The sequence below is a fragment of the Heteronotia binoei genome, chromosome 2 (genome assembly GCF_032191835.1).
Source record: "Heteronotia binoei isolate CCM8104 ecotype False Entrance Well chromosome 2, APGP_CSIRO_Hbin_v1, whole genome shotgun sequence".
NCBI lineage: Eukaryota > Metazoa > Chordata > Lepidosauria > Squamata > Gekkonidae > Heteronotia > Heteronotia binoei.
The window spans coordinates 160,765,097-161,042,071 of NC_083224.1; the positions used below are offsets into that span (position 1 = coordinate 160,765,097).

Sequence of the window (276,975 nt, forward strand, 5' to 3'; positions counted from 1 at the left end):
CAAAAAAGCCCTGGCTACATGGATAATTTCAGAGGGTAGCCATGTTGGTCTGCAGTAGAATATGAAGGGAGCTTTGGCTCTCGAAAGCTTATACCCAATCTTGTTGGTCTCCAGTGTGCTCCTGGACTCAGATCTAACAGGATATATGGAGTGAATTTGACCCATCAATAATCCATTCAATCCAATGAAAGACAACTAGGGAAAAGAGAGCAAGAACCAGTCAGAAAGAAAGGGAATAAATAATCTGATTTATTGTTCATTGACAAGCAACGAGGCTATCAAGAGGTACTTGTAAGGAGAGTCAAAGGGAAGCAAATGCCCAAGATATCACCCCCAAACACAGATCATTGGCCATATAAAAACCAGCCCTTCTGTTAATAGAATGTATATGCACGCACATAGGTACCAGTGGAGATTATCCAAATATAGGAGTATATTAAGGTGTGCAAATGTAAACCTATATATGCTTTGTATTTCTTTTTTGTAGCAAGACTCCTGTAAGTCTAAATATTGTTATAAGGAAGAAATGCAAAGGATTTCATATATATGTTTACATTCACACATCTTTATCACTTATATTCTAATAGTCATCAAATCTTTGGATACTGACATTTGGTGACTGGAAGTTTTCTTCAGACAGGCCAACTGGACAGGTTTGGGAAAAGGAGGACCTTGAAAGAGATCAAGGAAGGACAGCTCTTCCTTGTTTGTATGTCTCTAGCATTCCTTTTGTTCAAGGAATGCCATCATGGAGATTAGAAGGCTAACTTGGGGCCCTCCAAAAAGGTTGCAGAAAACGACTTGCTGGTTCATGAAACTCTACAGCCATGATTCCTCCAGGTGGGGAGGGCAAAGGCATCACTAGGGCTGCCAACTCTGGGTTGGGAAATCCCTGGAGATTTAGGGGGTGAAGCCTGTCTTTCATCTGGACACCAGTTGCAATTCTAGATCTCCAGACCCACCTGGAGGTTGGCAATCATCTTGACTTTTGCACATACAAATAAAATTAGCTGGATGGCAAGATGAGCATACATATTACTCCCATTCTGCAAACACTCCATTGGCTGCCCATCTGTATGCTGATGTGATGACATCACCTGGAAGCTATATCACATTGAGGACATTGTGTGATGACACTCTGGGTTTTAGGAAAAACTGTATGGTAAAAAAAGCATAGAGTTTTGTCCTCAAACCAGAACGTCACCGTGCGACATTCCTGACATGATGACATGTCTGGGTGAAATCACTGCATTGGGGACATCATACAGACATTGCTGTTTGGGGCCAGGGCTTCCCCCACCAGCAAGTGGTAGGGAGAAGCCCCGAAAACCAGGGGAACCCCTGCTTTGACCTAGGGACTGGCAACTCTACCATCTGTACTGGGCTCAGTTTAAGGCTAACACATGCAAAGCCTTGGCTCCTTATTCGCAGGACTGCTTCTGCCTATGCTCCACAGTGACAACTTCGCTCGAGACAGCAGGGGCTTCTACAGGTGCCAACCTGCAAATGGGCAAAAATCAACAACAGCCTGTATATGTGCTTTCTCCCTTGCTGCTCCTACCTTTTGGAATGGCCTTCCCAAGGAGGTCAGGAAAGTTCCCACTCTCCCATCCTTCCACAAACTATGCAAAACTGAACATTCAAGGTAATAGGGTTGCACTGAATGGTTTTACAAACTTGCTTGGATAAATGATTAAGGACTGTGATCTATGCTGCTTTGTTTAGCTTATTGTAAGTAGGATCCTATTTACATCATTTCTGTTCCACTTAATGTTTCATGTGAATACTCATGCCATGCTTCAGTTGTTTCTGGTAGTTCCAGACTTCTAAAATCCTAATGCATTGTGCCATTTGGAGAGCTGCACTGGCTCACTATGTGTAATCCACCTTGAGTCCCTGTGAGAAAAGCAGACAATAAAATCTAAAGATGGAGCCACTCAGTGGCGGAAGACAGTTTGTCTTTAGCACAGGCTCTTTGAGACTCAGCTTAAAGAATGCAAATGTTCTGGTGTATACCTCCAGGGGCACCAGCTGTAACTGAAACAGTTTCATCCACCACCAGCCCTTTGTAACCAGAATGCTGTGAAGCAGCTCAGCTGGGAGACTGTAGATTTTTCCACAGATAGAGAGTCAGCCAACTTCAGAGCTTCCTCAAGCTATTCCAGCTCTATAGAGACAAGATTTTTGCTCCAAGATTGTCTCTGCACCATAACAGAGAAACGATCTAAGCAGAGACTTGTTTTAATCCCATTTTATTGACTTCACTTCTTTTGAGTCTTGAACAGAGCTAGTGTTCCAATTGCACCGCCCACAAACCAAAAAGTCACAGCAATAATCAGGGTGGTTGTTACTCAGAGACCTTCACTCTGCTTCTGTTGACCTGCAGAAGAAGGAGCAAGATTTACACTGGAACACCATTATAGCCCAAAAAGTTTGACCACCTTGCTTAGTTTTGATCAGCAGAAACCATGTCCATTCATCTAATTTTTATTCCATCTTTCCTTCAAGAAGCTCATGGTGGAATGTTTCCTGTCTCATTTTCTCACTACCAGCCTGTGAGTTAAATCAGGCTGGGGAAAACTACCCCCAATATCACCCTATTAGCAGAGCAGAGACTTGAACCTGATACTAGTCAGATTCTTTATTCATTACCTTATACTCACTCTACCTTATCTGCAGTAGGTTAAGGCAAGTCTGTAGCCCAAATTCACTTCTGGCTAATGGAACCCTGTTACCTGGTCAGCTAAACCCCCCTCCCCCCCAACACACTGGAGTTGCCAACCTGATATGTTGCATGTACACCAAAAGGTACAAATTTATATATATATATATACACACACACACACACACACACACACACATACACAATGCAGCTCTTTCAAGATTTTGTACTTCCTCTGACTGTCCACTTCTCAGGGGCAGATCAAAGTGAAGATAATTAAAGATCAATGTGAGCAACACTGGCAACAATAGGACTTGCCAGGAATACAGCTGAAGTTTGTTACAGATGAGGGCACTGTAGTGAAGACAGACCTAGGGAGAATTAATTTATTCATTCTTTACTGTATTAATCTGTGTATCCTACACAGCTTTCCTTTGCTGGAACCATGGATTACTACAGTCCAATCATTTGTTTAAAGTCTTGTCTAACAGTCCAAGATGGTAAAGCTATCTTGGGGGAGGGTATAATAACTCATTGTCAGAGTGGATCAGCGATTAGGGCCACCAGGAAGAATTCTGGTGGGCTCCATCCCCCCAGTGAGGCCATCCCACCCGAGCCCTTCCCACCTCTACATCTCATTTCATACCCATTTAAAACCATCCTGTTTACTCCACTCAAAGTAATGCAAAGCATTCTTGTTATGGAAAGTATACAGATATCCATAAGAGAGAAATCAAACGCAAACTTGAAAAAAATGGATATGCTTTTAACAAATTTATAATATTTAACTGATTTTTGAGATTTCCTTGCCTGGTAATGGCTATTATATGAAAGATGCACAACACCTGGTATAAACTTCTGATCGTCAGTAGCATACCAAATGCCTTGCTTTGTCTTTATTGTGAAATACCAACTAGAAAAAGACAGTGGAGTTAACATGGCAATGATGAGTCCCTATGCATCTGGGATTATCATATGCTGTGAAAATATTAAGCACTAAAGATTTCAGTGCTTTAAGGCAGACATGCATATTTGCAGAGAAACCTGAGTCCCAAAAATAAAGACGGGATTAAAAACACATATTTGTCCATAGACCCAGGTTCCTTACAAAGGTCAAGGGTCTTATTTTGGTGGGTCTGTGTTTATTCCATATTGCTCTTTCAAGACTTTCAGCTCTTCCCCTTTTTCTTAGTATTCATTTTCTGGAATGCCTAAAATAAAATAGAAATATACTGTGAATAAATCAGTGCTCTACATTCAGACCAATACTATCAATATTATTACAATGATCTTATTTTCTCTTATTTAACCAATTACCTTTGCAAACACATGAAAATGAAAGCACATTAACTTAACCATGGCTCAAGATAAATGCATGCATTTAATTCTTCAAAACTGGCCTTTTGGAAAAGGACCAATGTCATACTAAGAAGTTGGCTTCAAACAATAGTGTATGAAAAGCCTCTCATCTGGCCACTGCTCAAATTGTTGGGAGAAATATTTATTAAAATAATTATAAATAAATTAATATAGGATCCAGAGTTAAATGGGGAGAACCTGAACATGTCTATGACAGGAAGGTATATAAATTGTTATCAGCTTGTAAACAACCACACTTCTCAATTGTATGTGACAAATAATCACCTCCAGTAAAGTGTCTGTAAATAAAGGAGTGCATTCGGGTCTACCTGAACTGAAAATATAACCAGAAAACACTTTATTGGTATTTTGCTGGTATATTTGGGCATCCCAAATGTATTTGGGGTTTTTCAGGAAACCAAAGAAAATCCCAGATATATTTGGGAATTTCCAGCAAACCGAACAGCTGAGGGGCAGGAACAGATTGCTCCCACCACTCAGCTGCTTGGGGCTTTCTTCTGCAGTCCCTTTAAACAGGTAAAAACAAGTTTGTAAACTGCTAAATGATTTAGACTTCCCCCTTCTCAAGTCCACTACCACCCCTCCCTTCTCCGAGTCTTGATGCTTTCTTAACCCCTTACTTGCCTTGCCCCACTCCAGCTGGCTTTGCATAGGGCTGCTACTGTCTTCTTGTGAGGTGCCCCACCCTATGCTGGTGCATATTGCCTTTTACCCAGTAAGTGGAGCCTCCTCTGGCCTTCACTGCTGCCTTTGTGCCACAAAGGTTCAAGAGGTACAAAAAGCAGGATAGGGAAAACAGGATCAACTGCAGGCCTTTGCCAATCAAGTACCCCAAATGCTTTAACTCTACCCATTTGGGGTAAAGGTATGTCAAAGGACAGCCTAAGCAGCACAGTCTGGCATGGTACTCACAGAAAGGACAGTTGCTTCTGCCAGCTAACAACTGAAAAGGCTACAGTGTTCCTGCAAACTAGGTGCAGACAAAACAACAGCACAACAAACTTCTATTGTCACTCAATCATCTTCTTTGACCATTTCATCCCCCAAATTTACCATCCTTATTCCAGAAATTCTCCAAATTCTAGTTTTCTTAAAAAAACCAAACTTCCAGAGCAATTTTTAGCATTAGTTGTTTTCTAGTATTTTCCGATGTTATGGATCTAGTGACTTTTTTTAAAAAAAAGAACTCAAGCCCTCTCTATACAATCCTAATCTTTTCATTCTGAAGTTGTATTTATTTATTTTAGTATATTTTTATTCTGCCCATTCCCCATAGGGCTCAGGGCAGAGTACAACATATAAGTTTGTGCTGTGAAATGTCCCTCTTAAATCCTTAGACTTGCATGGCTTATCATATGTTAGTTTCTGCCATTCTGCACCTTCCCTGATGAAAAACTTGGTTTTAGCTTGTCCCTTTTGCTATTTTATCCAGAAAGCTGAACTAATGCTATGCAAGTCAACCAGAAAGTTGTTTAAGTACACTGCTTTAAAATGTGTACTGTTAACTTCAGGTTTGGAAAAACCAAACTTACACCTTACAACAAAACTTACAAACTTATAACCAAACTTACAATTGATTTGATGAATGGGTATTCAACAAAAACCCAGCCATTGTTGAATAGGTATGATATTCCAAAAATATAATATATTTATCCAGCTGTGATTTTATACGGCAACTTTCTGATATATAAAATTCTGTTGACTTCTGGAGGCAGAAAAATCTAGATTTGTCAAATGTACACGATTAGTAACAGGAGCATAAATTTCCAGAAGACAAGCATTCAGGTTTAAACTTTCTGCATCATCCATATGGTTAATTTCGAAGCTTCCAAGCCCCTCACAGTTATACAGTATCACTCTCCAAGGCCTTAATACAACTATTTAGAAAAGAGAGGATGATTTGGGCTTTGCCATAAGTTTTAAAACGGTATTCCCCCTCTCATTTAATTTAACGTGCAATAGCATGGGCAGCTAAGAGCATTTGTGTTCCCTGGTTTGAGTGATTTACATACAATCAGAGTCTGTTTACATACGATCAGGCTGTGAAATCTGAACTATATGCAAAGAAGAGGATAAAATTTAAAGAGCTACATGGTTGGTATGTGTTTGTGTCAAATAGGGTTGCCAGCCTCTGGGGAGGGGGTGGTCTGGAGATTTCTCACATTTACAGCTGGCAGAAATCAGCTCCCCTGTAGAAAATATCACAATAAACAGTTTCAGTGTATAAACAATGTAATAATAAAAATATTCACCGAAATAAACAATATTTTAAACGTTAAACACATTATCTTAATGTAATTTATGCCCTTTCACACAGTAAGTAATACAGTAAATATAGCTTTAAAATGTCCGTGACAAATAGCTTCCGTTGTCCTGTGGTGTACTGAAATATACTGTCTCTTTAGAACAGAATGGTAAGTGGAAAGTGTTGATCCTATGTGAGAATATTATGTACTGTGGGTATTTTGGCACTATGGGAAAAGGGGTTTGGAAAGGTATTGTTTCTTGGTGACTGTATGATTTTTTATTGCATTTATATAGCTCCGTGAAAGGAATTTTGAATGTGTGAGAGAATGAGCAGATGAAGGTTGCAAAACTGCCATGAAGGTCTAGATTTGGCAAGTTCTCTCGTCCTCTCCTGTGAATTATTTTCTCCTGTGAATTACTGTTCTTTTCTACTGGTTTGGAATCTTCAGTGACCACCAGCAGAATATTGGAACTTTTCTTTGAGTTGTAAGTATGGAATTTATTTATTTATTTATTTTATGATTTATATCCCGCCCTTCCCAGCAAGTGGCTCAGGGCGGCTCACAAGATAGAATCTCACATAAATAAGGTTTAAGCATATAAACAGTTAAAATAATTAAAACATTTAAAACATTAAGGACAGCAGAAATCTAGTAAAGCCACACTTAGTTTCTTGTGCCAGCTAGTTATAGGCCAGCCGGAAGAGGGTTGTCTTACAGGCCTAGAAACTTTTCAGTTTAGAGTATATTTTGGCACACCACAGGATGACGGAAGCTATTTGTCAGTTTTTTTAAAACTGTATTTGTTGTATTACTGTGTGAAAGGGCATAAATTACATAAAGATGACATTTATTGTTTAAAATATTTATTCCCCTGGAGAAAATGGCTGCTTTGAAGGGTGGACTCTATGGCCATGCTGAGGCCCTTACCCTCCCCAAACCCTACCCTCTCCCAGATCTACCTCCTAAGTCTCCAGGTATTTCCAACACAGCCCTGGCAACCCTAGTGTAAAACCTGCTGTCTTTCTGCCATTCTTACTCCTGCAGTCCATTTCTACAAGCACCTTTCTCTGAGCCAGGTTCTGAGAACACATGATTGTACCTAGGAGAGGATTCTAAAGGAGAGAAACAGAGAGACATATTGCCCATCAACATATTCAGTGGGTGACCCTGTGCCATTCTTGGTCTCATAGGCATGTTGTGAGGATAAAATGCAGAGAAGAGAATTATGTACATTGTTGTGCTAGAAATGGTGGTATAAAAACCCAACAACTATATTGCTTTAAAAAACACTCACACTGACAGTGCGATTTACATATAGTGGCATACTTTGGGTACCACGGATCCTTGTAACGAATTCATGTGCTTCATTCATACCCCACCTTTCTCCCCAACAGGGTAGGGTTGCCAATCCCCAGGTGGGGGCAGGGGATCCCCCGGTTTGGAGGCACTCCCCCTGCTTCAGGGTCATCAGAAAGCGGGAGGGGGGAATGTCTGCTGGGCACTCCATTATTCCCTATGGAGACTGATTCTCATATGGAAAATTGATCCAAAGGTATCTGGGGCTCTACAAGGCCTGTTTTTTGAGGTAGATGTACCACATTTTCAGCATAGCATCCTGTGCCTCTCCTCAAAACACCTTCCAAATTGCTAAAGGATTGGACCAGGGGGTCCAATTCTATGAGCCCCAAAACAATGTGCCCCTATCCATTATTTCCAGTGGAGGGAAGGCATTGAAAAGGTGTGCGGCCCCTTTAAATGTGGTGGCCAGAACTCCCTTTGGAGCTCAATGATGCTTGTCCCAACCTTGTTCCTGCCTCCACCCCCAATGTCTCCTGGCTCCACCCCCAAAGTCCCCAGATATTTCTTGAATTGGACCTGGCAACCCTACAACAGGGACTTACAGTAGCTATCCTCACAACAACCCTATGAGGTAGATTAGGTTGAGAGTATGTGACTGGCCCATGGTAATCTGGCAGGCCTCCACAGCAGAGTACAATCAGATTAAATTCTCAGTCATCAGATGTCAGCTAGACTGGCCTCTGGCCTCAAGCACAGCTGGGGCAGCAAAGTCTTCCTTCCCATGATGGTTATACACATGTACAGGTGGCAACTCCATTCTGTACCACCGGCTAGAGACACATCCCCATGCGATGACTCCCCAAGGCCAACCCTCCTCCACAAGATCAGTCTTGTCCTGTCCATCCCTTTGTATTAAGGCAGTCTTCGAGGGCCCTGAGACACTGCGGAAAGAGGGAGCAGGAACCAATACAAAAGGGTTGTCCCGGTCCACAGGAGAGGGAGGCAGCCAATGTTCTCTCTAAGTTGTGGAGTCTTGTGAGCAGAAATTTTACTTTGTGAGCTACTGCATAATAAATTTGCTCTGGGACCATTTTTCAAGAGCTAAGACAAAAATATGTGAGCCAGAGGCTAAAAACCTGTGAGCTAGCTCACACTAACTCATCTTAGAGGGAACACTGAAGGCAGCGCGTGCTTAAATTCATGCTTCTTTCCGCTTGCATAGCCATAGCAACGCGAAAACAACCTCCGTGAAGAGAAGACCGGAATAACCAATTTAAAAATGCGGGGGGGGGGGGGGGGCTAGTAATATTTGCACTGTGCATGCGCCCTTACGTCACCTCCGGAAAATGTTATCGCTTTCCGCTCGTTCCCAACCTCGTTGGGCTCATAGAGATAAATGCAAAGAGAGAGACGTTTCACACAGACCTCTTTTAAGGTTCCGAGCAGAGTTCCTCGAGTGAGTGGCAAGAGAACATGCCATGGTGGAAATACAGGAGAATATGAAACGCATTCCCCCGCCCCGCCCCCCTCAGCAGGGTTAGTTGCTCTGTTCTCTGGAACTCTTCTGAACTAATCTTGACCTCGATCCCCCAGATCCAAGTAACCCATTATTGCCTCGTCCTTGCTCTGTTCTCTGGAACTCTTCTGAACTAATCTTGACCTCGATCCCCCAGATCCAAGTAACCCATTATTGCCTCGTCCTTGCAGTAATGCTGGCAGGTTTTAAGGGGTAGACACAATCACGCACTCTCTGCCATGTCCGACCCTGGTCTATGGGGTCAGCCGCGTCTATTGTGGTTTCTGGTAGCTCTCTGGGATTTCGGATGGGGTCCCATACTACCAAAACCTTTCGCGTGTGGAGGCACCTGAGATTGAATCCGGGAGCTTCACGCATGCAGTGAAGGTGCTGTACCGTTCAGCCACGCCTGCTCCCCACCCAATAGCGGGGCTCAGTGGTAGAGCACTTGGAACTACATTTCTATGCCATGGCAGTGCCACGAAGTGGTGGATGCATGATTTTTGTGGTACTGCCTAAAACACGCTGTACAATATGACGGCAGTTTATTTTGTTTCAATGCAAAAACCGTATGAATTCATATGTGCCGTTTAAAGTTATCCAGATCCTACATTTACTCAGTCCAGTTTTGTGTGATGGACAGCAGTAACCCAATCTAAAATGTGAACCTCAATGGGTCTACAATGTCTGATTCCAGATGACGTAGATTTCTATCCTCCCCCCTCCCCATAATTGGGAAATACCGAATAATGCATGTACTGTAAAATGGGGCTTTCTAAACTGGTGCCTGGAATCAGTAACAATGGCTGAGGGGAGGACCAAGAAACTGAACTGGCAAAACTGGTGTTTTGCAGATAAACAGTAAACTCAGCAGGGAAGGAGGTGTCTGCCAGTCTTTGATGGGGCTGCGTGATGCTTGAAAGAACACCATTTGGAACTGCAGTGAAAACCCACAACAAATCTTAATCAGTTCGCCAGCTCTATGAGGCGTCGAATCCAACAGTATAATTCAGTCTACTGGGCCAGGAACCAGGTTTGCCCCAGAGTGGTGAACAAATCGGAGTACAGAGCTCGAGGGCAGATATTCTATGAACCTCCAAGTAAGCGAAGCTACTTCCGCCAGCCTATCGTTCAGGGAGAGCGGAACGCCGCCGGGCACGCTAGACACTCCCGCAGTTCCCCACCAGAGCGCCCATCTCATCTCAAGCAGCCACGGAGCCGGTGGAAAAGGCGAGGAAGGGGGGCGCCGCCACCGCAAGCAGTGACATCTCGGATCCGGCAGACACCGACGTGAGGGGGACACGCCTTCCCCTACGTTCGCGGATGCGGCAACATGCGCTGGTCTTGCTTCTGTTTCTTCCCCCGCCCCGCTTCCCTGCATTGCAATCGGAAATGAACAGCTGTGAGGTTTTTTTGTGCGCCCCTCCCGCTTTTCGCGTTTCTAGGACGCAAACTAGAAGAGCAACGCCATTCCCTTTCGCCCACTTCTACTCCGGCTGGTGTATTCTTCCTTTTCTTGGCTGGCCCCGATGCGTAAATAGGAGCCGGAAGTGCGGCTCGAATCCCCTTGACAACCGCTCTTGCTCTCCCCTCCGCCCCTTTCCCATACACGTGCGTTGGCCTCAAACGGTAAACATGTCACACTTCCTTCCAACTCGAGCGCTGACGTAGGAGGGCCTAGCGCCGGAACCCGGAAGTGATGGCGAAAAAAAGAAAAGGTGTGAGGGGGAGGGCAGGCGCTCTTGTTGATATTTATTTTTTTTTAAAAAGGCTCCGACTTTTACGGCCCATTGGAGCGGTGGCGGCTGAACAAAGGGGGTGTGTGCGCGCGCGCCTTTGAGGCGACCGTTTTTTGCCACTCTCGTGGCGTGTATGGGGGGGGGGGTGTCAGAAGATAAACTCCTCCCCCTACTCGCACTGTGCGAGTTCAGGGGGGTTTTCGAGGGGCGGGAGACCCTGGTGTTGCTTGCCTGCGAGGATAGTAAAAGCGGTGAGGGCTGCGATGTGCTCTTATTTCCCCTCCCCCTTAGGAGAGATCCTGTTGCTTGCTTCTTTTTCTGACTCCCTATTTTTAGATGCCAGACAGAGGGCAGGGTGTGTAGTGTGCATGTATGAACATACTTGCGATTGTGGAACTACATAGGCGATAGGAAGGTGGTTAGAATGCTGAAGTGATAAAAAGTGCGATTTACCACTTTAGGCTGGAGGAGAGAGAACCCATATTGAACACTCCAGTGGGTTTAAAAAAGATCCCTTCAAACAGACAATTATAAATCTTGGAGGAAAAAAGTAAGATACTTCGGTTGGAAGTGTAGCAGGTCTCCATAACTATCTGGCACTTACCTTTCAACCCTGCCTCTTTCTGCTTTGTGTGTAATTTAAGCCTTAAATATGGTGCAGTTGAGAATAACTTACCTGTGGGTGTAATTTGTGGTCGGCATGATGACAATTGAACTAGGTTAACTAATCTGCACATGCCATATGGCTGTGCCAGAGATACCTAGTTCTCATAAGAGCTGCACTAGTGTGCTAACATTGTTCACATACAGGCTACGTGCCCAGTTTGGATTATGTTCTGTTTTTGTGCATCTCCACACTGGTAAGTGCTTGCTTGCTGAGCCTCATATTTCAGTTGAAACATATTCTGATGCTTTAAAATAAAGTTTAGGGCAATGTATTTACAAATTCACCTTAGTAGACTTATTTATCTAATATATTTTTATTCCATCAAGGTCGCCCTGCAAGTTTTCTGACAGAGTGGGAACTGGAACCGTGATCTCCCTGACTCTAGTCTGACAGTAAGCACTGCTCTACAGTGGCTCTCTGCGTAGCTTTGAAGCTGGATTCTAAATAGGATATTGAATGTCAGGTTGCAAGCCTTGGCATACTTGGGAATGAGCTGTAAGTCATTTATGTCAATAGAGCAAAGATGCACAAACTTTTGGAGCTTGTGGGCATTGGAGTTCTAACACACGGGGTGGTGGGTGTAACTGCTGTAGGAGGCATCTTCAGTCATGTAGAGGAGATCTTTATGCTGTAGTGACAACTGCTGTCAAAGCAAGGTTTCAACAAAAATTGTGCAGCCAATCAGAAGCCTTGCTGGACAAAATTCCCAGTTAACTACATCACTTTTTAAAAACACTTGAGAGCACCAGGAAAGTTGTTGGTAGGTACCATGGCACCCACAGGCACCGCATTGGGTATCTGTACAGTAGTCCTTCGTTCCTAGTTGTGTGTTTTAGCGTTGCAGCCTCAATGCTGCAAGTATGCTTTTTGCATGCAAAAACTCTTACAGTAAACTATGTTTAAAGTTCCATAGAATAACCATAGTAGCCAATTGAAATAAACGCTTCTGTCTTAAAAAAAAGATCTGTGATTGTATAGACAGATTTTATAAATATAGCGGAAGTAGTAATATATAGGAAAGGATTCCAAATCTCAGACAAAGTGTATGGAAAACTTTATTTTGCATACACACAAAACTGCCGTATAACGGTTAACCATCAGTATTGCCTACTATGTCCGGCTCTCAAGGTCTCAGGTAGATGCCTTTCATATCACCTGGTGTTTTATCTTTTTTAAACGAGCTGCACAAGTGTGTTAGGAGATGAACCTAAGATTTTTTGCTTGTAAAGTGGATGCGCTGCCTCTGAGTAGGAGTTCCTCCTTTTGCTTGTTTGGTATTGAAACATTAAGTCTTGCATTGTTTATCTGTGTTTGTTTGTACTACAGGTCATAACTTCTAGCATCATGAATTGAAGCAACATTCCATTTGAAAGTCTTTTGATTACATATGAAGTTCCTGATTTTAAAGTGGCACAACTGCAATGAAGAAAAGAAGAAAGTTCACTTCAAATCTAGTTGACAAAATACGCTGTGATCACCAGAAGAAATCTTCAAATAAGATTCTTGTAGCAGACTCTGAACAAGAAACTGTTGTTGATTCTGCAGAGGTTGCTGCTGCAGGTGAGCTTGCATGTTCCAAAGAACTATCTCCGTCACAAGATCAAAGAGAGCTTTTAAGTTCCCTGCAATATAACAGAAATCTTCTCAAATACTTAAATGATGATCGGCAGAAACAGCCAACTTTTTGTGATCTTCTCATAATTGTTGATGGAAAAGAATTCAGTGCCCACAAAGTAGTTGTTGCTGTTGGAAGTAGTTATTTTCATGCTTACTTGAGCAAAAATCCAAGAACAGATGTAATTACCTTGGATCATGTAACTCATTCAGTATTCCATCATCTTCTTGAGTTTCTGTACACATCTGAGTTTTTTGTGTATAAAAAGGAAATCCCCTTAGTTTTAGAGGCAGCCAAGTTTTTAGATATTATTGATGCGGTTAAACTTCTGAATGGTGAAGATGTTTCTAATTCACAGTCTGAGAAGACTGAGAGCCCATCACGGGTACAAACATCCAGTGAATTGACTCATAAAGTTGCAAGCAATCACCAGTGTGCTTTGTGCAATCGGAACTTCTGTTACAAGAAATCCTTGGAAAATCACTTGTTCAGAGCCCACAAATCCTTTACCCGAGAAAAAGAAGATGGCCTAAAAATGGTTGAGAGGGCAGATATTTCTACAAGAAGGTCAATGCGAAACCGCAAGTGTCCAGCTAAGTTTGAGCAGAGTGACAATGAAAGTGAGGAAGCATCTGATAGCTATCTTGATAAAGATGCTCCTGGCAAGGAAAGCAGTGAGTCTGAAGACAGCGGGAGTGAGTATAATACTGATGATGGCAGGAAGGAACAAGACACGTCTGGAGATGATACTGGGTCTGAAGAGCAAAGTGAAAAAGAACAGGAAGAAGATGGTCAAGAACCAGATAGCCTGGCAGGAAAAATTCCTGAAAGCACTCTGTCAACATATATCCCAGTGATCGTGCAGAACAGTAACAAAAAATGTTTGCGGTGTCCTAAGTGCGATAAAACATTTGATCGAGCAGGTAAGAAAATATTTTTCTTTTTGCTGAGCATTTTGTGTGTATGTGTTTGCGTGCCTTGAAGTCATGGTGACTTCTGGTGGCCCCTGGTGGGGCTAGAACGTTTCAGAGAGGTGGCTAGATATTTCCTGCCTCTCCATCCCAGATCTGATATTCCTTGGAGGTCTCTCTTCCAAATACTTGCCAGGGTCAGACTTGCCTGGGCGATCCAGGTCAGGGCAAAAGGTAATATTTTTCCTTTCCCTTGCAATCTGATGTCCAGTTGGTAAACAGACTAGTGACTGTGCTTTGCCTGATAGTTCTCTCTTCGTCCTTGAGGAGGTAATTGTGCCTATAAAGAAATAGTTGCATGACACTCTGCAAAAGCAGGTCCCAAATGTTAACATGCGTGTGAATGTAACAACACAGAATACAAACATTAATGTTCATGGGCTAATGAAGCTGGAACCTTGCAGAGCCGTGTTTCTTCTAAGTTCTGTTATTAAGTCCTGCAGTAACTTAAACCAGGTTTTATTGCTTTTTAAGTTCTTGCATTTAAAATGTATACAAACATGACATAGGAAGAGAATGCACATTCTTCTGTCATTCAGAGAGAACAGATGTGTTATCTTTAGAGCTTTACACATTAATGTCAGCATGCAGGTGTTCTAAATATTGGTTTTCAGCTACTGGGTTAAAGAATTTCTAGTGGTACTACAGCTATTTTTTGGAGGGGGGGGGAGGAGGAGAGAGTGAGGAAAGTAAAAATTTACAAGGTTGAAGAGGAAAGAAAGAAAGGGATGGTCTCCTTCAAAGTCTGATTGAGCTACTCTGTGGCTTAAATACAGTCATCTGTGGGTACACGTGAGAGTGACATCAATCTCTCATGTTGGCTGGGAACAGCCAAATAGGTGCTGGACATGTGGGATTGCAGCCACTGGAAAATCTTGTGGAAGGAGCTGGCATATTAGCTCACTGTTTGTCTTGAAAATCGTCTCTGTGAGTCAAGAGACAAAATACAGTGTGATGTAGCGCCAAAGGAAAATTTGGTTAAATGCCCACTTTCAATGGAGTTTTGAGTCAGTGGAGGATGAGGTGATTTTATTTGATTCCATCTCGTCAGTGCAACACCTCATGTTGTAGTGTGTTTTGTTTGTGAGACTCTTCCAATACTCAAAAGAGGATTTTTTGAGAATAGCTGGGTGCTTGGGGAAGGTTGGGAAACATCCTTGGTTAATTTTTTCTGCTGGATCCAGTTTATGACTGCTTCATCTTACATAGGTAACCAGCTGTTGCAGTCACATTAATTCTGAGGGCTGTGTGTTCATCTTCCCTATGGAAAGAGAAAGTTCATGTCTCGGGCTCATCTGAGTGCAAGCTGTAGTAGCTCTGCATGCTTCCATGGCTGATCAGCATCCCAATCCCTAAGCACCTATCATTAAGGCAATAGTAATATGTAAGATTACAAGGGGATTGTAGGCTGAGGTTAAAAGTGAGTTTTTATTCTGGAGAGTTTTAAGGGCACTGGTTTCAGTTGCTGGCACGGGGTTAGCAATGTGTACTTTGGCATTAGATGAGAACGGTCAGGTTCAGGGATCTAGGAGCAGAGAAGCTGTCTGAGAATGATTGATGATTGGCTATTAGAAGGGGTATTAACATGGCTCTTGCTTGCACTTTGCCATCATTAGCAGCTTTTAGTCGCTGTAAGTCTTCTAGGTATGTGCTGCTGATATGAGGTCATGTGCTGCCGATATGAGGTCATGTGGCGTGGATGGTGGTAGTACCCAGTCATAGTTCAAACAGTGTTCAGTTAGCTCTGCTCGCTAGGGAAAGAAGCACAAATTGTGATCCTTCCAAGTAAAGGGGGATAATGCTTTGGATCCTGTGACTGTTAAAGTGGAATGTTTTCCCCCACTTTCTCTTTACAATAGTTTTCTGTGGAACCCCTCGCACCCCCCCCCCAAAAAAAGATACGCTTGGGGTCTCTGAGGACAAAAATAGTACTCAGCATGGAGGTGGGCTTCAGTGTTGATGTGGAATCAGACATCTCACATCCATCTTCTTTTTTAATAGTGATACTGCTTATTATGACAAGCTTACCAATGGAGGTAGTTTTGGCCAGTCCTCTTCTTTGTTCAACAAGTGGCCTATATGTACTTGGCTGTTGTAGTATTTTGTCCATGAGGTTCCTGTTATCCTCAGCAGTGTCTTTCTTAAAAATGTAAAGGACTTATATGAGGAAAGGCAAGGCTAAGAAAGATCCACTATACAAATGACTTCCACTTGCAAGCCATAGGATGCAGTGTTATGTCTGGATGTCCTGTAATTACTTCACATTTGTTGTATACTTTCTATAAAATGGTTATGTCTGGAAAAGGCCTCTGAATTGTAATAAAACCTGTAAATTATGCATGGCAAGACTGAATGGCAGAGTGCTTTTACCAGTGTGGTTTGCTGGCTGGTTGTTGAATAATTTAATGCAAGTGGTTTGTTTTGCAGGGAAATATGAGAGCCATACTCGTGTGCATACTGGTGAGAAGCCTTTTGAGTGTGACATCTGTCATCAGCGCTATTCGACCAAATCCAACTTAACAGTTCACAGAAAAAAACACAATAATGAAGTAGAATTTCATAAAAAAGAACACAAATGTGAATACTGTAATAAACTGCATGCTACCAAAAAGACTTTGGTTAAACATGTGAAAAGGCAAGTATGGGTGACTCTTGGTTGATTATTTGTGTACTTTGGTGTCTGTTTCATTATATTAAAAAAGTGTATCTTTCTGTGTTGATACAATTGTCCTATAGAAACAAGTTTTGTATAAATGACGTTCACTATTGAGCCTCTGTACACACTTCTGTGAAATACTATTACATTGGCTTTGAAGTACTTTCTTTGTTTAACCAGTTCATGTTCACTTGGCTGTGGCAAAGTGACATATATGTGTATGGAGCTAAATGGAACTAGAACAAAATGTATGCAGTGAGAGTTGTGTTTTTGGAGAAAGGGAATAATAGTTAATGAGTGGAAAGCATTTATTTCTGGCACCCAGACCTAGTACTTAAATTATTAACCCTTTGGGAACAGAGACAGATACTGATGTAATTGCGGTAAACTACCCTGAGTCCATGCAATAAATAGTGGCTTGTCTCCAACAAGCTCAACTCACGGAGCTGACTTTTAATCGAAGGACTTTCCCACTGCATTTCACTGAGCACTTGGGAGTTTTAATGATTTATTTAACACATTTCTACTCCTTTTGATGCAACTCATGGTACCCAGGGGCGTGGACATGAAAACTTATCAAACATTAAAAACAACATTGTGTACCAACTGAACCTTTTGGATAGCTTTCAAGGGCAGCCGCATGTTGAGTTATTTGGTTAAAATTTGAATTTTAAATTTTATTATTTTGGGGGGGGGGTAGTGAATCCTCAGAAACAGCACATGGTGCAAAATGAGGGTCAGCAGTGAAAGGGAAAGAAGTGGTGACAAATTCTGCATCCTCTTAATTCTTCTTCTAACTGCATGATTGTAGACAAGCCACTATAAATAAGGAATTATTTTCCCTCAAAATAAAAGGGAAGATAACTCAAATTGACCTTACAATGTATATAGTGCTAAGTGCAGTGTCCTTGAGTCATCTTACTTTGTAAATGGGATATAGGTGGGCACATGCATCCAAATTAATTTGTGAATGTTGCTTAATAATTGCAGGAACCATCCTGTAATACTCATTTCTGGGTACATGTAAAATTGAAACCTGTGCTGGCCTGTATGTTGAACAAATTTCATCTGCAGTCAGAATGGAAATTTTCAGGCAAGACAACCAGACTTGAGACCAAATACTTGCAGTTTAACATTAGAACAGCTGAAGTCATATATATTGTTCTTTCTCTTATGCTAGATATATAAAAAATATATGTAATCTGTGGCTTGCATGCAATATATGATTCAGCAAAGAGATAGTACCTGTGATTATCTCTTATTTTAGCATACTCTGAACTGTTCTGAAATTTGGATACTGGTGAACATTTCTGCTTTCAGAGTAGCTTAATATTCCTCTGTACACAGTAATATGATGGATGGATGCTATGCAGTTCATATATGGAATTTATAGATATATTTGCCATGCAGTACTTGATTGCATCTTGCTTAAAGATTGTTTTCATGTTTCCTATAAAATTACTCTTCCTTATTCAGGTAGTAACATAATAGCACTGCCAAGATTTTATTGCTGTTTTAGAATAGTACTGTCTCTTATTTTCCAGTTCTCTCAAGAGAGAACTAAAGTCTCTGGCACTTCAGAGTTGCTTGTTGTTATGAAATGTTTTTGTTTGTTGGTCCTTGTATATCATGGCTGTGATCTATCTGCTTGGATGATTTAAGAGGAGTGTTTGACTATGCAGTAGAAACTGTAGAATCCCAATATAGCAATACTATGTGGAAATATTTATCTCAGATTTCAAGAACAACTAGAAGGAGATTCCAAAATCTTCAAAGAAATTCCTGGGAACTTTTAAAAACTCTGCAATCAGAGCATGAGATTCCCATCATATATGCTTCAAAGCAAAATTCATTGATTTCATTGGGCTGAGCAGTATGATCCTGTCCATAGTTACTCTAAATTGATTTACAACCTTTTGATGGGGAGAATGGAAAGGAGAATTCCAGTTTTCTATAGAAAATTACTTATTATGAACTTGAGTACAGGATAGCTGAAACTGATGTTTGGGCAAAAGTGTTCTTTTAGCTGATTATATTTTGAGAAAAGGGGTATATTGCAGGAGGATAATACAGTTTGGTTGATTTGGTAAAACTGGAAGACAGGGTTGATGCTGTAACCTTATCAATGGCTTTTCTAACAAAGAGTATAATATTTTAGATGTGAATATGAATCAAGCGTCACATTTTGTTTTCTTTATTTGTAGCAAAGAGAGGAGAAAGGTTACTGTTAATAGTAACATAATTTAGCTCTGCCGTTCTTACGTTATATATTTATTTGCTATGCTATATGCCCTAAAGAATTACTACTTTCTCACAATTTTTTCCTAGGTTCCATCCTGAGAATGCACAAGAATTTTTCTCCATCAAGAAAAAGAAAAGCGAAGGCTGGAAATGTGATGTAAGCATACCATCCATTTCACCAGAAAGTTTTTGGCACTTCAAAGTTGCCTCTTACTGTCAAAAGTTTTTGTTTATAGTTTCTTAAATACTGTGACTGAGATTCTGTAAGCTGCTTTGGATGATGAAATTGCTGGTAGCATGATATGGGGACCTGCAATGGGAAGAGCTTTTAGGAACTAGAGTGTAGGCAAAAATGTTATTCCATTCTCAAATGGTGCATTTTCAGATTTATGAGTTTTCCTGTTAATACTGCATAAACTCATTCAGAAGCTAATAGTTAGGTGCAGGATTACAGTTCAAAGATTTAAAAATCAAACAAGTTTATGTAAAAGCTGCCATGTAGTGTGGTTTGTTCAGTAGCGTGAATGGATAAATCAATAAAAATGATAGGACAGGGGTGTCAAATATTTGGCCTGGGGGCCAAATCAAGCCTCTGAGGGTTCTTATCAGGCCTGCGAGCAAGTCTGCTTTCATCTACCTCTTTCTTGCCAACTTCTGTGTCACAGCTTGCTTTGCCAGTCTTGCTCATTTGCACAGGAGCTACAGAGCAAAGCCTCTATTTTCTCCATTGGCTGAGACTCCTCTCTTGGGGAGGGAAGGGGGAAGGAATAGCTTGCTTTTCCAGCTCTCTCAATTACACAGCACAGCTACTGAGCCAAGCCTCTTTTCCTTCTACTGGCTGAGGCTCTGCCCCTCCTCATCTCCTAGGACGGAGGGAAAGAGCCAGAGCTTCTTTTGCCTAGTTCTCTCGAGCACACAGGAAAGATACAAAATCTTTAATTTTACTTTTCTGTGTCCTTTATGACGTTTCTATCTCTGCTACCTGACATTACGTTTTATGACATACATGGCCTAACCCGACAAGGTCTCATTTATGTCACATCTGGCCCTCACAACAAATGAGTTTGACACCCCTGCAGGAGTAGTAATTGAGATACTAGGTGATCAGTCCTTTTTGTGGAAAATGTTGCAAAAGCCTGCAAAAATAGGAATCACTGGGAAGAGAGTAATCTGTAATTAATTAGTTGTTCTATAACGAGTGTAGGACAGTTTCAGAAGGATCATATTTTGGCAGATGTATTTATCACCTGTTAGTTCTCTTTAATAAGACATGTTCCAGTGGATATTTACAGTTAACTTCTGGCTGTTTTGTATAGATTTGCAGTAAATCATTCACTCGAAGGCCTCATTTGGAAGAACACATGATTCTTCACACTCAGAACAAGCCTTTCAAGTGTACCTATTGTGAAGAGCACTTTAAGTCTCGTTTTGCTAGGCTGAAACATCAAGAAAAGTTCCATCTTGGTATGAAGAAAAATTATTCTGATAGAAACGATTCAATATGCGTATTTTGTTCATTACATACACGCTGAAGTTGATGTGCTTGGAGACTTTCAGTAATACCAACTACTTTTTTTGTTATTACTCTGTGAGCACTGTGTGTTGGCGTTTGTTGGGCTCCCCCCTCAGTACTTGTTTCAATGCTTCATCAAAGTCAAAAGTTTGATGTACACAGTTGTGGTTTTTAATATTTTCTCTCCATCTCCCATGTTCCAGTTGGGGGAGAGGAGCTGGAAAATCTTCAGATTGAGCAGAAAACACTAGATTGTGGTTATGCACTTTGGTTTGTACATACTTGGACAGGTGCCTGAAGCAGATTCAAGTCAATTTAATGAACAATAAAAGCAAACTAGCACAAAAAGCAGTAAAAATAGCTATAACATCCAATATTTCCTTTAAAGCTTTGAAATTAAGGCAACTATAACCAGCTGTAAAATAGTGAAAACAACAGTAACAGTAGCTTTATCATGTGAATTGGGAGGGGTCTGCTTGTGGGGCAGTTCCCTTTTTGCACCATGAGCTGTGCACAGACCTTTGGAAAGTGGAACACTTCTTAAGAACACTTTGCTGGCAATATGTAAGTAGACCAGTTTAGGATTACTCCAAGTTTTACTGTCAGAGTCTGCAAGATTTGCATAATGCTATGTTTAAGCACTGATTGATTCAGGCATTTTAAATAAATGTGGAGGAAGATTGTCAGAATTTCTGTTCTGGTAGGAATACTGCTAGTTCTGTTTCTGTGCAAATGGACTATTTTTGGTAAGAACTGTGCACTTCATTGGTTCAAGTCAGATATTTTTTACTTACAAAAGATCTGAAAGGATTATGGTCATACTAGACCAGTGAGTAAAAGAACCCCATGGTGCAGAGTGGTAAGTTGCAGTACTGCAGTCGAAGCTCTGCTCATGACCTGAGTTCGATCCCAGCAGAAGATGGGTTCAGGTAGCTGGCTCAAGGTTGACTCAGTCTTCCATCCTTCTGAGGTCGGTAAAATGAGTACCCAGCTTGCTGGGGGTAAAGTGTAGATGACTGGGGAGGGCAATGCCAAACCACCCCATAAAAGTCTGCCAAGAAAGTGTTGTGATGTGACGTCTCCCCATGGGTCGGTAATGACTCGGTGCTTGCACAGGGGACTACCTTTACCCTTTAGACCAGTGAGATGAAATTGAGATTTTCCAGCTTGAAGTTTAAACCAGGAGTACTTGATTCGAGATGCACTGTGTCATCTTCACTCTACCTCTGCTGCCTTGTGTCTTGCATGTTGGGGTTGGAGTGTACTAAATGGTATGCTCCTCAGTAGTATTTAACTAGGTATAGTCAATACTGTATGGCAGTTTATTTCATAGAGCAGTGCAGGCCATGCTTGTCAAAGCACAGGAATATGCAAGATCTGTATTTTTTGGAAAATATTAGATTATTGCAAGGCTTTCCTCTTTCAAGTTTATACTGTTGCACCCCAGATATTGTGGTCAGCTAGGGAAAAATATGCTTGTTCACTTGCAGCAATGCAGTTTGTCTTCCTGCCTCTTCTCAGGACCTTTTCCATGTGATATTTGCGGTCGTCAGTTTAATGACACAGGAAATCTAAAACGCCATATTGAATGTACTCATGGTGGAAAGAGAAAATGGACCTGTTTTATTTGTGGAAAATCAGTAAGGGAACGGTAAGTGGTAAAATATATTTTAAGCAAGTTCATATGTAGCACCATATAAAACGTTTATTGTTATTTATTTATTTGGTTCCATTTGTATCCTGCCCTCCCCACTGAAGTGGTTCAGGGTGGAGAACAGGCCAGTAGGCAATTAAAATATTAAAAATCGATTAAATAATTACAAAAACAATACAAGATGCTATATTAATTATGGTGATATACTGTTTTTTTATATTAGTGAAATCTGTACCATAATTACAAGGTTATTGTATATGATATTTTAGTCAGGTTGATGTCTTATGAGTCTGGGAGGGGCAGCTGTAGTTCCTTGTCTGAATTAATTCAGGATATAAGTTAACTGGACTCACTTAAAATGGCTCTTGGCTCTGAATCACTACTCCCCTAGTGATTTCCTGTCAATAATTTGAAAATAGTAGTTTTTGTCATATAGGTCTCTGCTCAAAGACAATTCAAAGACTTCAGTTAGTACAGGATACCACAGCTAGGATATTATCAGGAGTTAGACAGAGCATGTATATCACTCCCACTCTGCAGTCACTCCATCCGCTGCCCATCAGTTACCAGGCTCAGTTTTGAAGGTATTAGCATATTAAGCTTTTAATGGCCTTGGTCCCTCATATCTGCAGGACCACCTCTCTCTCTGTGTTCTGCTGTGACCCCATAGGTGCCACCCTGCAAATAGGTAAAACCAGTAATGATACATACTTGTGCATTCTTGGTTGACCCCCCCCCCCCCCCCCCCCTTATGGAATGATCTCTCTAATGAGGTTAGAAAGGCTCCTGCTCTCCTGGCTTTCCATAAACTATGCAAAATGGAATTATTCAAGAAGGCTTTTTTGGAATGTACTGTAAATAGGCTTGTACTGTAATGAAATGGTTCAGAAAGTTGTATTGGTAAAGAGATAGGGACTGTATTGCTGCCTTTCACTGTACATGTGCTCCAACTATGTAGCTTCTTTATCATTTAACGTGTTGTGTTTAAATGCTTATCCTTTATTTCAGGTTTGTTTTAGATTTGTGCTTGTTTTCAGGTTTCTGTAGTGCAGATCCTTTTGCACAGTTGTGCTGTTCATTGGGTATCCCATCCTGTGGACTGTATCTGCCTTGAGTCTCAGCGAGAAAGGTGGACTATAAGAACATAAATAAAATCTATTAACATAACAATCAAACTTCACACTTCTTTACACAACACAAGAGTTCCTAAGATTTGTTTCTCAGTAGTGTAACTAAGAAATAAAAACCAGGATGAGGCAATACTAATGGTCACATTTCTTTACAGGTTTAGCTGTTGCTCTTTTGGTATCCTTGAGTGTCTCTGGCATAATTTCCTGTTGATCTTGATTGATAATAGTTCTGGGGAAAACTACTTCAAATTCAAAAATCAGTTTTATTTACAAGTGTCAATGGGTAGTACCTTTGCAGTCAGTTTAGGTGAAACACTGTATCTAGGCCATCCAACCTGTGTTCAAAGTATAAAGATGCAAATAGTCTAAATACCCAGCTATCTTACATGCCTTGTATTACTAACCTGTTGACCAAGGCCAACAGTATTTAATACCCAGCCATGAGGCAAATGAAAACATACATCTGATATTGAGAACCACAGCAAAATGCTTTACTAAATTCCTTGACATGCTTGTGTTCAGAATGGAAGGGGAAGTAATGGGTGCCAGGTAGGGGGATCAGTGGAACACCTCCAGCCCCTTGCCTTTGGTCTCCCACTGCTGCACAGTCATCTGGGGAACCGGGGGGGGGGGGGGACACAATAACCTTAAAATGGCATTATAAAATGTCGCCCTGAGTTTTTTTCAGATGTTAGTAGATATGGTCTGATCAGTGGGTTCCCTGAATATCAGAGCTGATAACATTATCATGGCATTTTGAGCATTTGAGAATTTGAGGGATTGCTACAGCATTGCAGCAAAGCCATGTGATGAATGAATTTAATGTTGTGACCATAGGACATAACATAACCAATGCCATGTGATGCTTGGCCTCACCCTCAAAAGCTTCTAGAGTTTGACAGCCATTGGCTGGAAACCCAAGTGCCAGATTAGACAATGGGGAAGGTGGGAAGATTACCTGAGTGGCAAGCCTTATTAACAAAGGTGAGGAAATAGCTGATGGCCCTGGCTTCACTTGTGATTAGGTTTTCAGGGAACTCTGCATTTTAAGGCAAATTCTTGGATAGTTTAAGGAGCAGGTTATTCTTCTGTAAATCTCAATAATTAATCTTGGTAACTGTTGAAGTCTCAGGAAGCTAAGGAATGAAGTCATGTTCGGATCCCCAGAGGAACCTGGCTACTTGGTCATGAATTTAGTATGCTGATTACCTGTAGCCTGATATTAATTTCTCAGCTTTAGTATCAAACATGGAGTGTCTTTTGCAATCTTAGACAGTGTATGGCCTGAGAAGTCAGGAAGGTGATCCAGAAACTTATAAAGAACATAAATGCTTATCAGTAATAACTCATCCTGGTTTTTATTTCTTACTGAGAAACAAATCTTAGGAACTGTTGTGTTGTGTAAAGAAGTGTGAAGTTTGATTGTGATGTTATAGATTTTATTTATGTTCTTTATCGTCCAGGGCTGTTTGGGGATTACAGTATTTTATGTGTTATATGTGGCCCCTGGGCCATAATTTGCCTGTAGGAGGTCTAAAGTCTAACAACGACGATTTTAGGGCTTCAGCCTTATAATTCTGCCGAACCAAAACTGTTTAAAAGGGCTTAGAAGGCATATAGGTTCATGTGAATAGCCAAGCATTAGTTAAAAAGTTCCTAATAGTTTATTTTCTCCCCAGAACAACTTTGAAAGAACACTTGAGAATCCACAGTGGAGAGAGGCCCCATCTTTGTAGCATTTGTGGGCAGAGTTTTCGTCATGGAAGTTCATACAGGTAACAAAGCATGTATTTTATTTTTTCCCTTTTAAATAAGAAATTTATTTAAAAATAGTGTTATACAAAACATTCAATACAGCATAGGAGGTATCACATAAAATGCAAGAACAAATGATAAAGACACATAAGTGGAACCTAAATATGTTAATTAAAATGTAAAGTCAAACCACACATCATAACAAAAGTTGGATGATCTTTCTATTTTTAACATTCACGAAAAGCATTCAATCAGTCTTCAACTTAAATGAGATTTAAAACATGAGGAAAAAGAGAATGGGAAAAGAAGTAGGATAAGAGAAAAAGTTAAAGGGGAAATTAAAATATATAGAATTGTTGATACCCACTCCTGTGCCTGGGAAAGATAGTATTTTATTATTTATGCTGTTCTCTTAGTGATACTGTGGTGTTAGGAAAATGTTCTGTGATGTGCATCTTTTGCGGTTAGCAAAAATCAGCAGCTAACCTTTCTGGCTTATACAACTCACTAGGATTGATGGTGCTTATAATAATTCTTAAGAGTGGGTTTTTTTTAACATAGTGTAAAAAGAATTTCGGTTGACATATAAAAAAACTACTTTTGGGTCTGAGATGTTGTTCCAGTTTTTTTATATGTCAACCGAAATTCTTTTTACACTATGTTAAAAAAAACCCACTCTTAAGCCAGAAAGGTTTATTGCATCTCATCCACTGGCATTTTACAGCATTGCTTAGTTACAGTTCTGATCATAAATACACCAATATCGATTACCAGTACAGAATTAAAAGTTGTATATTAATTAATACAGACTTCATCTACGAGTTCACCATGATGACAAAAGGTATGAATGTGAAGAATGTGGAAAGACATTTATTCGCCATGACCATCTAACAAAGCACAAAAAGATACACTCAGGTAAGGAATGATGTTTTAGTTTTCTCATTCAGACTACCTGAGAATGTGTATTTCTGTTTTTTTAGGCTGTCTTTTATCATATTATCATATTGTAGTCTCTCATTACTATGTGATAATTTCTTTAAAATGGTTTTATTCTGTGTAAGAAAACGCAAAGCAGGAAAACTCAAAACTCAAAAGTTAAAACAAGAACTCATTAGACCACATTTAAAACGTCAAAATGAAGAGCCTTCAAACCAGTTCAGTGACCCTGGGTACACTCATAAATAACTCACTTTGTACAGCTTCCTAAGAAACACTAAAGTAGGTGTCTTCCTATCAGACTTTGGGAGGTGGTTCCATTATATGGGGAAGCCACAGTAAAAGCCAAAAACTGGACAGTGCTAATCTGTAAGGGCAAGCAGATCCTGTTGGGATGAGTGAAGCGAATGCATGGATTCATATGGGGAGAAATACTCCTTGTGGTACGAGGTATGCAGACTGTGAAAGATTTGAAAGGTCGACTAGCACCTGGATGCGGACTCTAAAACAAATGGACAGCCAGCCTACGAATTTCAAAATATTTGGGAGGTACAGAAGAGGGCAACCAAGAGGATCAGGGGAGATTGAGCAGCTTTGTATGAGGAAAGGCTGAAGAGTCTTGAGACTTTTCAGTTTAGAAAAGAGATGACTAAGGAGAACATGATAGAGGTTTATAAAATTATGCATGAGGTAGAGAGAGTGGACAAAAAACTCCCTCCCCTCTGCTAAAGTACTAGAACTCAAAGGCATCCAATGAAGTTGATGGGCAGTAGATTCAGGATGGACAAAGAACTTGCTCAAAAAAGGGTAGCTCAATTCTGTCTCCCCTCCCCCCCCAGCAGCATTAGTAGGTAGCAACACCTCTGCGTTCAGTTTCATGTATTTCTCTTACTGTGCACAGAGACAGTAGATGTTGGGAGTCTTTATTTAAAGAAATGTGAAGCTGGGTGTCATAAGCATACTGATGTTAGCCTATTCAGACTTTTGGTTAATCTCATTCAATGCTCATCTTTTTATAATATGCACATTTAAGAGCCATTTGTTTCTACTATGTTAAGACAGGGAGCTCAGATTGTGAGAACGGCATGTGTGTATGTACAAACTCTCCCTCTTAAGTCGCAGGGAGTTATTGAATCCAACCTATTATGCTAAGGAGAAAATACAAAGGAGTGGGATTATTTAGATTAAGTTTCAGACACAAGGCTGCCAATTATAACAATACATGACGTTATTCCTTTGAAACAATTTGGCTGTTTTTGTGATCGAGCAGTGGGAAATTTAATGGCATGTGATACTATCAGCTGCATGTGGGAATTACATTTTTGTTCTTTAAAACTTTTCTAGTAATGTTGGACCAGTTTGCTTGTTTTTTATGCTCTTTATTTATTAAGAGTTTTCTACCCATAAACCAAAATCCTAGAAGAACTAATACTAACCAATGAGAGCAAGTAGTTATTGCACAAGAAAAACTAAGACTTAAAAAAAGAGTCTTTTGTTTGGTAGAACTTCTATTCTACAGGTGATTGCTTTGAACAGTAGAGACTATGTTTTGGTATATGTTTACCTGCAGAGATACAAAAGTGCTCATGGCTGGTTGTATTTTAGAGACAGTTGTTTTGATTTTCATCGTCAGCACTTGTTACATTTTATTAAAATAATTCTGATTCTAGTATTGGCTTTCTCAGGGGAAAAGGCACATCAGTGTGAAGAATGTGGAAAATGTTTTGGTCGAAGAGATCACCTCACTGTTCATTATAAAAGTGTTCATCTAGGTGAAAAGGTGTGGCAAAAGTAAGTTTAGCTCAGTTCTGAAACATGTTCATATTTTGGCCAAAGGTTGTTTTCAATTTGGATGTGAGTTCTTTGCTGTATTCATTATAATTTTATTCCAAGATGAATTTAAAGCAAAAAACTAGTGGCTTTTAAAGAATATGGAATAGCGTAGGGTTTTATGTGTGTGTAAATAGGATTTTTGCTGATTTTTTTCATCATTTTGACACTACTATTATTAGTGTCATTATTATTATTATTAAACTTATTATTATTATGATTATTACTAGCACAAATTCCTACTACCAAAATATATTACAAATTATGAAGTAAACATATGTATTTTTTATAGCAGTTTGGTCAGATCTTTAGTGGAATAAATTGTATTTTCACATGCAGAATAAAATATAGATTAGCAGCAGCTTTCCAGCTCATTATGTAGAAAAATATTAATGGAATTTTCATTAACACTAAGGAAATTGACCTAAAAAAATTCTTAGCTATGCTACTTCTTCAAATCTTAGTGCCCTTGTAGAAAATATTTTTTTTTCTTTTTTAAGATTTTTGATGATTATGAGGACATTGGAATTAGCTCAGTATCTCCAAAGGACTAAAAATATATTGCTGTTTGCAAATAATCCCTAATTTTTGTAGTGGGAAAAATCTGTCTAGATTTCTATTCTTCATGAAAAGATTAAAATGGTTAGAATAATAATTTAAGACATTTACCAGTGGACAGTATTTAAAAATGAAGCAAATTGAAAGATTGGGTTGTAATAGTGATCTAATTCATTCGAGCATTGGAAATATTCTCATATCCACAGGAGTGAGATTGGCAGTTTATCTTTTAATGCTGCTCTGTTTTGTTTTTTTCTTTTGCAGATACAAAGCAACATTTCATCAGTGTGAAGTCTGCAAGAAAGTCTTTAAGGGGAAATCAAGTTTGGAAATGCATTTTAGGACACATTCAGGTAAAAGCATCTGAAAACTTCTAAGTTTTGCATTTATTTTTATTATTATGTTAATTTTTAGTCTGCCCTATCCCACAAGTGGGCTCAGGGCGGATCATTTAGGATAGAGCACTGAGCACTTTGTACATATCTGGCCTTTCCAGTGACTATGTAGTTGTTCATGTAGGGAGTATCCTTCTACCTGTAGTCTCTACTAGTATAATACGGGAAACTGATTATTGTAAAATAGAGTTCATAGTATCAGATTTGAGCGATTGTGGCTAACAGTGGTTACAGTAAAATATTCCACTGTTTCTCTTTTCTCTATAGCAAAATTTGTGATTATTTTTTGTCTAGCTTACAAATCAGTTTCTCAGTCACTGACAGAATTATTAAAGAGACTCTTATTTCAAGAGAATGCCATATTTTAAATGGCTAATGCTTTTTTTTGTATATGCATGCTAGGTATTGTGGAGCATCACTTATTACAATATTTACATATATAACAAGCACACCAAGAACCTAATTGCAATCTGTGTAACAGATAATTTGCTGTATTAATGTTGACCTTTCATCACAGGTGAGAAACCCTATAAATGTCAAGTTTGCAACCAGTCCTTCAGGATTAAGAAGACATTAACTAAACACATGGTCATTCATTCAGACGCTCGCCCTTTTAATTGCCAATACTGCAATGCTACATTTAAACGAAAGGACAAGCTGAAATATCATACTGACCATGTGCATGGGGGAAAATCCACAGAGGATTCACCAAGCCCTCTGTCAGAAGAAAAAACAGACTCTCTGCCAACACAGTACACAGCTGATGACAAGACTTTCCAAAGTGAGGCTAAACCATTCATGGAACAGACCAAGGTTTATCAAGCAGAAACCAAAAGCATGCTGCAGAATGTTCCCTCAGACGTATGTCTACCAGTGACACTGGTACCAGTTCAAATACATGACAACACTCAAACGGATCTTGTACAGCATGCTGCCGCTCTCACACCCTCGCCTCCCAATATTCTTCCTCCACAGGCCCCTCCAACTGATTATCAGCGAGCAACGGATCTGGCTTTTCTAGAAAAATACACACTTACCCCACAGCCGGCAAACATAGTTCATCCAGTCAGACCTGAGCAAATGTTGGATCCCAGAGAACCATCGTACCTTGGGACGCTGCTGGGTCTTGATACAGCTTCAGCAGTGCAGAATATTTCAAGTAATGAGCATTCATGATCATGGGGCTGTTGCATTCCACTGGTCTTATTAACACTTAGCTGTCAGAAGGCTAAACATCATATTTTCCTTGGCCTCCTCAGGTTTCTGAGAATGCTGAGCATAAAGGAAAGCAAGCTTTTTATGTAATGGTGAGCATTCAGCATTTTATTGCATATTCAGAATATGTTCATCATGTTTCTTTCCATAGATATTTTAAAGACTTCACATCTCTTTAAAAAGGTACTGGTTTCCGGAAATCTGAATCAGTTTTCTAATAACTGTCCGGTCTCTATTCAATAGTAGCTGTTCAGTCTTAGCATTTAATATTCCTGATTCACTTTTCTCATACAAAATCATTCTACGAAATTTAAGGATGAAAACCACTTATGCTGAACTTTATATTGTAGTTTAGTTTCAGCCCAACAAATGGCAGTTTAATTTGTGAACGTTGTTTGTACCTTGGTGTCAGGATTTGAAAAAGTGGACACAGCCTACCTACTATTGTGTGTTCAGTGGGAGTGGTGTTGTTGGCTTCAGTGGGTACAGGATTGCATTTAAAATTAATAGTCTAGTTTCTTGCTTGCTTAAACCTAATTTCTTTCCATTGACAAAGGGGCCTTGAACCATGTGGAAATCTAGTCCTTGGGGTCATAACCGATGTCATCATTTAACTCTGCAGGAAACAGACTAGTTGAAATTTTAATTTCTTTGCTCCTATTACTATGGGTTGGCTGTAACTAAATAAAAGGGCTTTTTAATTTAAAAAAATACATAAAGGCAAGACAAAAATACGTTTCTATAAACAGTTTCCAAATAACTAAAAACAAAGTCTATATGCAGTTGCGTTCAAATATTGATAGAGTTCTTAGGTCCTCAATGCATTGATTTTCTGGAGGTGGGCTTTTTAAAAAAAATCCTATTTAGTTGCCCGCTTTTTTCTGTTTTTTTAAAAAGTAATAATACTATTGGTTAGCTGAGAAGAACTACTTGAGGAGTGGATCTTTTCTATCTTTCTTTTTTCTTTTTGTCGTTTCCATGCCATCAGAAATGCAGAGGGAAATCCTGGATAACTGGGGGGAAATCCTGGACAACTTGGATGAACCAAAGTGCCTACTGCTTCACGCAAGGGCTGTTTTGGATCCGACCCTCCCATCTAGACCATAAAGAAATCTGACAGACTGATATGTTAACACTCTAAGCCTGAGTTTGATAAAGAACAACTGGCTACTTTGAGAGTATGTAAATTAAATTTCTGAGGCAAGACTCTAGCCTCATTCACGTCTTAAACTTGCTTGCTGCTGCTCATAAATCCAACAGTGTCCATTGTTCAGGACTAATACATGGTTGTTTCACATGTACAACTTTAAATAGGATTCTTGCATCTTTAGCAAAAGGCCGGGCATGGTTACCTTCCAGAAATACTCTTTTAATTGTTTCCATATAGGTTTAAACCCTCTTTACAGGTTGCTCTGCCAGTGCTTTGCACTTCATCCACACCCTGTAGTATTTACTGATATGCCTAAACCCCAGAATTGGGGGGTTTTTGTAGCAGGAACTCTTTTGCATATTAAGCCACACACCTGAGGTAGCCAATCCTCCAAGATCTTACAGGGCCTACTGTAAACTCTTGGAGTATTGGCTACATCAGGGGTATGTGGCCTAATATGCAAAGGAGTTCCTACTACAAAAAAAGCCCTGCCCAGAATATTGTATGCCTCATTATGAACAATTGCTAATGTGAGGAGCAAAGGAAGATGTACACCTGATAGTCCAGATTTTGCCATAAGGGATGGGATTGGGCAGAAAGTAGGGAAGTAGCCTGTGTACACCTCAGACTTTTTGAAGCAGATGGCATGAAACTTGGAAGAGTGGGCTGTTGACTTCAGTCTTTCAAAACCTTTTGTTCCTTTTTATTAATTCCATAATTGGAACCTTAAATTGCCATCACCCTTGTGTGCATGAAGTAAGGGTTTTAAAATCTCAGATTTCAGAGAGATATCGAAAGAAAAACAGAAATAATGAACTTAGAATTAGTAGCTGAAAATCATTCTCTTCCCACCCACCCCAAATCCAGATTTTGGAAAAATCACGTAAATGGCCATTAATGGCTTTACAACTTGGAATAGCCACAATTTTCAAAGCAAATCATTATAAAAACCTGGTTACTAAACGCCAAGTATCTTTTTCAGTTAATTATGAGATTGATTTCCAAATATCTTGGGAAAATTCTCTTTTAAAGGTATGACATTCTGGGTGTACTCTGCATTTTAATTCATGTAATTTAATGATGATGATCCAAGTGGAAGCTCTTAACTTCATTATCTCTCATGGTTCATGTGTTAGATTTAAGAATTCTAATTGGGAGATGAGTATTGGACAGTCTTTTTGATGGCTGATTAAGTTTCAGTGTCTCCTTAAAGGGTTGCTGTGAGTTAAGCAAAGAAATGGTGCTCAGTGGGCTGAAAGATATTAAATCTTAACTGGTTTCTAAATATACCAAAGATGCCTTTTAGCTGTTGGACAGCGAGAACATATAGAATTTATTGAAATGCTTGAACAAGCACAAATGTCTAGATTTAAGGCAGCTTCAGGTTTGTGAAAGGAAGACTAGGAACAGATGCTCTCAGAATGGTAGTGCTGACCCAGAAGCATGACAAATTGGATAACAATTAGATATTATACCAAAACAATACTTCCTATCAATTAGAAAAGTCTATTTCTTGTTAGACAGTTCACCTCTGATTTTTGACACTGTTGAGAATAAATGATACTGTCTCCTCTTCCAAATTAAAGGTGTTCAGTAGAGAAAGGGCACATGAGCTGGAAGCTGCTTGTTTTTATTGCTTGTAATTAACAATTCATATGTATTTTATGGACACATTTAATGCTAAACCATAGCCAACTGTTGCACTTAACTCTGCAATATAACTATTCAGAGGGTTTCAAATGAGAAAATGTGAGTTGGCCTTTTAAATTAAGTATGTCTTTCTTAGAGATCATGAGTGAAGATAATTGTAATGTTGCTGCCCCTTTACCATTTTTATGATTGCATTTTCATATTGCATTAGTTGGGGTTGGGAATAGAGCATTTCTTAATACCTCAAGGATTGTGTCATCCATTTTTTTGATAGTCTGCATCTGAATCCCATTAGGTAGTGATACTTGTAGACTTTTTAATTTATTATACCCTGTCCTCTCTCCAGTGGGGACCCAAAGCAGTTTACATCCTCCTCTCTTCCATTTTATCCTCACTATATCCCTGGGTAAGGTTATGACTGGTCCAAGGTCACCTAGCAAGTTTCTGTGGCAAAATGGGGCTTTGAATGTGAGTCTCCCTGATTGTAGACTGGTAGTGCAAGCTCTATACTCCATTGGCTCTCAGTGACATGTTTGTCTGTAAAAGATTGCAAAAATCTGAAGATATGGCTACTGCCAAATCCTGATTGACACTTGCAGTGATGTGCTAGATGTGTGTCAAACGTGTGACTTGGGGGCCAAATGAGGCCCCCAGAGGGCTCCTATTAGGCCCCTGAGCCTGGCTGTATTCTGCTTCCTTTTCCCTCTCTTTTGTTTCCTTCTGCATAACAGCTTGCATAAGAGCAAAACCTCTATTTTCTCCATTGGCTCAGGCTCTTCCCTTGGGGAGGAAGGGGGGAGGGAGGGAGAGCTTGCTTTGCCAGGCTCTCTTGCACAGCAGAGCTACTGAGCCAAGCTTCTCCTCCTTCTATTGGCTGAGACTCCTCCCATTTCCAACGAGTGCTAATGTTTTAAGCATGTTTTAAGTTTCTTTTTAAAAAAGCTTTAATTGTGTTTGTCTGTGTCCTGTAGAAAATTTATATCTTTGCTACTTAACATTAAATAGGTACACATGGCCTGGCCCAACAAAGTCTCATTTATGTCAGATTTGGCCCTCATAACAAATGAGTTTGACACCCCTGTGCTAGATACTTGAAATGCAAACCTGTGGAGGCTGCTTCACAAAACTTTATTTGCCATGCTTTACCAAAACCACAGGGCAAACCAAATGATGGAAACTGAGTGGCCTGTGTGGGGACCTACCTTTGTGAGGAAGGTTAGCAAAATTCCACAAACTAATATATGCTGCAGCTAAATTCTTCAAAATTACATATGAACTAAACTTGTTACACTATGTAATCTGCCTTCTCAACAAGAAAGGTGGACCTAAACAACCAAATAATAATGTGGGATGGTGCTGATAACATTTGCTACAGATGGGAAGGCTAGTGTAACATCCAAGAACAAAGCAAATTTTGGCATTTCAGGTGGTCATGACTCTTCTAGTTTGTATTGATCACACCTTTCCCTTCTGTGAAAATGAAATTTATTAAATAACAAGATGAAGGGAGTAAAAGTCAATGAGTATAATCCCTCGCCAGAGTTTTGTTCACTATTGCTGTATTGAGTACTGACACAAGGGAGACAGAGCTGTATTAGATAACTAGCTGCTTTGTACAAAGCACTGAAATAGGATGAGTAGAAAATTAGTAATGGAATAAAAAACCTGGGATTTCTTATAGTTCCACTGCCTTCTATTGGGAACTTGAGTCAAACACATACCATAATAGGTACACATATTTAGTCACTCATAATGATCACTTTTATCATATTTTTGCTAGTTTAAGAGGGCTGTATTGCTCATGTAACTATAGAAAAATATTTGTTACTATATTCTTTTTATCCCATCCTTTAAACTCCCTTGCACACTATAATGCATATTGTCTTATTTCTCATTACACAATAAATAATTCGGAATCCCTGTCTGTTAATATCCCCCTTTTTCTTGATTGCATACTATTCTTGCTCCTTAAAGCTTAGTATACTGTTGGTATACTGTCCTCCTTTCAGTGTGCATTCCTTGCACATCACAGGTGCCTTGGTCCCCCCCCCCCCTTTCCTCTGTTGTGCTCCATTCTCTTTCTGCTGTCCCAGTTTGCTCAGCAGCGCAATCTGTTGTGCTCTTTAATTTTTACCCACCCTAAAGGTTTCTGCAAGAGCTCCGTGGCGCAGAGTGGTAAAGCTGCAGTATTGCAGTTGGAGCCCTCTGCTCACGACCTGAGTTCGATCCCAGCGGAAGCTGGTTCAGATAGCCGGCTTCAGGTTGACTCAGCCTTCCAAGGTCAGTAAAATTACTACCCAGCTTGCTGTGGGGGGGGGGGGAGTGGAGATGACTAGGGAAGGCAATGGCAAACCACTCCGTAAAAAGTCTGCCCAGAGTCGAAAACGACTGGTGTTTGCACCTTAACGGTTACCTTAAAGGTTTCTGCATCCCCTTTTCTCCTTCATTTTGTTTTTTTTTGGGGGGGGGCAGTCACTTTTCTTGAGTTTGGTGACAGCAGCCAGCAAGGCTTTTACTCTCCAGCAGTTCATGTGCTGAGGGAGTCTTTGGTGCAGGCAGGTCAGGCGGCATGGCTGGTTGCCTTCAGCCGGCTAGAAAAACAGATGTCAGCTCCTTAATGGGCCTTTGAATCCAAGGAGAGGAGCCCTGCAGGTTGAGTGATGTAGGAACTCTGACTCCATTCCTTGCCTTGCATGGGCAGCCTTAGAATTGTTTTCATAAAGACGTTAGTCTACAAACCGTGGGTATTTGGAATTCTCTTTGGGGTGTACAAATAGACAGGAGATCAATAATAGGGCCATGGAACAGATATTACCCAGCTTGCTCTATAATTTATAAATATTGTTACGCCTTGTTAAGAGACTTTCCCCCTAACTTTTCATTTGCATTTTGTAATGCTCATTTAAAAAAAATTAGACTTGCATACCAACAGTGTTCAGTACTTTTGCTCTGGCATGTAAATGGTGTCTTGGTGAGGTCTTCAGGTGTTGATATTTTAAGTATGTCTCAGTTGATATGATTCCACCAGTCCCTGTACATCCTAAAACTGTAAATCTGCTGTCAACATAGGCCTCTGAAGTTTTTACTGAGTGACTTTGGTGTGTATACAGAACATGTAAAGTTGTTTTGCCTTAATTTTTTTTTGCTGTGGAAGAGACTGAATAAGTTTGTCTGTACATTGAATTGGTCTAACAGTTGTTTGCATATCTGACTTCCAAACATTGAAATTTATATAACTGTTTCTTATATATATATTTTAAATATTTTGTAAGTTACATTTGAAAAAAAAAGCTGACATTTATTCCTTGAGTGTGTAAATGCTTTTTATAAAAGTACAGAACTTGCTGGGGCCTTGATGGGACACTGAGAATAGAAAAAGGATTGTAAATGCTGCCAACTCAGGGTCATCATATCCTAGTAGACTTGGGCCCAGGATCTCGTAAAGATTGCCCAAAAGGAAGTGGGTGAGGTTGGGAAGTAAGAAAGCCAGACCACTGTCAAGTTCAGGGTTGCTTTTCTGCTTTCCTATTATGAGTATAGTCCTGAGAAAATCTTGATACTATAGTTTATAAATACTTTGGGACCATTGACTAGTTCATATGTATTTTGCAGCTATAATAGCCTGGACTTCCGAATTGAACCCCAACATATTTTATTCTACAATTTTCTTCCACCATGCTCCTAGCCACTATAACAAGATTCCATTCTCTAGTATACTGTATTCCTATTTATAATAATATTTTCATAGCTTTAAGTAATTTAAAGAATTATGTTCTGCATGCAATAAACATATATAGATTATCTGTTCCTTTTTGCCAATAACACTGCTGTCTCTATTCTAAAACATGCAACCCCCTCACACATTGCTAACATTACTTCTGTAGGTTGCATTAATCTGGCTGGCATATAACACCAGGGATTTTTTTGAGGGGGAACTTGGCACAGAGCAGAGTAATACATGAATATTCACATAAATTCCATTAAATGACCCCATATATATAAAATGGAGTATTATATGCAAGTCTCTATTGTTCAGTTTTGTTTTTCATCTAGTTTTATCTTTTGTTGGAGCCATTAAATCTTATTTATTCTAGGTAGGGATCCTTAAGCCTTTGTTGGAAATTATTTATGGATTTTCCTTAAATTACATTAAAATACGAATAATGAAGGATTTATAAATTTAAGACTAGGAGATCTTTCATTTCACCTTGTTAGGACATCTTACAAATTAGATCATTTTATTTGTAATATGCCCTTTTTATAATGATGCTGAAGCCTATGACATCTCAAGTGAAATTCAAGTAGAGCAAGTTCATTTGAAAGTAAGTAAAACATCCTGACTCTCAGGCATGCTGTAGTAATGTGCAATCCCTACACACATGACTTCCAAAGGAAATCAAGAAATTGACAGGAGCAGGTGGGGAACAGATTTCTTTCTGGAGTTAGAATATTTCAAGGACTGTTTGGAATGTGTTAGTTAATGTTGCTATTTCACACATTTCATGTTTGTTTCTTAACATTACCTTCTAGGGCTGACCTGTGGCTCAAATGACATCTTGACAGGGTCTGCATAGGTCTCTGGTAGTTATAAAACAATTATTATAGCTGTGATCAGTTTTCAATTCAGCCTGGTCCTGGAACATAAGAAATAACAGGAGAATACTGCTGGAATATGATTTGTTTATCTGTTCTGTCTCTTCCAACTAGTAATACTTTTAAATTTGACTTCTGTTGATCCTTTACATCATCCAGCTAATCATCTAGCTAAAAAATCCATTTTGTTCTCCCTGTGCCTCACAAGGGACCTATGTGTTTCAAGGCTGCATTTGGGGTTATACTGAACCCAACATTACTGCAAAAAATGCTTACAACCAGTGTTTCCTCTAAGCTGAGTTAGTGTGAGCTAGCTCACAGATTTTTAGCTTCCAGCTCATACATTTTTGTCTTAGCTCAGGAAGGATGACCCCAGAGCACACTAATTTATGCAGTAGCTCACAATTTTAATGCCAGGAGCTCACAACTTTAATGCCAGAAGCTCACAAAGTAGAATTTTTGCTCACAAGACTCTGTAGCTTAGAGGGAACATTGCTTACAACATCCAACTTGGAACATGGTCTTCTGCCTTGCCTCAGTTGATTTAGCCACCTCGATTCATGCAAAAGAACAGTGGCCGCACAATATATGAAATCCAAAAATACAACAATACAAACTATTGTGCACAAACAAACACTCTTAACTGGTGTATATAAAGTTCTATTATAATGAAATGAACAGCCTACAACAGTGGGCATACATTCATACAGTATAAATAGAAAACAACAGTCTCAAAACAATATACCAAGGAGGACCCCACACAGTCACTGAGTTTTCCAAAATGAGTACACAGACTCAAAAATAATGTTCCACAGGAGTCCCTCCGTTGTTTGTTGACTTCTGAAGGACAAATTCTAGCCGCAAATTAAGATATCAAAATAGGCGTTTGAGAAAGAACTTGGCTGGAGTTTTCAGTTGACTTACGAGGAAGCTGCAGGAGCAGCGGAACGCAATCAAATCTGGGGTTTGCGTGAAGGCTAGAATTTGTCCTTCAGAAGTCAACAAACAACGGAGGGACTCCTGTGGAACATTATTTTTGAGTCTGTGTACTCATTTTGGAAAACTCAGTGACTGTGTGGGGTCCTCCTTGGTATATTGTTTTGAGACTGTTGTTTTCTATTTATACTGTATGAATGTATGCCCACTGTCGTAGGCTGTTCATTTCATTATAATAGAACTTTATATACACCAGTTAAGAGTGTTTGTTTGTGCACAATAGTTTGTATTGTTGTATTTTTGGACCTCGATTCATGCAGCAGTCAGATTGAGTTAAGACCACTGTAATGCCCTCCACATGAATCTGCCCTTGAAGTCAATCCAGAGACTACAATTTGTACAGAATGCTGCAGTTTGGTTTATTGTCAACAGCTTGATGGGACACACCCACTACTCCCATTCTGCAGTCACTACATTGGCTGTTCATCAGCTACTGGGCTTCATTCAAGGGATTATCAGACACAGAAGCCTTGCGTGGCCTTTTGCCAGTGCCAAAACAGTCCTGCTGATCTGTTCACGGCCTTCTGCAGGTGCTATCTTGCTAACAGGCAAGACAAACACTCACCCTTACAGGTGCATTATCTGTGGTGGCTGCCACCTCATAGAATGACCTGCCTGAAGCAGTAAGGATGACTCCTATACTGTCATCCCACAACCTTTGTAAAATGGAGTTGTTCAGGAGGGCTTTTCTATAAAGGTAAGAGGACCACATTATAGCAGAAGAGTTAAGAAAGGTGCTTTAAGGACTGGATATCAATTACAAAAGGTACTATTCTATTACCTGTTGTCATTGCCTTTTTTTTACTGATAGAACACTTGTCTTCATTACATCCACACTCTGTAATGTCTAAATATGATCTGCATGTTCAGATTTTGAAAATCCTAGTATTAGTACATACTCATTGGATGTCTGTTGATTGTATTGACTTACACTATGATTATTAGATACATCTTCTTATGGACTGTTACTGATTGAACACTGTTATCTGCTTTGACTCTCAGTGAGAAAGGTGGACTGAACTGAGCAGTCTGTGTACAACCTTGACCAGGAGGCTCTTGGGTTGGATTCAGCCTAGCTCAGAGCTAAGTGGTACCCCCTGCAAGGCTGCTAGTGCCACAGGCATTTAATTTGATTTCTTCTGGCTGGCAGTGGCCCCCTGCTTCAGGCCAACAGGCCACTGGGACCACCCCCACCCCCACGGTAAATTAGACCAATGTGCCCCTTGGAGGGTGTGTATTGTAGATCCAGCCCCAAACTTTGTGGACTCTGAAAGCTTCTGATGTTTTTAGGTAGTCCCAGAAAAAGCTGTGTCTCTAATGATGCTTCCAGAGGTTTCTCAAAATGCTGAGTAACAGCTCCCATATATTTTTCCTATGCAAACTGCTGCCTTGCAGTCAGAGCACAGACTAAGTCAAGGTGGCCAAATTCAAGTCACATAGAATAAATGTCAGATGTTGGACAGCTACAAGACATGAACAATGTTTGAAAAAGGAAGGTAGATGGGGGATGAGAGATGAAAGATGAAAGAAAGCAACTTTAAATGCATTCTCCAAGTCATCAGCTAGCTTGGCAAATTGATTTAAAGAGAAATGCCTTCTCCAAGCTGGCCAACGGGGTGGTGGGGACTTCAAGAGCCACACAATATGTGTGAAAGAGCCACGTGTGGCTCCCAAGCAGCAGTGTGGTCACCCCTGTTCTAAGTCATCCTGAGCATGCAATCCTATGCGGAAGTACACACCAGAGTTACGTTGTTGACCGTGTTGGTCAGAAGCAAAAGTCCAGTGACAACTTTAAGATTAACAAAGTTTTATTCAAGGTATGAGCTTTCGTGTGCACACACACGCCCACTTCTGAAGATATGTTCGTGCACGTTGTTGGGCTTAAAGGTTCCACTGGACTCTACCTTTATTCGACACCCTCGAGTATTTAATACCACTTACTCCCTTGGACCAGTACAAATTTTAATCCAATTATTTCTCTCCTCTCCCTTCTTCCGAAGTATACGTTTAAATAAAACCCGCGATTCTGATTGGAGGGTTGGGTGAACGTGCGCTCGCAGCAGAAGAAGGCGGAGCGAAACGACAGGAACGCTAGGCTTAAACGCGATTGGTTAGATTTTTGCTATCCGCGCCTCAGGATTGGAAAGGGCGAGGATTTGCTGTCATTTTGCAGGCGCTGCGTCCGGATTGGCTGCGGGGCTCTGTTTGAATGGTGTAGCGGCGGTTTTGCGACGTGAAGGCGTCTTGTTGTTTGTGGGGTTTGTGTTTGTCACTGAGTGACTGAGCGACTTGAGGGCAAGCCCGGCTAGGCTCCGTGGCTCCCCTTCACCGGGACTCCATGGCTGTGGAGAGGCTATATGCAGAAGCGGCCGTGCCTTGGGAGCTGAGTCCCTCCGGGCGGCGCCGGCGCTGGGCAGTCAGGGCAGGCGCGATGGAAGAGGACGCCGACGAGAGTGACACGGCGGTGCTGACGCTCAGCCATTTCTCCCGGCCTCCCTTCCTTAGCTTCGGCACCGTTCGCGTTGGGACCTCGAGCTGTCGTCGCCTGGCCCTAGAGAACCCCAACGACGAGCCCCTCCGTTTGGCCGTGGGCCGCCCCCCGCCCGCCTCGAAAGGCTTCGCTGTGGAGCAGCTCAGCTGTCTCCTTCAGGTGCTGGATCGATGGGGTAGCTTCTTGACGTTTAGACAAAACGTGCATGACAGAGCAGCGGGATGGGTTTTTGTTATCCCCACAAATGGGTGCATTGTTTCTTTTGCAGGTAGGAGTCCGGGTGCATGTACTCCCAGGCTCTGATGTCTTGTGCTTTCCTTTGCAGCCTAGAGAGCGACTGTTCATTTCGATAGCATGGACACCACTAGAAGAGGGAAGAGTCCGGGAACTCTTAACATTTGTTGTGAATGATGTTGTTAAATTTCAAGCAGTTTTGCTGGGCTGTGCTGAACAACCTGTGAAGAAAAAGGTGAGCCAATAAAATAGCATTGACAAAACACTTTTGTCTTTTGGTACACACTACCCCTGAAGTGGTTATTTTATTCACAGTGAGGCTTTGCTTGGGGTTGCAGAGTGTTCATCTGGTTATATCACCGGTGGCCAAACTGGGTCTCAGGAGCCACGTGTGGCACTTTTACACATATTGTGTGGCTCTTAAAGCCCCCACTCACTGTCCTATCAGCCAGCTTGGAGAAGGCATTTGTCTCTTTAAATCACTTCTCCCAGCCAAGCCAGTTGGCAGTTTGGAGAATGCATTTAAAGTTCCTTCCTTCTGTTGAAGCGCTCTCTCAGCTCCACCTACCTCACAGGCTATCTGTTGTGGGGAGGGGAATGGAAAGGAGATTGTAAGCCACTCTGAGACTCCTTCAGGTAATGAAGGGCTGGATATAAATCCAATCTCTCCTTCCTTCCAACATCTGATGTTCATGTCTTGCAGCTCTCCAACATCTGACCTTTATTCTATGTGGCTTTTAAGTTGAGCAAGTTTGGCCACCCCTGGGTTATATACAGTCCTATATTATGGAAAACTGTTTTCTGTAACCCATATGTAGGAAATGTGCAGGATCCAAGGGTGGTTTTTTTTGTTATAACATACAGATGTACTTCCCCTGCTCTTTTTTCAAAATATTTAGTGAGTGACTACATTAATACTGATTATTGCTTGTTTAGTGTTTATTGTCACAGATTCCACTCTGCTGTGTGTTTACGCAGTGGGGTTGTATCAGTATTGAGACTCTGTGAATTGCAAATGTATTGCAAAGTTACAAACTACAGGCTATTTGCATATGTTAAGAGACAGTAAGCGCCAAAGAAATATTTGGGGATATTAATATATGTACATTAATTGTTGCTTATGTGTTCGTCATTTTTAGAGAAGTCTTTGGGAGGCAATGAAAAAGAGACCTCCAGCACAGCAACCACAGAATAAGGAAAGACAGTTCAGCACTAAAAATGTTAACAAAACTTTTCAAGTATCCAAAAAAACAGATAGAATTAGAAGTCCTTTCCAATGCTGTGAAAACCTGGAAAAGAGCAGATGTAGCACTTCACCTAAAGGAGATTCTCTAATCATTTTAGAAAGGAAAGTGTCTCTGTCTCCCATTAGTCCCATCCTGCAAGAAAACCAGAATGTTATTTGCACCCCACTGTCAATGAGGAGATCAACTACATATTCAGTTCTTGAAAGATTTGACTGTGATGCTTTATCAAAAGATATAAAAGAGACCTTTACTGTTATACCAATGTGTGATTATCTTTCGGACACAAAATTGGAAAATGCACATATTGTTCAGCCTGCAAAAACACAGAATACAAATGTAAATTCCTTTGGCACCCCAGAGCAACTGAGAAGGTCGTATATTACTTCAGATCAAAGGAAAACTTTAAGCCCAGATTCCTTGCCTGCACTGGAAGGTTTTGTGCCAATTCTCTCACCGGATCAGTTTTTAAAAGAGAACCAAATAGCTACTGAGCCGGCTTCGCAAGTATGTAAACCTGCATTGCCTTCAAGCTTGGGGCCTTGTGCGCGAAGGTCTTTTTCCCCTAAACAGGAGGAAAAAATGCTACAAACTGCAACTTTTTCAGTGGAACCTCAGTTTCAAAACAGAGACTTTAATGCCAAAAGTGAGGAAGAACTAGCAGTATTTCACTGTGAAAACCATGAACAAAATCTCAGTTTTCCGGCTCACACAGTCAAACATCAGTGCCAGTTCCAGAAACAGGAACCTCCCAAACGGCCTCTGCTTTCCAGTACTGTTATCAAAAGTAAGCAAGGCCCCACTGAAGGAAAAGGAACACAGATGCCAAAATCTAGAAAATGTCTTTCTAATGCTATACAACAGTGTGTGGGCAATGTTCCTAAAGGCAGAAAAATAGAAAGGCTGCCAAATCTTCCTGTTATAGAAGCTTTGGCAGGTGGAGTTGATAGTCACAGAGCTGAAAAAACTTCTAATTGCTCAGAATCACCTTCATGTAATCGTAAAAGAAAAAGCAGAGAATTTTTGGAAGAGATTAATAGTGGAAGTGAAGAACATATGGATACTTTTAAGGCAAAAAAACTCTCAGTGTCCTGTGAATTAAATATGAAGCGAACAGATTTGAAAACTTCAGTTCCCAAATCTGCAAATGGAGAGAAACAAAGTCAGAAAAAGCGAGTTGGTAATTTAACATTTTTTCTTTTTTATTCATATGCTAATTTAAAGGAATACATTCTCTTGTTGCTAGAATTGACACCATGCATAGCATTTAATGCAGCACTGTAGTGCCCCTTTTTATTCCAAAATGTATGGCTCTTTATTAAATAACTACTTTATAGGATTGCAGTTTGATATCTCTCAGAGAGAAGCATTGCTGTCTGAGAACAACAGAAGAGTTTTCAAGTTAAACTAAAAATGTTAGCGTGTATTGTGTTATAATCAAACACAGTTCTGTCTGGATTCTACAGGATTCATTCTGTTGCCTGTGTTCTTTAGCAGAGAAATATCAAGGATTATAGGGTATATTAATGATACATTGATATCCACCTATGCATCTTTTTTTAGGTGCAGGTGAAGCAGTGTAGTTCTGAACTGGTCACTGGAATCAGTAAGAGACTAATAAATGATTATTGTTGTGGATTTGATAGATTGATTAGCTGAAGTAATTCCTGTCCTGGTTTGGTTGATCTTTTAAGAGATTAAGTTTGAAGCTTGGCCACTACTCTTGGACTCAACCTTGTTTCTGAATTTCAAGACAGCAGCTTCAGTCTGGACTCCTCTTTTCCAGTTTTGGCTGATTCTCCTGCTACTGCTGAAAAAGAATTTTCAATTACCATTGATATCTTGATAACTTTTTGATTACACTAGCAGCAGGGCTGTTACTGCATGGAGTCGGGCACCCCCTGAATGAAGCTCATGTACCTTATAAACTTCAGTGTTACTTCATTTCAAATTTCTCCATAGTGTTACACCTGTGCAGGACAGGGGCATGTCACTTGCAGTTCCATACTGGTTATAACCTGTGGAGTTCATGGGGTTTATATAATAGTGGAATAGAGAACCTTTCTGTGCTGATCAACAGTATGACTGTTGTCCTTTACTGTTTTTCTTCCTTTCTGGACAATAATTTATTGTTTTAATTTACAGGTTTCTTATCTCAGAAATCAAGGACTGCTAGAAAAACTTCTAAAAACTTAATTCCAGTTGCACAGTCTCAGCTGACCTTTGTGAAACCATTAAAAACAGGTAGAAATACATTCCCGTTCCTTTTTCTTCTTGAAGAAAAAGAAAAGCTTCTTTGTAATTAACATCTCTCTTAAAGATGTAAAATTTCTTGAAATCTTGAAATATCAAGTTTTGGGGGTGGGAGTAATTAGAAATTTTAAGAGGGGAAATTGCGAAATGTGTTTTCTTATTAGTTATACATTTGGTTTGCTCGCATAAAACATAACTACACATAAGGATATGGAGGAGAGTGATGTAAGCTGTATTGGGTTCCCATTGGAGAGAAAAGCAGACTAAATGGATTTTATAAAAATAGATGTACAGTTGTTTATTACAACTGCATGTACTTGTATGAACAAATAACAAATCTGTGGGCATGTAAGTTCGTTCAAGACTTTTGAGAAGCAGTTTTTCAGATATATTTACTATAACACACAAATCAGTACTATTGAGACCCACATCCATTGGTCTTGGATCTCTGGAGTGGAAATCTCCCCAGTGTAAAAAATAAAAAAATCATGTGCTCAGCAGCCCAATTAGTAATACCAAAGATGTAGAAAAATACTAAAACTATTTTCTTTCTGACTGGATATTAAAAATTATGATCTCTATGTATTAGATAAAATAACTGAATCCTTCATATAGAATGACAATGATAATTAGGAATCTAAGTTTATTTCAATGTGATTCCCTTTTTTGGAGTTTCAACAAAAGAAGATATTTAATGCGGATTTTAGGAAATGTTATTGTATACGACATGGACCAGTTATTGTAGAACTTTATTGGTACCCTTTTAGCTATTGACTCAAGGTACAACTATTCTCCGTGTATCATTTTTTTTCTTGTTTGCCATTTCAATATAAACTTAAAAAGTTAAACAACAAATCTACTTGTTAGAGCTGAAGCAGCAAGCTGCAAGTGAGACATCTAAACATGTCCTAATTTGTATCAGTTGGAATAAAAGGAAAAAAATAAGTTAAAAATTGGAACTGTCAAGATTGTAGTAATGAAATGGAGCTTTTGTTATGTGGAACTAATATTTTTTCTGTATGTCCAGAAACAATAAAAAGGTGCAGTACTCATTTATCAGTGGCAGTGGTTTAGAACCACAATCCAGCCTGTATCCAAATCTCTGTCTCTAAAAGATTTTGCTAGTAGAAGTTATCAGTAATTCTGGATGTTGAGTTATAATTAGAATCACATCTGGGATCCAAGCCTTCTGCAAACAAAATTTTTGCCAGCTTCTCCATCCTTTTACAGCTTCCATCATCTTTGAAAAGCTACAATTATAAAATGGGTAGGAGGCACTCCAGAAGAGTATGCATTATGTCCCGGGGTGTGTGTGTGTGTGTGTGGTTGCAGCAAAGACTGGCAGAAATTCGGAGGTCAAGGTATTTTGGACAAGAATGCATGTGTTTGTGGGTGAACTACGAATAGGTTAAGGCGAGTCTGTGATATGAAACTGAAGGAGGACAGTGGTGCCCTAGGGAAAAATGAAGAATATAGAAATAAAGAGACTCTGTCTGTTATACCACAAGTGTCGGAGGATTTTTGTCTTTTAAAAACTTCTGTCTTTTAAAAGTCATTGTGTGGATTGTGGCTAGCTTTGCTGCTGACTTTGTGGATTCAGTTACAGTTTGGAACTGGTTCTACTTCCCTGAAATAGTGCACATAGGATTTTTCATGCAAAATCATGGTCCCAAGTTGCAGACACACATGTATCTATGCACTTGGACATACACAGGGCCAGCTCTGATTGGAAGCAGAAATCACTTAAGTTGGGGCAAAGCTTATTTCTCAAAAATAAGCATGAATATTCGGTATGTACACATTGAATGTGTGTAGAGCTTCACACTGTGTGTTGATTGTGTTGCATCTAGTACTTTTAGCTGCAGTTTCCATTTAGTTAAATACTTTTATGCTGTTCATTTAGCAACAAGAGATCCTTTGTGGGGGCATGTCTTACCATTTCAGGTATATTTTTTTGTAATATCACAATTCTTTTACAAGGTCTCCCAAGGCATCCGATGCCTTTTGTGGCAAAGAACATGTTTTATGATGAACGCTGGAAAGAGAAACAGCAGCGAGGTTTTACTTGGTGGTTGAATTTTGTACTTACGCCTGATGACTTTACCGTGAAAACAGACACTTCACATGGTAAACAAAGTCCAGAGCTTTCCGTATATCAGAAAGCTTGCATTTATGTCCAAGGATTTATACTAAATTGCTACAATATAGTGTTTGCCATATATATAGAATATGATGCACTATTTCATTTAAACTAGCCTCCATGTGTGTAGATGTGTTTTAATCTGAAAGGTAATATACTTTAAAAACAGTTGCAGCAGCACCAGTGCTTTCATAGAAGCATAACATTTTCAAAATCTAATTTATAATTTTTATTCTTTGGCAAAATTACTGTAACTGTTCCATTGTCTTGTTTATTCTTCTCTGCTTCATATGACTACTCTGTAATCTTTTATGGCTGCTCCTTTTCAAGGCAGTTGCAGGGCTTCTATTCTGTACAACCTGTGATGAATCTGTTTATTTTGTAAGAAAATGGAGGGAGAGTTAAGAATTGTCTAGAATTAAAGCCTTTAACTGAGTATTTAATTGTCAAGAAGGCTAAATAATGATAGTAGAATACTAATTAAGGTCTTCATAATAGTGCAACTAGTTCTCACTTATATAAAATCCCTGTTTAGTTATGTAGTTAGATCCAGGTGAGCAGCCATGTTGGTCTGAAGCAGTAGAACAAAGCAGGAGTCAAGGAGCACCTTTAAGACCAACAAAGTTTTATTCAGAATGTGAGCTTTTGTGTGGTAGATGCACACTTCATCAGACAATAGGGTGGAATGGCAAGAATTCCTAAATATAGAGAAAGTGGGCAGTGAATCAGTATGCAAAATCATGGAAATGTTTTTAGCAGATTAAAAGAATCACAAGTTGGGGTCTGGTGTTAACTGGGCTGCAACAACAAGAAGGCTTGCCAATTCCACCCTGTTGTCTGATGATGTGTGCTTCTAGCACATGGAAGCTGACATTCTGAATAAAACTTCCTTGGTCCTAAAGGTGCACTTGATTCTAGTTATGTACTAGATTCCATATGACTGAAACTCCTGCAGTAACTTGCAATGAGCTTTTGTGAGTCTATATGACATAACATTTTATAGAGGTATAAAATGCCCTTTAAAATTTGAAATGATGAGGCAGCCATACTTACAGTTGGAAAGGGGGTAAAGAGTTTTCCTCACAGACTAGAATAATCCAGACATGCATCTTCATCATCTAGTTGAAAGTCTATGTGGTTTGGGTAGATTCAGCCATAAAAACTATCCGCAAAGCTGTTAGTTTCAGATAATTCAGTCCAGTGGGTCCAACTTCATTTTCTGTAGGAAGGAACAGAAAGATAAACATCCTCTTGATGCAGGAACTTAACATGTTATCCTTTTCCTTTCTTTAGTCAATGCGGCATCACTTATTTTGGGAACAGAATCTCATCATAAACCCAGTGTTTCAAAAGCACCAACAAAAGAGGAAGTTTCATTAAGAGCGTATTCTGCTCGGTGTAAATTGAACAGACTCCGTCGCTCAGCATGCCATTTGTTTACCTGCAGCACAATGGTTAAAGCAATAAAAAGGCTGGAGGTTGAAATTGAAGTCAAACGCTTGCTAGTCCGGAAGGACCGACATCTGTGGAAGGATATTGGTGAGAACATAATGTTCCAGATCTAGATTTTTATTTAGATATGCAACTGACATTAAACTTTTGTCTTGGGAAAGCCAGTTTGGTGTAGTGGTTAAGTGTGCAGACTCTTATCTGGGAGAACCGGGTTTGATTCCCCACTCCTCCACTTGCACCTGCTAGAATGGCCTTGGGTCAGCCATAGCTCTGGCAGAGGTTGTCCTTGAAAGGGCAGCTGCTGTGAGAGCCCTCTCCAGCCCCACCCACCTCACAGGGTGTCTGTTGTGGGGGAGGAAGGTAAAGGAGATTGTGAGCCGCTCTGAGACTCTTCGGAGTGGAGGGCGGGATATAAATCCAATATCTTCTTCTTCTTCTGTAGAAAAACTGGCAAGTATTTTTGTGCCCATTTTGGATAGCTTTAAAATAATTTGATACTATGATTACGAATGGCCCAGAATAGACTGATCTCATCAAATCTTGGAAGTTAAACTGGGTCAGCCCCGGTTAATATTTGTACAGGAGACCACTAAGGAAGTCCAGGCTTGGTATGCGGAGGCTAGCAATGGCAAACCACCTTTGAACATCTCTTGCTTTGAAAGCCCTGTACAGTCACTTTAGGTTAGCCGTGACTTGACAGAATTTCCTATCCTCATGATTGCCATCTTAAATGTTTTTTCATTTAACAATGAAAATTCAGGATTTATTACAGCTTTGTTTGCTTATTTTTGCTATTTTGTAGGACAACGGCAGAAAGTCCTCAACTGGCTTTTATGCTACAATCCACTGTGGCTGCGCATAGGCTTGGAGGTAAATCTATACTTTTCTAAAGTTTAAAGGGTATTCTGGGCAATATATATGAACTAACAGTCATGCAGAGACTGTCTGATATTGGTCCTGGAATGGATTGTTCTGGACCCAAATGTTCTGGAACCTAAACTTGGCTGATCTAATTTGGTGCATCACTATCCATTCTAATCTGAATTGAGTGGAGTGGAGTTTGGTGGTGAAGTACCTGCTGTTGCCAGATCCTGCGGGCCCAAAGAACAGAAGAAAAAAAATCATTCACTGATTGCATAGCTTCCTCTTCATTTCTTCCATGTTCTGTAGTCTCTGCCTTTTCCCTATTTTATCTTGACAGTTGTTAACCAAGTATTAAATAATGATAATATGCTTGTGTTGCATCAAGTTAATGTGCAGTTCTCTCTTCCTTTCTCATTCATTTTCTTTAGCAACTGATGAGCCATTGCCACCTTCTGTCTCCTAAGTACTAAGACAGAAGTACTTAGTGTGCAATCCACTTCTGCTGCATCACTGCCACTTCTGATGTGTGAGTAGAACTAGCAAGGATGCAGACAGTAGTAATGGCTTACATGAGAGTACTGGAAAGGAACTGTAGCCTCACCTCTCCATAGCACCCGTCTGTGCTGAACATGTGAGGTCCTTCATCTCCTTCCCCTCTGTTTGCCTACTATCATTGTAGTTGCCATCAATTTTCCCTCTAAGCTGCAGTCTTGTGAACAGAAATTCTACTTTGTGAGCTACTGGCATTAAGGTTATGAGCTACTGGCATTAAAGTTGTGAGCTACTGCATAAATTAGTGTGCTCTGGGATCATCCTTCCAAAGCTAACACAAAAACGTATGAATGTATGAGCTGGAAGCTAAAAATCTGTGAGCTAGCTCACACTAACGCAGCTTAGAGGGAACACTGGTTGTCACCTTTTCCTTTCTGAGCACAAGACAATGCCAAGTACATGCCAGTTTGTGCCCCTGCCCCTTTTCCAGGCAGCCTAGGCTGGAATGGATGTGCATGATGCATCAGGTCACATGCTGGATTACCAACTGGTACCAACTGTGGAACAGCTGGATTATATTGGTCAAAGACAGTTATTTGTATAAAAATGATTTGCCCCATTTTAACAGACTGTCTACGGTGAACTGATAGCCTTGGAGAATAATAGTGATGTAACGGGTTTGGCAGTGTTTATACTCACTCGCTTGTTGTGGAACCCAGATATTGCTGCTGAATACAGGCACCCAACTGTGCCTCACCTTTATCGAGAAGGTAACTATTTTTCTTTTCACCTTTTAAAATCTAGTTCCTAGTTGAAAATGCATCTTTTTATAAATTTTATAAATTATAATTTTATAAAATTAATGCTGTATTTGTAGGTCATGAAGAAGCACTGTCCAGATTTACACTGAAAAAACTACTTCTGCTGGTTTGCTTTCTTGATCATGCCAAATCATCGAGAATCATTGATCATGACCCTTGCCTCTTCTGCAAAAATGCAGAATTTAAGGTACTCAGATTAACACCTTTGATGTTTGAAGATGTGTTCATAATTCTAATTTCTTGTGCCTTCCTGAATTTTTATAACAATTCCAATATTTGCTTTCTTTATTTAAGCGATGTTTTGTCACATGGTATAGGTGAGAAAAGAAATTACCGTAAGTGCTGAAGTTCCAGAAAGCCAAAACAGTCCATATTTCCCAAACAATAGAGGAGCTAGCCTCTCATTGTCACATACATCTCCATTTATATAGGAGTTCAGTTTTCTTTTCCTAATTTCCAGGAATATGAGACATATATGTTGTCTTGCAATGGATGAGGACCTGCTTGTAAGAATTATTTTTTTTTTTGTATAAAGCTTTCCAAATACAAATGGGAAACCTGAATTTGTACTTAACTTTGTTGGGTTGTCCAGTAACTGAAATGGATTGATTATATTTGTAGCAAATTATGGGTTTATTTGTTTTTTAAAAACCCTCTGCAACACGTTTGCATAAACTCCATGTGATTATGGGTAGCTATGTAGAGCATCCTAGCCTTTGTTCTTGTCTAGTATAGGACTGTTGACAAAACTGTGGTCTGTACCAAGTACAGTAGGCTATTTTGCAACAGCTTCTTGCCAGCTAGTTGATTTCACTAATCTGTTGGGTGGTGAACTTTTACCAGTACAAGAGAGATCTCTAGTAATTAGATTTAATTATCTCTTGATTTAATTATCATTATCAGATTTCTTGCTTTTCTTTGTATGTATAACATCTAATTTCTTACTTTACTGTAGTCCAGCAAAGATATATTATTGGCATTTTCCCGAGATTTTTTAAGCGGAGAAGGTGACCTTTCTCGTCACCTTGGCTTCCTGGGCTTACCAGTGAATCATGTGCAGACGCCACTTGATGAGTTTGACTTTGCTGTAGTAAATCTAGCTACAGATTTGCAGTGTGGCATTCGTCTTGTGTAAGTTGTTGAATTTTGGTTTTCCTATTTTACAAAAGAGTTGTGCGTGAAGAAGGTTCCTTTTCACATTAAACAATTGTATTTTCAGAAGAACATTGGAGCTTCTCTCAAAAAACTGGAGTCTTTCAAAGAAGTTAAGAGTTCCAGCAATAAGCAGACTTCAGAAGATGCATAATGTTAATATTGCCCTTCAGGCATTAAAAGACCATGGAATTCAATTGAAAGATGAATATGGTAAGAGTTGAAAACTTGTACTCATATGAGTATTTATAAAACATAAATGTGTGGATGCTGCTAATCATTAACCAATTTATTTAATATTATAGGTTCAGGAATTGATGCCAAGGAAATTGTAGACCGGCATAGAGAGAAAACGCTGGCATTGCTGTGGAAAACAGTTTTTGCTTTTCAGGTACTGCCTAGTTAGAATATGGGTAGTTTATGGCTTATGAGTATGTGTAGTAGACTTTTCCTGCAGAATTTCAGCATGGTTCAGAAGATATCATATAAAGTGGTTTGTCCATGGAACCCAATACTAGTGTAATAAACTATTTATTGCCTAACAAGTTTGCTGTGAAATTTAAGGTGCAGTGTATGACTTACGGCAAATCACAGAAGTTTGTCTGAAAAGTAGACACTAAGCTTATTTTAGTAACCAAATACAGTTGAAACAGCCACAGAATGCCACGGTTGCTTGGAGATAAATTTATGCTTATGTGTACAATACACTTGTAGTGGTGCAAAAAAAGTTCTTATTCCTGCATTAGCTTGGGAGTCAAACCCTATTTTTCTGTTGCCTCCCTGTTCTAACCCAAATCAAATTGGTTAGGTCTGTTACCTAAAGCTTCCACAAAATTTCTATTTTTGTAGGAACACTCATTTTTCATCTTTCAACAGTCTCAATTTTTACCAGCATTGCTGCATGTAAAAACAGTTCTTATATCAGAGGATAGTTAGTCTCAAATAGGGATGAACATGAACCAGCTCATGAGTCAAAATTTGGCATGAACTTGGGCATGGGTCTGCAGGTGATCTGTTAGGTATAAATGGTTGTGAGGCATTTCACTGGTTGGTTTTGCTTCCCCTGGTCAGTTTCGCTTTGAAGCGGGAGGAACCAAAATCAACTGGTGAAATGGCTGTCAGTCATTTAAAGCTGACAGATGCACCTGACCAGCTGTTCGGTTTAAATGACTGCAAGCCATTTAACTTGTCAATTTAGTGAAACTGACAGGTTAATTTACTGTTCCTAGGCGATCTGTCCCCTTCTGCCAACCGTGGTGAGCTGCAGCTGGGAGAAAGGGGAGAACAGAACTCGCCGGACTGGTTCAGGTGGGGGCCTTTTGGCTTGATTCAGGGGCCGAACTGAACTGGACTTTTTAGGTTCATGGCCATCCCTAGTCTTAAAGCCCAGCAACAAAGGCCAAGATGTACTGTATCCTGTAATTTTTCTGTTGCAGACTTAATCAGAAACACCATGTATTGGCTACTTTGCAGGTATACCTGATTCTAACATCCCTAAATATAAGAAACAAACATTAAATAACTTCTGAAAATAATGTTATGTACCAGTTTTATATATGCAGTACTATAGTTTAATCTTTATCTTTACAAAATGCTTTGTTGTGATTAGGTGAACGTTTTGCTTGATCTGCATCAGTTAAAAGATGAAATAGATTTTTTAAAGAACTTGCATGTCAAACAAGTGAAGATGAGCGCACTCGATTCTTCTGTAACCCTCAAAGTGAGAAAAGACAGCAGTAGCTTTTATTCATCTGAAAGCTGCAGTGAAAATGTAAAGCTGTTGATGGACTGGGTGAATGCTGTCTGTGTGTTTTATGGCCTCCAGGTAAATATTTTGCTTTCTCTCAACTTTATTTTATGACACAGCTCTCAGTATATTCTCCTGTTTGGTTAGTTGACTGGCAGAGGCTGAGATGTAAAGGAACATATTTCTCCAGTTTATTTTAGTTACATTGTTGTAGTACATTGCTACAAATACTAAACATAAAATAAGCACTAACTATTGCCTTCATCACCTCATTTCGTTGGAAGTTTCACAGCTAAATTTAGATGACTGCACCTTGTCATTGTGGAAAGAGATTACCGTAATCTTAGAGGCACTGTTTACTTGGAGAAAATACTTGGGATTAACAGTTGTCAGTATTTAATAAGAATATAGGTTATAGAAGTGCAAAAGGTGTCAGTAGTATCTTCTGGCTAATACTTCAGCAGCCAACTTATTAATATACATGTATAGAATTGCAGACTTCAGAGAGAAATAGTTTCTATAGGTATGATTTTGTTGACACAACAAGAAGACTTCATATAATGGAGAACAGTAATGCTCTATGATGAGCAAAGGAAGCAAACTTCCATTGAAAGGACCTAGCCAAGTGATAGTACAGTAAAAACCTCATTTTCCAGCACTAATGGGAAATTGGAGTTGCTTTTAATCAAACACATCAGATGTTCTTACCAGACTGCCCCAAACCCCACCCTACTGGGAATGCCTTGGCAAGAGCCCTCAAGCCTGTTGGAACCCTGAGCCATGGATCCATGCTTCACAACAGGCAGACAAATGGGTCAGCTGCCTGAGAGCCCTCTAGCAAAGCTGGCTAACGAGTGGTAGGCTGGGAGGGATAGGAGCCCCATGGGGTGGCATTAGCAAGCAGCACCAACTATCAGAAGCCCAGCAGTGTGTGGAGGCATCAGGCAAGATGTGGCAACAAGGCTCATGTTTGCCCAAAGATGGGAGGCATTTGGTGACTGGGGTGGGGGGAGGTTTGCACTTGGAGCAATGCTGGTCAACTGAGTGTTCCAGTCAAGGAACAGATAACAAAGCTTTCTTTTTCCCATTATTTACCTTGTGAACACCTCTTTATGATTTATATGCAGAACTGTGTGTTAAGAGAATCTGATGTTCCTAAACTTGTTCTTGGACTTCACCAACTTTTGTGATAGCCATCTGGATGCAGGATATATACCAAATACAGTAAATAAAACCTAAGCTGGATTTTTGTCATTCTCCTAAAATGTATTCATTTACTGAAGTCTTTCTAAAGATCTTGTGGCAGTGTAGTGTTTCTGACAAGGTATCTGTAAAAAAACCAGGAGGGCAAAATATCCAGTCAACTTTCAAACTGTCTAATGTGCCATGAGGCAGTTTTCCTTCTAGGTATTTGGAAGGGGAATACACTGGATTTGCAGCTATATATAAACTTTGTTCTAATTTTGAACCAGGTGGAGAACTTCACAGTATCCTTCTCAGATGGAAGAGTACTCTGTTATTTGATTCATCATTACCATCCATATTATGTACCTTTGGAAGCCATTTGTCAGCGTACAACCCAAACAGTAGAATGCACCAAAAGTGGTACATTGGCACTGAGTTTTTCCTCTGAGTCTGATGATTCCCTGAATCTGCTGAATGGAACTTTTGGCCAAGGTAAGTTTGTTAAATGTTGCTTGTGAGAAATGTGATGCCTCTTATCTGATTTAACCAACACAATCATTTTGTTCCCCAACACAGCTGTAACTACTTCAGCACTCTATAAAGAGCTCCTTGACAATGAGAAAAAAAACTTCCAGCTGATTAATGCTGCTGTTTCTGACCTTGGTGGTGTTCCAGCTATGATGCACCATGTAGATATGTCTAACACAATACCTGATGAGAAGGTAATGAACATATGTTTGAAATTCATTATCACTTCTTTTCATTGTAAAAATACTAAATGCCTGTATATTTCTGCTCTCTTCTCTAGGTGGTTATCACCTACGTGTCATTTCTGTGTTCACGGCTTCTAGATCTTTGCAAAGAGATCCGAGCAGCTCGTCTTATTCAATCTGCATGGAGGAAACACAAGCTGAAGCAAAAACTTGCTCAGGTACTTTTTGGGTGCTTTTGCATTTTGCCTTAAATTAGCAGCAGAAATTGACTATCTAAGAAGAAGACAGAATAGTTCAGCTTACTGCAGAATTTTCTCTCTTACTAGAACATCAAGCAAACCTGGAGTGCAACCATTGTGATTCAGAAACACTGGAGAAGATATTTGGCTCTGAGGGAATTTCAAAAATTTAAAAAGGCAAAGCAAGAAGCTTTGTCTTCTATAGTAATTCAGGTAACGCATGTGAAACCACTTGGTACTATTAGCTCTTAATGTTCTGGGAAGACAATAACAAAGTACTAACTCTGGTGGGAAGGCACAAAAGGCTAATGCAGAAAAGGACCAGAGTCTTGTTTTTGCTATACAGTGGACCTACAGATACTCTCCAGATACATGATACAGTTAAGCTGTAGTGAGATGGGGCACTGCAAAATATCTAAAACTGAGACCAGCTGGCCAGCATGTGTAAACTGTTCTCTATTGTTTGGAAGAAGAACATAATAAATTGCAGTAAATATGTTTGATTATTTAAGTGTTATCTAGTGGTCACTGTGAAAATAGCTATAGTTACTTTGTGGCATAGGACTGCTTTTAAATGAAGAGGTGTTTCTGTATTGTCATTTTCCTAAGTCTCCTGGTGCGAAAGAAAATGTTCATATTATATAACTACTTGCACTTAAAATAGCTGAGCCCCCCAAATTCAGGACCACCTGATAGTTAAAGGGTGAACTTGCTGCTCGGAGAGTTTTTACAGCCCCTTTAAATGCCTTCCCCTCTTCATTGAAACTAATGGAGGCTGGGGGCACCTTTGGTGGCCTATAGAATTGGATCCCCTGTTCCAATCTTTTTGAAATGGGAGGGGGGGGAGGTTGAAGAGATGCATCTGCTGCTATGCTGCAAATTTGATGCCTCTACCTCAAAAAAAAGCCCCCCCCACCCCAGCCCCAGATATCCCGATAGATTCCCCATTATACTCTATGGAACCATTAACTATAATGATCCCCATAGGGTATAACAAAGCTGGAAAAAAATTGGGATTTCTGGGGTGAAGAAATCCCTCATCTGAATACCACATTAATACTGGAATTTGGGAATATTAGAAAATACTGATTTTGGGGGGGTTCAGTATACCAGATTCCCCCCAAATACCAATTTTTTGCACACTCCTAATAAAGACATTTTAACTCTTCATGTTTTTTTGTTTAACAAAAACAAAAGGCATGTCTACATTTTGTTGAAAGCTAGAATAAAATGCTGAGTTTAGAAATCTTGGTGCATTCTTAGATATGGGTTTGTTTTTTTAAAGAGAATACTTTGTTAAAATACAAATTTAACGCTTCACGTATACATTCAATGTACTGTAATTCTTGCTGGAGATGTACTTCTGCTTGGGCAAGTAGTTTACTTATTTTCTGGGTTGTTCCAGTAATTCACACTCTTTGTGTTCAGATTCTAGGTCTTATTCTAGATTTACTTGGATACAAATTATTTTTGGACTCTTTGTGTTACAGATATGGAATTAATAGTCAGTCTGCAAGACAATTGTTGCAAGCTGGAAATTTTGGGAAACTAGTTTTAATCTAGAATTTAGTTCATGCGTCCAATTAACATACTGATTTAGAAGCATTGGAGGTTTGAATATTGAATCCAATAAGTTTATTGAAAAGGACTCTGGTTTTGTAATGGCCTGAAATTATAAAGTTGGAGATGGGGCTTGACCCCATCTTTCTGGTATTAAAAAAAGAATTTTTAAAAATACTTAAATCCCAGAAATTGATTAGGAATTGTATATCAGGCAGTCTTAATAACAGTCTATTGTTTGAAGTTAGAAGTAAGTTTGAACTGAAGTAATTGATAACTATTATGTTCCTTCTCTCCCAGAAATACTGGAGAGGATATTGTGCCAGAAGAAAGTATCTGCAGCTGCAGTATAATACAGTCCTCATACAAGCAAGGATAAGGATGTGGCTTTCACTTGCTGCTTATAAAAAAGTTCTCTGGGCTGCTGTCACCATTCAAAGGCACTGGCGGGCTTTATTGAGGGCAAGAAAAGATTACCAAAATTACCGGAATCTGAAGGTGTCAGCATATGTGATTCAGTCTGCATTTAGAAGATGGAAAGGTCGCAAAATGAAACAGAAAATGAACGCTGAGCTGCTGTTGGAAGAGACAGAACTGGCCAAAAAAACAAGAGCTGCTGTTGTAATTCAGTCATCGTACAGGATGATCAGAGACCGAAGTAGTTATTTGCATGTTAGGCAAAGTGTTATCAAGATACAAGCGTGGTTCAGATGCATTCTAGCTAAATTTGTTTACAAACAAAAGAAAGCAAGTGTATTGACTATTCAGAAGTATTACAGAGTGTACAGACTGGGAAAAACCGAAAGGGAAATGTATCTGCGGAAACGTGCAGTAATAATAGTTCTTCAGTCTGCTTTTAGAGGTATGAAAGCTCGCTTGTTATTACGGCAGGTGAGAGCAGTTTGTATCATTCAGTCACTTTGGAGAATGAGACAAGAGAGGCAGAGGTTTCTACATGTGAAACATTCTGTTATTGTGGTGCAGTCACATGTGAGAAAGCAACAGCAGCTAAAAAGATACCGAGCAATTAAAGATGCTGCTTCTGTTGTTCAGGCCAGATACAGAGCTTACATAGCTTCTAAAAAAGCAGTTACTTCTTACCAGAAATTACGCCATGCTGCTGTCATTTTACAATCTGCGTTCAGAGCAAGACAAGCTAGGATGAAGGTCAACATGCTGAAATCTGCAATAAAAATTCAGTCCTGCTTTCGTGCTTATGTTGCCCGAAAAAGATATCTAAGCTTAAAATGTTCTGCTGTGAAAATTCAGGCATTTATAAAGATGACACAAGCACATAAGCATTACTGTGCATTAAGAGAAGCTGCTATATATGTCCAGCGAAGATACCGTTCCCAGAAGCATGCCTTTCAAATGAAAGAAGACTATGCAAAACTAAGACGAGCTTGTGTAAAAGTCCAAGCTGTTGTACGAGGGAATCACACTAGAAAATGGATGAAGAGAAGACAAGAGGCTGCAATTGTACTTGAGGCCCAATACAGAATGAAGAGAGAAAGGCAACACTATCTGAGCCTGCGTAGAGCTGCTGCTGTTATTCAGATGCACTATCGTGCCTACAGAGTGGGAACTGTTCAGAGGCAGATCTTCTTGCGACTCAAAAAGGCAACTGTCTGTTTGCAGGCAGCCTGCAGGGGTTATAGACTGCGTAAAACAATTCAGCTTGAAAATGAAGCTGCTCTCAAGATCCAAGCAGCTTTTAGGGCTCATGTTGCGAGAATGAAATACCAAGCCATGGTTCAAGCTTCCCTTGTGATTCAGAGATGGTATAGAGCTTCCAGAACAACATCCAAAATCCGAAAAAGTTTCTTAAGGACTAAAGCAGCTGTTATTACCTTGCAGGCAGCTTCCCGTGGCTGGCTAGTAAGGAAACAGATTCAGGAGCAACGTGTTGCTGTGACTGTTATCCAGTCTGCCTTTAGGAAGTACAAAACGCTGAAAAAGTTCACAATGACAAGAAATGCTGCTCTAACACTTCAGCGGCATTACAGAGCTTTAATTTCTGGTAGAGAACAACGGCAGGTGTATATTTTGCTCCGTTCCTGTGTCATACAACTCCAGGCAGCTTGGAGGGGGAGTGTGGTGAGAGAGCAAATAAAAAGACAACATCAGGCTGCAATAATCATACAGTCCTACTATAAGATGCAAATCAGTCGAGCAAAGTTCAAAAGTTTGAGACTGGCCGCTGCTTCCATTCAAAGGTGGTATCGTGCTGTTTCCCTAACCAACCGCCAAAGACAGGAGTACCTTGCAATAAAGGAAGCAACTGTTAAAATCCAGGCAGTTTACAGAGGTGTGAGAACCAGGCGAAATGTTCAGTGCATGCATCGGGCTGCTGTCTGTATCCAAGCAATGTTTAAGATGCATCAAGCTTATGCTAGATATCAGGCACTTAAGCTGGCAACAGCTATTATTCAGGTAAGATACAGAGCTCTTTGTAGAAGAAGACAGGAACAAATGAAGTATCTGGAGCTCAGAGAGGCTTCCCTTATCCTTCAGTCTGCCTACAGAGGCTTGAAGGTTAGACAAGAGCTAAAAACTTTGCATCAGTCTGCAATTTCTATTCAGTCATTTTATCGAATGTACAAGCAGCAGAAATCTTTTCGACAGTTAATTACAGCAACAAAATTGATTCAGCAGTGGTATCGTGGCTGCAAAGAGCGAAATGTTCAGATGGTCAAATACAGGCAGATAAAGATTGCTGCCCTCAAAATTCAGTCTGCATTCAGAGGCATGAAAGAAAGGCGCCATTTGAAAAAGAGGCATGCAGCTGCCACCACCATTCAAAGGAGATTTAGAGTTTTTCTTCAGCGGCAAAGTTTCATTTCTGTTAAGACAGCTGCTGTGACCATTCAGAGGAGGTATCGAGCAACAGGACTAGCAAAACAGCAGCGTGACAAGTATCTTCGCTTCTGTAAATCTGTTGTCATCGTGCAGTGTACCTTCAGAGGCATATTGGCCAGGAAACATGTGAAGCAAATGCATGCAGCTGCTACCATTATCCAAGCAGCTTTCAGAATGCATAGAGCACGTAGTCATTACAGAGCTGTGAAGCTTGCTTCTGTCTTAATACAACAGCACTACAGAGCATACAAAGATGCTAACAACATGAGAGATCTATACTTGAAGCAGCACCGCTCTGCTTCAATTCTTCAGGCAGCCTATAGAGGAATGAAAACACGACACATCTTAAAGAAACAGCATACTGCTGCAACAGTCATCCAGAGTCACTTTCGTATGCACAGACAACGTTGTTCCTACAAAAAAGTGCAGTGGGCAGCTAAAACCATACAGACCAGATTCAGAGCCAGTCAGCTGAGCAAGCTTGCAGTCCAGCAGCACTCCTCTGTTGAGAGAGCTACCACTAGCCTTCAGATGGTTTCTTGCACAATGAAGGAGACAAGCTGTCAGTCAAGACATCATGCTGCTCTTGTGCTTCAGAGGAGTTTTAAAATGTGGAGAGACCGTAGAAAATACCTTGCTTATCAAGCAGCCACTACTGTCCTTCAGAGACGATACAGAGCATTGATTTTGTCCAGAAAGCAAGCTCAAGAATATCTTTGCCTTCGTGCAGCAGCTGTTTGTATTCAGTCTTTCTACAGAGGTTTTAAAATACGGAGAAAAGTTTGGCGCATGCATTCTGCTGCAAGAGCAATTCAGGCGGAATTTCGAATGCATCGGGAGAGGCTCTCTTACCAGAGACTGCGCCGCGCTGCTATCACCATACAGAATTACTACCAAGCTTATGTAAAAGGGAAACATCAACGAAAGGCATATCTGGAGGTTCGGAGGGCTGCTGTGGTGATTCAGGCTTCTTACAGAGGTATGAAAGTTCGGCAAGAACTGAGAGCCATGCACATCTCTTCAAGTGTCATCCAGTCTCTTGATGTGGCAAGGAAAATTCAGCCTTATTTTCACCAGGCTATGGATAGCAAGAGTATTCAATACAAAACTGCAGTTGTTACATTACAGGCTCTGTACCGCGGAAAGAAAGCCAGAGTGCGGTACCAGAAATACAGGAAAGCTGCTGTTGTAATACAACAGTATTTTCGGTCTTTCTTGGCCATGCAGCATCAAAGAAGGGCTTACCTACGAACTCTTAGGAGCATCATTGTTATTCAAGCGACTGTAAGAGGATTCCTTGAACGTCAAAGGGTTTGGCGAATGAAAAATGCAGTCAAAATGCAGGTAATTTATCCATCGTATTCCAGTGTTAATTGGTGGCAAGTATGACAATATATGTCAGTACATACAAACCCACAGTTAAAATCAAAACTGAGCATATAGATGGTTATGAGGCTATTGTAACAAAGATACTAGGTGGTCTCCTCCCCACAATTCTAACTCTGAAAATTACTCTGTGGTTCTCCCAACCAAATTATTTTTCTCCCTCCCCCTCTTAATATCTGAAAGAAGGGATTTAAGTGTCAAATCAATTTCTGAACCAAACAAAGAGTACAGATGTTCTGTGTTAAAGTCAGTGGAATTTACAATTATTTTTATACAATTATTTTTATAAAGTCAGTGGAATTTACAATTATAATTATTTTTAGCTAGATCATAACAAAACTTCTGATTAAGAAGTTTGGATGAAAGCTGCTGTCAAAAGGCGTAGCTTGTATGAGCATGTGCACGTCAATATTGTTTTTAATAGTTACAGCAAGTGGAAACTAAAGTAGGTAATTTGTGGTCATTAGGTATCCCTGCAGATAGGTTACTAGTGGCCAAGTTACCAACTCTTTTTTTCCTCAGTACAAAATGTAGATCGCTTTTTAATGTCACATATTAGGTGCCAAGGGGGGACTGGATTGATGGAATTCAACTGTGTTTTCTACCTTGTATTCTTTGTTTTAGCAACAAGTCTGGAGGGTTTCTCCACTATGTGTAAAGCTGACCATTGCTGCTCTTTCTGCCATATCTTTTCTAAAGGGATAATTCTATCAGTCATATTTTAACTTGGACTAGTGAATATGACGGTTGGCTTTAAATAGGTTTTTAGTCTTTTCGGCAAATTTTATAGAATACATAATTCACAGCTGCACATTTGCAGAACCACTGAGTACTGTGCCTATGCAAATATATTGAATTAAGGTATTAAAGCTCCAGAAAGTTAAGAGAACAAGCAACTGGTTTTCCTGGCCCTATTTCAATTGACTTGTTTTCACACTACTGGTGACATTTGACTTGTTTTTACACAGCTGGTGACATTTGTACTAAAACAACTTCATTAAAATAAAATGATGCTTACACATTACTATTTCCTACATTATTTGATTATTTATTTTGAATACATCTATTTGGACGTGATCCAGACACAAAGGTACAGATGAAAGAATATTGTACTGCTCACTTTTTCCCTCAGATTTCCCCTTCAATAGATTTTTGACTTCAGATCCATATGTTTTGGTGGCGTTAATTCAGGAGCACTATTGGCCAAGTGGTTTTTAATTATTATGTTTTTAAATTATCACAGCTGCCTTTAGTGTTCAAGTATAGCTGGAGCTGATGAACGTTAAAACAAAGTAAAAACTTAGTAAATTTTTTGCAGACTTATGGTTATGAATTAGTCTTCTTACAGAAGATATATTAATCAAAAACAGTTTAAAAAGTGGCTGCTTGCATGGCCAGTATTTTTTGATTGGGAAAATTAAGGGCAACAATACCTGACCTAATTAAATGTTACTGATTATGTAACCTAGGAGGAAAGAACTTCCAGTTAAATGGAAATCTTCCTTTTGAGAAGAATAAAACTTGCAAATCCTTACATTGGGCAGACTGGCTAGATTACAGTCTTAGTAGGAACTGGATCACTGCCTACTGAAGGTCAGTAGTTGAAGCTCTGGTTTCTCCATCACCTTAACTGAGGGTCAAGACCCACACTATGAAAGATCCAGTATAATTTTGAATAAAAAGTAGGGCTTAAATTGGAATCAGAGTGCAGCAGGTCCCGTCCCCCCCGCCCCCGCCGATAGAAATCTCCCTAATCTGCTATTAGTCCTGGTAGGTGAAAAAAAGGTAGATGCAGTAAGAATTCCTGTTTCTTGCCTAACAAGGCTAGTGTTTGTTCAATGTGGTAGTGGTGGGATAAGGTCTGTTAAGGTAGTTTTAAAAAACCAGAGTGCTCATCTCATATAAGTTCTTATTCTCTGCTTTTCTCCCCAATGGGGACCTGAAGCAACATACAGCATCGTTCTCCTCTTCTCCATTTTACTCTCAAAACAACCACCCTGTAAGGTAGGTTCATCTAAAAGAAAGTGCCTCGTCCAAGGTCACCTACTGGGCTTTCATGACAGACTACGGATTTGAGCCCATGACTCCCACATCCCAGTCCAGCACTAACCATTCCAAAACATTGGCTATTAATTACTGCAGTGGTGACTTTTCTGAGTGTTGTGTAGTCTTTCCCAGAAAGCCTCTTCTCAGTTTTCCCATGTAAACTGCCAGAAGGACAGTGTAGTAGAAAACATTTTCTGTTGAAGTTTTCAAAGCTTTCATTTATGTGACTCTATAGGATGGGCATTCTAAAATCTTTTTGGTCTGAATATCTTTGCAGGTTGCTTATTTATTTTATTTCCTTCTCTAGATATTGGAACAGCATTCCCTACTTCGTTTTGCAGCTTGCACATATTATCATTTTTCTGCTATTAAAATTCAGAGAGCTTACAGAAGTCATCTTCTCTGGAAGCATGAACAGAAACAACTTGCTTCTGTTTTGTATATTCAGGTTAGTTCTCAAGAAACAAAGGCATGATTTTTGACATTTTTTTCTGTCGAATGTGTTTAGTTTTTTTCGTAAAAACGCTCACTCTTAAAGTTCATGTCTCTATAGATGATCTTGCTTAAACCTATACTGGAGCTCAGACATCCATGTAGATGGTTGATTAAACTCTTCTTAAAAGATTATGGTCACTCAAAAGATGCAGCTCAAAAAGCATCTGCTCTTTGTTCTCACTCCCTCCCTCAAAGTACTAATATATGTTTGTTTTAAACAGAGATGGTATCGTGCAAAGGTACAGAGGAGGAAGTTCCTGCAGTATCGTGAGAAAATTATTAAAATTCAGAAAGCGGTGAGGAAATGGATGAAGCAAAAAAATGAAAGTTTAGGCAAAATACAGACAGGTGTGAGCCAAAAGACCTTAAATAATGGAATTACTAAATTTCAGGTAAATAAACATACTTGGGAAGTGCTTTTCTTTGAACTATCTAAACATCTTAACTTTGAACTTAAAACATCTATTTTTTTACTTGCATGTACCATGTGCTTTTTTCCCTCTGGGTAAAGAAATGAAAGCTGTGGAGCATGAATGATGATGCTGTGGGTGCTTAGAGGATGGGGCTCGTCTTAGAGAATGGATTTTAAATTTGATTTAGCCTATGTAAGCTTCCTCCCAGAAAAGATCTTGTGAACTATATCTAACATAAATTTAGCATATTAGTAAAGTGAGTCACCAGCCAGTCTATCCGAACCTACCAGTTGCTCAGAGCTGATGGGAGAATTGTCCCCCTTCCCATAAGATCAAAACAACTAGTGAGGCTAGAGCAAGCCTCCAGCTCAGTTGCCCACGAGTGCTGCACAGCTCATGGGGCCGAGATGCCTTTTTGTCTCCAACTGCTGCCATTGCTTCCCCAAGGGTTTTCTTGCAAGAGAGGCCAAAGGGAAGGGTTCACAGTTCTCTTGAGAAGGATCTCTTGTCAACAAAAAGGTTTTCTATCCCTGCACTAAAGGGTCATCCTGTAACTTTGTGTGACTAACCTTCATTTCATACACCTGTGATCATGGGGTCACTTGGAGACGTTATTGGGTCATTATGGTGGGCACTATTTCCATGTGCACATCCCAAAAATTCACTCACTGTAATCTTTGGAATATCCTTTGTTTGTTTGCTCATTTGCTGTTCTTTGACCATAATAATTTGTTCATTGTGGGTTTCTTTTTAGGCTTTGTGGAGAGGGTATTCGTGGAGGAAAAAAACTGATACTGATCAGACTAGAGCTCTGCGTGATAGTTTGGTGATGGCCAATAAAGAAAGCAAAGAAGAAATGAAGCTGTGTAATAGAACTACGCTTGCCATTGATTACCTTCTGAAATATAGACATTTTTCATACATTCTGGCAGCTTTAAAAGACCTGGGTTAGTAATGCCTAACTTGTAACATCATTTCTCATAGTGATACATAAAAATCAGTCTTTTTTATTTGGTGTATGTTAATTGTACAGATTCCTCTCATTTTGTTCTGAGTTAAATCATTTGAGGAACTGATCAAGTGTGGCAGGTTGCTGGTGAGTGTTACCCCTGCATGAACTGAAATGTTAGTGGGAGATGCCAGTAATTTCTATCCTTGAGCACTCTGGGGTGGACCCAGTCACTCTGCTGAAACCTTTTTTCAGCTTAAGTGAACAGAAGAGTTGCTTAAGCTGGAGGGAGGTTCCCCAGGCTGGAGGAAAGTTTTGAATTTTCCTGAGCAGAGTAGCTGGATCAATCTATTGTCAGGAGTAGATGATACAAGTTTGGTTAGTAGTGGTTAAGAGTGTGGACTGTAATTAGGAGAACTAGGTTTGATTCTTCACTCCTTCACATGCAGCTGCTGGGTAACGCTAGGCAAGCCCCAGTTCTCTCAGAGCTGTTCTCTCAAGAGCAGATCTCGAAAGAGCTCCCTTAGCCCCACCTACCTCACAGGGCGTCTGTTGTGGGAAGAGGGAGGGAGGGGAGATCATAAGACTGAGTGAAGGGTGGGGTATAAATCCAATCTCTTCTTCCCTTGTACATTTAGCTTCCTCCTCACGAGGTTGCTTTAGAAGTTGGGCTTGGAAAAACAGCCATTCTTCCCACCCCCAGAATAATTTCTGAGCTTGCAATTTAGTTTGGAAAGCCTATAGTGTCTCTGAAGATACCAGGAGCTCTGTTTGATCTCCCAAACTCCCAAAATTGTGTGTATCTTGCCCCAATACAGATTAGCTGCTGTGGCAACAAGTACCGTAGCTGACAGAGGAGGAGAAGAGACCTCTCTCTTGGCCCACTTTCCAGGTGCTTCAAATGCTCTTCTTGGTGTGTCCTTCCATGAGCAGGGCACACTGAGTAATATAGTTTCCAGGATGCTTAACACCTAGGAGCTACAATAGCCTAAATAAAAATTTTAGGACACAGGGTAGGTAGATCCTTTACTCTTTGTATGTGTCAACCAGCTGTATATCTCGCCTCCAGAACAGTTGAGTTTGGCTGGGGAGACAGGAGAAGTTCTTCCGTTCAGTTATCCAGAAGAATTCATTATTATAACTGTGAAGGTAAATGTTAATGAGCTTCTGAAACTCCCAATTCCAAACATAGGAAGTGTTGAGTCAGCAGCTTTTCTTTTCCTATCTGTTATACAAGAACTTTTACGGTTAGGAATGTGTGGCTGTGTGCATGGGGGCAAAAGCTTTTTTTAGCTATTTCAGTGAAGTACATTGCCTGGGTTTATATTGGACTTGATCATGTTTTTATTACTTGCACAAATATCAGGAAGCAGTCTTGAGCAAATTACTAATTTGTTTTCCTAGGATACTTTCTCACTGGTTCTCTTATTTCAAATATATACTGGCATAGTGGCTTGTTTTCCTTCCCCAGAGGTTGTAACCAGATTATCTCCTGTTTGCTGTGAAAGTATGGCTCAAACTGAAGCAGTCTCCACTATTTTTACTTTGATTCGGAGCTGCAATCGTAGTGTCCCTTGTATGGATGTTATCAGATACTCAGTTCAAATCCTGCTTAATTTGTCAAAGGTAATTTTGTAGTTTGTTCTTTTGACTTGATTTGTTATTTGGAATTGAGCAGTCTGTAAGTCAGATTTATAAATAAGTCAATATAATTGGTTTATATTGGAAAAATTTCAACACAAGTTAGTGCTTCAGCACAATGATACACATTACATTTTCCATTATTTCATTATGGTTTTGAAACAATTAAAATTTATATGAATAAAGTAATAAAAAGGTAAAGGTAGTTCCCTGTGCAAGCACCAGTTGTTTTCGACTCTGGGGTGACGTTGCTTTCGCAGCGTTTTCACTGCAGACTTTTCTAATTATAAATTATAATTGTATAATTATATGGACATGTTGTTAGCCGCCCTGAGCCTGCTTTGGCGGGGAGGGCGGGATATAAATAAAATGTACTATTATTATTAAATAAATTTATTATTATGGGGTGGTTTGCCATTGCCTTCCCCAGTCATCTATACTTTCCTCCCAGCAAGCTGGGTACTCATTTTACCGACCTTGGAAGGATATAAGGCTGAGTCAACCTTGAGCCGGCTACCTGAACCAGCTTTCGCTGGGATCAAACTCAGGTCGTGAGCAGATGGCTCTGACTGCAGTACTGCAGCTTTACCACTCTGCGCCACGGGGCTTTTAATAAATAAAATAATAAAGTATAGCTGGTCAATGTTTCAGTCATTGGCCAGAACCCAACAAAGTGTTTCTGCTCATGAAAGGATTTCCTCCCATGGAATACAACTTTCTCACCTACAGCTTCTGACAGTAGCCTCAAATACTCCCAAGAATTCTTCATAGGAGGAAATCCTTTCATCTGAAAAAAATCTCCATTGGATCAAACCCTTTTGTTTTGGAAAGAGCAAGGAAGTTTTTCCTTTGGATATTGAAATCAGGTCTACTAGTCTAAACTCTAGTCATTCTTCACAAGCCCAACAGGTTAGCTGTTTATTTAAATATTGGCTTCATATATGAGGATAGGATTAAATTTTACAATTTAGTGTTTTCATCAAGATGGATAGCTGTGTTAGTCTGTCTGTAGCAGTAAAAAAGAGCAAGATCCCAGTAGCACCTTAAAAACTAACAAAATTTGTGGCAGGATATGAACTTTTGTAAGTCACTGCTCACTTAGTATAAGTGTTGAGAGTGAAATCTAAAAACATCTAGTGTTTCTTTTTATGAGTTGTAGGTTCTAGACCTTGGTCTATAACATGAAAATGAACAGAAGTGAACTTCTGTGTTTAGGAGTTAAGGTACTGTCTAACATCACAAGCAAACTGAACCAGAGGATCCTTTGCTCATGTGGCCCATTTTTGCTTTTTACACTATGTGGAAACATTTTCTTGTAGATAGCAGTAAGTAGGCATGTTTGTTCTTCCATTTTCATACTGTAAAAATGATTTGCATCTACATGTCCAGTGTAAGGCTTATAAATAATGACTCCAAATAGTAGGACTCCTTCAGCTGTAGTTGTCATGCCTTTAGAGTTCAAAGATAGAACTGCAAATGAGCAATGTGTTTCTCTTTTTCAAGTATGAAAGGACAACTGAAGTTGTTTATGCAGTAAAAAATTCAGTAGATACATTGCTGGACCTACTTCAGATGTACCGTGAGAGAGCTGGTGAAAAAATTTCAGAAAGAGGTGGAAGTATTTTTACTAAGACCTGCTGCCTGTTGGCTCTTATTTCCAAAGATTCAACCAGAGCATTTGTAAGTCTGATACATTTTTGCTTATTTCACAGAGCTGACTTGCTACTTAAATGGTTTTCAGAGTAATGAGGGAGACCTGGGGAACAATCTGCAACTGTTAGTAAGCTAATCTGGCTAGTAGTGCAGGGGTGGCCAACAGTAGCTCTCCAGATGTTTTTTGCCTACAACTCCCATCAGCCCCAGCCATTGGCCATGCTGGCTGGGGCTGATGGGAGTTGTAGACAAAAAACATCTGGAGAGCTACTGTTGGCCACCCTTGTAGTAGTGCATAGCCAATTAGTGCAAATATATTGTAAACAATATAAAGGGCTTCTATCATGCTGCAGAAGATGATATTCTTTATTTCTGCAAAGACTGCATTTAATGTACAGCTAGCTCAAGTATCAAAATTCTGGGTTGGATTTTTCCAGTGGTCTTTTTCTCTGGCAAAGAAATAAGTTAGTATCCCCATTCACTGGTAGGTTGCGCACACATTCAGTAGAGGAACTGGAATGATTTGTTTTAATAAATGTTGCCCTTAGAAGCTGACCACTAATTTTGTTGCTGGTCACTTATGTAGGAAAACTAATAGCTTTTTTGATGGGGTGAGAAATCTGGAGCTTGGTTTCTGGATATTCTGACATCCCTGAACTAACATTGTGTTGATTGTGTACATTGTACATATAATAAAAGATAGTGTAGTCTAGAGAGAGAAATTCAAAAAGTACTTCAAAAAAACTCTGCTTTTGAATTTCACTTAATAAAACATTCTTAGGGTCTTATATTTCTTTCTTTCTACAATAAAATGGTGGTTTGCTTTTTAGGAGATCCAAAGTAACCCTCGAGTGATTGCTCGCCTCCGAAGCCTGTTTAAACTTATCTCTCGCAAGCATCAAATGGATGCCCAAAGAACGCTTGTCAAGCAGAAGACAAGTGCATTTCGAAATGGTCACTGCTCTGTCCTAGTCACTCCTGTAAGAACAAAAATAATCTCTAGGTAAGACCATTAAACTGTTATGATTTAAAGTTGCTCTTTAAAAATTCAGCTTTATGTTTATAAAATTTTTGTTCCATCCTGCAGGCAGAGGCCAGACTGGGTCTTAAGAAAAGATAATATGCAAGAGATTGTTGATCCACTGCAAGCAATTCAAGTGGCAATGGATACCCTTGGAATTTCTTACTACTAATGGGTTGATGCTGTGTCTAATTTTTTTTAAAAGTCACTTCAGTGGTGTTCATGACAAGTTTAAACATCTCTGTCTGTGTACATAGAGTGTATAAATATTATACATCAACTTTTTGTATTAAGCTCAATTTTTTTAAAAAAAAAATTCTTACAAAAATTAACAAATATTGTATACAGTATACTTTTCTAGGTAGCTGCATGCAGTATTATGCAAAGCTCAAGATCAGTAATACATTGTTGGCTGAAGCAGTTTGTGTATTGTGGTTTATTTGGGCATATGAAGCCTGTAGTTTTTGAGCATAGCGAGCCTATTGGGGTATATCGAGCCCTTTTGAGAAAGGCTGTGGTTCAGTGGCAGAGCATCTGTTTGGCACGCAAAAGCTCCAGGTTCGGTCCCCAGCATCTCCATTGCAAAAGCACCAGGCAGTAGGTGACGTCAAAGACCCTGAAGAGCCTCTGCCAGAGTAAACAGCACTGACCTTGATGGGCCAAAGTTCTGATTCTCAGTATAAGGCAGCTTCATGTGTTCATGAGGTTAACAAGGCAGACAACATACCTGCATGGGCCATTCTCAAACTGGGCTGCCTGTTGCAGAAAAAGAATTGCCTTTCTTTGTTTTGGGGGAGTCTTCTTCAATTAGTAGAAGGCAAGGAGCATTTAGTGGTATTCTGCTGGTGGACACACTAGTGGAAGGCTATAGGAAAACTGTAGTAGACTGACTGATGTGAAGTTTTGAAGTGGATGGGGGATAATAAACTGAAACTCAGTCCCAACAAGATGGAAGTGCTACTGGTGAGTTAGAAGAGAAGAAAAGAGATTGGATTTATACCCTGCCCTTCACACAGAGTTTCAGAGCAGCTTACAATTTCCTTTCCCTTCCCCTCCCTACAACAAACATCCTGTGAGGTAGATAGGGCTGAGAGAGAGAGCTCTGAGAACTGCTTTTGAGCAGAACAGCTCTCAGATAGTTATGATTGACTCAAGGTCACTCCAGAAGGTGCATGTGGAGGAGTGGGGAATCAAACTTGGTTCTCCCAAATTAGTTTGTACGCTTAACCACTACACCAAATTGGCTCTCGAAGGGTGGAAGGTCTGACCAAGGATTTGTGTCACCTGTTCTGAATGGGGTTGCACTTACCTTGAAGGGGTACTCTTGGACCCAAACCTGTTGTTGGATAAGCACGTGCGGTTGTGCCAGGAGTGCCTTTCACCAATGTCAACTGCTTAGCCAACTTCAACCTGTCCTGAGCAGAAAAGATCTGGCCACTGTGATGTATGCACTGGTTACATCTAGGTTAGATAGAAGAACAGATTTATACCCTGCCTTTCAATCAGAATCTCAGAGCAGCTTACTGTCTCCTTCCCTTCCTCTCTCCTCAACAGACACCCTATGAGGTAATTGGGGCTGAGAGAGCTCTTTCAAGAACTGCTTTTGAGAGAACAGATTTGATAAAACTACTGACCCAAGGTCACCCAGCAGCTGCATGTTGAGGAGTGGGGAATCAAATCTGGTTCAAATTAAGAGTTCAGTGCTCTTAACTATTACACCAAACAGGCTCTAGCGTAGGTCTTGATGTTGCCAACTGAAAATAATACAATTAATTTTAAACTACCCGTTTTTAGAACAAATTGCTTTGTACTAACAATAAATATAATTATACAAGTCCTGAACTCTTTGGAAGTGTTCATAAGGTCATATTTCAGCTAACAAGCCAACAGTACTTAATTGTATAAATAAATAAAGTAATATTTCAGCTAACTTAAGCCAACAGTACTTAATTGTATACACAGGCACTTGTGAGTTTTTACATTACTTCTAAAATAACTAACTGTACTGCTGGTAGCTATTTTGTCAAATCTGCCATTTTCAGATTTCTTCTTGGTTGTCAAGCTTATAAAGCTGGAACCGAGCTCATCTGTCACCCTCTCCAGGTTCTGAATTTTAGTGCCTGGCATTTAAAGTTGACAACCCTAGTGACTAGCCATGCATCTCAGCTTGGTAGTTTTCCTCACATCAAGAGTTGTCATGGATCAAATGGCTACAAGTTGTATTATCCAGGAATTTTATCTACCAGACCAGGGGACTGATTAAATCAAGGCAATTCAAATCACTTAAGAGAAAAAACAAACAAACTTGGACTATCTGATGCTCTTCTAAGTCATAGATATCACTAGGTAGAGCAGTCGCTATCAGTCTGGCTCATAGATTTGTTGTGAAGAGAAGGAGACTACCGTGAGATAAATTTTTTTTAAAATTAAGAAACAGAAAATTTATGCTGGCTCTTTCCTCATTGCTCATATAATCGCTTGAACCTGGGAATGTATAATTCGTGTCTGATTATCTTATGCATGAAGAGAACATATGTCGGCACACATCCATTGGCAGGCCCTGTTCAGAGATTCCAGTGAATGGATAAAGGTAAGGGGTGTGGCCAACAAGCACAATCTTCCTCCACATGCATTTCTGTATGAACAAATGCAGGAACTTGTTAGAGCCCAATGTAAATACATATTAAAGGAATAAACTTGAACAAGCTTACAGAGCTTGACCTATAAATAATTAACAGTTCCAACAGAAACGGAGTAAAGTGGCAGCAATTGGAAGAAGTATTCAGGATGGCTTATAAGAGCTGGGTTTTTGCTTTTATACTAGTGGCATCAGGAGAACTCTCTGCAGAAGGTAAATTGCTTTTATTTTTCTTCTGTATGTAGGGTATATGAAGTACAATCTGAGGAGGAACAAACTTGTACTGTCTTTAAAGTATTTTTGTTCCCAGAAACACAACACTTCTTAAGCATTAACGTAGCAGTTTCACATTGTATTGCACTTTGAGTTTTTCAAACCACTTCATATGCATTATCTTGTAATCTTTACAACAGTAATATAGGGTAGCTGGTGTATATGAACGTTTATTCTAGGTGATCAGCAAACCACAAATGACAATTGGGCATATCTTCTCAGGTGGGCTAGTAAGTTTTGCGGATTTATCTTGGAAAGCTAGTATAAAATTTGCCTGCCTTTATCAGAAAGTCAAAAGGAGGTTGCCATTTTCAAGTTCGCTTTTATCTTTGTACATGTTCTTTTGCTGTAAAACTAGCCCGTGTCATTTGTGATCTTGTTTTTAGTGTTTGCAGTACAAGGTAGTGAAATGGATTGCAGCAGCAAAGTCCTACCGTTGTCAGATAGGAGAAACTAGATTATTTACCTTTAGCCAAAGATAATTTTAAAAATTGGTTGCCTGCTAAGATATAGTAAGATGCCTATGTTTATTTTACCTCTTGACAAATTGTCAAAAAGATTTAACTACTTTGTAAAAAAGTTACAAAATCTTTCTGACAATTTATAAGATTTTCCCATAACTGTGTCTTTATAAAGTGAGCTTATTTTTATTCTGGCATGGAAGTAGGTGAAAGGTGAGTATTATGCATATTCATAAGCTACTCTTCCATTTAATTATGATACTAAGGATGATTTACTTAGTTTGTTCAGGTAGACCCCTCTGAGACATCCTTGTGCACATTAAAAGCAATTTTGAGAATAGTTTTATTTGAACATTTGCAATAACCTTTTTGCAAGGTGCCATTCCTGAATCAGGTCATTAGACAAAAAATATAGACTGACTAGAACTTTCTGCTGCATAATCCATTGAATTCATCCAATTCTGATTAAGAATTCTGTACTCATTAGGTTAACTCATTTTCTATGGGAAGGATCTTGTCTGGTAGAAGGTTGGATCTAAAGTAGCCCTGCCTCAAGTGAAAAAAGCATGTGCTGGGGTCACAGTCTCTAAGAATTTCTTAAACTGCACACCATATGCTGCTTCCTGTTCTTCTCCTGAAGATCTTCCAACCCAGCTGGTGTAGTTTCTCAGGTGATGTTTGGTGCTACAGAATAGAGGAGGGTGGATCCTACCACTGCACTGAGCAAAGCTGTCTACATTTATACATCCACTTTTCCTCTTGGCTTCAAATTTGAAGTTCTCCTCCTTAATTGCCTCTTCCATTGGAGGAAGGCTGCAGGAAAGCTCAGAGGATGTTTGTGTCCATCCCATGGAGAGGTAGAAAAAACCCATTGCAGAAGCAGAGCTCTGGTTTTTTCATTCCAACCTCCAAGTATTTTGTGTGACAAGACAAGGAAGTATACATGCTTTTAACATAATTGAATTGGTGGCTAACTCTTTTTTTTCTATTGTTAATGAAATTTTATTTTAGTCAGGCCTAGCAAAATAGAAAACACGTGTGCTTACCTTCACACATATCCTTAGACACCTGGAAAGGAAAGGTCCCCTGTGCAAGCAACAGTCGTTTCCAACTATGGGGTAACGTTGCTTTCACAATGTTTTCATGGCAGACTTTTTATGGGGTGGTTTGCCATTGCCTTCCCCAGTCTTTTACACTTTCCCCGCAGCAAGCTGGGTGCTCATTTTACCAACCTAGGAAGGATAGAAGGCTGAGTCAACCTTGGGCCAGCTACCTGAATTCAGCTTCTGCCAGAATCGAACTCAGGTCGTGAGCAGAGAGTTCAGACAACGGTACTGAGCTACTGCTGCTTTACCACTCTGCGCCATGGGGCACCTGTGGACCCCTCTAATTTGGGTTTGGGACACTCAACTAAATCTGCAAACAATTTGGGGGAATAAACTCAGTCAGTGGGAAACCTCTTCCAGTTTCCACAGACAGTCTGCCTTGGAAAACTCACATGCTAGCCAATTAGAGAGGAGCAGAATGTGTGGCTTAGAGATTAACTGAAAGGCATGGAAGCAAGATCAAAGTGCCTCTAATAAGCAACACCCAGATCTTTTTCAAAACTAGGTTCAGAATTTACTGAGAATATAGGGGTACAGGAATTGAAAAAGTACTCAGGAATAAGCAGTGAAGATGCCGGGTTCATAAGGCCATGCATATGAAAAGTTACTTGAGAAGGGAAAGAGCCAGGTAGGGTGAGAATTCTGTACCAGGGAATGGCCGCAAGGAGGAGTGGTGAATAAAGAAAGAGAAAAGGAATGAATAGGAGTTTCTCCTCATTCTGTTACACTGCATAGTGGACATTGTCTGTTTCAAAGATCTGGAGACAATAGAACTTCCAAAGGTCCTGAGGAAATAGTAAGTAAGTAAATTTTTATTTATACCCCGCCCTCCCCGCCAAGGCAGGCTCAGGGCGGCTTACAGAACATGATATGGAATCATGGTATCACAATGACAGATAAAATCAATAACAATATAAGTATAAATATAAATTAATTTAAAAAGTTAAAACAATATAGTGGTGCTACAATCTCTATCCGGCAGTGTAATATTTATTCTGGTTACATCCTAAAGGCTTCTTGGAAGAGGGCAGTTTTGCAGGCCCTGCGGAACTGGTTGAGGTCCCACAGGGCCCGCACCTCCTCTGGCAGCTGATTCCACCATTGGGGGGCTTTTATAGAGAAGGCCAGCTCCCTGGTCGTTTTAAGTTTGGCCTCCTTAGGCCCAGGGATTTCCAGGAGATTTTGTGAACTAGAGCGCAGTGCTCTCTGGGGAACATATGGAGAGAGACGGTCCCTAAGGTAGGCAGGTCCTCGGCCATATAGGGCTTTATAGGTAATAACCAGCACCTTGTAACGAACCCGGTATACAATTGGCAGCCAGTGCAGTTCCCGCAGCCTAGGCCACATGTGTTCCCACCGGGGTAGTCCCATTAATAGCCTGGCTGCTGCGTTCTGCACTAGCTGCAGTTTCCGTGTTCGGTACAGGGGCAGCCCCATGTAGAGGGCATTACAGTAGTCCAATCTCAAGGTGACCGTTGCATGGATCACTGTTGCCAGGTCGCCTCGCTCCAAGAAGGGGACCAACCGCCTTGCCCATTTGAGATGAAAAAAGGTGGATTTGGCAGTGGCCGCTATCTGGGCCTCCATTGTCATTGTACCAGTGGCGTCCTGTCAAAAGCTGGGAGGGGAATCCCCCCTTCTGGGGCGCCGCAGCCTAGGCAAAGGACCTCTGTCTTCGCTGGATTCAATTTCAACCCACTCAGCTTGATCCAATCAGCAACGGCTTGCAATGCCTGGTCCGGATCTATAGGGGCATCAGCGGCTCGGCCTCCCAACAATAGGTAGAGCTGGGTGTCATCAGCATACTGGTGACAACCCAGCCCATGTCCCCGGGCAATCTGGGCAAGGGGGCGCATAAAGATGTTAAATAATATTGGAGAGATAACCGCCCCCTGAGGCACTCCACAATTAAGTGGGTGCCTCTGAGACCGCTCTCCCCCAATCGCCACCCTTTGTCCCCGACCTTCAAGGAAAGAGGAAAGCCACTGTAAGGCTGACCCCTGAATCCCTGCGTCGGCGAGGCGGCGGGTCAGCAGCTGGTGATCGACCACATTGAACGCTGCCGATAGGTCCAGTAACAGCAATACCGCCACACCGCCTCGATCCAGATGTTGCCGGAGATCATCCATGAGGGCGACCAACACCGTCTCTGTCCCGTGGCCCGGGCGGAAGCCGGACTGAAAAGGATCTAAGGTGGAAGCGTCATCCAGGAAACCCTGCAACGCCACAGCCCTCTCTATTACTTTGCCCAAAAAGGGCAAATTTGAGACCGGCCGGTAATACGCCAATTCGGCCGGATCTGATGTGATTTTTTTCAAGAGAGGGCGGACCACTGCCTCCTTCAGAGGAAATATAAGAAGGGGCATTTTTGTGTCGCAAGGAAATATCCCAGAGACCCAAAGAAAGGAAAGTGGAGTTGGCAGCCTCTGAGCCAGCAGAGGGGGTGAGAATGTAAAGTTTTGCCTGGCAGAGTAGCGATAGTTATAGGAGACAAACACCCACACACACACACAAAATCACAGAAACGATTGCAAAGTACTGGAACTTGTGGTGAGTCCAGGACAAGAATCTGTGGATTTCCTGCCCCTGACTGAGTAAAAAAAGCAACAAAGGGCCACTAGTTACATAACCTGATTAAGGAGACCTCATCCTCACCTTCTCCAAAGCAAGACATTGATAGCTCCTAAAATGGTTGCTAAGATGAATTTAGCCAAGATGGAGTTGAGGCAGACAACACACATCTAGGGAAAGAGATCTTGGAAACACACTGTCCTCGTTTGAATTAAAGTACATGTACAAAACTCAGTTGAAATTGTACCTTAGATTTGCATGTGTATTATACAGGAGCCTTAACATATTTCTTTCAGACAGGCTTTGTGAATTACCTGACATAGAAAATGGAGGAATAGCTCTGTATTATTATAGCTTTAAAAATTACTACTTTCCAATGAAGAAGGATGCAACTCTTTCATACTACTGTTTGGGTGGCTATACAACAGAAAATGGGAGTCAAGAGACAAAAATAACCTGCACAATGAGAGGCTGGGTGCCAGCCCCCAAATGTTACAGTAAGTCGGTTTCAGTGTAATGTTTTTTATAGTAAACTATTCTTTACATCTGTGATGTGTAGTCAAATGGACTGGTTAAATTATTTTGATCAATACAACAATATAACTTTTAATTTGGGCAGCAGATTACCATATTTTCAGGTAGCAAGTGCCACCTTGGAGACATCCCTCGTCTTACATGGAGAGAATATTTCTATTGATGTAGAACTTGTGATGCATGGTGTCACTCATCAGGAAACAATGTTTATTCTCTACAAATGTAATTGATGATTTTATTAGGTTAACACTGACATTTCTTTGAAGGACAGCCATGCAACTAATATAGAGCATACATTATGTGATAAAGTAAAAAGAGTTATGATTATTTCACATTAAATGTACAAAATAGCTTGGGTATGACCACGATCAAGTGTTCTGTTTCTACTTTATCTAGCTTATTCTGCTAATTTTAAAAATAATATATGTATAGTTTTTCTCAACTATACATTCTTCCAAAGTCAAGCAGACAAATAGATTTCTTTTTTAAAAAAAATACCTAAATCAATTTCTGAGTGTCTGTTGGGTAGATTAATTTAATTAGTGAGTGAGTATCCTTTCTGAAACTTGCACATGCAAACTTTTATGCAGCGTTATCTGAGAATTGTACATGGATGCACAAAGCTCCAGTGCAACCTCATTTCCCCTTTGCCATCAATAGAAAAGAGACCTCAATGTGCATATATATCCCTTGGCATGTTCAAATCTGTTCTCCCCAATGAATCAAGAGGGAAGGCCTTATAGAGCTTTGTGAGCAAGTCTGGAGCAAACAATCACTGGATTGGTGACAAAAAGAAGAATCCAAGTAAGTAACTATCAATATAGCCAAAAACTGGTGCACAATTAAAGCAAAATGCAATAGCAAGTTTAATTGGTATCTTTTTATTTAACCTTAAGTATAATATGCTATGTCTACATCGCAGTCATCCAGCATGTTAATTCATCCTCCCCGTCATCATACTGTGGCACCCAGTCATCATACTGTTAGGTTTATCAAGAAAGGCATATGTGTGAATGTGTGTGTGGAACTGCAGGATGATGGGGTGGCATAATGTTGCTATAATTATTTACTAAGCAAGCATTTGGAGGTTTGGGGTTTTTTTAAAAAAAAATGTTACTGTCTCTATTCAATGCACCTTATTCTTGTTTAGAGAAATGTACCGTACCACTCTTGGATCATGGAGTATTCTTTGATACAAAACCTACTTACATAATATGGAAGAGTCTACAGTACGGTTGCAATTCAGGGTACTTGACTCCCGGTGGCAGCAGGAATGGAACTGTACAGTGTATTCCAGATGGATGGTCACTTCAGCCAAGATGCATAGAAGCAACTGGTATTGCTTTAGGTAATTTTTTTTCTCTAAAGAGTTCTGAAGGTTTCAAGCTAACCCTGACTGTCTTGAAAAAGCTTAAATTTATATTAATGTTTGTTTATATATTCCCAGAGATTAAAGAACCATGAGCAAAAAACTCTACTTTCCTTTCTTCCCCTGCATCCCCTGATGCGACACAAAAAGCTGTTCTTGCAGCATTGCAGGGTTGGAGGAAAGGCGCAGGAATGGCATAAGAACATAAGAGAAGCCATGTTGGATCAGGCCAATGGCCCATCCAGTCCAATACTCTGGCTGATTTCACATTTGGCGTTTGCCTTCCTTTTGCTCCGTGGTTGTTCTATGCAGGTGTGATTTCCCAATTCCGCACTAGAGGATTTCTCCCGGATTCAATTCCCAATCTGTTCCGTGTGTTCTGATTCCGCATTACTACTGCTCCCGGAGTTTCCCCCACAATCGTAGTAATTTCCCCCTCCCTCATACGTTTCCCTTTTTTTTAAACACGCATGCATGTTCATGTTACAACGCGATCATCTTTGTTTGCGTTACAACGTAATGCCAGAAGCATAATACTGGCAAAGTCACATATTTTTCTTTCGCCCTGCCATTGGCAGGTTATCTAAGCCCTGGGAAATCCACCATTTTTATTCACACACGCTGAATGTTAAGCATAGTTTTCCATTAAAAGCTGTAACAAATTACAAATAGATGCATGAAGGTGTGTGTGTGTGTGGGGGGGAGATTTATGCTGAGGGATTAAGGGAGAAAGTTTCCCCAACCTATCAAAAATATAAACCTCTAAACATAATCAAATTCCCGTTGCCATTTGAGGCCATCCGGGGGGGGGGGGATTGATAAAGGTGGCAAACGCACATCTTTAAAGTCGTTTGTGTAACATTGCTATTTATTTAGTTGTGTTGTAATGATCTTATTTAAAAAAAAATTATAATAGGAGTGATTTAATCGGAGGGGGGAAGTAATTACAATGCAATGACACATTATCAAAATCACATGGAATACCATAAAGAATGGGGGTGGGTGGAAGCAAGGGATGTATCCAGTAAAAGAAAATTGCGTTACATCGTTATGTATTTTTCGCGTTGTAACGCGAAACGTGATTTGTTTAAAAAAATTACTTTATTTCAGGAAAATATTGGATAATTTTCAAAGGGAGGAAAATTAAGGAAGTATGACGAAATAACTGGGCGGAATCATGGACGTGGAGTTATGTGGGTGTGTTCTACTGATGCGATAAGTTTGATAGCACATTGGCGTGAGTTCTGCACATAAATTTTGAGCCCTGGAACTGCATCAAAAATAAACTTCTCGCATTTTGAGGATCTCCTAAATGTGGGGTGACACCACTTTGGAGGCGGGTCAAACTGCCGCCCCGGGTCAAGATATGCAGAAACCAACATCTGCCCCGGGGGAAACGCAGCACCGGAGCCGGAGCAAAGGCTAATGCGGAATCAGCCTCTGTGTCACACAGTGGCCCAAAAAAACCCCCAAGTGCCATCAGGAGGTTCACAAGTGGGGCTAGAAGCCGTTCCACTTTGCCCCCCTTCCAAGCACCAAGAATAGAGCATCACTGCCCCAGACAGAGAGTTCCAACAATAAGCTGTGGACTTCTGCTCCATATTTTTATCCAATCCCCTCTTTAAGCTGGCTATGCTTGTAGCTGCCACCACCTCCTGTGGCAGTGAATTCCACATGTTAATCACCCTTTGGGTGAAGAAGTACTTCCTTTTATCCATTCTAACCCGTCTGCTCAGCAAAAAGTGTCCCTGAACTAAAACCTGAAAACCTGGGTATTTCAAAATGCAAAATTTCAGGTTCAAAGTTCATATTTGTACTGAATTTTTCTGTTTCTAATATAAACAACGTTTTGGAGAGTGTCACTACAAAATATCAGTTAAATTTTTTTTGGTAAATCATCCAATATATTAAAGAAAAGTGAGGTGAGTCTAATATGCAGAGAGTTCCTTTGAGGAGAAAATTGAAATTTTAAATTAGCATATACTCAAAATGCAGTTGGAATTATATTTTTTGGTATATAAAAACACCTAACATATTTTGGTATGTATCATACTTGACACACAGCCCAGGCTACCAGGGCTAGTGCGTGGCAGTAGGTGAGGTAGGCAGCTATCTAGGGTGCCACCTCACTGCAGGGGCAAGGAGTGGCGGCCCCCTCCCTGTCCTGACTTGCACTGACCTGATACTCCGCGTTGTTCTTTCTTGGAGCCACTCACTGGAGAGGGTTGGGCAGGGGGTGGGCCAAGTGTTCTTTCTTCACTCCGATTGCCCAGAGTGAAGAAAAAACGATATGGCCTCTGTCTAGCTCCCTCCGAACCGAGTGTTCTTTCTTCACTCCGAGCGATCAGAGTGAAGAAAGAATGATGCAGCCCCTGCCCAGCTCCCTCCGAAGCTGAAGATGGCTGGGCAAGAAGCGAGTCAAGCATTTTTTTTCACGCTGATCACTCGGAGTGAAGAAAGAATGACATGACTCCTGCCCAGCTTCCTCTGATGCCAGAGAGGGCTGGGTATGTAGGGCTCGCCAAGCATTCTTTCTCAGCTCTGAGTGATTGGAGCCAAAAAAAGAACACTTGCAAAAAGTAAGCTGTCATGGTGATGGCACTTCTAGGTGATGTCATCGTGACGTGTGTGGGAGGGGCGGCGCAGGGTTCTGCCTGAGGTGGCAGAACCCCTAGCACCAAGGCTGCAAGCTAGCCTGCACTTGTCAGATCACAGAAGCTAAGCAGTTCAACCCTGGTTGGGAGACCACTAAGGAAATCCAGGCAATTGCAAACCACCTCTGTTTGACTCTTTTCTTGAAACCCCCTGAGGTCTCATTGTAAGTCAGCTGAAACTCGCTAGCACTTCCCATCACCATACTTGAAACATTGATTATCTGACAATTTGTTTTGTATGATGGCAGGGGTCTCAAGCCAGGACACCAGGTGGCAAGCCACCTTATTTGTGGTTAGTCAAAGGAAGGCGCTGCTGTCCTGCTTTCTGTGGGTTTTATGCTCTGCCCGTACTGCAAGCCAGAAAGTGGGACGGCAGCTATGCACTGTCCAGCTATTAGACTGCCCAGAGGATGCCACATGGCCCTATTATTAACACCTAAAAAATTTACCTGACTCTGTGTCTGACCATCTCAGTGACATGGCTAAACTGTTCTCAAGCTGTGCATTTCCTGTGTCTACTTGGTACCTGGTTGTTTTGTCTTTCCAAGCCAAAGACATTTAACCAATCCTTGTTTTGTAAGAGACCTGTTTAGCACCACAGTTGCTTCATGGTCGCTATTCTACAACCCAGAAAGTTTTCAAACTGAATGAAGTACTCCAATATGAATGTGATGATGGATACCAGTCAGCAGGAGGCAACACAGTGGAAGAAGTACGATGTGGGCCTGAAGGATGGTTCTTTACTCCAAAATGTACTGGTATGTTGATTTACAATTTCTTCGTGTTGAATTGTCTTGTTGTGTACCATTTGTGCTTGTGCAGAAGTGCTGAAATTTTCAAAATATGAAAATATAAATGTGCTTTCTTCCAATCATGCATTACATTTTTTTTAAGAAACTGGATGTTCAACACTGAATCCTGTAGAATATGGAGGTCTCCATCCCAGGAAGGGAAGCTACAGAGGAGGAGACGTGGTTCAGTTTTTCTGTGAAGAGGATTATTCTTTAAGAGGTTCAGAGTTAATTCAGTGCTATGACTTTGGCTGGTACCCAGAGCCTCCAGTATGTGAAGGTGAATCTTTTATATCCCCCATGTTGTTCTGCTTCCATACTATGGGGTTGTACAGGAAAGACAATCTGATTCAGAGAGTTATAGATGGGAATCAGCAACTCACTCAAACTGGTTTAACAATCATTCCCTCTCCCTAGGTATTCCTGAGCATTGTTCTGTGAAGAGGTACATAGAGCTAGAGTTCCCAGGGTTCCATGAGACGAATCCATAACAGCATTCTGATCACAAATACTTACTATAGAATATTAAATTATACTAGCATAATACCAGGTTTTGTCATGTCCTAATAAAAGCTGCTTGTAAACCCATTCAAAGCTGTAATGTAACACATCTGCATGTAAAAGTTGCTATAGCATTGTGGCTGAGAGACTGAACTATGAACCAGAAATTCCCCTGATCAAGTCTTGTCTCTGCCATGCACTTGCTGGCTGGCCTTAAACATATGATGACAATACCTTAGAGTTGTTGCAATAATTTCTTAGTATGTTTATAAAGCCCTGCCCCAACCTGGATAGCTTAGGCTAGCCCAATCCTGTGGAAGCAGGCAATGGCAAACCAGCTCTGAACGTCTCTTACCATGAGAACCCTATGGGGTCGCCATAAGTCAACTGTGACTTGATGGCACTTTACGCATATACACACATATGAAGCCATGTTCAGGAAAATAATATAAAAATGCTGAGTTTTATTTATTATGATATAGTTTTTTTAAGGTGTGGCAGTGTGACAGTTCTAATTCCCAGGTTTTCAGAATAAAATCTACAGCAGATGGAAGCTTTCTGCTTTATTTGCTCTGGACCCATTAGGTCGTGACATGAGGGGAAAAGTGTGAGATCATTAGTGAGCATGTAGAAGGCTGGGAGAGAGAGGGTGAAGGTGTGGGTTTCATTGGGTGAGGAGGCTTCCATGCCACAAGCATGCATGTAAATCAGTGGAGGACCAGATTGTGGGAGCAGTCACTAAGCCAGGTATGTATCTCCCCAACTCCCAGGCAGATTTTCCCAACAATCAACAAATGTGTAGAGCAGCCAATCACATAAGCTCTGTATAACTCCCTGACTCTCTGACACAAACTACAGTCCAAAGAGATTTATGGGATAAGACCACAAGTATGCAACCATCATGAAAAAATAACTAACACAAATCACTATATATAAATTTAAATTCCAATCATGCATATATTCAAATCAATCAATTGCACAGTCCAAATAAATCAATCATTTGCACAGTCCATAATAATTCAGTTAGATCAGTCAGTTGCACAGTCCATAATAAAGGATATCTTAAGTGTCTCTTAAAGTGCAAGTGTTTTCTCAACCCCTAAAAACAGCAGGAAAAAAGTGCTTGTGCTAATCCTGTATTTCTTGATTAAAGTGCTTGCAAAAGTCTTGTCAGTTTCATTTGTCAATTTCAATACATAGTCTGATGTTATAATTGTGGCATGGAGCAATTTTTCAGCCTCTGAAGCTGTTTCTCTATAATTCTTTCTCAAAGAGGCATGAAGTATGAAGTCCATATCATTCCAAAATAGACGGCATAGTCTCAGGTACAATTTACAGAGAATTTAAAAGAAATAATTATAGAGAAATGCTCTTTGGAGAGGTTGAGAAGCTACTTGCACTTTAAGAGGCATTTAAGATAGCCTTTATTATGGACTGTGCAATTGATTTGATCTATTTGGACTGTGTAATTGATAGATTTGAATATATGCATGACTGGAATATTTAAATTTAAATACAGTGATTTGTGTTAGCTATTTTTTCATGGTGGTTGCATACTTGGTGTTTTCTCTGACTCAAGCAGCATTTTAAAAACCTGCTTTTCTGTGCAATCCGTCACACCTGAGAAGAGAGAGGAGGCAAGGGAGAGCTGTTGTAGCTTGTGGGATATGACTCAACTTCTATGTGCTAAGTATCTCCATTACTGAGTGAACTTCTCACAAAATATTGCAATAACTTTTAACTGAGGCTCCCTCAGTTTTTATCTGATAGATCTCCTAATATTACTCTTGCTGTTGCTATTTTTTAATTCTTTTGGTACAAAAGATCAAATATTTATCAGAGAAGGGCACATGACTGATCAAAATACTTGATCAAAAGAGCTTTAATTAGATGAAAGAAAAGGAATGAAAGGTCCCCAAAACTGTTGTCCAGAAGTCAAGCTTATTTTGATGTAGAACTGGCATTTTTTAAAGGTTTATATAGTGAAGCTTATATAACACAAACAAATTTTGGGTGTCTTTTCTTTTCTTGTTCAGCAAGAAGAAACAAGTGTCCTCCTCCCCCTCAACCCCCTAATACCAAATTACTGTCCAATTTAAGAACGTACCAGCATGGGGACATGGTGCTTTTGGAATGTGAGCCTCATTTTCAAATCAGAGGACCTGCAGAAGTCCAGTGTGAGCATGGCAAATGGACTTCACCTCCCAAATGCATCAGTCAGTTGCCTGCTAGAACTGACCATCGAGAATTAGAAGGTATTTAAATTCTGGGAAATTGTCAGTTCAGTGGTTTTGGAATTGGAGGTAGATTTTATATTTCTACTGGCAAAATACCCCTTGGCTCTCAGTTCTGACCATAAATTCTCCTGTACATGAGAATTGTCTGTTCTCTATGGATAGGGAAGCAGGTAGAAACTGTTATTAGGGGTTTTTTTCTCCTATCTTCTGGGGCAATGTAGTATTAGCTGGACAATTTAGCATTAGATTTTAAAAGGCATAATGGGAAATCCTTCACCTCAGGACAGGTCTGTTTTAGTTTTATAGCTTCTACAGTTTCACTAAAAAGAGAGAGAGAGAAAGAGAGAGAGAGACTGAATTCATGTGAATAAGCTTCCTCAGTTTGACTTTGGAAAAACAGTGTCCAGAGACTTATGAAGTTGTATGTATCATGATCTCAGCCTCCCCTGACACTCCTCTCAATCCCTTCTGCCTACCATCTTGGCTCAGCACCTGACCTAAGTCACTAAAGAGATTAATTTTGCAGAGAAAATTTTATTTGGGAACCTTCCGCCCAAACTGGGATCAGAATCAGGGAAGTGGCCACCACCAGAGAAATGCCTGTTAATGGAACTGTCCCAGTATAATATTGGAAGAGATGGTCTACCTTGTCTAAATGCATATGTGCAGGAGGAGGTCGAACTCATCCTTCCCCAGTTTCTACTACCCTCTCTCTCCCTCCTCAACTAAAGACAGAGCTTTCCTTCCAGGACTGTCACTGGTTGACTTAGCATGGGCTGGAGTCATTTCTCCAAGAGTTGAGGATTTTAGTTTCTGAAAGAACTTCACTTCACTAAATGTCTAATTAAGCAGGAAGCACAGATAGGAAGTATTTTACAACAAAGAAAAATATAGCTGGACTGACTAGAGAAAACAAAGCTAGACTGACTAGAGAAACAAAGAAGGACTAGGTGGAATTAACTGACACTATGTTGAACACCCCTTTGTGTTTTGGAGATCAGGCAGTCTCTGCTTCACCTCTGAATAAGCTTCCTGAGACATTTCCAAGATTTCATAAGCTGCAGACATTAGGCTGACAAGAGCACTTGCCTGCCCCTTATCCTGTCTTGGATTGTATCTTGGAGTCTCTTCTTGTTTTGGACTATTGATGCCTGGGGGCTTACTCGCCAGTTCCCACTACAATTCTAGGGCAGTTTGGCTCTTCAGACAAGTAACGGCTCAAGATGCCCCTTTTCCACAGATGAATCACTCTAAAAATACCACTCTGCCCCTTCAATGCAGCTGGGGATCTGATTACCCATTCCAGTAAATAAATTCATATTATTTTAGTATCAAAGGGATCTCAATTCATAACAATACTGTTGCAAGCTCTTAATTTCCCTGCTAATACCACCTATCAACTTAATACTGAGAGCCAGCGTTGGTGTAGTGATTGTTATAACGCTGGACTAGAATCTTACTGGGTGACATTGGTGATAGTTTCAGAGGGTAGCCATGCTGGTCAGCAGTAGAGAGCTAGATATGAGTCCAGTAACCCTTAGAGCCCAAGAAGACTTGCAGTATATAAGCTCTCAAGAGTCAAAGCTCCCTTCATCAGATGTGACACCGGGACAGTCACTCTAAGCATGGCCTACTCATCTTTGGGTGGTTGTGAAGGTAAAATCAGGGAACAGAGAACCTGACTCCTTGGAGGAAGGTGTGATAGTGTAGAATGTAGATTCAGAATTGCTCTAGAACATGGACAGAGTGCCAAATGGAATTGCACTAATCCTGAACATAGAACTCATTTGCACTAACCTGCCTTAACAGTTATAACTAAACCATTATATTCAAAGTATTATATTTGCATAATTTGCCTTAAAGTATGTAGTGCCTTTTCTATGGATTTTCTAGGCCTGAAGTAGTCTGAGGAACAAAGAACAATGGCTTCTATTAGATTCTTTGCTGAGCAAATGAGCTTAGAGAGGAAGCCTCTTGTTTAGCAGAACTATATCACCATTTGTTCTGTAAACATATTTCAGTGGAAAGTCAGCTATCTTTTCTATCTCCGGGAGCCTATCTCTCGAAGGTCAAATCCCCCTTGCTACAGCAAAATCTCTGTTCCTGCACATTCTGGAACTGGGCCAGAGGTCTACACTGGAGTTGAACAGGGAAGGGGGAGAAACCGCAGATATGATGTATGGGAAAGTGAGACTCGGAGGTCCAGATTAGAGACCCCAGGTGATATCAATTCATCTTTCGCTTCTAAGTTGGGAGATGGGATGTTTATTTGATCAATTAATGTAATCAAAATGTCAGAAATGATTGGTGTAGCCAATCTGTAAGTTTGCCTTTGTTTACCGGAAGGTATAAAATGTTATGACTATGTTGAATAATTTCGAAGGAGAACGGAGGAAGGGGTGAAGGTTTTGTTTTCTTTCCAACATTAATGTGAAAACATTAAAGATCTGCGCATTCATCTCTTTTGCACCTCTGTTGTTGAGTCTCTTAATTAGAGGAAAAGGGGACTCTGCCATTGTGCAACACAGATTTCCTGGGAATCAGACAGCACTCTGAAACAATTGCTCCCCTTGCTTGCAATTTCCTGCCTAATGCACTGCAATAACGTTCTCCTAAAACCAGATAAAGGTTTTAGGAGTTAAAATCTGGACCTGGCTATAAATCCTGAATTGGTAACTGAAAGATAAGAAAGCAAACTGACAGGAACAAGGTGGTTGGCTTTTCAAAACTGAGCAAGAACAAAGTTTATTCAGAAAGAAACACACAAATAAGGTAAATATTAACAATCAAGCAGGAGATTGGGAATGTTAGGTACTTGTCCAAGGGGGTGGGTGGGTTCTCAAGCAGATTTATAACATATAAATTAAGGATTTTGCTGCAAGTTAGTTTCATCTCAGATCCAACAAATCTTGCTGGAGTACTGTAATGCCTTTTTACTCTCTGTTGCCCAAGCATGGGTACTTAAAGCAAAAATCTAGTATCTATACAGGTCAAACAACCCTTTTCACTATTGAACCTCTAACTCTCAATTTGCAAAACCTCACCCCAGTGGTTATGATCTCAGAACTGGCTGGTTCAAAGTCTTTTTCATTAGTTATTTTGTTGCTGGGATATATTTTTGTGCCACCTGTCACAGAAAAGTGCTATGTTATGTTCCTTTTCACATATGTATTGTTTGCTTCTTAGATGTGGACAGAGAAACAAGCAGTGCTGGTAGACCTGCTTTGGAAACTGATGAGAGTTGTGGAGCTCCACCTGCAGTGGAAAATAGTTTCATTCTTGGTTTGTTGTTGACAAACTATGAAACTGGCTACTCAGTGGAATATCGATGTCTCAGGTATCATTTGTTAAAGGGATCTGGTACAGTTCGCTGTGAGAAGGGGAACTGGACAGAGCCACCAATTTGTTTAGGTATGTCTTGTAGGTAAGTGAGAGTATTTTATACTATGAGGAATGGATCTGGTAGTGATTTTTGCTGTTTTGTGAAATCCTGGATTTGCTTAGTCACAACCAAAGCTCCAGAAATTCTTAATTAATCTTCATACTTATTTTTGTAGCTAGATTATCATCTGCTGTCCATGGTATCTGCTTGTACTGAGGTTGTCTAGTTACATGGTAAATACATGGAGTTGGAAAACAGGCCACTAATACTTGATTGGCCCAGGCTAGCCTGATCTCCTCAGAACTCAGAAGCTAAACAGGGTTGGCCCTGGTTAGTACTTGAATGGGAGACCACCAAGAAGTCCAGCATTACTACTCAGAGACAGGCAAAGGGCAAATCACCTCTGAATGTTTCGTACCTTAAAAACTCTTTCAGGTCACTGTAAGTTGGCTGTGATTTGTTGGCATTTTCCACCACCAATGCCAAATGGCTATAACAATATTGTGGGAACAGCAAGACACAATCCAAGTGTACTCTACAAGGAATTACTTATTTACAAAAAGTATTTGGAAGGTCCAGGACAGAACTTGTGTCTTACTATTGAGTGTAGCTTCTCTTGTGTCATTTGCATGAAATACTACTACTGCTGCTTGTGTTACTGTTCATTCAACCAACATCATCAACAGGAAATACAACTAAAATACTAATGGAATTTTGAGTGCCCATCACTACTATCAAGTATTTTGTGACCTGCAAAGCCATTATTTGTCAACATTGGCCAACATTCTTTCCAATCGAAGAAAAGATCAACTCTGACATCTAAAAACCAAGGACATTCAATAAGAATATGATCAATAGTATCAATTTTCTCTACTCCACGGGCACATAATATATCAGAGGAGTACCCTCCTGTCATAACTGCTGAAGGAAAGGCATTCAGATAGGCCAACATAAAAGCCCTTCTGTATCTCTGTACAGTCGAAGTCCAAAAATACTCTGGGATCCTCAGTGTGTGTGTGGGGGGGGGGGGGGGGTATTCCAATAGCAAGAGATGAACCAAACTTATGAGATCGTATAAGAGTACTGTTATGTTTAAGCTCTTTCAAACATCTTTTGATCATGCAATATAAGTCCCAATTTCCTAGTGTGTTTGACACATCAGCAGTAACATGTAGACATTTCAACTTATTTTCCAGTCAGATTTTACACGAAATGCAGGAACTGGCTATTCTTGAAAACAAGGCATATCTTGCAGTGCTAAAAAATGGCTATAAAATGCCATCAAGCAGAGTGCTAAAAATATTCAATTTTTATAACCTCTATTGTCTTACATAGTATTTTAATTTTCTGAGCGTACCAAATAATTTCTCAAAACACACTTCCTTTAATAGGGGTTGTGTGTGTATGGTTATAGTAAAAATTGTGGTTAAAAGGCATATTTGTTGTTGCCATCCAGAAGCTAATGTCTTCTCAAGTACTGCAACTGGATGTCTCATAGGAAGCAAATTATAGTTCAGGTGCCCCCCCCACCTCAATACATGAGGACCTTTTGGGTCTACTAGGTTTCTGCGGTGGAAAATGATTGGGTGCCAGACTGTCCAGACTTTGTGCTTAGCATCAGCCAGTTACCTAATGATCTTTGTCCCTTAGAACCATGCTTTGTGGATGAAGAAAACATAAACAATTTCCATATAAGGATGAAATGGAGGTCGGATGAAGAACTAGTTTTCTTACATGGTGATGTCGTTGAATTTGTGTGTGAGCCAGGATATGTTCTCCCACCTTATGGTGGACTGCAACAGTTGCTGGTGCAATGCAACCATGGCAAATTGAAATATCCAAAGTGCATTTCCAAAGGTGAAACATTATTTTGTTTTGTGGTAGCTTTCTATGGGCTAACAAAGCTATTTATTGTTATCTGGATTTTCCACTGAAAAGAACATTTCCAAAGTGGCTGACATATAGTATTTAAAACAACATGGGTTGGATCCAATGACTTTCAGTAAGTGGAAGCATTTGCAGTTTTCGTAGGCACCCTGCATAAAGCTCATTACAGTTATCTATTACCTGATTGGAGCATGGATCCATGTGACCAGGTCATGCTGTTTGAGGGACAGTGGAGCTAGAATATAGGCTGATGTTGACAAAAGGTGCTAAGTGTCACTGAGGATACCTGAACCTGCAACTATGCATCAGCATCCTCCAACCTACAAACCTGCTCTAAGGAGTGCAGCCAGTGGTTGACCTTTACTGAATGCAAAGTTCTGTTTGTGCCTTTGCATTTGAAACAATAGGTTCATTGTCATGACTTCTGTGCAGTCTCACATGGGACTGCAGAGCTTCAGGCCTATGTGTACCTGCACAGAAGACCACTCGATCTTTTGTCATGAATGCAGCCCCACACTATGACTGCAGATAGATATTTTTACTAGCTAAAACTCTCTAAGGAGGTCATCCCTCCCCCTCAGGTGCTGATGCAACTGGGCTTTTCCTGCCCAAATGATTGATCACATGCTCTGGGAGCAGGGTGTCCCCTTTCCTCAGTTTCTTTATCACCACCACATGGATAGGAGTGTCCCAGCTTAGCTTCTCATTTTGATTGGGTTTTTAAAAATGATCTCATGTTCTTTTTTTTGCAGAACTCAAAGTTCCCCCCTCTGGTTCCTTTCCCACCTGAAATAATTTCTTTTCTTTTTCTCTCAAAGAAATGTAATATAATTTGTTGTCAAAGAATTTAATATAATTTAATTTTTAAAAGGTGCTACCAGCCTCCTGTGTAGTCTAAGAATCAGATTAATTTATCCTGTGTCTTTTAATTTTTATGCAGTTTTCTTCTTTTACAGCTTCTAATAAGAACTGTGGGCCCCCACCAGTTGTAGAGAATGGAATTGCTATGGAATCAATGACAACAGACTCTGCCTATCACTTAACAGTAAAATACAGTTGCCATGAACACCATGTTTTGCAAGGCTTTATGACAGTGTCCTGTTTAAATGGCCAATGGACTACCCCACCAGTTTGCATAGGTACAATAAATGAAACGTGAATACTCTAGCTCGATCTCATCAGATCTAAATAGCTAAATGGGATTGGCTGTTATTAGTACTTGGATGGGAAACCACCAAGAAAGTAAAGGGTTGCTATGAAGAGGCAGGCAATAGTAAACCACTTCTGTTTCTTTTGCCTTGAAAAACCCATAAGGGTGCCTTCAGCTATGACTTTATGGCACTTTACACGCATGCACATGAAATGTCCATCTGTGTGTATTTGTAAGGGTGCCATGGAAGGAACTATGATTCAGTGGTAGAGGTTCTGTCTGGCATGCAGAAAGTTCCAAACTCAATTCCTGACTTCTCAAGTTAAAAGGACCAGGTCATAGGTGATCAGAAAGACCTCCTTCTGAATTCCTGGACAGCTGCTGCCAGTCTGAGTAGACATTACTGACTTTGATGGAACAGTGGTCTGATTCAGTATAAGAACAGCTCCATGTGTTCAGGTGTACCCTACATGAGGAGATGGTAGGCTTTTCTCTCAGTGGATTTTCTCATAAAGACCAGTGAACAAGAACAGAAAATGAATTAGGACAGAGAATAAATTAGTGCACTCAGTTTACATCATTGGGCAGGTGGCTAAAGCAGAACCCTGCTCCAGTGGCTTTGTGTCTTGGACCGTCTCCTGTAACAATGTTCCAAGTGACAACTTATTTACTGTATCCTGGAGAACTTAACAAGAGCCTCTGAGAGCTTACTTCTCTTGGTTAGATAACTCCACCCTTCATTTGCATGCCTTTGCTCTGGGTTCCTTTTCATTGTAACAGAAATCTAGGAGTTAGCTATGTACAGATGAAAATAGTATGTGGTTACCGCTACTATTGTCTTTTAATATAGAGGACACAACTTACTTGGATAGCTTGTTCAGAGAATAAGTGGTTTGTTCACTGTTTGAGTAGTACTTCAACTGAATCTTTTACAAAAACAAAAGATTAATACCATCCCATGTACTTTAATTCCAGTTTTTGTGGTTATCTGATTAATTTACAGATGCCTTCATTAAAAAAGTATGCTTATGGGGTTGACAAGCTGTAGGGTTTTGTTGTAGAAAATACTACAAGCATATAGTGTCAGCAAAAGTCTAATACTCGTGTAAATATCCCACTAAATTATATCATAAAATCAAAACAGCTTAATTTGATTTTTCTGAAGAGCCATGTACCTTGTCAAAGGATGAGATGACGGAAAAGAATTTGAATCTGGTATGGAGTTTTGACAATCGACCTTATTTCCTCCATGGAGAATTCATTCAGTTTATATGCAAACCAGGCTATTTTAGTCCATCAAATTCACCATCTGATTTTAGAGTAAGGTGTTGGAATGGACAGCTGTCATATCCAGTATGCATCGTAAGGAGCAGGTAAATTATGAAGTCACCTTTTAAGTACTTACAATTACACTATGTATACTTTTAAAGCCATCATTTCTGTGTGCTAGGGCATTCTACTGTGCACGGAGAGTGTATTACTTACTGCTCCTCCCTTTCCATATGTACTGTGGTGATAATGATGCAATGCAGACATTGAGCAGGATATGGCCCATCACAGATGCACAGGGGCAGGGAGGGGGCTAACATGTTGGCAGGCAAAAGGAGATTTTGATGTGGGGATCCTTTCAACATTAGAGGGCACAAGATATAGATGGCAGAGGGCACAAGATATAGATGGATAATACCTGAAGGTCTTGGATTTGAACAACATGGGAAAAGGATTACAATAAGGAGTGAACAAGAGATGCATAGCTTTTTTGAAGAGAACAAAGAATCAACATCATAATGGAGTACAAACTATTATCTTGGAATATAAAGATAAAAACCTCCCTGAAGTGCCAGCATTCACAGGGGCCTTTTATTTTCAGCTATGACCCCCCCCCCCAAAAAAAAATCCAAGTTCGTATTAAATGATATTGACACTGGACTAGATGGTTCAGCGGTTTGAATTACCTTTTGCAAGACTTCACTTTTTATGTAGCAAAGAATAAAGATGTAGTATTGCTTGGTATGCTTGGTAAATCCTATACATTAACTCAGATTTTGGATGTATAAACTATGGCTGTCTATGTTACAGTAAAATTCAGTGTATTTTTGCTTTTTTAGTTAAAAGATATATGAAGAAATTATGCGTAGGTGACTCATGGGAAAGATGGACTTATGCTGCATGACAGAATTTTACCTAAGATGAGTATTTTTTTTTTTTACCACAAGACCATTTTTAACACCAGTCAATTGAGACAGCCACTGACTTTAACCTAAAAGAAATGCCTCTTCAATATGTTGTACATTGAAATAAAGGATTTTAACACAGTTCCTTTCACTTTTTAAACAGTTGTTCATGACTGTCTATTACAAACAAGCGTGGAATCTAATCCAAGCACTCAGAAACTGGAATTTAATTTGAAAATCAGTCTAAGATAAGGTTGCCAACTTTGGGTTGGGAACTTCTTGGAGATTTGGGGGTGGTGACTGGGGGAAAAGTGGTTTGGGGAGAGGAGGAACCTCAACAAAATATAACACCATAGAATCTGCTCAATCAATCAATCAATCAGTCAGTCTGTTGAATACAGTCAGAGACCCATCAAGTAGCATAACATAGCATAGCATGACAAAATATGTAGCATCAGGGCTTTTTTTGAGCAGAAACACACAGTTCCGATTGGCATGGTATCAGGGGGTGAGGCCTAATATGCAAATGAGTTCCTGCTGAGCTTTTTCTACAAAGAAAGCTTTGTGCAGTATAACCAAATAACAAAATATACAATTCAAGGCAGACATAATTTAAAACCTAGGCAAACAAATTCCAATATTACAATTCTAAAATTTTAGACTTAAAATTGGTAAAATAATCAAATATTTTTTTCTAACAACTTTTTCCGGTGTCTTATAGCTTGAATAGTAAATGTTGTCACCTTTAAGGTAATTTCGTGGTCCCTGTCAGCGAAAAGCTTATCTAAATAAAATCTGGTATTCCTCCCCGGAAGTTGACTACAGATCAGAAATATATAGGCTAGCTTTGCCAGGCCTATGTATCCCTCACCCCTTCTGACAATGCGGAGCAGGCGAAAAAAGGCTTCCCTCCCTGCCAATCTGAGTGAGGCCCAAAAAATTCCTTCTCAGCCCCAGAAACCAGCGACTAGCTGATCACACATGGTCTAAAAAGAGGGTGAGGAGCTTATGCTGGGCCAAACTGATGCTGAAGGGTGGCCAACACCAGACCTGGCTGGCGAGCCAACATCTCATTGACCAGCACTCCCGCACTGAGCCCCAATTGGTTTTCTCAGCCTTGTGCTTCCTTCAAGGAGATGGGCGGGGGGGGGGGGGCTGGCAAATGCTGCCATCTGCTTCAGAAGAGGCAGTGGTCTTGGGCCTGAATCAGGATATTTCATTCCTCCGGGGAGAGGAGTTTCCCTAAGGCCACATTCTCCACGCTGTGAGGGGCAACTAGGGTTGCCAAGTCCAATTAAAGAAAAATCTGGGGACTTTGGGGGTGGAGCCAAGAACAAGGATGTGACAAGCATAATTGAACTCCAAAGGAGTTCTTGCCATCACATTTAAAGAGACAGCACACCTTTTAAAATGCCTTTCTTCCACAGGAAATAATTAAGGATAGGGGCACCATATTTTGGGGCTCATAGAATTGGACCCTCTGGTCCAATCGTTTCGAAACTTGGGGGGTATTTTTGGGAGAGGCACTAGATGCTATACTAAAAATTTGGTGCCTCTACCTCAAAAAATAGCCCCCCCCAGAGCCCCCAATATCCACGGATCAATTTCCTATTATTCCCTATGGGAATCGTTCTCCATAGGGAATAATAGAGTGCCTAGTAGACATTTCCCTCCCCCCCATGCTTTCTAAAGGGGGGGAGGGCCTCAAAACTAGGGAATCCCCTGCCCCCTCCCTCTCTCTCACACACACACACACTTACCAGATCTTCTACTTCCTGTGAAAACGAAAGCAAAAGAAAGGGAGGGGCCGTTCTCAAAAGCCCTTCCTGCTTCCTGCCCAGCCTTAAAGGGGCAGACATTTTGCAAACGGCTGAGGAGCTCTACAACATGAAGCCTAAAGGTATGTTCTCCCCCCCTCCACCCCCACCCCCGCTTCCAGAGTTTTGAAGAGCGGGAGATGAGGCTGCGAACCCAGAAGTCTCCCACCAGAGCGGGAGGTTTGGGAAGCCTAGGTGCAACCAGGCCATGTTATGGTGCAATGCTGGACCCCTCAGAAATAGAAGAAAAGACACCCAATAATTTCACTGTTTGGTTATTTTTCTTCATGGTAAATAAGAATTCATCAGTAATACAGAGGGGTGGAAGATTTGATCCCTTGAAAGGAAGACCTTCTACTCTACAACATGTCTCCAGTGGGAGGGCATACATGCAAAATGAGTATTTATTGAGCTAGTAAAGATGGTCTCATCTGGCTGCCTCTGTCTTCATTTTTTAAACTTCTAACACACTTATGGAAAAGGAAAAGATGTTTCTCCTGGCCTCTCTTCCCTTCTCTCATGAGCTCAGCCATTTTTATGCCACACTTTCTTGAAACAACTGCTGGTGCAGAAAGGCTGATGAGAGATCCTTGCATGCATGTATAATAAGAGAGAGATTCTATCCAGATTTTTATAGGAACCTGATATTTGAAAAGTGACCAAAATTTTGATGATGTATTTTTATCAACTTCCATCTGAATTCTAAAAAATATACGCAAATTTGGAAATATCTGATTACTTCAGTACAAGTTCCAGTTAGGTGTGTTAAGCATTTTAACCATGTTGACCTATCATATTTAGTCACAAGAAAGTATCACTCTGCTATGTGTACAGGTAAAGTTCTTTACATAAAGGTTCTGCCAGCATTATATTGAAAAGACCAGAAACTCAAAAAAACCCACTTGGCCCCACCCACTTTCTAAATACACTTGGCAGGCATCGTGACACCTATGCGTACCACATGGCAATTCCTGGCCTAGAAGCAGTATATCCTAGATCCGTTGTGCAGAGGATGCATTTTTGCAAGCGCAAAGAGTTATAACTACATTTCTGACAATCCCTGGCATATGAAATCCTGCCATTGTAACATGGAGGGATGGTTCTCAGAGAGACTTTGACTAAAATATGCTGCATATATATAGGCACAGGGACTTGTGAGAGAAGCTTTGTGGAAGCTCTTGGGTCTTTGTCATGTTCCTGAATTGGTTTTCAAAGAGACCAAGCTGTGCTCTGATTTAAAAAGACCCCTCAGTCTTTTAAACACTAATTCCGACGCCAATTCCAAGCTGAGATGAGGGGGCTTCATCCACTGCTAATTATAAACACACACAATAAAGGCTTGTGAGCCTAGGTCTTTTGAGGCAAAACACCACAGAGAGAGGACAGTGTAGTGCAGAACAGCAGAAAGCCATGCAAAACCTCTTCCCACCTGCTTCTGTTTTGCTGTGCTTTCAAGTTGCCATTTCAGCAGGTGTTACTTTTGCAGTAAAGGTGTAGACATTTAATGTGTTGTTAAAATCAAATGTGTATCTAGTTCTGTTATCAGTTGTCCAAAATTTGCATCAGAAACTATATTTTTTAATTTTACTTTCAAATAATTTATGTGGTGGTTAAAAATCTAACTTGTTTTCTCAAACAGATGCCTTACTTACATTTTTGCAGACACACAGGAGTTCAAATGAGTACTGCAGTGTGGTTAAAGGTCAAATTAGATGTTACCTGTGGTTGTCAGAATCACTGGGGATAGGAGGTACTGATTTGTGAATTCTCTCTCTTCATGGCCTACCCATTCAGAAATCCAAAGTTGGGCTGAAATTTAATTAGAATCGTACAATTGGAAGGGTCCTCCAGGGTCATCTAGCCCAACCCCCTGCACAATGCAGGAAATTCACAAATGCCTCCCCCTAAGTTCACAGGGTCCGCATTGCTGTCAGACTTTGAGTGAGAGGCTACATATAGAAGTATGTGGTGGGTGCAGGGTGGATTTGGTTTCTTCAGTGCTTGCTGTAAAAATCAGCCACCTTCCCTCCCATCATGGGAATTAAAACAACAGGTCTACTGTTGAGTAACTTTGAGTAAATAATTAGTTACTAACTTTGAGTAAATAGTAAAATATGAGAAGGTAAAAGTCTTTGAGGTCAGGCTCTGGAATCATTAGTTAAAAGTCAATACTGTACAGTGCAAGATAATTGTCAAGTACCTGAAATATTGACATGAGGTGGTTGGGTTATATTATTTTGTTTCTCCAATGGACATTCTGTGCTTCCCAAAAGGGTGAGTAATAAGCAAAAGTCAACATACATTTAGAAAATATAATGCTGCAGTCGGTCAGAACTTGCATGCTTTCAGGAAGTTTGTAAAATCAATATTAATCATCAGAGAGTTTTGCAATATGCTATAGCCAGTTGTATGTGCTTAAATGGCATAAATGTGAGTATTGTTAGAGTTCATCCAAGGAAACTGAGGTTCAAATCCCATTTGGATCATGAAGCTCAAAAGGGAGACCTTAAACCAGACATACTATGTAATATACCTTGCAGGATTATAGACAGGGCTTTTTTTTGGGGGGGGGGGGTGGCATGGAGGAATACAGTTCCAGAACCTCTTTGTTTAGAAACAAAATTCTCAAAAAATGTTTAAAAGTTCATAAGGGGCACCGGTGTGTTTCTCCTTCATTCCCTTCTCAAGAGTTCTGGCACATCTTTTTTCCAGGAGAAAAAAGCTCTGGTTATTGAGATAATGCATGGTAAAGAGAATCATATGTATTGCTGGATTCCACCAAAAATTTCCATGTATGTGTGTGTGGGGGGGAGGGGAGCAAAGAGGTGAAGTTGTTTCTCTAGCTTTTTCCACAAGCATGGGTCTGGTGGGTCTTTTTTCCCCTGGAGGGAATGCAGTGGAATGGAGTTCCAAAGCCTCTTAGTAAAAACAACATTCTCAAAAATTTTTTAAAAGTTCATATGGGGCACCCATGTGTTTCTCCTACATTTTCCTCTTGTGAGTTCCAGAACCTCTTTTTTTTCCGGAAAAAAAGCCTTGGAATTAATTAAACTGGTTTGGTGACCAAAAAACCAAAACAAAACAGAAACGACCTAAATATACTTCTGTTTGACACAATATGGCTTAGATTGATTGGTATTAAATGATGATTCTCACTGTTAGAATTCTGAGTATTTATATTGCATGTCTAGGCAATGTCTAAGGTCAGTCATTAAAGGGTTAAATATGTTTACCAGTTCATATTGTTTAGCTGACTCAGGAAGGGATATCTGGCTCACTGCAATTGGAATGTTAAGGAGAGGGTTGGAAATGACAGTTGAAAAAGAGCTGTTGGCAGCTTTGGATCAGAGGGGAGCTGACAGAGTACCAAGCTTGTTAGCAATAGAATAAGGATGTAGTTTATAGTGTTATTATTTTCATCCCAGTGTCCCTATTCCTTTAGAAATAAAATATATATTTTTCAATACTAAAGATCTCTCAATTTCTTTTACTTACTTTACTTTACTTTACTTTATTCGATTTATATCCCGCCCTACCCCACCGAGGTGGGCTCAGGGCGGCTTACAACAATAAAAGCTAACAAAGGTCGATTTAAATACAATTAAAATTATACAATAAAATACATAAAAGCCTAAAAATACATAAAACTCACATCGATATACACTATGCTACTATTACTTAAATCAGTCCTTCAAATTTCCAATATTCGGTAATCTGATGTTTAAGATTTAATAATCAGGCATTCTGCTCACAGTTAATTATATGCCAACCGGAAGAGGGTTGTTTTACAGGCCCTGCGGAACTGTTCAAGGTTCCGCAGGGCCCTCACCTCCTCCGGGAGCTGATTCCACCAACAGGGAGCTGCAATCGAGAAGGCCCTGTCCCTGGTCGCTTTCAGACGGGCCTCCTTTGGCCCAGGGATTATAAGGAGGTTCTGAGACCCCGACCTCAGCACTCTCTGGGGGACATGTGGGGAGAGACGGTCCCTAAGGTAGGCAGGTCCCAGACCATAAAGGGCTTTAAAGGTCATAACCAGCACCTTGTACCGAACTCGGTATGTTATCGGCAGCCAGTGCAGTCCTCGAAGCCCCGGCTGGATGTGCTCCCGTCTAGGGAGCCCTAACAACAGCCGGGCAGCGGCATTCTGCACTAGCTGCAACTTCCGGGTTCGGCACAAGGGCAGCCCCATGTAGAGGGCATTGCAGTAATCCAGCCTCGAGGTGACCGTTGCATGGATCACTGTTGCCAGGTCGTCGCCCTCCAGGAAAGGGGCCAACTGCCTTGCCCGCCTAAGATGAAAAAATGCGGACTTGGCAGTGGCTGCTATCTGGGCCTCCATAGTTAGGGTAGGCTCCAGTAGCACCCCCAGGCTCCTAACCCTGTGTGCCGCTGACAGAGGCACACCATCGAGGGCCGGTAAGGGAATCTCCCTCCCTGGACCACGGCGACCCAGGCAAAGGACCTCTGTCTTCGTCGGATTTAGCTTCAGCCCGCTCAGCCTGAGCCATCTAGACACGGCCTGCAATGCCAGGTCCAGGTTTTCTGGGACACAGGCAGGCCGGCCGTCCATAAGTAGATAGAGCTGGGTGTCATCAGCGTACTGGTGGCAACCCAGCCCATATCTCCGGGCAATCTGGGTAAGAGGGCGCATATAGATGTTAAACAACATCGGGGATAGAACTGCTCCCTGAGGGACCCCGCAATCCAGCGGGTATCTTTGGGACAATTCACCCCCAATCGCCACTCTTTGTCCCCGACCTTTGAGGAAAGAGGTAAGCCATTGTAAAGCCAACCCCTGAATCCCCACGTCGGCAAGACGGCAAGTCAGCAACCGATGGTCGACCGTGTCGAACGCTGCCGACAGGTCTAACAGCATCAGTACCGCCGAGCCGCCTCGGTCCAGATGCCGCTGGAGATCATCCACCAGGGCAACCAGCACTGTCTCCGTCCCATGACCTGGGCGGAAGCCCGACTGATGGGAGTCAAGGACGGAAGCATCCTCCAGGAAACTCTGTAGTTGCAACGCCACTGCCCTCTCAATGAGTTTTACGATCCAGCAGTCCATTAAACTGTCTGAGAAATTTTAAACAATTTCCCTCACAAAATTTCCCAACACTTACTACTGTTCTGGAGTAGAATATAACTATCTATTTTTCCCTACCTTCAATAACAAACGAAACAGAATAAAACAGGAGTCAAACGGCACTTCAAAAACTAACAATGTGTATTCCAGCATAACCTTTCATGAGTCAAAGCTCACTTCCTTCAGGTGCATGAAGTAGCAGCAGACAACATGAGGGAGATGTTATAAAGAAAGGCCAGTAAGACCCAACCAAAAGAGTAATCAAGGTACTCAAAATAGGTGAAGGCACCTCCCAACTACTGGTCAACAGGTGTAGTAGGATTAGCATAACATCTGATCAGTTGACATGCAGTTGAAAGCAGTTCGATTTAAGAAAAGTACAGAGGAATGCCTGAACTAATTCACATCTGGAAGGTGTGCTTGCAACAGTAGTTTATGTTCTTTTTAACACACAAGGTGCTTACCAAGAGCTGGTACATCCATTTGCTTATCAAGGCAAATTATACATCTGATCCAGAACTGATTCCTAAAACACAAAACGTTCAGGATAGAACTCATCAGCCTTCCTAATCTTTATACTTGTCTAGACTTGTAATATGTATCTACATTGAATTCTTGAACATCTAATAGGTTCATTATGAGGCATTTTAGACTGTTTTTACATTGACTACGTTTGCCTAATGCCACACTGACTAGTATTCTCCTTGTCTGAATGTGATTATGCTTTCTTGCATAGCAAATCACCTGTTTATTGCAAAGGGAAAGAAGAGTCTTAGATCTATGTCTGAGAGAAATGTGATTATGTAATACAGTATTTATTACCAGAGTCTGCTTGAAGCAGCAGGGGGTGGGTGAAATTAGACTGTCATTACTGAGATGTAAATCGATGTCATACCTATCTTTTCAAAATCCACTTCTATCCAATAAAAAACAAACAGGAAAAAGCACTCTGTTTCATTTCCAAAATCATAATAATTCCTTTCTCATCCCTTTTCCTGGTATGTAGTTATATAGTATTTATAATTAGACATTTGCTCTTGGTAAGAATATATTCTTTCATCTCCTATTTTTCTCTATAGAGATTCCAAGATCCTGTGGTCCACCACCTGTTATTGATAATTCAATACAAAGGCAATATATCCGGCAAGTATTCCCATCTGGTTCTGATGTGTTTTATCAGTGCTACAGGTTATATGAGATGGAAGGAACACCACGTGCAATGTGCTTAAATGGTCAATGGAGAGGAGTGCCTAGGTGTGTTGGTATGTATAAAATCGATAAACTTTCTTGTTTTACTCTGTTATTAGAATTACCTTCATTATGACCACCACCACCCCAATGTGACTGACAGTAGACCACCACCACCCCAATGTGACTGACAGTAAAGCATAAGGAAGCCAAGTGGAAGACAAGTGATGAATTTTGTTCTTCCCTATGATAATACTGACAATGGATCTGGGCCAGCCAGTGGTTGTGGGTTCAATTTGATCTCACTAGAGTTTATTTCTTACACTTGTATCCTGCTCATCCTTCAAAGGGCTTTGAAAAGTATACACAGACTTTTATTTCACTATTCTATGCTCACAACAATTCTGTCTATTAAGTTAGACTAAGAATGGATGGCTGACCCAAGGTCACCCAATGAGTTTAATGGCCCAAGGGAAGATCTGAACCTGAGTGTCCTACTCCAGCCTTTTAAATACTACACCCCACTGACCCTCTGCTGGAACCTAAAGGTACTCTAGTTCCTAGTGACTGCCAGCTATGAATCTACCCACATAGCCATCTTCTGGATTCTAGTTCTTGATAACACTGACTAGACTGTGGTGGGATTTCAGGAAACAAAGATCCCCAGGAAGGCATTATGTCTTGTTTAGTCTATGCAAAGAGAGACACTGAGAGACAGAGATCCCTGTCACTGGTGTCTCCTGTGGGGAACGTGGGTGAGATGTAACCCTATAACACAGTTGTATCACAAACATAGGAGTAAATTCACATTTGACAAAGCTAATGGGCACACTTGGGAACAGTGTTCCCTCTAAGCTGCGTCACTGTGAGCTAGCTCACAGTTCTTTAGCATCTGGCTCGCACATTTTGGTCTTAGCTCAGGAAAAATGCAAACTTATTTATGCAGTAGCTCACAACTTTAATGCTAGTAGCTCATGAAGTAGAATTTTTGCTCACAGGACTCCACAGCTTAGAGGGAGCATTGCTTTGCAGTACCATTGGATAGCTACAACTGAGTTAAGGCCCTGAAGAAGAGAGAGTAGTTTGGATTTTGACAGATTGGAGGCCTGAACTTTTTAAAAATTAAACAACAGTCTGGTTTCTTGTGTACAACTATCTTGGAGATCCACAGGCTTTGCCTTGGAACTCCCTTAACCCCCCGAGCTGACCTTTTCTCCCAGCTGGGGATCTCTGCAGCCCTGTGGGGTGATCCCTGACCCACACAGCTGTTACAAATTGATTTATAGATGGTGAATTATTTGTGACTAGGAATAAGGCCTGTTGTGAAAGAAAATACAATGGGCTCTATAAAGAGGCTTTGGGCTAGTGCCCTCCCCCACCCTTGCTGTCTTCCCACCCCCTCACCCAAGTGAAGGCATTCACTTCCCCCAACCCTAATGTCTTCCCACACACACAATGCAGCAATTTTCTGTAGGGGAACTGATCTGACTTCAGCTTCCCATCTCCTTCCCCCTCATCTGCAATCTCTACCTAGGAAAAGTACATTTTTTTTCCTGCAGTGTGGACCAAAACATCTTACATCATTCTTCTCTCCCCCTTTTGATCTGCACAACAACCCTGTTAGGTAGGTTAGGCTGAAAGTTTGTAACTGTTCTGAAATCACAGTGTGGACCAAAGCAGAAGGGAAGCAATCTCAGTCAGGTATAATGACACAGAGTCCACCCTGCAAAACCGTCATTTTCTCTGGGGGAGCTGATCTCTGCCATTTGGAGAGCAGTTGTAATTCTAAGTGATCTCCAGCCCTCACCTGGAGACTGGCAACCATGGTTCCTCAGGGGAAAGTGGCTGGTTTGCAAGGTGGAGTCTATGGTATTGTATCTGTCTGAGGTCCCACCCCTCCTCAAACCCACCCTCTCCAGGCGCCACTCTTCAAATCCCTAGGAATTTCCCAACCTGGAGTTGGCAGCCCTATCACCTTCCCAGCAGCAGTAGCAAGCCGACAGGCATAGGTTAGCTAGCTTCCAGGTGGTGCCTGAAGTTCTCCTGGTATCACAGCTGAACTAATAATTGCTTTGGAGGGTGAACTCTGTAATTATATTCAGGTGAGGCCTCTCTGCTCCTCAAACTCTGGCTTCCTTGGACTCCAACACAAAATTTCCAAGCATTTCCCACCAACTTGGAACTGGCAGCCCTACTCAGGACTGGGCTCAATGAGTTCTCCCTCAAAGGCCAAAAGAGGCCTGGAAAGGGTCTTTCCCCTGTCTTTTACTGAGAGAACCATGCTTGGTTGCCTTTTACTGACAGAAACAAGACAGGTTGTTTAGCAACAGCTACCGCCTAGAATCTTCCCCAGTGGCCAAATCCCTCATCTGCCCTGGTTCCAGCATTGGGAAGGGGAAAGTAGAAAATGGCATGTGAGAGCAACTGAGTAACAGTTCATGGGCCCATCACTAATGGATGAGAAAGTCAGATTAGCTGATTCCATTATGAAATTATTATCTATGATTTTCCAGAGACCTGTAAAGCAGAGGAAACAGAGATGGACCAAAACAATATATATCTAAAACATATTACTAAATCAACGTCTCATATAACATCTGACTACTGGATGTATTTTGATTGTAAACCGGGATATCGCAAGGATCCATTATCATCTCCTTTTACAAAGCAATGTGTACGAGGAGTGTGGGTGTATCCAAGATGCATATTATGAAGTAAGTATTGTTGTTATTAGCCACAAGTAGCTGATAGACCTCATAAATGCTGCTAAAATATGCACTGAAATTTACTTTTTTCAAAATTTGCTTTTTACAAATATTATTACATCTGCTTGGCTCTTTATAATACTTGACTGTTGCTTCCACTGGTTTCAATGGGAGATGTCTTTTGGTGTGAAATTTTTTTCCTAGAAAACATTGGGATAAAGTTGTCAAGGGTTGCAACTGTTACTCAAGCAATTCTCCTTCTCAAAATTCATTCACTTGGGACTCTCATTTTATAAGACATTAAATTATCACTTTCAAAGATGGTTCAGAGGGACAGGTAAATTTTCCTGAATCTTCAAGGCTGATGAGTGTGTGAATTTGTTTTTTAAATAAAAATTCAAGCATGCAGACAAGGGAAACTAAAAATGTAAGAGATGCAATCAGTAGTTTTCTCATATCAGGTCTACTTGAACCTGAATTTCTTTGTTCCTGACCAAGAAGCCTAGAAAGGGGAGGGGTTTCCAACTTTACAAGTGGAGAGACAGATGGTATCCCTCAAAGCTGCCAGTTGACAAGCCCTAATCTAGAAATTCTTGTTTAGGAAATATGAAGGGCTATCTCTGTATTGTGAGATGCTGGAGGGATGATGAATATCCTTTAGGCTGAGAACATTTCAATAGTCCAGTCCAAAAGTTAGCAAGGCATGTGTGACAGTGGCCAGGCCAACTCTCCCCAGGAGCAGCTACAACCTATGCCATGCATCTCTTTTAGGATAGCAAGACAACCAGGGGCATAGACTTTTCAACTTCGGGGGAGGGGCTGGGGCATTTAATCCAGTGACATCATAGGGAGGAGTCAGTGACATCACAGGGAGGGACCTCCATTATCATACCTATGAATTTATAGAGAAGCTCCCTCCCCATAAATTTAGGGAGAACCCTCCCAACAATGCCCATGGACCAGGCCAAATCCAGGAAAAGCTGGGAATTGGTCAATGGTTATAGTGGTATCTCAGAGGTCTCTTGCTGTGTCCTGTTTTTGAAATTCACTTTTAGAATAGTCACTTTAATATCTGCAAATATACATATCACATGCTCATAGAACTGAATCCCCTGGTCCAATGTTTTTGAAACTTGGACGGTGTTTTGAAAAGAGGCACTGGATGCTATGCTGAAAATTTGGTGCCTCTACCACAAAAACCAGCCCCTCCAGAGCTCCAGATACCCACAGATCAATTCACCATTATACCATATGGGAATCGATCTCCATAGGGAATAATGGAGTGTCCAGCAGACATTTCCCTTCCCCCTGCTGTTTTCTGATAACCCTGAAGCAGGGGGAGGGCCTCCAAACTGAGGGATCCCCTGCCCCCAACTGCCTAGGTGGTGAACAATTGTCAATACACAACTACTTGACCAAGTCTTTTATGAGTGTAGTCATTTTGAGAAGGAAAAAAAAAAGGCTAGCTGGGGCCATCAATTTTCAAAAGGATCTGGTTTAGCATCCATTTAAATGAATGCAATCAATCACAGGCTTGAAGATAAAATATCTATCTGCCAAAAGAACCCCCAAATACTATAGCAATATGTATGCAACGTAACAATACAGTGTTATTCCTCCCCGCAATCATTAACTAGTTGAATTAGCATTTCTAAGAAGCTGGGGTTGTAAAGTCATTACACCACTAACTACTTTGCAGCCCAGAGGGAAAATCACACATGGACTCTACCACCCCATTCCTGCCTTTGAAGATAATGATCTTTCCTCCTTGAAAATTTAAATGGGAAGCCCCCAAGTCCTGTGTTTGTTGCCCAGAGGGGGCTTAGCCCCCATCAGGAAAATCTGGACAGGGCTCAAGCCCCGGAGCCCCCGCGTAGTTTACGCCTATGAAGACAACCGGGAGTACTTCCAAACTGATTCCCTGGTCTTTAAGAGTGTAATCCTATTTGGAATGGGTTATATTCCTAGCCCCACATTGGTTTAACACCATCCCATAACACTTATACCTTGTCTGGCATGAATTTCAGTTCTTTCATTGCCTCTAAACACTATAGTATTTCCTGCAAAGCTACAATGGGGAGTGGAAATTGGTGGGAAATGAGTGGAAACAGTCATACTAAAGGCAGAATGTCTGCAGTAGGGATAGGCCTTGACTCCTTTGAAATACCGCGATCCTTTCTAGGATGTCTGAGTTATGAAGGACTTAATGGAGTAATGATTACCCTGATTTCCCCCCCTTCAATTGCAGAAAGGGGGGGGGGCACAAATTATCCATCTACCTGGAATTTTCTAGGTTTCTTCAGGGACACACTACTATGAAGAAAATTTATCAAGACAAGCTTTGGAATATGAACCTTGGAGCAAATTTTTGATGACATTAAGGATGTTTCCCTAGCGCCTTTTTCTCTTTTGTCAAAATGCAAAAAGACTAGAATTGGCTAATTTTCTTATCCAGAGCAATTTGGCCATTAAAAAAAATGATCACTCTAGAAATGACCCAGAAGGAGATTTTTCTTACCTTGGTATCAATGGGGCAAGTGACATTGATTATTTTATTGATTCAACAAACTTTCTTCCATTGGTGTGTTAATTTTTTTGGTAGTGACCATCTCCCTGTTGCTCTCTATGTAACATCACCAACTGCTCAGATTTCTGTTCTGAAAAATAATTCACTAGTTCAAGTTTAAGTTTTACTCCTTGAGTCTACTGGAACACAAAGATAATAGGTTTTATCTTGAATAAAATGAAGTGCCCTGAGGTAAGAGCTCTGAGGAAATTGCTCCTGTCTCAATCAAATGTCAACTCTGCTTTGGCCACAGTAAATGCTATCTTATCTCTCCTAAAACCACATTATTTGAAGCCTTCCTTTGAAGGACATCTTTGGGTAAAACCTTCTAATTTAAGGAAAATGTTTATAAAATGTTTTTCAGGTGGTATGTAACACTGGTTAAACTATCCAGAAAACTTAAGGGGGTATCCAATTCTTGTTGGAAATGCAAATGTAAGGGGGGACTTTCTATCATATATGGTGGTCCTGCAGGAAAGCTAAGAGAAATTGGTCTATGGTGCAGGAAATGATGCAAAAAAAATCTATAAAAATACAATTCCATTGAAGCCAGATTTTTTTAAATTGAATGTAATGCCAGATATAGCAGATAAGGATGTTAAAGATATATGTATACATTTAGTGTTGGTTGCAAGAATCCAAAATGCCAAGTCTTGGAAGAAAACAGAACTATTTGTGAAATTCCTCAAAATAGCAGAAATGGATATATTGTCTGATTTATTGAAAGAAGACAGCAGAAAAAACTTGAAAGAACTATGGTCACCTTTTAATATGTGGGTTGAAAATGATAAAAAAGACGCAGTGCAGTAGATATATAATTGACTTAAATTGGGTTCAGGGTTTATTAACAAATTTGGAGAACTGTTACTGGATAAAGCTGAAATTGGAGAAATATCTTTGGATTTAACAGAATTTTATGTTTTGATCTCCCCCCCAATCACCATACCTTGCCCCCCTCCCTCTCATTAACCTTTTATAATACCAATAAATTGCTAAATATAAAGAATGCAGACTGGTTAAACAGGAATTGCAATGACAGCACAGGGAATTTAAAGGAACAATGTTATTTTGCACAGCAGCCAAGAAGGTCTGAGCGCCTGCTCCAGCTGCAACACCACTGAGGATGTTCTCCGCAGCTGAGAACGAAACGTCTGGAAGGAAAACTTTCTCCAGTAGAACACGGCACTTGATCCCGAAAGATTCTACAAACCCTAATAATGTTATTTTGACTCAGAGAGTTTTTGGCTCTTAAAAAACACTATAACAAATAGACCAGGTTATGGAAAACCAAAGAATAGCTCAGCATTCTGGTCTGTTATAAATCAGGGCCTTAAAACAATGAGTTATATTCCTCTTTATTTCCTCACAGTTTGGGGAACGTGTTTTAAGAGTTTGTTTTTCACTAATAGGATTTATTTATTTGTCGTCAGATCATTGGTTATAAGTGATTACTAAACTAGCCAACTGTTACTCTCTTGGAATTCAAGGATTTAATAATTAATCTTTGCTTAGGGAAAGCCCCTGGTGTTGATCTTATTCCAAATGAGTTGTCTAAGATTAATCCATGTTGGTGGGCAGAAATTCTCATTCCCTTATTTACTCAAATAAACCAGATAGGGGTTTTCCCAAAGTCATGGAGGCACACAACAATTGTGCAGATATTCAAAAAGAGCTCCTGATTTGATCCTGATTGCTATTGGGCAATCAGTTTAATGTCATGTTTAGGCAAATAATATTCTTATTTGCTGAAGATTCTTGTGGACAATGTTCCCTCTAAGCTGTGGTGTCTTGTGAGCAAAAATTCTACTTTGAGAGTTACTGGCATTAAATTTGTGTGCTACTGTATAAATTAGTTTACTCTGGGGCCATTTCCCCTGAGCTAAGACAAAAATGTGTGAGCCAGAGGATAAAAAACTATGAGCTGACTTACACTAACTCAGTTTAGAGGGAACGCTGCTTGTGGAGTGGCTAGAGCAACAAAGTATTATAGGATGGGAACAGATTGGCTTCAGGTGAGGTAGTTCAACATTGGATCATTGTCTGCTCTTACCCTGCTTGACAAAAAAAAATAAATACAGTTTCAGATGGCATTCTTTATGTAAGGTTTATAGACCTAAAAGGCATTTTTGATTCTTCCCCTCACACTAGATTGTGGGAGAAGCTGCAAGGTACCTCAATTAATAAAAGGTTACTATGGTCAATATATTGTTTGCATTCTGACACTACTGCTCAGGTTTGTTGTGGACAGGAGGAGTGAGCTATAATGGAAAATTGATCTAGGGTATCTGGGACTTTGGAGGGGCTGTTTTTTTGAGGTAGATGCACCTAATTTGCAGCATAGCTACTGCTGCCTCTCCTCAAAAACCTTTCCAAGTTTCAAAAAGATTGGACCAGGAGGTCTAATTCTATGGGCCCCAGAAGGAGGTACCCCCATTGTTTCCAATGGAGGGGGGAAATTTTGTGATCTGAAAGCTAAAATCCTTGAGCAACTAGCAAAAAATTTTGTGCATCATTGCCTCCTAGTGCAGTTTAGAGGGAACACTGGTCACGAGAAGCTGCTTTTTGCATCTTCCCTACTCTGAATTTGCTCTTGCTCCCTTGATTAAAAAAGATTCCGTCTCTTATATTTTATTGGAATGCCTTTTATATTCTAATCTACCATGGCTGGTGAATTTCAATGATTTTAATCTAAACTGGGTCATCCCTTCCTACTCTCAGATTAAAATCCTAATATAACCTTGTATATTGCAAAAATATTCCTTTTGTCTTTTGGGAAATAAATAGTGATTATACTGCTCAAAACATTGAGATAGACCTTTTATTGGACAAACAAATGAAGGAAAAAGAGAATATAGATCTAATTTTTGCATTGCAGACTGTATCTCCACATATTCAACATTCTTTCACTGCTAAGTATAATAATAGTGTTATAATTGGATAGCAAATTTTCAGCAGCCTTTTAAAAAAATGTTATTTTCTGCAGCTGGAATCTGAATGATAAGCTTGCGTTGAACAGATGAAGTTTAGCAGTAAATGGAGATCAAATCACTTGATATTTGCTTACTAGAGATCTGAAGACAAGGAGAACTTGGATAGCTCCCTCTCATCAATGTGTGCAATTCAGTCTGTGTTCAGTTGTTTTTTGGCTTTGCTTCTGTCTTTTCTTCCTCTCCAGTTTTCCAGACTCCAAACTTTCTTGTGCATCCAAAGAACACTCTCCTTAAAGGCCCTGGGCTTTGATTTTCTCAGTCACCTTTCCATTTGCCCTTCCCTTTTAAATACTAAGCCTCCACCACCCACTTCTTTCTGTTTAACTCACTAGAATCTCTTTCTCTGTTTGCCCATCTTGATTTTCAATCAATATCCCACACACTTAATGCTTTTCTTGTCCAGAAAGATCCCTCCCTATCCCAGAAGCTTTCCTAATCCTCCTCCTTCATCAGGCCTACTCCTTCTTCCTCAAGCCCTTAAATCTGACATCTATCTCTTTGTCTGGGTTGGCAGTGCACTTCTGCCTCCTTTTTCTGGAAACGAAATGTCAAATTGTTGCTATAAACACATCTAAAAATAAAGATATTTTAAAATTAGAAAATTTATTCATATCATTCCATTTTGCCTCCCTTTAGAACAAATAACTGCTGCAACTCTGTTTTTAGTTTTCGGAAACAAACTTGAGAATTCTGAGCATGCCCATTCAAAGCAGTGGGGGACCAGGGAAGAAGTCAATAGTGTGTTTTGAAGACCTTATGATGAAAACGCAACACCTCCTGACCACCCCTGCCCCTAAGTACGTCCGACTCACCTCAACCAGGGCCAGGGCCTTTTCGGCCCTGGTCCCTGCCTGGTGAAATCAGCTGCCTGTGGAGATCTGGACCCTACCTGAACTCCTGCCATTTTATAGGGCCTGCAAGACGGAGCTGTTCCGCCGGGCCTATGGTTGAGGCAGCAGGCGTCCTACTATTCCATCATTTGGACTCCCTTGTGGTGACATTGTGTCCTACTGCAGTGCTCTTATTGCTATTACCATCATTTAATGTGGGCCTATAACTGGTTATTTGATATGCTGTGTCCTTTCCACCAGTGGTACATTTTATTTATTGTTTTTACCATTTAATTTTAATGTGGTGTTTTAACTTTGATCTGCAGGTTTTTACTGTTATTTTATATGTTGTGATCTGCCTTGAGTCCATTTACGGGAAAGGGTGGAATATAAGCCTACTAAATAAATAAATAAATAAATAAGTAGGGTATAAAATTAAACAATGGCTCATTAAATTAAATTTGAGGTAGAGGCACCAAATAGGGCATAAAATTAAACAATTAAAGAACATTCAGAGTATAGTAAAAGTATGTGTTTGGGCACTTACTCAAAAGTCACTCTTTTATTTTAATACCTTTCATATAACTATTTGGATTGCTAAAAACAATGGCCTTTGATAATGTCTGAGAATCTTTAGAAATTAATGGTACTTGGTACCATAGTTTGCTTTTCACAATTGTTTGAAGTGAATGAATGAATGTTGGAGGATCAACAAGGGCATGGGGAGAGTGACTTCACAGATACCTAATGACCATGCTAGGGGTGGTTACAGACTAATTTCCACCAAGGGAAGGGATAATAATAATAATAATAGATTTTATTTGTATCCCGCCCTCCCCGCCTAGGCGGCCCAGGGCGGCTGACAACATTTTATACATTTACAATAATGAGTAAAAACTTTAAATTTAACAATAAAAAGATTAAACATTATAAAAACCAGTTAGTATATTTAAAATACATAATTTAAGTTGATTTAAATTAATCTGGCAGAGATAGTGATATTCTGACGCTGGTTCTGCCAGTTTAAATAGTTTCATAATAATGTGAGTCCCTAAAGCAGGACCGTGCTGGCGGATCCTTTATTCACAACAATTCAGCAGTCGATGTCGATGGTTTTTAGTTCTGCCAATCACCTGTTCCTGCTGCAAACCCCTAGGAGTCTCTCATGCTGTTCTTGGCAGTCCCCTACCACCAAGGAGCAGCATTTCAAGGAGACCAGTAAGCTGCAGTGAGAGGGGAGGTACGGTCATTCTGTTCCACTGACAGAACTGCCTTGCTTGAGTAGAAAATGTGGTCTGTATCCAGCCCTGGGTGGAAGGACTTTCTTTATATAAGCAGTGGGTCATGTTTGCTTGCTATTCCACTCTCTGCTCTAAGGTGCTGCCTGTCGTGCCTGCAGCAGGAATAAATATTTTGCTTATATAACTTCTACTTAATTCAAACTCACTGAGAGATCTCAAAAGATATCTTTCTTCAGTTAAAGATCTTAGAGAATTCAAATCTTTGGACAATGTGATCCCACCTATTGGTACTTATATTAATGAAAATACCAATTAAACTTCAAGCATCTTTTCTGTTTTGATACACAAGACTGAAATGATTCTTTTTTGATACACAAGATTGAAATGATAAGGCATGTAAAATAATAATTCACATAAAACAATTCAGACCAAGCAAACCAGGGGCCTTACAGTTTCTTCTGAATGTGGAGGTTTCCCTCAGTCACTCTGCATGGCTAGTAGTCATTAATAGATTTATCCTCCATGATTCTATGTAATCTATGAAACCGAACTAATTGAACTGAAGCTGACTTGAAATTTTTGTTCACATCCTTAGACTGTAGTTAGGTAATGAATAAAGTTTTTTTGTTTTTGTTTTTTTGCAGAAATGATCTTCTTTACCCCGGTGTCTTAAGGAACACTTTAAGCTCCTGCTCAGTCGTTAAGTCTTTAAGATTCTACATAAAAGTTGTTTTGGAGATACCTCATGGAACTGTTTCTTAAGTTGATAATTTTTTATGGCCCACGAATTATGTTATAAATATCCATATGGCCCTTGGCAGAAAAAAGGTTCCCCACCTCTGCTTTAGCAAATCTTTGGTTTTGCCGAAGAGCTTTATGTGACCAGAAGTGATCTCACGGCGTTATACAATGTGATGGAACACTGGCCTACTCCCCAAAACTCTCAGTGGTTGCCAGCCCTTGCTTGGCAACTCTAGCTATTTCTAGTTTAGGTCAGAAATTTCCAGAAAGTTTATTTGTTTAGAAAAAAATGCATATGTTGCTTATCCTGGAAATGCCTTTCAAATAAAACATAATAAATATATAAAGTATTAAAACTTTAATTAAAACCCAACAGAGGCACAAAAAATTCATGAAAATGTGTCTAATAATCTGTTACTCTTGAGAAAAGCTCTTTTACAGTGCTGATAATATCATTTCAGGTGAACAACAAATCAAAACTTTCACTATTTTTTTAAAAGATAAATTTCACAGCATTGCCAGTTTTATATCAATCACCAAAACAGAAATATATGTCATAAAATATACTATTATTCCTTATACAGAAAGACAATCCAGACAAATACTCAGACAAATATAGGGGGAAAAGCTGAAGGTTAGTTATTTGTCTGACATGAAATTCAACTGTGATTGTTATGGATGGATTACAATCAGGAAGCAGTGTTTTTACAAGTTCCACTGAGACTGTATTTTGAAAATAGACACACTGGGTATCAGTGAAGTACATAAGCCCTGCAGAATTACACTTGTAGCATATCAACTGCTTCCACTTTCACTACCTGAAAATATCCAATTTCATAGCTCGCACAACAAAGTTTCAACAAAAGCAGAAGCAGGGGACTGCCAAACAAGTAAGATCCATAAGTCAAGTCTATGATAAACAAAGACATCAGAAGACGGAAGAGTAAATCTGCTAACTGAATGTTCCGACCCACTGTCATCATAATGATGTGACCAAAGAGTGCTCTGACTCCTTTTAGAATGTTTAGTTTTCTTAAATATTTTGTTGAAAGTTGTCAGTCTGTGCTCATTTCCATGGCATTGTGGACATTGCTCACTGGTAGGTCATTCCTAAGGCTCTTAGTTCTGAAGATGGCATTATTTTGCTGTCCTGTTTCAAATCAGTTAACGGTTCCACTGGATTTTCCTCAAGGAGATACTTTTCCCATGAAGAACACCTCCATTTTACAATAGATTCATTGTTGACATCATATCCTTATCTTTTTTCCTCCCTAACTCTAAGCACATTACATGAAGATCTGCTCTTGCACCATTCCTCCCACTGTCCTGCAGCATTTCTCCTGCCTGACCCAAGAAGGCAGTACCTGATTTTAGCTGACTCTTCACATATCTTTCTTTATTGCTGGAACAGCCCATGTTTCAAATGTAGAGTATCAAGTTTCAGTCCTTGGATAAAAGCAGTGCCACAATTCAGAGATACCTCTGCCTAGGATCTTTGAGGTGGTGTGCATCCAACAGTGAGAGGAGACAATATTAATCTATTAAGCCTGGTGGTCTGATTTGCTACAAGGCAATGTAAGTTTGATTTCTTTGGATTACTAATAGAACAAAGCTGGAGCCAAGGAGCACCTTTAAGACCAACAAAGTTTTATTCAGAATGTAAGCTTTCGTGTGCTTACATTCTGAATAAAACTTTGTCGGTCTTAAAGGTACTCCTTGACTCCTGCTTTGTTCTATTGCTTCAGATCAGATGGCAGCCTATCTGGATTTATTTTTGGATTACTAATGTAATTCCATTTCCTATATCACCCTCCCAGTTAGACCATAAAGCCAAGCAGGAGCTGCCTTTCATTTAACATATTTGTAAAGAACATAATTTTTAATTTTTTTTATCTAGAGGCCATGTCCCGAATCCTTTGTGTGAGCAGAAAGCAGTTCTGCTTGTGCAAGGCAGACCCCCTGATTTGTTTCCCACTCCAGGTCAGCTCCCTGCACCACATCACATAACATTCAGGCATGTGAGGGTGGCAAAGTGGAAGGGAAGAGGCAGGATATAAGCTCTGCAAGCAGAGTTCTGGGCCAGGTGAAGTAGGAACAACTATAATATGGGAGAAGCAGCCCTATCTCGTTAAATGTAAATCTGACACAATCTTATTAAGGGGCTAAATGAGCTGTGTGGGTCTTATTATAAGACTAAAAGGGACATCTAGATGAGTCATAGGCTGGGTACTGATGGGCAGCTTGGGCTGGCAGCCTCCCAGCTCAGAAAAAAAGCCAGCATGTCCAAGGTGCCCTAGGGTGGTCAGCATGCGCCCCACTGCTGGGAGAGGGACGGGCTGCACACACTCCAGAGGAGCAGTCAGACCACTCAAGCACATGGGAGGCACTTCCCTGACACTCCCCAGCCATTTAGATGGCCAGGGAAGGTGACAGGGAAGTGCTTCGGAGATTTGCTTTTTAAAGTGCCAGAGGATGACATAAGGGCGGGAGTGAGGCAGGACCCACATGTGAGTGTTTGAATGTGCAATTTAAATCCGGCTGTGGGGAGTTCCTGTGTCAGTACAAATAGGTCATCTGTATTTGGCCATACTGGATTTTCTTTGTATCTACTTTTTGATTTTGTTCAGTCAAATGAAGGTGCTTTTCTTTCAGCATCAGATTCCAGTGGACAGAAAAGCAGCATTTAGAGAAAATAACTATGGAGAATTATGCTATGGATGAATGGAGAGTTTAGCACCCTTGGCCAGCCCATTGCTCTAAAATTCAAATCCTTTGCTCTTTACTTTGTACATGATTGAAGCAGATCCACCTGCACAGAGATATGTCTTCTGCCATGACGTCTCATTTTACAGCTTCTTATGTCAGATACTCTAAGAAATGCTGAGGTTTAATGGTTAATTTGATTACATTTTTTTTTTACCAACAAAGACTTTATAGAAGGTTGATTTGGATATTCTCTATAGAACATCTGTAGATGTAAAATTATAGCACCAATGTTAACTTTTTCTATGTTTTTAACTATTTTTATGTTTATTATATGTTTTATACCCATGCATATTGTTACCGGCAATGCTTTTAAGTCTCTCATTTTTAATGGGAAATTAGCTAAGAGACTTGGTAGAGCGAATTTAGGAGCAAGGATCTTTACTTTCAATAATATGGAGTTTGGGTTTTCAGCCAAGAATAGTCCAAGCAATTGTATTTTATAATGTTTTACTCAAATAAATGTATTTACACATAAATAATATAAGCACACACAAAAGACCTAAGAAATAAAGAGGTAAGATATAGCAGAGTCAAAGGGAAGACACACAGGGCATACTACCTTTCCAGGTGTACAGATGTCCATTTGGGACCTTGAAGATGAAGGCATGCACGGCCATGTGCCATGACTGAGAGATGCCCCCCCCTTACTTAAGGTAATGGAGGGGGAACAATCTGGTTATATGGTGTCCAGGCAGGAAGAGAGAGAGCAAGCATGGCTTGCAGTCCTGTATATAATCTTTGGAGGGGGTGAGACCAACCCAGAAAAGGGGCTTGCTTGTGTGGTGGGCAGTGGTTAATCTATTCTGGTTATCTGATTGGGTGCCCACCTTAAGCCAAAGAGTAGAGCAGACTCTGGTCACCTGGATAGATCTTCAGGTAACAATAGTGGGGCTAATTTAGTAATGTCCTCCCAATAGGTTACAAAAGGTCAGGATATGTGTTAATGCTTTGGGCAGTTCAGCAAAGATACCCCTAGAAAGAGGCAGAAAACAAAGAATCTGCCCAGATGTCAGACATTACCATAACAGTAGACAAAGAGAAACTGAGTTGCAGGAAGAGCCACGGAGATGGCTGATTGATCAGTAGCTGAGGATTAGGGTGTGAACAATACTTACCAGCAGTTCCCATGTTATTATACATCCTGTTTGAGCAGAGGTGTTGGGGGGTGGGATAGGTGAGACTACACTGAGAGGCAGACTTCAGGCACCAACCAGAACAAGCTCTCAGCGGGATCCACTCCAACTTTTTAGATGGAGTTTCTTGGCCTGTTTTTGGTCAGACTCCATTTTGTTTAACAGAAATAGGAGGCCCACTCTCTCTCTAGGCACTGGGGTACTCCATTTTATCAGGCAGCACCTCTCAGTAACAATATGCATGACCATGTAAGCCGCCCAGAGCCTGCCTTGGCAGGGAGGGCAGGATATAAATGGAATAAAATAAATAAATAAATAAAATAGTAAATTTGTGGATTGGTGAAAATAAGAGGGAAAAGACAAAGCATTAGGCATGGCAGATGCCCCCCCCAATTCTCCAGGGATTAACACCTTGCTAGAAATCAAAATTCATATCTGTGAGTGGCTATTTGAGGGGGAGTGGCTATTTAAAGCCACTGTGGAAAGTATTGGTAGACCAGTGAACTAGAGGGTCACCTAGAATTGCCAGTTCCCAGGTTGGGGCCTGGGGTTCTCCAGAAATTGCAACTAATCTCCTGATGACAGAAATCACTTCCCAATAGAAAATGGCAGCATGGACATCCTGGCATCACATCTCTGTTGAGCTCACTCCCCTTCCCAGACCCCACTCTCTACCTCTAAATCTCCAGGAATTTCCCATCCCAGAGTAGGCAACTCTAAAGCTGATCCCAGAAAAGCTTCATGTGAGGTGGACAAGAGCTACCACCACCACAAACCAGCAGCCTCTGCCTTCTTGGAGGAAGCCAATGACCTCTGCTGATACGTGAGGTGGGTGTGAGCCATCTAGTGGCCCCCAATCTTTACGAGGCAATCTGTGTGAACCAGACAGGACCTTGAGTAGCAGGTCAACAGTAGGGCCCTTTCCCAGGGCTCTTTTGTCTCCCAGTCCACCCCCGCATATTTGTTATCTCAAGATGGCCCTAGCTCATGGACTCTATGGATAATATTGTTTTGCCTAAAAAGTTGCCACCATGCAAATTGAGACTTGCTCTTATCAGGTTACCAATTTAATGAGTGTGAATGCTTAGGTGTGGAAAAACTGAGTCCTCTGTATTTAATCCAAAACTCCATCCAATTCATCAGGAAGGGTTTTTTAAAAGTTTTTTTTTAATAAAGTCTGTTAAATTGGTGAGCCTAGGGTCTCTCCCCCTCTCCCCCATTTTAAAGATATCCCTGGATTGTGTGCCAGATTGAGGGCACTAGATATTGTACCACAGCAGCCTTTAATCCTATGCATAGGCATATGGTTGCCAGGTCCCCCCTGGCTACTAGCAAGGGATAGGGGAGAGGTTGCCAGACTGGGGTTGAGAAACTCCTGGGGATTTGAGCAGGGGGGACAGGGACCTCAATGGGGTATAGTGTCCACCCTCTGCAGTATCCATTTTCCCCAGGGGAACTGATCTCTGTAGTCTGGAGATGAGCTGTGATTCCAGGGAATCCCCAAGCCCCACCTGGAGGCTTGCATCTGTATGCAAAATTGTGGTCTTGCTAAAAATTCTATTTAGCTGCTTAAGCAATTTGTTTCTTTTAGAACATGATGAATTGAAGAGTTTTAGCTAATTCTTAATACCAGGATTATAATACAAAACTCACAGCAAGTTTGCAAACAGTATAATAAGATGCTGGTGTAATGCAGTCATAAAGGAGTGATCTAGGAGATCTCCAGTTCTGCCACAAATTCAACAGAAGGTCTTAGACAAACTGTGTCAATGTCATCCCCTTCCCATCAATACTGATGCCATCTTGGATTTTAGGACTGAAACTGCAAATGTATTATATGTATACAATGAATTTTAACGAGTTTACTGTAATTTATTTTAACATGTATTTTAACTGCTGTGAGCCACCTGAGCCCGATAGGGGAGGGTGCGATATAAATATAATAAATAAATAAATAATCAGCAGCAGGAGGAGGAGGATAATGCTGTTATAGGACTCTTTCAATGATCACAACAGGATAATGGATAAGGTTCCCCTCTCCGCATTGGGAAATTTTTGGAGATGTTGGGGTTGGATCCTGAGGAGGGTGGAGATTGGGGAGGGGAAGGCCTTCAGTAGGGTATAATGCCATAGAATCTAGCCTCCAAAGCAGCCATTTTCTCCAAGGGAACTAAACTCTGTCATCTAAAGATCTGTTGTAATTCTGGGAGAGCTCCAGAACCAATCTGGAGGCTGGCAACCCTAATTTCATGGATGTGGAATACTGAAAATGCTTGTTTTTAGCGCTGCTAAGTATTATTATTTGCTGGGAAAGTTCAGATATCTAATTGTGGTCATTCTTTCTTTTTTCAGATGCTGTACTAAACAAAAACTTAGCTGTGAAAAAGAATCACAGCCCCTAGTGCTGGAAGAAATAATTGATAAACAACAGCAGAAAGACCTTCGTAATGTCAATGCCTGGAAAAATTAATCCGAGAGTGAATAATGTAGTGCAGAGCAACTGATAAACTGCCTGAAACATGAACAATTGGCTGGTCTTTATTATTCAGTATCTTCTTTGGACTAACTGTACCTCTCAGAAAGGTAAGTTTTGCCCAGAAAAAATTGTGGTGGCATTTGCCCTAGGAATAATTTGTTTCATCAGAACTGTAGCCAATTATCTATGCTGAATACAGCTGATGCTGGTGTGGTAATCTTTCTTTTAACTCTTGACACCGATCCATTTTATGCTAACTCTTATTCTAAAAATAAAATGTATAAAGATTTCCTTTTGCTATAAAATTCTCTTAACAAGTTAATTTCAAGTTATTTAAAGTGTATTATATCTTCCTTTTTCCTTTCCCTGATCTTATTTTATTTTCAAATACTGTGTTATTATAATTATAATTACTATTACCTTCAGTTTGTATTTTGTTTTTAAAGGTTATTTTTGCTCTGTATTCTGTCTATTAAGCTTACGATGTTATTTCTGTTAATCTTGACGCTAAACTTCTTGCGCTATGGATTGTAAGCTACTTTTATGCCTTAATAAAATGTTTAAAGTTAAAATAAAATAAAATAAAATAGAATACTGGGATACTTACTGACTCTGGCTTGACATGCTGCACACCACTGCAAGGGGCCTCCAGTAGTTTTACTCATGCTTCTGTCTGATTCCTTTCCTCTTCCAGTCAGGTAAATCACTCAGCAGACCAGAGTGATCTGTTGCAGTGTGTATTATTATGGGTTTGCTGTTTGATTAAAATAAGTGCATTTGGTTTAGAGTCCACCAGGTGGCAGCTGGGTCATATGGCAAAAGTAGTATTTGCCTTTTGTTGTTCAGTCGCACAGTCGAGTCCGACTCTTTGCGACTTTTAAACCTTCCTCTGCCAATCCTATAAGCTTACATACATACTTAAGTGCTATCAAGTCACAACTAAGTTACGGAGATTCCAGCAAGGGGCTATTAAGGCAAATGAGAAGCTGTGGTGGTTTGCTATTGTCTTCCTGTGCAGAGTGTTCCTTGGTGGTCTCCCATCCAAGGACTAATCTGAGCTTCCATGATGTGATGAGACTGAACTATATCATGCCGCCTCCCCACCTCCTCATAAGGTTAGGTCTACATTTAAAAGGGGCTTCTGGTCATTACCTTTTGTGCAAACTGAGGTGTGCATATGTGTGGGGAGTGGAGCAAAACGTTGGTCCTGTAAGAGGTCCTCTCCCAGTCTTGCCCCCAAAAGGAGAGAAGGAAGGTGAAAGATCCAAACTGCCTATCCAGACAGCTGCCAACTGCACTATTAGGGAAAAACTGCAAAGAACATAAGAGAAGCCTTGTTGGATCAGGCCAATGGAAGTCATGTTGGATCAGGTCAATGGCCATCCAGTCCAACAATCTTGTCATGCAGTGGCCAAAAAAACCCAGGTGCCATCAGGAGTGGGGGAGAAAGGGGATTTCAAGGGTCATGCCTGCCAATGGAAGCTGGTTTTCCCATCTTGACTGCAAAACTATCACATTGTAAAGGAGGGGGGAGTAGGATGGGAGGAGGAGCAATGATTCTTGGACCCAATGCACTGGGTGGGGGCAGATGAATAATCTGTATAAAAAGGCAAAATGAGGCTTTAAAAAAAGTGTTTCTCAATCAACTTCTGAGCATCAATATCTGGTTTGGGCTGGGGAAGTCTGGCACTGGCTGGGTTGGCTTCTCAATTTGCTTGCTATCTGATAAGCCATTTGCAAAGGCAATCTGTGTGCCTGCTGCATTTCCAGCACTGAGGCTGGTTTATGAAAAACAAAACCTTCCTGCAAGCTGTGCAAGAGAAGCAGCCAGAGGCAGGAAGGGGGAAGTGACCTTTCTAAGCCTTGCCAGTGGCAGCAGTAATAGTGCACATTGAAGGAGTCAGCTGCTGCTTCCTTCCCTGGTCTGGGAGCTGCTTCCAGGATGCAATGCAGTAGGGCTAGAAGCTTCCTGCCGTAGTCCAGGCATGGCCAGGCTGGGCTGATTTAGGCACATCCTCCCTTGAGACAAACATGGCTTGACAGGACACCTTTTCCCCTGGGCCACGTGACTCCTCACCTGAGCCAGACATGGCTTGGCTAGGCTGCCTGCCTCTTCCCCTGACCAGACTCTTTCCCCCTTCAGCCCAGTGTGGATCATGTGGGCATCTTCCTTCCCCCTGGCCAGGTGCATTTTGACTAGTCTCCTTCTCTCCTGGGTTGGACACGGCATGGCATGGCTTGTTGTGTGCCTCCTTCTCTGAGCTGGGTGTAACTCAGCCAGGTAACTCCTCCAGCCTATACATTACTCTTCTCATCCTTGGGGTGGCCTTACCTAGACCAAATGGGGAAGGAAAACAAAGAAAAGACCAGTTGAGCCATTGCCGTGGGACAATCATGATGCCAAATAAGGAATTATTTCAGATGTCTGGGGCACAACGACAGACTTTCCCTGCCACAGGATGTAGTGATGGCCACTGACTTATGTGGATTTAAAAGAGATTAGATAGATTCATTGAATACAGGTCCATCAGTGGCTATTAGCCACTGTTTTCTATCTGACAAAGTTTGTTCTACACATGTAAGTAAATGTAGAAGAATCCTATGTAAGTAAATGTAGAAGAATTGGGGATTAAGAACATAAGAGAAGCCATGTTGGATCAGGCCAATGGCCCATCCAGTCCAACACTCTGTGTCACACAGTGGCCAAAAAAATTATATGCACACACACACACACACACACATACACACTGTGGCCAATAGCCACTGATGGACCTCTGCTCCATATTTTTATCTGACCCCCTCTTGAAGCTGCCTATGCTTGTAGCCACCACCACCTCCTGTAGCAGTGAATTCCACATGTTAATCACCCTTTGGGTGAAGAAGTACTTCCTTTTATCTGTTTTAGCCTATCTGCTCAGCAATTTCATCGAATGCCCATGAGTTCTTGTATTGTGAGAAAGGGAGAAAAGTACTTCTTTCTCTACTTTCTCCATCCCATACATTATCTTGTAAACCTCTATCATGTCACCCCGCAGTCGACGTTTCTCCAAGCTAAAGAGCCCCAAGAATTTTAACCTTGGATTGGATTGGATAAGCATATGGAGCAGAGGTCCATCAGTGGCTATTAGCCGCAGCTTATTGTTGGAACTCTCTGTCTGGGGCAGTGACGCTCTGTATTCTTGTGTTTGGAGGGGGGCACCGTGGAAGGGCTTCCAGCCCCACTGGTGGACTTCCTGATGGCACTTTTTTTGGCCACTGACACAAGAGAGTTGGATTGGATGAGTCATTGGCGTGATCCAACATGGCTTCTCTTATGTTCTTATGTTTAATCCTAGAACGGTAATTAATGATGGTTGTTGAAGAAGAATGGGGTGCAAAATATATCTACTTACTGAATTTAAAGGAAATATTTGACTTGTACTGACTCTGAGAAACATACAGCTTTACTTACTGACTGAGCTACTTTGAAACAAGTGGAAATGATCAGTGATTTGGATGATGCCAAATATAGTTTCAGAGTGCAAAGAACCTGACATTGATTTTGGAGAGATTATAAGTGAAATGAAAGTTGAGTATCAAGAACACAACAGAATACAATACAAGTGCAGCCCTGGCTACACAATGGAAGGCTCTGAATGGATAGAATGTGAAGATCAAAAGTGGAGTCCTCAACCTAAATGTCTGGGTAAGAGGACATATTATCTTTTTATTTTACAGATTTAAAATGTGGAACGTCCAAAATGACGTCTGTGATTGGTGTTCTTCTGAATGACTACTGTTTCCTAATTTGTATAAATATGAAGCCCATTTTTATAAAGCAACATAGGTTTGTAGCTTGATGAGTGTCTGCCATAGTGATGGAACAAGCCCTGAAAAATAGGGATTTTATGCACTAAGCTATAGACAGCCAAAGTCATTCTGTTATTGGACTACCTTTGCTCAGTTATGAACTTTAATTGGGAAGCCCAATGCCAGTTATTATTTTTTTAACCTTACCTTGAAAAACAGAGTAGATAATGTCTTTATTCATAAGGATGTTGTGTGAATGGCCAACACACTCATTGTCATGCACTTTCTGCTTTAAAATGTCATATAAACAACTGTTAAAAACATACAATAACCAAGTAAATGTAAACGTATGGACAGATTCTTTCTCATTTTCCCCTATATTAATTTAGAGGTCTGATATACCGTGTGTTTTTTTCCCCCCTTACCAGGCTTTGTAGAAGTATAACAGGAATCAAGGCTGATATATGGATTTTCAGTTTGGTGCCTGAATAAATTAGCTGGCATAGATTATCAGTGGAACACAGATATGTGGGCTATCCTTGTGAATCCAAATAAACCAGTCTGATGTGAGACCTAGAAAGCCTGCAAGATATTTAAAAAACTTCAAGGTCAATCCCTGCTTTCTTTCTTTTTTCTTTTAGCACCTTGCAGTATCACAAAAAAGCAGCTAGAGGCCAAAAATCTGCTTTTGTCCAGTGGACACACCCATTCACAGTTGGTTAAAAATAACCACACATTGGAATTCATATGCAAACGAGGATACATCTTGATAACTCCATCAGTCAGGCAGTGTATTAATGGAAAAATGGATTTGCCATTGTGCATACCAGCTGGTAAATGTTCTATTCATGCAGATTAATTTCATTTAATTGTTTATTTAATTTATTTTAATTATTTAATTGAGAAGGTTGTGAGCTTGTTTTCTGATTTATCTGACCTGGTTTATGAGTTTCCTTCAAATGTAGGCTGATTGTATTTTTGGCCCTAAACCAAGTGACTGTTTATGTTGCTAGACAATCACAAGATTATTTTATGAAGCAGCTTGGTATCTTTAGCCTGGAGATAGGGCCAGCACATAGGATTAGGCCAGGTAGATGGCTGTTTACAGCACCCCCTAGGCAGGGGTTTGGACTAGATGACCCTAGAGGTACCTTCCAACTCTGTGATTCTAAGGTGTCCCGCAAGATCTAAGTTCACATGTTATAATGTAAGAATAAGGACTTCCAAGGTTTTCCTTCATTTTCTTAGAAAGCATTACTATGCCACACAAAAAACTCATATCCCTCCTGGATTTTCATATCTGTCATATTATGTGAGGTAGGTCACATTTCATACCATTATTTCTATGTATTTTTCACACACAAAATTGATAAAAATTTCAAGCAATGATACTTTTATACAATAATTACATCGTGAATTGATGCAACGTGGTATAATGGTTAAAGGGTAGGAATTGATGGTGGTGGGGAACACAGTTCAAATATGTTGTCAGTTAGAACAAAATCATCAGGTGCTCTGGGACTGGCTAGTCACTCTCAGCCCGGCCTATTTCTGAGGGGTATTTGTGAAGATAAAATTGAGGAGGAAGAATATAGCCACCATCTTGAGCTTCCTGAAGGAAGGGGAGGATAAAATATAGGGTTGCCAATCCCCAGGTGGGGGCAGGGGATCCCCCGGTTTGGAGGCCCTCCCCCCACTTCAGGGTCATCAGAAAGCGGGGGGAGGGGAGGGAAATGTCTGCTGGGTACTCATGATTCCCTATGGAGACTTATTCCCATAGAAAATAATGGAGAATTTATCCACGGGTATCTGGGGCTCTAGGGGCCCTGTTTTTTGAGGTAGAGGCACCAAATTTTTAGCATAGTATCCAGTGGCTCTCCCCAAAATACTCCCTAAGTTTCATAAAGATTGGACTAGGGGGTCCAATTCTATGAGCCCCCAAAGAAGGTGCCCCTATCCTTCATTATTTCCTATGGAAGGAAGGCATTTAAAAGATGTGCAGTCCCTTGAAATGTGATGGCCAAAATTCCCTTTGGAGTTCAATGATGCTTGCCACACCCTTGCTCCTGGCTCCACCCCCAAAGTCTCCTGGCTCCACCCCCAAAGTCCCCAGATATTTCTTGAATTGGACTTGGCAACCCTAATAAAATATGATTTGATAGTTAAATTTTAATGCTCAAAGAAGTTACTGTTTCTCTGTCTGAAACAATACAAGGGCCATATTGCAATTACAGCCCCATTTTAGAAAGTAACACATAAAGGGTTTTTAGGGCTGCCTTATGCGTCCTTCTTGTCCTAGAGATTTATGACATAAGGTTACCAACCTCAGGATGGGGCCTGGAGATCTACCATTACAACTGATCTTCAAATTACAGAGATTAGTTCCATTAGATAAAACTGTGACCAATTTCGAACTAGGCTTGTTCCCTTTTGCTCCTGGCACCTCTCCATTTTCGCACAAGCTGCTGCAGAACTGCAAGTTGGTGCACCGCTTTCCCGCAGCAAGCAAGATCCTCTTACAAGCAGTTTCTGCTTGCTGCGGGAAAGTGGCGCACCAACTCGCAGCTCAGAGGCAGCTTGTGCAAAAATTGAGAGAAGTGCCGGGAGCAAAAGGGCTCTCCACCTGGAACAAGCAGTAATGTGAAATCTGTCCATCTGTTTGGGGGCTAGACTATGGCACTTGTTCCTGCTGAACTGCCTCCACTCCCCAAACTCTACCTCTGTAGGCCCTGTGTGATAATAATAACACATAGCAAGGTTTTTTTTAAAAAAAATGTTAAAATGCATTTGTTGTTTTGACTATTCCAGTGTGACAAAAACTCACAGAATACATACAGCTCCCTCTATCCAGGGTGTGATATCATCATGTCTAGCACATCCCTATTTCTATTTTACATTACTAGCTGGCATGGGCAGAGAAGCAAAATGAGTAGGTACACTAAAAATTGTAGGGATTGGGAGAAGAATTTTATATGAATTGATCCCTTTTAGCAATAGACCCCTTTTGTGCATAATATGCAGTTCTTTTCTCACTGCCCTTGAGCATCTCACACATTTAATCATATTAGTATTTGTTGTGATATCCACCATGAAATGTTTGTGTATAATACCAAAGCTACCATGAGATGGCCAAAGTCATAATTCTTATTGCTTATTAGAAAGTGGAAAAAACTGTAGACAGCCACCTACTGTTGAGAATGGGGACATTAGAAATTTATCTCAGAAAGAGTACACATCTGGCTCTCTGGTAGAATTCAAATGCCAACAATATTATACAATGGAAGGAGGTAAAAGAGCATTTTGTGACAACGGAGAGTGGACAAAAGTGCCAGCTTGCCTAGGTAAGCTCATTGTATTAACTAGGAGAATCATTTCAAGCAGAACCGTTTCCCAAGCTATAAAGGCAGCAGTGTTTGAAACAACACAGAATGACATGGTTAACTTAGTAAAATATTAAACTGTATTTAGTCTGCTTTTGGGGGAAGAGGGGTTGCATATTTTAATGTCCCCTCACAGTGAAGCTTCTTCCATGTAGGAAACCTTCCAGAAAACCTGGAAGTGGCATAGAGTAGCCGTAGGAATTTCAAGAAGTTTCCAGTTATTCCTAGAGCTACCCTCTGTCACTTCTGAGTTTTCCTCTGAAATGATATAATTGTGCAAGAAATACTGCTGGTCTTTTTTGTTTGTCTCCTTCTGCCACTTAGATTCCCTGCCCCAACCAGGGACTGGCAAGCTCAGTTGTGTATTGTGACTGTATAGGTGACTGAAATAAGATTGATGGGAACGTTTCAACTACCTCACTTTGAAGTTTCTTTGACAGTAATTAGAAGAATTCAAGCTTTAGAATGAGAATGGAGTGACATGTTAGCAACATTGGACTCAGGGCTGGCCCTAGACGGTCTGGCACCCCAGGCAAGGTTAACTTCTGGTGCCCCCCCCCCCGCACCCCCGGCACTGATAACATCACTGAGCCACATGGGGGAAACCCAATTTGGAACCCCCAGAAGGTCGGCGCCCTAGGCAATAGCCTAGTTTGCCTAGTGGCAGGGATGGCTCTGATTGCACTGCTGCTGAGAAGCATCCACACTACAACTTAGCCCTGCATGTGACATTCTGGGGCCTGGAGAACTCCCACACCAGTGCCCCCAGATGTCCCCAGTGTTCCCAGCCTGGAGAACTCCCACACCAGATGTCTGACTTGATCTAAGGCAGCTTCTTATGCATAGAAAAGTACTGCTGAGAGGCAGGGGAAAGGTTGCTTAACCTTCCATTGTGTTGTTTTTCAGCTGGGAATTGCTATGCTCCCTGGCTACTCTTTGTCTTTCATTGGAAGTAAGAAATAATGTCTTTCCCACCACTTATATATCTTTCCCACCACTTATATTTCACACATCACTCTCAGTAGAAGTTTTGGTTGAGAAAACTATGTGGGAGGAAATGGCTAAGGACTTCCTCCCCCAGTATCGCTGTTCCAATCAACCCTTCCAGCCTTTCATAAAAGAAGGAATCACTGGAAAATCTCATCATTGTAGTTTGGCCTAAGTATAGTCAAGAGGACTGCAACCACTGTGGATTGTTCAAACTTGAACTCATGTTCTCAAAAATCTCATAACTGGACAAGCCATATGGTCATAATGTAAATACTGATAGGCAAGCAATACATTTCACTGTTGCTAACCTCAACTCCTTTTCTGTCCGTTCTTGTAAGTGATATGCACTGCTCCCAAAGTAGACAACGGCAGCTTCCGTCCTGTACAGAGTCAATACAGATTTGAGAATATTATCCAAATATATTGTAACCCAGGATATGAACCTGAAAACCACAGTACAACTTCTGAATGCACCAAATATGGCTGGGTACCATCTCCAACATGTGTACGTAAGTAGCTTTCATGTTGTTGAATTATTTTTGGTGTCAAAGTCTTTTATAAATGCAGATAGTTTCCTGATACTTTTCCTTTTACAAGATTTCATCAGTACTTCATTTTGTATGTGTGTGGGGGGAAAACAAAATCATCTTGAGTAAAAGATGTCCCAATAGCTGAGGAGCCTGATGGAAGGGCAGGATAGAAATATAAAAAAATAGATGGACATTTATGTTGTATATGATGATGTAGCCAAAGAAAATCTGGTGTCAAGAACCAGAAAGTTATTAGTATTATCAGCTGGTACCAACAGGATGAGTGAACACTTCATAGGCCCCCCTGAAGATTCTTTATACATGGCACCTACTTTCCTAGCTAAAGATAGTTCTGAGGTCCATTTTGGTTTGAGGATGATAAACAGTGAAATCAGTTTTCCTGTTTAAAAACACCTGAGATTGTTTCCAGTATAATTTTTTAAAAAAACACACAATTGGAATAGAAAATTCAGTAAAATCCATGAATGAAAATTTCAGCAGCATAAAACACACAGAAGATACAAAAAAAGTACTCAACTCAAAGAATCTCAATGAAACCCCATAAAATTTTTAAAATATAAGTGAATGCAAACCCAGCAAGAGGTATAACAAAATTGGTTAAAATGGCAAAATAAAAATTTGGTTCAGCCTTTGTTATAACACTCCAAAAGTGGAAGAAATAGCACATGATAGTACATCATCAGCACTGATAGAAGTGTGGCTGCCTATGTATAAATGAAGTAAATAAATACCTCAGGCAGGAAAATATCAGTGGATCGATATACACTATACTGTTATATTTTCATATTACATTAGCCTTTCTATATGCTAATTCAGGATCAGTGGCACAAGTTAAATGCATACAGCCATTGATGGTGTCTTACCACTATGCAGTTAGGAAAAATTAAGTACAATGCATAATTTAGGCAAATTAACCTGTCTGTACTGCAAACAGGAGAGATAATAACTCACACACAGAATCATCTTTTCTGTAGAAAGTGAGGTTGGTCTTTCTATATTGTTATGTTCTGCACAGGGAGACACAATGCACAATTATGTTGTCATACATTTATATGGGTAGCCCAAGAATTATGTCCTATCAAGACTCTGCGCAATTCATAGGTACATAAATTAACAAGACCTGATCTATTTATTATTTTTTAACCTGTAACCCCAGATCGGGGAAATCATTGAATAAAAAATGTTAGGTAAAACATATAGTCAAACCATGATATTCTTTCTACTGGGCTGAATGAAAACTTAAGACTCCATGCATTTCAAAACCATTTTTGATGTAATCTAGTTGCACAGATACTACACCGACTGATGCAGTCATGATGGCATCTCCATTATTGCTAGTCACTTATGGAAAACAGCCTCCGAGCACTGCAGGCACCATGAAAGATGTTTCTCAACAGTGATTTTGATAGTCTCCATGTGAAGGTCTTAATGTCTGATTGATCCCTGAGGTTGCAATCTTAAAAATTCCTACTTGGAAATCAATAGGATAACTTTAGAAACAAAGGTGTTGGGGATCTGGAGAAGATAACATTGCAAAAAGCTCAGAAATTGAAAAAAAAAGGCTTTAACAAACCTAAGGAAAAAAACTGATAGGTGACACATATATATTTATGTTTTGATTTTTTGCCTTAACATCTTCTCTCTTGTCCCTGAAAAAGCAAAGCAGTGTATCTATCCCAATATAGAAAATGGAGTACTGTCTTGGGCCAATATATACTACAGAGAGGAATACTTTCCAAAAAAGGAGGGGCAAACCATTGATTTCCGGTGTTATCGTGGCTTTCTGCCAGAAAATAAAAAACACTGGTATAGAGCTACATGCACCAAGCTTGGCTGGGATCCAGAACCACAATGCTTTAGTAAGTGCTTGTTTCCTCACCCCTTTATAAGAAGCAAATGCTGGAGTAATGGCGCATTAATTAGCAGTATAACATTCCTCTGTTTGTTTCCTTAGTATGTTGCTTGGGAACAGAATTTGCAAGCATTCCATGTGATGTGCTGTCAAGACTGTACTTATGCCATGGCTCTATGGGAATACATGAAAGCAGAGAACATTGTTTGGGGCACAGCATTCACTCTCCACAGAACTTCAGCCTTTCTGTTTCTGTTTTTAAAGGAAGTGAAGAGATGCTTGAAAAATATATGGACAGCAGTAGGCTTTGCTCATGTATTTCCCAAGCATCCGTTCACTTTGTTTGGTTTTATAAATAATCTGAGCAGAATGAAGGGTGGGAACTAGGAACAGCTGAGCCAGATGAGTAAAACCCAGTGTGAGCACCTACTTCTCCCTTTTTTGCAGGTGTTTGGAGCCTGGACTTGGTCAGAGGCATTTGTCTTTGGCAAGAGCTGGAGGGAAAGAACCAAAGGGCTTTTGGCTCTTTATGGATAGCCTGTGGCTTATAGCCGTGCCCTTTGTAAACTGTGTGGATTGACCTTGTGGCTGTAGTGGACCGGGCTTGTTGATCATGCTGGGATCACCTTGTGCTTTATCACCTCCTTTAAGAGTGCACCAAGGGGCAGTTGTATTTATGATTTTCTTCATATTATATTTTGGGGTAAAACAACAACTTGGTTGTTTGCCTACTGCTGATTGTCAGGATCTCCCCAAAAGATTGTTAGTTCTATTGACACTGATCAGACATTGGGGGAGAGGGTGCCTGGATTCCATCCTCTTAACAATTAAAAGGTGATCAGATCAACAAAGTCAAAGCTGACAGAATTAGCTATCTGTCTAATAGTGCACCTCTAGGAGTTGGATGAAAGATGTTTGTTTTCAGTGTGAAGGCCCAGTTTTGCAAGGGACAATTTGTATATGGATTGTCTATGCTGGATTGTGGGATTGTATTTTGCTCTATCCATCTTAATTGAACTGTGTTTGTGTGTGTTCAATACTGGTAAGTCACTTGTGGTGATGCTATGAATTAATGAACTTTATTTTGTTTTTAGAACGCTGCATTCCTCCTAGATATTTGCCACATGGTCATGTGACTTATGCCTCTAAGAATGCATTCATAGAGGGTGATGATATGTCATTTGAATGTGATGCAGGATATCATCCTGAACAGCAGGAAGGAAGAGCCAAATGTACAAAAAATGGCTGGTCACCCATTCCAAGTTGTGTTCTCATAGGTAAGCTCCATGTATAACTTATGATCTCAGGGATGTATTTGAGAAGCTGGATGCAACGTCTTTGGTTCTGCTTTAAGGAAACCACCATCAACTCAGACCCCCAGGCCCCTCCTGCCTGATTCCCTACTGTCCTTACCAGACAGTGACTGGCAGGCTGTTAGCTTAGTCAGCCTCTGTCTTGTCTTTGTTGAACTGAGCACTGCAAGCAAGCAAGTTGCCCTTGACAAAGGCAGGGACTTTTTGCCACTTCAGATCAGACACATCTAGAGCATACTTCAGTTTATTGGGCAGATGAAGCACTCTCTGAGCCCCTGTTTGGTTAACAGTTTGATAAGAATTCATAAGAATCAGACCTATCATCTTTCTTCTTCCAAGGGAATAGGGAGGGGAGCTGATCAGAGACAAATTTGATGGTTACCAAATTCCCAATGAGGAGGCAGCCAGAGGAGAAAGCAAGGAGAGGATGATTTACTCAAGTGTGTAAAGTTGCCAGGCAACAGTCTAGCACTTCAGGAGGATTTAGGGGGGTAGGGACAGACCCACTGGTATCATGCTGGCAAACAACATCACTTTCAGCTAAAACCATAGACTTTTGGACAAATCCTAGACCAAGGGTGGCCAAATGTGTTCTTGGGAGCCACATGTGGCTCTTTCACACATATTGTGTGGCTCTCAAAGCCCCTGTTGCCCCATTGGCCAGCTTGGAGAAGGCATTTGTCTCTTTAAATTACTTATCCAAGCCAAGCCAGCCAGTGGCTTGGAGAATGCATTTTAAAGCTGCTTTCTTTCCACCTCTCCCTCTCTCATCTCATCTATTTTCCTGCCTGCCTTCCTAGAGTTGCCAGGTCTGTGTTGGAAAATACTTGGGAGACTTTGGGGGTAGAGCTGGGAGAGGGCAGGGTTTGGGGAGGGGAGGGGCTTCAGCATGGTACAATGTCACAGAGTCCACCCTTCAAAGTAGCCATTTTCTCCAGGGGAACTGATCTCTGCCAGCTGGAGTTCAGTTGTAAAAGCAGGAAATATCCTGGAGGCTGGGAACCCTACCTAGATGCCATAGAGTCTGTCCTCCAAAGCTGAAGGCTAACAACCTTATGCCTGCCTTCCTTTGTGACTTGTGGCTCTCAAACATTTAATGTTTACTCCATGTGGCTCTTATGTTAAGCAAGTTTGGCCACCGATGACCTAGACAATCCTCACAATATCACAATGCCATATTCCTGCCATTTTTCTCCTGGTGGCATTTGAGGTTCTGGCAAGAAATGGTCATTGCAGGGAGGTCTCTTATCATAATCGAAGATCTATTAAATGTGTCTCACTGTGAAATCTTGCTGGTGTAGAATGACGAAAAAAGCTCCCCTCTTAACATGAGGAGGAAAATATTGTCCTAAGCATTTCCTCTGATTCTGAAGTTGAAGAAGAAGGGGAATAGTGATGGTAGGTTCAGTAACTCACTTGTGAGAAAGCTGGAATTTTACCTCTCATGCCCTATATAAACTTTCTTATCCAAAGAAAGCCAAGCCTCTTTAAGTCTGCAATCCTATAGACTTGCCTGAGAGTGAATCCTGTTGAACATAGTAGGATTTATTGATGATTAAACATGCATGCAAGTGCTTCATTAGTGCATAGAGTGCTTCATAAAGACACTCTGCACATGTTCTCAATCATTTTGTTATTGGAACATCTGAAAAATATTGTTTCCTAAAAGCAAAGGTGATGGTGCCTGTGAAATCTTGTTTCTGGAACAAGATGTAAGTACCAAGTGGTAAGGGCAAGCTTTGTGTTAATTTACAACATGGAAAACGAGTTCTTGAGCTACAGTTTTGCTGAGTTCTGGATCAAATGGCTGGTAGCCATGCCCATCAAAAATGTCAGCGGGAATGTAGAACATCTGGCTGTGTCATTGTAAGTGTGTGGCAACTTATCTCTCCATCCAGCCTTGTGTTCATTCATGTAGACAGAAAAGCTGAATTTTATAGTATCCAATAGGATAACGGACAGATGGCTGAAAAAGTGATATAATAATGAATAATGAATGAATGGCCATCAGATACCAATAGCAACCATTGCTTCTTCTGAACCCTTTTGAAGGCTACACACAGCCATTTTAGACAATACTTGTCTGCAGTTCCCTTGGCAATGATGCATCTGTCTCCAGTCAGAAATGGAATAATTCATTCTTTTTATGCCTTTTACATATGAATTAAGGAGGTTTTCAGACAGTAGTGCTGGTAGCCTTTCCTTTTGAGCTCTCTCAGTCTTGTTTCCATAGTTTAATGGTTAGAAGGGGTTCATATAAAATCTGCAGGTATCTGCCCTTTGAAGAAGGATTGGAACCTATCCTTAGTCCAACATCCCTGTGCAATAGTGTGTGTGTGTGTGTACACACACACACACACACATATACACCAATGGGGGCGGGGGAGAGCACAATGGAAACATCCAAGGGGAAAGAAAAAGTGTAATTCAGTTCTCCCTTTTGTGCATCTTTTTTTAAACCTGGAGTTTATTGTCTCATTTGTGATTTTAGAAAAATCTAGAATTTGCAGTGCCTGTGAGAAACATTGCTGTTTGCCTGTCAAGGCTGATTGTCAGTACAGCAATATACTGGACTTTTGCCCACCACAAGTGAATGCATGATCAGAACTGAATTTGTTTTGTTTTTTAGAATTTCTGCAGAGATTGTCTTTGTTCTGTTTTCAGAAGCAAGCTTCATTTTATACCAGTGCTACATGTTTACAATATAGTTTAATTTATGCCATATTTGCTTTTTACCACTGCAGCTGCATCCTGGAAAGATGACTTCAATAGATAAACTTCCCCAGCACCTTGAAGATTAAACAATGCACATATGTGCAGGCCCTTATATGCATCTCTTTTTCTTTTCTTTTTAAATTTTTTTTCCTTTGCATTGTTTACATTACATGTATGTTATAGCTTTTTGCATTCAAAAGCATTTCTTCTAATTTTAAGCAGCATATGTTAAGCAACTTAAAATAAAGTTGTGAGAATTCACTGAAAAATTAAATAAAACTCTGTAAGGAATTTATGATGCCCATTTAAGTTTTAGAGCTCTGATACTGCAATATGCTCTGCATAGAATCTTTGGAGACACTGACTGGGTCCCCTTGGTTGGCACATATGACATCAGCATTTTGTCAACTGTACTACTTTCCAGCCAGCTTCTGGTACAAATTCAAAGTTACGGTTCTGGGCTAAGCAGTCTGGGACTGCCCTACCTGTGGATTCACCTCTGTCTGTTATGACCCCTCTTGCCTCCTTAGATCATTATCACAGGACCGTCTACTGGTGTCTGGCCTAATAATTGCCTATTTGTCAAACACCAGAGTAAGGGCAATTTTAGTGATTGCCCCTTCTCTCTAGAATTTGCTCCCTGCAGGATCTTTCAGCATTCCATAGGGCTTGTAAGGCTGCCTTGTTTCATGCAAGCTTTGGCTAACATTATAAACCAGGGAGCTGGCAAATTGTTTTAATCTCCAAGCAGTTTGTTATGAAGTTAACAATTGATTTTATTATCTTATTTATTGCTTTTATTTGGATTTATTGTATTTTTAGGAGAAGAGTTTTGAGCACACATTCACACCAGAATTATATGCTAGTTCCATGCATGCACTCCCCCCCTCCCCAATTAAGATTTGGATTCAGTTCATATGTAGATATGTCTTGAACATAATTTGCGTTCAATTGTTGTGATCACTCATGAGCTAAGCCGCAGATTTCTTTGCCTCCTCATCATATGAGTTTACTAGCTGTTGAACATCATTGCAGTTGTGGTGGTGAAGTTTAGGGATGGGCATGGACCGAACCACAAAACAAAATTCATCACAAATTTTGCCCTGTTTGTGGTTCACAAACTGAAGTTCATGACGGGTCTACCATCAAAAACTTCCACAAAGTATAAAAGCAGTTTCTGATGGTTCGTGGATAGAGCAGCAAGCAGTGGTTTAAAGGGTCTCTGAGTCCCCTAAACGCCAACTTTCTGTTCCCTGCAAAAATAGCCAAGCAGCTCAGCTTCGCGGGGAGGGGGCTTTCTGCAAGCCCCATTGAAAGGGACTGTGGTTTGTAAAGCCATGAACCACAAACTTCATGAATGAATCTCCCAGTTTGATTCTTTTTTTTTTTTGAGTTTTTAACTTTTTATTACATTTAACAACAACAATAACAATATATATATATATACACAAAACATAAACTTAGGGATGTAGACAGCGGGATGCATTATATACTTATATCATTAGAATACAAATCCTTTGTTCTAACCTAAACCAAATCATACATACTACAGTTAACCCCTTTTTACACTATATTCTTATTATCTTTCCCCCATAACCATTCATACAATAAGTTCCATTTCCCTTCTGTTTGTCTATTTGTTAATTTCTTCTCTTAATATCTCCATCAGAGTATCTACCTCAGCTCAGTCTAGAACCAACCAAAAATACTTTCTTTCTTCTACACTGTGATCCAAAAGAACATTTGGCATTTCAAGTCATCTTACTTTATTTATAAATTACACAGTATCAATTTAATTCCCTGCAACAACAACAACAAAAAACCCCAGCAAGTTTGGAATACACTTTAATACAATAAGTTCCGTTTTCCTTCTATCTAATTGTTAATTTCTTCTCTTAGTATCTCCATCAGAGTATCTACCTCAGCTAAGTCTAGAACTAACAAAAAAGAAAACTTTCTTTCTTCTACACTGTGGTCCAAAAAAGAAGAAAAAAAAACATTGGCATTTCAAATCATCTTACTTTGTTTGTGAATTGCATGGTATCAATTTGTTTCCCTGCAACAAAGCAACCAACAATTTTGGAATACACTTTCTTCAGTTTTATTGGTGTAATATGCCAACGATATAACTTTAATGATTTGTCTCTCATCGTCTGGCAGACCAATTCCTTCATTTTCCTCCTAATACACCTTATATAAACCTCTCTCAGCAGGCGGTGTTCCTTGAAAAAAATAAGGCAAGCTCTATAGCCATTTTCTATATCTTTCTCCAATTCCTTTTTCTTCATACCAAGAACTGGTGTCAAGATCTCTACTATCACCTCCTTTATATGGTGATACCTATCCTCTGGAATATTCTGCATTCCTGAAATATGCTCTACCTGCACCGTTTCTATTCTCACTAATCTGTCCCCTTCGTATTTTTGAACTTTTTCAATCTCCTCAGACTTTTCATTCACTACTTCCAACTTTCCTTCCACATATTTTGCAGATTGTGTCAAGCCATGAATCTCTTCCTTTACTTCCGTCAATTGCTTTTGCAGGCCATCTAATTTCTTATTTACTCCATCTAATTGTTCTGTCAGATTTGCCTGCACCTGACTCAATGCATTCATAAAATACAATTGCATAGAATTCTGCACTTCCTCTATAACTTCCTGTGAGGACATTATCTCCATCAGTTTTAAAGTTGCCAATAGTGGGACTAACCTATCTATTTTGTCTTACTTGTATGTCATACTCATTTTTCTATTATCCAAGGTCTTACTGACACCCCAATTCCAATTCATATACTACTACTTCGCCTTACTTCACTCAAAATTCATACATCACCTTCCTTTAACACTCTCACATACCAGTTGGTTTTTATATCCTTAAATTACTATTCTTTACCACCAAACACCCTTCACCTGAACATTCACATTAACTCATTACATATAGAAAATCATACAGAAAATCAGCAGTAATCAAATTAACAATAGTTAATTATTCAATCCATTAATTATTTGTTAACTGTCTCTTTTGAATCCTTAATGTTTCCCAACCGCTTATCCTTCTGTCTTCCTCTTCTTCTTCTCCTTTTTCTTCCTCTTCCTCTTCTTAATCTCAGTCTCTGCTCCTCTCTTCTGCTACCAGTTCAAAAAGCCAGTTCAGTAAATCCATTCCTGTTCTTCCACATCTCTGCCAACGGAATTCCAGCCTCTCCACCTCACCTCCGCCCTTGCGTTCCTGGAAACTCTATACTAACATCAAAAGTCTCCCATCTTCAGATTCAACTCATTTCAAAGGTCCAGTGACTTTATTTCCACCCTGTATATTATAACCACTGTTGAGCCTTTATTTAGCTCCCTGTCTCTTTAAGAAAATCGCCATGCACAAGCATATGGGAAAAGGGAGAGGAAAAGAGGTTCGTGAAGGCTCCCTTTAAATCGTCAGAAATCTCCTGCTTCTTTCCTCTTTTCCCCCCTTCTTCACCTCCTCTGCCTCAGTGCTCTTCACAAACTTTTACAATCATAGCCAGTCTACGACTCCCAACCTCTGCCGTTGCTGCCAAGGTAGTCCTCCACCACTCCTCCGCTTTCTACCTTTGTGCATTCGCCAAACCAGGTCTCTTTCCCCCCAGCGTCGGATTCCACTTGAAAGTAGGGGCAAAACAACGCACTTAGTAAGTTCTTTCCTTCGTTTATATCTCCAGTTTAGGGTCAGATATACTTCCCCCCCCCTTCTTCACCATTTATTCTGTCCTCCAAATGCCGCTTCGCCTACTCCCCTTCTCCGGTGGTCACAGCTAATTCGCCATTAAGGCGTCTGGTCTATCCGGGCTTGAAGTAATATGTTGAATGGGCTCTATGCTCAGAAAAACCGGCACAGAGCACCCAGCACTCCTCCGCACGAGTGCCCCTCCAACAGAGGCACCACCGAGTTCTTACCAACTGAAGAACCCCCCAAAAAAGACCAGCACAGACGCTGCAGAGCCGGAGCTCCTACAAACACGTCTGTTAGCACCGTGCCGTTACCAGTTTGATTCTAATTGTGGTTTGGTTTGTGGTTAGGCCACCACAAACTGCATTTGTCTGGTTTGTATATATTCCTAGTAAAATTAGTTTCTTTCTTCTTTGAGGGTACTTTTGTATCTGTGTAGTAGGTTAAATCAATTCTCTGCCATGTTTATGGATGGTTAGATCAGGTAATTACATGACACAAGCAGGATCTACAACTCTAGTAAGCTGCTGTGTTGTGTATTAAATGAACCTCAATAACATGGACTTGAACTTCAAAGGTAAAACTTTTTTTTAAAAGTATTCAAAATTAGTGTCTATTTTTTAATTTCCATGATAGATTGCCAACTTGCATGCTGCACTGAGAAAAATATCAGCTGAACTGATGAGTGTTCAAGCATCCATAGTCATATGTAATTTTAAAAAACCTGTCACACCAATGATGAACATGTTTCCTTTGTGTATCATCTTGACCACAAGTAATATTGACCAAAAGAAAAAAAGTACCAGGAATTCTGGGGAGTGTAATATGATTAGAGATGTAAAATTTCCAGAAATTTTGAAGCGCAGAAAAAAACCCCCGTTTTTTCCCCAGAAAAAAATGAAATTTTTGGGGAAAATTGAAAAAAATGCTACATTACCACTTCTTTTTTCTTTTCCAGATTGAAAGACATTCTGTTACTTTAGGAACATAAAATATGACTATGGACAATTTTACTTGGCATACAATTATCACAATTAGCATATTAAAAATATAGTGTATCCAAACAATTATTACAAACAGAATTTACTTTTAAAATAATATTTATTTGTACTTATAACAAATGGAGCAACAATCTCCTGAACTGTTTACTAGTTTATGTGGAACAGACAAAAAACCCTCCACAATTTTTTTTAAAAATCCAGAAGTAACAATCACATTTCCTCTCCACAGTATTAAGTAAAAATTAAAAATGCATTCTCATAAAAAGAATTGAGGGGAGGAAGTGTATAGAAGGGAGTGTAGGACTAAGTTTCAGTGAATGGACATGACCTAGGACTTGCTTGTCCTTAGTGCACAGAAATTAGAATAATCTGATACCACACATTTTTTAAGAAATGATTTGGAAAATATTTGAACATCTTGTCTTAAAATATTTTATTCATCATGTTAAAATAAAATGTTCCATAATCAATTTATTTTATTTTATTTTTTTCAATTTTTCAGAAAAAAACCAAAAAAGGCTTCAGGAAAAAAACATTTTCCCCCTGAATTTTTCCTACCATGTTTTCAGTATATCCCTCTGTCTTGCTCTGTAGCTAAGATGCAGGCAACTGGGATAGCCTCCTTCCTGATTCCAAATGCAAGAGCACTCTGATTACTGGGGAAATCCATCACAAATGGAAAGGGACAGATAGCAGGCAGAGATTCAACACCAAACTCAATACAAAAATGAGGTGTCTCAGACTCAACACCAAACTCAAGACAAGAATGAGATGCCTCCCATAGAGTTCATGAAAAAGAAAATGGAATTTCTTAAGCTTCACAACGCTATATGCACATATAATAATTTGGAAATAAAAGACAAAGGATGCTACAGAAAAAGCAGGAATGAGGGTTGGGGACCTAGCATATTAGAGCACTGTGCTACTAGGGCTGTCTGCTGAAGAGCTGAGTGTGAAGAAGCCACTGTTGCCTGATGGAGACAGTTTTTGCTTGCATTAAATTACTGCACCTACTGTACCACTTTTCCTTTGGGAAGAGTTCCTCCCTGTCTTGGACAAGCAAAAAGGTCTCTGTAAGAGTGTACTGTTTTGCAGAGGTGTAGTGGAGGGGGTTTGCAGAACCAGGGTTTTTTTTCCTTAGCAAGTGTGTTAATGCCAGCAACTTTCCCAACCAAATGGATTTAATCTGTTGAGACAGAACCCAGCAGGGGATGAGGTGGTGGGGAGGATTAAGGGGGTTTGGGCAGCTGGGGAAAATGCCTTTGTTTGTGTTGCTGCTTTATCTCTATCTTCTCAGCAGAATTTTCTATAGCACTGATAGGGGGCATGGTCAAGGTAAACCAGGAAGAAAACCTACAAGACTGCATGTGTGTAGGGTAGCTGTGGAAAAGATTTCCAAGGCTTTCTAGTAGGCTAGGAAGTGCTTTCACACCAGAACGATCACATGATCCTCTTCTCGTTTTGCCACCATCAACAGTGGATCTCCATTGCTGTTCTGTTTTTTCCTCACCTCTCCCCCCCATTCTTGAAGCTGAGGAGACTTCTTTCTCACAAAAGTTTTTTTTTTTGTTATCAATACCCATTCTAGTGAAGACTAAACTACATTTTAAGACATGTTTCTGGACTTCCACTGTGTCATTATGACTCAAAAGGGGCCTCTTCAGGACTTGGCCAACTGTTGCTTTAGAATGGTGCTGTTAACCTGCCTAGGGGTTCACACAACAGAGCTGCCTGCTCTTTCTGACACCAATTTCCCCTGAAAGCATGATTTGATACAACTGGACTCAAGAGCTCTTTTTCAAATGCTTTGGCTACATGCCAGCCTGAATAAAGGCACCTTCCCCCTTCCTGGCAAGGTGTGGTGTGACAGACTCTTAGATTCACTGGCTCTTCTCAAAGGCTTTGACTGTGTGTCTAAGGTCCTACCCTTCTGCAGGCAGGGGGATCAATGGGCCTTTCCATTGTGGGATGATGTCACCTCTGCTTCCTTTCCTTCAAATAAAGTGATGTCTCAGGGTTGTGCACACATTGTTTCTATGTGCATGTTTGTGTCCATGCTCTGTTGATGATTCTTTCCAGGACAACCCTTTTTAAAAATAGATCCAGGTGGCAACCGTGTTGGTCTGAAGCAGTAGAACAAAGCAAGAGTCAAGTTGCATCTTTAAGACCAACAAAGTTTTATTCAGAATGTAAGCTTTCATGTGCTAGAAGCACACTTCACCAGACAAAAGTATGGAATGGCAAGCAGTCTTACTGACTGATTTTTCCTTTGCCTTTCTTGGTCTTTAGTTAGTCCTTATTCTACTAAGATTCTTAGGGTGTTTTCTTGTTTCCACAGCTGCATTTTCTGATATTTTTACACACTTGTATGTTGCAACATAACGGGATTTGTATTTTTGGTGTCTATCTTACCCTTCAGGGGATGCCTAGATTTCTTTTTCTTTCCTTCTGAAAAAAAGCTAATATGCATCATTCTGGTGGTCTCAGTGCTGCACTCTTCTCAGAGTATTTCTTTTGACTTTGAGCCTCTGGAAGTGAGTGCCATCTCACATGCCTCTTTACTTATAGTGTGGAGACCCAGCTGTGGGCATGTGTTTCCAGAGGCTCCTTATATTTAGCAAAATTAGTTTGTCACACTGCTACTTTCGCCTAGAGCACTAGACATACTTTGGTGCAAACACTCCACATAGGCTATGATCGCACACTGTAAACAATGCATTTTCAGTCCACTTTCAATGCACTTTACAGCTGGATTTTACTGTGTGAACTGGCAGAATTCAGTTGGAAAGTGCATTTGAAGTGGATTGAAAGTGCATTATTTAGTGTGCGTGATAGCACCCAGTCATGGAATGCATTGTAGTATGTTTTCATTGAGACCAGCTCACTAATAGTCTGATTGGAGACCTGGGCTATTTGGCCTTGCCCCACAATGGGATATTCTAGGCCCTGTCATTTTTTTGTTCCTTTCCTGGTAGGGACCCCTGTTACTGAGAGAATGCCTTTCTAATCCCTTGGCAAGGTAATCTGTTTTTATGTTTTTCCCTCTGGCTGTTTTGCTGCACACATTTCTCTGCAAGTTGCATATTGTTCATTTATGGTGCATCCTCACTATCCTTTCTTTGGCTACATCACGCCTGCTTCACTGCTTTCATTATTATGCTGCTTATTCTCACACTTGCTGGTAACATCAGAGGCTTGATCAGCTCATTTCCTGCACTGAAGCAGTAACCTCCAATTTTTCGGAATGGCAAGCACCACGCCTTTGCTACCAGATCTTGCACCTCTAAGTGGAAAAGAGTCTCTATTGAGAATGTAGCAGGGTTTGGACCTTGCTTCATGTTCTGTTGATTAAGTTTTGGCCATGGGTTGAGACTCAGACTCTCTTAATTTTCCCCTTCCTTATTGGATTTCTAAAGATGTTACAAAACAGAGGCATAGCCCTTTATTTAGTTTTTTTGTACTTTCCTGGTGCTTCAGATAGAATAGGATTTTCCAGTATGCAGCACTTCCAACTGGGGAATGAGGACATTGTGGGTTCTAATCTATGCCCCCTCCATTCATGAAGTTTCACAAGCTGAGGATGTCTGATGCCCTGGCTAGGATCCCTTACCAACGAGTTATCTCTCAGTCTTCATGTTGCCCAATGCTATCCTCATACTTGTTTCTGATGCCAACCATCTGTGCACTCCTTACATTCCTTGAATGTGACTGTTCTTGGGTTTTGTTCTACTAGGGACCTAACATCATTTTATATTGGTCTTTCAGGCTAGCAGAAGGACTGGTAGCATCCCCATACAACCCATCCTTGTGGTCTAGTAGAGGCTATCACACTCTGTCTTGCATGCATGGCTGTTCAATACCACTTTACATATCATGGCTGATTTCAAAAGAATTATGTTTTTCTTTGCCATGTTTCTGCATGTACCTTGGTTTGGACATTTGCACAGAGCTCCTACTCCTTTATAAGACAGTTCTCGGTGAAGGTCAATATGGGATGCTAAACAACTGTTGGAAAGGTGGTCCTCCATGGTGTCTCCCTTTGAAAGCTTCATACCCATCTCTTTCACTCAACCAGTGTGGGACTGCACAGAAGCCATGATGATGAAAATAGGGTTGTACTTACCTGTAACTGTTCATCAAGAAGTCTTCTTTACAGGCACACCCCCTCCCTCCTGTCCCACTGTGAACTCTCTAGAATCTTAGTTTCTTGGGCTCTCTGATAGTGGCATGGAGAGGACAACTGTCCTTCTATCTGTTCATCTGATCATTTTGGTGGGAAAGTGCCAGATGGAGGAAGGGCACTCCTAGCCTACTATAAAGCTCGGAAAATCTTTTCAACAACTGGCCTTCACACACCCATTTGCAATTTGTGCCTGCACACACCCATTTGCAATTTTTGCCTGCACACAGGCCTGATGCCAGGGTTTCTGGCACCCTAAGCCCCTGGGGCTCCCCTGCCCCTGCAGGGTGAGGGTGGCATGGCAAGGGAAGCCCCAAGTGCCTCCGAGTGCACTGTGTGCCACCCCACCACTCTCACCTTCCCCAGGTCTGAGCTTCAGAAACACAGTGCTGGGGAAGGCAAAAGCGGCTGGGCCTGCCCCCATGGCTAGGTGATGTCCTAGGCAAGCACCTACCTGGCCTACTTGGACATGCTGGCCCTGCCTGTACCGAAGACCACTCAATGAAGAACAATTACAGGTAAGTGCAACCCTGTTTTATTTCTGTTTGGCACAACTGACAAGCCAAACAAAAAGTGAAACCTTGAAAGAATTGCTCTGTCCCTAAAACAGCAATCACCAAATTCTCATAGCAGATATTCCACAAGAGTATCTGCCTCTCAATCTCTGCTTGAGGAAAGAGGGTGTTAACAGGGTCCAAGCTAAGAGGAGAAATTCACTCAGGGTTTTCAGGGCTTTTGTAAGCAAGAGATGCTGAAGCAACAATGTAGTAGGTTTTGTTCATGCAAATATATACCGGTCCCAGTTTAAATTATCATTGTATGTACAGGGTGTCTGTATCTTGTGAAATTTGCAGAATAGCAGCATAATTTGTTCAGGACTAAGTGCAGAGAGTCCAGGTCTCAAAGCTGGAGCCTACTATTCTCTTACCCAGGACTTTTTTTGAGCAGAAACACAGTTCTGGCTGGCTTGGATTCAGGGGGTGTGGCCTCATATGTAAATGAGTTCCTGCTGGGCTTTTTCTACCAAAAAAGCCCTGCTCTTACCAAGAGTGATCTCAAAGATCACTTTATCAGCGCTTCTTTCTGTGCGGTTGGTGTGTATGTATGGATTTAAATATAAATCAACAATTACCAAAATTGTTATGGGCAAGCACCTTCTCTTGTTCCCCCCTGCTGACACCCTTGATTCCAGCCCCTATACAATACTGCATGTCTTTACAATTATGTGCACCATTCTACTGCTCTCAACTAGGAGAAAAACACTGACTATGGCTCTCCACTGTGTGGTAGCAAGTCTAGGTTTCACATAATCATTTGCCAGATGATGAGAATGCATAGAATTAACTATTTAAGTCTAGTGCTGAACCACAAGGTACCCAAAACACAATGGAATCATTGATACAATCCTTTGTTTTATTCTTCATAGATTTTCTATTTTCCATGTTCACTTACAATCCTTTAATCAAAAGAGGTTCATTTTGTTTCATCGCACTTTAGTTTTACGCATAGTGAGGGGAAACGACACTGTGTGTGTCACAGCAACATGCCATAGCTAAGGTGGTGGTGGTAATTTGGCCATAGTTCAAGTCAAATTAATTGAAAATGCTTTCATTTTTCTAAAGAAAGGATAAGGAAATAGATAATTTGTTTTCATTTTACACATTCTGCTGTCAGCATTGTAAAGTCCAATGACCTTTATGTAACAGTATTATTTGGATTGAGAAATCTGTGTTTGCCTTATTTCCTCCTCCTGAGAAGCTTTTCACCAATCAAAGAAGATATATCTCAAACGTTGCAGTGAACAACTGGCATTGAAGTTCTGGTTGGCACCAGAAGAGGAGAAAAAACTAGGCTGTGTTGCTCTTTAAAGCAGTTAGTAGCTGAAAACGAAGACTGCATTACAGAACATCTGGAAATTGCCTGAAATATTGGGATGATTTGGCTGAAATATATTGTTCCATTGCTTCTGTGGACATGTTGTAATTCCCAAAATGGTAAGTAAAAGGAAATATTAGGCAAAGGAAATGGATATTTGTTGCTGCATTTGTTATAGGTAGAGTTAATTGCTGAAAAAAGGAGACTTCAGCTTTGTGTTCCAATTTCATGTTTGTATTTCTTTTCCAATTCATGGTGGAACCTAAGAATGGTCAGGTTAGAGCCAAAGTACATGTTATGGTTGTCATGGGTCCAGCCTGTAAGCCACCAACAACATATTAGAGGAAACATTGCTGTCAGGGCTCAATCCTGGTTGGCCCAGCTTTGCAGCTGCTCCAGGTGATCTTGTTCCATCTCCTGTGCCTCTTAAAGTGCCAGGACAAGCCCCTGAGCTGTTTTGGTGTTTGAAAAGGCATGTTTTTTTTATTTTGCCTGGTACCACCACATTCCATGCCTGATTGGATCCTCATGGAAATTTTCAGTGTCTACATTTCCCTCTAAACTAGCGTCAGTGGCCATGAATTGGACACACGGCACACATCCAGTCTGTGCTGCACTAGTTACACTGGCTTCCAGTTGAGTACTGAGTCAGATTTAAGGTTTTGGTTGTAACCTTTAAGGCTTTGAGTGGCCTAGGCAGGTGTGTTTATGGGAACCCTTCTCTGCTATGTCCCTGAAAGAGCATTACGCTCTATTGATGGTAACTTACTAGTGATCCCTAGCCCTAGAGAAGTCTGGCTGTCCTTAATGAGGGCCATGACCTTTTCATTCCTGGCCCCAACCTGGTGGAATTCTCTGCCAGAGAACATCAGGTCCATGCAAGATCTTTTACAGTTTCACAAGGCCTGTAAGGCAGAGATGTTCTGCCAGACTTTTAATTAAGACAGCGATGGTTGCTGAGTTGGCACCCCCCTCCACCTAAATTGGCCACCCCATGCCATATCTGGTAATCTGGATAACAAGAATGCTAATAGGATGCTGTGGAAGTTGATGGTTTATTTTAGTTAATTGCTTTTATTGGTTTTATATTATTGTATTTATTTTTTTTTGTTGCAAATTGCCCAGAGCCTGTCCCTAGCCAGGATGGGGCAATTCATTAAAATCAAACAAAACAAACAAATAATGTGCGGTTTGTTCTTAGGAACAAAATCATTGTCTTTTTAAACACCTGGCAATGGAAATAAAGTTGATATATAAGAAAAATATGTTTGCATGAATGAGTAACCAAGAATACCGCTGAAATCCCTGAAAGAATATCACTAAACATTTTATAACATTTGAGAAGGTTTTTGAAGATGACAAAAATTCTGAAACAGAATTCAGTCAAAGGTGATTATTATGAGTTTGCTAAATATCATTCTAGTGTGTAACGAACCACCTGGGATTGATTTTGGAGAGATTGTAAGTGATGAAAAAGTTGAGTATCAAAATGGTGATAGAGTGCAATACAGGTGCTTCCCTGGATATGCCTTGGAGGGGCCTGAATGGAGAACATGCAAAGGACCAGAGTGGACCCCTGAACCAAAGTGTTTGGGTAAGATGCCATATTCATTTTCCTTTTCATAAGGTTAATGTTGGAAAGAGATTGTTTAGGATGGCTTCTGAGAGTTTCTCTGTAATATTTGTGAGATATGGAACATAATCACAATCTAGAGATCCTCTCATAGGGTTGCCAGTCTCCAGGTGGGTGCAGGAAAGAGGGAGAGAGTTACACAAGAAGGCACAGGAAAAATACTACAAATATCATAATCCCAAATAACAAAATAAAATATCAAAAATTGCAAAAATAGTTATTATGAATGCCACCAAAAATAAATAAATCCCATTGTCCCGAACAAGGAGTCGACTAAGAACTTGTTCCATATTTCACTTCTTCCCATCAGGACCTCTGCAAGGCTTTATAAATCAAGATTTGTACCAGAGTCGGTGAATGCTGGGTTACTGAATGAGAGTGATAAAATGGAAACTGCATATTGATTTATGAATCCTTGCAGAGGTTCCACTGGGAAGAAGTAAAATATGAAACAAGTTCTTAGTCAATTCTGTGTTCGGGACAGTATCTGTATATTCTTCAGAGGAGGTCTTAGAACTCTAAGAAGTGAAGACAAAATACGTTATTGGACAGTAGGATTCATTCCACCTTTGGTGGCATTTGTGTTTAAACCGGAATAGAGTCTTCATTTATGAACATATTGGCTTCTGGTATAGTTTGTAAGAGCCAGTTTGGTGTAGTGGTTAAGTGCGCAGACTCTTATCTGGGAGACCCAGGTTTGATTCCCCACTCCTCCACTTGCAGCTGCTGGAATGGCCTTGGGTCAGCCAAAGCTCTCACAGAGCTGTCCTTGAAAGGGCAGCTCTTGTGAGAGCTCTCTCAGCCCCACCTACCTCATAGGGTGTCTGTTGTGGGAGAGGAAGGTAGAGGAGACTGTAAGCTTCTCTGAGACCCTGAGATTTAGAGTGAAGTGTGGGGTACAACTCCAATATCATCATCATCATATGATTCATTTTGTACAAGAAGTGTATTGAGATTAATATTAATAACTATTTCTGCAATTTTGGATATTTGTAATCCCCAGATGTAGGCAGGTGATCCCCTGGTTTGGAGGTCCTCCCCCCCAGTTCAGGGTTAGCAGAAAGTGAGGGGGGAAGGGAAATGTCCACTGAGCAGTCCATTATACCCTATGGAGACTAGTCCCCATAATGGTATGATGGAGAATCAATCTGTGGGTATCTATGGCTCTGTAGGGGCTGTTTCTTTTAAACAGAGGCACCAAATTTTCAGCACTGCATCTGGTGCCTCTCCTAACTCCACTCCCCCCCCCCCAAGTTTCAAAAAGGTTGCACCAGGGGGACCAATTCTATGAGCCCCCAAAGAAAGTGCCCTATCCATTATTTCCAATGCAGGGAAGGCATTTAAAAGGAGCACGGTCCTTTTAAATGAAATGGCCGTGACTCCTGTCAGAGTTCAATCATGTTTGTCACAATCTTGCTACTGGCTCCACTCCCAAAGTCCCCAGATATATCCTAAGCTGGACCTGGCAACTCTGTCCTCTCAATGGGCAGACTATGTTTGTCTGTAGCAGTAGAAGAGAGCAGGAGTGCAGCAGCACCTTAAAGATTAACCAAAGTTGTGTCAAGGTACGAGCTTATGTGAGCCATTGCTGACTTCATCTCTCATGAAAGCTCATATCCTGCCACAAGTTTTGTTAAGCTTTGCTACTGTACTTTTGCTCCTTTCTACTCCTGAAGAGGAGTAGAACAGGGTGGCTGAAGTGTTGCTTGGGGGCCACATGTGGCTCTTTCACACATGTTGAGTGGCTCTTGAATCCCCTACCCCTACCACCTCATTGGTCAGCTTGGAGAAGGCATTTGTCTCTTTAAATCACTTCAAGCCAAGCCAGCTGGTGTTAAAGTTGCTGTCTTTCCACCTCTCTCTCCATCTTTCCCTCCCTCCCTCCCTCCCTCCCTTCCTTCCTTCCTTCCTTCCTTCCTTCCTTCCTTCCTTCCTTCCTTCCTTCCTTCCTTCCTTCCTTCCTTGTCTTTCAGCTCTCAAACATCTGACATTTATTCTATGTGGCTCTTACATTAAGCAAGTTTGGCCACCCCTGCTGTAGAACCTCTGTACTAAATATGGAACATTTAAACTGTTTTTGTACAAGTATTCAGAATTAATGGGGGAAAGTGCTCACCAGGTATTATAATCAATCTCTTCTTGAGCATTCTCAATGTTTACCTATATTGAAGTTATTACTCAATTGCAGTCCATTTGAGTAGAATTGGTATTTGTTTGCTTTGGCCAGAATAAAAACTGAAGCCAGAAGTTCCTTAAACATAGAACAAAGGATGGTGGAGGGGAGTCATTTTCATATACCAATGTTTATTGGTGTAGTTTTGGGCTCCAACTGTAAAGGGGCTCACACTCACAGAGGAAAGTATTTAGGGTGTACTTGTCTTCTTACCAAATACAGTAACTACTGATGCTAGGTTTATATGGTTCTAGTCTGTTGCTGTTTTTCAAAAGTCCCTTATAACAGAAGGGCTGGCACAGCCCCCCCCCCCCACCTGCCCCTCTTCACACCATTCAAGATTATTATTTGCAGAACAAACAGAGGCTACTTATTCCCAGCAGATGATTATTTACAGAACAAACAGAGGCTACTTATTCCCAGCAGTACACAACAGCCTAGTCCCTCTTCAGTCCCAGACCAGGAAGAAGGAACTCTGATTAGGGTTGCATCATGTGCTGATAATCCTGATGGACTGTTCATCTATGAGAGACTTGTCTATAATGGGATGGGGCTACGCCTATATCTCTTAATTAGATTAAAACATGCATTGAATACTTTAAAAAATGACTTGTGTTTCTCCCATTAAAAAACCCTTAATGCTTACGATTACATTTCATGTGAATGACAAAACTAACATGGTATGTTTGGTCACTTTTATTGGATAGACTGCTATGACCCTGTCATTAGTAGAGACCCACTGGCAACTTGTTTTCAGCTCTCAATGCAGGGTCTAATAATATAATTTAACATGATGTTTCTAAATAAGCATGATTCTTGTACAGCTGAAATAAGACTCGTGATGCCCTACTCTTTCTTCCTCCCCACCAGTCCACTGAATAACTAGGCTGCCCAAATTCTACCAGGTTCAAAGTTAGAAACCCTAATTTGCTCCCCCCCCTTTTTTTCAGCACCTTGTACTATCAGAAAGCAACAGCTGGAAGCCAAAAATCTATTTTTGTCTGGTGGCCAAAGATATTCAGTTGCTGTTCCAAATAATCAGACACTGGAATTTCTGTGCAGGGAAGGCTACGTCCTCTCAACTCCTTCTTTCAGGAAATGTATTGATGGGCACATGGATTTGCCATCCTGTATCTCTGGTAAATATGTTGACAGAGGTGATAAATTCCTGTTGATTATTTAAAAGCCTCTCATTTTCCAGTCTGAATGCCAGTATTCCCCAAGTTTCCCCTCTTCACATCCTCTTAGATTCTCCAGCTCTCTTGAAAATGATTCTTCACTCAACAGAACACTTTGGGTGATAACAGCTGGGTGTTTTAAGCCACCTTGGGGATGGGAGGCAGGCAGGTCACAAAAGTGCGCCCACATGCACACATCTGCCTGCCACCCCCATCTTGACCACAGCCCCTCTTGGACCAGCTCTCTTTCGGGTGGTTTGATGTGGCAGTGGTCTGTCTGTAATCACTCTTCATATCCCTCTATCAGTTTGACTTTCTCATGTGAGTGAAATTAGCTTTCACACCCCTCTGCTTTCTATTCACCAACCTTTAATGAAAAGACACTGCTTATAATAGCAAAATGTGGCAAAAGTTTCAGATTTTGCAGGGTTGGGATGATTGTAATAAGAGGCTATATTGATTTTATCCTTGGTTTGTAATGGCCTATGGCTAAATACAAATAAATATTATTCATTAGTAAGAGACTGAATAACATGGTTGTCCTGAGTCACTGCCAGATTTTCTTCAGGTGGCTGTTGTTTTTGTATTTGACATATTCCAGAACAGAAGCCTGATGCAGCCCCAGAACAGAACAAAACAATGACTTCCAGTAACCTGTACACCATTATTTTTGTCCTCTGGCTTCATACAGTATAGTCACAGATTATCATACCGTAAGCTTTAGTTTAAGTTGTAATCAATTGAGAAGGAAAATATTTTATTTAGGAAATTTTACAAAAGTGGGGGGGGGGCATTTACATTCCAGCTGCATTCATACATAAAATTGCACTTGAATTCATGAAGTTGCCTTAGGCTGAATCAGACCATTGGTCTATCAAGGTCAGTATAGTCTAATCAGACCAGAAGCAGCTGTCCAGATTCTAAGGCAGGGGTATTTTGTATCATGCCTGACTTGATGAGAATGCCACAGGGTGCCACGGGATGCCAGGGATCAAACCTAGGACTTCTGCATGCAAAGCAAATGCTCTACCACTAAGCCATGGTTTCATTTATATCTGATTTATGTGCACATTAGTGAATATTCCTCAATGAAATACATCCTGTTGAATACAATGGGAGTACAGAGGGTTTGTGTATTCAATTCTTTATTCCAGTTTACATCTACTTCTTAATATATTCCTTTACTTGATTTGGCTAGAGTATTATTTATTTAGCATATCTCCATGCTGTCTTTTCAGAGTCCTTTTTGAGGAAGCGTACAATTAAAGCAATATAACAATATAAATATAAAGCAATATAACAATATAAAACAAGCCAAACAGGAAATGTTATTAAAGATCTCCTTGATCTTTATTTATTATTTAGCATAGTTCAATGCTGTCTCTTCAGAGTCCTTTTTGAGGAAGCTTACAATTAAAGCAATATAACAATATAAAACAACAAGCCAAACAGGAAATGTTATTAAATACATGCCAGATCTGTAAAGTGTAGCAAATGGTGTAGCAAAAAGTAAAATTGGAGACTGGTTTAACAATGTCCAGTAACAAATGGATGCAACCAGTCCTAAGCAGTCAAATTTATTTGATCAAATTGTCTAGCTATGTATGCCCAGCTCTGACCCTTGGCTATTGCACTTAATTTTCTTTCACAATTATGTGGGCAGCATCAAAATGGAACTTTTTTTTGAGAAATACTGAAATGACATGGCTAAAATCATTTTTGTCACTTGTTAGAAAGAGGAAAAAACTGTAGTGGCTCACCGACTATTGAGAATGGGGACATCACAGCTTTATCTCAGAAACAATACACTTCTGGCTCTTCGGTAGAATTCAAATGCCAACAATATTTCACAATGGAAGGGCAAAGCAGATCTTTTTGTGACAATGGAAATTGGACAAAAGTGCCTGTCTGCTTAGGTAAGAAGAAAAATAATGGTTGTTTGATTTGTGACAGTTCTTTAAAATATTTCTGAAACTGCTTCTTTAATTTCTTTTGCTCATCTGGCTTGCTTGTGGGATAGATCCAGTAATGTTACAGCTACAGGTCCTTTTCTGTATTTGGGGAAGTGTCATATCAATGTTCTTCCTGGTATGGTATTGCGGCAAAGAGTGGATCAATCCTCAGTTCAAACCTTAGCTTGTTCTCTTTAGTCAGATAGCAGCTGCTAGGGATTCTGATTCAGATCAGGATCTTGTGGGTGTAGCGGATGAGCTTCAGCCTTCCCCTGCACAGTGTGGTGCTGATCTGAATCAAGCCCCTTGAGAAATTAATTCCCAGCAACTGCCATTTGACTGAAAAGAATGGCACTCAAGTTGGGGTTACCATCACAACTCATTAAAGATTTAATGTCTAGTTTGGCCCTAAGTCTTGCTGCCATTATTTTTTTCATATCTGTTAACAAATCTGAGCACCAAACTCCTCTATGCTTGTGTGAGGAGGGGAACTGCCTACTTTAGGTTTTGGCACTATTTCAAAGGAAGGCATTGTGATTAATCCATACAAGACTATCTTCATTAACAAGTCATTTTCTGTTTGTTTGATTTTTAATCTCAGAGCCCTGTGTTATGTCATTGGCTGAGATAGAAAAGCAAAACATAAGCGTGAAACTGAGGTCAAATGGAGATGAGATTCAAACTTTGTACCTTCCACGTGGCGATTCTATTGAATTTAGTTGTAAACCTGGACACGTCCTCGCAACAAATCATGCCCAGTCTGTTTTTGAATTCCAGTGCAGGGGACGGCCAATTGTGCTTCCTGAATGTAAAGGTAACAAGATCAGAGTGAAGTAAATGTTTGGCTACTGCACCTTTCCAGGTATAGTTTCTGTTCCAGCAGCCAGAGGAAATGTAAGCATTCAAATGGAACCTCTTATAATTTGGTGACCAATGCACTGATTATCTTCAGGTTACATTTCTATAATGCACTCCATATGGTGCTGCTTTTGAAAATGGTTTAGAAACTTCATCTGGTCCAAAATGACACAGCCAGGCGACTGTTAAGGGGTGGGATACAGGGATCATATCACAGCAGTGCTGAAAGGTCTGCATTGGCTGTCTATTTGTGGTCTATTTCAGAGCCAGTGTGGTGTAGTAGTTAAGAGTGGAAAACTCTAATCTAGAGAACTGGGTTTGATTCCCCACTCCACCACAAGAAGCCTGCTGGATGACTTTGGGTCAGCCATAGTTCTCTCAGAGGTCTCTGAGCCCCACCTACTTCACAAGACGTTTGACATGGGGAGAGGAAGGGAAGGCAATTGTAAGCTACTTTGAGGCTCCTTAAGGTAAAGAAAAGCAGAGTATAAAAACTTGACTGAACAGCCAAGCCTCTTAGGAGTATAGGAATCCGTCCTCTAAATTCAGTGGGGAAGCAAAGCCTCATGGGAATATGAAAGCCTGATTAATACCTGCTTGGCAGCAGAGCCTTCTGGGAGGGCAGCCCACCACCCCAGCCAACTGCCCACCATTTTCAGATGCTGACCAGGCAAGCCTCCCTTCACCCTATTGGTGTTCAGAGCCCAGGTCTAGCCACCATTGGAAATAACAGAGCCATTATTTCCTATGGGATGTAGACAGGACAAACCTACACCTAGGAAATGGCCCTATTTTTCCTAAAGGTAGACCTAGCTTTATAGAAAATATTTTCCCCATTTTCCCCAGTGGTTTCTGGTCCAACCAACTATTAGTAGGCATCAGCTGTTAGGCTGCACTTCTAGTCCCTTTAAAAATTAAAGGGGGGCAATAACAAAAAACTATTGGGTGGGCAGTGCTCTATACCAACTCTAGCTTCCAGACAATCTTCAAGGCCAGCACACATAGAGCTCAGAGGGTACCAGGACATAATACCAGCAATATGGCAGAGAGTTGACACAGATGACCATTATTCATGTTCTGTTTTGTGTGCAGTCCCAGACATCAGTCCCAGGACTGATGCTTTTTGCAGAAATGTTTATTACGCTAATACAAATTAGCAAGCAATAATGGCTTCATACTAGCTTTTCTTTTGATATGGTATGTCCTCTCATATTGATTCATTAGCAGAAGAACAGCATTCAGCTGCCAAATGTTTGTATTCTGAGACGACATGCCTTTCTAACAGCAAATGAATGTGGGGAGACACGTAGTGGACTGCTCAGTATGTTCTAGGGCTTCTGGTATTGTTCCATCAGTTTGTTCGGCTACACTTCACTGCCTTGCCTCTAGATATCCAGGCTAAGATTTAAAAAAATATGCTATTGAGGGAGAGCACTTGTTTCCCACTAAGACTAATGAAACCTTGGAGCAGATTAAAAAGAACAAGCAAACTGCTAGATCTGTTACTGCTGCCCTGTCACAATCTGCCAGACAAACATTTCACCCCAAGGGAGCATTTCCACCAGTAGCTGAGGTACCAGAAGCACATTCCTCCTATTTTGGGCATCACCACCATTATTCCTCTCAAACTCAGGGAAAGGGATGCCTTTCCAGGTCCAGACCAAAGCCTTCTCAAGTGCACTCTCCTAAGGATCAAAGACAGAAGGCAGTATTCTGACAATATGACAGCACCTACCCTCCACCTGTTTCTCCCTGGACAGACTGGCATATTTTCTGAACACCTGGCAGAATTTCATCACTGATTCCTGAGTTTTTGCTACCTTAAAAAAAAAGGGGGGGGGGGTGTTTGTTTTTTACAAATTAGAGTTTGTCCCAATTCCCCCATTGGGCTCTCCTCTTCCTTACAGAGAGGAATGTAACAATAACCATTTAAGCAACACCGTTGCAGAACTCATTTGAAAGGGTGCTGTCAGCTAGCTCCTAGTTCTGCTGTTTCTAAAGGGTTTTTAAAATTCCTGTTACTCCTTTCTTCCTAAGAAAGCTGGAGGTCATTGCCCCATTCTCTATTTATGCAACTTAAACAAGTTTTTATCTGTTATGAAGTTTCAATTGATTTCCCTTTCCCTTGTAGACGTTAAAATTAAATTGGTAGTTTAGAGTTTTGGATTTAAAAGTTGTGTATTTCCATGTTTCTATTCACCCTGATCACAGGAACTACCTTCATTTCCAGGTCAAAGGATTACACTCCCTTCCCCGTTTGGATGATTTGTTACTGACCGCACTCTCTGAGGACTTGCAGTCACACCACCTATCACTTATCCTTTGTGTGGTTGCTGACCTTCAGCTGGCAGTTAATTAGGGATAATGTAAACTGACCCCTTGCTTAATTCATTTCATTGGTGCAGACTTAGATACCTCTGTGGGAGGGACTTACTAACTCCCCCAGAAGTCTTAGTGCTATTAAGGCATTGATTGCCAAATTTAAGTCTAACTGGTTCTACTCTGGAACAAAGTAGGAGTCAAGTGCCCCTTTAAGACCAACCAAGTTTTATTCAGAACGTAAGCTTTCGTGTGCTCTCTAAGCACACTTCATCTTGTTTTATTGTTTTAACATGGCTTTTGCCATTTCCTGTAAGCCACCCTGAGCCTGCCTTGGCGGGGAAGGCGGGGTATAAATAAAATCTATTATTATTATTATTAGATGAGGAGATCAGGTATTGTGGGCTGAAATACATGCAGTTTGTTGATTTAGAGGGCAAACTGGCTGTGATCACATGGTAAAACAGTGTGGCTTGGCCATTTGATCTGGATAGTCATAAAAGGTAATAAAGTTTCCTGCCAGCTGGTGTTTCTGCAAATCTAGGTTCTACTCTGGTGTTCACATGCAGTGGCTTTTGCGGTTCATGGCCTCAATAACAGCAGTAGTCCCTCTAGCTAGGCAGCATTTATGACCCTTGAAAAACTTGTTTTTGAGGAATTTCAATTTGCTCTCCAATCCCAGTCCAGATATCATTAGATCTCTCTCATGGTGGACTGTAGATGCCAATTTACTAATGGGAGTACCTTTTGGAATGCAATTTCCTATCCAAATGGTTACAAAGGACGCCTTTCTCCTGGGTTGAGGAGCTCATTGTGCAAAGTGTTTTGTCTGAACTTGTGTCTAGTAGTGACATAAATTTTCTTGAACTAAGGGTAATCTTCTATGCTCTTGCTTCCTTTGTAGACTTATTCCACAACAAAAACATGTAGGTGAAGACAGACACCACCACCAGCACCTTTTATCTCAACAAGCAGAGTGGAATAATGTCATTATCTCTCTGCAGGAAGGCTACAACATCTGGAAATGGACAAGACAGAACATCTCCTTTCATACAATCCATATTGCCATATTGCCTCCACAACAGATACATTGGATAGATTCACCCTCACACAAGTGGTCCATTTCCAGAAAATGTAATCCTTCCCATTTTCCAGAAGTGGGGGTACCCTTCAGTTGACCTATTTGCCACTTCACAGCATGTCAAAGCACCACTTCTGTTCTTGAGCAGGACACAACAGGATATTCTCCAGATCCCTTTTTTATGCTTTCCCCATGCTTCCCCTGACTGTGGGAAGGTGCTGGATGGAGTTCAGGCTCAGGACATTCACTGAATTCTAATCACTTCTTTCTAACCTCAGCAGGTTTGGTTTACAGACTTGCTGCTTCTGTCCAATGGACATTGCTATGGCAATCTCAAGGGCTTTTTGTAGAAAAAGCCCAGCAGGAACTTATTTGCATATTAGGCCACACCCCTGACACCAAGTTAGCCAGAACTGCATTCCTATGTGTTCCTGCTCAAAAAAAGCCCTGGTGATCTCACCATCTTCTCTCACTCTCTTACAGAATCTTCCCTTTCTTTGTTCTTTTGTGCTTAGCAGCCCCTGCATCTATTTTCTTCTTATTTGTTGGTCTATGGCTGTCCCACACTATCACATATTTTGATACTGGACTAATCCAGGGATTTGGGAGAAAAGACAAAACCACCTACTTATATTTTACTTCTGTAATGGCACATGAGAGGCTCTTGAAAACTCAAAAATAAATAAAATATTTTATTTAACGTAAAGGGGGAAAGGTCAAGTGGAATCAGGGGTAGGATGTATGAGGTGAACTGATAATAAGAATTGTTATCACACTAAATCCAGATAATATATTGCCAACAAGTAAGAAACTTTGAGGAGAGAGGCTTTATTCAGTTTCTGCTTTAACTCATGAACATAGGTTTCTGAATTTCACTGACACTTTACACTTAAAAGGCAGGAATGTACAACCAGGTTCCCAAAATCCTTCTATATATACAGACGAGCGATTTATCCTCTTTTAAGAGTTATCTCCCTTACCAGGCAGTAGGGGTGTGCATTCAGCTAAATCTCAGCTGAAAAAAATACCCAGAAAATACCTTATCAGTATATTTCGGGTACTGATTCAGCCAAATTTAGATCGTGTTTGTCTATCCAAACAATTTTTTTTAGGCAGAGTCCTATTTTTGAAATCACCAGATACACAGACTTAAATGCATTTTAAAGGATAGCGGTTCTTTTAAATGCCTTCTCCAAGCTTTGCCACTTTGCAGCTTGGAGAACTCTAAAGGTGTTTAAAGTGTATAATGGAACTGGAAAAAAAATTGGTTTCCTGAATCCAAGTACCATACCGGTTTTCGGATTTGGAAATATTTATTTATTTCCGTAGATTTGTAGGCCGCCCTTTCCCATAGTGGGCTCAGGGCAGCTTCCAACACAATAAAACAATCAAACCAATTTAAAACTGTTAAAATAGTTAAAACAGTTTAGAATTAAGACAATTAAGCCATAGCTCACATTAAGTTGGGCAGCATAGATGGTATTAAAAGATCGATTAGGCTTACTTACTCCAACCCAGGTGTTCAAATCCCGGCTATATTGGTTTCAAGGAATCAGTACAGTGCAATCAGTGTGTGTGTGTGTGTGTGGGGGGGTAAATGATAGGACACCCTATAATATCAGGAAATACTGATATTATTTGTTATTAAATTAGACTTTTAGGCTGCCCTCCCCTGAAAAACAGGGCTCAGGGTAGTGTACAGCCCAATAAAATTCCAATACAATTTATAAATTACAGTTAAAATTCCAAAATTAAAATATACCTAAAGATTTAATGCAGTCCAACCCATCTGATGGTGAAAAGTTTGCAGGAGATGACACAGCCTTGTAGGGGAGGGAGGCTGGAGGAAATGGGAAAGAGAGAGTGCCAGACTATGTTATAGCTGCCGCTGTCCTCAACCAAATGCTGGTGGAATGTCTCTGCCTTACATGTTCTGTGGAAAGGTAGCAGATCCTGCAGGGCATGGATGTTATCTGGCAGAGAGTTCCACCACGTAGATCTCTCTCAGGCTGGGGTCCACCAGAAGGTTATCTCCTGAGTATAAAGTTCTTCTGGGAGAGACAGTCTGGAAGGCACATGGGTCCCAGACAGTTAAAAGCCTTAAGGGTCAGAAACGAAACTTTAAACCTCATCCAGTGCTTTTTGGATTCAATATACCAAAAAGGGGGGGGGGGGTTGCACACCTGTATTGGGCAGGGATTACTTCTCTCGACTAGAAGCTCTGTCCCTTTCTGGCTTGAATGGGAATTTTCTGCAGTTCTCTCACTCCTCTTTGCCTCCTTCCCAGTCCACAGTCAGAGCAAAACTATCTCTTCTTCAACCATCAGTTGGTATAGTTGTTAAGCACTGGTTACCAAGTTATGAGAGGTTCCATATAAATGCTTACATTTCTTCTGGTTGTTGGAAGAAGAAGAGATTGGATTTATGCTGTATGGTTCTATTTTCTAGGGATGTAGCACATAGTCTCTTAAACTAATAATTAATTTAAAAGTGAGCTGTGATTCATTGACGTGGCAAATTGATAATTTTTATTCTTAAATTTATTAAAAATACTTTTAAAAAATGCTGCCATTTTTAAAATACTGCTGTACCTTACAGAGACCACAAGGCACAGGATGCGGCTCTCACATTCTGAAGGGCTAAGACCTTAACAAATGCCAAGACCTTGCCAGTGCCATTGTTGACAAGACACTAAGTGGCAAACTTCTGAGGATGCACCCTAGAAGCCAAATGGTGGTCTAGAGCAGGGGTGCCCAACCCCCAGGGCTGTGGATTGGTACTGGTCTGTGGCCTGTTCCCAAGTGGGCCATGCAGCTGCCCGCTCACCCCACTGTGCAGCCTCCCCCTCCCCCATTTATACCACTTTAAGGCCGGGGAAGGTGCCATGAAGCACTTTCCAGGCCGACCTCTCCCGCGCCCTGCTGATCAGCTGATCCAATCAGCGGGGGGAAACCACGGCAGCAGTGGCAAGCAACCGCTGACACAGCTGAGCTGCTGTGGTTTTCCTGGCTGATTGGATCAGCTGAACAGCAGGGGGGGGGAGGTCAGTCTGGAAGGTGCTCCACCATCCCTGGCTTCAAAGTGGTAAAAACGGGGCAGTGAGGCTGTGCGGGGGTGGGCGGCAAGGCTGCGGGGGGTGGGGAAGAGGAGGGAGGAGGAAATGGGGGCAGAGGAGGAGGCGCTGCGGGGGGGGGTGGCTGCTGGCTCTGGGGCCGGTCCCTGGAACAAAATAGGTTGGGGCCCTCTGGCCTAGAGCAGTTGTTTGGAAGGGGTAAAGCCTCAAACCTCCTGGGGACATCTCCCAACCCCCTTCCCAGGTTTGGGTGATGGAGGAAGGTTTTGCAAGGCCTTTTGGCTATCAGAGACTGGAAAAGGGCTGAGGAGGAGCATATGGAGGATGCTCTGTTCTTGAATGGCAACCCTGAAAAAGAGAAGGAATCTCAGAAGCAACCCGGGCGGGGGGGGGGCGGTGTGTGGCAAGAAGGTCCCTAATGACCAAAAAAACCCTGCCGTTCTGTCGCTTAAAAAGGCCTGGCATATTGCTTGTTTGGGGAGAATTGTATTAAAGATTAAATTCCTTTTGAAATTATTTCTGAATGGTGTCAATCTTTTAATTTGGTTTAGTTATAATATATTTAAAAATTAGGCCTATGTTCCTTGGTTTTTAACTAATGTCCAAATGAAGATCTGTACTTCTGAGACCCATTTAAATATTTGAAAACTAGCAGCATATTCCTGTTCTTTCGTCATAACTTGCCTAAGGACACCCTGCATCTCTAACCTTTCCTGATAAATATTACCTTATACACTGTCATAATAAACACACTACTTTCTAAACCTCAGCCAATGTCTTAGGAGGACTAAAAATCCATTTATGTATCACATGTTACCTAGTGGTGGTGACACTATAGCCAATTTCCCATTCACCCTATACCGCTCTGACGTTCCTCTTTACAACGTGGCATCCTTCCGGTTTCCCACTATCTGCCCTGGGGCTTCAGCTTGCGTTGGCATTTTTGCACGGTAAACAGAAACTGCTAAAAAACAGTTTCTTGTTGCTGCACAAAAATGCTGATGCAAGCTGAAGCCCTGAGGCAGATAGTGGGAAATCAGGACACCACGCTGAAAAGAGGAACATCAGAGCGGCGTAGGGTGAGTGGGAAATCAGTCTCAGATGACTAATAAGAGCCAAGTGTGAAGGTTTTTTTTACCAGATTTCTCTTGGCTAAACATCTGTTCCTCCACAGAAATTGTATGCTTACATCCAGAAGTAAGTAATGGCATGGTCAGTCCTCATCGCCAACAGTACTCAGATGAAGACACAATCCAGATACAGTGTGATCCTGGCTATGAGCCTGAACACCAGCAAGAAACTTCCAAGTGCACTAAGGATGGCTGGCTACCACAACCAAAATGTGTCTGTAAGTAATTTTCACCCTTGCAGTGATCTCTCCAGAGTCAAAGGCCAAATAGTCAGTTCTAGGGCAGTAGGACCTAATACAATTCCGCAGGGCCTGCAAGGTGGAGATGTTCTGCAATGGGCTCTATCATACCTAGCAGTGGTACCCTTCCTGTTCTCTTTTATGTCCCTCCTTTCCCCCCCACCCCTGCCCACAAGATGGTGGTACAGTCCAGAACGAGAAGCTGAAAACTGAAGTAAACCATTTGGAGTCCTTTAGGTATTTTTAAGTATGTTTTAATTCTGTGGTTATTGTATTTTAATTATATATTTATGTTATATATTGTTGCACATTGCCCAGAGCCCTGCTTAGGCAGGGACTGGGCAATTGACACATCTAATCTAATAAATAAAATAATAAATAATATCCTTGAAGAGCAGGGCCCATATATAATAGTGATGAGAAAAGGCAATTGAAAATCAGAAAAAGGCCTATTAAAGGTATGGAATAAAACCAAACTTTCCAGATTTCTGATTCATATAACTCTGAACAACCCTGAACAAATATGCATAATTATTATTGTAAACAGTTGAATGCCATCCTGAATAAAACAGTTTTCAGCTGCCACCTAACGATGGGGAGTGAGGGGGGACAAGTGCACCCCCTGGTAAGATTGTGCTGTAGTTGTGCAACTACCACCCAAAAGGCCCTCTCTCACATACCCACCAGATGAGCTTCTTTGGTTGAAAGGTCAAAAGGACCTTTTCCCTGTTGGCATTTAGTGTGTCATCTCTTGAGACTCGAAGGAATAAAGTCTGCACACAGCTGCTGTTAGGCAAACTATATACTATATTTATTTACAGATATTTACACAGACTAACAAAGTGCTCTGCATATACAACCACAATCCATCCACCACATGGAGCACTGGGCTACGTTACATTTATACAGTTCAGCACAGTTCATTATCCAATCAGCTTAGTGCTGAGTCATTATACTCTTCCCCCTTACATCATTCTTGCTGATGCAATCTGGAGGACTGCCAGCTGTCAACTGTCAGCTAGATCATCTACTGTCCTGTAGATCATTGCAGCTCTAGCTGCGGTCTTATGACTGTATACTCTGACACCCCTCCTCATGTCTCAGACTACTAGCTTCAACATTTCTCTCAGCTTTAAGAATCTGTCTACTGCTACATTCTTTGTAAATACATATGCAACATTACCACAAGATTTACTATGTTTAAGAATGAGCATTCCGTTATTTACAGCTTCTCTAACATTTTGGTAATGGATATTTATGTGCTTACTCCTGCTTTTTATTCCTCTGCCAACTGCTAGATGCTAAGTAGGGATGTGCAAAAAAAAAAATAATAATTCGGAAGTACACGGATTCGGAAGTATACGGGGGGTGGGTGGGATATGGTATCCCGTATATTTCTGAATTTCGTAGTTGGAATAGCCACATATACGGTAGATGCGCGGCTATTTCCGAATATATGGCCCCATTATACCTTATGGGCTATTGAAATCAATGGCAAATAGGGTATATTTGAAGCCGCCTGGAGGGGAGGGGGTTTGAGGAAGAGCCCCCAAATTTGCAGGGGACCTGCAGGGGACTCTCCCATACAAATCCCCCAAGTCCAAAAAAGATTGGGCCAGGGGGTCCCATTCCACCATTATACCCTATGGGCCAAAAGGGCCATTGCCACCAATGATGGGGAAAGCCCAATTAGCCACTTCCTCCACTATAATTGCTGTGGGGAAAGTGGCTCTGGCCAGAGAGGGGTTTGAGGGAGAGGCCCCAAAACTGCAGGGCAGCTTCAGGGGACTTCCCAGCATGAAACCCCCCTGGCCCCAAAAGACTGCACCCATCAGTGGGCACCCCAAAAGGAACACTGCTCCCAATGGTGAGAAAAAACCAATTAGAGCCACTTCCTCACTGTAATTGTTGTGGGAAAAGTGGCTCTGGGGAGCAGGAGGTTTTGAGGAGAGCCCCCCAAACTGCTGTGTAGCTTCAGGGCACTGTCCCACACAAAACCCACAAGACCAAAAAAGAATTGGACCAGGGGGTCCAATTCCTGGGGTACCCAAAGCCAAACCTAACTTCACACCAGATAATTACTATAGGACCCAAATGCACTACATCCCTCTATCTACTCTATGAACCCTGCTGGCCTGGAACCAATATAAACCCAGTTGCCAACGTCACTGCCACACAAAACACAATCTGCTCAAGGTCTGCTCTGCAGACATGGCTGCAGCAAACCCAGATGCCAGATCTCCAGCCCTGCCCCAAACAACATGGGGACAGCTGACCAAGCACAACAAGCCTGCTGGTTCTGGGTCTCTCACCCAGGTGCTAGCTTCCCTGCCACAGAATACACAATCTACTGATTCCAGCTCTCCAGCCCTGCCCCAAACAACATGGGGAGAGCTGGCCAAGCACAACAAGCCTGCTGGTTCTGAGTCTCTCACCAGCTTCTGCCAGCTTCCCCCCCAAAAAAAACCAGAGCCAGGAAAAGGGACAACAGGAGAAGGCCAAGAAACTCAACTGTTAAAAAAGTGGCCTTTTAAACAATGAAAATTAGGCCAAACAGCTCCCCCCAAGACCCAGAACCAGAAGAGAAAAGGAACAGCAGCAGCACAACACAGCAGCAACAAATCAAACACAGAATCCTTTTAAAACAGGAAAAAACTTAACTTTTAACAATACAGGAACTTTACCAAACCCTCCCCCCCAAATAAAACCTTCACCCTAACCCCAAGAAATCCAAGCCACCCAACTCAGGAAAAGTAAAAGGACACTGCACTTTTAAAAGTCCTCTCACTAAAGTAAGATATGGGCAAATTGGCAAAACCCCCCCACCCCATGCCCTTTCCCCCAGCAGAACCCCCTAGCCCCCTAACCCCAAATAAGCTACCCACCACCCAAATCTGGATAAGTAAAGGGACTCTGAGTCTTAAAAAGTCCTTTTACCAACTAAAATAAAAACAAGAACCCCAAGACTGTCTTACCTTGTCTTCTCTACTCCAGGCAAGTCTGGTAAGGTTAAGAGAGAGCATCAGCAGCTGAGGCCAAGGGCCAGCACAGCACAATCTCTCTCTCACACCAACACACACCAACACAGCAGCAATGGAGGAGTCCAGCCAGGCAGACTCCTTAAAAAGGTTCTCTGGCCCTACAGAGAGCAGTTTCAAAAAATAGCACTGCTCTATGATTGGCCAGACAACAGTGCTAACCCAAGTAAGCAAAAGATCAAAAGAACAACAATGTTGCTGATGGGTAGGGGATCAGCTACACAACAGCCCTTCAAAGCATGCATTTGGAATGCATTTTGCAAATGCATGCTTTGGATTGGCTGCTGGGGCTCCTCTTCCCCCTCCCCCTCCTCCCTGATACCAGGGAGGCTATGGGAGAGGCGGGAAAAGGCTACCAAAGGTGGGAAAGGAGTTCTTGTATTGTGAGAAAGGGAGAAAAGTACTTCTTTCTCTACTTTCTCAATCTCATGCATTATCTTGTAAACCTCTATCATGTCACCCTGCAGTAGACGTTTCTCCAAGCTAAAGAGCCCTAAGCGTTTCAACCTTTCTTCATAGGGAAAGTGTTCCAGCCCTTTAATCATTCTAGTTGCCCTTTTCTGGACTTTCTCCAATGCTATAATATCCTTTTTGAGGTGCGGCGACCAGAACTGCACACAGTACTCCAAATGAGACCGCACCATCGATTTATACAGGGGCATTATGATACTGGCTGATTTGTTTTCAATTCCCTTCCTAATAATTCCCAGCATGGTGTTGGCCTTTTTTTATTGCAAACGCACACTGTCTTGTCATTTTCAGTGAATTATCTACCACGACCCCAAGATCTCTCTCATGGTCAGTCTCTGCAAGTTCACACCCCATCAACTTGTATTTGTAGCTGGGATTCTTGGCCCCAATGTGCATTACTTTGCACTTGGCCACATTGAACCTCATCTGCCACATTGACGTCCACTCACCCAGCCTCAACAGATCCCTTTGGAGTTCCTCACAATCCTCTCTGGTTCTCACCACCCTGAACAATTTAGTGTCATCCGCAAATTTGGCCACTTCACTGCTCACTCCCAACTCGAAATCATTTATGAACAAGTTAAAGAGCATGGGACCCAGTACCAAGCCCTGCGGCACCCCACTGCTTACCGTCCTCCACTGCGAAGACTGCCCATTTATACTCACTCTCTGCTTCCTATTACTCAGCCAGTTTTTGATCCACAAAAGGACCTGTCCTTTTACTCCATGACTCTCAAGCTTTCTAAGGAGCCTTTGATGAGGAACTTTATCAAAAGCTTTCTGGAAGTCAAGGTAAACAACATCTATCGGGTCTCCTTTGTCCACATGTTTGTTCACCCCCTCAAAGAAATGTAGCAGGTTAGTGAGGCAAGATCTTCCCCTACAGAACCCATGCTGAGTCTTCCTCAATAACCCGTGTTCATCAATGTGCCTACTCATTCTGTCCTTGATAATGGTTTCTACCAACTTTCCCGGTATTGAAGTCAGACTGACTGGCCTGTAATTTCCCGGATCTCCTCTGGAACCCTTTTTAAAGATGGGGGTGACATTTGCTACCTTCCAGTCCTCAGGAACGGAGGCAGATTTCAATGAAAGATTACAGATTTTTGTTAGAAGATCCACAAGTTCAACTTTGAGTTCTTTCAGAACTCTCGGATGAATGCCATCCGGACCCGGTGACATTAGTTTTTAATTTGTCTATTAGTTGTAGGACCTCCTCTTTTGTCACCTCAATCTGACTCAGGTCTTTCAACACCCCTTCCAAAATTAGTGGTTCTGGGGCAGGCAAACACTTCTCATCTTCCACGGTGAAGACGGAGGCAAAAAATGCATTCAGCTTCTCAGCCATTTCCCCATCCTCCTTCAGTAATCCTTTTACCCCATGGTCATCAAAGGGCCCCACTGCTTCCCTGGCTGGTTTCCTACTTCAAATATATTTGAAGAAATTTTTATTGTTGGTCTTTATGTTTTTTGCAATATGCTCCTCATAGTCCCTTTTTGCCTGCCTGATCACAGTCTTGCATTTGATTTGCCACAGCCTGTGTTCCCTTTTATTAATCTCACTTGGACTGGTTTTCCACCGCTTAAAGGAGTCCTTCTTACCTTTTACAGCTTCCATTACTTCGTTTGTTAACCACGCAGGCCTCTTCTTATACCTGTTTGTGCCTTTCCTAACTTGTGGTATGTATTTTATCTGAGCTTCTAGGATTATAGTTTTAAATAGTCTCCAAGCTTCCCCAAGGGTTTTGACCGTATTTACCTTTCCTTTCAGTTTCCTCCTCACATGCCTCCTCATCTCAGAGAATTTACCCCTTTTAAAGTTAAAGGTGGTTGTGGCGGTCTTTTTGGGCAACTCCCTATTTATACAAACAGTGAAATCAATAACATTATGGTCACTGTTCCCAAGCGGCGCAATCACTTTTACATCTCTCACCAAGTCTTGGGCATTACTTAGGACCAAATCCAGGATCGCCCCACCCCTGGTAGGTTCTGAGACCATCTGCTCCATAGCACAGTCATTGAGAGCATCAAGAAACTCAATCTCTTTCTCTCGACCGGAACACATATTGACCCAATCAATCTGCGGGTAGTTAAAATCACCTATTACGACACAGGTTTTACGTTTAGCCACTATCTTTAATCCTTCCATCATATTATAATCGTCCTCTCTCTTTTGATTTGGTGGGCGATAACAAACTCCCATAGTTAAATTTCCTTTTGGGCCCTCTATTTCAACCCAAAGCATTTCTAAAAGGGAATCTAATTCTCTGACCTCAGTCTTACTGGACCGTATATCCTCTCTGACATACAGAGCCACCCCACCTCCAACCCTTCCCTCCCTATCCTTCCGATATAACTTATATCCAGGAATCACCGTGTCCCACTGATTCTCCTCATTCCACCAAGTTTCTGAAATTCCCACAATGTCTGTGTTTTCTCCCAACACTAAACATTCCAATTCACCAATTTTACTTTGGACACTTCTAGCATTTGCATACAAACATCTATAATTTCCCAGGCAAGCTAGGCCCGCCACCTCCCTCCTGCCGCCTCGAGAATCTGGCAGACAGTCCATACTGTTTGTCACCATCACAGTGGACAACTCAGATCCGTTACCCGGTAGAAAAATAGCAGCCAACCCTTCATCTCTTTGAGACGAGTCCTCCCAAACCAGAGACGTTTCATCTCCTGTCGGCTTTCCCCCAAGATTTAGTTTAAAAACTGCTCTGCCACCTTTTTGATTTTAATCGCCAGCAGCCTGGTTCCATCCGGAGACAAGTGAAGACCGTCTCTTTTGTACAGCTCCCGCTTGTTCCAGAAAGCATCCCAGTGCTTAACAAACTTAAACCCTTCCTCCTTACACCATCGTCTCATCCACACATTGAGACTTCTAATTTGCGCCTGTCTCTCCTGCCCTGCACATGGAACAGGTAGCTCTTCCGAGAAGGCCACCTTGGAGGTCCTGGCCTTAAGTCTCCCACCTAGCAGCCTAAATTTCTCCTCCAGGACCTCATGACTGCATTTCCCCACATCGTTGGTGCCAACATGCACCACGACCACCGGCTCCTCCCCAGCACTGTCTATCAGCCTATCTACTACACGCGTAATGTCCGCTACCTTTGCACCAGGCAGGCAAGTCACCATACGGCCAATACACGGTTTTGCCACCCAGCTGTCTACTTGCCTAAGGATCGAATCACCAACTACCAAGACCCCCCCTCTCCCCCTGCCCAGGGATGGTTCCTTGGCGCGATAGGATACCTGCTCACCAACCGAAGAAGAGGTCCCTTCTGAGGGCGCATTCCCCTTATCCTCAGCAAGGTGCCCTGTTCCCTCTCAACCCTCATGCTCTCTGGCAGCAATGGGGCTGCCACAGTCAGAGTGGGGCTTATCTAATACGCCCCCGAGAGTCTTCCCCAATTGCCTAACTGACCATCTCCTCTTCTCCAGGGCAGTCACCTCTGCCTCAAGGGTACGAACTCGTTCCCTGAGGACCAGGAGCTCCTTACATTGAGCACACACCCAAGACTTCTGTCCTGTGGGCAGATAGTCATACATGTGACACTCAGTGCAAAACACTGGAAAGCCTCCACCCCCTGCTGGCATTCTACCTTCATGAGATATATATATATATATATATCTCCTCCAGGACCTCATGACTGCATTTCCCCACATCGTTGGTGCCAACATGCACCACGACCACCGGCTCCTCCCCAGCACTGTCTATCAGCCTATCTACTACACGTGTAATGTCTGCTACCTTCGCACCAGGCAGGCAAGTCACCATACGGTCAATACGCGGTTTTGCCACCCAGCTGTCTATGTGTGTGTGTGTGTGTGTGTATGTATATATATATATATATATATATATATATAAATATAAAAATATACAGTCCTCTTTAAATGCTGTTGTTTAAGTGGCTCCCCTTCTGGAAGGTCAACTTACCTTATTGGGAGAACAAGGAAATCAGGGATCTGGGTTCCTGGTCCTTAGGAAGCCCCTAGGCGAAGAACCATAGGCCAAAAGCCCTTTAGTTCTCGCCCTTCGGCTTGCGCCAAAGGCTCGCGCCTTTGGCAAGGCGCAGCTTAAAATGCAAAGAGGGTGGAGCAGACCACTCCTAAGCAGTCATCAACAATCACTCTCAATCACTTTCACCTTTAGCCCACTCACCCAAACATACAGCAGTTCCCCAGCTATCACAACTCAGCCTTTTCAGCAGTCACACAAGCCTCAGAATGAAGTCTTTCAAAACTCAGAAATTCTCAGCAACTTCTCCAGCTGTCTCAGCTTCTCAGAGCTGCTCTGCTCTGTTCTGCTCCTCTCAGGCCTCTCTGAGATGTCAGATGCCACTCCAGATGCCAGATGCTCTCCAGATGCCAGAGATTAGCTGCTCTTGAAGTGGGAGGGAGTGAATGCCTTCACTTGGGTGGGTGGGAAGATAGCAAGGTTGGGAGGGCACTCACCTAGAGCCTCTTTTTAGAGCCTAGTGTATTTTTCTTCACAATGGGCCATTTCTAGTGAGGAATGTGATGAAACCGACACAATTCTGCCTTCAGACCCGGTCCCATCAACTCCCTTTTGAGCTCCTGAAGGGAGCTTATCTTCTTTCTACCACTAGGGCATGCTGCCACCACCTGCTCAATTTAGGAGTTCCTGACTGCAGATCACAGACCTATTTTAAAATGATTTCTTCTTTTTTCCCCATTCACTTACTACAGCCTTTCCTTGATTAAGCCAAGGCCATCTTTGTTTTTACTAGTTTCTCTGCACTTTATCTGTCATTCTCTAGTGCAGCCCTCTTTCCTATTTTTCCCCTGGGTTCCATCTTCCATGTGTGTTACTGCCCCCAACATGTTAAGGAAAATGATCTAAAAGTGGAATACTGTTATCTTCATCTTACCTTTTTCTCTCTCATGTCTTCCAAAGCAAAACGCTGTAACTACCCAGAAGGAGAGAATATAGTAGTATCTGGATACCCTTGGCGTTACAGAGATTTCTACTTTCCAAAAAGGGAGGGAGCTTACATTGACACTAAATGCAACAATGGCTTCTTGCCAGCAAATAAAGAGATCTGGCAACGTTCGACATGCACTAAATCTGGATGGAATCCAGAACCAAAATGCTTTAGTAAGTACATGTTTTCATTGTGTTCTTCCATTATTAAGCAACTAGGAATCAAAATGATTATGTATTAAAACATTTTCTTGCAAACTCTAAAACTTCAGTCCTTTAGGTGTCTGCTGAAAACTTTTTAAGGTTTCTGTCTGAAAATAGTAATTGTGACAGCTCACATTGTTGGCTGTTGTTCCCAGTTAAAAACACATTTTAGATGGCAGCATCTACATGGTAAGCATTCTGTCTCCCTGCCATTGCTCCTTTTCTAGAAGGAGCAGCCACATGGGAATTTTGTGACAAATTGCCTCCATCAGATTCCAATTCCCTTCAGCTTTCCTTCAGCACCACTGGGGGATTTTTTCAGGCGTCTTCCAAAAAATGGTAATTGGTAATCTTCTGTAGCACGATGACATTAGAACAATCTTGTACCATGATTTACTATTTCTCTGGAATCCCAACCTGTCAGTCAAAAGCAGTACATCTTTGCCTCTTTTTCTTGCAGTGATATAAGAGGAAAAGTGCCTTTTCCCTTATGTTACCACAATGAAAAGCAGTGGAAGTTTTTTTTTTTTTTAATGATGCTGGGAATTCATAGAAACTAGCAGATCTTTGCAACAGATTTCTTACAGAGAATATGCATGAACGAAGAGTTGCCAAAACTTCCAGTGTACATCGAGGAATAGGTTTTGTTTAAATAAGCAAACCTGCTGCTGAGGGGCATAGTAGGAGAGGTCAACAAACCTGAAAAGGGTCCAAGATTTACAGAAAAATGCGATATCTTAAAAAACAATCCTACATTGGGGAATTTTAAAAAACCAAAAATGATAAAAGCAACACCTGCAGCTTTAATAATGGACTTCATCAGTGGTTCTTGCTAGGCAACCTCAGTATTCCAGGCTGGGTTTATGTGAGGAAAAAATAAGGGGGAAGGCCCTTCCCAGGCCTATTTTGACCTTTGAGGGAAAACTTGTTAGGGCCAGGCTTGACTAGGGTTGCCATCTCCATGTTTTGTGGATATTTTGTGGTGGAGTCTGAGAAGTGCAGGGTTTGGGGAGGGGAGAGGCCTCAGCTGAATATAGAATTCCCTCGACAATTCAGGCATTTTCTCCAAGGGGATCGATCTCATCTGGAATTTAGTTGTAATTCTGGGAGAAAAGGTTGTCAGGTCCAACTCAGGAATTATCTGGAGACTTTGGGGATGGAGCCGAGAGACTTTCCCATTCCCTAAAAAAAATAAATAAAAATACAGTTCCCCTGAACACAGTCTTCATTTCCTCCTCCTCTTTTTTTGCATTCAAATGGTTCCACAGCAGCTTCCACTAAAATGAAAGAGCTCTCTCTCTCTCTCTCACACACACACACACAACTGCCAAAACAAACAGTTTGCATGCCACAATTTTGTGATCTCCCTGGGGCAGTGGTATAGATAGCTTTATTCACCAGAGTTGCTGAATGTAACAATCTGTTGTATTTAAAAAAAATAATAATGGAGAGAGAGGTCTAGGGGGTGGAGTTTTCCTCTATCCCATACTCAGATTCTCATTAACTCTTTACTATCGCTTTTACTACACAGCCTCTGAAAAGATCGGACTTTCTTGCTCTCTCACACACAAACAAACACATGGCTTTTCCTGCTCATCTTCCCCAATCTTCAGTCACATGGAGATTTAAAGGCACACACACACTTTCCAAAACAGAAGTAGCTGCAAGCTGCCTGAGAGCTAAAAGCATATAGTGGCAGTTGGGGCAAGGCTTCCCCACCAGTCAGCTGACTGGAGGCAAAGAGGAGCCTGCAAAACCAGGGGTTCTCCTGTCTGGATCTGGGGACTGGCAAACCTACTGGGAGATCTTCAGGTTCCACCTAAAGGGTGGGAACCCAAGGCAACTGTTGGGTGACTTGATACCACCCAATGACTCAACTAGGCTTGGCTGCTTGCATCAACAGCAGTCACCCTATGAAAACCAGTGTAGTGCAGCAGTTAGAGCTTCAGAGTAGGATCTGGGAGACCAGGGTTCAAATTCTCATTTTCTTGTGGAAGCTCACTGAGTGATTTGGGGCCAGTCACGTACTTTCAGCCTAACTCATAGGGGTTTTCTGCAGATAAAAAGAAAGATAGCCAAATAATGTAAGTTGCTCTGCTCCCCACTTGTGGAGGAGTATAAATGAGATAAATTAATAATAAATATAACTGAAGATGGGAGGCAGATAAAAAGGAGATTAGTGAATGGCTGAGAAGGAGAAAATGAGGCAAAGAAAGGGTAGAGGATATGGAGGCTGACCATGGGAGAGAAAAAGAGTGTGGGGACAGGGATACAGGGGAAACTGAGGTGCTACCACAGAAGTCCTTGAGGGTTCCTACCATACACACGGGCCTAGCCCAACAGCCAGCAACACATAGACAAGCCATGACTTTCCTAGGCAGAGGCTGCTGGGGGTACGCTTAAGACAGAGGAGCAAATAAAGGTAGGTTGGCTGTTGGGTGGGAAGGAGATAGGGTTGCCAACTTCAGGTTAGGAAATTCCTAAAGATTTGGGGGGTGGAGCCTGGGGAAGGTGGGGTTTGAGGAAGGAAGGAACCTCAGAGGGGTGTGATATCATAGACTCCACCCTCCAAAGTAGTCATTTCCTCCAGGGAAACTAGCGTTGCAAACCTGCAGCTGGGGGTTGAAGATCATCTGGAATTACAACTGCCCTCCAGATGACAGAGATCAGTTCCTTTGAGAAAATGTCTACTTTGGAAGATGGCCTCTATGGCACTGTACACTACTGAGATTGCTACCCTTTCCAAACCTCACCCTTCCAAGACTCTACCCACAAATCTTCAGGAATTTCCCATCCTGGAGCTGGCAATCCTAATGGGGTAACTGATCTCTGTAGTGGGAGATCTGTTGTGATTCCAGGACATCTCAAGGCCCCTAACTGAAGAAGAAAAGGAGGCAGGAAAAGGAGAGATGCTATGTGGGTTTCAGGAAAGAGAAACAGGAAATAGTTAGGGAGGGAAAAATGAGATGTCTCCCACAAGTCCTTACGGGTTCCCATTTGTCATTATCTAATGTTGTAAAGTGTATTACAAAGGAATATTCTGAGTGAGTAAAACCTTGTCTTAAAAGCTTTTCATTAATTCTCAAATGGAAAACATATTATTGGAGTTTTCTCCCCCCCTCCAAATTTCCCACTTGTCCATTGAAAGAAATTGGAGTGGGGGGCTCCTCATGAAACACCTCACAAATTTTTCTACAGTGTCTCTTGGGCCTTCATGCCCTTCTAATGATATGTGACTACATACATTTGAATTACATGTTTTATAAGTGTTTCCACTTATAGGTTCTCATGAGAATTTTTTTAGAGGCTAAATTGTGATGGCTGTGTCCTCTATGGATGCCTCTGAAGCATCTGCAGACTGGGCATCTCTTTGTCCTGTCTGGGCATCTTCTCTGCCCTTTTCCTGTTCCTCAGCCATCCTGTATCACGTCATTTTCTATAAAAGCAGCCAAATTCTGCAATGACTTCTATTTTTTCTTTAAAGGTTTAAGGATGCATTTTGTAAATTGTTTCCCTAATAGAATTTGAGTTGTGAATATTTCCCTTGTAGAAAACTCTTCCTACTCTGTTTGCTTTAGAACAATGTGAACACAGAAGAGGGTTTCCACATGGTAATTTTGTTTATTTGACCTGGCATAAATTCATAGAAGGCAATGACATTTCATTTTCCTGTGATATGGGATATTATCCTGAACAACAGGAAGCAAAGACCAAGTGCACAAAAAATGGCTGGTCCCCCACTCCAAGATGCATCTCCAGCGGTAAGCTTTACTCATGTCCTCTTACATGACAATATGTCATCAGGGAAACTGAATGCTACTCTTAATCTACTTTAAACAATTTATCCAAGAATGTTGGGTGATTGGATTATTAGAAATAAAATAAATAAAACAAAAGCAAGCTAGGCTATATGATTGTTTTCCTCCCAGCTACAGAGAACTGAATCCTTCTTTATACACAGATCATTCACAAGGGCAGGCATCTGACACTACTATTCCCCATACCTTCTCTCTTAAGCCCACATATACTTTAGGGGGATGTTGAGAGAGCCAAGATGGTGACTCAATAGTCATGCTCAGATGCTCAGTATATTGTGAGGTTCAAGGTTCACTTGGGACCTTGGGTTCATCAGTTTTGTTCAGCCTAACCTACCACCCTTTGTCTCTGTTAGAAATACCTACCTGTGAAAGCAAACCTCTACTTAATGGCTTTTTCACTGACCGAAAGGACCAGTTTGCTCTCAATGAGAGAACAAGATATAGTTGTCAGATTGGTTTCACAACTCGGGAAGGACATGAAGAGGGAGAGACACAGTGCCTTAGAGGAGGATGGTCACCGAAGCCAGAGTGTATCAGTAAGTAGTTCAATGACTGAAAAATTCTGTGTTGTTTATACATTACCAGGAAGCAGGTCGAAAATTGATTGAATTAGCACACAACTTGAAAAAGTAAGCAACAGCTATAACCAGTTGGTGTCAACTATTCATCAAAGGTGATTAATGGAACTAAAATACCAGTATGGTAAAGTGGTATGAATGATGAGCTGGGGAGACCCAGGTTCAAATACTCACTCAGCCATGAACCATCCTGGATGTATGTTTTGGGGTCAGTCAGTCTCACTTATCATAATGTACCACACTGGTTATTGTGAGGGGAAATTGGTGAAGTTAGAAAACCATGTATGCTGCTGTGAGCTTTTGGGGAGAAAGACAGGATAACAAGAGGTCTGGAAGTCACTAAAGCCACCACATCAGTACCTTTCCCTCAGGCACCCTTGCACACAACTTGATTTGTGTTCTGAAAATTTATATTAGCAATATCTATTCAGCAAGCTGTGGCTTCTTATAAATGCCACTGGAAATAGTTATTTCCTATGTGAACATTTCCACCATGTCCGTGGCTGTTCACCAGGGGCCCAGGAATACCTTCTTCTAGTTAAAACAGATCCACTTTTTGTCACACTGCCTAATCCTGTAAAAATAATAGTCCTCTGCTCTGGATTTTCCAGATCAGGCAGGATACCTGCAGGGAAAAGTTGTGTTTCCCTGTTCTACTCTTTGATATGAGAACAAAACCCAGACACGGCATAGGATATGTGTTTTGATTTTTGTACAAAAGCAGTGTGTGTGTGGCGTTATTAACTGTGCTTTCAGGGAAGGAAGAATTCTTGTGCCCCCCCCCCCCCCAGTACATACATATTACAGTAGCTTTAGGCATTTATTTGCTCTAGAAAAAGGCTAATCACTTGCTACTGTTAGAACATTTGAGATCAAATATAGAATTTGAAGACTTCAGCTGCCTTGGGCTGGAGTTCAAAAGGCATGGTTAAACAGCTAACAAAATAGACTGAACTGATACTTTCAGCATAACTGACCTCATTGGTTTTTTGTGTAGATAAAAAGTAGAAGAGCGGAATAACATAATCTGCTTTGTTCCCCCCACCCATGGAAAATGGTGCAGTATTGATGAGGTAAATAAATAATAAATATAGCTGAAGATGGGAGGCAGATAAAAAGTAGGTTGGTGAATGACTTGGAAAGAGAGAATGAAGCAAGGAGAGGATATAGGAGCTGCCTGTGGGAGGGGAAAAGGAAATAGGTATTTTTTTCAGTGCATACAGCAAGAATGCATACTTGGAATCTGTTTTCAGTGATCCCAGGAGTCTAATCTTATGAATCTAAGCAGTGTCTTGCTGGATCAAACGAAGTTCCTCTAGTCCAGGATGCTTTCCAAGGCTGCAAGCAACTACAGTTGGTAGGCATTGCACTGAAAACACAGAAGAAGAAGAAAAACTTAAAGATTTTGCAATTTTTGTATTTTGTTAGACTGTGCTGCTAACTATGCCTTGCAGCTGAGATTTTGAAAACTGACAAGCATTAGAAAACCACTGATAGATGTGCCAGATTTGTAGTGCATTCCAGTCTATGCCAGATCAGATTGTTGTCCATATTTTCTCATGCCTAAAGATGTTTTTAGAATACATTCAAGCTTGTGGGAGCAATAACAATGGAAAGTGAATAGTCATGCTTTTTCTTACTACACAAAGCTGATTAAACTTATAGTGACGCATGTATGCATCCATAATGACTGCAGGTATAGTATCACCTTATACATCAGGGTTTTTTTTTTAACAGGAACTCTTACATATTAGGCCACACACCTCTTGGAGCCAATCCTCCAAGAACTTACAGGGCTCTTGTTAGAAGGCGTACTGTAAGCTCTTGGAGGATTGGTTATATCAGAGGTGTCTGGCTCAATATACAAAGGAGTTCCTGCTACAAAATAGGCTTCCCAACCCCCCCGCCCTGGCGGGGGACTCCAGAATTTATAGCCTCCTCCCCCGGTCTCCAAAAGTCCAGAAGCGGGGGGAGGGGGGAACTTCATGCCACTCTCCGGAGAGAGCCTGCCTGATTCCCTGCACCCACCGAAGGCTCGGCACTGGAGTCCAGTCCTCACCCAGGCATGCTAAGCAAGAGCCGAAAAAGAAGGGAAGGGAGGGTGTGTGTGTGTGTGTCCTGTCCTGTTAGTAAAGAAGATTTGTAGAGGTGGTTGGTGTGTAAATAAACATTCCTTCCAGGCACAGAGAGAGGGAGATCTAGCAAACATTTTCTCGTCACACAAACCTGCTCTGTGCCTTCACTGCAGAACAGAAAGGCATGAGGTGTTCTTGATGAGATTTTGAATGATGATAAACTGCCTTGCCCTCAACCTGTCAGCAGCAACTTCTGCAGAACTTTGCAGTAGAATACTTATTGAGAACTTTTGGGGTTGTTTTGCCTTTAAGAAGAAAAGCCTCTCTTCCAGAACAGGAAGTGCAGGCAAGGAGTAGTCTTCTGACGCTGTTTTGCTCTGCGACTAAGGTGCTTTCTAAAGCTTGATTTTAAATGATTTAAGGTATCGGTTTAGAGTGCTTAAGTTTTCGTTTTATGTGCTTCTCAGCCGGGCTGGGCTAAGCGCAGTCCCAGCCTTGTGTTCTTGTGGAGACTGTTTATTTTTTCATTGTCTTATCTGATTTATTGCCTCCTCTGCTTTTATTGCCTTTGGCTACCCCATGTTCAGCTTAACTTTGGTATATGCTGGCCCGGGTGTCTGGAACATTCTGAAGAAATTTGTCTTAATTTTTAAAACCTTGCTAAAACTTTGAACCCAGTGGCACCTTTAAGACCAACAAAGTTTAATTCAAGGTATATTTTTTCATATGCAAGCATATTTATTCAACTGATTTGCAGATTACAGAAGTCATTTTCACTTGAGAAAATGGGTGTTAAAACTAACCTATTTTTATTTGCTAGCATTGTTTTGCTGAGTTAATTATCCTGCTCTCCTCCCCCCCCCCCCTTAAGATATAGCAGGTTTTTTATCACAACAAACACACCAAACAAACCAATCCTATAACTACTGGGGGGAGGGATTTTCCAGGTAAAGATCAGATAGTTTGACAGGAATTGTATTTTTTGTGAAAAGGAAGCAATATAGTTTATTGCATTATGAATATGTTGGTTCTAGATGACTTTTAAACATATTTTTGAGCAATGTTTCCTCTAAGCTGAGTTAGTGTGAGCTAGTTCAGTTTTTAGTCTCCAGCTCACACATTTTGGTCTTAGCTCAGGAAAAATGGCCCCACATGAAACTAATTTATGCAGGAGCTCATGACTTCAATGCCAATAGCTCACAAAGTAGATTTTTTGCTCACATGACCCCACAGTTTAGAGGGAACATTGCTTCTGAGTCTCAGGTGTTCTAAATGCAGTACTGCAGATATTGTTTTGATATTGTGTTCTTTTCTAATCCCACTAAATGAAAAGATGAATAACTGATACTTGAAAGTATTTCCTGGAATTATGGCATATCTCCAGATTACAAAGTCAATTTCTGCTGGAGAAAATGGATGCTTTGGAGGGTGGACTTTGGGAGCATTGTAATCCACTGAGTTCCGTGTCCTCCCCAGGCTCCACCTCCAAGTCTCCAGGAATACCCCAACCTGGAGCTGGCAACCCTACTCCTGCCTCTGGTCAGTGACAGGTCCTGGCAACCCTAGAGCTATTCTATTACATGATGGTAACCAGAGCTGCTTATTAGGATTTTTGGTAGGGGTGATATATGCAAACCTCCACTCCCAATTGCTAGACATAGAGGAGGACATAATATGCTCTAGTGTGCATATAAGAATTTTCTCTGGTGTGAATTATCTTAAGCTTCCAAATTGCCAAGTTCCTGAAGCATAAAGAGCTACAAATTCTTTTTTGTGGCAAAGAGAATGCAACTGAGAAATACCTGACCACAGAATTACCAGAGGTATGATAGAGCTACTTAGGCTTGTAATTGTGTTTGACCTGAGAAGACAGCAGTAACTAAGTCTTACTAGGTTGGGAATGGCTTCCACTGTTTAAGAGGGAAGCCCATATCTGTTTTGAATTAAGTGACATTATTTAGCAAGCTTTCATCCAAATTTGTCAATTAGAATCTTATCATTTGAATTGAGTCTAGCACTAAAGTCTCTCCCCCCCCCCCCTTTAGAATCAGGTGTGCTGGAGTATCTAATAAAAGTTCTTCAATAAAAAATTCAGATTAATTACAGCACCTTGCTATATCTGATCATTTTTGCTGGGGAGGGATATATACATTTAGTATTAGAAGAGACCCCATTTTGAAGTGTAGGATGATAGCCATTGCCCATGGGTTTGAATTTTTTAGATGGACACATTCAATTTAAGTGATGTAGAAATTAGGATTCCTAAACCCCCATGAAGGGTTTTAGAGGTGGGGTTTGATGCAGTGTGCTGGAAGTGATATAGAGGAGTGAAGTTCAGGAAGTGACATAACTTGACCTTTGACTTGGAAGTGATGTCACTTCCTTGCTCCTGGCTCCACCCCCAAAGTCTCCTGGCTCCACCCCCAAAGTCCCCAGATATTTCTTAAATTGGACTTGGCAACCCTACTACAAAATAAAGCCCTGCATTTAGCATAGACCCATTAATGTTTGACAGAACCCCAGTAACAGTTATTGGGTCTCCTCCATGGTTCTCCTCCCTATCTTTTATGTATTTTAATTCAATTATTTTTATTAATATGATTTTAGTGTTTTCAGTTGTTCTAATGTTTTAGGCACGTTGCCTTGGGATTCTGATTGAGGGGAAAGGAAGTATAAAAATGTATTTATTCTCGGTTTTTTTTTTAACAGGAACTCTTACATATTAGGCCACACACCTCTTGGAGCCAATCCTCCAAGAACTTACAGGGCTCTTGTTAGAAGGCGTACTGTAAGCTCTTGGAGGATTGGTTATATCAGAGGTGTCTGGCTCAATATACAAAGGAGTTCCTGCTACAAAATAAAGCCCTGCATTTAGCATAGACCCATTAATGTTTGACAGAACCCCAGTAACAGTTATTGGGTCTCCTCCATGGTTCTCCTCCCTATCTTTTATGTATTTTAATTCAATTATTTTTATTAATATGATTTTAGTGTTTTCAGTTGTTCTAATGTTTTAGGCACGTTGCCTTGGGATTCTGATTGAGGGGAAAGGAAGTATAAAAATGTATTTATTCTCTGACATAATGTATCATTACAGCTGCTGAAGGAAACTGCAGCCATCCTCCTGTTGTTCAAAATGGTGACTTCCTTAACTCTGTTCAGATGCAATATCCACCAGGCACAATACTGCAATATAAATGTCAAAACTTGTATTTAATGAATGGAGCTTCTGAAGTACGTTGTGAAAATGGTCTTTGGACTGAACCTCCAACGTGCATAGGTACTGGAAAAATTTGGAATTATATACTTGAGGAGTAAGGCCCATTGTGGAAATAAATATAATGAGCTCTAGAAAGAGGCTCTGGGCAAGTGCCCTGGCCTTGGACACTCAGCATCAATTTGCTGTGGTGTCCTTGCATGACAACAATCACACAGATGCTGAAGCTCAGCATTCCTTTTGTCTGCAGTGTGTTGTTTCTGCCTTTTTACTGTTGTATTTGGCCTCGCAGCTTTTAGCATTAGTGTGTACTTGTGCCATGATCTGTCTTTTTTGGCCTGGCTTGGTTGTGTAATGGTATACCAGAGTATGCACCTCAAGGCAGCCATTTTCTGTAGTTCCACCAGGTAGATCTCTCTCAGGCTGGGGACCACCAGAAGATTCTTATCTCCTGAGTGTAAAGTTCTTCTGGGAGAGACAGTCTGGAAGGCACATGGGTCCCAGACAGTTAAAAGCATTAAGGGTCAGAAATGAAAATTTAAACCTCATCCGGTACTTTTTGGGTTCAATATACCAAAAAAGGGGGTGGGGTGTTTGCATACCTGTATTGGGAAGGGATTACTTCTCTTGACTAGAAGAGAAAGCAGCTTACATCATTCTCTTCTCACCCTTTTGATCTGCACAACAACTCTGTGAGGGAGGATAGGCTGAAAGTCTGTGACTGGTCCAAAATCACCCAGACAGCTTCCAAAACCAGTGAGACCCTGCTCTGAAGAGCTAACTGGTACACCACACTGGCTGCGATAGGGGGCTGCTGCTGAACAGGAGCAAGCAGCCAGGCCTAGTTAAGTCATGCTAGTCAGGTGGCTTCAAGTCACCCAGAGGGTGCTGCCAGACCTAGGGTAGCCAACCTCCAGGTGAAGGCTCAAGACCTCCTGGGAACACAACTGAACTCAAAACAATAGATCTCTTTCCCTCTGGAGAAAATAACTGCTTTGGAGGGTGGAGTCTATGGCATTATATTCAGCTGATGCCTCTCCCCAAACCCTGTCCTCCTCAAACTCCACCACAAAATCTCTAGGAATTTCCCACCAACCTGGAGCTGGCAACCCTAGTCAGGACTGGCCCCAATGAATTCTCCCTCAAAGGCTAAAATAGGTCTGAAAAGGACCTCCTCTCCCTGTTTTTTTTAATGAGAGAACCAAGTCTGAAGTACTATGGTTGCTTATAACAGCCATTGGGGGAAAATGGAGGACCTAGCAGGATGGCTAATAGAATGCAAAGACAGCTTTCCCAGTGGCCTAATCCTAGTCTGTCCTGGGGCTGGAGGGTGGGTTGCTCTCTGTCGAGATTGAGTGACATGAGGCTCAGCCAAAGGGAGGGTAGGCGGGTTATGTATGTATATTTTAGTGATAAAACCAAAGTCGTGGTGGCACATTTTGGTGTCCTGATTTGTTACAGTCACTGGGACTGTACTGTACCAAGAATTGACTGACACTCTGTCTGTCAACACTTTCTGCTACCTTGGGGTAGCCTCTCTTCACCCGCCCACTGCAGCCTTTCCCACATTCTTGCTGGAATGGCTTGCAATCAATTTCTGCCATGCCATTGGCTGATTCTGCTCTCCCCTGCCCATTGCTGGCCCTGTCAGGCAAGAGCACCATCAGATGGCCACTGACCTCTGAGGGAGACAGTTCTCTGCTGTACTGATTAGCAGATATGCCAAAAATATTGTGCAAATCACACTCTTAAATAGTTGGTACAAATTAAATATATTATGAAAAGCATACAAAAGTTATCATAAATTCAGAACATTTTAGCCAAACAAAAGTCTCAAATGTAATATTTCAGGGAGGACCCCTTAAAGTCTCTTAATTTCACAAAGAGAGTACTAAGAATCAAAAACAAAGTTCCAAAGGAGTTCCTCCGTTGTTTGTTGGCTTCTGAAGGAAAAATTCTTGCCTTCATGCAACCACCGTTTTTTAATTGTGTTCCACTGCTCCTGCAGCTTCCTCATAAGCCAACTGAAATTTCCAGCCAAGGTCTCTCTCAAACGCCCATTACAGTATCTTAATTGACAGCAATTCTCTCTCGGCTTGGCTTCGCGAACGAAGATTTAAGAAGGGTGCAATAGTCCACGTTTGCTGCAGGCTCGCTGGTGGCTGACAAGACCAATGTGGGACAGGCAGGTCCGGCCACAGCGGCTGCAGGGAAAAGTCTGATTTAGGGTTGGTCCTGTAGCAGTGCGATTCTTCCTCAATCTCCTTTTGTCCTCAAGACCAGCTATGCGTGTGTTCTCAAAGGAAGAGACAGCCTGGTGGATGGTGTGCCTCCATGCTTTGCGATCTGAGGCTAGGTCAGACCACTGGTGATGGTTGATGTGACAGGTGCTAAGGGATTTCTTCAAGGAGTCCTTGTACCTCTTCTTTGGTGCCCCTCTATTTCGATGGCCGGTGGAGAGTTCGCCATACAGGGCAATCTTGGGAAGGCGGTGGTTTTCCATCCTAGAAATATGCCCTGCCCAGCGCAGCTGCGTCTTCAACAGCAGTGCCTCGATGCTGGTAACCTCTGCCCGCTTGAGGACTTCAGTGTTGGTCACAAAGTCACTCCAGTGGATGTTGAGGATGGTGCGAAGGCAGCGCTGATGAAAGCGCTCAAGGAGTCGAAGGTGATGACGGTATAAAACCCACGATTCGGAGCCATAGATGAGGGTTGTCATCACAACCGCTTTGTAAACATTGATCTTTGTGCCTTTTTTCAGATGCTTGTTGCTCCACACTCTTTTGTGCAGTCGGCCAAATGCACGGTTTGCCTTTGCCAGCCTGTTGTCAATCTCCTTGTCGATCTTGGCATCTGAGGAGATGATGCACCCCAGGTAGCTGAACTGCTGGACTGTCTTCAGAACTGATTCACCCACAGTGATGCAGGGAGGGTGATAATCTTCCTGGGGTGCAGGCTGGTGGAGAACTTCTGTCTTCTTCAGACTAACTTCTAGGCCGAATAGCTTGGCAGCCTCTGCAAAGCAGGACGTCATATGCTGCAGAGCTGATACCGAGTGGGAGACGAGTGCAGCATCATCAGCAAACAGTAGCTCTCGGATGAGTTTTTCCATTGTCTTGGAGTGTGCCTTTAGTCGCCTCAGGTTGAACAGGCTGCCATCGGTGCGATAGCAGATGTAGACACCATCGTCCTCATCTAGATCTACTGCGGCTCTTTGAAGCATCATGCTAAAGAAGATCGTAAAGAGAGTTGGCACGAGAACGCAGCCTTGCTTTACACCTGTGCCTATTGGGAAGGGCTCCGAGAGGTTGTTGCAGTGTCTGACTTGGCCTCGCTGGTCTTCGTGTAGCTGGATGATCATGTTGAGGAACCTTGGGGGACATCCTAAACGTTCCAAGATTTGCCACAGGCCTTTCCTGCTAACGGTATCGAAAGCTTTGGTAAGGTCGACAAAAGTCACATACAGAGCCTTGTTCTGTTCCCTGCATTTCTCTTGGAGCTGCCTGAGAACAAATACCATGTCGGTGGTGCTCCTGTTAGCTCTGAAGCCGCACTGGCTCTCTGGGAGGAGTTCTTCTGCAATGGTGGGCACCAGTCTGTTCAGGAGTATTCTGGCAAGGATTTTGCCTGCGATGGAGAGCAGGGTTATCCCCCGGTAGTTGGAGCAGTCTGACTTTTCCCCTTTGTTCTTGTATAGGGTGATGATGATTGCATCGCGAAAGTCCTGTGGTAATTTGCCTTGTTCCCAGCAGGTGACAAGTACTTTGTGAAGTGAGCTATGTAGTACTGTGCCCCCATGCTTCCAGATCTCTGGTGGAATTCCATCAACTCCTGCTGCCTTGCCACTTTTCAGTTGCTTGATGGCTTTAACAGTCTCTTCTAGGGTGGGGATCTCATCCAACTCTGTTTTCACCGGTTGAAGTGGGGTGAGGTGGATTGCTGAATCTTGAACTACGCGGTTGGCACTGAAGAGAACCTGAAAATACTCCGACCACCGGTTCAGTATGGATGCCTTGTCTGTGAGGAGCACTTGGCCGTCTGCACTATGCAAGGGACTCTGAGCCTGATATGATGGACCATATACTGCCTTCAGGGCTTCGTAGAACCCTCTTAAATCACCAGTGTCTGCACACAGCTGGGTTCTCTCTGCAAGCTTGGTCCACCACTCGTTCTGAATGTCTCGAAGCTTGCGCTGGAGGTTGCTACATGCAGCGCGAAAGGTTGCTTTTTTCCCAGGACAGGAGGGCTGAGCAAGATGTGCTTGGTAGGCAGATCTCTTTTTTGCCAGTAATTCTTGGATCTCTTGATTGTTCTCATCAAACCAGTCCTTGTTCTTCCTTGTGGAGAACCCGAGGACTTCTTCAGAGATCTGCAGGACGGTAGTTTTTAGGTGTTCCCAGACTGCTTCTGGAGAAGGGTCTGTGGGGCAACTGAGGTCCTCAATTCTTGACTGGAGTTTTGCCTGGAAGGCAGCTTTAACTTCGGCTGACTGGAGGCTGCCAACCTGAAACTTCCTCCGAGGGATACCTCCTCTCCTGGGTGTGGGTTTAAAGTGAAGACGGAGATTGCAGCGTACAAGACGATGATCCGTATGACATTCTGCGCTGGGCATTACTCGGGTGTGTAAGACATCTCGAAGGTCTCTCTGGCGCACCAGAATGTAGTCGATAAGGTGCCAATGCTTGGACCGTGGGTGCATCCAGGTTGTCTTCAGACTGTTCTTCTGCTGGAAGATAGTGTTGGTGATGGTGAGCTGGTGCTCCATGCAGAATTCTAGCAGGAGGCGCCCGTTGTCATTGCAGTTGCCAATGCCGTGTTTGCCAAGTACTCCTTTCCAGGCTTCCGAGTCTTTACCTACTCTGGCATTGAAGTCGCCAAGGATGATCACCTTGTCCTCTGTAGGGGTCTTCCGTACGAGGTTGCGTAGATCAGCATAGAACTTGTTCTTTTCTGCAGGATCTGCTTGAAGGGTTGGGGCATACACACTGAAGAGTGTTGCATGCTGCTTGTTTTGAAGTGGGAGGCGCATGGACATGATGCGATCTGAGTGACCTGTTGGAAGGTTTTCGAGTTTGGAGGCAATGGAGTTCCTGACCATGAAGCCAACGCCAGAAAGGCGGCTCTCAGCCTTTGACTTACCCGACCAGTAGAGGGTATAGCCAGCACCGTGTTCTTGAAGACTACCTTCCTCAGGGAAACGGACCTCACTGAGAGCTGCTATGTCGATATTCAACCTGAGAAGTTCGTGGGCAACTAGAGCAGAGCGTCGTTCAGGGCGACCACTGCCTACTGTGTCAAGCATGGTTCTGATGTTCCAACACGCAAGCTTTAGTCTTTGCACACTTTGTGAGGCAGGTGCATGCCTTTTCTTTGTTGTTATTTTTCGACCGCAAGTAAGGATGCCCGTTGACCGCGGCTAGCCAACTGGGGTGGGGGAGACGAGCTTTGTTTAGGCCACCTTTTCTAGGCCCCTCTCCGTGTGGAGCAAGCAGTGCTGTCCCTAGATAAGGCTGCTTGGTCGTTCAGGGTGCTGCTGAAAGATGCTTTCGTCTCCGGGTTAGCATCAGGCGACCAATATCCTGAACCGCCTACATGCAGGATCGGGACTGCGGCTTCCAGTGGCACCTTCCACCTGCCGTTTCGCCCCTTGCCTATCGCTGCAGGACTTGATGCGTTGTGGGTTGTGTGTGTGGATATGCCCTTCAGGCCTGCGCAGAGGAATTTTTTAGGTGAAGCGCAGTGTGCGCGGTACTGGCTCCACCCTTTCACCTGGGGGTCATCTGCCATGGCCCAGTAAGCCGGGACGCCGGCAGTGAGTCCTCCAGGTGGTAGGTGTTACATTAACGAGCTCTATCTGCCCGGGTTTGATGTTAGAGTTTTCCTTCTCTTAGGCTGATGAGGTTGGTGGGCCCAGCCTGCCCATCCGGTTATACCGCCGGACAATTCGGTCGCACCATGACGTAGCAAACTCTGTGAAAACGGGGGGGACCAGCGAGAAGGTGTTGCTACGGATGCAGTAATGTAGGAGAGGCCATTGCAGTGACCATCTGCCAGGCATAGCCAGACAGTGACCACGCGGCGTTCACTACACCGGGAGAGGAGAGGCTATGTATTGCGCATGCACTTTCCCTGGGGGGGTAGAATTCCCAGAGGGAGCCCACCCCCCACCACCCCATTGACAGCAATTAAAGATACTGAAATGGGCGTTTGAGAGAGACCTTGGCTGGAAATTTCAGTTGGTTTATGAGGAAGCTGCAGGAGCAGCAGAACGCAAATAAAAATTGGTGGTTGCGTGAAGGCAAGAATTTTTTCTTCGGAAACCAACAAGCAACGGAGGGACTCCTTTGGAACTTTGTTGTTGAGTCTTAGTACTCCCTTTGTGAAATTAAGAGACTTTGAGGGGTCCTCCCTGAAATATTTTATTTGAGACTTTTGTTTGGCTAAAATGTTCTGAATTTATGATAACTTTTGTATGCTTTTCATAATATATTTAATTTGTACAAACTATTTAAGAGTGTGATTTGCACAATATTTTTGGCATATTTGTATTTTGTATATTGTGCTGCCATTGTCTTTTTCATTGTACTGATTAACAGGGCTTTTTTTGAGCAGGAACTCACAGGAAAGCAGTTCCGGCATGCTTGGTGCCAGGGGGTTTGTCCTACTATGCAAATGAGTTCCTGCTGGGCTTTTTCTACACCCCCCCCCCCCGCTGATTACTACTGCCTCTCCTCATGGCCCTGCCTATCTTCTCATTTTTATTTCTCTCACTCCTTTCTCCCCTTCTTTTTTCTACCTCCCCCTTCTATTCTTTCTCTGTTTCTCTGTCTTTCAGTCTTTTTTATTTCATTCTGTCTACCTTCCTCCCTTTAATCCACACAAACAGTGGCAGTTAACAATTCTTCAACTGACAAGGAATGTTTGTTCACAGCAGAGAGAGGCCACTTCAGAGAGAGCGAAAGGGGGGCTTGCAATGGCTTTCTTCACTGTGTCAGCTGCTTGATGCTACCAGCCATTTCCTCCCAGGGAACCACTGTTGCCAACTTCCAGGTGCTTGCCCCCCCACACACACTGTGAAGAAAGACTGTCCTTTTCCCATGTAGAGGCTGCTGGGTTGCCAACTTCAGGTTAGGGAATTCCAGATGGCAGAGATCACCTCCCCTTGAGGTATGTGTGTGTCGGTGTAGAAGTTAGCAGATTTGTGACTGCCTGTGTCTGCCTCTGCCAGTTCACTCGATGAGGAATAGTTTAACACAGCCAACACCACACTGTGCTCTTAAACTATATACAAGGTTTATTATATATACAGCTCTTCATCATAACGCTCCGCCAGACAATCAATAATAGTGAGAGGATAGTTGGTACAGCATAGTTCTAGTTTTATACATTTGCTGTTAATTGCTGCACCAATGAGGAAACAGTGCTGAGTCATTCTGAGTCGTTCTGCACTCCTCACCTGGTTACATCATCCATCTGGTCAGAACCAGTTCATCTGCCAGGTCATCTTTAGTCCATCTACTTGACAGCTATTTGACAGCAACTGTCAGATTAGTTGCATTGCCTCATGCCTTACTAGGCATTATTTTCTATGCCAACAGTGTGTGTGTGTGTGTGGGGGGGGGACTAATACGTTCTCTTGGGTGGGTGGGAAGACAGCAAAGCTGGGGGGCCACTTGCCCAGAGGCCTTTAATGGTTGGTGGGAAATTCCTAAGGTCTCAATGCAGGCTTTTGAGGGAGAGGCCTTTCCTCCTGGGAACCATTGTTGCCAATCTCCAGGTGAGGAGAAGAAAAAACAAGCCCTAAAGCATCCATGAAAGATCAGCCTCAATTATGAAAATATAAAGTTTATCAAACAGTTTAAGCAAAAGTGCAAAAAGTCACCCGGAAACCCAATGTCCTTTCAATTCATAATGGAAGTTCATAGTCTTTATGGTGGAGATCCGGGAAAAGTTGGCAAAGCCATGAATGGAGATTCTAATGCTCCAGAGATTTCTTTCAACACACGCCGGAGTAGGGACAATTGGCAGCCCAGCACGAGAACACAACAGGGAGGCGTGTATTGCCCTGTTTCACCGAAGGCTTTTACAAGCTGCAAAGTAATAATATTAAAAATCACCAGCAATTTCAGACATAAAATTATAAGGATTGCATAAGCAATCATACATACCTTTAAAATACATTCAAAAATTTACAAGAGGCACAAAGCTCAAATATTCTGCAAAGTACAAACAGCAAGGCATAGCCATACATCACATGATAATATACTTACAGACAGGTGTTGGTAATTACTACAAATCCTTAAAGCTACAACATAATGACCACAGTATTCCAAAAACAATATACAGAAATGTAAATTCAAAGAAAACAGGAAAGATCCCAATCACTATTGAGTCCATACGGTATCAGGGAATTTAATTTTAAAATCCAACGCATTTCTTGCTTAAGTAGCCGCTTCTGCATATCTACTTTACCCTGCAGTTGTAGTGGAAACTTCTCTATCACAAAAAAATTTAAGTCATTGTGATCATGTTTTAATTGCCGAAAATTATCCATAAGAGGGGCTTCAGAAACTAAATTTTTAACGCGAGACCTGTGTTCCAGGATGCGTGTTCTAACGGCGCGTCTGGTACTCCCACAATAGATTGTTAAACAGGGACATAAAATAATATAAATGCACCCTTTGGTAGAATAGGTTGTGATGTCATTTAGAATAAACTTAAAATCTAACACAGAATGAATAAATCCTTTCAAATCCAATGATAACGGGCACACGGAGCAAGCTCCGCATTTATGATGTCCACCATTAATTTTAATATAGGAAGTGCTCGTAAAATCAGAATGAACCAAAAAAATCAAACAAATTCCTAGGTCGCCTATTGCCAATTTTAGGAAAGTTCTTACAGCCTGGAATATCCTTTACTATAAACCAAATTTTTCTAAGAGCATTTTGAATGGAATAGGACAAAGGGGAAAACTGAAATGCACATGTCAATCTGCTCTGCTCTCTCCACTCATTCTCCACGGTTTGTTTCTGTTTGGAAAACATTGTTGTTCTGGACATCTTATTAACTTGTTCACACGCTGAATTAATTACATGCTTAGGGTATCCACATGCTTTAAATTAGGTACAGGCTCGAGACCTTTCACCCTCAAAGTCCTCCCAATGTGTTGAATTTCGTTTAGCTCTAATCAACTGCGAAACAGGCAAACTCTTTTCTAAATGTGTGGGATGACAGCTGTCAAATCTTAATGGTAAGGATTTATCAATAGATTTTCTATAGGGTCCCACTGCAAGAGTATTATCACTGGATTTAAAGACCACAGTGTCCAAAAAAGCCATGGGGTTAAGATCAACTTGGTAACTAAATTGAATGGAAGAATGGACACTGCTTATCCAATCAACCCAGGGACCCATCATTTTTTATTTATTTATTTATTTAAGATTTATATCCCGCCCTTCCCACAAGTGGCTCAGGGCGGCTACAATATCAGCTACAACAGCCATTATATCGTCAATATAATGATGAAACCACAATATAGAAGCATTACAAAAAAATTCTTTCTCCAGATAGTCCATAAATAACCAAGCAACAGTAAGAGAGAAAGGGCTGCCCATTGAAACCCCTTTAATTTGTACGTAGAACTGCTCCTGAAATCTAAAAAAGTTATGCTCAAAAATGATATCAATCAGACCCAATAAAAAGTGGGTGGAAGGCATACAATCCTGCCTGGAGTCTAAAACATTCTATAACACAAATCTGGATTCATCATGGGGATATTAGTATACAAAGCATTAACGTCTAAAGACACTAATGCTGTTTTTCTGGGACTCAAAAACCCTCAGTTTTGGCTATGAAGTCAGTAGTATCCTTAATATAAGTAGGTGACAGTGCTACAAAAGGCTTCAGGAAAAAATCAACATATTGACTGATAGGTTCCAAAAGAGAAGAAGAGACAGAAACAATAGGTCTCCCAGGAGGAGGTAGACCTACCTTATGAATCTTAGGAAGTGTATAAAACACCGGTGTGTGTGGGAACTGATTATACAAACATTCTCTAATTTGATCAGAAATATATCCCATATTATTGGCTTCCACCAAAGCAATTTGAATCAGCCTGTTAACTTTATCTGTAGGGTCAAAGTCCAAAGGTTTATAATAAGTTCCATCCTGTAAGTAGTCCGAAGTATTCATGACTACAATAAGTTCTTCCTGTAAGTAGTCCGAAGTACTACTGTAGTCCTGTAAGTAGTTTATAATAAGTTCTTCCTGTAAGTAGTCCGAAGTATTCATGACTACAATACTCCCACCTTTATCAGCAGGCTTGATTATGTTCATTAAAGATAGTAATACTTGTTTATCCAAATTGGAAAAATTACATCATCTCGATCTAGACTGTTTTTCCACATAATCAATCTCCTAGAGAATCAATTTCTCAAACACCGAGATTGAGGAGTCAAAATGGGCAGGGATGAACAAAGACTTAGTTCTAAAAGGAACCTTGGGTAAGGTAATAGTGCTTTCTGTACGAAAAAAATCTCTGAGTTTTAACTGTCTAATTAACTTATATAGGTAGGGTTGCCAAATTGAACTCCAGAAATATCTGGGGACTTTGGGGGTGGAGCCAGGAGACTTTGGGGGTGGAGCCAGGAGACACGGGGATGGAGCTAGGGGGAGGGGCGGAAACGCGCCCCGCAGCCTCTTCTCCGCTCGCCGTGCTGCTCCTCCGAGATGGGCTCAGCCTGAGCCCATCTCGGAAGAGCAACCACGGAGCGGAGCAGAGGCGGCAGCGGCGCGGCGGGCTCTTCTCCGCTCGCCGTGCTGCTCCTCCGAGATGGGCTCAGTCTGAGCCCATCTTGGAAGAGCAGCCACTGCGAGTGGAGAAGAGGCCGCCGCGCCGCTGCCGCCTCTGGGGTGGAAGCGGAGGTGGGGGGGGTGGAGGCGGGCCAGGGGCGTGGCGAGCCGCAAGTCCGGGTCCTAGAAGGGCCCGGATTCACGGCTCACCATGCTCCTGGCCTGCCTCGCCCTCCCCTGCGCTGCTGCCGTCTCTTGGCTGCTCCTCCGAGATGGGTTCAGCCTGAGCCCATCTTGGAAGAGCAGCCACTGCGAGCGGAGAAGAGGCCGCCGCGCCGCTGCCGCCTCTGGGGTGGAAGCGGAGGTGGGGGGGTGGAGGCGGGCCGGGGGCGTGGCGAGCCGCAAGTCCGGGTCCTAGAAGGGCCCGGATTCACGGCTCGCCATGCTCCTGGCCTGCCTCGCCCTCCCCTGCGCTGCTGCCGTCTCTTGGCTGCTCCTCTGAGATGGGCTCAGCCTGGGCCCATCTCAGAGGAGAAACTGCGGTGGGCGGGGAGGGGGCGGCAGCGGCGCGACATGGGAGGTTTGGGAAGGGAGGTTTGGGAAGCCTATATATAGGTCCAACCTGGTTTGAAATGCATCATAGTGAAGTGTGGGTACAAACCCCAACTCCAAATTCAAAACCTGTATTTCTGACTCAGACAATGGGTATGACGATAGGTTAACAATCAAGTTCATTTTCGTACCTTCTGTGGACGTTTCAGAAAAAAAGAAGAATTAGAAGTCGACGCTAATGTGCTTCATGATGTGTTGAGGTGCCCACCAATTATATACTTTAGACTGTTCATAATCATTAGTATCCCTGCAACATTTTTTAACCTTAACTTCTTTTAGTTGACATTCAAATTGTTTGACCTGAGCTGTTAAATCCTTTAAACTAACATCAAAACTTTGAACAGACTTTTCCTTTAAAGCTTCAATCATAGTGTCAATCTCCATTTTTGTTTTAGTAGCCTCTGCTACTGTCCTTTTAATAATGAGTAACATAAGATCCAGCCCACAGCAGCCCACTGGGCTCTAAACTCTTCATCTGACAAAAACCTAGCCAGTGGTTTCTGAATACGTAACCCCCTTGGGATCATATCCAAAGTACAATAGTCTCTTAAAGAGACAGAGTGCATATTCATTCTAACTTCCTTTTTCATCAAAAATTCCAAGTTGGACCATGTATTGGCCCCCTCATTCAAATTGGAAAAGAGGACACTGTGGAAAGTCTTTCCTTGGTCAGTAAAGGCTAAATATTCCTTCAATACAGGTATCAATACAGGCTTTTGAGGGAGAGGCCTTTCCTCCTGTGAACCATTGTTGCCAATCTCCAGGTGGGGGCTGGAGATCTCTCAGAATTACAACTACTATCCAGATAGATGGCAGAGATCAGGTCTCCTTGAGGTGTGGGAGAGGAGTGAATGCCTTCACTTGGGTGGGTGGGAAGACAGCAAAGCTGGGGGGGGGGAACGGGACACTCACACAGAGGTCTTTAGTGCTACCTTTCAAGGTTGGTGGGAAATTTCTGGAGATTCTGTGGTGGAGTTTGAGGAGGGCATATGAGTTAGGACATCAGAGCGGGGTCTGCCAGACACAAGTTCTTGCTGTGGAACCTGACTGGGGGATTTCAGAGCAGTCACAGACTTCCAGCCTAACCTGTCTCACAGTGTTGTTGTTCATATCAAAGAGAGGAGATGAGAATGATGTAAGCTGGTTTTGTCTCCCCCTACACTGTGAAGAAAGACTGTCTTTTTCCTATGTAGAGGCAGTGGGGAAGGTGATGGAAACCTGAAGTCAGAGGGGCAGATAAAGGATGCTCTACCTGAGGGTTACCTACCCTATGCCTGGCTGCTTGCTACTGTTCAGCAGCAGCCACCCTATGACAACTACTGTGGCATAGAAGTTAGGATTTCAGAGTGGCATCTGCCAGACCCAGGTTCTTGCTGTGGAAGCTGACTGGGTGATTTTGGACCAGTCACAGACGTCCAGCCTAATCTACCTCACAGGGTTGTTGTTCAAATCACATGGAGGGAGAGAAGAATGATGGAAACTGCTTTGATGGAATGATGGAAACTTGGGGCCACGGGCAGTGGGGCAGGTGCTCCAACTCTGAGATAATTTGCGAGGGAGGCCCTGATATTTCGACTGCCTAGGGGCCTCCACAGGGTTTAATCTGGCATTGATCCCAGATGAACAAAAGGAGATAGTTCTTTACACAGAGAGGTGATTAAAATGTGGAATTTCCTGTTGAAGGATGTAAATATGGCCATAGGAACAGACATGTTTAAAAGGGGATTAGATAGATTAATGGAGGATAGTTTAATCAGTAGCTACTGGCCATGGCACTGAAGTGAACCTAAATCTATGAATCCCAGAGCCAAAACACAGCATCAGGGGAGGTCTTGGCACCTATGCCATGTTGTTAGCATTCCAGAGGAACTGTTTGGCCACTGGCCTGATCTCACAGGGCTCTTCGTATGTTCTTAGGCTAATCATTTTTAAAAATTGCAATTTCTGATTCTTGTTCTTTTTGCAGAGGCTTGTACAGTAAGTGAAGAAGATATGCAGCGCAACAAGATTCAGTTGAAGTGGAAAAATGCTCCAAAAATATATTCATCATCTGGCGGTGTAGTGGAGTTTGCATGTAAATGGGGCTATGAGCAAGATCCATCATCCCCTCCCTTCAGAACACACTGTATAAATGGGAGGATGGAATATCCAAGATGTATCTAGGTACATGTTGCTTTTCAGTCCCAAGAGCTGAAAAATTCCTGTGCGAAAATTAATTGATTTTCAGATTGATGTCAGAGTCCTTCAAATTTTTCTGACCTACCTACCACCTAGAATACCAAACTACAACACTTTGTATTTAATTACTAACTTGCATAGCTACTCTATTTACATACTGCTTCTCTGCGAAGGCATTCAAGGCTCTTTTCAATTAAAAACATTAATTCATAATAAATGATTGAAAATATAAAATTAGAATTCTCAGAGGCCACTGTTTATTCTGTAGCTGATGATCTGGGCTTCTCTTCTCCTGTTTTCCTTTTGAGGCTGTCATGGGCTAAGCCTCAATTTTGTACTGTCTATGCTTGTTTTATTCCTCATTTTGAGTTTTTCATTTTCTCCCTGCCTGTTTCCTTCTCTTCCATCTCTCTGTTTTTTTCCTCTCTTCTTCTTGCTCTCACTTCCTCATCTTTCTCTTACTGTTAAAACTCTACATGCAAAGAACAAAATAGCAGTTGTGTTTGATACCTCTTAGGCATGGCATGGTTACCTGTGTATCCCAGGCCACTAAATAAGAAATCAGCCTTACAAACAGGTTTGCATGAGTTATCTCACAGATAATTTTTAATAACCCTTCTGTTACAATGAGTTCTCAGCAAAGATACACCATTTTGACTCCATTTAAATTGCTGAGCATAGATCAAATGTTTAGGATTAAATATAATCTTATTGGGAAGGTATAGACATAAAAATTTTGATTTTTTCTTCTTTTTATCAAAGGAAAGTCAACTTTGTGATTTCAGAATTACGTATACCCTGAAATGTTAAGAATTTATATATGGGAATTTCTGTATGGAATACTTCTAGAAGCCTCACCAGAACATCTCAGTCAATATTTACTGGGTTCCTGACTTTTGATGTACTACCTATATTTTTTTTAAAAAATAAATGTGATAATTAAAACATTATCACTGAAAATGGGTTACTATATGGCAGGGTGGGAGTTGTCTGTGATATATGATTGACTAAACATACCAAGATGCAAAAATCATTTTATAATAGTTGTATATTAATATTTGTATATTGAGCCATTCCAGTGCATACCTGTACTTTAAAAAAAACTGCATTCCACAGATCAAGAGCAGGTACACATGAATAGCATTGTCACAAAATCTATGCATGCTATTTTTTTCTTCTGAATGATTACTTTGTATTTAACAGGGCTATCAAGATGAATGACAAAGAAGGATGCAACTGATGTTTTTAAGCAAGACTTGTTCTTTAAAACCCTTCATTCACATCTTTCAACCACTGCCATACCCAAGCTGATTTTGTAATCATATTTTTGGTGAATGATGTCTGTAGTTCTTCACAATAGAGCTTGGCACCAGAATTGGAAACATACTGGAAGCTATACCTGCAACTTTTATCATCATACTAACATGGTGGTTAACCACTACATCTGGTCCAAAGGTGCACAGTGGAAAACATTACACATATATAGCTATAAAAGAAAGAAAATATATCAGCAGTCAACAAAGCAATATGTTTCTGACTCTATAAAGTAAATATCAATGAGAACTAGGCATCTTTTTCAGAATATGCTGGCCGTGTATAGATGGAATGGATTTTTTTATTAACCCGCAGATTCTGCCTTCTTAGATGTTTGTCTTTATTGGTAAATAAAAAGTGTATAGTTTTTGTTGTTGTTATGGTTTGTAAAGTGAATGTGCTAGAAAATCTTTTCAAGTGTTCATACACATGATTCGATCCCTCTGCATATTAACCACTGATGTAATCACATCAACATGAAGCTTTCAGGGGCTATCAAAGCATGTGGACAAAGACCTATGTTTTATGCAAGACTGTGATCAGGCAGGCAAAAAGGGACTATGAGGAGCAAATTGCAGAAAACATAAAGACCAACAATAAAAATTTCTTCAAATATATTAGAAGCAGGAAACCAGCCAGGGAGGCAGTGGGGCCCTTGGATTACCAAGGGGTAAAAGAATTACTGAAGGAGGATAGGGAAATGGCTGAGAAGCTGAATGCATTTTTTCCCTCCGTCTCCACTGTGGAAGACGAGAAGTGTTTGCCCGCTCCAGAACCACTAATTTTGGAAGGGGTGTTGAGTCAGATTGAGGTGACAAGAGAGGAGGTCCTACAACTGATTGACGAATTAAAAACGAATAAGTCACCAGGTCCGGATGGCATACATCCAAGAGTTCTGAAAGAACTCAAAGTTGAACTTGTGGATCTTCTGACAAAAATTTGTAATCTTTCATTGAAATCTGCCTCCGTTCCTGAGGACTGGAAAGTAGCAAATGTCACCCCCATCTTTAAAAAGGGTTCCAGAGGAGATCCGGGAAATTACAGGCCAGTCAGTCTGAATTCAATACCAGGAAAGTTGGTAGAAACCATTATCAAGGACAGAATGAGTAGGCACATTGATGAACACGGGTTATTGAGGAAGACTCAGCATGGGTTCTGTAAGGGAAGATCTTGCCTCACTAACCTGTTACATTTCTTTGAGGGGGTGAACAAACATGTGGACAAAGGAGACCCGATAGATGTTGTTTACCTTGACTTCCAGAAAGCTTTTGATAAAGTTCTTCATCAAAGGCTCCTTAGAAAGCTCGAGAGTCATGGAGTAAAAGGACAGGTCCTCTTGTGGATCAAAAACTGGCTAATTAATAGGAAGCAGAGAGTGAGTATAAATGGGCAGTCTTTGCAGTGGAGGATGGTAAGCAGTGGGGTGCCACAGGGCTCAGTACTGCGTCTCATGCTCTTTGACTTGTTAATAAATGATTTGGAGTTGGGAGTGAGCAGTGAAGTGGCCAAGTTTGCAGGTGACACTAAATTGTTCAGGGTGGTGAGAACAAGAGAGGATTGTGAGGCACTCCAAAGGGATCTGTTGAGGCTGGGTGAGTGGGTGATAACATGGCAGATGAGGTTCAATGTGGCCAAGTGCAAAGTAATGCACATTGGGGCCAAGAATCCCAGCTACAAATACAAGTTGATGGGGTGTGACCTGGCAGGGACTGACCAAGAGAGAGATCTTGAGGTCGTGGTAGATAACTCATTGACAATGTCAAGATAGTGTGTGATTGCAATAAAAAAAGGCCAATGCCATGCTGGGAATTATTAGGAAGGGAATTGAAAACAAATCAGCCAGTATCATAATGCCCCTGTATAAATCAATGGTGCGGTCTCATTTGGAATACTGTGTGCAATTCTGGTCACCGCACCTCAAAAAGGATATTATAGCATTGGAAAAAGTCCAGAAAAGGGCAACTAGAATGATTAAAGGGCTGGAACGCTTTCCCTATGAAGAAAGGCTAAAACGCTTGGGGCTCTTTAGCTTGGAGAAACGTCGACTGCGGGATGACATGATAGAGGTTTACAAGATAATGCATGAGATGGAGAAAGTAGAGAAAGAAGTACTTTTCTCCCTTTCTCACAATACAAGAACTCATGGGTATTTGATGAAATTGCTGAGCAGTCAGATTAAAATGGATAAAAGGAGGTACTTCTTCACCCAAAGGGTGATTAACATGTGGAATTCACTGTCACAGGAAGTGGCAGCGGCAACAAGCATAGACAGCTTCAAGAAGGGGTTAGATAAAAATATGGAGCAGAGGTCCATCAGTTACTATTAGCCACAGTGTGGATATATATATATGTGTGTGTGTGTGTGTATATAATTTTTTTGGCCACTGTGTGACACAGAGTTGGACTGGATGGGCCATTGGCCTGATCCAACATGGCTTCTCTTATGTTCTATTGTTCTTATAATCTCTGCTGTGTATCTCCATGTTTCAGAAGAGGTTGAGGGCTGAATATTGTATAGAAATTATCAGGGGTCATTTTAGGTGGTGGAGCTCATCCAGGGATTGTATTAATAATAATAATAATAATAATAAATTTATTCTTATATCCCGCCCTCCCCCGCCGAAGCGCGCTCAGGGCGGCTTACATGACATGGTTTACACCATGATTACACTAAAATCCAGTCATTACAATAAAAGAGAGTTAAAATAGTTAAATACATTCAATTAAATTAAATAAACAATTAAGATTATTAACAGCTACAAAATAAAGTGCCACAGTTCAATGTATGTATAAGATGGCTAGGTGTCATTTCCGGGTTCCATCTTAAACGCGAGTTGATAGAGTTGATAGTCTTGCAAGCCCTGCGAAACTGATTTAGGTCTCGCAAAGCTCACACCTCCTATTCAATGGACAAGGTGGGAAGGAGGAGGTGGAACTCTCAGAAAGGTTCAGGAGCTGTGCTCCTGTGAGCTCCCACTAAATCTGAGGCCTGGAAATTATCATCAGGGAAGGGGAAGAACATCCTACAGGTGCTGATGGATATATTTGGTATTATTCTGCAAAAGAATATTTTAAAAGGGCATCTTTCAAATATGTTTGTTGTGGTTACTTTTATGCCTTAATTATGAGAAGTGTGATTTCAATGCAGGGTGGTGCCCAAATTCTTTTCTGGTAGAAAACCTGGATGCTCTGTTTGGGTTTATTCCAGAGGTACCATTTCTGAAGGAATAAGGCTCCTGAGAAATCAAACTTACCATGTTCACAATACCCATTTTAGCTTAGTTTTATCTCCTCATACAATCACATTAAGAGACAGTGTGGTGTAGCAGTTAAGAGTGTTGGACTACTATCTGGGAAACCCAGGTTCAAATACTCATTCATGCCATGGAAGTTTGCTGGGTGAGCCAGTCACATTCTGTCAGCCTAAGCTACCTCACAGCATTGTTGTGAAGATAAAATGGAGAGATGAGAATGCTGTAAACCTCTTTGGAGAGGAAGTGGGGTATAAATGAAATCAATCAATCAAATTGAAGGGTTCTCAATTTTGTAAAAAAACTTACAATTTTGAATAGATTTGTGCCTGCACAGTGGTAACATTCAACATGGCACCTGACTTGTTGGGCATCCCTATGTCCCAGAGGCAACTTAGGTAGGACATGTATCCTTGTAAAATGGCACCATTTTGAATGGATGTGATGCTTTTGTTCCTGTGCAGTCAACACCATTAATCAGTTAATGGTACTTGCCTTGGCAATACATTCCCAAAACTTAACTAGATAGGTCTACAGTTCCCAAGAGGCAGTGTGAGAAATGTGCCAGGTAAATGTGCCAGGAATGTTCTCCAGGTATGGAGAACATTCATTTAATATGACCTCACTAGGAGTCAGGAATGAAAGCCATGTGAGAAAAAGCCCCCTTATTGAACATCGTAGTTACCAGCTTGGTTGCCAGAGCACCTGGAGAAGTAACTCACACACGTCTGGCCAGAGAGTGTGGGCAAACCTATCCAGGAGCATAAGGGACTTATGTAGTACAAGCAGCCATAACACCAAGAGGGCACTCTAGACCAGTACAAGAGTGCCTACCAGAAGAACGAACAGCTTCCCGTCGTTCCATATGCCAGCCATGGAGCGGAAGAGACTGAGCCGCCAGGAGCTATCCAGGCGAACGTTTATGAAGCGCTGACCATGGAATCCACCATGGAGGGCTAACACCACACGCAGCCATCTTCCTACCAGGCTTGACCATTCCATCGAAGCAGACGGCTCACGTACACACCAGATGTCACCTTTGGCCTGCAAGCAACCTACCCACCCCAGGAGTGGTTAATCGTCCAACCACCAGTTTCTTTGCTCAATGGAACCCTAGACAAAGACTAGTGCCCAGAAGAAGACAGAGGAAGAGGAAGACCATCTTCAGCCAGAGCCAAGTTTCTTTGTATGAACTGGGTGTTACCTAGGTCATGATTTGACTCTCTATTGTCACCCTTTTAGATAAGTCTATTTAGTTTTAAGTATTCCCCACCCAACCATCACTTCTATTCTTCTTTCCAACTGTCACTTTGGAGCCTCCCCCAGGTCAGTTTCAACCTGAAAGTTTACTCAGGTACTCCTGGACCAAGCTTGTTCTTTGGTCAGCCATGGGCAACCAATTAGGTGCCACCAATTAACTTGCTATTGGCTACTGCAGTAGTCCAGCCCTTATGGTCACTGCAGAGCCTCCCCTTTCTCCTCCCTCATATCTCCCATTCCCTGAGGGCTCAAGAGAGTCCTTATAATCTGTGGACTAGCTACCCACAGGTGTGCTTCTATCAGTATCCCAATTCCACTGCATAGATCCATCCCCGATTCCTGATCAGTTTCGGGTCCCTTTTCCCACTTCCTCTCTCGTCACCATTGGAGCCTTCCTTGAAGACTACGATAGGTAAATATCACCCTGTTTGTCTACCCATGTGTTCCTCTATCTATCTATCTATCTATCTATCTATCTATCTATCTATCTATCTATCTATCTATCTATCTATCTATCTATCATCTATCTATCTATCTATCTATCTATCTATCATCTATCTATCTATCTATCTATCTATCTATCTATCTATCTATCTATCTATCTATCTATCTATCTATCATCATCATTTCTTAGGACTGTATGTGTGATTTTATGAGTATTTTATCTTGTATGGAAGCCTATATTTTTCTTAATAAATTTTAATTGTTTTTACTAAATTAGAGTCCCTAATATTTTCAGCATCACTTGTCTAGAAGGTTAATCTTGTATACATAGGTAAAAAGATCTTGAGTGAGCCAGGTGCCCACCTGACTATTCTCCAACCTTGTTTTGAGGGCATTTCGGCTTATAGATATTGGTGGAGAAAGCATTGGGCAACCCTGACTGTGTGAACACATGCAAGTCGACACGCATGTCTTCACATAGCCAGACATGAGATTACACCATCCAGAAAGTCTTGCTAGCTAGGCTGTTGTATGAATGAATGAGTGATTGAGATCTGTGTGAACGGCTCTAGTTGTCACGGCTGGGGCCGGGTCAGGCAAAGTCCAGGGGCAGTCCGAGGTCTGTAGCCAGTAAGCAGGAGGGTCCGAGGTGTCAAATCCAAATCACTGTACAAGTATCGCAGGTCCGAGGTCCAGAAGCCGAGGTCAGGGAGTCCAGAAGTCACAAGCCAAAGTCAGGGAATCCAGAAACCAAAGTCAAGCCGGAGTGCATGCTAGAACGTCAGGGAGATGACTAGTTGCTTCCACAAAGCCTCCTCCCAAAGCCTACAGCCATATAGCCCTCTGCTGGCTGTTGCCCATTTGGGCTAATTGCTGGCTCAGAGAGGCAGCCAGGATCCTGTTACAACTCAAGCATCCTTGCTCTTAGAAGGGCCAGAATCCTCTCAAAACTCAGGGCTCAGGGAGCGTCTTGCTTGTGAGCGTGCCGCCCTCCTCCGATCCCTGAGGTCCTGACGGAGGCGGTCACGCACACGCGCCACCCGAGAGGGTGAGGCAGGGGGGCTGGGATCTTCTCCAGCAGGAGGCAGGGGCACTGGTGCAGGTGGCAGGGGCACAGTTTCTTCTGCAGGCTCCATTTCCTCTGCAGGGTCCCCAGCACCCATGACACTAGCGAGCATTTCTATATTGTGGGTTGGGCTGCTCCTGCTCTATCATTCAGCGCAGACTCTCCAGCCGCACCTAGAGGACCAGAAACCTTGCAAAAGGACTGAGCCTTTATAGAACGCAAGGGGAGAGTCTCGTGAAGTCCGGTCGTTGTCCCGAGGCCTTTCTGAATGCGTCTATCTGGGGAGAGAACATCAGGATAGGGCAGGACTGTTTAAGATCGGATAGAGAACCCTTCCCTTTTTCCTCTTTACTTGGAGCTTAGTGCACACACGCACACACACTGTACACGCATCCACACTTAAGTCCCGAGGGTCCACCTCTGTATGCATAAGCGTCCTCAACAAGGGCAGTGAGCCAAGTCCCGGAGGAAACCCAACAAGTGTTGGTTCCTCAGGCACCTAGCAAAGTCCTTATACAGTCTAGGGCAAGGCCGGTTTAAGGCACCAAAAGTCCTGGGGTCCGCGATTAGCTACCGCAAGTGACCTTAGCATCGGGCAACAAGTCCTAACATGGAAATCGCTGGTAGGCATCAGCACTCCACTAGGCAAACAGGGAACGTAATTAAAGCGGTGGGGGGAGGAAAGAAAAGCCTTCTTGCTAGGTAGACTTTCCTGCATTTCCAGACTGGTCTGCAACCCACTAGAAATAAACAGCATATAGTTCCATTCTAGAAATGCTTCTGAATCAACTAAATTCTGTGGTTCTTACCCCAATTCTACTGGAGCAGAATTATCCCCTGGTGCAGTTTCATCCAATATAGAAGAGCACATTCTGTTGGAGCAAAATTATCCCCTGGTGCAGTTTCATCAAATACAGAAGAGCACATTAGCAAGTTAACTGACATTTTTTTTTAAAATTAGATTTTTAAAAAATTAGTAGCATCCATTGTCTCAAACGTGTGTGGGAGGGCAACTAGTGTGGCTTTTCTGCCTTGCATTGCACACATGCTTCTCTGACCTTGTCTGACCTGGTCAGGATAAAAAACCCTCTTCCAGTCATAAGTATTTAAGTATAGGGAGGGGAGGTGACCAGAGACAAATTTGATGGTTACCAAAACCCCAGTGGGAGGCAGCCAGGGGGGAAAGCCAGACTAGGATGATTCACTCAAGTATGTTTCTATGGTTGCCAGACAATGGTCTGGCACTTCAGGAGGATTAAGTGGGGCAAGACAGACCACTGGTATCATGCTGGCAAAATGCTGGCAAACAGCATCACTTTCAGCAAAACCCAAAGAATTTTGGACAAAACCTAGAGCATCCTCACAATGTCATATTGTCACCCTATTCCAGCCATTTTTCTCCCGCTGGTGTTTGAGGTCTAGCAACAAATTTGATGGGGGGCATTACTGGAAGGCCTCTTACTGTTGGAGGAAAACATTAAGGGGCTGGAAAACCTGGAATCCCAAGTCCCCTTTCTCAAGTTCAAATTTGATAGGTATGGCTGGCTGGGCAGCTTCTTTACCAGAGAGAGAGAGGGAGGGAGAGAGAGAGGGTCATAGATATAAAATAGACTACAGAAACTCACAGTTTATCTCTCTCTTCACTTGATCCCTCTTTAAATGATCAAATACCAGTTCACCTCCACATTTCCTAATCTTGGTGGAATCTTCATACTGTAGGGAAAACTAAGAGCGGCATCCCCACTGTGTTCATTGGAGAGGGAGATAAACCAGCAGGGATCTCAACTGCATCAAGAAAGAAAGACTAACTTATTTTTAATAAAACCTCTTATTTATTGAACTTCAAACCCCAAAATATAGAACCTTCCAAACATATAGGAATTTGGTATGCAGCATATAAAATTGACTTATGATTCAATATACAGTGTACACCAGACAAATAAGGAATATATTCCAGCTACATATCAAAGCCCTTTGGCATTGATGACCAGCCCCAATCATTAGTAAGCCAGAGGTATATAACTTTTTTTGACCTATAACTGCTAATGTACCTACTAATGTCCCTTTGATAGTAGCACCACTAAATCCTGGAATGTATGAACATCCTCTAACGGGGGAAAAATCATGTATAGGGTTATCAGGGAATGAGGAGAATAGTGACGGAAGGTTCAGTAATTCATTTATTAGAACAGTAAGCTGAAACTTTGCCTCATGCCTGCCATATAAACTTTCTTGGCCAAAGAAAACCAAGCCTCCTTAAGTTTGCAATCCTATATACACTTGCCTGAGAGTGAGTCCTGTTAAATATAGTAGGATTTACTGATGATTAAACATGGGTACAATTGCTTCATAAGTGCATAGGATGCTTCATAAAGGCACTCTGAACATGTTCTCAATCATTTTGCTATTAGAACTTCTGAAAAATGTTGTTTCCTAAAAGAAAAGGTGCTGGAGCCTGTGAAATTTTGTTTCTGGAATAAGATAGGCTGGTTGTATGTAGTTTATTACGCAATGGTGAGGGCAAGCTTTGTGATAATTTACATCATGGAAAATGAGTTCTTGGGCTACAGTTTTGTTGATTTCAGCTACTCAAAATAGCTGCCGCAGAGGGCAAAGTCTTTGATGTGCAAACTATAATTATTAGCTGATGTTATAGCCTTTATTACAACCCTTTAGCAAATATGCTTGATTTGACTGGTCATCTCTAATGTTCTTGATGACCTGCAGATTAAATAATATTTCACAGGGTTTTTTTGGTAGCAGGAACTCCTTTTCATATTAGCCCACACACCCCTGATGTAGCCAATCCTCCAAGAGGTTAAGGGCTCTTAGTACAGGGTCTACTGTAAGCTCCAGGAGAATTGGCTACATCAGGAGGTGTGGCCTAATATGCAGAGGACTTCCTGCTACAAAAAAAGTCCTGGTATTCCATCTCTAATTCAGCCACCACAGAGTGTGAATGCTTTAAACTATTAGCCTGCTTGAGAAGAGAAATTCCTATGCTTCCCTTAAGTTGAGAAACTCTATCACTAAATAAAGAAAGCAAAGTCCAAGTTGTGATTAAGTACTAGAGGAGAATAAAAATTTAACTCAAATATGAATCAAGTCTATCTTTGCAAAAGTACCTGGCTGACATCTTCTGTTTGAGAATCCACGTTTTAATAGCCCTCATAGAAATTCCAAAATATATAAGCCCCCAGAGACATATGGGCATATGGAGTAATATACCACCTGTTCACTAAGCCAGGTGGGCAAAAAATTGAAATCAATTTTAATATTTTTGCTGGGATCCTGGAAGCTATTGAACTTCTTTCCTTTTATTTAGTGAGGGGGTTTCCCTATGTTCTTTAAACACCAGCAGCCGATTATGATTTTCCCTGTTTATTGGAACAGTGAGATATGCTCAATATTAGAACCTTGACTCTGATACAGAGATTTGTAGCTGTTTGGCACATATATAGGAATTACAGTAGTTGTTTTGGGTAAGTTGCATTATCAGCAGGCCCTTTTTTGTAGAAAAAGTCCAGCTAGAACTTATTTGCATATTAGGCCACACCCCCTGACATCACCATTGTTTCACACAGGTTTTTTTGCAGAAAAAGCCCAGCAGGAACTCATTTGCATATTAAGAACATATTAGGCCAAAACCCCTGAAAACAAGCCAGCCAGAACTGGCTGTGCGTTCCTGCTAAAGAAAAGCCCTTATTATCAGATTCTTTTTTGTTGTTTTATCATAAGATTTTGTTTTACCTATATGATTGATATACAACATTAAATACAATTATTCCCTGTAATGTATTTTGTTACTTAGTTCCATTGGTAAATTTCATTATTTGATTAGAAGCTTTCTCAGAAACTTACAAAACATGTGTCTCAATGTCTGCCCCCCCCCCCCCGGCTCTGGTTATTGACACTGGCAACGTTAGTTTCTATTTGTCTGTAGAAATTCTACTGAAGATGACTTGCTACATTACCTATAGTGTCATTGGGAAGTATGGTTGTACTTGCGTGGAACCTTGTGGAACTTTGTAGAAGTTGACTGGAATGTATCTGTCAAATAAGCATTCATATTTTATCAGTGTTTTCTAAAATTGTCAATTCAGGTGCCTAAGAGCACACTTTCGCTTTAATACATTCATTTCGGTGCCTGCAAGTGCCTGCCTTTACTTCACCTGGTCAATTTCAGTGCCTCTGAGCACTCTCCAGCTAAGTTGCTGTTACCACTGGCTTTAAACTGATTCAGCTATTATATATATAGTAATGTAGTAATGTTCTTACTACCATCCTCCGAAGTCTACTCAAATTCATGTTACATTAGTAACGCTGTCCAGCCATCTCATCTTTTGCTGTCCCCTTCTTCTTTTGCCTTCTGTCTTTCCCAGCATCAGGGTCTTCTCTAGTGAGTCCTCTCTTCTCATTTGGTGGCCAAAGTATTTGAGCTTCAGCTTCAGTATCTGATCTTCCAGGGAACAGTCAGGGTTGATTTTCCTTGGGACTCACTGATTTGATCTTCTTGCAGTCCAACAAGGGGCTCTTAAGAGTCTTCTCCAGCACCACAATTTGAAAGCATCTATTCTTCTGCATTCAGCCTTCCTTATGGTCCAACTCTCACAGCCATACATTACTACTGGGAATATCTTTGCTTTAACTATATGGACTTGAGAGCCTGGTGTAACTTGGTCCATGGGGTCTAGGGTGGCCAGACCGTCCCGGTCTCCCGGGACATTCCCGGTTCTGGCCACCCAATCCCGGCTCCCGGGCTGCCTATACCGGGACCATTAAAGGTCCCAGTTTAGCCAGCCCCGGAGGCGGTGGGCCGCGGGCGCCGGCGGGGAAGGCGGGGAGGGAGGGAGGGAGCACCCCTGCGCACGCGCAGGGACGCTCCCTCCCTCCCTCCCCGCCTTCCCCGCCCGCGCGCGGGGCCGGCAGCGGTGGCGGAGGCCTCTCCGCGGCCTCCGCTGGTCGCTGGAAGCCCTCCAGAGTCTCTGGAGGGCCTCCAGGGACCAGCGGAGGCCGCGGGGAAGCCGCGGGGCACCCGGCGCTGGTCTCGGAAGGCCTTCCAGAGCCTCTGGAAGGCCTTCCGGGACCAGCGTCGGCCAGCGAAGGCCTCCCCGTGGCCTCCGCTGGTCCCTGGAGGCCCTCCAGAGTCTCTGGAGGGCCTCCAGGGACCAGCGGAGGCCGCGGGGAAGCCGCGGAGCACCCGGCGCTGGTCCCGGAAGGCCTTCCAGAGCCTCTGGAAGGCCTTCCGGGACCAGCGCCGGCCAGCGAAGGCCTCCCCGCGGCCTCCGCTGGTCCCTGGAGGCCCTCCAGAGTCTCTGGAGGGCCTCCAGGGACCAGCGGAGGCCGCGGGGAAGCCGCGGGGCACCCGGCGCTGGTCTCGGAAGGCCTTCCAGAGCCTCTGGAAGGCCTTCCGGGACCAGCGTCGGCCAGCGAAGGCCTCCCCGTGGCCTCCGCTGGTCCCTGGAGGCCCTCCAGAGTCTCTGGAGGGCCTCCAGGGACCAGCGGAGGCCGCGGGGAAGCCGCGGAGCACCCGGCGCTGGTCCCGGAAGGCCTTCCAGAGCCTCTGGAAGGCCTTCCGGGACCAGCGCCGGCCAGCGAAGGCCTCCCCGCGGCCTCCGCTGGTCCCTGGAGGCCCTCCAGAGTCTCTGGAGGGCCTCCAGGGACCAGCGGAGGCTGCGGGGAAGCCGCGGGGCACCCGGCGCTGGTCTCGGAAGGCCTTCCAGAGCCTCTGGAAGGCCTTCCGGGACCAGCGCCGGCCAGCGAAGGCCTCCCCGCGGCCTCCGCTGGTCCCTGGAGGCCCTCCAGAGTCTCTGGAGGGCCTCCAGGGACCAGCGGAGGCCGCGGGGAAGCCGCGGGGCACCCGGCGCTGGTCTCGGAAGGCCTTCCAGAGCCTCTGGAAGGCCTTCCGGGACCAGCGCCGGCCAGCGAAGGCCTCCCCGTGGCCTCCGCTGGTCCCTGGAGGCCCTCCAGAGTCTCTGGAGGGCCTCCAGGGACCAGCGGAGGCCGCGGGGAAGCCGCGGGGCACCCGGCGCTGGTCTCGGAAGGCCTTCCAGAGCCTCTGGAAGGCCTTCCGGGACCAGCACTGGCCAGCGAAGGCCTCCCCGCGGCCTCCAGGGACCAGCGGAGGCCGCGGGGAAGCCGCGGAGCACCCGGCGCTGGTCCCGGAAGGCCTTCCAGAGCCTCTGTGGCATCGGTCCCATCGTTGTAGGGCCCAGGGGGCCGGCGCAGCGGCCTGCTGAAGCAGCCTGTCGGTCACTTCCGGGTTCCTGTCCTGCATCTCGACCTGTGTTATTAGTGACAGGCTGCTTCGGCGGGCCGCTGCGCCGGCCCCCTGGGTCCCACAACGATGAGACCGATGCCACAGGGACGGGCTCGAAACACTCTATAACCCCTCAAAAGAACAGCAGTCTAGCTCGCTTCCCCCGAGCCCTGCCGCCATAAGCCTCAAGGGGGCTCATTTTGTGGCATCTCCCGGCGGGAGGGTGGCACCCACACGGGACACATATCAAATGAAAGAGGGGATGCAGGGCTATCAGAAACAGCCGGCGGAGGGAGTCGGGAGACCACCCCACTGGGGGATCCACACCCCGAAAGTGATGAAGGTGGCGCAGATAGAGCCAACAGAGCAAACAGGACAAAATAAATAGGCTGCATTATGCAGCACAGTTGAGAAAGTGCCTTATCCCATATACTGATGAAGTATATACAGGATTTGAGAACAAAATTGTTTCCGGCGGTGATATTTGGGGGATTTTTGGAGACGTCACAGGAAGTGCTGTGAAGTCACTTCCTGTTTCCGGCAGTGGCATTTGGGGGAAATGATGTCATTTGGGGGAAGTGATGTCAGAGGAAGTGATGTCACTTCCCGTTTCTGGCAGGTGACGCGGGGAAATGATGTCACAGGAAGTGGTGTCACTTCCTGCTTCCGGCGGTGGCATGACATCACCGGAAGTGACGTCACCGGAAGTGACGTCACTTCCTGTTTCCGCACCCCTACCTTCCCCCCCCCAGGTGTCCCTGGCTGGCCTTCAGACATTATGGTCACCCTAATGGGGTCGCAAAGAGTCGGACTCAGCTGTGCAACTGAACAATATATATATGCACTTATAGTAAGAACATTGCTACATTGATAGTTTAATAAGAAGTGATTGTATTATATATAGCTGCAATTGTTTTGATGGGGTTTTTTTCTCAGCATCCTCCCCCCCACCTTGCTTTTTTCCTCAGTGAGAACTAGTGTAAAGCAGTATAGAAAGATTTTGATTAAAAAGACCCAACTTCAGATTAGACGGTGATTACACAGATTCATGGAGGACATGCCCATCAATGGTAACTAACCATAGTAACTAAAGGGAACATACATATTCAGAGTCTCTGAATACCAGTGCTGGGAGGCAACATTAGGTATGTTCTTGGCTTCTATGCCCTGTTTGATGGCCCTCAAGGGCAACGGGTTCCCTACTATGTAAAGCAGGATGCTAAACTAGATGAATGAATGACCTAATCTAGCAAGGCTCTTCATATGTTCTTAAGCTTCAGTCATCTGTGAAGCCTACAGGGTATATTTAGAGTCAGTCATAATTCCTTCTAAATACCAGCATTCCATAGCTAAGGTGGTGGTGGGTATTTGGTCATAGTTCAAGCCAATTTCATTGAAAATGCTTTCATTTTTCTAAAAGAAGAAAAAAGGAAAGGAAAGAAAAGAAAAGAAAGAAAAATTGTTTTCATTTTATACATCCTGCTGTCAGCATTGTAAAGTCCAATGACCTTTACTTAACAGTAGTATTTGGATTGAGAAATCTGTGTTGCCTTATTTCCTCCTCCTGACAAGCTTTTCACCAATCAAAGAAGGTATATCTCAAATGCCGCAGTGAACAACTGGCATTAAAGTTTGTGCTTGACACCAGAGGAGGACAAAAAACTAGGTTGTGTTGCTCTTTAAAGCAGCAGCTGAAAACGAAGACTGTATTACAGAACATCTGGAAATTGCCTGAAACATTGAGATGAGTTGGCTAAAATATATTGCTCCATTGCTTCTGTGGACATGTTGTAATTCCCAAAATGGTAAGTAAAAGGAAATATTAGACCAAGGAAATGCATATTTGTTGCTACACTTGTTACAGGTAGAGTTAATTGCTGAAAAAAGGAGAGTTCAGCTTTGTGTTCAGATATCAGCTTTGTATTTTTTTCCAGTTAATGGTGGATCATAAGAATGGTCAGGTTAGAGCCAAACTACATGTTATAGTGGTCATGGTTCCAACCTGTGGCCACCGACAACATGTTAAAGAAAACTGTAGTCGCCTAAAAATTGCTGTCGGGGCAATTTCCAAGTGTCTACATTTTCCTCTAAACTATTGTCGGTGGCCATGAGTTGGACCCAAGACCACCATCATGGGTAGTTTTGCTCTTAGGAACAAAATCATTGTCTTTTAAAATACCTGACAAGGGAAATAAAGCAGATATATAAGAAAAGTATGTTTGCATGAATAAGTAATCAAGAATACCACAGAAATTCCTGAAAGAATATCACTAAAAGTTTCATAAAATTTGAGAAGTTTTCAAAGATGACAAAAATCCTGAAACAGAATTCAGCCAACGGTGATTAGGAGTTTGCTACATATCATTCTAGTGTGTAAAGAACCACCTGGAATTGATGCTGGAGAGATTGTGATGAAAGAGTTGAGTATCAAAATGGTGGTAGAGTGCAATACAAATGCTTCACTGGATATGCCTTAGAGGGGCCTGAATGGATAGCATGCATGGTCGGTGTGTGGGAGTAGGCCAAATAGGTGGCCACCTAGAGTACCACTTGGCCTAGGTGCGCTGCCAGGTGCCCCCTCTCCCCACATGCAGTGTGTGTGCTCCTTGGAGCCTGCCTTCCCCAATGGAAAGCAGGCTTCATGGAGTGCAGATGTTGCCCAGCCAGTTTTGCATTCCCCTGATCTGTTACAGGAGCGAAAGTGGATGGAGCCTGTACAGTGTGCTCCTCGGGCCCAGCAGGGATAAATTAACCAATTGTAAAATCTGAAGAAAAACCAATTAAAGTTTCTAAAAATTGGCTCCTGTTGAAATTGTATGCTGCCACTCATCCTTCCTACTCTCCTTTAACAAAGCCATAGGGTGGGAGCCATAGCTCAGTGGAAGAGCATCTTTCTCACATGCACAAGGTCTTGTCACTAGAACCTCCAACTAAAAGGATAAAGTAACATTCTCACAATTTTATTGCTTAATCTCACCATTTTTAAAAAAAGATTAAAATTTAAAATAAAAAAACCTGTAAATTAAAGATGTAAATAGTTTCAAGTTTCTTCATTTCTCCTACAAATCTGTTTTTTAAATTTGGGGAAAGGGGTGCTAGTGGGCAGCTCACCTAGGGCACCAAAAACTGTAGCATTGGCCCTGACATGCAAAGGACCAAAGGGGACACCTGCACCAAATATTTGGGTAAGAGAGTCAACTGGACATTCTTTACATGTTTTGTACCTCAAAGACACTGGAGAGTCATTCTACTGCATCACAAACGTCCTTTTCACAAGGTTAATATTGGAATGAGATTGTTTTGGATGGCTTCTGAGAGTTTCCCTGTAATATCTGAAGTGTATGGATCACAATCACAATCTGGAGATCATCACAATGGGTAGGCCATGTTAGTCTGTCTGTAGAAGTAGAACAGAGCAAGAGTCCAATAGCACCTTAAAGACTAACTTGTGGTGGGATGTGAGCTTTCAACACTTCTCAAGATCATGTCTGCAGTTATCACACATGAAGATTTTTTAAAACCTATGTATAAGACTCAATAACCTCTGTACTAAATATGGAACATTTAAACTGTTTTTGTACAAGAATTCAGAATTAATGGGGGAAAGTGCTCACCAGTTATTATAATCAACCTCTTCTTGAGCATTCTCAATGTTTACCTATATTGAAGTTATTAATCAATTGTGGACCATTTTGGTAGAATTGGTATTTATTTACTTTGGACAGAATGAGAACTGAAGTCAGCAGTTCCTTAAACATAGAACAAAGGGTGGTGGAGGGTAAGTTATTTTCATATATCAATGTTTATTAGTGTAGTTTGGGGCTCTAACTGTAAAGGGGTTCATATTCACAGAGGGAAGTATTTAGGGTGTGCTTGTCTTCTGAACAAACACAGCAACTACTGCTATTGGGTTTATATTGTTCTATTCTGTTGCTGTTTCTCAAAAGGCCCTTATGACAGAAGGACTGGCACAGATTCCCCCCTCCTCTTCACACTGTTTACCATGCTCAGCAATATTCAGAAAGCAGCATCGCTGCTCAAAAGGAGGGATGGAATACACATACAGCCACTTCCTCTGTATAGCTGCATGCTGGGCAATGATTGGGCAACCACATGAAGGAAAGGGGTGGGACTAGAGCACTTGTGCCTGCTCTTCCTCCCTGTGCAGTGAGTCAACAGGGGTAGTGGTGGTGGGCAGTTTGTATTTACCAAGCTATCAAGACAATGTATGACGAGCAAATTGCCTTTCACTTGCAACCAGCTAACAGTTAACCAGGCTTGGCAAAAGTATCACATGAATCCAAGTTAAGCTATTGATTTGAGATATGGGATCAATGCTCCAACCACATGTGAGTAAAGTTGATGATTATTTGCAGAACAAGCAGAGACTACATATTCCCAGCAGTACACAAGAGCCTAGTCCCTCTTCAGTCCCAGACCTGGAAGAATGAACTCCAATTAGGGTTGCATCATATGCTGATAATCCTGACATATTTGAGAGATTTCTCTATAATGGGATGAGGCTACCCGTACATCGCTTAATTACATTAAAATGTGTGTTGAATGGTTTAAAAATGACTTAATGTTTCTCCCATAAAAACCTTAATGATTATGATTAAATTTCATGTGAGTGGCAAAACTAATATGGTATGTTTGGTTACTTTTATTGAATAGACTGCTATGACCTCTGTCATTAGTAGTGTCCCACTGGCAACTGGTCTTCACCTCTCAAAGTAATGTTCAATAAATAAGCATGATTCTTGTATGGCTGAAATTTGTGATGCCCTGCTCTTTTTTCCTCTCTATCAGTCTAGTGAATAACTGGGCTGCCCAGAATCTGCCAGGTTAAAAGTTAGAAACGCTAATTTGCCCTTCCTTTTTTTTTCTTTTAGCACCTTGTACTATCACAAAGCAGCAGCTGGAAGCCAAAAATCTATTTTTGTCTGGTGGCCAAAGATATTCACTTGACGTTCTAAATAATAAGACACTGGAATTCCTGTGCAGGGAAGGCTATGTTCTCTCAGCTCCTTCTGTCAGGAAATGTATTGATGGGCACATGGATTTGCCATCCTGTATCTCTGGTAAATATGTTGACAGAGGTGATAAATTGCTGTTGATTATTTAAAAGCCTCAAGGGGTTGCTGTTCAGGATCTAAGCTGTCTGTGCGTGGGGTCTTTCATATCACCTACGACTTGGTCCTTTTAAATGGGGATGCCTGAGCTTGAACCTTGGACTTCTGCATGCAAAGCAGATTCTCTGCCCCTAAGCCATGGCCTCATTTACATCTGATTTATGTGCACATTAATGGGTACTCCTGAATGAAAAACCTCCTGTTGAAAACAGTGGGAGTGCAGAGAGCTTCTTTATTCAGAGGTATTCAATTCTTTATTCCAGTTTACATCTGCATTTTCTAATATCGTTCTTTGCTTGATTTGGCTAGATTATTATTTATTTAGCATATTTCTATGCTATCTCTTCAGAGTCCTTTTTGAGGAGGCTCACAATTAAAGCGATATAACAATATAAAACAACAAACCAAGTAGGAAATGTTATTAAATACATGCTAGATCTGCAAAGTTTATGCAGTCATTGAGAAAATGGTGTAACAAAAAGTCAATTGGATATCAATTTAACAACATACAGCAACAGATAGAGGCAACTAGTCCTAAGTGGTCAAATTCATTTGATGAAAATGATTAGCTGTCCATGCTTGGCTCTGGCCCTTAGTCACTGCACTCAATTTTCTTTCACATTTATGTGGGCAGCATCAAAATGGAACTTTCTTTTGCACTACTGAAATGACATGGCTAATATAATTCTTGTTGCTTACTAGAAAGAGGAAAAAACTGTAGCGGCTCACCAACTATTGAGAATGGGGACATCACAACTTTATCTCAGAAACAATACACTTCTGGCTCTTCGGTAGAATTCAAATGCCAACAATATTATGCAATGCAAGGACATATTAGATCTTTTTGTGACAATGGAAATTGGACGAAAGTGCCTGTCTGTTTAGGTAAGAAGAAAACGAATGGTTGTTTGATTTGAAAGTGTTCTTTAAAATATTACTGAAACTGCTTCTTAATTTTTTTTGCTCATCTGGCTTGCTTGTGGGATAAATCCAATAATGTTACAGCTACTGGTGCTTTTCTGTATTTGGGGAAGTGTCACATTAGTGTTCTTCCTGGTATGATATTGCAGCCAAGAGTGGATCAGTCCTCAGTTCAAACCTTCCCTTATTCTCTTTACTCAGATAGCATCTGCTAGGAATTAGCAGTTGCTAGGAATGCTGGTTCAGTTCAGGATCACATGGGTGTGGGGGATGAGCTTCAGCCTTCCCCTGCACACCGTGATCCTGATCTGAATCAGGTCCCTTTGGAAATTAATTCCCAGCAACTGCCATTTGACAGAAGAGAATGACACTTGAGTTGGGTTCCCCATTAAAACTCATTAAAAATGTAACATCTAGTTTGTTTGGTGTTAACAGACGTTTAAAAATGTTACATTTACATTTTTAAACATGTTAACACCAAACAAATCTATGCTTGTGAGAGGTGGGGTCCAGACAGGGAACTGTCTGTTTAGCATTATTTTGGCATTATTTCAGTTCTCCATGAAGGCACTGTTATGAAACCTTACAGGACTACCTTCATTAATGATTTTCTTCTTCTCCTCCTCCTCCTCTTCCTCTTCTTGTCACAGAGCCCTGTGTTATTTCAATAGCTGAAATAGAGAGGCAGAACATATGTGTGAAACTGAAGTCAAATGGAGATACATTTCAAACTCTGTACCTTCCACGTGGTGACTCTGTTGAATTTAGTTGTAAACCTGGATATGCCCTTGCAACAAATAGTTCCCAGTCTGTTTTTGAATTCCAGTGCAAAGGAGGGCCAGTTGTATATCCTAAAGACCAAATGCATGGCCCACTCTGAATGTGAAGTTAACCTATTCATTACCCTCACCAAGGCCTTTTTATCACATCGTAGAATACACCTGTTCCAGAATATCTTCCCCCACATAACAACTGCTGCCACAATGGGAAAGAGCTCCAAAAAGATATAATCCCTTAAGATGTCAGTACCAGCCTAACGTGGTGGCCAAGGCTTGGAGCACCAGTGCCCTGCAAAGTATATTCCAAACTTGGCAGCAACAGTTTGAGGAACAAAGTCCCATGACTTCTGCCTGCCTGCTCTATCTGCATGGAGGGCTAATGCACGTGGAGGTTTTGGAAGAGGGCCATGGGTTGGTAGCCAGTTCCAGGAAAGCTATGGCAATCTGAAGTCGATGATCAGGCAGTACTAACCTAAATAGAGAAAGGGTGAGCAGGTAAGGCTCTAACATCTGCCCTGTTACAAGCCCACCTGATGTGACCCATGCCTGGGGGGTATCCAGGTGCCCACATCAGAGCCTGCCATCACCCAGCTATGTGATCTGAAGACCACTAGCTGCATGGCTGACCCTGTTGTGCCCCAGAGCCCATAAAAGCAGTGCAGGAGGTCAAGTCCCTGCAATGTCTTCCTTCCCACAGACCATACTCATTCCCTGCTCCTTATCCCAGGGACTAATCTTCTCTAGTATCAGAGCAATCCACACAAGTTTGGAGAAGTGCTTAATCATGCATAATTTCTGTTTCCCTCATCAGGCCAAAATGGAATGGGCCTGTTGTACATGCAACTCCCTTCAGAAGGCTGCTTTGGCAGGGAATGTGTCAATTCGATATTCATTCTGAAAAAATTATGTAATTTAAAATGCACCTTTATCAGGCAATACAAATGTGTCCTGAATGATATCTCATTCATGGGATATTTGACTGCACCCAGTGGATAAATCTTCCCCAAAAAGTAGCCAATCAATAGGGCATTGCTACTATGATGGACAGGAGGCTGTCCTGCCCCTGAAGATAAAAACATGAACTCAGCTTTTTCATCCCTGAACCTATGAAAGTGCTCCTTCAGCATCCAAATCACCTTTCAGAGGGAAGATGGCATGTTGGATGGAAGCTTATTAAGATTTTTTTGTACATTCCAGCAACACACACACACAAGAACAATATATAAAATATATAACTAAATACATTGAGAAAGAAAAAAGAAAAGAACATCAGCAAAGCAAAGTACAATCATTTATTACCACAATCCAATTTATTCCTCTTAATCATAATCTTTCATTCAACCTTTTCTTTGTATACTGTATAAACACAATTACATACCGTTATTCTTCAAATCCACATATTAAGTCATTTTTTTTCTTTAGCATACGGAAAGTCAATTATGGGCATCCAATTAGCAATAAAAGTAAATAATGTATTTTCTTTCATTAAAGAAGTAAGTTTAGCCATTTCTGCTAATTCCAACATCTTTACCATTCTTGTACTGTAGGTATTTTAGTAGATTTCCAATCATGTGCATACAGTAACCTTACTTCTGTAACCATATATAAAAACAAAGTTCCATGACTGTTTTCAAGTTATCTGTCCATCAGACCCAACAACAACAACAAAAAGATCCAGTTTCATATGTATATTCATTTTTAGAATCTTCTGAAATCTATTTGTGAAGAGAATTTTTTTGTTTTATCACAAATCCACCACATATCATAAAATGTTCCTTCATGCTGTTCACATTTCCAGCATTTATTCTAAGATCTTTTTGTACATTCTAGCAACTTATCTGGTGCCATATACCAACAAAACATTATCTTATAAAATTTTTCTTTGAGATTAACATTTAATGTAGAGTCCCTTCAACCATAATCTTTCCCACAGCTCTATTAGTATATTGTGCCCAAAAGGCTTAGTCCATTTTATCATACAGTCTTTCACATGTTTTCCTTCTGTTTTGTATTTCAACAACAATTTGTACATGTGGATAGTTCAGATCTGCCTCAGGGAGACTGCATAGTTCAGGTCTGCCTCAGCAAAAGAGCAGACAGTTTTATCAACAGCTATGCTTGGTAGCATGGCAGAATTGTGTAGTTCTACCCCTGGGAGAGGATAGAATACCCATTTGTTAGGCATGTCTAGGGTGATCAGAACTTGTACCATTTAGTCTGACTCTTGTAAGGGTTGAATCCTGCGTTGGTGAAAGAATCCAACCTGGTGGCTCATCAATGAAAGGTTGTTTCTATGTGAAAACATTAATGAGAATTCAAACCACACTCCAAAATCATAACTAACTTAAATTTTTGTGGCTCAGACACGGTTCTCCTGTGACTGTGTGTTGACATCTGTGTTGATGTTCTGTTCTTTCCAACTAACCTGTAAATAAATAAATCTTTGTTCTTTTCATGTGACTCCTGTTTTAGTGATCTCCATGTTCTACTTGGACACCAGAAAACTTACCTCACAGGAGTTAGCTCAAAGCCTTTACATTTGCTGGTATAAGAATACCTTGTAACTGAGGAGAAGGTGTAGAGTTCTAAATAAACCTGGTCCCCCAAAATTGTAACAGGCTGTGTGGGTCCCCTCAGTTCCAAGAGAGGGCCAATCACAGCTACTTTGCCCTCTCATCTTGCCCAACTGGTTTTCTCAGTCTGCAGCTGGGAGCCCAGTTGTAATTAATATTCAGATGAGGGAGATAATTTTGTGCTCCCAGTGACAAAGTATAGTATGTTGAGTAATGGGAATATGCAGCATCTTTACAACAGAAATATTCCCATTTTCCCATCGTATCACATGAGTAACGATTGAATATCTTTTCCCTATTAAAGAAGCAACCTGCAGAGACCCACCAACAGTTGCCAATGCTGCTATTATAAGTGGTAGAGGAGATGTTTACAGGCCTGGCCACCAAGTGCAGTATCGATGCCATAGAGGGTTTGAAATGTCTGGATCAGACACAGTGACATGTGGAATGAAGGTGTGGTCAGAACCACCCACGTGTATCGGTAAGTGCTAAATGTGATCCTGAAGAAGCAGAAGTGGGATGAAATTGCAGCTAATGGGCCAATGCTTCCTGAACTCTGGATATTGGAGGATTTTTTGTGAGTTAAAAGTAGAAGCACATTATACTTACAGGTTAGAAGGCTGGCTTCAAGTGTGTTTAAGCACTTCTGTGTTTCTTTTTCTCTGAAAGAGGGAATCAATGCTGTTTTGAAAGTGTTCAATCTGAAAACAGGCCCCCAGTTATTATATGGTGCCCCCATCGGGATTGACTCAATAAATAAGGCAGTTGAGCAGGTACAATCTGGCTTCTTACGGAAGATCTTGGGCGTTCCATTTTGTGTCCCATATGTTATCCATATTTGTCATGCCTAATGAAATTTCTAAGATACCTTCATGCTCTTGAGGGCAATAAAAATGGAAAGTTAACAATTGTTCTTTTTCTTGTAACCCAAAGCTGATTAAACTTATAGTGAGGTATGTCTACATCATAATGATTGCAATTTTAGCATCATCTTTGACATAGCCTCAGTTACATTTGGCATAACCCCAATAATGGTATTGACTCTCTTCCCTGGTTTGGGTGTTTTTAAATGGGCTTTAATTTAATTATTTTAATTAATATGATTTTATTGTTGTTTTAAATTGTTCTGATGTTTTATGTGCATTGCCTTGGGGATCCTGATTGGGGGGGAAAGGAAGCTTGAAAATGTTTAAAATTAGTTATTTATTTGCTCATGTACTGCATCATTACAGCTGTTGAAAGAAACTGTGGTCGTCCTCCTGTTATTCAAAATGGTGCTGTCCTCAACCCTGTTCAGGCACAATATCCACCAGGAACAACATTGCAATATAGATGTCAAAACTTGTATATAATGAATGGATCTCCTGTAATGCATTGTGAAAACGGTCTGTGGACAAAACCTCCAACTTGCATAGGTACTGGAAAAGTTTGTAATTATATACTTAATACTTTGATGTTCATGCTTGAAGTTATGGGAACCATGGCTCAAAATCCTGGTCATGTCCATACAGCCAGGGAAATAGTAGCTGTAACTTTAAACACAGAATCATGTACTAGGGCTGAGAAAGAAGCTCAATAAAGGGCTTGCTGTTTGACTACTAAGTGGACATCTGGGAAAGCAGTGGAATACAGTAGTTTCATATGTTGCCTGTCAGTTTATGTGGTGATCTGCAGGCCTAATTTTCGGTAGGGACTCACAGAAGCAAAGCTCCAGAGCCTCTAAATTTTATTGTGCTCTTTCTTCTTAATTAGGCATGCAAAAAGAGGTTTTGAGGAGCTGGTTGTTTATAGCATCAAGACAAACAATAGACATTGTATATGGAGCAAGAAACCAGGCAAAGCAGTAGGGCAGAGGAACAAATCCTTCTGGGGGAAATTCAATCTGGTTTCTACAAGGGGATGTCCTGGACAGAGTTACCTCCAGAACCGGGTGCTGCAGAAAAATCTCTACAGTCAGAGGTCTTGGGGGGGGGGGCACACCCACCACCTCCTTGTTAATTGTGGGGGAAAGGAAGCTTGAAAATGTTTAAAATTAGTTATTTATTCGCTCATGTACTGCATCATTACAGCTGTTGAAAGAATCTGTGGTCATCCTCCTGTTATTCAAAACGGTGCTGTCCTCAACCCTGTTCAGGCACATTATCCACCAGGCACAAAATTGGAATATAGATGTCAAAACTTGTATATAATGAATGGATCTCCTGTAGTGCGTTGTGAAAACGGTCTCTGGACAATACCTCCAACTTGCATAGGTACTGGAAAAGTTTGTAATTCTATACTTGATACTTTGATGTTCATGCTTGAAGTTATGGGAACCATGGCTCAAAATCCTGGTCATGTCCATACAGCCAGGGAAATAGTAGCTGTAACTTTAAACACAGAATCATGTAGGAGGGCTGAGAAAGAAGCTCGATAAAGGGCTTGCTGTTTGACTACTAAGTGGACATCTGGGAAAGCAGTGGAATACAGTAGTTTCATATGTTGCCTGTCAGTTTATGTGGTGATCTGCAGGCCTAATTATTGGTAGGCCTAATTATTGGTAGGGGCTAATTATTGGTAGGGGCTCACAGAAGCAAAGCTCCAGAACCTCTAAATTTTATTGTGCTCTTTCTTCTTAATTAGGCATGCAAAAAGAGGTTTTGAGGAGCTGGTTGTTTATAGCATCAAGACAAACAATAGACATTGTATATGGAGCAAGAAACCAGGCAAAGCAGTAGGGCAGAGGAACAATCCTTCTGAGGGAAATTCAACCTGGTTTCTACAAGGGGATGTCCTGGACAGAGTTACCTCCAGAACCGGGTGCTGCAGAAAAATCTCTACAGTCAGAGGTCTTGGGGGGGGGGCACACCCACCACCTCCTTGTTAATTGTGGGGGAAAGGAAGCTTGAAAATGTTTAAAATTAGTTATTTATTCGCTCATATACTGCATCATTACAGCTGTTGAAAGAATCTGTGGTCATCCTCCTGTTATTCAAAACGGTGCTGTCCTCAACCCTGTTCAGGCACAATATCCACCAGGAACCACATTGCAATATAGATGTCAAAACTTGTATATAATGAATGGATCTCCTGTAGTGCGTTGTGAAAACGGTCTCTGGACAAAACCTCCAACTTGCATAGGTACTGGAAAAGTTTGTAATTCTATACTTGATACTTTGATGTTCATGCTTGAAGTTATGGGAACCATGGCTCAAAATCCTGGTCATGTCCATACAGCCAGGGAAATAGTAGCTGTAACTTTAAACACAGAATCATGTACTAGGGCTGAGAAAGAAGCTCGATAAAGGGCTTGCTGTTTGACTACTAAGTGGACATCTGGGAAAGCAGTGGAATACAGTAGTTTCATATGTTGCCTGTCAGTTTATGTGGTGATCTGCAGGCCTAATTATTGGTAGGGGCTCACAGAAGCAAAGCTCCAGAGCCTCTAAATTTTATTGTGCTCTTTCTTCTTAATTAGGTATGCAAAAAGAGGTTTTGAGGAGCAGGTTGTTTATAGCATCAAGACAAACAATAGACATTGTATATGGAGCAAGAAACCAGGCAAAGCAGTAGGGCAAAGGAACAAATCCTTCTGGGGGAAATTCAACCTGGTTTCTACAAGGGGATGTCCTGGACAGAGTTATCTCCAGAACCGGGTGCTGCAGAAAAATCTCTACAGTCAGAGGTCTTGGGGGGGGGCACACCCACCACCTCCTTGTTAATTGTGGGGGAAAGGAAGCTTGAAAATGTTTAAAATTAGTTATTTATTCGCTCGTGTACTGCATCATTACAGCTGTTGAAAGAATCTGTGGTCGTCCTCCTGTTATTCAAAACGGTGCTGTCCTCAACCCTGTTCAGGCACATTATCCACCAGGCACAAAATTGCAATATAGATGTCAAAACTTGTATATAATGAATGGATCTCCTGTAGTGCGTTGTGAAAACGGTCTCTGGACAATACCTCCAACTTGCATAGGTACTGGAAAAGTTTGTAATTCTATACTTGATACTTTGATGTTCATGCTTGAAGTTATGGGAACCATGGCTCAAAATCCTGGTCATGTCCATACAGCCAGGGAAATAGTAGCTGTAACTTTAAACACAGAATCATGTACTGCAGGCCTAATTATTGGTAGGCCTAATTATTGGTAGGGGCTAATTATTGGTAGGGGCTCACAGAAGCAAAGCTCCAGAACTAGGGATGTGCATTCGGCTCGGCCGAGCCGTATTTACAGCCGAATCAGTGCTGATTCGGCCGCATACGGAATAGCCTGCAGCTGACTTCCATAAGCGCCCATTATACGGCAGCCGAATAGGCTCGCTGTGTAGTTACACGAATAGCTATTCGTAAGCACACAGCTGTCAATTCAAAAGGCGGCAATTAGCTTCTGGAGCTTCAAAGGAGCTGCTTTGGCGCCTTTAGTGGCTTCTTCCCGCCTCTGCCTTAACCTCCCTGGGATCAGGGAGGGGGGGAGGGGGAATAGGAGCCCCAGCAGCCAATCCAAAGCATGCATTTGCAAAATGCATTGCAAATGCATGCTTTGAAGGGCTTTCTAAGGAGTCTTCCCTTCCTGGCTGACTCCTCCATGCTGTGTGTGAGATATTGTGCAAAGGGCTGGCAGTGGCTGGCTGGCCCTTCGCTTAAGCTGCTGCCTCTCTCACTCAGACTTCCCTGGACTAGAGAAGACAAGGTAAGACACTCTCTTGGGTTCTTGTTTTTATTTATTGTTGGTAAAAGGACTTTTTTTAAAGACTTAGAGTCTCTTTACTTATCCAGATTTGGGTGGTGGTGGGGTAGCTTATTTGGGGGTTTCTGCTTGGGGAGGGGGCCTGGGGTGGGGGGTTTGCCAATTTGCCCATATCTTAATTTAGTGAGAGGACTTTTAAAAGTGCAGTGTCCTTTTACTTCTCCTGATTTGGGTGGCTTGGATTTCTTGGGGTTAGGGTGAAGGGTTTTTTTGGGGGGGAGGGGGTGGCAAAGCTCCTGTATTGTTAAAAGTTAATTTTTTACTGTTTTAAAAGTATTCAGTGTTTGATTTGTTGCTGCTGTGCTGTGTTGTGCTGCTGCTGTTACTCTTTTTGTGGTTGGCCAGCTCTCCCCGTGTTGTTTGGGGCAGGGCTGGAGAGCTGGCATCTGGGTTTGCTGCAGCCAGGTCTGCAGAGCAGACCTTGAGCAGATTGTGTTTTGTGTGGCAGTGACGTTGGTAACTGGGTTTATATTGGTGCCAGGCCTGCAGGCCCAGGGTTCATAGATTAGAGGGATGTAGTGCATTTGGGGCCTATAGAGATTCTCTGGTGTGAAGATAGGTTTGGCTTTGGGTGCCCCAGGAATGGTATCCCCTGGCCCAATCTTTTTGGGACTTGGGGGGGTTGGAGGGGAGAGTCCCCTGCAGGTCCCCTGCAAATTTGGGGGCTCTCCCTCAACCCCCCCCCTCCAGGCAGCTTCAAATATACCCTATTTGCCATTGATTTCAATGGCCCATAGGGTATAATAGGGCCGTATATTCGGTAATAGCCGTGCATCTACCATATATGCGGCTATTCCGAATACGGTATTCAGTAGTGCATGGGGAATCCGAATTTTTTCCCCCCGTGTACTTCCGAATCCGTGTAATTCCGATTTTTTTTTTGCACATCCCTATCCAGAACCTCTAAATTTTATTGTGCTCTTTCTTCTTAATTAGGCATGCAAAAAGAGGTTTTGAGGAGCAGGTTGTTTATAGTATCAAGACAAACAATAGACATTGTATATGGAGCAAGAAACCAGGCAAAGCAGTAGGGCAGAGGAACAATCCTTCTGAGGGAAATTCAACCTCGTTTCTACAAGGGGATGTCCTGGACAGAGTTATCTTCAGAACCGGGTGCTGCAGAATAATCTCTACAGTCAGAGGTCTTGGGGGGGGCACACCCACCACCTCCTTGTTAATTGTGGGGGAAAGGAAGCTTGAAAATGTTTAAAATTAGTTATTTATTCGCTCATGTACTGCATCATTACAGCTGTTGAAAGAATCTGTGGTCCTCCTCCTGTTATTCAAAACGGTGCTGTCCTCAACCCTGTTCAGGCACATTATCCACCAGGCACAAAATTGCAATATAGATGTCAAAACTTGTATATAATGAATGGATCTCCTGTAGTGCGTTGTGAAAACGGTCTCTGGACAATACCTCCAACTTGCATAGGTACTGGAAAAGTTTGTAATTCTATACTTGATACTTTGATGTTCATGCTTGAAGTTATGGGAACCATGGCTCAAAATCCTGGTCATGTCCATACAGCCAGGGAAATAGTAGCTGTAACTTTAAACACAGAATCATGTACTAGGGCTGAGAAAGAAGCTCGATAAAGGGCTTGCTGTTTGACTACTAAGTGGACATCTGGGAAAGCAGTGGAATACAGTAGTTTCATATGTTGCCTGTCAGTTTATGTGGTGATCTGCAGGCCTAATTATTGGTAGGCCTAATTATTGGTAGGGGCTAATTATTGGTAGGGGCTCACAGAAGCAAAGCTCCAGAACCTCTAAATTTTATTGTGCTCTTTCTTCTTAATTAGGCTTGCAAAAAGAGGTTTTGAGGAGCAGGTTGTTTATAGCATCAAGACAAACAATAGACATTGTATATGGAGCAAGAAACCAGGCAAAGCAGTAGGGCAGAGGAACAATCCTTCTGAGGGAAATTCAACCTGGTTTCTACAAGGGGATGTCCTGGACAGAGTTACCTCCAGAACCGGGTGCTGCAGAAAAATCTCTACAGTCAGAGGTCTTGGGGGGGGGGCACCCACCACCTCCTTGTTAATTGTGGGGGAAGGAAGCTTGAAAATGTTTAAAATTAGTTATTTATTCGCTCGTGTACTGCATCATTACAGCTGCTGCAAGAATCTGTGGTCGTCCTCCTGTTATTCAAAACGGTGCTGTCCTCAACCCTGTTCAGGCACAATATCCACCAGGAACCACATTGCAATATAGATGTCGAAACTTGTATATAATGAATGGATCTCCTGTAGTGCATTGTCAAAACGGTCTCTGGACAAAACCTCCAACTTGCATAGGTACTGGAAAAGTTTGTAATTCTATACTTGATACTTTGATGTTCATGCTTGAAGTTATGGGAACCATGGCTCAAAATCCTGGTCATGTCCATACAGCCAGGGAAATAGTAGCTGTAACTTTAAACACAGAATCATGTACTAGGGCTGAGAAAGAAGCTCGATAAAGGGCTTGCTGTTTGACTACTAGTACTAAGTGGACATCTGGGAAAGCAGTGGAATACAGTAGTTTCATATGTTGCCTGTCAGTTTATGTGGTGATCTGCAGGCCTAATTATTGGTAGGGGCTCACAGAAGCAAAGCTCCACAACCTCTAAATTTTATTGTGCTCTTTCTTCTTACCCTCACACTTGCTTTTGGGTTCCATTGTTCAAATTCCCTGAGAGAATTTTGCTGAACTCTAAAATTTGACAAACTTTAAAATATTTTCCCCCACAAAAAATGGGGAGATAACCAAAACATATAAAGCAGTTAGATGGAAATCATCATGCCACTGTGGCCACACAGGAGAAAGTAATGTAAAAAGTATGATGGGAGTAAGGTTTTATTATGACAACTATAATACAAGAAACATTATAAGGTAGGTGGTGAACTTATATAATTTAGTACAATTTAGTATACAATTTAGTATAATTTATATATTTTCTGGTGATGTCAGGGGTGTGTGGCATATGTAAATAAGTGGTGCTAATGGGCTCTGGCACCTCTTTTTCTATGAAATGACCTATGGTGATCTGGCTCTTACACCTTGCTTTTCACATCTATCTGACAACAGCATACTTTTGTCAAAAGTAGAAGTACATGGCTTTGATGGGAGGGGCTTCTACTTGAGTGGGGTGAGGCAACTGCCTGTTATTGTCTGACCCTTAGTGGTTGGGTCACAGCTCTTAGCTGTAAAGCACAGCTCATTAGAGGGCTAGTCCTGTAAAAGGCATACAGGATCCCTCTGAGGCTTGCTCCTGCGGCTTTGAACAGGGCAGTGAGCTTGGGAGCTCAAGGAGGTGCAAGAGAGAGCCCCTTTAGTCTGAGATTCTTGAAAAGTGACATCAGCAAGGAGGGTGGTGTGTACTGTTGTATCCTTCCTGCTATGGAAATCCAAACTAGTTTTAGACAAGCAGTCTACATTGCTGTAAGATTAGATACCTATAAATAACTAACCAGTTATGAAGGCAGAAAGGCAACAGGGGAGAGGGGGCTATTCAGTGTTTTGCAGTGAGTTCCACATGTATGATTATTTACATACTGGGTGCAAATCATGGGTGTGTGCCCACTGCATGGAGCTCTTGACTCTCAAGGAGCAGGTTCATTCCCTTGAGGCTATGGTTGGAGAGCCAACCAGGACAGTTGTGATCTTGGACTTGGTTCTGAGTAGGTCTCATGACCTGATAAGAAATGTAGAGGTTGTTATACCAGTTGGGAACAGTGACCCCAATGCTATTAAGTTCAGCATTCAGGTCAATGGAAAATTACACCTGAAGTACAGAACTGTCATATTTATTTCAAAAGAGGGAACTTTACAAAAATGAGAGGAGTAGTTGATAGGGAAACCAGAGTCAAATCCCAAGAGGATTCTTGGAAGCTATTTGAAACTACATGAAGGGGTTTTTAAGACTGCAGCTGTTTTTTGCATTTGTTGTGCTGCTTCTGATCATGCAAACAGTGCGATCCATTCAGACTTCCCTTCAGGAGTTCCATGTGTTCTGGAGTTTCCTCCTGCCCATGCGTTGAAGCTTTGTAGAATTTCAACAGCCTGCTTTTCTCCTTGCCTTCTTTACATGAAAGTAGCCACAATTTCTCATGTGTAAAGCACATCAGGTGAAGCACAAAAATGACATTTGCACCATTGGGTTTGGTATTGAAGAGGGGGACAAGATCCTGGTCCAGGCAAGAGAAAGAGGCAGAGACCATATCAGAGTGTGTGTGAGAGAGGAAAGTGTACACTTGCAAGGCAGAGCAGAGAGAGCTGCCCCAACACAGGCTCATTTGATGGCTGAAACATTTTGCCATTGAGATGCAGATTGAAGGGAAAAAAAATATCCACACCAGCATGTCTTTTCTGTATGGGTTTTAGTAGGTTTTGCTGGAAGTCACCAATACAAAAAAACTTTTACAGCCTCTGCTTTTACAGAGCAGAGGCTTTGTTGTGAATACATTTTGCTCCCCCACCCCCAAACGGCAGTAGAAACCACTTTTATAAGGAACGGCGTGGGATGGGGTGGTGGAAATGGAGAAGATATCAAAGAGTGCTGAGATGTTTATGAAGTTGTGTGAACATTAGAAAAAAAACATGTTTACACTGAGTGGTGCAAGCTGGTTTCTAAAGTAATGTGAAAGACCCCTTATTGAAGGCCAGATAGAATGCATTCCCCAGGTTAGGAAAGGCACTGCCAGGTTTAAAAAAAAGTCAGTTTGGTTAACAATGCAAGTCAAGGAAGCTATAAAAAGTAAAGAAGCTTCTTTTAAAGTGGAAGGTGTACCCCAGTGAATTTTTTTTTTATTTTTTATTTTATTGTTGTTTTAAAAACCCCACATGTGAAACCCCAGTGCATAAAATTACAATAGTTACTCAAGTTAAACATTAATAGATATCAGAAAGAAGAACATCAACCTAACTTTCATATAGTGAATACAAGAAAAGTAAAGCGATACAGTTTACAACAATATCAAATCAAATCAGCTAAACATTCATCATTTGCATAAATGGACTCCAAATCTCATTAAAACGACACATTTGTCTACGACCAGAAAACGATATTTTTTCAAAAGCTGCAAGTTTCAATAAGTTTCAATAAGTCATCTTCCCAAAGAAGAATTGTAATTACATCATTTTGTTTCCAATGTTTAAGAATTTGGCGTTTTGCTATCAACAGAGCCCTTCCTAACCATAATTTTTGTACCCCAGTGAATTGAGCAGGAGGGACCACAGGATCTGGCAAAAGAAATATAAGTCAATAATTAGGCATGCAAAAAGAGGTTTTGAGGAGCGGGTTGTTTATAGCATCAAGACAAACAATAGACATTGTATATGGAGCAGGAAACCAGGCAAAGCAGTAGGGCAGAGGAACAAATCCTTCTGAGGGAAATTCACCCTGGTTTCTACAAGGGGATGTTCTGGACAGAGTTACCTCCAGAACCGGGTGCTGCAGAAAAATCTCTACAGTCAGAGGTCTTGGGGGGGCACACCCACCACCTCCTTGTTAATCCATTGGCTTTAACAGTTCAATTTCCATTTTCCATTCCCATTTATCATATCTTTATCCTATCTTCTAACTATATACCATATTTTTCGGACCATAAGACGCACCCCCCCCCCCAAAAAAAAGTGGGGGGGAAAGTGTGTGCGTCTTATGGAGCGAAGGTACGTACCTTCCTGGGGGGGGGGGCGATCCGTTGCCTCCGCCTCTGATCCCGGCACTTCCCCCGCGCCTGCCTGCCTGGCTCCAGCTTCTTCCAGCAAGTGCTGGGATCACTCCACGCTGCCCCCACCGCAAACCCAGCGCTTCGCGAGCGCCGGCTGCGGAGAGGGAAGCATGCTTCCTCCATGCCTGTCTGCCTGGCTCCAGCTCTGACGCTTACAGCAAGCGCCAGGATCGCTCCCTCCGCCCTCCGATCCCAGTGCTTGCTTTAAGCATCAGAGCTGAAGCCAGGTAGACAGGCAGGGAGGAAGCACCCGCCCCCTCCGCAAACCCAGCACTTCGCGAGCGCCGGCTGTGGAGAGGGCAACATGCTCCTCCGTGCCTGTCTGCCTGGCTTCAGCTCTGATGCTTAAAGCAAGCGCTGGGATTGGAGGGCGGAGGGAGCGATCCATGGCCTCATGTGCAGTTCTGGTCATTGTATCTCAAAAACAACATTACAGAGCTGGAAAGAGTACAGAAGAGGGCAACTAGGATGATTAGAGGGTTGGAGTACCTTCCCTATTAGGAAAGGCTGAGGCTTTCCTGCTTGGAAAAGGGATGATTAAGGGGAGACATGATAGAGACATATTTTTATAAATTATGCATGGGGTGGAGAGAGTTGACAAAGAAATTTTTCTCCCTCTAGAACTCAAGGACATCCAGTGAAACTGATTGGCAGTAAATTCTGGATGAAAAATAGGAGATAGCCACAGTAATAGATAAGTTTAAAAGGAGATTCAATAGATTAATGGAGGATAGGTTAATCAGTGGCTACTAATCGTGGTGGCTGAGGAAAACGTCCACATTCAGAGGCACTAAACCTCTGAATCCTGATGCAAGAAGGCAACATCTGGGGAAGGTCTCGGCCTCCATGTTCTGTTGGTCCAGAAGAACTGGTTGTCTGCTGCATCAGACAGGAAGCTGGACCTAATGTATCATTGATCTGATCCTACAGGACTCTTCTTGTGTTCTTATGTTAACAGTGCCAAACTAATCTTTTTTTTTTAAATGCTCTTTTTTGCAGATGCTTGTATTGTTAGAGGTGAAGATATGACACGTAACAATATTAAGTTGAGGTGGAAAGATGCTCCATATTCAACATATGGAGGTTTAGTGGAATTTATGTGTAGACAGAACTATCGGCCACATCCATCATCTCCTCCCTTCAGATCATACTGTATAGATGGGAGGAGAAAATATCCAAGTTGCATCTAGGTATGTCTGTTGCTTTTTTGTCCCAATAGCTGAAAATTTCCCTCATGAAAGTTAATTGACTTTCAGATTAATGTCAGAGTTCTTCAAATCAAATTTTTCTGACCTATCTACCACCTTGAATGCCAAACTACAATACTTTGTATTTAATTACTAACTTACATAGCTGCTCCGTTTACATACTACTTCTCTGCCAAGACATTCAAGGCACTTTTCAGTTTAAAACATTAATTCAAAATGAGGGCTTGAAGATATAAAATATTAGAATTCTCACAGGCCACTTTTATTCTGGAGCTTCTCCTCTCCTGCTTTCCTTTTAGGCTGTCAGGGGTCAAGCCTCATTTATTTACTGTCTATGCTTTGCTTTATTCCTCATCTTGAGTTTTTCTATCTCTCCCAGCCTGTTTCCTTCTCTTCCAGCTCTCCTTTCTTTCTCTTTTCTTCTTGCTGTCTCCTCCTGTTAAAACTCTACATAAAAAGAACAAAATAGCAGTTGTGTTCGATACCTCTTAGGCATGGCATGGTTCCCTGTGTGTCCCAGGCCACAAAATCAAAAATCAACCTTTCTAATTTTAAAAGTTTTATTAGTTTCAAAGAATTGGGAATGGGGAATAAGAAGAAATAAAGATTACAAATCAGTCAATCTGCATAGAGAGTACTTTCAAAGAATACTACATCTTCAATACTTACTTAAAATACATAGATTGTCATATATTGTTGTCTCTAAACTGTGCATCATCAACATTTTGATATTTTGTATTATAAATCTTTTTGTTAAAATATCTATAGAATTTGACATTTCCAGTAAAAGCAATCTTGTAATACAGAGTACAAGAAAAAGGAGATATAAGTTCACACCAGAGAATCTTAAGAGTCTTGAGTATCTAGCCAGGCATAGAATTTCAACCAATATTTTCTTGCTTCTTCCTTAGATTTCCCAGCCAACAGCTGGGATAAAAAGTCCAGCTCTGCTGTTTCCAGAATTTTTCTCACCAAGTCCATTCTTGTGGGGATTTCCTGAGATTTCCATCTCTGTGCCAAGAGAATCCTGGCTGCTGTATTGAAATGTGCCAACAAATGTCTCATTTCTTTGGAATAGTCCTCAGGAAATATATTCAATAAAAATAGTTCTGGTTTGAATTGAATTTGTCTCTTTATAATCTTCTGTAGTAATTCATGAGCCATTTTCCAATAGTCCTTCACCATCTCACATGTCCACCACATATGATAAAAAGAACCCACCTATTTAGCACATTTCCAGCATTTGTTAGACATATTAGTATATATCACAAATTTCTGTGGAGTCACATACCATCTATAAAACATCTTATACAGGTTTTCTTTAAAAGTTATTGACCTGGTTAATTGAACTTCCACAATCTCTCTCATTCTTCTAATGTAATATTATGACCCAAATTTTTCGCGCATTGACCATACAATCTTTTACAACTTTGTCTTGCATCTTCATCTGTAGTAGGTATGCATATAGTTTACAGATTAGCTTTTCTTGAGGGCCTAGGAAAATTTTATCAAATGGGTATTGTTCTGTGTTAAAGCTTATTGTCTTGTCTTTGATGTACCTAGATTTGACTTGCATTCTCAACCACCAGTTTATTTTAATGTCCATGTTTTCCAACTCCTTTCTGGTTTTCAGTTGATTGTCTTTTCTCAACAGGTCATCATATCTATAATTCTGATTAGGTTTTAAAAGATATGGATGAATAAATGCTTCCACTGGAGATACCCATCTTGGAATTTTTTGATAAATTTTCGCTTTTAACCATGACCGTGTATGATACAAGGATTTCTGAAACCAATGGTTCTTAAAATTGTAGCACCATTAATCTATATCTGTTTAAAGCTATTTATTTAACTTAAACTTATAACCTGTATTTAACTGTATTTTATTGTATTAATTGTATTTTATTGTTATATCATGGTATATCTATCATGTCTTGTAAGCCGCCCTGAGCCTGCCATGGCGGGGAGGGCGGGATATAAACAAAAAATTATTATTATTATTATTATTATTATTATTATTATTATTATTATTATTATTATTATTATTATTATTATTATTATTATTATTATTATTATTATTATTATTATTAGAATGTCCTTCAAGTCTTTGATGCCATAGATACGCATGCCAGCCCAAAGTGAGATCATGTCCCTCTAACAGCAGTTGCCTCTTATCATTCAATAGTATCCAGTTTCTTACCCACAAGAGCATAGAAGCTTTATAATACAATTGCCAGTCTGGAAGGCCCATACCTGCTCTCAATTTAGAGTCTTGCAATATCTTTAGTTTGATTCTAGGTTTTTTGCCTTGCCAAATATACTTAGAAACCATCCTGTTCAATTCTTGAAAAAACCCACTATTTAAAAATACTGGAATAGTTTGAAATAAAAATAATAACCTTGGGAGGATATTCATCTTTATTGAGGCTATTCTTCCCATTAAGGATAAATTCAAATCATACAATTTTTCCAGATCTTTTTTCATTTCTTTAAGTAGTTTATCATAATTGTCCATTTTTAAACTGCTGCACTTATTTGAAATAAGTACACCTAAATATTTGATTCTTTTCTCATACAAACCCCCTGATTTTTGTTGAAGAGATTGAATTTGTTCCATCGTCATATTCTTTGTCAATAATTTTGTTTTGTGGTAATTGATCTTCAGTTCTGCCCAATAACCAAATTGAGTGATCTTGTTTATAAGACAGTCTATTGAGTCTATTGGTTGCTCTAATATAAAAACTAAATCATCTGCGAAAGCTCTCAATTTGTATTATTCACCTTTTACCACCGCTCCCTTGATACTTGTGTCTTCTCTTATCTGGTTGTTTAATATCTCTAAAGATAAAATAAAAAGGAGTGGTGACAGTGGACAGCCTTGTCTTGTACCCTTTTGGATATTAAGTGCTTCTGTTAGTTCGCCATTCACCATCACCCTTGCTCTTTGGAGAAAGTATATTGATTCTACTGCTCTCAAAAAAATTTCACCACATTCCATACTTTTCAGTTGCTGTAGCATAAATTGCCAATGAACATTATCGATGGCCTTCTCAGCATCCAAGCAAATTAGTGCCAGTTGTTTCTCTGGGTTTCTCCTAATATTCCAAGATATTACAAATTGTTCTAACATTATCTTTCAAGTATCTTCTAGGAAGGAATCCAGCTTGGTCTTGATGTATTGTGGAGTGTAGAACTTTCTTCAAATGTTGTGCCAATATTGCAGCAAAGGTTTTATAATCCACATTTAAAAGAGAGATTGGACAATAGTTTTTTATATCTTTCAAATCCGCACCTTCTTTTGGAATTAAGGATATTGTCACTTCTTGCCAAGAAGCTGGTATTTGGCCTTCATCTTGAATCTTTTCAAGTAGATGTTTAAATGGTAAGAGTAAAGACTCCTCATAAGCTTTGTAGAATTTCGCAGGCAGTCCATCTGGACCTGGGGCTTTACCATTCTTTTGAGATGCCATTACGTCTCCAAGTTCTCTTATTGTTATTGGTTCATTTAAAATTTTTTGTTGTTCTTCTGTAAATTTGTTAAGATTGTTTTGGTTAATATAATCTTCTAAATCTGTCTTGTGAACTTGTTTATCTTCATATAACTTTTTATAGAATTGTTCCACGATTTGACATATCTCCCTTTTTTGCACTTTCTCTTTATTATTCTCATCTTTCAAGACCGGTATTATTCTTTTGGCATTCTCTTTTCTCATCCTATAGGCTAGCCACCTTCCAGGCTTATTGGCATGCTCAAAAAATTTTTGTATGGCATATCTCAATTTTATCTCCATCTCCTCTATGAGTAACAAGTTCAATTGGTGTTGTGTTTCTTTAACCTTATTTTGGAACTCCTGTCTTGTTGGTTGCATTTTTAAGTTCTTCAGCTTTTCCAGCTTGTAACATTAATTTTTGAAAATTTTCAGTTCTTTCTTTTTCTTGGCATTATATCTAATTCCAAGGCCCCTGAAGTATGCTTTAGCAGTATCCCAAACTACTTGCATCTTTGCATCTTGTGTTATGTTCTGTTTGAAGAAGGATTCCATTTCAACCTTAGATTCCTTGAGAAAATCTTTATCTTTCAAAATTGAGGTATTTAACCTCCCTGATCTTCTCATTCGTGTACCTTTGAACTTTATCGTTACATGACTATGATCTGATATGACTCCTGTTTGAATTTCTGTCTCAACTAAATCTTTGACCAAGTTTGTAGAGAGCCAACACATATCAATTCTTGACCACGTTTGATGACTGGGAGAATAATAGTTGAAATCTTTCAAATTTGGGTATCTTGTTCTCCATGAGTCAACCAAATCCAATTCCTCTGCTAGCTTCCAAAAGCTTATTGGCAATTGAAGACTTTTACTTTTAATCTGTTTATGGTTTTTTTTGTCCAGTTGTCTATCAGAAACTGCATTAAAATCTCCTATTAAGCAGTATTCCACATATTCCAAATTTGATAATTTAAGATGTAGATCTTGAAAGAATTTCTTTTGCTGATCATTTGGGGCATGAATATTTGCCAGTAGGATTTTTTTATTGTTCACTGTAATTTCCACTAATAGGGTTCTTCCATTTTCAGAGGCATACTGCAATTGTGGGTTAAATTTGTCCTTAATATATATTGCCACTCCCCTTTTCTTTTTATTCATATCTGTTGCTGTAAATAAATACCAAGTTTCTTGTTTTTCAAAAGATGTTGGTCTTTAGTTAAAATATGAGTTTCTTGTAAACAAATTATATCCATTTCCAATTTTGTCAAATATCTGAAGGTCTTCCTCCTTTTAACAGGAGAATTGAGTCCATTCACATTAATAGAAATTATTGATGCCATTATGGATTTTTCTTATCACTATCTTTTTTATCTTTTTTAGTCTGTTGTCTTGCTGGGTATTTCCATGGTTCATTTGAATTCTCTTCACCAGAGATTTCTTCTTCCTTTTCATCATCCTTCTTTTCCTTCCCCTCTTTCTTCACTCTATCCAGAGAGTTCTGGGCTTTGAAAATGGAGTTTATCCTGTAGCTATTCTCCTGATAAGTAAAAAGAAGGCCTTCTGGCATTAGCCATATATAGGGTATTTCTCTTTCTCTTAGGAAGCCTGTTAAAGCTTGGTATTCTCTCCTCTTTTGTCTCACTGGCCATGGTACCTCTCTCAAAATTTTCATCGTATTTTCAGCTATCATCATAGGCTTGTCTCTTGCTTGCTTCAAAATATCATCTCTGGTCCTCTTCCTTGTAAGCTTCAAGTGAACTTCACTGGATAGTGGAGTAAACTTCAGTGGGTAGTTTAATCTGTCTTGTAAAGCTTGATGGCACTCATCTGGCTTGATCAAACTCTTCTTCCATCCTTTGAGGAGTCACCTGTAGAATTTCAGCCAAGTCTTCGCTCAATATTTTCTGTAAATCTTCAGTTTTCTCTTCTGGCATGTTTTGAAACCTCAGCATATAGGCAGCTCTGTCTATTTCCAGTTGCAAGAGTCTTTTTAGTACAACACCCTTAGTACCACTTAGCCAAAACAGTTCAATTCACTAAACCAGAAACAATTCACTATAACAGATCTTCTACCAATGATAGTTCAATTAAAATCCAAGTCACTACAGGATCGCATCATAATAGTAAATTATATTGGGAATCCCCCATCCCCCATCTTTAATACCATAATATCTATACCTATTAGCAGTCCTTGGTTTCTTTGATGCAAAAACAAATCTATCTATATCTCCTTGCCATCTCTTCAGTACGTATTCTGGTATATGCCAAGGCAATACATAAAATAAATAAGTCAACCTAGGAACTAGAAACATTTTAACCATAGCATTCCTTGTACTAATTGACTCTTTCCTCTTCCTCCAGTCTCTCATTTTAACTTGAATTCCACTCCAGATTCTTTTATAATTATACTCAAATATTTTTTTAATATTCCTAGGAATATTAACCCCTAAATATTTCACCATTTTATTTGCTATGGGAATACCCAAAATTTTTGAAGCTGCTAATTGTAACCCTGGTTTTACATTAACACACATCATCGAAGATTTTGAAAAATTCACTTTTAACCCTGACACTTCCTCAAATTCCTGTAGTATCTTTTTTAAAGGTGCCACTGCGGGCTCCACATCCTTAATTGTCACCATCATGTCATCTGCATACATTGTTAAGAGATTCCCATCTATTTTCCCTTTCCCTGGAACTTCAAAGCCTATAATTCTTTTGTCCTTTTTTAATTTATTCACTAACGGTTCCAATGCTAAAATAAATAACATAGGGGATAAAGGGCATCCCTGCTTTGTACCACTCATTACCTGAACATAACCCTCTACTGATCCACCAACTCCTATCAACGCCTTAGATTTAGAATATATTGCCTCAATCATATTTTGAAATTTCTCCCCAATCCTATACTTTTGAAATATGATCTTCATGTACGTCCAATCCACAGAATCAAAGGCCTTATAAATATCCAACGCCAAAAGCGTAAGCGGCAAATCCTTATTTTTAGCTAAATAAACCATACCCATCACCTTCCTAACTGCCTCTACTAAATACTTTTGAGGCATAAACCCAAATTGCTCTTTCCCTATCAATTGTGCTATACATTTTTTAAGTCTCATTGCCATAACCTTTGCAAATATTCGATAATCCATATTGGTAATTGAAATTGGCCTATAAGAATCCCTTAAAGCCTGATCTTTCCCAGGTTTCGGAATTAACACCAATCTCGACTCCAACCATGTAGGCGGTATAGGAGATCCATCCAAAATTCCTTGAAACAATTCAGTCACATGAGGCACCAATATATCCTTAAAATGCTTATAAAATACCGCATTAAAACCATCCAGTCCAGGTGCAGATTGCATATTCATAGAATCTATAGCCACCTTAACTTCTTCTTCCGTTATATCCTTATCTAATTCTTTTCTACTATCTTCACTTAATTCTAAAAATTCCGGGAAGGAACATTGGGAAACAGATATTGGAGATAAAATTTTAAATGAAGATTGGGAGAGGATGTTTAGATTACCTCCCTTTGTTACAACATCTAGGTTAGTGCAGGAGCAGGGATTGAAGATGATACAGAAATGGTATTATACACCCATTAAGATGTATTATATTTCTAAATCAGGGAGTAAAAATTGTTGGAGGAAATGTGGAGAAATTGGAACTTTCAGTCACATGTGGTGGGATTGTCCCTTAGTGAAAAAATTCTGGTTGCAGGTTGGCATAGAGATGACAAAGATTATGGGATGGAAAATAAGTATATCTAAAGCAATGGCAATTATTAATTTGGATGGTGTGGGATTAAGATCAAAAGAGGATAGTAAATGGATTAATTTGATGTTAGTAGCAGCAAGACAAGTGATAGCAAGGAATTGGAAAGAAGCTGAGGAATTGACAATTAATCACTGGAGGGATAAAATGAATTATATAATTATTTTGGAGTATTTAACGATGAAGATATGAAGAATGAACGGATTAAAGGTTAGGGAACAGGAGGAGGGGTGGTTTAGGAAGATGGTGAGATATTTGGAAAAGTTTAAACAATTTAAGACGATTGGTTGGTTAATAAGAAAATGAATGGATAAGATGTTTAAATAGAGTGATGGAGTTGTATTTAGATGAAATGTTAATAGTTATAAATTTATGGAATATTATAATGTATCTATGGCCTGGGACTCTCACAGAGGTGGATTGGTGTTGGAATATATAACAATAAAATTTAAAAATTTTTAAAAAAAAGTCACTACAGGATCATCTGACTGCTTCAAGGTATAAATTTGTAATCCAGGGCTGAATGCCCTATTTATAATCCACAAGTGAGATCAAAACTTAAAAATTAAACAAACAACCCAAGAGAAAAATAAAAACCCAAATTGGACCAGACACTCCCCCCCCAAATAGTAGCAAAATTAAGGCAGACTCCAAATATGGTAAATAAAAAAGAGAAAATGTGAGAAAATGAATCCAAAGCCAAAAATATTCAAACTACATCAAAAACATTCAAACCATATATGTAAAAAAAAATGAAAACAAAATTAAAGGGTTATATCTATAACATCCACCATCAGAGAATTATAATCCACTTTAAAATTGGCACAGGTATTCTTCCTTCAACCAACAATCAGGTTATGTTTTATAATCCAATATACAGTACCTACCAGGATTTAAGAGTCTAGTTGGAGCTCACATAAATTTTTTCAGAGCACTTCAGCCTAAGCTTCAAATTACTTCTTAAGCCAGCTGACCTCGACCATATATGCTTGCAAACAACTTTCCCAAAGTCAAATCTTTCTCCAAAAGGAAGCTTAAAGCTAAAAACAAATCAGTTGAATTCAGCCATCAAGTCTCTTCTGTGTTTAAAAATTAGTGTTATTCTTCTCATGCAGGGATTATAAGCATCACCAGGTTAGGCAGAAACTTCTAGAAGCCTTGAAGGGGAAGGAGAGAGAGTTTCCCCCCGCCCCCTTCTCCACCTTTGCCTCTATCTGAATTCCACTTCAGCCCCAGTTCTCCGTTTTTCCTGCTTGTCAAAGACAATGTCTCAGACATCAGCAGTAAGAAGAAAGAAAATTTACAGTCTTAATAGTGGAGATGCAGCTTGTCTTGCTACTGCAGAGTCGCTTGAATCAGAAGAAGAGGGAAAGTCCAGCAGTCAACTCTTGAGCCATTAAAAAATGGCGATTGAGACAGCAAGGCTTGGAGTGAGCTGGGATTGGGGGGCAGCTGCCTCCGCTGTCACCCCCATTCAACGGCTCAAGCTCCCTGCCTTCCAGGACCCTTCCTGCCTCCCAGAGTTGAGTCCCCCCTTGTGGGGGACCCCTCCGCAGTCTGATTTAGATGCGGCTCTGGACGCACCGGTCCGAGCCGCTCCTAAAGGCGCGTCGCCAAAACCAGAAGTCCCCAAAAATCAACCTTTCAAATAGATCTGCATAAGTTACTACTTCACACATCATGACCCTTCTGGTCACATGTTACAATGTTTCAGTGCAATTCTCAGCAAAGATATGCCATTTTGACTCAAAGTTGCTGAGTGTACATTAAGTGCTTAGGATTAAATGTGAACTTTTATTGGGAAGGTTTAGAAATAAAAAGACTGATTTTTTTCTTTTATCAAAGGAAAGTTGACTTTGTGATTTACTGGTGCTCTCAGAATTATAACCTGAAATGTTAAGAATTTGTACAAGGGAATTTCTATATGGGAAGACTTCTAGAAACCTCACCAGACCTACTCAATGTCAATATTTACAGGGTTCCTGACTTTTGATATGCTACCTTTAAAAAAATAATAAAAGTTATAAGTATGCTGATGACACCCAGCTGTATGGCCACCCAGATGCCACACAAAATCTTGCTATAGTTTTGGAGGCCATGGTGCGATGATTAAAAAACAGGAGGTTGAAACTGAATCTGTCAAAGATGGAGATTCTTTACTGGGGGGAGAGCTTCAGGGTCTGGGTTGGGACTACCTGCTCTTGACAGAGTGCCACTGGTACGGATGCAGTCTGTTAAGAGCTTGAGTGAATGCCTCCCTGAATATGGACCCCCAGGTCTCACATACTGCCAAGCTGGCATTTCTCCATCTATAAAGAAAAAAACAAAAGTCACAATTCACTTCTTTCAAACTCAATCATACCCAAACTGCTTTCTAAATCACCTTGGGTGAACGATATCTGTAGTTCTTCATAATGGATCATGGAGTCAGAATGGGAAACATCATGGAAGCCATACCTACAACTTGAATCTTGAGGAAAATATGGTGGTCCAGTCTAATTTTAAGCTCATACCCCAAGGAAGCATTACAAGTACAATATTACAAAGTGAATAAAATAAATCAGAAAGCAAGAAAACAAAAATCTATTTCTTGGTACATACATTTAAACATCAAAGAGAATTAGTCTGTTATGACTTCCAGGTTCTGTTGCTTTGAGCTCAGCGGCCCCCCTGAATTGGGCAGTTGGAGAGGTGCCCCAGATGTGGCATCTCTAAGGGAGATTCTGGAGGGGTTTCCTTTTGGTATGGGGCTTTTACAAGAAAACAGGGATATAGCAGCAGCTGTTCCTGTCCTTCTTGTGCGCCCCAGTGCTCCGCTGCCATGATCGCCATTGCGGCAGAAAGAGGTGAACACCTGACCGCTTGCTTTCTTTTCTGCTAACAAGCCTTTGATGCTTTGCTTTCCTACCTTTAACATGGCAATTCTACTCTGCAAGTAAGTTTGCTTTTCATACCATCGGCTAATGGGTCATTATACATAACAACAAACAGGTCAGTTCAAAGGAAGGGAAAGAGGTGAATTTCCCCCCCCCCCTCACTTTCCCGTGAATGCAGCTTCCAAAAGAAAAAGAACAACTTTGAGTACTTGCAACAATCTGAATTTGACTGAATATAGATATTTAAATCGACTTGGATTACGATTGAATAAGTGATAAAGAGACTATTATTTGGTTATAATTTGGTGTGTGAACAAATGAGATGTATTTCAAAGAGATTTGTATTTGTCATCTGAGTGCAACTGAAATGGCAACAATCAAGACACATGGCTGGTGGAGATTTGGAAGGATAGATTAACTGGGTCTCTGAGTTATTTTTCAACTTTGATTATTAGACTGAGTTATTCTGTGGAGTAAAATGGCATCACAAAGCGAAATGTTTCATTAAAAAGATACAATGGATATAATATTTTCTCTAAAGCAGGACCTTTGTTTATTAACAGAGCTGATAAAAAAAACAAATGGGAGCTTTTATGTTGAAAGCTAATGAAAACTTGAATCTACATGAGCAGAGTGACAAAGAGATCTCGGTGATGTCTGTGGAGTTGGAAATGGAAAACGATCCGCTGGGAAACGAAAAGAAGAAAACCAAAATGGAACCTTATGGCACAGTTATTAAGAAGAACCAGAAATCAAGGCAGATTGAAGTTTTTTTGAGAGGAACTAATGGATGCACATCTCATCAAAAAAATCAAAATGTGGAAAACTTTCAGGAAGAAGGGATTTTAAATTGTTTTCTCTCTCTGTAGGAAACTGGATTATATGGAACTCTCAACAAGATATGCAATTTTAAAAGGCAAAGAGAGATTTTTGGGACATAATAGGTTTGTTCCTCTCAGAGTAATATGGATATAAGAGCTAAAGGATTTAAAAGTTTTGAAAAGAATTTTAGATAAATAAACAGTTAACTTGGATCATTTTTTAAGAAGACAGACCACACAATTATTTTGTAATCTCGTAGATCTGCTCTTAATATGTTTGTTTGGAGAAATTATTTATATTGAGACAGATAAACTAATATGTTATCAAAGATTTCAGGTTTTCACGGCTGGCATCATCATTAGGGTTTGTAGAATCTTTTGGGCTCAAGTGTCATGTTCTACTGGAGAAAGTTTTTCTTCCAGACGTTTCGTTCTCAGCTGCGGAGAACATCCTCAGTGGCGTTGCAGCCGGAGCAGGCACTCTGACCTTCTTGGCTGCTGTGCATTGAGTGAGGCCAGGGCTGCTGCAGGACACTGAGGATGTTCTCCACAGCTGAGAACGAAACGTCTGGAAGAAAAACTTTCTCCAGTAGAACACGGCACTTGAGCCCGAAAGATTCTACAAACCCTAACTAATATGTTGCTTGTTTATCATTTTTTTCTTATCTCTCTATTTTTTATGTTATTTTAAATGTGATCTTTTCCTCTATCCATTTGAAATAAGTAAGTTAGAAGGATAAAGAGATATTTGTTTTTATGCCTATCTAAATGATGACATTGCTAAAAAAACAAGTTAGTTTGTATTTTTACTATGGTTAAGCTTACCTAGTTAATTCTGTGTTGAGAATTTTTTTTACTTTTCTATATCTATGTTTGCTGAAAAAGAATAGTTCAGACTTGTATTTTAAGTAATAGTTTAGTAAAAAGTGTATAATGGAAAATGAAGATGGTAGAATATAAGGGGAAAACTCAATACTTGCAGGTAGAAAGAATTAGGTATTTTGTTTTGAGGTAGAAATGTAACTGATATATTTGCAGCCTTCTTTGTTTCTGGTTTCCCAGTCTGTATTTATAATAATAATAATAATAATAATAATAATAATAATAATAATAATAATAATAATAATAATAATAATAATAATAATAATAATAATAATAAATTTTATTTGTACCCCGCCCTCCCCTGCCGAAGCAGGCTCAGGGCGGCTAACAATACGGTGACCAATGGTGCACCAACAATAAAACAGTTACATTAGAAACATTAAACATTAATTGACCTTAAAAACCTGATTAAAACAATTAACTAAAACATATTATAACGCTATCCTTGACGCTCTTCTAGTTGATGCTGATGGCGGATTTTCTTCGTTATCAGTATAATTCAGTTATTCATAAGCTAATTTAAAAAGGGTGGTCTTGCAGGCCCTGCGGAACTGATCAAGGTTCCGCAGGGCCCGCACCTCCTCTGGAAGTTGGTTCCAGAGATATGGGGCTGCGGCCGAAAAGGCCCGAGAGCGAGTGTTCTGTAGTTTGATTTGTCTTGGCCCAGGGGTAGTCAGTCTGTTCTTTCCTACTGACCTCAGTGCTCTCTGGGGTTCATACGGGGAGAGACGGTCCTTCAGGTAGGCTGGTCCTCGGCCATATAGGGCTTTAAAGGTGATAACCAGCACTTTGTACTGGACCCGGTATACAATCGGTAACCAGTGCAGTTCGCGTAGCCCCGGCCGTACATGTTCCCATCTTGGGAGACCAAGCAACAGCCTGGCCGCCGCGTTCTGCACTAGCTGTAACTTCCGGGTCCGGCACAGAGGCAGCCCCATGTAGAGGGCGTTACAGTAGTCCAATCGTGAGGTGACCGTCGCATGGATCACCGTTGCTAGGTCCCGACGCTCCAGGAAAGGGGCCAACTGCTTTGCCCGCCTCAGATGGAAAAATGCTGACTTGGCAGTGGCTGTTATCTGGGCCTCCATTGATAATGAAGGCTCCAGTAAAACACCTAGACTCTTCACCTGCTGCGTCGCCTTTAGCTGCACACCATCGAAGGTCGGGAGGGATATTTCCCCCCCTGGAGCGCCGCGACCCACACAGAGAACCTCTGTCTTTGCCGGATTCAGCTTCAGCCCACTCAGTCTAAGCCACGTTGCGATAGCCTGTAACGCCCGATCCAGGCCTTCCAGGGGGGAGGCGGGCCGGCCGTCCATCAGCAGATAGAGCTGGGTGTCATCTGCATATTGGTGGCAGCCCAGCCCAAACCTCCTGGCAATCTGGGCAAGGGGGCGCATATAGATGTTAAATAACATCGGGGAGAGGACTGCTCCCTGAGGCACCCCACAATCTAGTGTGCGCCTCTGGGATCGTTCACCCCCGATCGCCACCCTTTGTCCCCGACCCGTGAGGAAAGAGGAGAGCCATTGTAAAGCAGACCCCTTAACCCCAATGTCGGCGAGGCAGTGGATCAGTAGCCGATGGTCGACCGTATCAAATGCAGCCGACAGATCTAATAACATCAGCACTGCTACACCGCCTCGATCCAGTTGCCTCTCCCTCTTGATGTTTCTGTACTTGTGCTTATGCTTTTTCTTTTTTATAGTTAAAATTAATAAAAAATATAAAAACAGAGAATTAGTCTGTTATGCTGCCTGCATATGAATATAATTGATTTCTTTTTTAGTGTATCCTGCAAAGCTTTTGTATGTACTAGGTAGGGTTGCCAAGTCCAATTCAAGAAATATCTGGGGACTTTGGAGGTGGAGCCAGGAGCAAGGTTGTGACAAGCACAAGTGAACTCCAAAGTGATTTATGGCCATCACATTTAAAGAAACCTCACACCTTTTAAATGCCTTCCCTCCATTGGAAATAGTGAAGGATAGGGGCACCTTCTTTTGGGGCTCACTTAGAGGGTGTTTTGAGGAGAGGCATTGGATGCTATGCTGCAAATTTGGTTCCTCTACCTCAGAAAACAGCCTCCCCCGAGCCCCAGATACCCACAGATCAATTCTGCATGCTGTCTTCTTGAGACTAGTCTTTTTTTTATAAATCATTTAACTTTGCACCACCCCATACTTTGGATTGCAATAAAATGATGAGGATTTGTTCTTTGAAAACTTGTTTGGGAATCGGTTTCCATAGGGAATAATAGAGTGCCCAGAAGACATCCCCCACCTGCTTTCTGATGACCCTGAAGTGGTGGGAGGGTCTCCAAACTGGGGGATCCCCTGTCCCCACCTGAGGATTGGGAGCCCGAGTGCTAGGAATGGGCACAGACCCAAACCTGAGACAATGTCTGGGCTGAACTTTGCCCAGTTTGAGGCATGACTTGAAAACTACATGACTTGAAAACTACTTGGCATGGACCTGTCTGAGCTTTTCACCATGACTTGGAACCTCTCAGAGAAGAAATACCAGTTAGCAACAAACTTCCATGCAAAAAAGCTGCAGGGGGTGATATTTTCCAGCCCTAGAAACACAAAGATCCTCCCAAGCTTGATAGGCAATACTGCTTGCCAATAACAGACGTCCATCTCAACTCATCTCAATGGGAGGGGGGATGTGTATAAGAGATGGAGGTGCACATTTTTTTGTTTGCACTGGGGCTCTGGGAGGAGAGGTTATACTTACGATCATAAAGAGCTTTGGTGCTGGATGGATGGAAGTGGAAGGATTTACTGGATCTCGTGGCCACAACAGACACTGCCTCTGCCACACTAAACTTGTTATTAGAAATATTATTATCAGTCAGTCAGGGGCCAGGGGGCTTCAGCTTACCTGGGTTCTCAGTTGCTCCCCCCCCCCCCCCCAGTTTCTAACTTTGCAACTAAGGGTGGGTGGGGAAACCTGGGTTGAATTCATTCAGTATTACAACACATTTTTGTTTGAAGGGATTTTACTGCATGTTGTCTTCTTAAGACTTGCCTTAAAAAAAAAATAACTTTGCACCACCCCACACATTGAACTGGAGTAAGATTATGAAGGTTTGCTCTTTGAAAATTTGTTTGGGGTGCTTTTCCATTTTGTTTTACTTTCTTTCCCCCTATTTTGGGTTGCAGTGAGATGACAAGGGGTTGTTACTTTTCCTATTTGGAGGACAATTTGTGGGAGGAATTAGTTCAGTGGGATTTCATGTCCCCACATACACATACTTAGCTGCTTTTCCTTTGGGGGATATCTGTGTTTCTGCACATTGATTTTACTTCTTTCCATATTAATTCTTCTCCCCACAGATCTGATGATCTGTGTTTGACAGCCTGCTTCCCTGCACCTACCTTGCCAGTGGGGGGTGGGGGGAGGGCTTGCCTGTGCCTGGGGTTGCCTCACTCTGCTTGTTGCACATAGATGAAGTCCCCTTCTTCCCAACCAAAGGACTTCGCAAACAACAGAGGTGCAGAAGAGTTGATGTGCAAATCTCTTTTATTGTTTTCACATTAATGCGGGAAGGAAAAGAGCCCTTTACACCCCCTTCCTTCGTTCTTCTTCGACCTCCCTTTACAAAACATAGCATTTTATACCTTCCTGTAAACAAAGTTCTCACTTCTGACAATTTGTGATATCTCATTGGCTTAAAGAAACCCGTCTCTCACAGGTTGGGGTAATACCTTAGGGAGTTCTTTGTTCTTTACTCCCAATCTCCCATCTTCCTGGCTTCTAGCATCTGCACAGAACTTTGTGGATAGGTATACCGAAAAGATGATGTTCAAGTTCTTTGTTTTAGATTTCTGGCTTGGTTCCAGAGAATGTGTCAGTAAGTACATGTCAGTAAGTACATCATGGGCCTGATGCCTTCTTCAGGCTAGGGGGTCCTTCCTGAGGTAGGGAGAAAAGCTGTCCTTATCAAAGGCTGCTAACCGAACTTTGATAATGTTCTCTTGCTAGAGAAATGTGCTTTGTGACATGCAGTGTGCTTCCTTTCATATCTATTGTGCTTAGTAAGGACTCTTATAGAGGCCTATTGTTCTTTGTTTCCCAGACTTTGGGCCCAGAATCCATAGGAAAAAGGTACTATACACTTTAAGCAAGCCCTGCAAATATAATACTTTGAGGGTAACTGTTTAAATGTAACAGTAGCGCAAGGCAGGTTCTGTGATCTGGATTAGTGGAAATCTATCTGGCCTCTGTGCATGCCCTAGTGAATCTGAATCTATGTCCTACACCTTCTTTCTCCAATAGCCCTCCACTTCTTCCTGAGTTTTCTCTCTGAGTTGATCCATCAGTATTGATTGGGGTTGCCTCTTGCTTGTGCATCTCCAGTACATACCTCACTCCACCTCCTCTTGGGGTTGGGTTGTCTGCACTGTTTCGAAGTGGCTGTGTGGGGTTGCCAGTCTGCTAAGCCATAATACTTCCCCTTGCTCCAGGTTTTTCTGCCTCCTGCTTAAAACCCACCTCCCCCCCCCCCCACTTTCTTTCAAGGTTGGGTTGTTTGCACTGTTTCAGAGCAGCTGTATCATTCCTCCATATTTTCTGCCTTGGGGTCCCAACCACAGCACCCAGTGCACAGGGAACTGTGAGAAAAAGACCCCTAGTTTGAGAACATTGTAGTCACCTGTTTGGTTGCCAGGGTGCCTGGAGACTCAACTCACACACATCTGCCAGGAAAACATGGGTTTTGTCTACCAGACTGTAAGGGACTTATGTGAGTACTAACAGCCACAACATTGCAGCAGCACTCCCTATCTCTGGAAGAGTGCTAAACAGGAGGAAAGATGGGTTTCCAGTCGCTCCGCGCGCTCACCATCTCAGCCGTTGCAGAGGAAGAAGTTGCGCCGCCAGGAACTGTCCAGGCAAGCAGATTCCAGCCTTGACCATAGAATCCATATGGGAAGGCTAACATCACCAGCAACTATCTTCCTGCAGTGCCAAACTCCATTACAGCGAAGCGGGAGGCTCATGTACTCAATAGATGTCACCTATGCATAAGGCAATCAAGTTATCTTAGGCGTGGATCCTGTCAGACTGCCTAAAACCTTTGTCCAACACAACCCAAGACGAAGGATCGTGCCAGTAGAGGAATGAAGAAGAGGAAGAACATCTTCACCCAGAGCCAAGTTTCTTTGTATAGATTGGGTGTTACCTTAGGTAGCAATTTGGCCATCTATTGTCACCTTTTAGAAAAGTTTTGATAGCCTTTAATCACCTCCACCCCAATAATTTCACCCATTCTTTCCCTTAATCGGCATCCTGGAGCCTCCCCCTTTGGCCTATTGTTACCTGGAAGTCCAATCAGGTAACCAGGGCCAGGTCTGCTCATTGGCCAGGTATGGACATCCAATCCGGTGCCCCCAATAAACTGGCTATTGGCTACCGCATAAGTCCAGCCCTTTATGGTCATTGCAGAGCCTCCCCTTTTTCTGAGGTCATGTACCAGCTGACCACCTGTCATCCGCCCCTATACCTCCCATCCCCTAAGGGCTCAAGGTAGTCCTTATAACCACAGTCCCAACTCCCCACAGGTGTGCATCTAGCAATACCCCATTCCTGCTGTTTAGATACATCCCCAATTCTTGGCCACTTGAGGGTCTCCTTCCCCATCGTCCTCGTTTGTCGCCATTGGAGCCTTCCTTGAAGACTACGATCGGTAATTATCACCCTGTTACCTCTATGCATTTCTCTCTATTTTTATTAGGTCTGTATGTATATTATATGAGTCTATTATCTTGTATGTGTGTGTTCTATATTTTTCTGTAATAAAATCATAATTGTTTTACTTAATTAGTGTCCTTGGTAAATTTAGCAATAATTTCTGGAAGTGGAATCCTGTATACATAGATTCTAGTTCCTTTTTAAGCTAAAGGTGCCCACCTGTCAATTCCCCAATCTCTTTTGAGGGCATTTTGACTTACAGAACTTTTCTTGGAAAGGCCTCCTGCTCCCTCTTTTCTTGTCCCTCTTTCTCCTCTCACTGCCCACCTATCCTTCCTCTGGTGGTGACAAAGTGTGGCTCACCATTTGCAGGTGCCTGCAAAGAAGACAGATGTTGGGTGCTGCAGACATGGCACTCTGCCACACAGGGGTCACTGAGGAATGTGTGAAAATGTTTCCACAGGTTCAACTGGAACTGAGGCCCTATGATTTGAGCAGGAAGGTCTAGATACATCTGCTTTCTGGTACTGGTCTGGGAGGCATCAGTGGGGGATGTACTTGGTGCCGCAGGAGCAGCAGGGAGTGTGGAAATAGGAGCAGAAGGGAGTAGTGATAGATGATAAGGGGAGGGGTAGCCAGAGATGACCAGAATCATTAACCAAAATGGGGACCAATTGTATAATTGGGGATGGCTCAGACAGTGGGGTAGGGATGCTGAACGAGATTACATTTCTTTGAGGGGGTAAACAAACTTGTGGACAAAGGAGACCCGATAGATGTTGTTTACCTTGACTTCCAGAAAGCTTTTGATAAAGTTCCTCATCAAAGGCTCCTTAGAAAGCTTGAGAGTCATGGAGTAAAAGGACAGGTCCTCTTGTGGATCAAAAACTGGCTGAGTAATAGGAAGCAGAGAGTGAGTATAAATGGGCAGTCTTCGCAGTGGAGGACGGTAAGCAGTGGGGTGCCGCAGGGCTCGGTACTGGGTCCCATGCTCTTTAACTTGTTCATAAATGATTTAGAGTTGGGAGTGAGCAGTGAAGTGGCCAAATTTGCGGATGACACTAAATTGTTCAGGGTGGTGAGAACCAGAGAGGACTGTGAGGAACTCCAAAGGGATCTGTTGAGGCTGGGTGAGTGGGCGTGAACATGGCAGATGCGGTTCAATGTGGCCAAGTGCAAAGTAATGCACATTGGGGCCAAGAATCCCAGCTACAAATACAAGTTGATGGGGTGTGAACTGGCAGAGACTGACCAAGAGAGAGATCTTGGGGTCGTGGTAGATAATTCACTGAAAATGTCAAGGCAGTGTGCGTTTGCAATAAAAAAGGCCAACGCCATGCTGGGAATTATTAGGAAGGGAATTGAAAACAAATCAGCCAGTATCATAATGCCCCTGTATAAATCGATGGTGCGGTCTCATTTGGAGTACTGTGTGCAGTTCTGGTCGCCGCACCTCAAAAAGGATATTATAGCATTGGAGAAAGTTCAGAAAAGGGCAACTAGAATGATTAAAGGGCTGGAACACCTTCCTTATGAAGAAAGGTTGAAACGCTTAGGGCTCTTTAGCTTGGAAAAACGTCGACTGAGGGGTGACATGATAGAGGTTTACAAGATAATGCATGGGATGGAGAAAGTAGAGAAAGAAGTACTTTTCTCCCTTTCTCACAATACGAGAACTCGTGGGCATTCGATGAAATTGCTGAGCAGACAGGTTAAAACGGATAAAAGGAAGTACTTCTTCACCCAAAGGGTGATTAACATGTGGAATTCACTGCCACAGGAGGTGGTGGCGGCCACAGGCATGGCCACCTTCAAGAGGGGGTTAGATAAAAATATGGAGCAGAGGTCCATCAGTGGCTATTAGCCACAGTGTGTATGTGTGTGTATATATATATATATATATATATTTGGCCGCTGTGTGACACAGAATGTTGGACTGGATGGGCCATTGGCCTGATCTAACATGGCTTCTCTTATGTTCTTATGTTCTTATACACTGAACTGGCCGTGTACTGGCCATGATACAGCTAAATTGATGCCCTCAGGTGATGAGGTCATGTAGTGATCTGTGACACTGCAGTGATGCCAGTACATGTGTCTCCTTATGTCAGCAGGAGGAGGCTCCCAGAGGCTTGATAGGATTAGTGGGACATGATGAGCTTACCTATTAAAAAACTACCTTAAACAAAATGAAAGAATAGGTCAATTTAGAGCCACACTGTAATGTACTGTAACACCATAGCTAAAACAATGAGTTGTCCTGCATGACAAGATTACGTCCTGGCCAATGATCTTCCTTCTAGGATTCTTCTTTATGTCCAGCGATCTCCTTAATGGCTGGCAGGAACTGGTTTTTGTGTGGCAGCAAGCTCTTTTGTTCAGCTGTAGGCAATTTTATTTGCATCTGCATCGACACACCCGGCATATATGCTCACCCTGTTATGCCCTCATGGCTGCTGAACGAGATGAATCCGGGGTTCCCTCCATCATGGCTTCTTCTGAAAGCTGTTCTTAGAGGCTGTCTTCCTTGGACAGAAGTGCAGTTGTGTTCTGCATGGCTTGGCAGCTTCTTGGGGAAGCCTGATCTAGAGTCCTATGCAGTGGAATGCATAGCCACAGCAATGGCAGGAACAATCAGGGAGGCCTCTTAGCCAAGCTGGACTGCTTGCTGCTTGGTCCCACACAGAGTAAAAATGTCCATGTTGGGCTGGTGTCCAGGTAAATGACTGGACTCAAGTAAGGCATAGCATGATGCACATGCTTATTAGGAAACATGATTCATAGTAACTGAGAGTCCAGGAAGTCTAGCACCAGGACCAGAGTAAACATAGCCCATTAAAGATGGAGGAGGAGGGCTTGGGCCTAACAGGGGGGTTCAGTGAGGGAAAACAACACTGTGTCACAGTAGCATGCCATAGCCAAGGTGGTGGTGAGTATTTGGCAATAGTTGAAGTAAAATTGATTGAAAGGGCTTTCATTTTTCTACAGAAAAGATAAGAACATAAAATAAAGAAAAACTGTTTTCATTTTACACATCCCGCTGTTAGCATTGTAAAGTCCAATGACCTTCACAGTAACAGTATTATTTGGATTGAGAAATCTCTTTCTGCCTTATTTCCTCCCCTTGACAAGCTTTTCACCAATCAAACAAGGTATGCCTAAAATGTCACAGTGAACGACGGACATTAAAGTTCATGGTTCGCATGACAGGAGGACAAAAAACTGGGCTGTGTTGATCTTTAATGCAGTTAGTAGCTGAAAAGGAAGACTGTATTACAGAACATTTGAAAATTGCCTGAATTATTGGGAACAGCTGGGTTTTTGTAAAGGCAAAACTACTCTCGATCATTGTAATACTTTGTCCCATCTAATTTCCAAATACACTATTGGGAAAAAGATGAAATTGTATGTAGCCTTTTTAGACTTAAAGGGAGCATTTGATTCAATTGACAGAGACCTGTTGTGGGATAAACTGGAACAAACAAGTATTGATAAAAGACTCCTTATCCTCATTAAAAAATTATATACTTTCAACTTTTGTCAAGTCAAATGCTCTTTATCAGGCAATCTTACATCAAAAATCCCGTTAAGAAAGGTGGTTAAACAAGGTTGTGTGTTGGCCCCCTTTCTGTTTAACATCTTTCTTAATGATCTTGCTCCCTTTTTGTCAGATACTGACCATCATAGTCCAAAACTTGGTGCCAGACATGTTCCCTTACTGTTATATGCGGACAATACTGTCTTACTATCTTGTTCCAGAATTGGATTAAAGCGTTTGCTTGTTCGCTGTATCACCTTCCTTAACAACAATAAGCTCCTATTGAACTATGACAAATCTAAAATTGTTGTTTTATCCGAATCTTGGAAGCCAACTAAATGGTCAATAGGCGGCAAAGAGATAGAACAAGTAAAATACTACATATACCTAGGAATTCATTTTCAATATAACGCACTTTGGACTAATCATCGTAACTGTATAATTAAGTCAGTCAATGTTAGTGTTGCAGCTATCCAGCGCTTCTTTTGCAGCAGAGGCAATCAGTTTATCCCAGCCACGCTAAAAATCTTTAAGGCTAAAGTGATACCGCAGCTTTTATATGGGGTCCCAGTGTAGATCACAGCCTTGGATAATAACATTGAAGGTGTCCAATCATAAGAACATAAGAACATAAGAACATAAGAGAAGCCATGTTGGATCAGGCCAACGGCCCATCAAGTCCAACACTCTGTGTCACACAGTGGCAAAAAATTTTATATACACACATACACTGTGGCTAATAGCCACTAATGGACCTGTGCTCCATATTTTTATCTAAACCCCTCTTGAAGGTGGCTATATTTGTGGCCACCACCACCTCCTGTGGCAGTGAATTCCACATGTTAATCACCCTTTGGGTGAAGAAGTACTTCCTTTTATCCGTTTTAACCTTTCTGCTCAGCAATTTCATCGAATGCCCACGAGTTCTTGTATTGTGAGAAAGGGAGAAAAGTACTTCTTTCTCTACTTTCTCCATCCCATGCATTATCTTGTAAACCTCTATCATGTCACCCCGCAGTCGACGTTTCTCCAAGCTAAAGAGTCCCAAGCGTTTCAACCTTTCTTCATAGGGAAAGTGCTCCAGCCCTTTAATCATTCTAGTTGCCCTTCTCTGGACTTTCTCCAATGCTATAATATCCTTTTTGAGGTGCGGCGACCAGAACTGCACACAATACTCCAAATGAGACCGCACCATCGATTTATACAGGGGCATTATGATACTGGCTGATTTGTTTTCAATTCCCTTCCTAATAATTCCCAGCATGGCGTTGGCCTTTTTTATTGCAGACGCACACTGTCTTGACATTTTCAGTGAGTTATCTACCACAACCCCAAGATCTCTCTCTTGGTCAGTCTCTGCCAGTTCACACCCCATCAACTTGTATTTGTAGCTGGGATTCTTGGCCCCAATGTGCATTACTTTGCACTTGGCCACATTGAACCGCATCTGCCACGTTGACGCCCACTCACCCAGCCTCAACAGATCCCTTTGGAGTTCCTCACAATCCTCTCTGGTTCTCACCACCCTGAACAATTTAGTGTCATCCGCAAACTTGGCCACTTCACTGCTCACTCCCAACTCTAAATCATTTATGAACAAGTTAAAGAGCATGGGACCCAGTACCGAGCCCTGCGGCACCCCACTGCTTACCGTCCTCCACTGCGAAGACTGCCCATTTATACTGACTCTCTGCTTCCTATTACTAAGCCAGTTTTTGATCCACAAGAGGACCTGTCCTTTTACTCCATGACTCTCAAGTTTTCTAAGGAGCCTTTGATGAGGAACTTTATCAAAAGCTTTCTGGAAGTCAAGGTAAACAACATCTATCGGGTCGCCTTTGTCCACATGTTTGTTCACCCCCTCAAAGAAATGTAACAGGTTAGTGAGGCAAGATCTTCCCTTGCAGAACCCATGCTGAGTCTTCCTCAATAACCCGTGTTCATCAGTGTGCCTACTCATTCTGTCCTTGATAATGGTTTCTACCAACTTTCCCGATATTGAAGTCCTACAGTCCTATCAAAATTCCTACAGAAAATTCTGGGATTCCTACAGAAAATTCTGGGATGCGTACCATATGCAGTTTTGTGTTTAGAAACAGGGACAAATCTTGTGGAAACACAAGCATGTCTAATGTCACTTAAATACTGTCTATGGCTGCATTTCCACTCTGACTCAGAGAGCCTTTTATATCAACTGCTCTCAGAATCTAATTTGTCAAATTGGCTAGTATTTATTGAGAGGAAAATAAAATCTATGGGCATTGATTTAGATTCACTTCTTATGCTATCCTTAAAAGAAACTTTTTTGAAACTTAAGCTCAGAATTCTAGATATTGAAATGCAAATGTTATATAGCCTGGCCAACAAGTCCTGCTCCCCACTGAACTTCGAACTTCCTCTCTCAGTAGGGAAATTAGCGTCGTATTTTTCCTCTCTGCAAGCTCCACAGCAACGGCGTGCGTTCTCGTTAACGAGATGTAATGCATTACCATCTGCTATCCTATTTGGTAGATTTAACAGGATTGTGTACTCTAATAGACACTGTCTTTGTAATTCCAAATGTATTGAAACTATTTCCCATGTACTACTGAACTGTCCCCTTTATGATGATATTCGTTCTATATACTTGAAAGATATCTTAGCAGATATGTTGGGCTGTGCTGATTCAGGCAAATTCCGCAAACTTTTAAATGACACTTGCGCTGAGGTAACTTTAATGGTGGCTAGATTTCTCCAACAGGCCATGGAAATACGACAGAGAATGGTTCTGGAATGACCACATTTTATTTGTTTTAATTATTTAATTTGGCTAAACTCGACTCATATATATTTTACTTATTTTATGTATTTTAGCTCCCTGTGTACTTTATAATCTAGGATTTTATATTATTTATATTGCTATTTTACTGCTAAATCTGTTTTATGCCAATAAAGGCTTGCTATTTGCATTTGAATTATTGGGATGATTTGGCTGCAATATATTGTTCCATTGCTTCTATGGACTTGTTGTTATTCCCAAAATGGTAAGCTAAAAGAAATATTACACCAAGGAAATGGATATTAGTTTCTGTACTTTTCAATAGGAAGAGTTAATTGCTAAAAAAAGGAGACTTATAATTGAAAAGATTTCAACTTTGTGGTTATTCCAATTAATGGTGGAACCTATAAATGGTCAGGACCAAACTACACTTTACGATGGTCATGGGTCCAACCTATGGCCACCAACCAGGGGTTTTTTTGAGCAGGAATGCACAGGAACACTGTTCCTGCTGGCTTGGTGTCAAGAGGTGTGCTCTAATATGCAAATGAATTCTTGCAGGGCTTTTTCTGCAAAAAACCAACACCATTTTAGAGACAAATTTAGCCACCTAAAAATTGCTGTCAGGGCTCAGTCCTGGTTTGGCCAGTTTTGCAGTTGCTCCAGGTGATCTTGTTTCATCTCCTTTGCCTCTTAAAGTGTCAGAACAAGTCCTTGGGATGTTTTAGTGCTTGAAAAGGCATGAGAGGAATTGCCTGGTACTGCCATGTTGCAGGGCTGACTGGGCCCTCCCTCATGGAAATTTTTGAAGTTATCTACGTTTTCCTCTAAACTAGTGTCAGTGGCCATGAGTTGGACCTAAGACCACCACCAATTTCAGTTTGGTTCTTAGAAACAAAATCATTGTCTTTTTAAATACTGGGCAAGGGAAATAAAGCAGAGATACAAGAAAAATACATTTGCATGAATATGTAACCAAGAATATCTCTGAAATCACTAAATGTTTTATAAAATTTGAGAAGTTTTTAGAAATGACAAAAATCCTGAAATAGAATTTAGCCAAATGTGATTATGAGTTTGCTAAGTATCATTCTAGCATGTGAAGATCCACCTGGAATTGATTTTGGAGAGATTATAAATGGTGAAAGAGCTGAGTATCAAAATGATGATAGAGTGCAATATGGATGCTTCCCTGGATATGCCTTAGAGGGGCACGCATGGATAACATGCAAAGGACCACAGTGGACCCCTACACCAAAGTGCTTGGGTAAGACACCATATTCAATTTGCTTTATATAGGATTGGAATGGGATTGTTTAGGATGACTTCTGAGAGTTTCTCTGTAATACCTGCGAGCTATAGTTACCAACTCACAATCTGGAGATCATCATGCTAGGTAGGCCATGTTAGTCTGTCTGTAACAGTAGAAAAGAACAAGAGTCCAGTGGCAGCTTAAAGGCTAACACAATTTGTGGCAGGGAGCTTTTGGGAGTCACTGCTCACTTCGGTGACTCATGAAAGCTCATATCTGGTTACAAGTTTTGTTAGTCTTTAAGGTGCTACTGGGCTTTTCTAGGCTTCCCAATCCCCAGGTCCCAGCGGGGGATCCCCCATTTTTATAGGCTTCCCCCCACCCTCAGCCAGCTGGCCGGCAGGGGAAGCCCCGCCCCCACAGTCATCATGTAGTTTTAGAGCTCTTGCAGGTTTAGAAACCTACAAACAGGTCCGTTTCTAAAATGTGTGCCTTTAAGGCTGAGCAGGAAGCAGGAAACAAGAAGGGCTTCATGGGAAAGGGTCAGTAACAGTTTCATGGGAGAACGGCCCCTCCCTTTCTTTTGCTTTTGTTTTCAGAGCAAGTAAAGTTCTGCAGGAACAAGACCTAGTAAGTATTTGTGTGTGAGAGAGAGGAAGGGGGCAGGGGATTCCCTGGTTTGGAGGCCCTCCCCCTGCTTTAGAAAGCATGGGGGGTGGAGGGAAATGTCTACTGGGCACTCTATTATTCCCTATGGAGAACGATTCCCATAGGGAATAATGGGGAATTGATCTGCGGATAGTGGGGGCTCTGGGGGGGGTATTTTTTGAGGTAGAGGCACCAAAATTTTAGTATAGCATCTAGTGCCTCTCCCCAAAATACCCCCCAAGTTTCAAAATGATTGGACCAGGGGGTCCAATTCTATGAGCTCCAAAAGATGGTGCCCCTATCTTTCATTATTTCCTATGGAAGAAAGGTATTTAAAAAGATGTGCTGTCCCTTTAAATGTGATGGCCAGAACTCCTTGGAGTTCAATTATGCTTGTCACACCCTTGTTCCTGGCTCCACCCCCAAAGTCCCCAGATATTTCTTGAATTGGACTTGGCAACCCTAGGCTTTTCTGCTTTTGGAGATTACGTCTGCAGTTATTATACAAGAAGATTTTTAAAACATGTATAAGACTCAAGAACTTCCATAGTATATATAGAACGTTATAACTGTTTTTTGTACAAAACATTAGAATTAACAGGGGAGAGTGCCCACCAAGTATTATAATTGATCTCTTCATGAGCATTTTCAATGCTTACCTACATTGCAGTTATATTACTTAATTGTGGGTCAAAGCAGAGGCAGGGAGAAAGAACGAAAGGTGAGGAGTGGATGGGGATGAGTAGAAGATTGGAATTGCTCTGGAGTTCTTTAATTCTCATAGTCATTCATTTCCACCGCAATGGAGCTGGGCAAAAAGCCAACCTATTGGTTGCAACTTTCAAAAAGTGGGGGAGGGGACTTAACTCTCACAGTAGCCACATGGCTAAAGGAAAGCCTGACTGCACTGGGGTTAGATACTTCTGCCTTCCTCTCCAAGCCAGTTTCAAACCTCAAAAAGGCATTGTGTGGAGTTATTTTCCCCTTTCTGGCTATAGTATTCTACCTGAGAAAAGACCCCTTTCTGCAAAGAAGACAGATTTGGGTGCTGCAGGGTTTATATTATTCTATTCTGTTGCTGTTTTTCAAAAGTCCCTTATAACAGAAGGGCTGGCACAGACTTCCCCTGCCACCATTCTCCTCTTCCTACCATTTACACACACTTTTTATTATGCTCAGCGATATTCTGAAACCAGCATTGCTGATCAAAACGAGGAAGTATACATACAGCCACTTCCTCTGCATAGCTACACTCTGCAGATGATCAGGCAATCACATAAAGTCAAGGGGCAGGGCTAGAGCACTTGTGCCTGTTCTTCCTCCCTGTACAATGAGTCAACGGGAATAGCGATGTGTTTGTATTTTCCAGACTATTAAAGCAGGGTAGGAAGAGCAAAGTGCCTTTCAGTTGGAACTGGCTAACAGTTAACCAGGCTTGGCAAAAGTATCACTTGAATCGCAGTTAAGGTATTGATTTGAGATATGGAATCAGTAAACTATCTATATGTGATTAAAGATGTTTATTTCCAGAACAAACAGAAACAACTTATTCTCACCAGTACACAAGTGCCTAGTCCCAGACCTGGAAGGATGAACTCCAATTTGAGTTGCATGTGCTGATAACCTTGATGGGATGTTCATGAGAGACTTGCCCATAATGGAATCAGGCTATGCCTAAATCTCTCAATTAAATTAAAATCTCTGTGGAATATTTTTAAACATTGCTTAAAGCATTTCTCTCATGCAGTAAAACCTTAATTATTATGATTACATTTCATGTGAATAACAAAACCCACATGGTATGTTTGGTCACTTTTATTGGATAGAATTGCTTTGACCTCTGTCATTAGCAATGTCCCACTGGCAACTTGTTTTTCACTCAAGGATGTTATAAAAATGCAACATGAACCAGGGCTTTTTTTGTAGCAGGAACTCCTTTATAATAATAATAATAATAATAAATTTTATTTGTATCCTGCCCTCCCCGCCTAGGCGGCTCAGGGCGGCTAACAACATTTCATACATTTACATAGATAGGTAAAACTTTAAATTTAACAATTAAAAATTAAACATATAAAAACCAGTCAATAGAATTAAAATACATAATTTAAATTAAGTTAAATGTATCTGGCAGCAATGAAAAATATTCTGGCGCTGGTTCTGCCAGTTTAAATATTTCCATAATAATATTATAGGTGGCGGTTCCTTTATTCCTAGCAACTCAGCAGTCGATATGAATGTAAGCTTGTCTGAAAAGGACGGTCTTGCAGGCCCTGCGGAACTGGTCTTGCAGGCCCTGCGGAACTTCCTCCGGAAGGTGGTTCCACAGTGCAGGGGCCGCAGCTGAAAAGGCCCGGGCTCTGGTGTTTTGGAGCTTGACCTCTTTCGGCCCGGGGGTGGTCATTTTATTTTTTCCCATTGACCTCAGTGCCCTCTGGGGTTCATATGGGGAGAGACGGTCCCTTAGGTAGGCTGGTCCTCGGCCATATAGGGCTTTAAAGGTAATGACCAACACTTTGTACTGGACTCGGTAGATAATTGGCAGCCAGTGCAGTCTGCGCAGCCCCGGCCGTATGTGCTCCTGTTTCGAGAGCCCCAATAGTAGCCTGGCCGATGCGTTCTGCACCAGCTGCAGCTTCCGGGTCCGGCACAGAGGTAGCCCCAAGTAGAGGGCATTAAAATAGTCCAATCTTGAGGTGACCGTTGCATGGATCACTGTTGCGAGGTCGCGACGCTCCAGGAAGGGGGCCAACTGCCTTGCCCGCTTCAGGTGGAAGAATGCTGACTTGGCAGTGGCTGCTATCTGGGCCTCCATTGATAATGAAGGCTCCAGTAAAACACCCAAGCTCTTTACCTGGCTCGCTGGTTTCAATGGTGCGCCTTCGAAGGTCGGGAGAGCTATTTCCCCTCCTAGGGCGCCGCGACCCACACAAAGGACCTCTGTCTTCGCTGGGTTCAGCTTCAGCCCACTCAGTCTGAGCCACGTCGCTACAGCCTGCAAGGCCCGATCTAGGTTCCCCGGGGCGGAGCCGGGCTGGCCGTCCATTAGTAGATAGAGCTGGGTGTCATCTGCATATTGATGGCAACCCAGCCCAAACCTCCGGACAATCTGGGCAAGGGGGTGCATATAAATGTTAAATAGCATTGGGGAGAGAACTGCTCCCTGAGGCACTCCACAATCAAGTGTGTGCCTCTGGGATCGCTCACCCCCAATAGCCACCCTTTGTCCCCGACTGGAGAGGAAGGAGGAAAGCCATTGCAAGGCCAACCCCCCAGCCCCTATGTCGGCGAGGCGACGCTTTAGCAACTGATGATCGACTGTGTCAAATGCCGCCGACAGGTCTAGTAGCATCAGTACCACGGCGGCGCCCCGATCCAGTTGCCGCTGAAGATCATCCACCAAGGCGACCAGCACCGTCTCCGTCCCATGGCCCGGTCGGAAACCAGACTGGCACGGGTCAAGAACGGAAGCGTCATCTAGGAACCTCTGCAGCTGCAACGCCACTGCCCTCTCAATGATTTTACCTAAAAATGGTAAATTAGACACCAGACGGTAATTCGCCAATTCGGCCGGGTCTGCTGTACATTTTTTTAAGAGAGGGCGAACCAACGCCTCTTTCAGGGGTGTTGGGAAATGCCCCTCTGTGAGGGATCTATTTATGATGTCCCATAAAGGACATCTGAGCTCCCTCTGGCAAGATTTAATCAGCCAAGAGGGGCAAGGATCCAAATCGCATGTTGTTGGGCTAGCAGCGGAGAGGATCCCATCGACTTCCTCCAGATTGAGCGGGTCGAAGTGATCCAGCACCAAACCCAAAGACAGGCCCGGAGCCTCAATTTCGCTCACTGTTTCCAAGGTGGTAGGCAGGTCTTGGCGGAGCAATGAGATTTTATCCGCAAAGTATTTCGCAAATGCCTCACAGCCAATCTCCAATTCTCTAATGTTTGGTTTGCCTTGTGGCAATGTTATAAGGTCCCCAATTATTCTAAACAATTGTGCTGGGCGCGAATTTGCAGATGCAATCTTGGTTGCAAAGTAGTTTTTCTTTGCAGCCTTGACTGCCATCTCATAAGACTTCATAAACGTTCTGTAGGATGTTCTCATTGCTTCCTCCCGAGTATGTCTCCACTGCCTCTCTAGTCGTCTGAGCCCTTGTTTCAGCTGGCGCAATTCCAAGGTGTACCATGGGGCCAACCTCATACGAGGGCGCAGAGGGCGTCGATGGCCCTGGTTAGCCGGTCTTGCCAGGTCTCCACAAAGCCATCGAGGGAATTGCTAGTGGGCCATATTTTTGCTAGTGGGCCACTAGCTAGTGGGCTAGTGGGAATTGCTAGTGGGCCACTTTACATATTAGCCCCCCCCCCCCGATGTAGCCAATCCTCCAAAAGCTTACAAGGCTCTTCTTACAGGGCCTACTGTAAGCTCTTTGAGGATTGGCTACATCAGGGATGTGTGGCCTAATATGCAAAGGAGTTCCTGCTACAAAAAAAAAGCCCTGAACATGATGTTTCTGAATAAGCATGATTCTTGTGCTGCTGAAATAAGACTTGTGATGCCCTATTCTTTTTCCTCCCTACTCGGGTATTAAATAACTGGGCTTCCCAGAATCTGCCAGGTTCAAAGGTAGAAATGCTGCTCTGACAATTCCCCCCACACCTTTTTCTTCCTTTCAGCTCCTTGTACTATCAGAAAACAGCAGCTGGAAACCAAAAATCTATTTTTGTCTGGTAGCCAAAGATATGCACTTGCTGTTCCAAATAATCAGACCCTGAAATTCCTGTGCATGGAAGGTTATGTCCTCTCAACTCCTTCCATCAGGAAATGTATTGATGGGCACATGGATTTGCCATCCTGTATCTCTGGTAAATATGTTGGAAGAGGTGATAAATTCGTGTTGATCATGTAAAAGCCTCAAGGCACTGCTGTCTCACTTTTCAGTTTGGATGCCAGTATTCCCCAAGTTCCCCCTCTTTACATCTTCTTAGATTCTCTAGACCCCTTGAAAATGCTTCTTCACTCAACAGAATACCTCATTATTCTTCCATCAGTTTTATTTTGTTTTCCCATGTGAGTGAAATTAGCTTTCACACCCCTCTCCTTTCTGTTTGCCAACCTTTAATGAAAAGACACTGGCCGTTTTCGCACTAGCGTTTACTCCGGCGTAGCACCCCATTTACCTCCGGATCTTTTCCTGGTTTTCCCACCTGTTGCTCCGGTGCTGCGGTTTGCTCCGGCGCTGCAGGCGTTTCACGCCGGAGTATCTAGATCCACCTCCTTCCAGAGTTTTTGAAAACCTCCGGATCCACTCCGGATCCACTCCGCGGAGTTTTCTGTGGGAAATCCATCCACGCCGGATCGACTGCTGTGTGGGCGGCACCCTCTCCCTTTTCGTCCTCCCACCCCATCCACCCCCTTGGCCAATCATCAGCCTTTCGCGGCGCTTCCCCAAAGTGCCAGCACGGCCATTTTTTTTTAAACTTCACAGTTTTGCGTAATAGCGATATTTCGAAATTAACAAAGAAAAAAAAAACCCTCCTGGAATAGCCTCAATTGCCACTTCAATTGGTTTCGTTAGAATTTTTTATTATTATTATTGACTTTAGTTGCGTTATTTCGCTGTTGCGTTATCTCGATAATGCGAAAACGACCATTGTTGGGGGGGTGGGGGAATCTAGTGCCGGTGCGGGCCAAAGCGTTCATGTGTGCTATGGAGCAGATGGTCTCAGAACCTACCAGGGGTGGGGCGATCCTGGATCTGGTCCTAAGTAATGCCCAAGACTTGGTGAGAGACGTAAAAGTGATTGCGCCGCTTGGGAACAGTGACCATAATGTTATTGATTTCACCATTTGTATAAATAGGGAGTTGCCCAAAAAGACCACCACAACCACATTTAACTTTAAAAGGGGTAAATTCTCTGAGATGAGGAGGCATGTGAGGAGGAAACTGAAAGGAAAGGTAAATACGGTCAAAACCCTTGGGGAAGCTTGGAGACTATTTAAAACTATAATCCTAGAAGCTCAGATAAAATACATACCACAAGTTAGGAAAGGCACAAACAGGTATAAGAAGAGGCCAGCATGGTTAACAAACAAAGTAATGGAAGCTGTAAAAGGTAAGAAGGACTCCTTTAAGCGGTGGAAAACCAGTCCAAGTGAGATTAATAAAAGGGAACACAGGCAGTGGCAAATCAAATGCAAGACTGTGATCAGGCAGGCAAAAAGGGACTATGAGGAGCATATTGCAAAAAACATAAAGACCAACAATAAAAATTTCTTCAAATATATTAGAAGTAGGAAACCAGCCAGGGAAGCAGTGGGGCCCTTGGATGACCATGGGGTAAAAGGATTACTGAAGGAGGATGGGGAAATGGCTGAGAAGCTGAATGCATTTTTTGCCTCCGTCTTCACCGTGGAAGATGAGAAGTGTTTGCCCGCCCCAGAACCACTAATATTGGAAGGGGTGTTGAAAGACCTGAGTCAGATTGAGGTGACAAAAGAGGAGGTCCTACAACTAATAGACAAATTAAAAACTAATAAGTCACCGGGTCCGGATGGCATACATCCGAGAGTTCTGAAAGAACTCAAAGTTGAACTTGTGGATCTTCTAACAAAAATCTGTAATCTTTCATTGAAATCTGCCTCCGTTCCTGAGAACTGGAAGGTAGCAAATGTCACCCCCATCTTTAAAAAGGGTTCCAGAGGAGATCCGGGAAATTACAGGCCAGTCAGTCTGACTTCAATACCGGGAAAGTTGGTAGAAACCATTATCAAGGACAGAATGAGTAGGCACATTGATGAACACGGGTTATTGAGGAAGACTCAGCATGGGTTCTGCAAGGGAAGATCTTGCCTCACTAACCTGTTACATTTCTTTGAGGGGGTGAACAAACATGTGGACAAAGGAGACCCGATAGATGTTGTTTACCTTGACTTCCAGAAAGCTTTTGATAAAGTTCCTCATCAAAGGCTCCTTAGAAAGCTTGAGAGTCATGGAGTAAAAGGACAGGTCCTCTTGTGGATCAAAAACTGGCTGAGTAATAGGAAGCAGAGAGTGAGTATAAATGGGCAGTCTTCGCAGTGGAGGACGGTAAGCAGTGGGGTGCCGCAGGGCTCGGTACTGGGTCCCATCCTCTTTAACTTGTTCATAAATGATTTAGAGTTGGGAGTGAGCAGTGAAGTGGCCAAATTTGCGGATGACACTAAATTGTTCAGGGTGGTGAGAACCAGAGAGGATTGTGAGGAACTCCAAAGGGATCTGTTGAGGCTGGGTGAGTGGGCGTCAACGTGGCAGATGCGGTTCAATGTGGCCAAGTGCAAAGTAATGCACATTGGGGCCAAGAATCCCAGCTACAAATACAAGTTGATGGGGTGTGAACTGGCAGAGACAGACCAAGAGAGAGATCTTGGGGTCATGGTAGATAATTCACTGAAAATGTCAAGACAGTGTGCGTTTGCAATAAAAAAGGCCAACGCCATGCTGGGAATTATTAGGAAGGGAATTGAAAACAAATCAGCCAGTATCATAATGCCTCTGTATAAATCGATGGTGCGGTCTCATTTGGAGTACTGTGTGCAGTTCTGGTCGCCGCACCTCAAAAAGGATATTATAGCATTGGAGAAAGTTCAGAAAAGGGCAACTAAAATGATTAAAGGGCTGGAACACCTTCCCTATGAAAAAAGGTTGAAACGCTTAGGGCTCTTTAGCTTGGAGAAACGTCGACTGAGGGGTGACATGATAGAAGTTTACAAGATAATGCATGGGATGGAGAAAGTAGAGAAAGAAGTACTTTTCTCCCTTTCTCACAATACAAGAACTCGTGGGCATTCGATGAAATTGCTGAGCAGACAGGTTAAAACGGATAAAAGGAAGTACTTCTTCACCCAAAGGGTGATTAACATGTGGAATTCACTGCCACAGGAGGTGGTGGCGTCCACAAGCATAGCCATCTTCAAGAAGGGGTTAGATAAAAATATGGAGCAGAGGTCCATCAGTGGCTATTAGCCACAGTGTGTGTGTGTGTGTGTGTGTGTGTGTGTGTATATATATATATATATATATATATATATATATTTATATATATATATTTGGCCGCTGTGTGACACAGAATGTTGGACTGGATGGGCCATTGGCCTGATCTAACATGGCTTCTCTTATGTTCTTATGTTCTTATGTGTGTGTGTTTTAAAAAGGGAATGCCTCCCTCAGCTGTGCCACCAGGATTTCTGGACCTGCACAAAATCGCCATGTATAAAATGGGAAGTTGGAGTCCTGCATTCTTCTCCCTGGCTACATTCTGCTCGGTTAGAAAATAGACGAGAGCTCGCTCTTCACATGCGCCACAGAAGGGGAAGGAGAGAATGGGGCGGGGGGGAGCTCTGGCAGCAGGAATCAGTCAGGTCCCCGTTGCAAGCGCCAGCCGGGGAGGGGAAAGAGAGCGGAGGAAATCCCAGCTTCGCCACCCGGGAGGGAGCGAAGGGAAGAAGCTGCCACACACACACACACACACACACACACAAACCCCTCGATTTCTCTCTCTTCGTTATTGCGATATTTCGCAACTTCAGAATTTGGGGGGGAATATAGTGCTAGGATTCTCCACTGTGAATGCTTCTGTTAATACATAAAGGGCTGTGGAGGATTCTACACACACACACAAAACAATGAGTGAATTTTGGGGCCAGTCTTTATAGGGAAATTGTGTCCTGAGGCTGTTGAAAGTCTTGTGTCTTGTCTGGTGGGAAACTCTTAAAGAAGTGTAATGATTGCTTTTCTGGGGTAAAACAAAGGCTAGATGGTTGCTAATGGCTGTGTTGATGACCCAGGAAGGCTTGACTAGACAGGTGAAACTAAAATAAAGGGATTGTGTTTGTATTTAGGTAATAGTGAAGAGGCAAAAGTGATCTTGCATATGTAAAAGAGGTTTTGAGAGTAATTGCTTGTTTTGCATAACTATTGAGTAATCCATTAAATTATGCATGCCTTTAGGGTGGAGGAAAGACATCTGTTCTGGCAACTTTCTAATCAAAGTATATTTCTCTTGTTTTCCCATGGAGATATGCAACTGGCATCCACTGAACAGTGTCTTGGCCTGCCCAGGCCCCGGTAGTGCTTGCCCCAGGATGCCCAGAGCTTGAGGAGGGGTCCAGCTGTAAACAACAAAGAGTCCACTATACACACTTCTGAACTTGTGCCTGACATTTTTCCTGGAGGCATCATCTTTGGAGGGCCATCACATAGAACCCCTAAGTCCAATCTTAACATAAATGGGAGGACATGTAGAGGAGCATTATGGGAAGATTCCCTGCGGGTTTGATGCTTCTAATTTAGACAGGGCTTATTCTATACACTCCTAAATCTGTGCCTATCATTTCTGCTATTTTCCCAGAAATCACTTTCCTGGTAGAACTTGCTTTGGAGGGCAGCTAACTTGGATCCCATAAATCCAGTCCTCTCCAAACTTGGAGAACAGGTAGAGTAGAGTCAGCAGGAGAACCGCTATGAACTTGGTGTCTCTAGCACAGGGGTCCCCAACCCCTGGGCCGTAGACTGGTACTGGTCCACAGCCTGTTAGCTACCGGACTGCACAGCAGCGGTGAGGCATGTGATTTGCATCAGGAATCATGAACCTCCGTGGCTGCCTTTGATCCAGCCTACCTCCCACCTTTCCTGAGGCAGAAACTGCTAGAGGAGGGGGGGAGAACGCGGCTGCCATGGGAGTCAGGGTGGGTTGGCTGGGGCGGGCAAGGTGCCTTCTGCAGGCCAGGTGGCAGCAGTGGGCTGGGCTCTGCCTCCTTTTGACTGCTGTCCCTCATTCACTTCCTCAATGACCACTATGGTGTTCTGGCACTGCCAGAAGGGACTGAAGAACAGGGTAGGGACGGGAGAGCAGTGACAGGCTGGCTGCAGCAGAGGAAAAAGGAAAGGGGGGAGGGCAGGTGGAAAGGCAGGCTTGGAAAGCAAGAGATGAAGGTGAACAGAGAGAAGCCTTCCCCACCTCACATGGCTTGGCAACCAACAGCCACTGCAGCTTGCTCTCCTTGTGACCAAGCAAGTGTCAGACCCTGGGGAGGGGCAGTTATGATGTGAGAGATGTTACGGGGAAATGCCCTAATTTTGTGGGGAGGGGAGCAGGAAAACAAGAGAGACCTAAACACACAACCACCTCCCCTCTCCTGCACAGAGAGGACAGGCCAGAAGCACACTCCTCCCACTCGGCAACACACTAAGGAAGACTCCAAGCATGCCCATTCTCATGCTGAAGGAGGCTGAGGAACAAGACAGCCTCCTGCCCGAATACAGCTGCGGCTGGAGGAGGGCTGCTCACTTCTCTCTGGATTTTCAGAGCAAGCTTGTTTGCTCATGCTGACAAACACATATTTGCAAGAGAGGCACTTCACAATTGCAGCCCAGCTGCCTGTCTCCTCAGAGCCTCTGCCCAGTTCTTTTTCATCATCCCCCCTGTCTCCTGCAACTGGGGATGATTCCATGGTGCGAGGGTTGAAGCTGCTGGCTCTGTGCATGCAAGGAGGACACCTAGGGGGTGGGGCAGCGTGCACTGGTGCCCCCACCCCAAGGCATCCTCTTTGTGCACACATGCACATATGGCCCAAAAGCAGTGACTGTGAGGTGTGAGCACATGCTGCTGCCACTGCCACCATCTCTGCCCATCTGCTGCTGGCCTGGGAATCAGATCACCACACTGCTTCCCTTCTCCCTTGGGATAGTCCTCCTGACTCTGAGCCTGTAGGGTGCCCCCTCTGGCCCTTATTGACGCCATCATTGGACCTCAGCCACACGAGTCCAATGAGTGGGCAGAAACTGGATCCACTTGGCCTTCTGGCTGGGGTCCAGGCGCTGAGTGAGCTGCAGCAAGGGAGCAGCAGAAAAAGGGAAAGTTGTTGGCTGGGCGGGCCTAGCTAATGCCACAGACAGGGCTCTTCTTAGAGGTGCAATTTGGTTCCATGGAGGGACGGATGCTCAGCAATGGCAGGCAAGGCAAGCCAGGAGATGCCCTAATTTTGTGGGGAGGGGAGCAGGAAAACAAGAGAGACCTAAACAGCCAGGAGAGAGAGTAAAGTTGTCTTCCACAAAACAGGTCCCTGGTGCCGAAAAAGTTGGGAATCATTGCTTTAGCACATGGAGGGGCATTCTACTGTATCACAAACCTCACTTGTTCATTTGGCACCACAAAGTTTGTGATAGTTCATGGTTCATGAATTGAGCATGTCATGAACCACAAACTAAACTGCATTTTCCCTGTTCATGCCCATCCCTAGCCATTGTCAGGTACAAGTCCCTGACAAGGCTTTGTCTCGACTTTATGCTTTGAACATGTTTGGCTGATTTTCCTCATGGTATTGGCATTGCTGATGACGATCTGATTTTTCTCACAGTATCGTCCTTGCTGATGAACAACCACAGCATATTCATGTATTCACAGCATATTCATGTATTCATTTGCTTATATATTAATGTGCTCATGTATGCATATATTCATATATCCATATTCATATATTCATATCCTTATATGTATACATCATAGTACTAACCCATATGTTATTAACCATATGATATGCTAACCCCAGGGCTTGAATTCAGCAGGAGCTCACAGGAGCACAGCTCCTGAACCTCTAGCCATCGTCTGCATGCAATGGGGAGTTCTCTCCCCACTGCACACAGCCAGGGCATATGCAAATGAGATATGCTACTGGTGCAGAAGGAGAGCAGAAGATAAGGAATCCCCTATATGGGATTTGCCATGAGGAATACCACAGGATACCAGAATGTTATCAGTATGCAGACACAATGCAGCCATTATGTATTTGGGGGAATATTACCTGGAGACCTTAGGCTAGCGAGAGGTGGTAACAATGAGATCTTTAAACAAATTGTATACCAGGATTTTTCCTTAGAGAACTCTCAGAATTAACCAGACTGTTGCTTAACCAAAGGAGGTTGTTTTATGAATAGAAGATAATAAAATAATGCACACATACAGAGGATAATGTACATAGGCAAACATGTTGGGGCCTCAGATTCAGCAGGAGCACAGCTCCTGAATCTTTCTGATGGTTCCCCCTCTTCCTCCCCACTTGCTTTGTCCATTCAATAGTAGGTGCAGCTGCATAACAATCCCTGGATTAGGAGAGCAGCCAGCCAGCCACCAGGGACTTTGCCATGCCCCCAGCAGCCCTCATTAACCCCTGGAGAAGCCTGTGCCACCCTTTCTCCACTTCTTAGGTGATTTTGGGCAGCAGGTGGCTTGCTGACCTTTTGACCCACATATGGATCTCTAGCCAGCCCAAGCAGACCTCGCTCGGCTGGGACTCTCCTTTCTTGCATTGGACTGCTTTTGGCTGGGGGACATATGCTAATGAGTTATGCTAATGAGCTCCACCCCCTATTTTTCTACAAAATGACCCCTCCCAGTTGCAGAGAAGATAAGGGTGAGAGGGATTATAGCAGTGATTGGGGGCAATTAAATTTACCTATCCAGAAGAGGCCTCAGGTCCCAGGAGGAGGGCAAAGATTCCCTACTCCTTCACTCCTGCCTGGTGTGACCTTGGGTCAGACACAAGTTCTCTGCAGAGCTGTTCTCTCAAGAGAAGTTCTCTCAGAGCTCTCTCAGCCCCACCTACCTCACAGAGTGTCTGCTGTAGGGAAGTGAAGGGAAAGGAGATTGTAAATCACTCTGAGACTCTAAGTGAAGGGCAGGGTATACATCCAATCTCATCATTGTCATTATCGTCGTCCTCCTCCTCTTCTCAGTCTGAACAACTACTCTCCAATGTATTCTCTGATTCTCTGTGGTTTGGTTTGCTCTGGACTAGCTAGGTGGGAGAAACACAATTTGGACTAAAATGTAATACTAACACACATTAGGATTGTGCAAAGTGAATGGTTTTATTGGTTTCAGTTTTTGCTTCTGACCCCTTATTTTCTAGTCTGTACTTTTGTTAGGGTAACAAGTTACTTGCTTTTTAGGTACTTTAGGTACTTGTCTTCATTCTTCCCCGCCCCCCTCCATGATTTATTGTGCCAAACTGGAAATTTTGTACTCCAAGATTAGTGACTTGAGTTTTCATGTGTGGAGGGTGGTTTCGCATGACAGGCATAACTTCATCTTCTAAATTCTGCCAAAAAAGACCAAGTCACCATCAAGATGTTCTTCTTTAAAATGTTATCATTGAAGGAGTTTTGAAAAAGTCTCTCCTCTTGATTCTCCAGGGTCTAATATGATAAAAAGTAAATCTGACAGTGGATTGTCCAGTATCCCTCTCGACAGCCAGCTCAAGATACACAGATAAATTCTGTGTAAATTCCTAATATGGTCATGAAGGGTGACATTATTAGAAGGGAAATGATGATTTCGATGTTATTTAAATGCTGAGCTTGTGAGGAGGAAGAAAACAACTAAAACTTTAACGCAGCAACAGAGCCATAGAGGAGAAGCAGCTCAGGTCAAAACTAGCAGATGCTGAAAAAAGAAACAAAACAAAATTGTGACTGCTCATAAGGGGCATAACACAGAAGATTTCCCCAACAATAGCTTGCTGAAATCCTTCGTAGCCTTCCTTTTCAAGACTTACTCCAGGAAACAAAGTTAAGAGCTTCATGGTGGTTTAGTAATATAAAGGCACAAAGATAGCTGCTTGATTAATTATTATAAAACTAGAAGTGCCAACCTCAACTTACATGATCTGGCAAAGGACCTAAATATGATTATTGTGTATTCACATCTACTGAGATCTCTCTTGTATGGCAACATTGTATAAAACCAGGGCTTTTTTTGTAGCAGGAACTCCTTTGCATATTAGGCCACACAACCCTGATGTTGCCAAACCTCCTGGAGCTTACACGGCTCTTCTTACAGGGTCTCCTGTAAGCTCTTGGAGGATTGGCTACATCAGCGGGGTATAGCCTAATATGCAAAGGTGTTTCTGCTACAAAAAAAAAGCCCTGTATAAAACCATACAATGGCTTTCCTTATTATTGTGATTTCTCTTTTGTTTTGTGTGTGCAGCCCTCATACCTGCTGTACTTGGCAGATCTCTACCAAGAAAGAAGGAATCCAGTTAGTTAAAGTCTTTCATCTGCATGGAAGTCCAAGCTGCCAGTCATCAGCTTCACAAAAGGAAAAGGAAATGAAATTCCAGAATCTTCAGAATTTCTTAATATCTGCTGCTACCATGTGGTCTTAAACAGTTATGACACTTTACATCCATTTTTATTTTAGCCTTCCTTCTCCATTTATTCTCCTGTTTGCTGTTGTTACTGAGATTTGTTTCCAGTGAACCGCCCCTACTAATCTGTGTATTATGGGACATAAAAGACAAGCTTCCTTCCCTCCCCCCGTGTTATACTAGATGTTTTGACTCTTGTCTTTTATAGGGGGACTGTAACAGAAACAATTCTGAAGGAGATATCAAAACAGCGCCGTAAATCTCATGGGGCTGGAGGGGGAGAGGCCTCCTTGCATTTTTTACGGGCCCCCTCACACAGCCTCTTCAGTAGTTTTCCTTTCGGGGTGTGTATTCAATGCAGACTAATGTCAGGTGTTGTTTTAACTCTGGTGATTCCCAAATCCAACTGCAGATCCTGTCTCTCTGAAATTAGTATTGTTGACACCTTCAGAGCTGTAAAAGTAACCATTTGCCAGCTCAATTGCTTCTTTTGTTCTCAGGCCTCTGTTGTGGGGGATGAAGGAGATTGTGAGCTGCTCTGAGACTCAGAGTATAGGGCAGGATATGCAATATCTTCTTCTTCTACTGAATCAGACAGGAATTGTTGGCACTTAACAGCATATACAGTGCTGAAAATGAACAGGTGAGCAAGAAAAACTTGTTGTGTCCAGTGATTGATTTGTCTTGGTTTTGGGAATCTGAGGTTTCAACTGTCAAAGCTTGTCTGTTCAGACAGAAGTTGAATGGAAATCTTTGTTATATCCATATAAAAGGATACAAGGACTGTCTAAATGAATGAAGTCAGGATGCAAAGTTGCAATGTGCTTTCAATGTGCTTGTGAATAAATTCAAATTCAGGAAACTCAGTTTGGTATAAGGAACTGAAGCATTTCTGAAATGTGTTAATCTTCATTTAGCAATGAAATGTAATACTTGAGGAAATCTGTTTTTATGTATGTGAAGAAGTGTGTACATGCTGAGAGTCTGTTATCACATGTACCTTGGGATGACTTTTGTTTGCCTTGGGGGTCCTGCAGGAATGACCCTGGTTTCATTCTCACGTTCCTGTTGCCTGTTGCATTTATGTGCTAACTTGCTGCCATTAATTGATCTTACAGGCCTATTTCAGCTCAATGCATCTTGGCTCTGCATGACTGTTCCATAACAGTTGCCCCCAGCCTCTTTTTTCCTTATAAGCAGGACTTGAGAATATTTTATTTGATTGTTTGTATCTGAGGAAGTGTGCTTGGATACAAAAGTTTCTACTTTAAATAATACTTCATTGGTCTTAAAGGTGTCAGAGCATAGTGATGTTCTGTTTCTGCCTGTGTGATTGTCCTGGGGACACTTGGTTTTTGAGCAACAGGCATGAGAACTGCTCTTTGAAGAAGGCCCCAGCACATGTTCCCTAGAAGGAGAGAATCCCTTGAATGTAGGGGCATATATCAGAGATGGCCAACATAAAAGTCACATGCAATAAACGTCATATGTTTGAGAGCCACAAGACATGAATGTCAAATATCTGAGAGCTGCAGGGAGTGAGGGAAAGAAGGGAGGAAGGCAGGCAAATAGATTGGGGGAGGGAGGGGTGGAAAGAAAGCAGCTTTCAATGCATTCTCCAAGCTGCCAGCTTTGTTGACTTGGGGAAGTGTTTTAGAGAGAAAGAAGCCTCCTGAAGCCCGCTGCATCGCAGCGTGGCTGAAGGGGAAGTTTTGCCCCCCCTTGGAGGGAGAGCGGACTCTTCGGCGCTCTTTTGAGCGCGTCCTGAGGGGGCGGGGCTTCAGCGCTGTTGCTGAAGCCCCGCTCGATGCCGCGGCAGTCTTCCCGGCGTTTTCGGCTGGCTCGGAGCTTGTGTATGAGCTCCTGTCGCGTCTGGGCTGTCTGTTTGTGGAGCGTCGGTGGATCGTCTGAGCCGAGCTGAGAGCGTCGAGGGAGCATTCTACCTTTAAACAGTTTGATTACCAGGGCTTGTGTGTGCCCTGGAGAAAGTTTCTCTTGTGGGCTGTTGCTGGGTGTTCTGCTGGGTTGGTTTTCACAGGGGTTAAAGAAACATCGCCTTTTGTGGGTAAAGAGCATTCCATTAGGATCCCCCCCCCCCTCTTTTCTTACTGGCTAACAGACTAGCCCAGTTTTGGCAGCTAGGCAGGGGCAGCCCTGGTTAGCACTTGGAGGGGAGGAAAGGAAAGGTCCCCTGTGCAAGCACAAGTCGTTTTTGACTATAGGATCATCGCCTTTTGGGGGTAAAGAGCAGTCTATTGGGATCCCCCCCCCCCTTTTCTTACTGGCAGACAGACTAGTCCAGTTTTGGAAGCTAGGCAGGGTCAGCCCTGGTTAGCACTTGGAGGGGAGAAAAGGAAAGGTCCCCTGTGCAAGCACCAGTCGTTTTTGACTCTGGGGTGACGCTGCTTTCTCAGCGTTTTCACAGCAGACTTTTTTAGGTGTCTTATTCAGGACTGTGGTGCTGTCAGGGGATGGGGTGGCCATTTGACCAAGACTGTGGGGAACAGCGGGGCTGGGCGGCTGTTTTGAGAGGCTGAAGTTCAGGGGTGCTGGTAAGAGTACTTCTCCCTGAGGCTGGGTAGCCATTATTAGCTTTGCTTCTTCTCCCTCAAGCCGTGTGCTTGGGGCGGCCATTTTGAGGTGCTGTACGTCTCCCTGGTGCCTGACACCCATTTTGGCCTTGCTTCTTCTTCCCCACACCCCTTGCTCTTGCGGCGGCCATTTTGAGGTGCTGTACTTCTCCTGGTGCTTGGGGGCCATTTCGGCCTTGCTTCTTTATCACACCCTTGCTCTTGGGGCGGCCATTTTACGAGGTGTTTAAGCGCGGCCATTTTAGAGTTCACTGAGGTGGTGGCCATTTTGAGGGCTGTTTTCCCCCTTTTATTCCTTTGCTGGCCTCAGGCTTGGCTAAGCTAGTTAAAGAAAGTCTGCTGTTTGCTGTGCGCTTTAGCGAACATGTCGGGTCGAAAAGGCAGGGAAAATCAAAAGGGAAGCAGCCTGCCCCTAAGGCTCCTAAGCCTCCTTCTAAGCCCCCGTCCCCCCTTTCATCTTCGGACGATGAAGGGGACGATGAAGTTAATGCAGCCATTTTTTAGAGGCTGCGGGCACTTGAGCAGGCATTGGGGTTTCCACCTTCTCAGTTGCCCAAGAAGGGTTGGTTGTCCAAGCGTGCTTTGCAGGCAGATGTATTGACCCGCTTATCTCTTCTGGAAGGCAGATCTGCTGCAGTTGCTGCTGGAGGAGCTGTGGGGCCTGCTGGCTCTGATGTTGGTGCGGGCACGTCGTCCGGTGCGGGTGGTACTGGATCAGCTTTGGTGCCTGCTTTATCGGCTGGTAAGTACGGGGCAGTCCCTTTTAGTGCTATGACTTTTGGGGAGGTGGCTTTGTGCTGGGTGATCACCTGCTGCCTGCCACAAGAGAGAAAATCTTAAAAGGGGAATACGTGGACGTATTCTCCCTTTTATTTAGGGATTTGGAGAAGAGGGGCAAGGAGGAGCTGGTCGATAAAGGGATGGAGAAGCTCAGGAAGAGGAAGGTTGATCGGACCTGGGCCAATTGGCTCCCGGGGTTTTTCATATATGCGGGAGTGATAGCATGTGCGCAGCCCTGGCGGGCCGCCGCGTTGATTCAATATATGGACATCATATACAAGGGGTATACGATGTTCAGCGGCTCGGCCTGTATCCAATATGACCAGGAGTTCAGGATGAGGGCCGCTTTGTACCCTTCACTCCCTTGGGATCAGATTCACCAACAGTTGTGGCTGCAGGTGATGTCACCTGCTCGGCCCAATTTGGGGGACCGTTCTGACAGTGGTCACCTAGTGACTAGGGCTTCCTCTTCGCCTTCTGGTGTGTCCTCCTCCTCCCGCAGGGTTGCGGGGCAGGCGGTTCTACCCCACTTGCTTTGATGGGAGTATGGGTCCCAGGGGGCGTGCAGTCGTAAAGGCTGCTACTTTAAGCACGGATGCCCCCTGTGTGCTGGCCCACATTCTTTCAACAACTGCCCTACAGTTCGTCCACGTAAAAGCCAGAAAAGATCAGGCGGGGGTCCCTTTCAAACTGGAGAGGGGTCCCAGCCCGATAAAGGTGGGGCCTCTTGAGAAGCGGCTTCGTAGGTATCCATGTGGGGAGGACAGTTGTTATTTGTTGAACGGTTTTACGTTGGGTTTTAGATTTCCTTTTCAAGGTCCTCGAGTGCCAACTTGGTCCAGGACCCTTAAGTCATGGGGTCTACTTCCGTAGACATTGGAGCATGGAAGAGTGGCCTGAGTTGTGGGTGCAGGCCGGTTTGAGCCGGGACCTCACGTTTTTGGAATTTTTCCCATTTTAGTTGTGGTTTGGCGGTGGGGGAGTAATATGGTTAATTGCACTGTTCATTTTTGGTGCGATAACATGGCGGTTGTTCAGGTTATTAACTCCCTTTCATCCAAATCGCAGCGGGTTATGAGGATGGTGAGGGCCTTCACTCTGCGTTGCCTGCGGCTTAACATTTTGTTTTTTGGCCAAGCATGTTCCTGGGGTGAATAACGGGGTAGCTGACGCTCTCTATCATAAACAGATGGTAAACAAATGGAGAGGTTTCGTCAGCTGGCCCCAGACGCCGATCTGGAAGCGGCGCCAATGCCCCAGGAGCTATGGCTGATTGGAGAGCCGAGGCCTGCAGAGCGATAGGCTTAGCCATTGCACCTAGCACCAGGAAGTCTTATGAGTGTGCCGTGCGGCAGTTTGAGGACTTTAGGGCTGAGGTAGGGCATCGCACTGTTTGGCCCCTCCCAGCGGAGCAGTTGCTCCATTATTATGTTTCCTTGAGAGGTAAGGGATTGGCCGTGCAATCAATTCGGGAACGCATGTCTGCGCTGGCCTTCACTAGCAAGGCCTTGGGGTTTAAAGAGGAACAGCAGATTTTCGTATTCGAAAGATGCTGGAAGGGTGGTCCAGGGAGGCTGGGCCTATGCCTCATACTAGGGTCCCTTTGTCTCCTGATATTCTTCGGGGTTTGCAAGGGGTTTGGAGCGCAGTGTGTGCGTCTCATTTCGAGGCAGTTTTGTTCCACGCAGCCTCTTTGGTAGCCTTTTATGGGGCTCTGAGGGTTAGTGAACTGGTGGCAAGCTCCACGCGTGATGTTTCATATTGAAGGATATTACGTTGCTGGGGGGTAAGGTGGTCCTTACTATCCGGCGATCTAAAACTGATCAAGAGGGCACGGGGACTGTGCTAGAGTTGGGTTCATGCTCAGAGGTGGAGCTTTGCCCAGTTTCCGCATTAGCCGACTATTTGGCTTTGCGGAGGGGCTGCGAAGGATCGCTGTTTTGTCACGCTGGGGGCAGTCCGTTGACAAAGCATTAATTTTGGGCTGTGACGTCAAAAGGCTTTAGCCTGGTTGGGTTTGTCTGGATTGAGGTTTGGTACCCATTCCTTCAGAATCGGTGCAGCCTCTACGGCTGCTGCCTTGGGTTATCCTACTTCGTCCATTCAACGCCTGGGCCGTTGGCGGTCTCAGGCTTACAAAGGTTATATTCGCCCTTTGCTCCGCTAATAAGTTTTGGTTAGGAGCTGGGGTATTTTGAGGTTTGGGTTGTATAACTTGTCTGTTTTCCTTTTAGATGCTGTTGTTCCTGGCCGGAGGAGCAGAGTTCTCATCTGCGGGCACAGTTATGTGTTTCGGGCGGCACATCAAGCTCGGAGAACTGCTGTTGGCTCTCAGCTGGGGCTCAGCAAACGTGTCACAATAGAATGGAGGGGGCGCCGGGGTCTTCAGTGGCCTGGCTTGCTTCCCTTTTTGTTTCATGGGTCTGGGGGCCCTCCTCCGCAGGCATTGATTTTTCACCTGGGAGGGAATGATCTCGGGCTGATTAAGGGCAAGGCATTGATCTTGCAGGCCCGAGACGATTTCAGGTACATAAGGAACAGATGGCCTGGTACCATTATGGTTTGGTCGGCCATGATTCCGCGCTGGGTGCGGCGCAGTGCCTGGGGGTTTATGGCACCATGTGGCCTGGGGAGGACCGGTTAGCCTCCCCCTTTTGGGGAGTTAGGGGTCTGGCAGGATCAACCTTGGGTGTGGCTCGAGGTTTGTGAATCCAGACTGTCCTGGAGACTCGATTGGATGGGTGCCTTTCGCTGAGACTCGCGTCTGGTGTTTGGGCCCTCCAGTGCAAGCCTCCCTGCTGGGCCTGCCTAACGGGAGCTGTGGCTCACAGCTCCGGCTGGGGGGCCGGGTCTCTCGCCCGCTGAAAAAGGCAGGGGAGCGGTCTGAGGAGACCCCTGGCCCTGACCTGGCCGCAGTTTGGTTGCCCACTGAGCGAATAAGGAAATTTGCAAGGTTCTGGAGGGTGGTTTGGGCCACTATTTGCCCCATCCAGATATTTCTAAGGAATGTCCCGACCTCTACAGAGGGGATGGTGTGCATCTCTCGGAAAAGGATAATGTGCTTTTTCTGAGAGATTTGCGGCAAGGGCTTTTGTTGGTTTGGGGTCTTTCTGTGGGTGCTAAGCCCTAAGTAGAGACTTGGCCTTAGTTGTGGCAGGTTCTACGGGGTTTATGGCACCATGCGGCCTGGGGAGGACCGGTTAGCCTCCCCCTTTTGGGGAGTTAGGGGTCTGTCAGGATCAACCTTGGGTGTGGCTCGAGGTTTGTGAATGCAGACTGTCCTGGAGACTCGATTGGATGGGTGCCTTTCGCTGAGACTCGCGTCTGGTGTTTGGGGCCCTCCGGTGCGAGCCTCCCTGCTGGGCCTGCCTAACGGGAGCTGTGGCTCACAGCTCCGGCTGGGGGGCCGGGTCTCTCGCCCGCTGAAAAAGGCAGGGGAGCGGTCTGAGGAGACCGCTGGCCCTGACCTGGCCGCAGTTCGGTTGCCCTTGCCGTTGCTAGTTATTTTAATAAAAGTGGCCCATATTTTCACCAATTTAATTGTGTCCGTCTCTTTATTCCGACTTGGGGGGCAAAGAAGCCTCCTGAAGCCCGCTGCATCGCAGCGTGGCTGAAGGGGAAGTTTTGCCCCCCCTTGGAGGGAGAGCGGACTCTTCGGCGCTCTTTTGAGCGCGTCCTGAGGGGGCGGGGCTTCAGCGCTGTTGCTGAAGCCCCGCTCGATGCCGCGGCAGTCTTCCCGGCGTTTTCGGCCCACCCACCCGCCCTATTTGTTATGCAGGCAATCGCTGGTCGCTTCCGTTTGGAGGGGCCGGGTAGGAATTTTTTCACTCCCCGGCGATTTGGCATTTGACTGGGGGGTGTTTTTTGCCTACCTTGCATAGCATTTCAGTGGATTGAGGAATTGGCTTAGGGTTGGTGCCTTGGTAGAGTTGGTCACTTTTCAGGGCAGGTTCTACGGGGTTTATGGCACCATGCGGCCTGGGGAGGACCGGTTAGCCTCCCCCTTTTGGGGAGTTAGGGGTCTGTCAGGATCAACCTTGGGTGTGGCTCGAGGTTTGTGAATGCAGACTGTCCTGGAGACTCGATTGGATGGGTGCCTTTCGCTGAGACTCGCGTCTGGTGTTTGGGGCCCTCCGGTGCGAGCCTCCCTGCTGGGCCTGCCTAACGGGAGCTGTGGCTCACAGCTCCGGCTGGGGGGCCGGGTCTCTCGCCCGCTGAAAAAGGCAGGGGAGCGGTCTGAGGAGACCGCTGGCCCTGACCTGGCCGCAATTCGGTTGCCCTTGCTGTTGCTAGTTATTTTAATAAAAGTGGCCCATATTTTCACCAATTTAATTGTGTCCGTCTCTTTATTCCGACTTGGGGGGCAAATGCCTTCTCCACGTTGGCAAATGGGGCAGTGTGGGCTTTGAGAGCCACACAATATGTGTGAAAGAGCCATATGTGGCTCCAGAGGCACACTTTGGCCACCCCTATGATATACGGTGGTCCAGACCTTACTTTGGAGTTGACTACTGCTGTAATAAATTATAACAAATCTGAAATATTGGTGTGCAATAAACCACTGTTATTTTTAACAATAATAACCCTGAAACATTTTTATGCAATAAACCACTTGCATTTGTTATTTATTTATTGGTTATTTATAAGTATAAGCATGGTGTGACAGCTGCACAGAGTCATATAACAGTAGGCCCCACTTGGGCCTCCTGAGCAAAAAGTTGCTAGCTACGGGGCTGTATCGAAAGGGTTTCTGAAATACAGTAGCTTGCAGTTTAAGTAACTGCTATACTTTGTTAATCGCCATATTATGTATTGCATTTTGTAATATTTGAATGGGCATGCTTCTCTGTATTATGCACTGTATATAGGGACTGTTTTCAGTAATCACACTGGATTGTTTGCCCTGTATAAATATTTGGTTTGCATGCAAATTAGTAGATTAGACTTTTCTTTTGAGTGGCCTGTGGTACTCAATACCTTCTTTGGTTCCCACAGAGGTCTCTTCCTTCCCCCCTCGCTTTTTTTTTTTTTTTTTGCTCTTTCTTCATTCCTTGTTACTTTTAGGGCAATTTCCTGCTTCTTCCACACTTACAGCGTAATCCTAAAAGGGGGGAATGAAAGTGCTCAGGGAACCAACTAATCTTTGTGTTGGTGTGTATCTGAGATACACCAGCATAAGGTCCAGTTACAATGGCACAGGTCCCCAGTGTCATTCCATTATTCTTGTGCACCAGCTGTGGGCTGTGGCCACTGGCCATTGACTCAACCAAGGCATAGCCCCCTATGCTGGCATGCTTGGGGAGTTACTTGCCTCCCTCAGCCCTTTCAGCCTGGGAACATTCCGTGCCAGAGGTGGAAACACACAAAAACATGGTATGGCCCATAGGTGTCAATTGAACTGAAAACTCAAGCCATCCCCACCACCGCTGCAGCCTCATCCATCAGGCTTGGAGGAGCTCAGGATGCTGACTATAGGCTTGGCCAATCATCTCCCTCCTCAGCATGGCCAAGCCCCCTCTTCAGCACCCAATCGCAGTTCCCCCCACTACAAAAACTTCAGCCAGGATCTCTTACAACTCAGTAGTTAGGGTGTGTGACACAGGGCTCCTTCTTAGAGCTCCCTTCATGTAAACATAGAGCCAAGGCAGATATTATTCTTCTTGGCTGCTCCATTTTCTCAGTCTGTAGATGTTCTTGTTTAAAATGTTAATTTGCAATGTGAAATGCCTAGGTAGTCCAAAGTAAAAAAGACTGTGAGATGGGTGGCATTATCTGCCATGCCCCCCAAATATATATCTGACAGTCTAATATGTAAGCATTAGGGTGTTTTTTTCAACTACCTTCATGCAATGCTTCCCTGCTGTTGCATACCACATTAAACAAAATCTTTCAGCCTCCAGTTCAGCCAGTCTGATGAAGAAGGGGAATCTTAGCTTTCTGATTATATTAGACCTCCCTCTACCTCCCTCCCTCTACCTGTGCCTAACAATTTCATGTGCAGGTAAGGAAGCATTTCACAGTATTGTTAAAAAGTTCACACTTTTCCAGAGTTGCTGAGACGAGAGGAGCAGACAAACAAAAAGCCTTCCTGCAAACTAGGCTTTCCTGCATTTCCAGGCTGGTCTGCAACCCACTGGAAATCAGGGCTTATTATGCTGAGCTTAAGACCATTGGTCAAAGAAGCTAACAAAGAAAGGAAACAAAATCAGGAACCTCTTTGTATATTAGGCCACACACCCCTGATGTAGCCAGTCCTCCAAGTACTTAGAGTAGGCCTTGTAAGAAGAGTCCTGAAAGCTCCAGGGGGATTGGCTACATCAGGTGTGCGTGGCCTAATACACAAAGGAGATCCTGCTACAAAAAGAGCCTTGCTAGAAATCAACAACATACAGTTCCATCCTTGAAATGGTTCTAAATCAATGAAAAGCTATGGATCTGGCCCAGATTCTAGTGGAGAAGAATTATCGCCTGGTGCAGTTTCATCTAATACAGGAGAGCATATCAGCAACTGACTTTTTTTAATTATAGAAACAGATTTAAAAATTGCGGGGAGGGGGGGGAGAGGGGGAATAGCCCTGGTTTCAAAACTGTGTGGGAGGGGAAATTGTGTGGCTTTCTGCCTTGTATTGCATGCATGTCTTTACTGCCTAAATCGTAGTGTGTTTGTATCAACTGACTGTGCTCCATTGGATCAGACATACCTGGCACATTTCTCACACTGCCACCTGAGAACTGTAAACCTATCTAGTTAAGTTTTGAGAATGTACTGACAAGGTGAGTGCCATCAACTGATTAATGATGTTGACTGCTGTGACAGTAATGGAAGGGTTAATAGAAAAACTAAGGATGTTTTCTTGTCTACGTAGTTTGTCCAATAGATCATTATACTTTTGGGTTCTTTGTTTCTTTTTTTTAGCTGAGTAGGAAATTGCTAAACCTCTAAAAAAAGCTTTAAAGGCGTCCCATATTATTTGGATTGGAGTATCATGTTCCCGATTTTGTTCAAAAAACACTTTTATCTTTTTTTTTGAGTCCAATACAAATTCTTTATCTTTTAAGATTTGCGTATTTAATGTCCAACGAGTCCTGGGGGTTGCCTTTCCCAGAGTTATCTGTATTGGGTTGTGGTCAGCAAAAACTTTTGGAAGTATATCGGCCTGTTCCACTGCTATTGCCACTGATATTGACATCCAACACATGTCCAATCTGGACCATGTATCATGCACTTGAGAATGGAAGGTAAAGTCTGACGTCTGGGGATTCTTCATTCTCCAAGTATCCACCAAGTTGAGTTCATCTGCCATCTTAAAGAAGGTTTGGGGAAGTAGGCCACGCAGCCTTCCCCCCCCCCCTTTCTTCCCAGTTTTTTTATCTTTAAGAACGTCATGTACAGCATTGAAGTCTCCCAGGATACAATAACTTGTATT

General features: G+C 42.0%; 5 protein-coding genes and 2 long non-coding RNA genes across 8 annotated transcripts; all 7 read left to right on the forward strand.

The window, feature by feature from the left end:
- Positions 1–10,857: 10,857 nt before the first annotated feature.
- Positions 10,858–30,413, forward strand: ZBTB41 (zinc finger and BTB domain containing 41). The gene is made up of 12 exons (XM_060232360.1): positions 10,858–11,096; positions 11,839–12,007; positions 12,839–14,050; positions 16,526–16,733; positions 19,083–19,152; positions 20,312–20,459; positions 22,030–22,159; positions 24,972–25,067; positions 25,856–25,962; positions 27,669–27,774; positions 28,636–28,724; positions 29,284–30,413. The coding sequence occupies exons 3-12, from the start codon at positions 12,934–12,936 to the stop codon at positions 29,940–29,942; spliced, it is 2,730 nt and encodes a 909-aa protein (XP_060088343.1). The 5' UTR covers positions 10,858–11,096; positions 11,839–12,007; positions 12,839–12,933; the 3' UTR covers positions 29,943–30,413.
- Positions 30,414–40,500: 10,087 nt separating this feature from the next.
- On the forward strand, positions 40,501–69,837 carry ASPM (assembly factor for spindle microtubules). The gene is made up of 24 exons (XM_060232361.1): positions 40,501–41,020; positions 41,187–41,330; positions 42,235–43,519; positions 44,485–44,583; positions 46,573–46,719; positions 48,026–48,271; positions 48,987–49,054; positions 50,169–50,310; positions 50,418–50,548; positions 51,317–51,492; positions 51,581–51,726; positions 51,819–51,904; positions 53,123–53,338; positions 54,733–54,937; positions 55,022–55,167; positions 55,254–55,376; positions 55,485–55,610; positions 57,258–61,160; positions 63,965–64,135; positions 64,911–65,103; positions 66,577–66,731; positions 68,250–68,426; positions 69,230–69,402; positions 69,487–69,837. Exons 1-24 carry the CDS (start codon positions 40,802–40,804, stop codon positions 69,590–69,592), a joined length of 8,583 nt encoding a protein of 2,860 aa, XP_060088344.1. The 5' UTR covers positions 40,501–40,801; the 3' UTR covers positions 69,593–69,837.
- Positions 69,838–72,204: 2,367 nt separating this feature from the next.
- LOC132567367 (complement factor H-like) lies at positions 72,205–193,290 on the forward strand. The gene is made up of 23 exons (XM_060233041.1): positions 72,205–72,271; positions 76,766–76,966; positions 78,154–78,351; positions 81,608–81,784; positions 81,921–82,097; positions 84,355–84,573; positions 87,742–87,966; positions 89,588–89,794; positions 90,781–90,963; positions 92,140–92,347; positions 118,561–118,652; positions 122,172–122,369; positions 123,115–123,306; positions 125,632–125,814; positions 127,182–127,352; positions 129,053–129,253; positions 130,341–130,523; positions 159,474–159,647; positions 168,105–168,305; positions 172,507–172,689; positions 177,904–178,086; positions 191,396–191,592; positions 192,811–193,290. Exons 1-22 carry the CDS (start codon positions 72,208–72,210, stop codon positions 191,590–191,592), a joined length of 4,017 nt encoding a protein of 1,338 aa, XP_060089024.1. The 5' UTR covers positions 72,205–72,207; the 3' UTR covers positions 192,811–193,290.
- On the forward strand, positions 97,072–112,309 carry LOC132566877 (uncharacterized). Of its 2 annotated transcripts, none has more exons than XR_009555076.1 (4): positions 97,072–97,239; positions 101,128–101,310; positions 103,750–103,950; positions 112,213–112,309. It is a non-coding gene; the product is annotated as an uncharacterized LOC132566877 (long non-coding RNA). The 2 variants fall into 2 exon arrangements; XR_009555077.1 differs by lacking the exon at positions 112,213–112,309 and adding an exon at positions 109,491–110,099 and having other exon boundaries at positions 97,094–97,239.
- LOC132566875 (complement factor H-like) lies at positions 143,915–173,800 on the forward strand. Its single transcript, XM_060232370.1, has 9 exons — positions 143,915–144,151; positions 145,456–145,626; positions 148,789–148,977; positions 150,750–150,932; positions 151,570–151,782; positions 159,474–159,647; positions 168,105–168,305; positions 171,914–172,096; positions 172,507–173,800. The coding sequence occupies exons 1-9, from the start codon at positions 144,091–144,093 to the stop codon at positions 172,695–172,697; spliced, it is 1,566 nt and encodes a 521-aa protein (XP_060088353.1). The 5' UTR covers positions 143,915–144,090; the 3' UTR covers positions 172,698–173,800.
- Positions 193,291–214,902: 21,612 nt separating the features above from the next.
- Positions 214,903–227,379, forward strand: LOC132566876 (coagulation factor XIII B chain-like). The gene is made up of 6 exons (XM_060232371.1): positions 214,903–215,087; positions 215,839–216,021; positions 216,676–216,858; positions 217,544–217,726; positions 226,047–226,237; positions 227,167–227,379. Exons 1-5 carry the CDS (start codon positions 215,024–215,026, stop codon positions 226,235–226,237), a joined length of 804 nt encoding a protein of 267 aa, XP_060088354.1. The 5' UTR covers positions 214,903–215,023; the 3' UTR covers positions 227,167–227,379.
- Positions 227,380–250,284: 22,905 nt separating this feature from the next.
- LOC132566878 (uncharacterized) lies at positions 250,285–256,849 on the forward strand. Its single transcript, XR_009555078.1, has 3 exons — positions 250,285–250,357; positions 251,189–251,359; positions 256,667–256,849. It is a non-coding gene; the product is annotated as an uncharacterized LOC132566878 (long non-coding RNA).
- Positions 256,850–276,975: the final 20,126 nt, after the last annotated feature.

Coding starts and splice junctions, on each gene's coding strand:
- ZBTB41 (XM_060232360.1), top strand. CDS start 12,934: ATGAAGAAAAGAAGAAAGTTCACTTCAAATCTAGTTGACAAAATACGC. Junction 14,051..16,525: donor TAAAACATTTGATCGAGCAG/GTAAGAAAATAT, acceptor TTTGTTTTGCAG/GGAAATATGAGAGCCATACT. Junction 27,775..28,635: donor GGTGAAAAGGTGTGGCAAAA/GTAAGTTTAGCT, acceptor TTTCTTTTGCAG/ATACAAAGCAACATTTCATC.
- ASPM (XM_060232361.1), top strand. CDS start 40,802: ATGGAAGAGGACGCCGACGAGAGTGACACGGCGGTGCTGACGCTCAGC. Junction 50,311..50,417: donor GCCTCACCTTTATCGAGAAG/GTAACTATTTTT, acceptor CTGTATTTGTAG/GTCATGAAGAAGCACTGTCC. Junction 68,427..69,229: donor AAGATTCAACCAGAGCATTT/GTAAGTCTGATA, acceptor TTTGCTTTTTAG/GAGATCCAAAGTAACCCTCG.
- LOC132567367 (XM_060233041.1), top strand. CDS start 72,208: ATGGCTTATAAGAGCTGGGTTTTTGCTTTTATACTAGTGGCATCAGGA. Junction 78,352..81,607: donor AGCAACTGGTATTGCTTTAG/GTAATTTTTTTT, acceptor TTGTTTTGTAAG/AGACCTGTTTAGCACCACAG. Junction 125,815..127,181: donor AAAAGTGCCAGCTTGCCTAG/GTAAGCTCATTG, acceptor CGTTCTTGTAAG/TGATATGCACTGCTCCCAAA.
- LOC132566875 (XM_060232370.1), top strand. CDS start 144,091: ATGATTTGGCTGAAATATATTGTTCCATTGCTTCTGTGGACATGTTGT. Junction 145,627..148,788: donor CCCTGAACCAAAGTGTTTGG/GTAAGATGCCAT, acceptor CCTTTTTTTCAG/CACCTTGTACTATCAGAAAG. Junction 148,978..150,749: donor TTTGCCATCCTGTATCTCTG/GTAAATATGTTG, acceptor GTCACTTGTTAG/AAAGAGGAAAAAACTGTAGT.
- LOC132566876 (XM_060232371.1), top strand. CDS start 215,024: ATGTCTGGATCAGACACAGTGACATGTGGAATGAAGGTGTGGTCAGAA. Junction 215,088..215,838: donor AGAACCACCCACGTGTATCG/GTAAGTGCTAAA, acceptor GCATCATTACAG/CTGTTGAAAGAAACTGTGGT. Junction 217,727..226,046: donor AAAACCTCCAACTTGCATAG/GTACTGGAAAAG, acceptor TCTTTTTTGCAG/ATGCTTGTATTGTTAGAGGT.